Here is a 243,296-nt window from a genome sequence, read left to right as displayed (position 1 = left end):
TAATCTATAGATTAGAGAGAGACTGTAGGAGTATTCCTGGTCTCTGCAGTGCAGAGTTTGAGGAATGAGGTCAGATTTATTGAAGCCACTTTGCAGGGTGTGGTTGGGGGTCAGGAGTGAGGTGGGGCGTTACACCTGCTGGTTAAATGTAACTGCTGTTTTGCCAGTTGCTTTATTTGAGCAGTCATTTCAAGTATGTCATCGTGGATTCATTGATAATGCATAAATTATTTTGAGTTCATGATGCAAGTTTTAGACATGGCCTAAAAACCTTCAGGAAACATTTGTTTTGAGGATGATGATTCCACGGTTTGGATTTCAAGGCAGTTTTAAGGTGCTGTACATACTACATGTATGAGAACAGATAAGCTGGTCCCTGTGGGTCGAGTGTGACTTGGGGATGTAGGTCAGTGTGCTCAGCTGTTCTACTCCCATGGACCTGCTGACATGGCTGGGAACCAATTTGCATTGCAAGGAAAAGATTGACTTTCTGGCAAGTAAGCTCTTTGATCTTCTTGGACAACAAGACTGGGAGCAATTTTTCCAATGTGTGGCACTGCAGTGCTTTTGAGAGCATGCAAAGTAATTGATGTGTAATTGATTTCTTTTTTTTTGACTTTCATGGTCCCTGTGACTCTGAGGAAGGCACGTGTTATGCCGAAACGTTAGTCGTTTTATTCTCGTCCCTTTATAATAAAATATTAGTGCTGTAATTGTTGAGCGCTCCAGTCCCCACCTGTGGGTTAGTCCTGTTGGAAGTGGCCTATGGATTCCTTTTTCCAGCATGCAAAGTTAGTTTCTACTGTCCACTAAACTGACACAGTGTGCTAAAGTGTTATCGTGCAATGCGGCAAATTAAATAATAACTGTACACACAGGTAAAACTATTGCTAATCTTCTCAGTGCAGAAAAGTAAGTGCAAGTCAGTATAGTGCTTCACCTGATCGAGCATGTTAACTGTCATAATGGTCCGTTTATCAGAATAATAGACAAGTAAAATGGGTATTTTGTGTGTACAGTGTGTGTACAGTGTGTATAGTGTGTGTGCATTTGGATGTTTGCATGAGCATGCACATGTAGTACCTACGTGTGCCTGTTTGAACAAGTGTGTGTCTGTGAATGCTTGTGCTGTGTGCACATGAGAACACAGGCAGGTGCAACTACACAGCAAACCTCATGCTGCGTCTTGTAGTTTTGGGAGATCCCCTCTCAGTCAGAGGAGCTTCCTGACTGTGAGTCCGTTTGATTTATCTCAGATTACAGTGAAAAGGACTCCACTAAACCACTCTCCTTGTGCTCACACATACCTGTGCACCCATACCTACTGGGGTTGGGATAAAAAATCACTTGTATATGCAAGCATGTGCACCCCCCCTCCCCCCTCCCCCATCTCACCTATCCACCCCCCAGCCATACAGATACTTGGAAAACTGTAAACCTGCACCTATACCGTCACTGCCACTCTGACATTTACTGTATATCTATTTATATATGCAGTGTATGAACCTCACAAAACACAGTGGCTGTTGCACACATAAATCTTCAGAGATGGGCAAAAATAAAAGATATCTTGTTTGCAAATCAAATGTATCAAAATAAATTACAAAAAATTGGTGTCAAGAAATGTATTTAGTTCAAATCTGTTTTAAAAATAAAAAAATACAATGAAGAAACTGCAAATAATGGCATTCTGTCAACGTTTTAACATTTTCTTAAACATCTTTACACAGAAATTTAGCTAATGTAAGAACATTACTGTAAAGCATTTATCTTAGTTAATTCAACAACTCATAAATGAGTCTACTTTATATATGGTAATTTATTTATTAGGTCAAGTGTCACCTATTGATGATGAGGCACATACAGGTGATGTGAGTTGGCTACCTCTTGGCTACTTCCTGCTTTGTGGAATGTCTTTAATTTATGTTAGTCAGTTTTAGCCTAATAGAGTAACATTTGCATGTCTTTTCACCTTATAGGCAGGTAGATGGGCTTGCTTCAAGAGGTTTATTTAACAGTAGGATCCTAGGCTGGGCTGCGAGGTCTTTGCTGCTACATCCATCAGGACCGGGAATGTGACACACAAGCTTGTTAGTGACATGTCTTGACAATGTATCCATTACTGAGCTATAGCCAAAAAAAATTATGCAAACTGAATTTGACAGTGCCTATTATATTCTATGGGAATCTGATCTATTCTAGAAGCTACTGTAATTTGAGTATTGTGAAATACAAAAGCAGGGCTTCCAAATGTATCTTGATACAAATTATATCTTACTTGTAGAACTACATTTAATCAAAATAGCGACCATCTCTGTAAATGTTGATGCAATGTGTATTATTTCCTGTTTGCATCAGATGGGGCCTGATAGGGAAAGCTTTATCCAGGCTCATAGAAACTCTGATTATATCTGTTGCCAGACAAATTATACAAGAAGTCTTGTTTTGGAAAATGTTGGTCTTGGACTTACTGTAAACAACTTTTCTTTGGATGACACCGAGCAACAAGTTTCAATGAACCTTGGTGAACTTGCCCCATTGCCCTTTTCCATAGACAAAATATGGCCCCCTTTCATCTCGTTGCACCCTGTTTCCCCCACTCCCCCTCCCTGTGGGGGGGTGGGTGGACGAGACTCTATTTTTGTCCGCCCCTCACGTTGAAGCTGATGGTACAGGCTGCGGCTGAATTGCCGGGGTGACGATGTAAACAGACACTCAAACACCCGGCCTGTTTGGTCACATCTATCATGATGGGGAAGGGAGGGGGGGGGGGGCAGGGGGGGGCTTGTGGGTAGCGTGCTTGTCTCACACATGCATGCACACATGCTCGCATTTACATTTACATTATAGGAATTTAGCTGACTCTTTTCCAGAGTGACTCGTGAGGAGTGCAACGGTAAAATAAGCTTCAATTCCTAAATTACCAAAATTACAAGCAAAAAGAAAGAAAGACTGAAAAGAAATAAGAAAGAAGGGAAAGAAATAAAAAATAAGATCTAAGCAAATAATGCTTGCAAATACATTTCATGGTTTGTTTCAGCCTGCTTGGTTGATAGATGGATGGGATTTGCCAAGTAGGACAATACAATGAGACAATCACATGAAATTCTATGAAAATCTTGGCAACTTTTCTGACCAACCACTATCTGAATTGCCCTGATACAGTAAAACCCACACATCTGGTACTTAAAAGAAACACTAAGAATAAGACTTTACAACTTTGACCCACGTCTGCTTATTATACACCAATATATTGTAAGTATAGAATGAGAAGAAATGCAGACTGTACTGTGCTGCCAGGTATTTGGCTTGGTCTCGGGATAAGGTTTATGGTTCATTTACTGTTTGTTGCACAATGTCTCAGACCATCCTCTGAACAGCTGCTGTCCAGCTATTGCTTAATGTGTCGCCACCGGTAATAAAACCTTCCACCAACGTGTCCATGCACAACTTCACAAACATGGTTTAAAGTGTTCATGTCTAGACTCAATACACGGTCATTGTTCGTTGGAGGCAACACTGTGTCCGCTGATATTGTAACTAACTACGCACTCATTTTGCATGTCTGCCTGCTGAAAGAGACTACTTCCCTTTAGGTTCCTCTGTCAATGGCAGCTGTCATTGCTGCTGCTGGTATGCTACTATATATTCACACTGTAGCCACTAGCTATGTAGTGTCATGTCCCATGGAAGAATTTAAGAAGTGAGATGGTGTTTCACAACCCTGTCTCCCACTCCCACCTCCTGTTGTGTGTGTGCTGTATGTGTGTGTTGGTGTGCATGTGTCCCTGCTTTACACACACACACGTATGAATGTGTATGTGTGTGTCTGTGTGTGTGTGTGTGCGTGAGCGGATGTGTGCATGTGTGTCACTGTCTGTGTGACTGTCTGGTCACTGGAGATGGAGTGCAGCTGTAGGGCCTTGTCTTTACATGTTGCAATTCACTTACACTTTGTTTAATGTGTGTGTGTGTGTGTGTGTGTGTTTGCTTAACGTCTGTCCACTACGTCCAGCGATAAACAAGCACAGACAAAGCCAAGACTGGAGAGTCAGGTGGAAGCTCGGCACGTGGAGAGCTTCCCATGAGCCGCAGCTCTGCCTTGTCATAACAGAAACTCACACACTCACTCAGAAATAGGCTGCTCTTCTATAAACAGACAAAGCAGAACATCTTGCGGTTACAGAAGACAAAATATTGGGGCCTTGTAGCCAGAGGTGGAACTCATCACAACTCCTCTCATTCTATACTTGAGTAGATACTTTTTAAGCACTTTTAAAAGTCTAGACTGTAACTTCTTCTTCATTAGTTTTGCTAATATTACTTGAGTAGGTTTTACTTTTGGACATAAGAGTGATTCCTAACCCTAACCCATGCATTTCCTACCAATATGGCGCTTTACAATACTCACAGCTCATTGGCTGTGTTTGTCGTTTGATTGTAATCACCTGTTAATTTATTACAATCACCTGTTATTTTCCTACCAAGATGGCCATGTGGTGATGTAACAGAATACTATGAATAGGCCATAGCGTTGTTATCTTTAGTATTAAAAATATGAACTTGCATCAAATTATCATTATCATTTTTTTTTTTTTTGGTGGAAGAAGATGAAGGAATAACAGGCAAACTCATTAAAACAAAGCTGAAATGTAATCTAAGTGCGCCTCATGTATATGATTATTTATTATTATTTAGGTCATGTTCTTGGTTGTATGTTTTATATTATGTTTGCTGATAAGCAAGGCAACGTTGAACTGCCAGACAAAAATAGAACACAGACGTGGGACTATAAAAAAAAAACCACATAACAGCACACAAGTTTCCCTTTAACAGCCAAGCCAGTTTTTCACAATACTCAACAAGAACAGCAACAACCCAAAGAAAAATAGACTGTGAACTGACTGACATCTACTGGCAGAAAAGCAGAACTGCACCTTGCCCAACCGGTCAACTGTCCCACTATCTGCTGAATTAAAACACTGATGCAATTAAACAGAGAGTCTCTCATCCAAAGCAGTGGTGCACGTTGTGATATTCTTTTTAGTCAATTAAACAGCATAATTATAGCAGCCTAATTTATGACAAAGAGCAAGGGCTGCCACGTTACGTTTCAACAATCATGATAACGTCAAATTTCAAATTCCAAGGGCGAATGTTTCCAGGTACTAATTAATGATTAACACTGATTAGTCACTCATCCTGGTCACTCTCCAGTTCCGCGTGTATTCCGTCATTGGCTGTGTGAAGTAATAATGTTTTATCCAGTCAGTCACATGATCACGAGTCATCGCTTCCCTCGCCGTGCACCGGCACCGGCTCAGCGCTCTTGCTCACGATTGGACGCTCTCAGCGGCGAGTGTCACAGCAGCCAATCACGTGTCAAGCGCTGGCGTCCGTTACTGGATTTCCCCCCCCCCTTCCCATCAGCAACACCCCGTGCCTGACCGTTCACATGACGTCACGGCCCCCACACAACAGATACGCACTGGGTTTTGTGAGACGACAGGGTCGCTCAATGCGGTAAAAAAAAATAGAAACAAACACTGAAAATCGAAGGTTTTGTTTCTAGAGAGAGAGTGCGGCTATTTACAACAGACGAGGACACTATTTATTCTAAGGTAGGTGGTCTGCACCTGTCGGTAACTAATATTTTCTGTTTTTATGAGCATAGTCGTGATGAAGTTGGGGGGGTTGGAAAACTGCAACTCGACAGTGCATATTGGGCTGTGGCCTGCAGGTGCGACTTCTGCTCGGCTTATGTATTAGTATAATGGTATAACAGCTTATACTGACGACCTATTATCGGATTAGCTACACGATGAAAATAATACTAATAATAATCCCTTTATTCTAGCAGTCAGAATAAATGAACGTTTTGAGTGTAAATATAAACATACGCTGCCTTAGCTGGAGCTGCAGAAGGCCTGCTGGAAATGAGGCGAGGAAATACAACTCATTAAATATGATGATGGCAAAACAAAGGAGCATTTAAAATGTTTAGCATTCTACCTCGTCTGTCGTGATTATTCAGCTCAGTCATTGTGTGTGTGTGTGTGTGTGTGTGTGTGTGTAATGGTGCTGATTGTTGCTTCTTAATTAGGTCCAATGGGGTGTCTCCATATACAGCCGTTGTCTTTGTCTCGTGATGTCTGTAGACATGGAATGAACGCAAATATACATGGACAGCTCACCTGGAAGACATGTCTTGAGATGGAAAAAGCATGTCTCACCAGTACAATTACCTTTTTTTTTCTTTTTTTAAATAAGAAAAACAGTATTAGTGAAGCTCTTTCACGCAGAAAATAAGGCCAACAGAGAATTGTTTATAATTGAGTAAATTTAAGGTAAATTCTGGTCATATTTACCAATAAATGTGACATTGTAAAGTGTCTTTAATAGGCAAGATTCCTGTTTGAATTCCTATCATAAACAATGGGAATTTGTTTATTCATGTAAGTTCTTATAATATCATGTGAGAACACTACCTTGTATTCTGTAAGCAGAATACTGGAATTCACAGCAACTCAATGGAGAGTTGACATTTACACATTAAAAGTAGCATCCCTGGATGGGTTTTCTGAAGTTTGTCCCAGATTCATTTGATCATATTCTTTAGTCTACTCTGGTAGTGTCTTTCTTTTAGTCCTGTTTCTATTGTAAATTGTTAAAAAGTGCTGCCACAATTATAACAAACTCTCTCTCATATAATCCCATGAAGTTCAAAGATAGCTCGCTACCACTGAACACAGTTGGAGACCTCTCAGATGCACTGTGTGTGTGTGTATGTGATATTATTGCTGTGGTAGTGTGTTGTGGAAACAAATTGTCTGGGCTCACTCACATATTCTGGCAGACCAACAGACATAAACCAAACTAATGATGTACACATGCAAACTCACACGTACACACACACACACACACACACACACACACACACACACATATAAGCAGTCAAGGCCTGTAACTCTTATATGATCAAAACTAAAGCTGAAACCAAAGACTGCTGAAGATTTATTTGGATACAATAAAATTTATGCAAGGTGCCTGTTGATGGGGCAGAACCAACCAACAAGAACATCCTTGTTGGTTATAGATAACTCATTCTTTATAGGTGGAAGTTGGAACTAAGGTCAGGCAGTCCTGAATGTCGATTAGGGAGAAGGAGAGGTTGGGTAGTTGTGTAATTTTACTGCTCCTTTCTGCCTTAAGGTACATAATTATGCTCACTATGGTAACTCTGAGTGACTGAGCAGGCGTGTCACTGAATGAGTGTGTGTATGTGTGTCTGTGTGTGTGTCTGTGTGTGAATCCATGTACGAAACATGAGCCCTCAAGGAAAAAAAAAACAAATACGCCAGCCAGGGATCCCTCTGTTCCTCATCGAGCACACCGTAACCATAGTTACCGAGTCTTCGCCATCTGTCAGTAGTAGCTTGAAGAACACATTCAGGTGGTGAGATGTCTGGCCATCATGTCATAAGCGCTGCAGAAAGAGGATAGCTTATGGTTAAACTTAAAAGAAGAAGTTAAGCATGTGTTAGTACACAAGTATTCCATTGACAGTTCTTTGTGTGTGTGTGTGTGATTCCTCTTTGGCCTGATTCCTCTTTGGTCTATTGTAATTTGGTCTTTTACTCTTTCATTGTATTCAGCAACTTCATATAAAATCTACTCAGCATGTTATCCGCTGGTGGGAAGCACTACACAAGAGCCGCCTTAAACCCTTGTTATTAATTTTATGACCAAATTAGGGCAATCAATTAGATCAAGTGGGTTTTATTTAACTCTAGAGCTGGTTGGTTCTTATGCAATTACAATTCATTACACTTTTGTACCTAGCAGAATATTGGTTTCCCAGCACATAACAAGTATAGATTAAAGCGATAACATCCTGTCTACCAATTAGAAAAGCATAGTTCAAGTATCCTCTAAACACGGGATATCAATAGTGCAGTTACTATTACTTTTCTATAGACAGAGGCCTGGACACATGTAGAGGCTGAGCAGAAGGGAGTTGCTGTACTATTTAGATGTTTATAGTGTACATACACAGAGTGACAGAGGAATCCTGGGAAGGCTAGCAGAGCTGCCTGCAGCACAGCGCTCTGTCTAACTGGCCCACTTTCCTTTGTTATGGCATTGCTACATGGGCAGCTTCAGTGACGCTGGACAGTATGTGGGTTATGATGATATATGGACTGGGATCTACCTCATCAGAGGCCATTAGTGCTTGGTTGGGAAATGCACTTTCTTGTTCTCAGGAGCTGTAGATAAGAACAAATAGCCCCAGACACTAAGTTGGTCACTAATATTTATTTTCAAAATGGCTCAAGGGTTAAAACATGGTTCCTGGTTGATGTGGACAGCATGCCTTTGGGTTGTTAATGCTATTGATACATTTTGATCATGATTGGATGATTGTTTGTGCATTGTTTTTCACAGTACTACAAATGTTGGCCTGCGGAAATAAGCCACTGACTTTTCTGTGACAGCCTTGAAGATTTGATTTATGTTTGGTGTGTTTCTAATGCTGTCAAACAAATCAAATTGAATCAAATCATAAAGTAAAATAACACTCTCCACTGGCTTTGAATGGAGAAGAAAATTGCAGTTGAATCCTAACTTCCATACTTTCCATATTTTCCAAATATCCGTGTTTGATAAGAGGAGATTGTAACATCGTCATCATAAATGGTGGCCTAGATAGACAGTATCCCCCACACTGGCCACACACATCCCATAGAAACACAATATGAAAGTGTGATCTTGATAACATGACACCTTGTATTGTATGTCTGTGTTTCTGAATAAAGAGGAATACCAAGTGTGAAGTTACAGCCTTGGCCTCTATGGTAACTTCAGTCTCTCTCTCTCTCTTTCCCATGGCTCAATTGGCTCGCCTCACCTTGTCATACAATAGCACACCCTGAAGCTGCCTCCTCTGTTTGTAAAGCCTCTGTGTGCACACTAAGATAATGGTGTTTAGTTTATCTCTGGTAGAGCTGATGGCTGTGGTATGAACATCGTATTGTAAGACACCCTCTAAAAGCTTCATCCAGAGAGAGATAAGAATGCAATATGCATGAGGTGGGAAGAGACGTGATTGGTTGGTGGCGTAGGGATTAGGGACAGCAGCCATGCGCCATATATTGTGCTGTTCTGGGCAACAGTTGCATCACGTTGGTGCCTTGCTGAAAATGTTGTGAACTTATATCAGCACTCAGAGGAATTCATTGCCTAATGTGACTCTAGAGGCTGAATCCATAACGAATTGCACACATACACACGCGCGCACACGTGCACGATCGAGCACGCGCGCACACACACACACACACATTAGGGATGTACTGATGCACTTTTTCAGAGCCCATACCAATACCAAGCACTGATCACTTTTACTGAACAAAATAGACCTTTAGTTTTGGATTGCTGGACAAAAATGTTATAATACATTAAATATATTTTTATTTGTATTAGTATTAATGTGTGACATATCCTTCTATGTGTGCAAAAAGGCTGTCAAGTTACTCTGCTTTGATTTCTAACATGTTACATGTGGCTTTTGGTACGACATCTGACATACAGGTGCTGGTACATCCATATGACGCACATCTGCCATCTGAATATTTGTGTTGACTCTGTCGGCTCATTAACATTAAAACAATGCCCCCCTCTCTCTGTCTCTCATCATTCAGGTGATTGTTCAGTTCACAGATGAATTTTGAGCAGCCCCCTCCGTACCCGGGCCCCGGCCCCACCGCTCCGGGCTACCCAGGCCAGGGCCATCCTCCTCAGCAGGGCTTTCCTCCTCAGGGCTATCCTCCTCAAGGATACCCCGTTAACATGGAGCAGCCTAATCCAGCCTACCCGAACTACCCTGCCGGACCCATGGGCCCCGGAGGCCCGTATCCTGGCCCGGGACAGCCTCCTTACAATGGATACCCCGGACAACAACAGTTTGGCTGGCAGGGAGGGCCACCTCCTGGACCCATGTATGGGGAAGCTCCCAAAAACACAGGTGGGTGCAGGCATACAAAAGAGACTGATGTGATTATGAACCCCTGAATTGACTGTCATCGCTGAGTAGCTGTCAGAACAGAATGTGTTTGGCTGGAAGGCTACTAATGTGAGAAGTGTTTTGCTGAATGAGGAGAGTTGGCTGGGACTGTAAAATACAAGAATTGAATTAAAATAGAAGAATTGTTACTGGATAGGCTCAGTGACTCAGCATTAAAGAGTGTGATGTCAAGCCAGATCATGGCTGGTAGCAACCAGCCAGTAGCAACTCTCAGCTGAGCAACTCGCTAAACTGTGGTAAAAGGTGTGAAACGGCAAGCAGCTATCGAGTTCCAAAATATTCAAACTGCATATGCAAAGAGAGCCGACCTGCTTCCAGAGAGCATAGTGAATAGAACACCTTCACCTTTATGTATAAATGCAAACAGGGAAGTGATATTGCTCTCACAACCGGCTCAAGATACGCCTCTGTTGGCTGATCAAAGGGGCATGTTGTACAATTGAGATTTTGGCCGTGAGTCATCTTGATAGAACACCTCACTATTTAATAAGGGTTAATCATTAACCAGTTCAAATCATTGTCATATCATTATCAGCGTTGATAATTGTCAAAGTATGATAAGTGTCTAGCCAGCTTCTCGTTATCTATTGACCAGAGCTGGTTACCTAGGTAACACACTCACCTACGCCCTGACTCACTCCACCTGGCTGTTAAAAGCTGGATGAGTGTTTCTCTGCATGAATGATTAATCACAACACAAGGAAAGGGAGATGTGTTTGTTCAGGGGAACAATAATGTATTTTGTTTGACTTGCTGGTTAGACTTAAGCAGATGGTAAATCCCATGTATAGGTAATATAATCCTTTCACATGACTAATTTAGGCACACTGACTAAAAATAAAGCAACTAAAAAACAACCATCTTACTGTCTTTCCCTGCATTTGTAATAAAAGGTGATGCCCTGCGGGCGTGTGTAGGCCCATAAGGTCTCGTCTCATTTGCCCAGTGATGCCTGAAGCGGCGATAATGTCACTCAACTGTAACGGTGTCTGATCTGAACGCTGTGAGCTGCTGTGGCATTACCATGGTGACACGCATCTCCCGTGATGAACATAATGAGAGGAGAATCACGGGAGCCATGGTTACACTTGAACTCACTGCTGAAGATGTCCCGGGTAATTTAGAGAATTAGCGCTGGCGTTCTGTAATTTCAGTGAAAAAAATGACTAATTGCGTTCTTGAAATTCTCTTCCATTCTCTGTTCCTCTCCTCTCTCTCTCGCCTCGTGCCTCCCTCCCTCAACCCTTCCCGCCTCCTCCATCTTTGGCTTTTCTTCTTCCCTCCTACACCTCTCTCACTCTCTCTCTCTCTCTCTCTCTCTCTCAGTGTACGTGGTGGAGGAGAGGAGGAGAGATGACACAGGAGACACATGTCTGACAGCCTGCTGGACGGCTCTGTGTTGCTGCTGTCTCTGGGACATGCTGACATAACGCTATTCCCCAACCGTTGACCTCATTAACCCCCCTGCCCGTTTTCTGTGCCTCGACACCCCCCCTCCCACCCCTGCACCCCTCCGCCCCCCCCCCCCCCCCCCTCCCTCTCTGCCTTAAACCTCTGCACTCCCCTAACTTCCCCCGCCCTCCCTCGCCGCCCTCGTTTCCTCCCCGGGTCTTTTGCTTGTCTATAAATAAAAGCCGTTCCTCGATCCCACATGGAAGTCTACAAGTCTCTACCCAGAGCCCCTCGCTCCACCTTGATGTAAAGCCCTCAGCACTGACCGACCCTGTCCAGGGGGTGCTCCGTAGCAGCTTGTAACTGAGCTTCTAAGCATACCCTAAATCTCAGGCTCTGTACTGTAATCTTACACCGACACACACAACACACAACACAACACACACACACACCGCACGCCCACAGCGCAGACAAGGCGGATACGCAATAATGAAAACGAGCGTCGGTACGTGTGGCACACTCATTGACTTCTACTCGCGCCCGAGCACATACACACTTACACGCACACGCACACGCACACTCGGATCTCAGGCTCGTCTAGTGTGAGGCTCTCCTTGGCACTTTATGATCTTATTACCTCTGTAAGATACTACTCCTGCCTACCCCCCCCCCTCTCCCCCCTCTCCCCCCTCTTCCCTGCCCTTCCAGCTATGCTACTTCCCATCCCCAAGGCCAACCCCCCCCCACCCACCCCGCCCCCCTCAACAGCCACCAAGACCCCTGGATGCCAGTACGCTGCAGGGTCCTCTTAAGAAGCTGATGCTTGAAATGTATACCTTTTATTTGCACAAGAGCTGTTTTTTGCTGATGTATGTCTTCAGGTGAATCATATGACAATAAATGGAATGCATTTTTAAAGATGACAATGATTTATGTTTGATCGCTGTAACATTCAATGGCTGCAAATGTTTTTTCATGGTGATCCTGATATAAAAAAATGATTCAATATTATTATTTTTAATACTCACATTCCTTGGAAGTAAAACTGAAAATATGAAAAAATGTGTTGATTGCAAAACAGATGAAACCAAATGACTTGTTAGATGCCTTTTGCTTTAGATGAGAATCTTGCATTAAAATAATTTATCCCCAAAGGAGTCAGAATTGTGATTGCAAGATATTGTGGATTGCAGCAGTGTGTGTGTGAGAGCGAGAGCAGAGAGTATAGATCAGTATGCTGTAGCTGCTGGAGCCTGGCTGGATCCATGTATCTATTTATAACGCAGTGAGAGGTGACCCGGCTGGAGCAGGATGGTGTCTGCAACATGGCCGTCTGCCTGATTCACTGACAGTATCGGCGACACAAACTAGTTTCACTGCAGTGATCGTTCTGTAGAAGGTGCTTTCTGATTGCAGCACAATTTTACACAAAAGTGCTAAAGGAAAGAACGATATGATGTTTCACATGCTAGCAACCTGAAGTACCTGAAAGGGTGCTGGCATGTGCAAAGCAGCCACATAGACTAGAGCTGGACCAAGAAAACAACCATGTGACTTAGCTGTCGGCATTTGTGGGTGGCACATGTTACATTTCAGTAGCTACTTAAGAGATCATTTGAACTGACGTGCAAATTTTGGCTTGAGGGTGAGGAGACTGACTATCAGTGTCAGAGTATTGGCACCTTTGTCCTTTGTAAGCTATATGGTTGGAGAGAGGAAAACCGTTGTGTGTGATTATTAGCTGCTGACACGCCATTAAATCACCAGCATCATTTTAAAAGTTCAGATTTTTTTTTTTCAAACAATCAAGAATACCTGGAACATAAACATACACCCCCCCTGTGAGGGTAATGGTATGCAACAAACCTGTTTAAACCAATGGAGCTTTCCAGTGTACCCACAACCACACAGTATATACTGACAATAAGCAATGAGTGGATTTCTTTGAAATGCAACCAATATGAATGTAGAAGTCATGTCAGTGATTCTCAATCTTTTTCATATCGAGGATCACTAATTTAGTGCACATTTGGGCCACGGACCCCCATTTGATGAGATTTTTTCTCTCTGAGAATATTTTTATTGTTAGATATGATTTTGTCCAGAAATCCATGACTATCTGCAAATTAAGTTGATGACAGTGAAACTATGATCAAAACAGTCATTCTTCTACATTCTCTAATTGCATTAACTTCTTGCAAATGAAATAATGGTTAATAATAATAATAATTCATCAATTTGCTGGGGACCCCCTGGAATCCCCTCAAGGACCCCTGGTGGTCCCCGGACCCCGCGTTGAGAACCACCAATTTAAGTCATAAGGGGGGAATTTACCGTCATACAAAAGAACATCAAAAGCACTCAAACAAAAAAAGATGCAAGTAGAAGAAAACCACACATGGCATGGTTGAAGTAAACAAGTATTTTTTATTGATAAGGTTCTCAGAAGAGTCTCGTTTCAGTGAATGTTTAAGAATCATCCTTCGATAATACTGATTTGGTACATTATGACATCCAGCACGAGTCTCTTCACAGTGAGAGGGATCCATTACTGCTACTGCTGTTGGGATCTAGGACAGTAATATCTCTGCCAAACGAAAAACAAACAGTCAAAAACAACAAACTGGGGATTGATATTGTAGATATGGAATATTAGAGTGTCACAAAACTCTAGAGTAGTAAGACCAGCTAAAGATTTCGCACATTACAAGCCACTTCCTCTTAGAAATATAAAACTTGATATTCTCAACAATATTCTACTGTGCTGCATAAAGGTAGGTCTATACACTGTACATCGAGATATATTTCGAAAAAACAGATTTCACAGTTTTAAAGACTTTATTTAAAGTATAAACCGTTTTTAAAACACTTTATTACATAAATTATTCTTTTTGAGAGTGACTATTATTTGCCCTGGCAGCAAACTGAAATTAATACAAAAACAAAATGAACATTTCTTACATATTTTACAAAAGAAAATAAACTCATCCGCTAATGTTCATTTTGAATACAACTGGTGACTCCTTCATGATTGTCATATAGTACTAAGAACAATAAATAAATAAAAAAGAATAAAGTAAAATAAATAGCTCTTGATACTAACTTAGCATGTTTTCAGGACTCTGTGAGGGGTGTTTTGATCGTTCTGTACAGAAGTGCCTTGGTGAAAGTCTCACAATTCTACCGCGACTGAAACGTACAAAACTACGGCATCTACAGTATACGCAACATCCTGAAATTCAGTGTAGTCTGACACATATGTAGTAATATGATTCTTCCCCCCATTTCAAAATAAAACAATGCCGTGTGATACCACTGTCCACAAATATAGCCATCATTTTTTAAACTGTGTTTTTTTTTTAAAAAGTTCATTTTTTTGTAGTTCATTTATAACTCTTGAGTGTGTTCAAGGATGTCGGTATCTTGCGTGTTGCTTGGTTGGATATATGCTGCCTCAGCAGCAGCGGACAGGTCCGTGGTGGACAATGGGAGGCCTGAGACAGGGAGATGACTCATAGTATTATAGGACGGCCTTTTACATTGCATTGTTCTGTCGCTGTTTAGGATGTCCTCCTTTGCTCCGCAGTTGTGACTGGCTGTAATCTGGGGTGGCTTTGCCTCCATTTTGGTCCCTTTGCCTTCAGTTTCTATTAGAGACAAGCCTTGACCGCAGAACCCAGCACAGCACAACTCCACCATGTGTTCAGTAGCTGTCATGGCCGCTCTCAGTGTGACCCAAAAAATATGGGTGAAAATATCAATATCTTTTTTAAAAAGGGGAATCTTCTTATTCATTAAGCAACAGTTCTAAAAGTTCATCAGTGCTTTTTCAGTTGTTCAAAGTTTGTTTTCAAAAAAAGAAACGCTTGACTAAACTTTAAATTTTTTGCCTGTGGCAGTAAAATTAACAATAACATTTTTTCTGATAAGTCATTCTTTTCAAAAGTCCCTGCAGCGTTCCGTGAGTAACCCCGTTGGTTGGTTGGTTAATTCTCCGTGGGTTTTGAGAGGAGTAGGGGCGAGGAGGCTGGGAGGGAAAAGGACCAGGATCAAGGGAAAGTGAAAGTGGGAGAAAGGGAAGAGAGAGTCTGCCCTTCAAACAAGTTCAGGTGGGCTGTTACCTCTTGCCCATCTCGTTCTGTCTGAGGAACTGGATGTTGTTGCTGCTGTCAGCCAGTTCTGGGTACTGCTCCACAGGCAGCACATAGTAGCCGTCGTAGCCCTGCACTCTGCCCGTTGTTAGCAGCTGCTGTCTCTCCCCCTCCGTCCACAGGCGACTGCCCTCCTTCCCGTCCCGGGCCCTCTGCTGCTCCCTGGCCCAGGCCCCGGCCAGCGCCCTCTGCCTGGCCAGCTCCAACAGTCTTACCTTCTCTTCATCCACCACGTCCAGGGCGAGCCCGTAGCGAATGCTCAGCGCTAGTGACGGAACCGCAAACTCCACAGTTGCCCCTCTCCTCGACCGGCCGCTCACTGTCACATTGATGCCGCTCTCCAGCGCCTTGCGCCCGTTGGTGAGCCCCAGGGCCAACAGGTCGCTGTCGGCAGAGCCCACTTTCACAAAGAAGTGACAGTCCTTCCCGTCCTGGGTGTAATGTGTGCCGTCTAGGTAGAGGGCACCATTGAGCACCAGAGCCACTTTACGGCTGTCGTCGCTGGCCATGGCCGACACGCCGGCCACCACGCGGCCCTCCTTCAGCGCCAGCATCACCCCACGGCCGATGATGGGGGTGCTGGTGCCAAACCAGTGGCCGGGCTTGTCCTTGCGTCCGCGACGTTCCTTGTTGAGCAGGCGACCCTCCAGGGCCATGAAGGCCTGGTTGTGGCGCTCTGCTGCCTGCTGCACACCGGTGATGAGCTACATGAGGAAGTTAACAGGTTAACAATCACTTTGTAAGAGAGAGAGACTGTAATGTGTTAACAATCACTGTGCAAAATATAAATTCATATTAGGACAGTTGTTAACAAAGCAGTATTACAACTTGTAAACAATACTGTAGAGGATGATTGGCATCTGTATTTACATGAATATACACTACCAGTCAAAGGTTTGGACACACCACATTTTTCTTTATTTTTACTATTTTTCACATTTTTGAATAATAGTAAAGACATCAAAACTATGAAAGAACACAAATGGAATTATGCAGTGACCAAAAAAGTGTTAAACATATCAAAACTATCTTATATTTTAGATTCTTTAAAGTAGCCGTCCTTTGCCTTGATGGAAAGGCAAAGGCTTTGGAAAGAAATTCATACATAGGCATCAACTTCACTATTTATATTTGTCTAAAAAAACTAATTTCAAGCATTTAAGCATAAGCCTTTAGATCAAAATGGCTTGTACATAGTATATTAAATTAGGTGTGACCAAACTTTTGACTGGTAGTGTACATGAGAACAGCTGAAACATAATTGTGGGGTTAATACTGGACTGGATTTTGAGGATGTATAGTCACCACGCACAGTGGCTGTGAAGTCCTACTGTAACGTACCTGTCCATTCTCACAGTGCTGGGTGGCCTGCAGCTCATACGGTGGCTCCACAAAGTAGAGGGAGTGACGAGGAAACCCTGGGATTATGTTACTGAGCTGGAAGCCAAACATCACCAGCCAGCTCTTCACATCTAGAGCAGCAGATAAGACGGAAATTACCAGCTGAATGACAAAGTTAAACACGGCAGAAAAATGAATCACTTTTATCGCCAAACATTATAGGGATGAGAAATTGCGTATCTTTTGTGACTCAGCTGGTGCGCCGTATAGCTGTCAGCTACTGTGCCATTCGAAGGACATAGAGTTCCTTGTGTGAACTATTTTTTCCAGAACAATCTATTTCTTACCATCAGTATGTAATCCTGATAGGTTCCAATGTTATTTACCCTTTACCATGAAATGCCCAGATTAGTTAGTAACACTCTGTACTGTATTTAGAACATTACAGTCGTCAGTAATGGCCATGTTAGTAGACAGTAAACCCTATATAAGTTGAGTTTATCTCTTTTCTACTTTGATGGATGCCTTGACTGAACTAAATTCACCTCTACCTGCCGTCTCGACTGATCTTTATACCACTGGGTTTACCTGACAACTCTATTGAAGTTCCACCTTTGAAAGAATCTACATTTAATTTCTACAACATTATAGTATTAAGCATTTACCATGTGTAGTGCTGCAAAGTTTTTTGATATGTGGAGAAATGGACAGTTTTGAATCAATATCGCCACCGCTGTAGATATGCCGATAATGGCTAAATGAAGTAGAAACAGTAAACGTAACAGAATACAACATGTGCACAATATTATTTCATCTCCCTCTTTTCCTCTACCTGTGACGTAGTTCTTGACATCCAGCATGTCACTGAGGGGGTTGTTGTTCTTGAACATGTACAGGTTGAACGGAGCGGGGTCTTTTCCTATCTTCGGCCAGATGCCGTAGTCAGGCGAGGTCCAGCGGCCGGCCAGGACGTCGTAGTCCCGCTGGGTGAAGTGGACCAGCTTAGTCAAGGGGTCGTAGAGTCCGCCATGGAACCCCACCACCAGCTGGAACTCTGGGTTAGAGTCCAGGTACACTTCTCCGTAGGCTGTGTACTGGACCTGGACGACACAAGCACGCTCTGTTTGCTTTTGGTACTACTCAACTCATCCTCCCATAGGAAGGTCAGAGCACAGGGTGAGCTGCAGAACAGCGTCCCTGGAGCTGTTTTAGTTTTAGGACAGTTTCCCTACTCACTATACCACTCTGCTGCCCAGCTTTCTTGGTGTTTTCAATTGTTTCTTGGACAAATAGGGGGAATAACATCATTTTCTTAGTACTAATACTAATACCGGTCAACTGATAGCAGATTAAGTGTGATTAAGAACTGCTTAGTGCATTACCTGTTTGATCATCTGTCCATTGCTGCTGAAGACAGCCAGTGGTGTGCCGGTGTTGTCGGAAGCTATGTAGTACTCTTCTCCACTGCTCACCTCCATAGCAAACAGATGGCCCTGATCATGAGAAGATGTTACCATTAGTTACTGCTCTAATAACAATATTAATCAACCAGTCTACCCATTTCACCATCCTCCTCATACAACCAACACCCGTCTCTCACCCTCTCAATATATAAACAGAATATAGGTAGATGTATCTCTATGCACCCACCTGTAGGTCATAGTAGAGCGAGGAGATGTCAGAGCTGGAATGGTTGAAGATGTGTGTGACCCTGGCGGGGTGGTTGAGGTCAGCATAGAAGAACTGCAGGTGCTGTCCCAGGCTGTTCCTAGTGGACACCCTGCGGCCCAGCCCGTCATAGTGGTACTGGACGCTCCAGCCACCCGGCCCTCGGTTGTAAGCCCGCAACAGCTGACCCTTTGAGTTGTAGTCGAAGACGTCTGAGCCGCGCTGGCTGAGGAAGCCGTCCTCGTCCAGGCGGTACTGGACGTCTCCCAGGCGTGTGATGCGGTCTCGGAGGTCGTAGCGGAGCGGCATGATGCGGGCGCTGTTCCCGGGGTTCAGCAGATGGAGGTTACCGTTCAGGTCATAGCTGTAGCGCCACGTGGACCAGTCATTCACCTGGATGGAAGGATGAGTAGAGACACCATGAATCAACAGTAAAGCGCCTATAACTGAAACCCACAAAATACCAACTCTTTGCACACAAAATATTCACCTTGACACCGCTGAGCTGTCCGTCTCCGTCGTACTCATAGCGGTACTGAGTGGTGTTGGCGTAGGGCCCAATTTTCAGCTCTCTCTTCACCACCCGTCCCATGCTGTCGTACTGCACTGTCATCCAGTACATGAGCGAGCGGAAGATCTCGTACTGGACCTCCTTGATGCGACCGTGGGTGTCAAAATGCTTACTCAGCGTCATGACGGCTGTGGTGATGATCTGATTAATGTCGTAGTAAATAACCCCAAACTTCCCAAAGTGCTCCACCTGTAAGAGAGAAGTTTATAGAAAGGGTGAGTCCACTGGCAGCCAAAGACGGTACACCTCTGTTGTGGAATACACAAAGAGTTTGTTTTGTAAGCCAGTAGTAGAGTCACCATTGCTGAAAATATAATTCTTGAAAATACTGATTCTAGGTGCATTTAAATGTGTGATTTCTGTGTGCTTCCATTGTAAACAACTCCAACACATTTAAGGCGCATGTATCTTATTATTAAAAGGAGAATGTAGACCAGAACAGTGATTTCTTTACCTTGCCAGAGATCTCATCGTATCGGTAGAGGTCGACGGGCAGTGGCGTCTCGCTGATGACCGGCTTCATGCTGGCGATGCGGAAGCTGTTGTCGTGGTAGGTGTAGTCGAATCGGGCGTTGACCATCCCCTCCTCGCTGAAGCGGTAGATCTGCTTGTCGATGAGTGGGCCCATTTTGCGATAGCGGATGGTGCAGGAGAAGCCCCCGCTCTGCAGATTGACCATCTTCAGCACACCGGCTGTCTCGTCGTAGCCGAAAGTGACGGCGGTGCTGTCGTACACGATCTCCGACAGCTTGGCCAGCTTGCCGTACTTGTAGAGGACACGGCGGCCGGTGCCCAGGTAATGCGAGGCCTGGGGTCTGCCGTCCTCGCTGAAGTCGTGGATAATGGAGGCGTTGCTCTCCGGGGGGTTGTAGGTGTTGCGGATGTAGCCCACTGACACGTGTGTGAACATGGTGTGGCGGGCTACGCTGGGCATGGTGACGGCCGTGACCCGACCCGAGGTGTCAAACTCAAAGATGTACTGTCGCTGGCTCTGCAGGAGCAGCACCATGGACTGGAGGCACGGAGGGAGACAGAGAAAAGGAAGGCAAAATACAGATTAATTTAATATCAGCATTATCATGTGGCCCTTTGGGATTTTCTATGGAAACGGATGACTTCCCTCCTGTGAAATAGGACCAGGAGTCATATATTCTTGGCTGATTCATTTAAATCATCATCATCATAAAAATTCTGTCATTTCACTTCAATTCTCCAGTCCAAATTACTATCCTTTCTCGCTATTGCCTTGGTGACTTTTGATCCTTAGATGAAAAGTTAATGATAAATGCTTTACTTACTTTATCCAGGTAACTGTAGCTCCACACCTTGCCGTCCACAAAGGAGCGAGACAGGATGCGTCCCTGGGGGTCAAACTCGGTCCTCTCACTCATGCTGCCCCTCTGCAGCCCAACCAGCTGTCCGGTGGTAGAATAGGACACATTGACCACTGCCAGGCTGCTGCTAGGCAACCACATGGCTGGCCGACCCTGAGCGTCGTACATGATGCGCAGCGTGAACTTGCGGTGATCGTCGTAGATCTTCTCTGTGCGCGTGTTGCGGTCAAAGTCAATGGAGAGGAGGTTACGCCCATGGGCCTGAAGAAAAGGATGACATGGAGAGAGGTTAATGATACTTTTCTAAAACAGTGATGTTCTGAGTGGCTAAGAATAGACCTGTAGATATGTCACGAAACAATGTCAACTCACCCTCAGCTTCCTGCCGAACACCGTCACCTTGCCTTTGGTCTGCTCCTTGCGCAGACGCCATTCAATGGAGTTGAGGCCGTTGTCGGTGGGCAGGGTGATGTTCCTACGACCGATCGTAGGGCTGACGGACCCTGCCAGGATGTGGGGCTCTGTGTGGAAGCTGATGCCCATCCCATTGGCATACATCACCCTCAAGGTCCCGTTGTTGCATAGCTGGTAGCTGTTCCTCACCTGGTCTGCAGGGGGAGATAGATCAACATGAGTCATAAGGCAAGGAGCCAGCATCCTCATTCTGTGGCATCGGAAAGTGTGACATACAATGGGCATGGTGTTAGGAAAAGCAACATCAACTAAAACCAAATGTGTAGTTTTCTGGGGTGGCATATTGTCTCCTCTACTCTAGCTAAATATTATCAAGTAAAGAGAAACTCCAGTCATACAGTCATAAGCCTGGAGGCTCATATCGGAATAAGAATGAGAATTTGTTCACGGCCGTAAAACATTTATGGAGCACTGTCACTGCAATTTCCAAAATATTCTAATATAGTTTTAGAAAACAGAGTGCAGGTAGAAAGGCAACCGAAACTGACGTCTCTCTACAGCACTTAAAAGACTCTCTCCCAAAAAAGGAATAGAGAGAGACTAAATGCGCATTGCTGATGCTAAACCTTTCGGTCTGATGTGCGAAAACAGGTGGCTTGATCACAATGAAGTGATGAAGTGATTGAAAATAAGATAAAATTGTTTTTGGCCCAGAAATGTCTGGCAGATGCAGGGGGGAGGGGTTATTTCATTTACAAAAGGTGAGGGGATCAGATGGTGTCTCCCTTTGAAGCCCCACCATAAACGACAGTAATCCATAAGGCCAATTTGTAATAAAGCTCCAGGCGGCATTTTAACAATGCCTCAAACAGACAAGAGAAGCTTTTTCCATTGACTTGGCAGCAGCAGCCGTTAGATAAATCTTCTCTGCTCTCTCTATCTGAACAATCTCTGTAATAAAACAGAGAGAGAGAAGAGAGAGAGAGGGAGAGAGATAGAGAGAGAGAGGGTGAGAGAGATGAGAGCTTGAGGGCTAAGGAGGCTTCACTGTGCAGAAGTTAATGAAGAGAGAGAGAGAGCGAGAGAGAGAGAGATGGTTAAGTGAGTATGTCAGCAGAGAACTGTGCTGAAACCCACACAATGCAGTGGAAACCTTAAATGACTTACAGCTCTGTGAGTAACTTTCCCCCTTTCCTCCAGCAACTCGAGTGGATCACTGAATACATCTACAACTTATTCTTATTCTCCGAGACCTTCAAGACTTCTTACAGTCTACACTCTGCATTCATACTTCTGTCACGCCACTTGTACGGGTCAGGGGAGGAGAGCCAATTATTCTCCTTCTTCCTGTTCTCTATACAGACCGAATAAGCTAAGGGATCATGGGAAATGGGTGGGGGCTATGCGTGTGTATGTGAGTGCGTGTGTGTATATATGCGTGTGCGTGAGAAAAAGAGAGAGAGCTTGGGGGATGAGGAGGATCCACTCTACACGAGTTAATGAATTTGGCTGTAATGATAAGCGGAATGGCCCCAGTTGGGATTAACAACTATATATTGGTAATTTTGGTCCACGAGAGCGGGAGAGAGGGTTGGATCAGGGTGAAGGAGGAAATGATTTCGTAGAGTATGCACATAACTGTGTGAAAATTAGAACACATTCAATTAGAGTCATCAGACCTCTGCATATTCACAATCACATGGGGGTGACTATTTCCTTGAATACCAAAATTCAGTAGTTCTAGAGTTCGTGGGTATTTTATCAAAGCATATACTGTACAAACAGGGATGTAGAGGAGAGTAAACCCATCTCAACTCAGTTTACCAATATTTGTATTTGCAGAACAGGGTTAACCCTTTACTTTTTAAATAAATCATAAATCTTTATGACATAAATTCCTAGCATCACAGTAAGTACTACAAACTTACTGGTGTAAGTTATAGGAAGATAAGGCCCTTGAGGATCTAAAATATAAATTATTGTTTTCTTGTAAATAATAATATAATTAATAATTTATGAATAATATAAATGATAATTGATTTCCATTTGTATTGGTGATGACTGACTGGAGCTCATCGTTTGCCCGCCTTTTTATGTATCACTCCATCCTGAGTATGAATGAAAGTCTAGTATCCTATTAGCCTAAAAAGTCTAACCCAGCTGTTCCTCTGCATGCATGTGCCGAGTGTGTCTCTACCTTGCACCACTGTGTACGAGGCTTCGACTGAGGACAGGTTGGTGATGACAGTGACATCATCATCCCTGCTGGAACTCTCAATGTCAATGTTGATGGAGCGTTCGATCTCACGGTGCAGACTCGTCACCATGCCCGTGGGGTATGTCACATTGGTCAGACGACCCTCGCTGTCATATCTGGGAGATGGGAGATAGCCATGAGCAGATCGGTGAAGGAAGGACACACAGCGACCACCCACGCACACGCACGCACACACACACACACACACACACACACACACACACACACACACACACCTACACACATGCGGAACCTGTCATTTGTCAGCAAGCTGGCAGAGAGGAACCTAACAGGCTATTTTACAGGAGCTGACTGTAGTTATGACAGCTAACACTGGGGGGCAGCAGTGCACTGTGTGGGGTGTCACGGGGGAAAACAGGGAATGAAATAAAACATGATGAACATAAAAGCTGGGAAGCTCATGCATTTTGTATTTCAGATTGTTTAATGGGCCCAGATAGGCTAAGTGGTGGATGTACACCCACTGAGAGGGAAAATAGAAACAGTCATTCAGACATCTTTACCACTATCGCACACTCACTGGTAGAAGGTGGTCCATCCGGTCTCATCGGCTTTGGTGGCCAGGAGGCCCGTGCTGCCGCTGTAGCCCAGCAGAGCCACCTCCTGGCCCAGGGCCGAGACACTGCGCAGCCCCCCAGTGGGGTCCAGTCCCAGGGTCACCACCTGGTTCTCTGGCAGCAGCACCAGTCTGAGCAGGCCGGCTCCTCCGCCCTGGCCAAGGCCGTCCCGCCTCACCCTGACTGTGTTGTTGCAGTTGTCCACCAGCGTGGCCAACTCTCCGTCAGGACCGTAGGTAAAGTTGTAAAGCGGCTCCCCAGTCACTAGGCTCACCGTCTGGATATGGAGCCCCTCCCCATTGAAGACATACAGCTCCTGTTCCCTTGGCGATGCAACCTCATACTGCCCCGCTCCTGATCCAGACAACCCCATGCTCGAGACGGCCGGGCCGGGTCGATTGGCTCGGACAGCTCTGATGCGTATGTTGTTGAGGTCTGCGATGAAGAGCGTCCCATCAGGAGATACAGCCAGGGAGGCGGGGGAGTTAAGGCCAGCGTCGGGGGCGTAGCCATCGTCGCCATAGAAACAATTGCAGTTGACGTCATTCTTGCAATCGCAGTCCGAGGCAGCACCGGCCAGGAGAGAGATTTCTCCGTTAGTGCTCACCTGAGAAAAATGCACAGAGACAGAAAGTAGGAGAGGACAGATGTTTAAAGATGAGATGGAAAAAACTCAGCACTCCATAAAAGAAGCTATATTACAAAAAACAAAATAAATTTGTTTTTTGGCTTATCAAAACAGAGGACTGCAAAAAAATATAAAAAAATATGTGCATAAAAGCCTATGAACTGAACGTAGTATCTGGGGATCTGAGACAATCTCAGAATATCTGAATTCTCAAAAAACACCCACACAGCCCGACCAGCTGTGCTGTCAATTTTGCTAGCCAAGAAAATAACTTCAGACTGACAGAATCATTCTAAACCAGACAACCAAACTACTGTGTATTTATCTGTCTCATACCTGTCTAACTCGGTTGATCTTTTTCTCATCGGTCTCAGCGATGTAGAGGATGCCGGTGTGGGACAGAGCAATGGCGGTGGCGCTCTCCAGGGCGGCATGGATAGCCAGCTTGCTGAGGCTGTAGTCGATACCTGGCACCTGGCAGTGCATGGGCCGACCTGCTATGATGCTCACCTATGGGCAGAGTCATGGAAGAGAGCATTAGATCCATGATCAAGCAACAGCAATAATACCACAAATATTTAGAGATGGTAGTATCACGTTACTATTGCAATAGTTACATCAGATGAAACTTTCCTTAAGTGAAGTTAGACTCTAGACACTAAAATATTCCTTGAACTAATTAAGCAGCAATGTTGCCATCCCAGCAAAACTTTTAAGATGAGGATTCTTGGTGAAAAAACGGTTATACTAGAATATAAATTTGTACTTCTAAATTGGTTTGAGAATAATTGGGACTAAATCTTGTCAAAACCGCATAATGAGTGTCCACCCTGTGGGGTTTGCAGTCCCGGTCGAGCTTCATGGTACAGACCTGGTGGTTCTCAGTGATGCGTAGGATAACGTTGTTTTCGAGGACGTACAGAGAGTTGTCCATGGGGTTCACTGCTAAGTCTGTGGGCCACTCGAGACGCACCTGGTGGAGAGATACAGCAGATATCAATGAGACTATATCTATGCTGAGGAAGGCCTATTGAATGGATGCCAAAGTTCAGACAAGTCTCTTCTTCATTTTCCCTAAAGTGACTGCAGTCTTCACTCTCTTTTGATCTATTCATTTATCCATGGCTTCAACCTCTTTAATCCCTCCCTAAATCAATCACTCCCTGACCCCCTGGCTGGCTGGCGTCCACGCTAGCATCATGACTGAGCTCTCATGGGGCTTTTAGATCATCATCTATCATCCCATCACCCTCTGTCTCTTCCTCCTTCCCCGTCGTACCTGGCTGACGTCCATGCTGGCGTCACAGCTCAGCGGCCGCACGGCAGTCAGGTCGTTGGCCCCCAGCAGAGTGGAGATGATTCCGTTCTGGTCTACCTTACGGATCATGGTGGCGTCCACAAAGTACATCAGCCCATTTTTATCCACTGCGATACCTGTCAAAGGGGAAATGAGGACAGAGGATGAAAACTCATAATTCTTGCAGAGCGGGCAACCCATAGACATATTAAGTCTATTATACTTCACTTTTTTTCCACGGGCTGAAAACAGATAGCGGGCCTGACAGCCGAATTGCTCCATGTTTCATCGAATGAGAGGGAGCAAAGTCACTGAATGGGCATTGAACTGTTAGAGAAGTGTTAGTTTTGGGATGAGTCATTGGGATGCAGATTTGAGCTGATGCTCCTCCCAGAGGACGACGGCAGACTGCAAGTACATTTTTCAGAAAGACGCTGACTATCTTCAGAATGTGGCATGTGATCTGTTGCACTCCTCTCCCCTTGGTCTCCCCTCGTATCCTGAATTTCGCCCTGTCTGTCCGTCCGTTTTTTGTTTTTGTTTGTTTGTTTGTCGCCCCCTCCCTTCTCCGCTTCATTTGTTTCTGCCTTTCTCTTTCTATCGTTTACCAGCGGTGCAGTGTCAGCCTTGTCGGTCTAACAGGCAGCAGGCATTCAGACAGGTGTGTTTGTTCTAGGCAACTGTGCCCCAAAATAACTCCTAGATGCGCTGAGACACACAACAACAGATGGAGGATACAGCGAAGGACACAGAGTAAGTGAGAGAGCGAGAGACAAAGTGAAAGAGGAGAGAGAGGAGAGAGAGAGAAAAAGAGAGCTGGGGGGAGAGAGAGAGAGAGGGAAAGAGAGGGCAAGCTGATGTGAGCTGGCTGACTTTGCCTCTGACAGGTGAAAGGGAACCAGTACCTCATTGTCTTCCCCTATCTCTCCCTCTCGTCTCTCTCGCAAACAACCACACACACACACACACACACACACACACACACACACACAGAGACACACACATTCACACACCCACACACACACACACATTCACACACCCATACGAACATTTGCAGTCGTACATGCACGCCTGTACACACACTTACGTCAGTGACGGGAAATGTGACAGTGTGACATCCTTGACAGTTTGGTGTCACAATGTTCCAAGCTCCAGTGAACCACAAAAATAATTCCATTAATAAGTTTAACATTAATCTGGTTTATAACCTCCTTCTGTCTCTGTCCTGCTTTAGTTGAATCACAAGATGGGCAGATTAAGAAAAAAAGGATATTGTGACTAGGAAATTAAGGTGCCTTCAATTTACATATGCTGAGAACTGTAGACTGCTGTCTAGGAGTTACTGATATTGAAGTGGTCAGCTAGAGAGCTGGGGAAAAAATGTGAAGCTTTCAAAGACCAGTGACCAGCATTAAGTCCATCATTTGATCTTCAATCCATGAAAATCTGTAGAACAAACTTCAACACAACCAATTGCCATAATACTGGGCTGTAATCTTGCCCAGGTATGTTTATTGGCCACATGCTTCCCTGCACTGGCTCACCTTTGGGGCTCATAAGTGTAGCTTCGGTGGCTTTGCCTCCATCCCCACAGCGTTCGTCAAAGGGCAGGCACTGCTCCCCTGTCCCGGCCACCACCTCGGCGTTGTCTGACAGAAGCCGGCCACCCGTTAGCGAGCGAACGCGGTAGATACGGCGGGAGTTGGTGTCTGAGATAAACAATGCCCCGGATACTGGATCCACAGCCAGGAAGTACTTATGGGTTGGGTTGTTACTGAGGGGGAGGAAAACAAGTGATGATTATCATGCCGGTGAATAGCTTGATTTCATATTTTCAATGGAAAATGTTTGAAGTGCTTGTGCTATTGTTGCGGGGATATGCAGTAGAAACTTCTGATTTATCATCGTAAGCATCTTACCTGTGTCTGAAATCTTTGTTCCTTCAAGGGAGAAGGAGAGATAAAAGCACAACAAAACAAATGTTAATTCACACGGTCTGTGGAGAGCAACCTACAGAGAGAAACAGAAAGCTAGCTGTGGTGCGAACAGCAAAATTTAAACATGGGTAAAAACGCCCTGGAGAAATGGTATCTAGCGCAGTGTATAATTCAACTTCAATCTCGCTATCCCCAGTGTCTCACCTCCTTTTTTTTCAGTTCCTGGGAGGATCCAATCCTGCATGTTCAATGTATTGCAGACAACTCCTCTTTTCCCTCTCTTCTTCTCCTGCCTCCTTGCGTCTGCTAAACCTAATCTTTCAGCGCTCCTTTTTTCTATCAGCATTTCCCATGCAACATCAAAACACTCCAAATCCCAATCTGCTCTCTGATTAATCTCCATCTTTTCCTTTCTTCTCCTCTCCATTTTCCAGCTTTTCAATCACCCCTACTTTTAGAACTTTTTGTTCATCACAAATTTTTGGTTTTCTATCCATTCATCGTTGCTATTCATTATTACTCTATCTCTAGTTTTCGCTCTTAAATCCTCCTCTCCAAACACTCAATCTTTTATTGTCATACTTCTCCCTTATCATAGTTTTCTTCTCTGCTGCTCTCATTTCGTTTCCCCTCTCCTCCTCATTCTCCTCTGCCCCCATACCTTAGTTCCAGGATGCCGGTGGTGTTCATAGATGGGTAGACCCTCCGTACAAAGTTGAGGTCCCCAACGTAGAGGCTGCCGTCGATGCCCGATGCCAGGGCCACCGGTGCCAGCAGCTTGTTCCCGTCAGCGAGGCCGTTACAGCTGGGGCAGGAGATGCTGCGCCTCCGCCCGTTTCCCATGACGCTGGTGATTACCGGGGGCTGCTCCGTCACAAAGATGTTCTCACCGTTGCCCTTGTGGAGGATCCCTGGACAGGAGAGAGGATGGAGGATGAGGAGAAGCATAGGGAGGGATTATTTCGGTCTTTTTGATTTTTTGGCATAATCTAACATTCTGAGCTACAGCAGAAGCCGGTAGATTTTGCATTTGTACACGTCTGTTTCCTTAATTGAATGCATGCATGCCTATTTACGTGTTAGGGAAAATGCACATGGACACAGAGAGAGTTGTTTACTGCCATGTGTTGTGCTCAGCTCCACTTAGAGAGAGACGGTGTGTGTCCATTCCATTAGTGCATTGATTGTCACAGCGGGCGAACATCACAGCATCAGCCCATTTATATTTCAAGGCTTCAGCATTAGTGCAGGATTTAGATAATGGTACAGTAGATGACGCATCAAAAATTATTCTCCCATGTGTTCATGCGAGCACCAGTGTGTGTCTGTGAGTCTGCGTGCACGTTTGTGTGTCAGTGTGTGTGTATACGCACCACTGCGTGTGTTGAGTATATGGTGCTTGTCGAGTGACCAGCCTCCCAGATTGGTGGGATCCAGTTCAAAGCCTTGCAGGATGGCTGTCCTCTTCTCCCACAGAATGAGACTGGCACAGGACTCATACTCATAGCCCACCGACACTACATGTAGAAAAGAGTAGGAGGTAAAATAAATAGAAATAGAGAAAAGTACAAATTCAAATGCAAGATGCAAAGTTTAAGTTATAAATTGTGTGTGATACACAGAGCAACTAGTTAGCACCTGTATCCTGCACTAACACCTCACTTACACTCTCACATGCTGCTAAATCAATTAAAAACCTTGTTAATTGGACAGATTGCCCCGTTGGGCCTCCAACTCCGCAGGCCAGGCCAGTTGCCACGGTAACAAACTCTGCTAGTGGGAACATTACGCCTCCATCATGCATGTGTTGACAGGGTCTCATTGATTGGGATAAACACACAAGTAAGGGAGGAGTTGAGATGAGGTAGTAAGCGGACACTGCTGTGTGTGTGTCTCTCTGTGTGTGTCTCTTTGTGTGTATCTTCCTGTGAATACAGTATACAGTATGTATGTATGTGTGTGTGTATGTGTGCGTGTGCATCTGCGTGTGAATATGTGTGTCTGTGTGCACACATGCACATGTGTGCTCCTACCCATTAAAAGGAAGAGTGTGTTAGCACATCAACTCCCACATGAGTCTCAGTGAGAATGCTGTTGCCTGCACCTTTTCAGCATCACCGCCAACAATAATGCAGTATACCTGCATCTGTGAACATGGTTAGCAAAACATAACCTAATTCTAAACCATGTATAACCAATTTATATTCTGAGGGAAATATGAAGCCTTGTGGCTACTGGGGAACTTTAGGAGAATGTAATATTGCAAACAGTATGCCCTTTATGGTTTTAGTCCACAGTGCAGCCCCAGATGTCCACTGCATCTCTGGCCTGACAGCAGCATTTGGCTGACAGCAACTGTGAGCGAATGTGACAGTAGAACGTAATAGCACTGAGGCTCCCCTGGCCCCTGCTTGCTGCTCTGCTAGCTAACTGCTAACTCACCCTGATGGCTAATAACCCTTCACCATCGTTACGGCTGGCTGACTGAAGTACACGCAGCCTCAATGAAAAGTAGACACATGAAAAAAAGCACTTAGCTGTGGCTGTACTGTACCGTAGAGTGGGGGTATGCAGTTTATTATCCTCCTTCTTCAAGATCCCTAATTAACACTCTGTCCCTCTGTCATTGTGAGTGTTCCCCTACTGGTAAAGTTTCTAATCCAGTCAGTGAGTGTAGCACTGGAAAAAAAAGCCTACACCTTCAGCCTAACAACACAGCTTCCCTTCCAGCCATCCCTTCCACTCACCAACAGCCTCAGAAAGCCCGTAGACCCTCTGGCCATATGCGTCGGTCTTGTCCCAGATGTAGGTGTAGGCCAAGTTGGGTGAGGCATGGAACCACTTCTGGAAGAGATGCCCCTCCACTGCCACCATCAGGTGAACTTTCAGCAGGCCCATGGACACCACGGCTGGGGTCATGGTCACCTTGAGCAGGGAGCGGTAACCCTGCGTCCTGGAGCTTAGGTAGCACAGCTTCAGACTTGTGCCCGGCACCTCGATCTGCTCATGCAGCACCTGGAAGACAAAGAGAAGAGATGAGAGGAGAGAGGGATTAGGGGGGGATTAGAGAGAGAGAGTAATGGGGGTCACGGTTCCACTGAGGGCTGAAGGACAAAAATAGAGGAAAAAAAAAACAATGAAAGAAAGAAAGACAGACTGGGGAATGGTAAGACAGGAAGGAAAAATAAAGCAGAGAGGCAGCCAGGCACGCAGGAAAGGGGGAAGAAAGGGAGGAAACCGGAGGGGAGATTAACCTGCTGCCAGAGGTCAGCGGTACAGCACCTGTGTCTCCGGTATGATGGGTTTCTCCCCTGGCTTGGAGCTGAAGAAGGAGGAGAGAGGGGAGGCAACCACCAGAGGGTCAGGCCTGACGAAGCCGCTCAGGTCGCAGCCAGGGATCGTGTTCTCCTCGGTCTTCAGCACCAGGGTGTCCATAGCATAAAACTGGCTCCAGGGCAGCCACACGGTGCGCTCCTGGCTCAGGAAGGGAGCGCGCTCGAACCGCAGGGTGAGCGACGCGCCGCCGTTGGCTATCAGGTCAAACCTGGAGAGGGTTACAGGAGGAGGATGGGTGTGAGGTGCAGATGGAGGGAGCAGTGGGGGATAGACTGCTATTTGGACTGATATAGACTGTCAATCACTGAGTTACTTGAAGTGAAATATTACAACATTATGATATTACGGTATCATAATGTTTTTCAGTTTTTTCAATGCATGACTGCACATCGAGACACCTTTTCTATACATTTGTATGGGCTTCTGTAGACCTGATAATGTGAATACAATACACATTTTGCACATTCTATATTTATGCTATAAAACATACGCTATAAAATTTTCTCATGTTATATACTGCATGTACATTATATGTTTTCATTTATTTTCAGATTGCATGAACTGTATTTTCATATTTTGCACACCCTGCATATATGCTGTAAATGCACATGTTTTCATATTCTTTTTCATTCATATACTTTCACTTAATAGGTTCTAGTTTTGTAATTGCTGGTTGTGTTATGCTTGATTAACTCATTTGCTCTGGCTCTTACTTCCTAAAATCCTATTTTGTCTTTGCTGTATCCTATTATTTACAGCTGCAACGGCCTAGTTTCCCCATGGGATCATTAAAGTCGAATCTAATCTAATCTAAACTAATGTAATTTAATGTAATGTGATCTAATGTAATCTAATCTGATCTAATAACACAGTGTATGTAGTGAGGTAAGTGCTGGGTAGCTTGTGTACGTACGTCCCATCCTGCCGTGTCAGCGTGTATCCGTAGTGGGGGTAGTTGACAAAGGACACATTCACCCCCACCAGAGGGGTTCCATCTGTAGTCAACACCTGACCTCTGATAAGAGACGCCAAGCTGAAGGAGGAGAGAGAGACACAGAGAGGTGGTGTAGAGATAGATATATAGATAGATAGAGAGAGAGAGAAAGAGAGAGAGAGAGTGTCAATGTGTCACTGTCAATCTATCAACTCGATCTTTTCAACCATCCATCATCTAATTTGATTAATCTCTCCATCTTTCAATCATCCAATTTGTCCATTCATTTATTGCTCCAGTCCTCCACCATTCATTAATTAGAAATAATTAGCAACTCCACCATCTAGATTAGCTCACTTCAATCATGTAAACAAACCATGTCAAAGCAAATATATGTGTGTGTGTGGGTGCGTGCGTGCGTCTGTGCGTGTGTGTGTGCGTGTGTGTGCATGTGAGGTCCTGCATGTATGAAGTTGTATTTCCTCCATCATCCCAGAGAACCAGTGCCTGCAGGAGTGTCTGCACTACACTTGAAATACATTCATGCGATTACGCATTTCAAGCTATCACCACTTTGATAAGTTATCTTCTTAGAAACATCTGACGTCTGAACATGTAACCGCCTGCGGACAAGATTCAGCACCATGGACAGCGCTTTACGCCGCATCCGCTCCAAACGGCGTACACAAATGGAGAACCTTGGCTCGGACTGGAAACTTTTCTTTGGGTCTTGGCAAGCTCTGCGAACCATTCTGAAGTGTAATTGACAATTCTGTTATTGAGCCTGGAGCTAGGATATTTTTCAAGGCAGGCATTTACACAGATGCCAGACATTTATAAGGAGATAACTATCAAAGTGATGATATTCTCCAATACGTAATGCGTGAATGCAACATGTACTCTACACCTAAATGAAAGACATTTAGGCGATATTACACCTACACTACACTGTCTAAAATCTGGAGACAGACCACAGTCGATGTTGAAAGCTTGAAGCTTAGTTTTGAAAGCTTGAAGCTCAGTTGTGAATTTTAGTGGGAATTAATTTGTACTTGCATTTGAGGTTCTTTGGTCATAAGAAAGTTTTGCACACTTGAAAAAAAAAAAAAAAATGTCTTTCTAATTCCAAAAACGTCCTATCAATCAGTTAAAGGTACAACAAAAATGGCTGCCGCAATGCGAACACAACTGCATTTTTGTATTATGTAATTTTAGATTTTATAACTTTCCTTGGTAAAACAGCTTTTCAAAACCAAGCTTTAAACTTTAAACTTGTGGCAGTGGTCCCTTCCCATATGTGTCTCTACTGTAAGTCTATGTAAATTCTCACAAGTCTTGGTCTGACGCTAGGTAGGCCTTGAAGTTACTGGTTCTCTAGGATATTGTCGATGGTGTGGAACTTCATAGCATGTGTGTGTATACCTATGTTTGTGTGTGTTGTGTGCATCTTCCTCCCTTACCTGGAGTTGAACGGGTTTTCCCCGGGGATGATGTGCGTGCTGTCCCGCCCTACAAGCATCTTGACGCGGTCGTAGAAGGAGCGGACGCGGGGCTGGGCCAGCGGACTCTGCTGGATGACCAGGAGAGGGTCCCGGGACCCCCGACACAGAGGGCTGTTCTGACAGGGACTCTGGATGCAGCAGTCTGGGTCCATGCAGTCGGTTAGTCCGTCTGAGAGGGGAAGGAGAGAGGGAGCAACGAGGCGGTGGTGTTAGAGGAGGAAAGAATACAGAGAAGAAGGTATTACTATCTTCCTTTACTAGATTCAATATTTTGATTTTCTCCTTTCTTGGTTTCATTCTTTCTTTCTTTCTGTCTTGGTTTCTGTCTTGGTGTCATTCTTTCTTGGTTTCTTTCTTTCTTTCGCAAAATTTTAGTTTTGTCATTCTCAGGGAGGGCTCTTCTCATAAGAGCTCTATCCTACTTCTTTTACTTCATTTTTTTCCTTTTCTTTGCCTCCCTCCTTCCTTCCATCATTCCTCCCTTCCTTCTTTCTTCCTTTCACCAGCTTTTTTTTTTTTTTTTCTTAAGTAGGGCTCTTCTTACAAGAGCTCTATTCTATAATTTCTACTCCTCCCCCCATTCACCTCCTTCATTGTCCTTGTTGTCAGCGCAGGAGGTCTCCATGGCAACACTGCAGCCAGGGCCCCTCCAGCCTGTCTGGCATTCACAGTGCCAACTCTGCTGTCCCATGGTGCACTGGCCGTTCCCATTACACAGGTTAGGACAGCCGTCTGAGAAGAGAGGACAGAGGGAGAAGAGAGGAGGAGAGAGGAGAGGAGAGGGAGGTGAGAAGGAAGGAAGGAAGGAGATGATGGAAAAAGGCAGGAATGAAGGGAAAAAGGCAGGGTGATGCTTGTTTGTTTTATCATCAGTGACACAGATGAACACACACACACACACACACACACACACACGCTCATACACTTACTATAGACCAATGAGTCTCACTCAATTTAATAACCACACGGTAGCATACTGTAAGTATTGATTGTTCAAGAATCAATTTAATTCTGAAGGTCAATTTTCATCTACACTTTCCCATCTGTATGTCTCTATACCATTGGGATGGCTGCTAACGTGAGTGTATGTGTGGACAGAGGTGGATGGATTACTTGATTCACTTACTTGATAGAGCCCCACCCGATCATCACTCTCTCTCTCTCTCTCTCTCTCTCTCTCTTACTTATGATTCAGTGTAGGTAATGGGATTCTGATGGCCTGAGAGTAATGCTGTCTCATGAGAGAATGAAATTATGTTCGACTGAGTGTGAGTGTGTGTGTGTGTGTGTGTGCATGTGCATGTGCATGGTGGCAGTCTATAAACTCATAAACCTTCACTCGGCTTATGCAAAAAGCCGTACCAGTATCTAAGGCCCTGAAACCAGGTTCGTCTCTAACGTGCATAGCAAAGCCACCCTTAACCCAAGAGTGACTTTAAGCAATCAATCATACATGGACAACATTTTGAGGCAAGTAATTTTGCAATCATAGGAGACAGTATAATTTTGTTAAAGCAACAGTACATTTGTTACACTTCACTGTGGCTTTGACCTGTGCATTGCATTTGCTGCTTGTAATGTTATAAAGAATTTAAACTTATTCCACTGTTGCACTCATTGTAAGTTGGTCCAAATAAGAGTGCCAGCCCAGAATGTAAACACAGTTTGCAAGTTCACATCCATGCTGACACTATTTCCCAATCAACACTATTTCAAAATGTTGTCCAAAAGTCCTTTTCCACCTAGCTTGCCAGTAAACTTTCTTTTGTGATGCTCTAAATTGCACCCTGCTAGCTCTCTCTAATACAACACTGTGTGTTTGCCACACTAATCTATCAGGGAGAGGGAAAAGCCATGATGACACACAATGACAGTGTTTTCTCCAGCAGCACAAAGAGCCCAAAACAAACTTGTCACAATGATTTCCTCTTCAATAAATGAGAGAGCGAGATGCGACACTCTTAAGTCTACCCACGGGAGATGGAGGCAAAGACAGGGTTGACTGATAAAACAATACGCGCATGCACAAACTCTCAAAATACACACACGCACGCGAAGGCACTTACTCAAAAACATACACACACACACACACACACATACACACACACCCCCAGCAAGACGCACCCTAGAGATGTGACCTGACATTTCCCACTCAGTGGTAGTGTGCCGACAGAGTGAGAAGGACAAAATAACCCAGTCAGAGATTATGAATATGAAATGCTTTTCATTGAGTCCTGCTCAGTAGATTAATGAACATATTTTCACTCAAGTTGCACTGTAGGATTTTGCCCTCTAACAAATCGCCGCATCAATAAAGCCATGCATTATGAATACAAATAGTGCAATCTCAACCGAGGCAGCGGCTAAATTAACAGGCATTTCACCCCGATTGCCATTTTATCATATGGCACAACCACAGGGCGACGAAGGAAAGTCAACAAAGGACTTTCAGAGAGACAGAGTGCCTTCTCATTTGAACTACCAAGATGAGGGGGAAGGAAAGGGAACGGAGGAGGACGAGGAGGAGGAGGAGGAGGAGGAGGGGAGGGAGGGAAGCTTAACCACGTTTTTCAGCTCAACAAGAGGAATCAAATCAAAGGTTTTTATCTTTAATTAATACCATTTTCTGCATCAGGGGACTGCTCATGACGCTGTATTAACAGTCAGGCTGGAATAGATTGTCCCCAAGTATTGAGCTCGGGGAACAAAGGCAGTTAGCAGTGATTGCCTGTTAAATGGAGTTGCCATTTAAAGCAGCCAAATACTTATGAAGCGCCTGGACAGGACAATCCATAGTGGGCATTGATCGGCTTGCCTGGGCAGGCCGGCACGAGGCTCCTCTCTCTTTAATGCCAGGGCCCAGTCGATACCCCCTCATACTAACTAGAATAAAGTGGGATTTCAGAAACTATTAAGTCCACCCTCCCCACTAATGTAGTTGGACTCTGATGAAATCCCCTTAAAAAGGAGAAGGAATTGCCTTGGGTTATGGGTCAGCACACACACTCTCGTGTGGGGTGTGTGGTGTGTGTGTGTGTGTGTGTGTGTGTGGGTGGGTGGGGGTTGGCGTGTGTCTGGTTAGAGAAAGATTCTATGTAAGAGACTCAGAGAGAGAGGGAGAGAGAGAGAGAGAGAGAGAGAGAGACAGAGAGAGAGAGGGGGAGAGAGAGACAGAGAGAAAGAGAGAGAGAGAGACAGAGGCAGAGGGGGAGAGAGAGAGAGAGAGAGACAGAAAGAACGAGAACAAAGTAAAAAAAGAAACAAAGTCAAGATATTGTACTAAAAAAGTTCAGCCATTCCCCCAGCATGCAGCCCTGTCTGCTCTAAAGGTCATAAAGTAAAGGTCAGAGCCATAAATCCAAGACCACTGCTTATGGATGGACCAGATAACGCTGCACTATGTAACAATTCCCCACATAAACCTCCCTTCATCCACTCCCTCTATTGTTAAGAAGCTACCTTAAAAATTACGATGATTGCTTCTCTCCACATGTTCTTTGACCCCTCTCTCTCTCTCTATGTCTCTCTTTCTCTCCATCTGTTCCTCTGCTCTCTCTTTCTCTCTCTCTCTCTCTCTCTACCTCTCTCTCCTTCTTCCTCCTTAACCCTAAGATTTACCTTTTCTCTGGGCTGGCTCTTCATAAAACAATGAGAGCTATTCCATTAAGCTTAGAGGGTGAGAGGACACTCTCAACGGTGCTCTAGGGACCTGTACTGTCAGGCAATCTGCACCGCTCTGTGTAACCCGACAGAAGTTCAGCTGCAGGGCTATCTATTAAGCATTCTTGCTGTGTGTGGGAGACAACTCACCCTAGACCTGCACCCTTCTCTGTTTGCATCAATGTCTTAACCTGAGCTATGAATCCGTTTATCGTCGTGTGATCTGACTAAACTGTTAAGTTGTTTTTCTTTGCCATGGTCGGTGGGGATGGTTTTGATGAAAAGATAGAAAAATCTGGAATTAATATGCTCTCTGAGTCACATGCACACACGGGCACATACAGACACACAGACACACACACACACACATGAACACAGGCACACAAAATGAATTTATTAGCCACTCTACCATGGCCACGACTGTTGCCACAAATACCCAAACGTAAACACACACACTCAACAGCTCTGTATTTTGACACCACATTAAGGCCTTGCATCAGTGGCCTATGAAATTCACCAATTACCTCAAAAGTTTTTATAGCTTTCATCATTTTTTCCTCGTGTGGAGCAGCTGTGTTCACGCAATACATGACCAGAATACCTGAGCAGAGTTATTTTTGTGTTTCAAATCCACATTAGGAATACAGAGAGTATCACACGCTCACACGCATGCACATCCACACGTTCACAGCACAGCCCCTCAACACTGCTGATACCACACTAGGCTCTATGGTACCCCACAACATCTAGGCTCAATGACAGCTAACCCCTGGTGTAGTGCACCGCTATAAATGGGAGTGCGCTACATATAGGGAGTTATCATTGAGACTGGCCCCCTCATCTACGGACAGATAGCACCACAGATTCTACAGAGCCAAGCCAGGCCAAAACCCACAGATGCAGCAGCTAGCTTCTACCACCACAGGCTATAAAACAAACCACAGAGTCAGATACGGTACCTGCTTTGTCAACCATGCTCCCATGGTCTGCAGTGGGAGAAAACGTGCAAAAGGTAAGAGATGTGGAGAGGGTTTTTTTTTTTTTTTTTATAAATGCAAGCAACATCATGCAGAGCTGGAATGAACAACAGGCAAGCTGAGATAAGCTAAGACTGAGAGTGTCTGGTGCTAGTGAAGTGTGCTTTGCGCCAAGCTGAGGCCTGACAACGCTTTCATCTCAGGCTGATGCTGCAGTCAAAGCTGCCCTAGTTTCTGATGGGGGAAACGGGGAGATCATAAACTGTTATTCCCCTGTGTGTGTGTGCGTGCGTGTGTGTATATGTGTGTGTCTTTGTGTTTGTTTGTGTGTGTATGTGTCAGATTGCAATCACAGTGCTGATGGTGACAGGGAAATGAGACTTTGTGTCTCAAAGCACTATGGGTAAATCAAACGAATGTGGCATTCATCCATCCACACTGACAGTGATGTCAATATGAGAGACAGTGATTGACTGACATAAAAATGCACATACACACACACACACACACACACACTAGCACACGTGTGCACGCACACACACACATAAAAAATGTGATATTTTTTGATCACACTGAGGTGAAGAGTTTTATCTTTCATCACGTAACTTTAGTGTTTCAAAGGCCACAGAAACTAAGACTCCTGGGGTCTGCAGTTGAGAGGCAACCTAAAAACGACTAAATCCTGTTCTTTTGTAACCCTCCCACTCCCACTTCTCAGAAGTTTGCTCCTCTCCTCTCTGTTCGCCCACCTCCTACGTCAGCCCCCTACTTCAGTTCCCTAATGTTTTCCCTTTGCCTCCACTTCTCTTTTCCAAATTCCTTTAACAAAGTGGAAAAGAGCTGCTGGTTTAGTCTGATTGGGTGCTGGTGTTTCAGTGCACACCCACGTGTTGACATGCACACACACACACACACACACACACCAAACACAAACACCACCCACACATGCACGCACGCGCACACACACACACACACACACACACACACAAGCACTTACCGATGGTGCAATGCTCTCCATTCCAGCCCTGGTGACACTGGCACTTTCCATCCTTGCAGGTTCCATGTTTGATGCACAGCGGGTTACACACACGCTGGTCACAGCCTGCACCGGTCCAGCCCTCCTCACAGCGACACGCTCCGCCCATACACACCCCATGGGTTCCACAGTCAACTGAACACACCTCTGAAGGAAGCCAGAAAAAGATTTGGGACACACACATCATGTCTGGACTCAAAACTCAAAACTGATCTTTTTTTGAAGGTTTGTGTTTTGTAGCTATTTTGTCACATATCTTTCACAGTACTATCATTATCAGCAACACATTTCTTTAAATGAAAAATAAATGTCTGAATTGTTAGACACCGAACATGACAATGCGGAGAGGAAAGCAGGCAAGATAATTACACCGACATAAAAAAGGCAAGTTCCAAATGCTGCAAAATAATCAAACACATGTTACACTAAATACGATTCTGCACTAAGAACCCCCAATTAAAGTCAGTGATTTTGGTGCTTTGTGAGGAAACAGAGGCTTATTTGCTGAGCCTCCATTACAGTCATTGTGCGGAGGCCTAGACATTGCAGGCAGCGACGGTGCATGTGGTGAGATGTGATGATTCCATTCATGTGCTCCAGACCCCCGGTGTGCAGGGAATGTGATATGTACGGATGTAACACAAAAACTGATTTTTTTTTGTGTGTTAGATCCTTTTGATATACACTTGCTGAGGGATCCTGCAGTGTGGACAAATGTTGTCTTTATTAAAAGATAAGCATTGTTTCTCTCTTAACAAATGCTGGAGCTCTCTGTGAGCCTGGGATGGGAAGCGTTCCTGGGCTGGCTGCTGTCTCTCCTACAATGGCGGTTTCATTGCTTTATTATACAGAGATAGAGAACTGTGCAAGTTGAAGATTTCCCTTGTAAGGAAAAGTCTACTACATTTCAAAGCAAATATCCAACTTGTTTTTCACTCCATTTTATGCCATGTATCACTGGTTTTCTAGCTGTGGCAATAGTGTAAAGCAGTACCTACCCATGGAGCAGTCGGGTCCCATCCAATTGGGGTCACAGCTGCACAAGCCAGTGTCGGGTATGAAGGCCCCGTGGCCATGGCACTGGTCTGGGCACTGGGCCCTGGGCAGCTCACAGTGAGGCCCTCCCCAGCCTGGCTTACAGTGGCACTCTCCATTCACACAGATGCCATTGTTGGAACACGTCGGGTCCAGGCAATCCACTACATAACAGGCACAAACAGAGATACAAAGATGAAAAACTTGCCTAACCGTGATGGATAGACGCTGGGATGCAAGAATGAAAAACAACTCATACAAGCAAGAAAATGCATCATCACAACTGAAGTTAAAACAAAGGTTAAACATTACGAGCTGGTTGTAAAGACAGAGAAGTGACAGAAGGCATATTTTCATTCTTTGTTCGCATACACAAAAAAGATAACGAAATAATGAAAATAATGAGACATGCTACTGAGGCAATTAAAAAATACAATAATGAATAGCTGAGTCTATAATTGGGGCGTAACAGTCAATGTGTTCCACTCTAAGAGAGCAGTGAGTGTATGTGAGCGTTTGTCCGTGTGCGCGTAGGTGTGTGCGTGTGCGTGTGTGTGTATGAGTGTATGTGCTAATACATGGGGGAGAATGTGACACTGTCAGTCTGCCAGGTTGACAGGCAGCTCTGAGTCCGAGTAGTGAGTGAAAACCAATTTGACAAATTACCCCCTCCCGGCAAAATGCCCACCCACCCCTCCTCCGGCCCTCCTCATTGCCCTGTCCTCTCCCCAGTCGCTCCCACTTTGTCTCTCGCTCCCTCGTCCTCTTTGTCTGACACCTCTCTCACCCCTCCTCCTCCGGCATGATTGACCCCACTGCACCCCTCCACACACACACACACACGCACACACACACACACGGATATTCATTAATGCACACACTCACACATAACCTCGGCCCTCCATTTCTGTTTGCCTGGCAGAAACGGCGGATCACAGCTATCGATTTTCATGTCGCTGGCACTCCAGGTAAATTGTTTGAGGGACTCTGCTGTGATGAATATCAGATTTGAGACCAGAGGAGAGGGGAAAAAATTGGATGAGAGGGAGAGGGAGAGAAAATGCTGACCTTGTTCTCCGGCCCTCTGTGTCTCGGCTTCTTCTATCTGTCACTCTACTTCTTTCTTCCCTTTGTCTTTGTTTCCCTCTCTCTCTCTCTCTCCTCACCCTTGGCACTCCGTCTCTCTTAACTCTCTTTTCGCTCTCTTTTTCCAATTCCCTTTCTCTCCATACATATTCACTCCCCCCCCCCCCCCCCCTCTCTCTTTCTGACTAGTGAGAATGTGGCAGGCTGATCCTTCTTAACAGGGATCAATAGAAGCGATTTCATCCCTTAATAAAATCTCTGATGTATTTGGCTGCGGTATCATACTTCATCTGTATATATGGAGGGAATGGACGCTCACTCAGGGTAAGATTATGTTATGATGAGCTGTCTAGCGAGAGTTAGTGGTGTGTGTGTGTGTGTGTGTGTGCAGCAGGTTAGTGGAAGTGCAGCAAGTGTGTGTGCGCTTGTCACGCGCTTGTTAGATTTATCTTTCTTTCAAAATAATGACTCCCACACACCAAAACACACACATACAGATGCACACGCTGACAAAAACCACCGAGGCGCATTAGCGAAAAGCATCACACATCCTCGACTGCACCGCAGCGCACCATCGAGCCTCGCTCTGCCCTCCTCACCCTCAGCGCAGTTCTGTCCCTTGTAGCCGACGGAGCACACGCAGTTGCCGTCGGTGCAGGTGCCGTGGCCGCTGCAGAGCGGGTCGATGCACTGGGTGACGGGGACGTCGCACTCGGGTCCCTTCCAGCCGCTGTAGCAGATGCAGGAGCCCTTGTCGTATTGGCCGTTCCCGCTGCACAGCACCGGGCACGCCGCTGTAGGGAGGGAGGGAGAGAGAGAGAGAGGGAGAGAGATTAAAGCTTGTGCAGAAAACAATTAGCGGTCTTTTTAGAGACTGTCAAAACAGTACACAGCCACACTACCCACCCACTCACGCATATGGACACACACTCGCACGTCGGCACACACACGCACGCTCAACTCCCCCCACTCCCCTCCCACACACACACACACACACCCTAACCCCACCGTCACTGCACCCAGTTGGAGGGTGGATAGAGTGGTTAAGGGCTGGAGAGTGGTGATGACATGAAGAGTAATTACAGGCAGAGGTAACTAAACTATTCATCACAGCTGTCTATCCCAGGTGAGCACAGAGCCGGGGAGAGGTTGGCTTGGGGAGCTGCCATTCATCATCAGCCAGCTTGTCTCCACTCCACCTTAGGCCATGCGCCATCTTAACGCTCCTGACGCTCGCCGGCTTCTGCGCTTCATATTGCACGGAGCTGAACATGAAATAGGCCTACTTGTCACAGTAGATGGTTGAGGTTCTTGTGGCTCAGGCTTTCTGATAGAAGAAACACATTTTGGGGGCTCACCGAGTAGAGCGCGTACCATATAAGGCTCAGTCCTTCCCGCAGCGACCCGGGTTCGAATCCAGCCCGCGGTCATTTGCTGCATGTCCTCCCCTCTCTCTCTCCCATACCTTCCTGTCTCTCTCTCACACTGTCTCTATCAATAAAGCATAAAATGCCTAAAAATAAATCTTAAAAAAAAAAAAAAAAGAAGAAACATTTGTCGGCATTTAATACCTTTGGAGCAGTCCATGCCGTGGAACCCTGGGAAGCAATGGCACACGCCAGAATTACACTCTCCGTTGCCATGGCAATTGCGCGGGCACTCTTGCACTGAGTCTGTGAAGACAGAGTGAGTGAGAGAGAGAGAGAGAGAGAGAGAGAAAAAGAAGCGAGAGAGTTTGATGGTAAGCTTCAAAGCGTTCGATTAAATCATTGGCACTGTTCGTTCTTAAAAACACTACAAAGAGTCAAGGCTCTTACAGTCTCTTGCTGACATCAAAAGCACACACACCCCACCCCGACGCTCCATGCTTCGCCTTTGAATGCATTTTTCATATTGTGTGGAGAATGTATTTTGAATTCTGGCGTGCATTGTTATATCAGTAATTCCTCCAGACACTATCCATTACCCATCCACCACTTTTTTTTTTACACTGCATCAGATATATTCCCGTGCTTAACACCAACATTCTCCAACCCTCCTGCTCCTCGTTCTCCTTCACTCTTCTTCTCTATATTCTGGTACTCTTTTCCTTGTTTTTCCCCTCCCATTTTGTTTGTTTACTCCCCGCTCTGGCCCACCAGCATCATTAATACTTCATCCAGGTGTGTTTGGGGGTGTGTAACTGGGCAGATTTGAGTTTTCTGTGTGTGCATGCATGCGTGCATGCATGATTACAGTCCTCTATCCATGAGTGCCTCTTAACCCACTTATGAGAGGAGAACAGTTTGGTGGGAAGGAAGGGGGGCGATGCTGATAATACAGAGGCATTTTGGAATTTTCTGTTTCTCTCATATTCTTCACACTCCTCATGTCTGTCTCCCTCTCTCTCTCTCTCTCTCTCTCTGGCTTCCACTCTCCTGCCTCCCCTCTCTGCACAAAGCATTACTCAGCCCATACACACCGCCTCCCTCTAATGCCCTTCTCTCTCCCTCTAACGTCCTTAGCCATTTCCCCTCAAAACTCAGCCCCTTCTCTCCCTCTTACCCTAATGCCACCCTCTCTTTCACTCCCCTCTTCAACTCCTCCTCCCATCCTTCACTCCACTCTGGCTCTGCCCCACTCGTCTCCTATTATGTCTTCCACCAACTCCCCCTCTCCCCACTCACTCTAAATCTGCCCTCTCCGCCTCCGCCTCCCCCTCCCTCCACTCCTGCCGCTGAAAGCTCCACCACAAGATGTTGACAGTGAAGGATTCTTTCACTCTGCTTGACTCTTTCTATCCATCTCCCTTGCTCGCACAATAGCGCTTCAAACACACTTGAACTTTAAATTATTTTGAGAACTGTTTTGGGTCCTAAAAAACATCCGCTCTAGGGGGCTGGGACATGGTTTTATTTTGAAACACCTAAGATCTGGTTGTGGATCTGGTTCAAAATCTATCGGAGGGTTTTAGCTGTGGGTGTGTGAGAGGAACGGCTTTTGAAATGCTATCCTCTATCACACCATGTAGGCTTGCACATACAGCGTGGAAACAAATACAAACTCTCTGAGATAATGAGCTAACCTTGATTTTTTTTGTTTTTTTTACATATACCATCAATTTACTCTACTACATATTGGCAAACGTGCTTTTTTCAACTCATTAAGCGGAGAAGAAAGGAGTCATATTAATAGTACCTCTCCGCTCATGCCGGCCTCCTTGATGATGTTGCCAATGGCAACACTGTGTACATTCTGATGATGAGTGTTCTCTGGTTTTCAAGTTGCAAAAAAAAAAATGTTCGACTAAAACACTTCCAGAACAAAGCCCTTAAAGATGTGACCATGCGTTCAAGGTCTGAGAGTTGTGCTGTGTACCGTCTCTCTTCCATCACTATCTTTGGCAGCAATTGGCATGGCCTCCATTTCTCTCCCTGTCTCTCCCCATCTCCCCCTCTCTCCTTCCCACTTCCTTTTAACCCGCTCCTGCTGCGCCTCTTTCCCTCCCTCCACCCACCGCTGAAAACGCTGAATCTGCCTCACCCATGACGTTTGTGCTGAAGGAAACGGTCTCCCTCTCCCGGCCGTCGTTGTAGAAGGCCAGGTGCCAGGCGCCGGCGTCCAGGTACTGGACAAACACCGCCTCGTTGAGGACCACCGTCTGGATGCTCCTCCTCTCCCTCGGAGACTCCACCACGCTCCACTTCTCCTTCCCGTCCAGGCGCTCCATGTAGTCATACTGGGGGAGAGAGACACAGAGAGAGAGAGAGAGAGAGAGAGGGAGTTGAATGGAATTGAGAAAGAGGGTATGAAATCCACTGAATCAACTATGAAGTGCCATGGTAGCTTTTAAGGGGAACGTTGCAATTTTTAGACTTTAAAAACGAGGCATAGTTGGATATGCAGGGAGACTAAAAGACGGGGGAAAATAGAGTATGACTGAAAATTGCCAAGGAAGCATGGAGAATGTAACAGAGAAATCCTTGAGGTCTATCATTCTCTTTGTGTTTCTAGGAAACATTGCAGAGACTTTTTTTTTTACCATTGCAAAGTACCCACAACTCCATGGTTTTTACAAGCTAATGTCAGGTCAGGCAGTTTGGCGTGAGACACTTTAGTGCTCTATATTTCATCATAGTGTCATAAAAAACCCTATTCTACAAATCAAGTGCTGTTCTTTACTGAGCAGTTTCTAATAAAAGTACAAGAAGTAAAAGTGGTATTATTGTGAAAATGTCTTTTCACAATTTTTCAAACTACTCTAAGAATTCTTTTCTTGTATGTAAATGAATTTGATGATGTCACATCATGCGAGAACATACTTCTAGAATATACTATTTTATGACAAATTCTCTGGCATTTTATAATAAATCACTTTGTTGTATAAGCAGTGCTTCTGTGTATGTATGTAATATGCTATAAGCTATGTTTGCTGGTTATGTGTTGTTTGTCTACAGCAGCGCACCTGTGCGTGTGAGGGGGGCAGGCCCTTGCGGATGTAGACCCCGAACAGGGCGTCCTTGCCCAGGGAGATGTTGAATTTGAGGAATTGGGGTTGGCTGAGGTGGAGCAGGGACCTCCAAAATACTCCTGGAGGGACTTCCTGGGTCACCCTCCTCCCGACCTCCACGTTGCCTGTGTCTATACTGCTGTTCCGGCCGGCCCACGGACCTGGGGCGAGGAGATCAGGAACAGAATAATCAATAATTACACCCATTGATTGTCAAAGTCAATAGTTAATCATCACAGTCTGTTGGAGATCATCGGCAATAAAAATTAATTGAAATTGAATAGTGGACAGCAAGCACCATTAGCATTGCCACCTGTTTGTCCTCTATGGAATGCAAAATCTCTACAATTTAAGTGAAAATGAGCGATGTTAGATGTGACATTAGCTCAACCAGATATGGTAGTAAAGCAAAGTCATGCCTTTGCCTAAACTACAAGACTGTGGACTTAGTTGACTGAGCTAAAATGAGAGTGGGCAGACAGTGGGCTGATAGAACTGCAGGGCTTTCTCTGTAGACACAAAGACAGGCGAGCACACACACACACACACACACACACACGCACACACAGAAACACAGAAACATACACAGGCAGAAGCGCACAGACACAAACAGAATCCTGCAATCAGGTCAGCCATCTACAGCAGAGCATGGAGGCCCTGACAGGGGAAGACTGTGTGCGTGTGTGTGTGCGTGAGTGTGTGTGCGTGCAGAATAGTGAGGAAATAAAAGTAACAATGAGAAGAACAACAGCAGCGTCTGGCCCAGACGGCTGGGGAACACAACGGTCCTCTCATTAATACAGAACACCGACACAGAGCAGCAGCCCACACATACCTATAGTACAGCGTGTGTGTGTTAGAGAGAGATCGGGCGAGTGATAGAAGAACAGATAGAAAACCGCATGGGGGCCTTAAAGGAGAGGAGGAGCAGGGAGGGGAGGGGAGGGGGAGGGGGGTGGGGTTGCTACTGCAGTCGGTGTTTTACCTCGCTGCTGACTTAAGACGGTAAACCTGGCTCGACACAACTCAGTGCAGTGGTTATACTGTACGGTACCTACTGATAGTACAGCTAGTATGCTATCATGTATTATAATATTTTAGTTAGTGTGTGCCTGTTCATCCCCTGTTTGTGTGACCATGGAAAAAATATGTTTTTGGATCGCTTCGGTACGTTCCGCGGACACAAATGGCATTTAATGGCCTTAAATTTGCCAATCTGCGTCAATGACTTCCAGAGATTATTTCTGCCCTGTAAAGTGCCCACTATTATATACGTGGATTTTTTGGGGTGGATGGTTAGGGGTCGTCTTGACGAGAGCGCGTGATGCAGCTCTTACCTCTGCCTCCAGAGGGCAGCGTGGCCACATCGCTGTTGACAGGCAGGCCAGCTCCCAGTCCGTTGTTCAATACGGGGCCGTCGGACGGCTTCAGCTGCCACGTCAAACCCAGCAGGTTGATCGCTGTGCGGAGAGAGAGAGAGAGAGAAAGAGAGATAGAGAGAGAGAGAAAGAGAGAGAAAAACCGTAGTTTGAACAGAGGATTTTCTACAATTCGGGGAGTGGAAACACACTTGAAACCTCACGAAGCCAAGGAAATACAGGAGGCCGACCCTCTAAATCTGATCTGTCATTTATGTGGCAACCGATGCAGTTCATACAGCAGGTTAGTGCATTCCAGTCGTAACACTCTTGACACAATGGCAGGAAAGCTACAGCACACGACTAAGGACAGCCTTACGAAATAGACCATTAAAACCATAAACATCCATCTTTGTCTTTCTCTCGCTCTTTCCACCCTTCCCGTACCCTCTCACAATCAGAATCTTTAAACCTGACAGCATCTCCCGCTTTTATTGGGAAGCCTTTACACCGTCTCACGGAGAGCAAGTGACAGATCGCTCTCTGAAGAAATCGCTCTCTGACTCTCCTTCCCTCTCCTCCCCTCTCCTCTTCTTTTGTCCTCTGTTGTGTTATTGTGTGCCAGTGGTATAAGACTGGTTGAGTGTGTTCTCTCTTCACTTTGTCAGCTCTTTATTCTCCCTGTGTCTTTCTCCCTCCGTAGCCTGCTGCCAGGCAACTTCCCCCCGAAACAGAAGAGAGGAAGCTAAGAAAACAGTTCATTCCCCAACTTTACAAGGGGGGGAAAAGTTGAGGGAAATATTTCGGTGACAGGTATGCTTCTGAGTCGGGTAAATGATTGTTCTAATCTCTCCAATGTTGTTTTGGGAACGATCCCCTAAGTGGAAAAATTGCTGGAGGTGTATCGTCTGTGCTCGTGTTTGAATATTTCAGGTAATGTTATGGAAGATCCACAAGAAACCTGCAGTGATTTGAACTCTGAGTGTGTGTGCGCATGTATGGATGAGTGAGTGTGTATGGTACATATGCATGTGTTGCTGGCCTTACCCTCTCTATAGTAGGTTATCACACCTGCATCTGAAGCCTGGGAATCAATTTCTCTCTCATCAAAATCTATCCTCGCTCGCCCAGGGTTTGCACACAGAGAAAAGAAGGGTTGTGTGCAAAGGGGGGGAGAAAAAAAAAGAGTGGGCGTGAAGCTTTAGGTTTTGCTGCCAGGGTAGACTCATTCTACCCTCCGTGCCCCATCTCTCTCTTTGTTTCTTTGTTTTTTTCTGTTGCTTCTTTTCTCTCTCTCGCTCTCTTTCTCGCTCCCTCTCTCCCTCTCTCTCTCTCTCTCTCTCCCTCGCTTCTGGTCAAAGGAAAGCGCTGACGCCCCGGCTGCTGCCTGGCCTCCACTGTCAGCTCTTTTTAGTTGTCACACTGAGAAAGCGAGAGAGAGAGAGCGAGAGAGATTGAGAGAGAGACCACCGTTTCCTTCAACCCAGAAAAATCCCCGCCCTGTCTCTTTCTCTCTAATGTCCACCTCTTGCCCTTTCCTCTCTCATCTCTCTGACCTTCATCCCTTTCCCTCTTTTCCTTTAATTCCTCTTTTTTCACCCCCCCATCCCTCTTATCTTCGCCTGTCCTCCGTTGTAGATAACGCGGACGTACATGCACGCCCACGTGCACGCGCACGCACACACAAAGATGGTATCGCAGTGAGCAATCGATGGAAAGATTACCTATTGAATCAGAGGGAGACAGTAAGCAACATTGGGTCTATTGTGACGCCGCTCTCAATCTAGGTCATCCCCGAGAACAAATCAGACGCCGCTGTAGTGAGCTTCGTTGTGTATATGTGGCTGTGTGTTTGTGTCTTTGCGTACGTGTGTGTGTGTTTGTGTGTGTGTGTGTGTGTGTGTCTAAGGGTCTGCGCACATGTGTAGTTATCCCTACGGAGTTTTTTTTTCTTCTTTTTCTTCTGTGGGTGGTTGCGAAAGCATAACCAATAGATGGCACTCTTGCTCCTTGGCGACAGGAGTGCAAAAAGCCAATGCAATGTTTCGTCAACAGGTTTCTTCACAGGTAGAGAACGAGCGAGAGAACGAGTGAGAGAGAGAGAGAGAGAGACAGACAGAGACGGAGAGACACTTGTCATATTATTCTTCACAAGTACACCCCTCATTTCACCAATACTTCTAAGTTTGTTAGGCTGTAATTTTAGTCATAACGAAACTGCTGTTAGTTGAATAATACATGCTAATAATGTGATGTATTTAGCTTTCTGTTGTCAAGATTTTGTAAGCATTTTCTTTTCTGATCATAATTGTTATAATTATTGTTTTCTACTTGCGTTGGAAAGATTTACTAAACGCCATGCCAATAAAGCCTGAGTTGAATTCAACTGACAGAGACAGACAGAGAAAGAACAAGAGCGATCGTCTCATACACACTGCCTCCTTTTTTTTATCTTCGTACACACACTTGTGTACATTTTTACACAGACACACAAACACATGCGTGCATATTCACACACACACACACACGGAAAGATCACAGAGAGGCAGGTTTAACAAGCAAACGAGTTGGATTAAATATAGATCAGTTGCTTCATGAGGTTTTTATGTAATCTCAATGCATAATTCAGAGTGGCAAAGTGCTTGCCAGTATCATCTGCAATAGACGACATCTGAAGCAGCAGTAGAACACATGTGATCCTCAAAACAGCGGCAAAAAGATGAAGGATGGATTGATGGAGAGAAGGACGAGGGAGATGAAAAGGAGGTGGTGGAGGTGGTGGTGGTGAGTGGGGGGGTGGGGGGATGGAGAGCAATGGTCAAGAGCTCCCGGAGAAATCGTGCGGCATTTCAAAACCTCGGCGGAGAAGAAGCAGGGGGGGGAACAGAGAGAATATTGGAGGAGAGTCAGAACTGAGAGAATATTAAAGAAAATATAAAACCCCCTGAGGATAGAAAAAAAGAGGAGGAAAAAGGGACTAGGGATGACGCTGCAGAGAAGAGAGGAAGAGATGAATAAGGGCCTATAGATGAAATGAGGAAGAGAAAAGAGGATGGCAAGTGGAGAGGAGAGATTTAAGGGATGAGTGGCCCTTTATTTCCTGACTGGTTGGGTGAGAAAAGATGATTCATCCCCAGACAGTAAGTGGTTCACAATACAGACAATCAGACGGAAATACAATGCTAATGTGTACGTGTGCTTTTGAGAAATATTTATGTGTCGCAAAGTTAAAGGGTGCAAATGGATTTCTGTGGGGGGAAGAAAAATGGAAAATGGGAGAGAGAAGAGAGAGAGAGAGAGAGAGAGAGAGAGAGAGAGAGAGAGAGAGAGAGAGAGAGAGAGAGAGAGAAAGAGAGAGAGAAGGTGACATTGTGGCAGACTGTGGACTGAGTGTCCCCTGACTGGAAAATATTGTATCATCATCATTCTATCTATTCTCTGGAACATGTTCCAACTGGACAAATTCTCTCTCTCTCTCGCTCTCTCTCTCTCTCTTTCTCTCTCTCTCTCAATCTCAACTCAACCATATCATTGTCGATTCATATGGCAGGACTGCCGATTGAGCACGTGAACCAATTGCACGGCTCCTAATTGCACCAAAGGCAGAAAATGGCCTCTTGCTTTTTTTATTTTTATTTTTTTGGCTTTTTGCTAATCTTCCAATGGACCTAAAATTACACAGAGAGGAACACGCATTTCTGCATACATGTGCATGTGCACGCACGCACACATGCGCACATGCAACACACTTTCCTCCGCCATCTCCCCTGGCCATCCTGATAAATGCATATTAACTGTTCTAATTCACCACTAAATTAACAACTCTGACCTCAATTAGGGCGGTAATTGTAGCTGAGACCGGCCCCCCGTCCGCAGCCCGGCTGGTAATTGGTTTAGGAAGCCTGCATTCATACAACCCCCCCCCCCCCCCCCCCCCCTTTTCCCTACCTGTCTCCCCCTCTCCAAGGCCCCCATTTTGTTCTCTAACACAAACACGTACCCGCGCAAACAGCCACCCGAGAAAACGCACCTTCACTACTACTTCTTTTTTTTTTTTTCGCTTCGCACCTCTCTCTCTCTCTCTGCAGCACAGGGGTGCAGTGCTAATATTGGAGAGACTGTGGAAAGAACAGTGCGGTGCCTTCGGGTTCTCAATATTCGGGCCATTTGGGATATTTCTTAGAATTTACCGCACAATATCCACTTATGTAGTCTATAAATAAAGCAGCCTCCTCTCTCAGCTAAGTTTTGAAGGCGCTGCTTGCTGAGATCATTTAGAGTCTCAGACAGAGGGACGGGGGCGGCGGTTGGCTGCTGCCCTGGGGGGTCATATACACTGAGAGAGACAATTTGTCTGCGTCTGCGTCTGCGTGTGCGTGTTTCTATGTGCTTCAAATTGCATAGTATTAAAAACAACTACACACACACACTCGCGCGCGCACGGTAACCCCCTGCGGGACCTCCTCACCCAGCTGATGCAACTGAACTGTAATTGACTGCAACACAAAAGGTTATGCGAGTTGCTCACAGCTCCTCCGTTACCTACCTACAAAACACTGTCTAGCGGAGAGAAACAGCAGCTCACTCAATCACACAGCCGAAATGGCTTCCTTATTGGCACTGAAATATTGAAATGCCCTGATGCAGATGCTGTAGGAGTGTGTGTGTGCTTGTGTATTAGTGTGTGTGTGTGTGTGTGTGTGTGATCGGCTAAATGAAAAGAGATGTGAATCTGAGTGATGTCCTCCTTTCTGAATCCTCATTTCCTCTTCAGATATCTCTACCCTGACCCCCCCTCCCCTCCTCCCCCTTCTCCTCCTCCTCCTCCTCTCCGCTCCGACCCACTCTGCCTCTTCTCATCCTCTCCTCCCTCGCTCCCTTCCCTCTCATCGATCTGTATTAGAAACAGGATATGAGGAACTATGCTATCTTATCACAGATCAGAGAGAGAGAATGAGTGAGAAAGAGAGACCGAGAAAGAGAATGAGCGAGGGGCAAAGAGACAGAGAAACAGAAGGGAAAAGAGAGAAAGGGAGAGAGAGAGAGTGAAGGAGGACAACGATTCTTTCACTTTGTCTTCATCCATCTCCCGTTTCTAACGGAGGACCAGTGAAGCACCACAGCCCTAATTGGACTAACGATTGGGCCCAGATAACACCAGCGCTAATGAATAAATGAATGAGGAAATAAATGAATGAAATGAGCCCGTGCACGCTAATACAGGCAATATGAACACTGCTCAGTAATGACGTCAATGGGGCTGCGCATTTACGAATGTGTGTGCGCTGTGTATGCGCGTGTAGACGTGTAGGCCTGTGTGTTTTTCTCGGGTTGGCGCACTCATCAAAGCATCAAACAGTTTCTCCAAAACCCCAGATGGACATACTGACAGAAAGTCAAAGGACAAATATCAATGTTGGTACCACGTATTGCCCAAACAAGCGTGCGCCCTGTTTTGTATTACCTGACTAGTGCAGGTGACCTATTCGTCCCTCTGGTGCAGATGGTAGAGCACCTTGTGCCTCGCCCTGGCCATGCCCTGCCCTTTTCCTGGACTGGCAGCGTGTGGTAAGATCCTAACCTTTATCAGTACGACAGGCCCTGCTGCTATGGACACACGCTCCACGTCTGATCCTTATGCCCAGGTTCCTGCATTCACCATATGCCCCACCATGCCTTCACCTCCACGTGAACACGCACACACACACACAGACACACACACACACACGCCAAATGTATACGAACACACACCCACGCTGGCATGAGCGACACATCCTGACCTCTAGCTGTTCCACCTTGGACCAGCAGAAGGGAAGCCACATGCAGAGTGAGAGGGGACTTAGGGGTCAAGGAGCCGGGTTTGGAAAACGGCCACACTGTGGGATCTGCAGGTCCCGCTCCACTCACCAGACAGTCCACATACTGCTGGGACGTGTTCTCCTGAAATGCCACTATTTATTGAGCCAACTTCTGAAGAATGATAACTTTTGGATTTGCAACATTTCCCTAAATTATGATTTAAATGAAGTGGATTTTCCTAACGTTTTAGAAAATCTAAATCACTTTGAGCACGTTTGCAATTTTCTAGAATTTTTGGGCAAAAAAAAAAAGAGAGAAAATGTAGCAAATGTGTATACTGTACATGTTACTGTGAAAAGGAAAAAAAAAAAAAGATATGAACACACTCAAGTGAGACACCGGGAATGACCGGGAAGAATGGGCAGTAAGCGATTGTGATCAGTCTGGAGCAGGGAGACAGCAGTGATGGATGGAAAGTGGTGGGCTTGGAGGCATGAAGGTCACATTCTATGACAGTGTGTGTGTGTGTGTGTGTGTGTGTGTGTGAGAGAGTGTCTGTTTAATCAACAGACAGGGGAGCTGAGCTGAGAGTAGGACTAAAAATATTTTATGTGCGTGTGTGTGTGTGTGCGCGCTCTCATTCATCAGTGGTGACAATACCATGTGGGGAGTGCCACTGTGCCCGACAAATTCAGCCATCACACACACACACACGGACACATACACACTCACACAAACACCCCTGCAAAGGTGACACAAGCGCCCGCTAGCAAGTTTACTCATTCCATTCAAGGGCGCACCTGTGTCTGTGTGTTTGTATGTGCGTGTGTGTGTGTGTGTGTGTGAAAGAGGTCCACCTGTAAACGACTAATTTGATGTCCTGTGTTTCATCTACATATCCATCTCCATCCCACAATATCTCTGTCTCTCTGTTTAAGCATGTTTTCTTTCTTTCTTTCTTTCTTTCTTTTCTTCCTACCTTCCATGGTACATTCCCTTATTTTCTGTCCTCCACAGCTTACACCCTCCCCCTCTTTTTGTCCTCTCTAACTTCCTTTGTCACAATCCCTCTGTCCCTGTCCTCTGCAGTCTCTCTCTCTCTCTCTCTCTCTCTCTCTCTGTCCTCCCCCCCTCTCTCTGTCACACTCCCTCTGTTCTCTGCTAGCTGTGATCAATTAGGGGACATTAGTCCCACAGATATTCCAGGTGACAGAACCTCAGGAGGCCAAGCCATCCCTCTCCCCTCTCCTTCATCTCTCCTCCTCCCCCTCTCTTCGGTCTCCCCTCTATTTCTCCTCTCCACACCTGGCTGTCTTGTCGTTCCTGCTCCTCCCCATCATCTCTCCTTCTTTTTTTGGGCAGAGCAAACAATACATCTCGCTTCTCTCCTTCTCTCTCCTTCCATCTCGCGCTCCCCTCATCCCTCACGGCGCCGACAGTGACACATCGGCCTCGGCGCTCCTCTCCTCTCCTCTCCTGCCTCTGTCTCTCCAATCATCTATCCTCCTCTGCTCTCCCCTTTATGTTCTCTCTAGATGCTGACAGAGAGGCATCTGCCTTCTTCCCCTCTTCCCCTCTGCTCCAACTCTCTTCCACCGCTTTCTTTTTCACCCCTTCCCCTTTTCCCTCTATCGCTCTCTCTCCAGGTTGCCGCTCACAATGGACCGACCTGTCTTCCCTCCTGTATGCCGACCGTTCACCTGTATCCTAGCAACCACCTCTCCTTTGGCTCTGGTGCCCCATGCGGAGCAAGCAAACAAGACGCCGGGGGAATGAAGAACAAGCACTCTCGTTTATCCTCCTCCCTCCATCCGTTCAGTCATTCCTTCACACGTAAAGAGGAGGCCATACTCTGCTGGAGCTGGGAGCTAAGTGCTTTAGCCAAACACGCCTGTCTGTCCTCACATACACGCATGCATATATGCACCCGCCCCGGGGAGGACATAAACTCACACTCACACACACACACACACACACAACTACAGACATGTTCACACACACACATGCATACACACACAACTACAGACAAACACACAGATTTATACCAACAAATTTGTTCCCTTTTGTGTTTATTTGTGTGTGTGTTTGTGTTTATCTCATCCCTGTGGTTCCATTCTCACAGTAGGATATAGGGAATGAGCTCCAAAGTGATACCATCTACCATGCCCCTGTAGCCTGCTGAGTCCTGCCTTTCTAAAAGGTTCTGTGTGTGTGTGTGTGTGTGTGTGTGTGTGTGTGGGTGTGGGAGTGTGTGGGTCTGGGTGTGTGTGTTTCTGAAAGATTGTGGGACAATTTCTGAAGCTTTATTTATGGTCCTGAGAGAGAAGAAAGAAAAAAAAATGTTTTAAGGCCAGCACTCCCTCATAGCCACAACCACAAGCACACACACACACACGCACACGCACACACACACACACACACCTGATAGGTTGTTCTTTGGGAAAAAATTGTAGTGCAGCTAGTGAGGTGAAAGAAAAAGAGTAGCCGCACATACATACACAAGCACACACACACACACACACACACACACACACATATACATGCACACACACAAAAGGAAAAGTGCTGCTCAGGCACATGTGTCCTGGTGTAATTTATGAGTGGGCTCCTGGGTGGACGCCTCAGAGGGGTCCTCTTCACGCTGCATGGCTCTGGGTGCTCTGCACAATTCCCCCAGTGAACATTGAGCTCTCTCTCTCTCTCTCTCTCTCTCTCACACACACACACACACACACGCACACACACAAAGAGGGTGCTACAAAATCCCCCCTATGAGCAGTGAACTCTTCCGACTGAAACTCGCTGCACGATTAACGCTACAAAAGGCTAGGTAAACACAAGAGTTTCAGGCTTGGCAGCGCTCCTACAACTCTGTTCAGCACAGACAAAACACCACAGAGAAACATTTCCTTACTACAGCGTAAAATAAACAGTTACAGTTAAAAAAAAAAGTAATAAAATTCACAATAAACTATAATTTCAGCCTTTTTTAGCCATTTTTTAGTTGGAGATGAAAGGAAGAGAGTTGGACAATTAAGTTTGTTAGTAAAGCAATGAAGTTTGAAAACTAAAGTATGGTATTATATTTTAACACAATAAATACACAGTGGGGCTACATGAAAAAAAAAAAGAAAAGGAAAGAAAATTGCACTGTGAACGCTCATAGAATCCCATTCAAACAATATATCATGAGATTGTCTACTTTGTGTTTTTGTTAGCATGTCTGCCATGTGGACTTTTAAATATTCTCTCTTTGCTGTTAACAAAAAAAAAAAAAAAAATATATATATATATATATATATATATATATACACATGTATTATTATAAAGCGATAAAAAGCAAAAGGTAATAACTTTACTTGACTCGCTAATTACTAATAGGCTAATGCTGCCAAGCATAAGTACAGTATCACTAGCGAGTTGGCTGCACCCGGCAAGATGGTGCAGTTGTGGTAAATAAAAGGTAGAAAAACTATGACCTCCAGTAGGTGATCATCATAAGGCAAACACTACCGATATAAACAAAAATCAATTTAATTTTCTGAAAAGCGCCAATTAATGCATTTTTCCTGAATAGACCCTATCTTCATATAACGTACAGCATCAGTTTAATATGATTTACAACGATGACTTAACCTCACAAAGATTATAGTAATTTAAAAAGGTGACTGAACTCTATTCTGCAAATAAAAAGGTAGAAAAACTGAGTTTTGGTGGGTTTACCCTCCACTACATCCCCGCCCACTAGTATCGACCGGAAGGGGTTGTGAGCTTTTTGGTGATTGTGCCTTCTGCCCTGCCCCTATGGTTTTGAAGCTCCATATGTGGCTGTCCAGTGCAGTGTGACCGTGTAAAGCCCAGGAGAGGATGGATCTGTCTGTGTGCCCCAGGCAAGGGGCCTTGATCCGCTCTGGAGGACACACACCACTCTCAAGGGCACTCCATAGGGATACAGAAGGCATGCAGGCATGGACACACACACACACACACGCACACACACACACGCGCACAAACAAAAACACACGCACGTATATGGACACATACGCACATGCACAGACTTACACGAACAAGCACACACACAAATCTGGACACACATACACACTCATTATGGATGGATGGATGGTGACGCATACACACATATATATATATATATATATATATATAAATAATGTACAATTATATTAATAATGTATGTAGAGGCGATGAGGGGGTTGTTTTATTCTGCTGATTCTACCGTTTCCTAAGATCCCCCCATCTGTTGAGTCTAGTCTCCGGGGTAAAAGGCCAATAAAGGGCTCAGTGACACATCTGCCTCCTCACAGACACACACATACGGTCAGACACACACACACACACACGCACACGCGCACACACACACACAGAAAGAGACAGATACACACACGCAGACAAATATACACAGACACAGACACACATGTCCTCTCTCTCCCGCTCTCTCTCTCTCACGCACGCACACGCACGCACACACACACACACACACACACACGTCTGCATGGACTTGCCCAGTGGCCGAGGTGAAGATGGAGTACAATCGATTCCCACACACACTCCCACGCACTCTAAGCAACGCACTCTCCCTCCCACAGACAAACCAGTAGACAGCCGTCAGAATCTCTTCCTGAGGTGTTCAGTAAGTGCTCTCCTCTGAGTATCTGCCATTCCTTTCAGTATGTCTATCATGCGCTGGCTTCAGATCAGTGAAAGCCCTCCACTTCCCTGCTGAGTCTGCTAGGGTTCCTACCTTGACTGATCCCTGCTCAGGGAAACAGCCTCGGTGTGCCGCAGTTTATGTATCTTCCTGTCTGCCTGACTGTCTGTTTACTGATGCTGAGTGGACTCCAGGGCTCCTGCTGAGTCTGATTTTGACAGTGTAGCACCAGGCTACAGTGACAAAGCTCACGCCTCAAGAATCAGCTTTGTATTTATCACGCCTTTAGCCTGACACATTTCTGTGGTGGTTTGGGATAAACACCAATAACCACAAGGTTCATATATTTTGGGTCAACAGAAAACAATGGCTAAGCAATGAAAAAGAGCTGTTTGTGTGTGAATGTGCAAGCGCTCACTCCGGATAACACTGGTGTGCATGTGTGTGTATGTATGCGTGTGCCTCCTTTTATGTCATTGCATGCATGAGTGTGTGTGTTCACATTTCCAATTTTTGTCAGCTTTTTTCTGGTCACACATATTGTTTAATTCTAATAAAAGAGTAAATTAAAATGCTACAAAATGTGCTTGTTAAATTCATTCAGTCGCACAGTCGCCCGCCTACCTATGAAGTAGGACAGGAGGATGGCCAGCAGGGCAGCAGCGGTGATGGCCGTCACCGCGGCGCACTTCCAGCTGCAGTACTTGGACGGCTTCTTTAGCTTGAAGGCTGAGCGGGAGAAGGTGTTCCTGGGCAGCAGGCGAGGGGGCGGAGAGTACACCGTTCCAGAGGTCAGAGGGTAGCCGGGGGAGGAGCTGCTGAAGAGAGGCGTGGTCCCCGACGACGTCTTGAACAAGAAGTGCCTGCAGACAGAAAGAGAGAGAGAGGGGGAGGGAGGGAGGGAGGGAGGGAGAGGGAAAAAAAATAAGTCATTCTGGAGTAGAGTGCTGTGACAAATATGTTCATGTTCTGATATCGGCTGATACTCGTACTGGCACTGTTTGCAGTGTGTGGTAGAAAAGGCTCTGGTAGCTGTGTGGGAAGTGTAGTTAGACCAACACACCACGCAATCAGACTAACACAGGGTCACATATGTGCAAGCGTCTGTCCAATTTCTCTTTCCGATGAAACCTTCCTGCCCTATGGGTGTCTACATCCTTGAACTGATTGTGCCTCCAATTCAGGTCGTTCCAGTCCAAGGTCTCTTTTTAACCTACACCTGCCTTGTTCTTCTTTTTTTTTCTTCTTTTACTTCCATTCCCCCGCTCTGCCTCCTCCCGCCCCGCACGCAGAATGAGCCTCATTCCCTCTCTCGGCAGCGGCGGAGGATCAGTGCCGTCCCCCCTCTCTCCTGTCCTCGCTGCCCCGGTGGGGTCAGAGCTCACGGAGAGGATAAGAGAGGGATTTGAACCATCATCCTTCGCTCATATTACCCATTATCCTCGGCTATCGCTGCACCTGCTCACCCACCTCTTCTCCCTCGCCGCTCTCCCGCCCCTCCTCTTCCCATTTCCCATGCTATCATTTTTCTTCACTCTATATTTCCTTTCTCCCACCTTCCTCTCGCGGACATTTATTTCTCCTGTTCTTCAGCATCTCCTTCCTCTGCTCACGTCTTCCTTTATACTCTTCCTCCAGCTTCCTTCCTTCCTTCCTTCCTTCCTTCTTTCCTTCCTTCCTTTCAGCCTTCTCCATCCTATTCCATTGTTCTGACCTTGAAGGAACTTTGTGACTATAATAATAATAATAATAAAAAAAGAAATGCTGCTCTTGAATAAACTTGTCAAGGACACAGCAACAAAAGCATGTGTCCTTTATGACACACACTCAGAGGCACAAACACACACACACACACACACACACAGAGTGAGGTGTCCCTGCACAGAGTCCAGGTGGCATGACAGAAAAAAAGGCCCCATGTCAGTGTGACAGATCAGAGAAAGAGAGGTCACTACATTGCCTCAAAGATGACAGGAGAAGGAGTTTCTGTCCGTCTGCCTGTGTGGAATCGTGCTTGCCTGTATACAGTACGTGTGTGTGAGTGTGTGACAGTCTTCTTCTCTTCTCTTTCTTCTTCTCTTTTATGAAGGTTAGACTAGTAGGACCAGTGATAGCCGGCACCTGTAGCTGGGTCTCTTGATTGATTAAAACAATGGTTAACCGTGCTTTGCTGTGTGGTCTCCCAGTCTTTTGATGGCTGTAACAGCCGCTCATAACAGTGTGTCTGTACATGTGTCTGCTAGTCTAAAAATGGTCGGTGAAAACAGGTGATGTGCTCGCAGCATGAGGATTTGGTTCGGGAGCACCGTTCCACTCCCTATCAATTATTCAGTCATCCTGTGCTCTCTTTCTCTCTCTCTCTTCCTCTCTCTCTTTCTCTCTCATCATCTCATGCCACTGATTGTCGGATCCGTGTCGTGCTGGATTCCTCCCTTTTTTCCTCCTCCACGTCCTCTCTCCTCCTTCCTCCCCCTCTACCTGTCAGGTACACTGCGTGACACCAAGGAAAATAGGGGTGTGGAAAGAGGAGAGAAAAAAAAGAAAAAGATAGACGGATAGGGACAGAAAGAGCGAGCAGAGATGCCGCAGAAAGGAGTGTGGGGTTATTGTCTAAAAATACCCGGCTCCCAGTGTCACAGCCATCAATTTTAATATGTATGCGTAAGAATAAACCTACGCACGCCCAAACACAAGAAGGCAAACACACACGGTAATGCGCGTGCACACGCACAAACACCCTCCCAACACACACACACACGCCAAGGTCAACCAGCGTGCGCCTTCGCTTCAACTCATTTTCACAGCCGTTGACACACTCTGTGATGGCATGGCCGGCGGAAATTAATTACAGTACCCCTAATGTGTGTGAGTGGAAGGGGAGGGTGCGCTGGTGAATTACATGCATTCCATGTGACACAGTGACAAAATGTGTATATTTTGATGTGCGGCTATGTATTTGAACGAGTGGCACTGAATTCATTTCATTCCCTGGCTTTGTTGTCGTCTATGTGGAGAAGCTCCACTGTGAGGTTGGTGTCGGATGGGAACATGTCTATGGGCCATACTAATTACGAGCAGGAAAGGATTGTGTCTAATGTGCTCTGGGGAGGTAATTGACATTGATTTATGTTGTGGAGGACTATGGAGGGGTTCTACCATAGCAGGCAGCCGGCAATCACAACTCTGTATCATTAGTGTGTGTGTCTGTGTGTTTGTGTGCGAATATTGTGGGTTTTTGACAGTGGTCCAGCGTAGAAACGTCACACATAATTAGAGAGAGCTGACAGAAGCCCCCTCACTCCCCTCCCGAGCTGCCAGCAGCCCCCCGGTCCAACCATTGCTACCTCGCTGTCATGCATCCTGTCTTACACATGCAAAATACACACGCACAAGCACCTACTCGCACACTAACACACTAACACACAGACACATGCACCCACCCACACACAAACGCTAAAAATTTATGTAGGATTTCTTTCAAGAGATTGCCCTGTAGGTGCCACCAAACATTTAATTTGCATCCACAAAGAGCAACCGGTGACATGGGAGAGGAACGGAGGATGGCTAGAAGATGGAGAGGGGGGGATGGGTATGGATTCAAAGACAGATAGAGGGAGAGAGAGAGAGGGAGAGAGAGAGACGGAGACAGAGAGACGGAGTGAGTGGGAGGATGTGTTTTTCGCTACGTTCCAACCCTGCTCCCCATTGAGAGAGAGGAGGACCTGGACAATTAACCACAGAACAGAGAGCATGCTGGGTAATTAGCAGAAAGTCAAAGCTCGCATTCCCCCTGAGCGAGTGAACACACACACATGCGTATGTAGACACACACACACACACACACACACACACACACACACACACTCACATTCTTCATTTTCTCAGCTCTCACAAACATGTGGTTGCTTAGGATAGTGTTCGGAGAATCATCATCAGAGGTCAAGAACAATTAGCGGAGGTCGTCTCAGTTTGGCAATAAGAGAAAAAAAGTGGTCAGATCTCAGAATGAAACGAGGGGCTCGGCGAGGGGAGGATGCTCGAGATCGCAAGAATTATTCCCTCGTACACTTCAAGAGACCAGTAACGAGAAGATGGGCTCAGCGTATAGTAACGGGAATTCATTTGCTGTACATTTCACTGAAATAGGACATACTGACAAATGCAAATAAGGACTGGCATCGGCAAAAATATGTATCTTAACAAGTCATCTAATCTAGTTATTGAGGCTTAAAACTTTGTATTTCTTAAGTGAAAAAGAAGAATGTTCTTAAATGAAATGTAATTTCCTTGACACTAGTGCAGTGATTTGTCTTATTTCAAGATATTGACACTTAAAATGAAAATTCCCGAAACAGCAGTTCATATCTTTAATCCAAAATCATTCAACTGAGCGCCAAGACAGATCGTTGCACATTTGGCGGCGTTTGCGCATATTTACTTAAGTGGCTCTCAGAGCATAATGATATAGGACATTATGTATATATATTGTATGAATGCAGGATCTTATCAGTTATATCCCTTTGCACGACACAATGTGGCTCTCCTGTGCATGCTACGGTAGATGTTATACGGCAGGACATGAAGCCTTTCTCCCTGCTCTCTCCTCTTCTCCTCCACCCGCGATCATTCCCACAGGTAGCATCTCCAGATACATCTCCACAGTCATGCATTTGAAAGTAACCCAGCTCAACCCCCTCCCGCTTCTTCTCCACCCAGATAAATTGAGATGGTGCAACCCTCTCAGTGATCTTATTTCTCCCCCAGAGCGGCCCACGGCGGCGCAGGGGGGGTGCAGGGGAATGTCCTGAGATGAGAGAGAGATTGAAACTGGCATCAGCTGGCCAAGAGGCTCCATGGGACCGATTGGAAATCAGGTGCTTTCTCGCAAATGCTGGAACGCATGTACACACATGTGCAAGAAGACACGCACACACACACACAGACACACACACACAGATACTTAGATAGGCCTTCAGGCACACACACACACGCACACACACGCACACACACGCACACACACACACATGCACACAGTGGCACCAGCCATCTATAGTCATTTATCTCACACTGCAAATGTATCCATGTTCTACGGCTCCCAATCTCCCACTCTCTCTGCCTTTCTATCCTCTTCTCTCTCACACACTCCCCAAAACAATCTCCTTCAATCACCACCTCTCTCCATTTCTCTCTCTCTCCCCCCCCCTCTTTATCTCTCCCTTCTCTCCCGTAAACCATTCCTTTCCATTTCCTCCTCCCTCACTCCCCCGACTTGTATTTCTCTGCTATATCATCTCTCTTTCTCTCCCTCTCTCTCTCTCTCTCTCTCTCTCTCTCTCTCTCTGTCTCTATCTCTCTCTTTCTCTGCCAGTCATCCTAGCCCTAGGGTGTTCTTAGGTGATCAATCTTCATCCTCTCAGCACTGTCACACTATCAGGTCAAGCCAAAACACACACACACACACACACACACACACACACACACTCATATATGTACTATAACGAGTGGACAACAAATGCCAGGATTTACATATGATTACAGTGGGGAGCAGTCACAGTCAAACAAAACACACACACAACACACACACACCTACACACACACACACACACACACACACACGTGTCCTCATCATCTCCTAGCTGTTGGTTTTAATGAGATGGAGGATGGGCCCTGGCAGCACGGGGATGGTGTGACTCTCTGGCTCTGCCTGTCTGGCTGTGACCCAGTCAGTAGCTCCAGGAGCTCCAGCCAGCCCACCCAGCCACTGCCACCGCCATGCCCAGAGAGGAGGGCCCAATCTGGGCTAGAGGGTGGAGCTGGAAACTCTGTCTGCTGCCTTGGGTTCTATTCACTGCGACAGGCGCTGAGCCATGCCCAACCCCACCACCTGAACATGACCAAATACTGGCACCACAGAGGGCTCGACAGCGTGTGTGTATATGTGTGTGTCAGTACATCCCCATCTGCAAAGATGGCAGTCACAAGAGCCTTTGTGAAAAGAGGATTTATAACTTAACTAAACCTTACCAAAGACCGGCTAATCATTTACAATAATAGAAATCATAATAATCAGCTTCCACTGTACTTTCATAAAACTATGTACCCATGTTACCATGGCAACACAGGTCCAGTTAAACAATTATACCTGGAAATAGCCTCTACTTAAAGCTGTAGGTATTTCTGCTCAACACCGCATCACGTCCTCCTACCCATCATGCATACCGACGCAACGCATCAGCACAGGTCGAGCATATATCTGAGATCAGTGGGGCTGAATTAAACATGGCCAGGCCTCATAAATACTGCATAGGGCCGGCGCTCTGGGGAGCTGATCTGGGACCAGCAGGGTTGGAAGCCCCAGTGCCCAGCAGGAGAAACACAACTACAGCTCGCAGAGTAGACATTCGGAGAGTGAGTGTGTGCACGCAAGCAAGCATGTAGGCAGTGTCCCTCTCGCTGCATGCCTCATGAATAGTAATACCCTGCATGAATGCTCTGCTTGCCTGGTAAGTGTTCTTTGTGTACAGAGAAAGTGCGTGTGTGGGGTGTGTGAAATGGTTTGTATTTCCTGCTGCCTCACACCAAGATGCATGCATAATAGCTTTGACGTAAGGCAACTTTTTGCATGTGTCGCGCTTGGAGATGTCTGCATTTGAGCAGTGTGATTTTGTGAGTCAGAGGCCAAAAGCAATTTTCCTTTTGGTTAGGGCGCTGACGTGTTGGCTTAGAATGATGCATAGGAGATGATGTGCTCAGTGACACACTGTACACCATACTCTGTAGTATTATGCTACTTTGCTCAGTGAACTAAACAGTGGAGTCAAATAAGTCTCAGTGCTTGTCTTTCCTTGTTTCCATTGGGATACCAGGTTCATGCCTTAAGTCTTAATATGAAGTTAAAGGATGAAGTGATGTACTAAAAGATTGTCTGTAAGTACTCGCAACAGCACAAGGTCTCCTCCTCCTTCTCCAGCACCTTCTTGACTCGCTTCTTCATGACGCACAGATTACACCCCGTCTGCCTCCCTCCTTTGCTCTTATTTTTATCTAATTTCCTCGCACATCTCTCTTACTTGATCACTCTATGGTCACAGGAATACTGTCAAGGTTCATGGCTCTGACCTTTGCTTTCCTTACTATTGATTACTTGAAGCTTATTCAACTGTTGCGCTTACTGAGAGTGGCTCTAGATAAGAGTGTCAGCTAAATCTGTAAAATGTAAAAACATAAAATTGTATGGGAACATTATCTCTTTGGGGGCGATGTGCGGTCTGACCTGGTCTCCAGCGGGACGTTGCTGTTGAGCACCCAGCTGTCTTGTAGCTGGACCGACTCCGGGGTGGTCGGCCCGTCCCCGGTGCCTGGAGCAGGGGCGTGGATGGGGTTGCGTCCCCCCCTCAGGGTGTTTCTGTTCAGGCTGTTGGCAGAGTGGTGGGATAAGGTCTGGTGGTTGTGCGGAGGGGGCAGCGGGGGCCGCAGCGTGGACTGACTGTGGTGGTTGGCAGCCCCTGGAGAGAGAGAAGAACAGAGAGCAACTTCAGAGCCGTACTTTGAAAAGCAAGTCACATTGTGGTTTGAACTCAGACTTCACACACACATATTCTTTGTGAAGGAAATCATGTTGAATTTCACATGAAATGCTATAAATCCATTTTAGGACAAAAAACGTTTCAGGATGTTTTGTGCTCAGAATTAAAAAATAAAATAAAATTTTATACTAAAATATTATAGCAATGTTTTCTAAAATATGACTATTTTGTGAAACTCTCCAGCTAATAACTAACTTCAGTAACATTCCATTCTTTGCTTTACTTTCAATGATTTTTCAGTCAGATTAAGAGTCACATTTTCCAAATGGTGGATAACTTATTTTGGAATGAAAATCATGTTCAGATTGCCTCTGCTAAATAGAAAGATCTATTACATTTAACTCTATGCAACAATAATCACATTTTCACTTTTCGCTCAACACTGTTTTCGAGGTTTTGTGTGTTTTATTCTCAGTGCACTCTCCCATTTCTAAGTCTTTCTTTCACCGTTTCTTTCCTGTTTTCTTTTTCGAAGCCGAGAGGACGGGAGAAAGTGTGTGTGTGTGTGTGCAAGTGTGTATTTGAGCAGTATTAGAGCACTCAGCGCAGCGTGTGCCCTCATCTCTTGCTCTCAGACTTGGGGGAACATGTTGTCAGCTAGAAACCAATACCAGCCCTTCCAACACCGAGCTAATGGACTGCTGAGTGAGAGAGCTGAAAAACAAACCCGGATGACTCAGACAGGAACACCCATTCACACATCAGCTCTCATACCTCTCTCTCTCGCTCTCTCTCTCTCTTTGTCTGTAGGGGCTCTCGGTCTGTCTTGGGTATGTGTGTGTGTGTGTGTGTGTGTGTGTGTGTGTGTGTGTGTGTTGAAGGGGGTGCGTTGTTACAGAAAAATCAATAGACCACATACTGTACTGTACAGGAGAGCTTGGCATACTTGCATGTCTTCTTGAGCATTTTCACATAGTGTACTTTATGTGTGCACACAAATAGGTTAATGTACTCAATGTACAGCAGCTCAAAAAGAAGTCAAAACCCACATAATTCAAGAGAAAACGTCATGACAAAGTGTCCTCATCTTTATTGTAAGGTAAGCTGTTTGAATGGAAATGTCAGGCTGTCTGCAAACCACAGTGACTCAGTGATGTTACATTTGGCTTTGAATTCTAGCTTTACAACATGGCTTTGCCTTTCTTATCAATACTACACATTTTGCTTTCATCAGTCTTTTACACATCTAAGCACTGAATACATTATAGTGATTGTGTTTGTTTCGTTGTCTTTGTCATACTGATCAAAGGATTGAGTAAGCACAGATATGCACACACATGCATGTGAGGTGAAAACAACAGAAAGAATTGGTTTTACAAAGCTGCGCTATCGTGCTTGCCCTCCTCCATTTCTTATCCCCTCTTGAATGAGATAAGAAAAGAAACAAAGTGTGAAAGAAGGAGAGAAGAGCGGATGTGTCTCAGTCTCCTGTCCTCTTCTCTGCTTTGATATTTGTCAGTCAAGGGATTGCTCTGAGCATACTCGGTACCAACTGTGCACACATAAACAAATACACACACACACACAAAACATGCATCCGCAGCAAAATAAAACATAGACGCAAGCATATATAGTCAGAGTCAAGAGCAAGCACATGCATGCATCCCGTCATGCAAATGTACAGTATAAACAGGCTAATCTTAAATTGTATAGCGGTGTGTCTACACCACCACACCCCTGCATGGCAGCTTGCTCTCCCTCCACACTTCTCCCTCCCTCTCTCCCCTCCTCCTGGATGTGTGCTCAGTGCAGATAGGGGGCAGTGAGCTCCCATGCAACTCCAGCTGTAATGGCGACCATGGAGGAGGTGACCTGATTCGTCTGCACTGCCACTGGGACGCAGGTGTCACCCACATGGCCCTGAAGAACAGATGCTTGTGAAAGGAGAGAAGAAGGGAGGAGGAGAAGAAGGAGAGGAGCGAAAGGTGGAGAAACCTAAGCTCTGCTACACGGGACGGACACGAAACATCTGTCGGCACATGCAGAGATGCTCTCAGGAGAGAGACAGTCACACCCACGTATGCAAACATACATGCCGTTACACACTCAAACTCAATCCCCTGCATCACACACGCCGACATGTCGACTGATATTATGCAGCGAGCTAGTGTTTTATTTTTCATTTTCATATAAATCCTACAACACCCCACTACTCCCAAGCCCATACAGCCTCATTTCTATTTGAGCACTGTTTCCCCTCTCTTTCATCTTGGTTTTATTTGCATTTGTTTGTGTCCTTTGTTGAGCTGTAAAGCACTTTGAGAAAACCCTCTTTTGTTAAAGGCATTTTATAAATAAATTTGACTTGACTTCCCCTCCCTGCATTGCTACTGTAAAAGTGATATAGCTGTTACTACACCCCATCTGCATAAGTACCTCTATCTGGCTAAGCACACCAACACCCACTATACACACACACACAACACAGAACCATATATTGAAAAACCTAAGCTTGCAGGCACGCACACACACATAATGCACACTTTAAGCACTATACACCCATGTTCACATACTACCCCACTGTCTCTCCTGTTTAAATCTGCCTACAAAAATGCATGCATTTCTCTTTTGTCCCCTTTCCTTCCATAAATATTGAACAGTTATTCATTCAAATTCAGATGAATAATATATGACATACCTTCTATGGAAGAGAAATACATGGTTTTTAGCCCTAGTTTTCCGTGAACCGCAGTGCCCTGTGTGTGTGTGTGTGTGTGTGTCTGTCTATTTGTGCGTGTATGTATGTGCGTGTGTGTCTGTCTATCTGTGTGTGTGTGTGTATGTGTGTGGGTGTTCTACATCCTTGCTTGTCTAACCTAGACCAGTGAGGAGAGACTGCATCTTTAGGCAATCCAGCCACTACACTGTCGCGCACTTTGCTATTAGAGAGTTAGAGAGAGTTAGAGAGAGTTAGAGAGAGAGAGAGAGAGAGAGAGAGAGAGAGAGAGAGAGAGAGAGAGAGAGAGAGAATCCTTTACAAAGTACAGACTCAGTGAACACAGCCTGGCCGTAAAAACAGGCCGGCTCCAGGGAGGACAGGCTGTGTTCACTCTGCCCCAAAGCAGAGATGGAGGCAGAGCTGCACTCTCTTCTGCATCGTACAAAATATCAACACATTAGAGCATTATACTTTCCCAAATTTCACCACAATTTTGAAAATCTTCCCCTAAGTGATAAAACACAATATATGTTTGGGGAGTGAAGAGAGTATGCCACATTAGCTGCTAGATCTGTCTTTACCTGTCATAGTTCAAGACAAGAGACAATGAAAGCCTAAAAACACCACAGCTATCAGATAAATTGTTTTAATTATTACTTGGTAATGGAATGATTTGTTGATCATTTTGAGAACCAATTTCTTATTTCGCTTTTACTGTTAGTACTGTGATTATCATTTTAATTTGTATTTGTATATGTTGCTTTGGCCATAAATATCTTTGTATTTTGTAGATTTTGTATCCAATAAAGCCCATTTTCAGAGAGAGAGAGAGAGAGAGAGAGAGAGAGAGAGAGAGAGAGAGAGAGAGAGGCCCATTTCATAAACTCTACTCAGACAAATGTTGAAATAAATTGAAAAGAATAAATAAATTTAACAGAATGATTGAATATATCCATTATCCACTGTTATTTAATTATCAAATAAAATAAAATAAAATAACGTTAATTAACCAAAATGTTATGATGATTTGCTGAGAGAACACACGATCACACTTGTCAGAATAAAAGATGGTAATCAAGGACAAATTCGAACAGAGCACAGCGTCAGTGAAAGCCGGTGCCGCAGAAAGACGAGGCTGGCCAGAGAAAAGAGACTGTCATCCCACTGCCAGTCAGGAGAGTTAGAGAGTCATTTCCTGCTGTCCTGTGAAAAATACTCAGAGACTCACATCCACCAGACTGTCTGATAATGACTCCAACATTTCACTCATTGACTGAAGGAGAAAAGCTGAAGGTGCTATAAGGGGAAAATTTAAATACTGTAAATCTAGCAGCAAACCCTTTTATTAAATGTCACAAAGTACGTGGGAAAATGTAAAAGCTGAGAAAAGTACAGCCTTTAAAAATATTGCCCCTCTACCTCACCCACTCTATTGTACCCATTCATTTTCTCTATATACTGGGACTGCTAGTAATGTATTGTCATATTAACTGAACTGAATTGTTGAATTTAATTATTACCGGATACGTTTTTTATTATATCGTTCTTCACTTAATTGTTAATGTTTGCAGAATATTGTATATATTATTCACCATTTGTTAATATTCACTGTTGTTATGCTGCTAATGCAGTGGCAGTATAAAATCTCTTCCCGTGAATTTGAATTTGAGAGAGTGAGAGAAAGAGAAAGTGTGTGTGTGTGTGTGTAGATGTGCGTGTGTGTGTGTGTGTACAGCTGTGTTCCTCGCCGTGGGAGAACACAGAGAAACATACACCAGCACGCGACGAGCCGAATTCTCCTAAATAAAATAGCATTTTCACTGCTGCTCCTCCAAAAAGCCCACCACACAGCCTTTAGTAGGAGTTTAAAAAAAATCTCACCAGACACACTACAAAATATTTATGATCAGAGACAAATTTCAACTTTTTTCTTTTTTTTTTCCTGCTACGGCACAGGAGAGAGCATATCAAAGAAATTCACTCTCATGTAGACTTCAAATCCATAAAAACATTTCTTTAGAGCTCACCAGAGAATACACGAACATATCAGATATTGAGAACGGAGAATGGAGGTTTGCCTGAGAAGCAAGGCCAAACAACAAGGCCATTTTCTATACAAGCAGAGAAACGCTTGCATGGTGTAGAAAACAGCAGATTATTTTGGCCACAGAAAGCCCAAATCTGAGTAGCCAGTAGAACACAGGTAGAACAAGGTAAGGAGTAGGTAAGGTAAGGCTGGAAAATAACAGAATTAATGTCCAATAAATTAAGATAGGGGACTTAATCAGACAAATTGTCCAGTTGCCAGAGGACAACCCGCAAGTAGGCTAATAGGAACAGCAGTTTTACTGGGAACCCACCCTGATAAAAGACAAAACACGCAGCGAGGAAATAGAGCAATTAGGGAGCAGCCATGCAGATCACACTTTATTCCACTTTATCTTTCTCTCCTCTCTCTCCCTCTCTCTCTCTCTCACTCGCCACTCTGAGTAAACAGCGATCAAGTGGAGATTTGGTCGACATCTTTCTGTTTTGTTTTCACAATCGCTGCGAAAAGCTCAGAACGCTTCCCGCTGCTGCTGAGGCCTGACCCAGTTTGCTCCGTCCAGCGTCTCCTGCGACTGGAGAGGGGGACTGGAGGTAGCTGGCGGGTTTGGCCTCGGCTAATCCCCTAAAGTTCATTATGCTGGCCAACTCACACGAGGCCCGTCCAACAGAAGAGCATTAGCCTGTCTGCTAACCTGCCTCCCTGCTAAAGCGCACCGCATATGCACACAGCAGCGAGAGGCAGGGGCTCGCCACGCCGTATTAATCTCACAGTGTGTGTGTGTCTGTGGATGTGCGTGTGCGTGTGTGTGTGTGTGCGTGTGGTCGACTGGTGGCAAAAACCAACCAAGGCAGTTTGTTTTCTAGCCCTGGATGGGCAAACTGTTTATTGACATTTTCTGTGGTTAACACAGAAAAGTCGCAGGGCAGGGTGTGTGCATGTGTGTGTGTGTGTGTGTGTGTGTGTGTGTGTGTATCAGGAGGAGACCAGAAACGCTCATTCAGCAGTTAAAAAGAGATCATCATAGAGCTCAGCTCGAGGGAGCTCCCCCCCCCTTCCCCCCTCTCTGTCCTTATCCCTTGCTCTCTCTCTCTCTCTCTCGTTTTCTCTTGCTTTCCGTCGTTCTCTCTATCTTTCTCTCTCTCCATTCTAGCCTCTTTATTTCACGCCCCATATCTCTACTGCATCTATCCTTCTCTTTAAAAACCATCACGCCGCCCGCCATTCTTTTTTATGCACCTATTCTCCAAGCTAATTGCTATGCTCCCTGTGTTTTAAGGTGCTATTCCCACGTGCCACTGCTTCATATGTCCTCTGTCTCAGGATGTCACATGCCTCTCATTTGTCATTCTTCTCAGACCTGGAGGCTGAAAACAATGGAAGGAGAGCTTGAGGTGAAACCAAGACACACACAGACTTGCACACACACACACACACAAACAAAAGGTGCTGCGCAAATAGGCATGTGTTTTTTTGTATGCACAAGCATGCATGCACACAAACACATACAGGCAAATATACATAATATACAAAGACAAATATACATTTAAATACATGCACTTACACACACACAAACACACACACACACACACACACACACACACACACACACGCACCGCCTCTGCCTTGGCTACTCATCTCTGTCTAATTAGGAGGCAATAATCCGCTAGAGAAGAGTCATCAAATTCAGCCAAAAACAAACAGTCTTCATGAACAGAAATGCACACATGTGCACCCCCCCACATACACACGCACACTCACTCACACGCGCACACACACACACACATACACACATGAATCATTACACTGCTACCCAAAAGTCATACTTACATAAGCACCATTAGGAAGAATAACATTAGCGCTGGAGAAGAGAATGTGTCTTTGTTGTGTCTTTGTTTCTGTAGATTTGTTTCAACAAAGTTATTAAACATTCATTGCATCGGCAGTGACTTGAGGTGGCTTCCCTGGCAGGAGATAGCTAGCCACTTTAGAAGAGGCTTGGGCTAAAAATAGCTTAGCGTTCCCCATGCATAATGAATGGCCAGAGACAGCGCTAACGCTAGCTCTTTCCAGGAGCGATCTGCTACGCTCCGTTTGGCCGTCTCAGCTCTCCCGGCGTTCCGGGGGAGCGTTCCCAGACAGGTGCTCCGAGCCAGACAGTATTCCCATATAAACATTCGCAGACCCAATTCCCAGCCAATCCTCGGCAACAGCGTTCCGTTCCCATTCACCTGTCATGCTTCACTAGGAACACAAGTCATGTCTGTCCACCTGTTAGCTTAGGTAATGGTGGACTACTTTACACGAGCACACACACACACACACACACACACTACACATACAGACAGATTCATACAACCACGCAAACACACACACACAGCACGCTGCTTCCTGAGGATTATCTCACTGTGGTCAGTTTCTGCCCGGCTTGGTAAGGCTCATTTCCTGCCCAGCGTCCACTCTCTACAGGACCACATAAAAAACACAAACACACACACACCCCCACACACACAGTTATATCGGCACACTCGCACACAAGCATACACAATTGCCGGTTATAGGTGTTTTTTTCCCCCTCAAAGCCGCTGCTCTTACTTCCAATATGCCAGGGTGTGTTTACGCGGTGCCAGATTGCCACTCTAAAGTCATTTAGGTAGATTTTAATGGATGCCCAAAGCCAAGGGCTCTCTCTGCACCCATTAGATCAGCAGTCCTGGCTGGTAGACATGGCAATTTGCAATTTCATCTCAATGTTGTTCTCCCTCCATCCAAATATCTCTCTTTCTCTTTCACTCTCTAAGCTCTCATCAGCTTACCCTCGCTTTATTCAAATTCACCCTTTTTTCTGTCTCGTTGACTCCCTGTGTCTCTTTCTGGTCCTCTGTCTCTCCTTCAGTCGCTTTCTCCATCTATTTTTACTGGTGTGCTTTGGATTTTTTTCTTTTTTTTTTTGAGTTTTGAGTTTTCATGCAAGATGTCTCATTAAAGAACTTCAAAAGTCAAAGTTTGGCTTCCTCCATCTCTGCTTCCGTTTCCCTCTTTGAGTCTTTCCCGGCTTCTCTGTCGGTTTCTTTCTTTCTCTCTCTCTCTCTCTCTCTCTCTCTCTTTCTCTATGTGTACACGCTCAACAGAGACTGAAAGAAGCCTAGAACAGAAAGTGTGGGTGTGTGCGAACAAGAATGAGAGGAAAAAAAGAGCAAGAGAAAGAGTGTGCCTGCAAGCCTCACTCTCCCTCTTTGCCAGTGTCTGCCATTAGGGTGTCAGTGGCAGAGTGAATTTATTTGCTGTGCAGTTACTGGGCCAATGATTGATGTTGCCCCAGCAAACAGTAAACCAATTAGAAGGCTGATGTAACGTCATTTTAAAAGCCTCCTAATCACGTTGCTCTTGAACCTGGGACCCGGGCCTTCCCTAATGAAGATTTATACTGGATCAAAGGAGAGCCTAACGCCATTAACAATAGATTGTATTCCACCAAAAATCACATTAGGACTTCTCTGCCTGCCTTCCTCCCTCCCATCAGGCCTCTGCTAAATATATCTGCTGATTACAACTGCAGATGCACAGAGGAATGGAGAAAGGGGCAAAGAGAGAGAGAGAGAGAAGGGGAGAGACAGAGAGAGAGAGAGAGAGAGAGAGAGAGAGAGAGAGAGAGAGAGAGAGAAGAGAGAGAGAGTTGGCCCGGAGTCGCTAATTGCTGAGAATGAATGTGTATGCTGATGAACAAACTCATCACTGAGGTGTGTGTGTGTGTGTGTGTGTGTGTGTGTGTGTGTGTGCGTGTGCAAGTGAGAGAGAAAAATAGTTGTGAGGTGCTGATATAAGCACACAGGGCCTGTAACAGCCAACTAGAGAGTGTCCAGTAATGAAAGAGAAAGCTTAGAGCCGGGGAAACTAACCAGTTTGTCTTTGCTACACTGATCCTCCTGCCGACACTTAAAATTCATCATCCCCTTACCTTTCACTTTCTGGCGGGTTATTAATGCCATATGGAAAATAAGTACAAACACACCTCCTCACTCGCTAACCCAATATGCGCTTCGCAGTGTGTAGGGGTTGCTTCCGCTTGCATCATTTTTTCTGGCAGTAGTTGACAAAGCTGGGAAGGTTACTTTCAAAATGTAATCCATAACAGAATACTGATTACCTGCTCAAAATTTGATTTGGTTACGTAATCCACCAGAATACTCAAGTGCAGGAACAGAGAGTGGCTGCTTTCATATTACTTTTAGATCATGTTCCTTTCAAATTTGATGGAATAATGAGTTTATTTTATTAATTTACACGCAATTATCATCATCTACAGGATAATCTCATAATTGTAAAATATATAAAATAATCTTTAAATCTATGTGATCACAATAAAATGATTTTTTCCCCCTCTAGGCTGTTACTTGTGAGAAATACAACCATAATCACTGTAATTGAAATCAGTAATTTTTCACAACAATTTAAAATATGATTATTGTAATTTACCATTTTTGTAATCTAAATAGTAATAACTGTAGTCCCAATACATCTAATTGGTTACTCCCCAAGATTGCTACCAAATGCTTACTGGCAGGAATGCAAAAAACGTAGAAACAAAATGGCTGCGGAAATAACGGTGACATTGAATTAAAGTGAGGGATTGCTTGGCATTATACAGGGCAAAGACTCAATCAGATCGGTCAAGGAAATGGACGCATGATGAGGTAATGCAGTGGCCGCGGTGATGGATGATGCACGCTGTAGACGTATAAATAAATGAATGAAAGGATAATAGGATGGATGGATGGATGGATGGATGGATGGAGAGCTCTCTTACCCGTGGAGGAGGGCTGGGCCCGGAGCAGGTATGAGTCATCGGGGCGGGGCTCCAGGTGAGAGTGGGTGGAGTTTTTCTCCAGCAGGGGCACCTGGCACTCCCTGATCGGTGGAGACGGGCCGGGGGAGGGGTGGTGGGGGGCGGAGGAGGAGGACGGGAGGGACGGAGGGAGCAGGGAGGAGGAGGAGGTCGGAGGGAGGGGGCGACCTGGAGGATGGAAGGAGAGAGAGAGGGAGGGAGGGCGTTAGACAAAACGGATGGCAATGATTGATAGTGACAGGTTATAGCAATGTGGAGCAGCTGGGATACATACACAGAAGTGCAAAACAGCTCGCTGAGACTTTTCTAACACCTTGACACCACAAAGGAGAGACGCTACGCATAGGTAGATTCATACAAAAACCTTGCGTATCCCCCAAAGTGACAAAAAGAGATTTCAGACTTCTCACTGCATGCTTGGTGAACTGCTGCTACACTTTGGCTCGCTCTCCAAAAGGAAGTTTTGCTCTCTTTTCCACTGCGGGAAGTTGCATGGAAAGGTCTTTCAACTAGTTGGTTTGGAGACATTAGTTTCGCATTCAAATTTACAAATCCGGTTCTCCTGTATAATGTTCAAGAACAAATTCTTGGCAGCGCTCGGGAATGATGCAAGAATTCTACAGTGTCTGCCGCTGTAAACACACACATACACAAATGATATTGAATGGCGTGATCCGATCTTTGCGAGGACCTACATCCATTGTACCATTGTCCTCTACCCCTTCGCGTGTAAGACAAAAGAAAGTTATCAGCCAAGTCTTTAAATAGTAGGAGCCGTGGGACGCGTGGACACAATCAGGCTGTCCCATACACCAGAGAGAGGAGAGAGGGATGGAGAGAATTCACTCTACTCTCCAAAGGCTTGGAATCAAGGACAAAGAGAAATCTAATAAATTCTATTTAGAGACTGCTCATAACATAGAATAATTATGTCTGCCGTATTTGCAGCTCAATCCATCAACAACGTGGTAAGAATGAGGCCATTGAGTCCAGCCAATCCACTGAAGGACTCAAGTTATTACAACTACTAATTAGGGAGTCGACCGAAGACGCTTCGACACACTGATAATCACTTATTTTTCTCCTGATTCCACATCCAAAATGATCGCCCTGGGCGCCAGTGGTGTTTTTTTCAAATGGCTTTGTCAATAAAGCTATTTTCTTTTTCAATCTCAGGACATATTGTCCTTCACCTCCCAAAGTGAAAATGTGGGTGGAGAAAAAATAGGTTAGCGCCTCTCTAGTTTAACAAACTTCAACCATCCCTTCTTTCACCACTGAAAAGTTTAGCAGGAAAATAGAGAAGTTACAAAGCAGAGCCTTTCATGGTTTAAAAAGTAACCATCACTTCTTCATTCCTCTCGCTTCTCTTTTCCCTTTTGTATAGTACAGAAATTACAGGAACAGAGAGAGAGAGAAGAAGAAAAAGCCATGAGGCCTTGAGAAAAAAAAAAATAGATAGCTGAACATTCATTCATCACACAATTTCTCTTCCCCGTATTTCTTTAGAATACAGATGTGGTGTTATTATAATTTGACTGCATTCATATAATTTCACTGCAATCACAGTGTATTGATAGAAATCACAGTGTCTAAGGGCCATGATAGATGGCCGACTTTTTTAGGCAACGGTGCAATATTGCTTGCAGCAGGGAAAGGAAATGGTAACCGGGGAGAAAAAAAAAAAAATCAATGTAGATATCATCGCAGGCTTTAGGAAACAAAGTGACTGGACATAGTTGTTGGCAAACTTGCCCATCTACAGTATATTGCTTCTAAATGTAGCACATTAATCATGGCATTAAGAGAAAAACAAATAATTTTAGTTGTAGTCCAGGTGCCATAGGGGCTCAATAGAGATATATTTGAAAGCGAAGGAGGCAGACTGATGCCTCTTTCTGTCCTGCTGTCCAAGCTGCTCCAGCTTAGAGCCTTGCGTCATGGAAACCAGAGCTAGGATCGATCCACAGCCCCACGTTAACTACACCCCAGAGAGACGCCAGCCTTGTCTTCTGTTTAGGTATGTGTGTGTGTGCATGTTTGTGTGTGTGTGTGTGTGTGTGTGTGGGCCGGTGTGCGTGTACACGTGCGTATGCAAGGGTGCGTGTCTGTGTGTGTGTCCGGTCAATCTCATCAGAGCAAACAGAGAGAAATGGATAAACAATGGCAAAGCAAACACTGTGGCCGGCCAGGAGGGGAGGGAAGAGAGGAAGGGAGGGACGGCGAGAGAGAGAGAGAGAGAGATGGATGGAGAGAGAGACACAGAGGTCACGGGGGTAACCGGGGGAACGGAGGACAGAGAAATGAATGGAGGAGCAGAGGGCGGAGAAAAGAGGACAGACCAGAAGCTATGAGCTGACAAAACTTATTGCCGATAAAAAAAAAAAAAACGGAGAAGAGAGCAATAGAGGAGGGTAATTAGGAGGAGCGGAGGAGATAAGAGGGGACTGAACAGTGGAAGATGGAACGCAGGAAGAAAGGAATGGAGAGATAAAGAGGGAATAAGCTATGGACACACACACACACACACACACGCAAAAAAAAAAAACGATTGATCTAAATGAATCGATCCCTCACTTCAATTGATGGTGGGAAAGGGGCCTGGCTGTTTGCATATTCCACAAGACCTTTAATGAGGCTATTGCTGACAACGGGCAAAGAAAAGCTAGTGCGTGTGCATATATGTGTGTGTGGGTGTGTGTGTGTGTGCGCGGGGTTAAGCTTGTTGCAGTGGCTTTGCATGTGTTTTTTTTAGCGTGCACTCGTGTGTGCCAGTGTGTGCACATAAGGTATGTGTACGAGAGTGTAGTTATTAATATTTTAAATCACTTTAATTACAAAAAAGGAAAAATTGCACTAGTTGGCCAAAAGCAATTAAGGGAACTTTAATCTCCTTAGCAATTATGCTGTGGGGCATCCTTAACTCAGTCATTTCTTCCTGCTACATTTCGAGAAAGGTCAGTGGAAATTGCTTTGTGTTATTAGAACAAAGACTTGGCAATGAGCTCACGTGGTTCTCTTGATGATTTGTTCATTGCCATCCTTCAACAGCCTCCCTGGCCATCTGTATACATCTTTCCATCCTTCACTCTCTCTGTGTCCGTCTCTCGCTCTCCGAATCTACAGTTCTCTCACAAGTGTTGATTAGTGTGAAAAATAAATATATCATGGAGGGGAAACTTCCATCGGTAGACTGTAGCACTGTATTAAAAGGCACAAGCTAATTCCCTTGTTAAATTTTTTTTTACCACCAAGTTAAGAAGGCACAATTATCATCAGTTTTGTTGCGTGAGTGTGTGAGCGGCAGTCAAGTGTGTGAGCTTCGACTGATGCTGCACTATGTCTGTGTAATTGTATCGTTCTCGAGATGCGGTTTGTATAATCTATTGTTCCTTCGTATAAAGCCATTCTTCGGTGTGAAACGGCATTATCATTCAGGCATAATTCTGGCCGTTGACTGTTCAGTGACTCCTCTCCTCTCTCCTCTCCACTTGTTTCTTCTTAATCTTCTGCTCTCCCTCTCTCTCTCTCAATCCTTGACATCTCTCCTCTCACTGTCCTTGTCTCTATTTCTGTCCCTCCCTCCCTCTCTCTCTCCCTGCCTTGCTCCGTCCATCCGTCCACCCATCTGGCTGAGGTGAGGAGTGGTAGGCCGAGGAGAGTGGAGTGGAGCGAGGGATGGAGCGACAGCTGGAGCCCAGTCAGACAGGGAGAGACAAATTACCCCTCTAACGAGAGCCATTCATCATCTCTTCATCCCTCCCTTCGTTTCATCCCTCTCTTCCTCCACACCTCGATGTGAAATACGGCGCACCTGGATGGTTCAAGCGCAACACCGGTCGGACGCGAAAACTCCTACGAGTCCAAACTGTTAGATTCACCGATACACACTCGATGCTGTTCTCATTTGGTAGCTACTCATGCGGTTCATGCTGCTAAGTCAATCAGCATGCACTTATATTAAGATGACTGAGAAGAAGGAAGAGATAAGGGGGGAAACAAAGGGATAGGGGAGACAGAAAATGATTGAATGAGGGATATGAGGAAGAGATAGAAAAAGAAAAGAGAGAGAGAGCAATATACCCATGCTGGCACATGCAGAGACTCATTACCATGGCTGCTGTCAGCACAGATGTTGGACTGAGGGGGAGCTGTCAGTCAGTGTGTGTGTATGTATGTGCGCGTATCCGAGTGCGTATGTGTGTGTATGTGTGCGTGTGTATGTGCATGTGTGTGCCTGTATGTGTGATAGTGTCTGACAGTGATCTGAGGGCTATTTAGTGATGACAGCTGCTGACACAATAGGCCCTTTTCTCTCTTTATCTATACAGTGCAGTCTGTCTTCTCCATCTCCTCGCTCTCTACCACTTCCTGCTCCCCTCCCCTTTTCCAAACCCTCGCCTCCGTTTTCCTCTCATCCACCCCTTTTTAATATTTCACATTAAGCTTGACTCCAGCGAGACACACACCTGTTGTTTTTTGTGTGTGTGTGTGTGTGTGTGTGCAACAAAAGGATGTCATATCTAACATGCCGGGAATGGTCTGAGTTCATATGCCTGGTACCTCAAACACGTTCCCCCACACCCTCCCCCCCTTTCTTTCCTTCGGTAATCAGCTCCACCACAGAAAACGAGTGATAAAATGAGTAAAGAGGGAAGGGAGAGATGAGACGAGGATTCAACAGACGTGTTTTAATTAACAAAGTTGGGCTTTCACAGCTTAAAGAGACGATTGTATCGCTGGCTCTTTCTTTGTCGTTCCGTCTTTGATGTGTAACTGAGTGTCTGGCTCCTTCTCTGGCCTGGAGCTCTCCTCATGCTCCGTTCCTCTCTTTCATGTTGTCTGCATCACTCCATTGCTCCAGTACTAGAGGGGCCCTCAGCCCAAACAGACAGAGTCCTCTAAACAGAGCCTCAGCCTGTGGGCACCAACCAGAGGGGAGAAGGTTCTATCAAGATTCAAAACATAATTTGTTCTATTTGTTGTTCTATTTATTTCTACAATTATGACAAAAATGACTTGTACGCAGACTTGGAGCAGATGAAAATAAATTGCAGCCAGCTGCACAGGCTCTCTGTACATAAAGAATTATTTGAAATGGGAATTCTTTGAAAAAAAAAATGGTGTGCAAAGGAGAGAAAGAGATGAAAAGATAGACATAGAAAATCTTAGACGACCATAGCCTTGTTAAATCTTTTCAATCACAAGCCAAAGCCCATCTCTACTGAAAGAAGGTACTCAATGGCTGTAAGGCCATTCAGCAGCAATAGGCTGTGATGATTATTCCCCTCTTGACAAAATCCTTTGACCTTCAAAGAACATCTAGTATGTATGAATAATGGAGACCAATTACATACTAAGATCAACCAAACTTTGAAAGCAAAGAAATGTTGAACTGAATGACAATGTTGTAATTTTCTCTGTATATCTGTTAGAACATTCACAAGGTTATGGCAAAGGTCTGTACTTAAAAAGAACAGTGCCGTGACGGAGACAGACCCCAACAATACTTCGAAAGACATGACATGATGGCTGCTAAAAAGGCCACAAACTCACATACACTAGACCGTAAATGTGCAATGGTGTGCTGCGACGCAGAAGGAGAACCACTGGTCAACAGCAGGCCATCCCTCGCTCCTCTCCTCCCTCAAGTGGCTGCTTTTCATTTTGAGGAGAGGAGAGATGAGGACAGACACAAGCTGACATGAAGCAATACACTCGACCTTTCGACCCGCACGCACAAACACAGCCCATCACCTATCTGCATCCGCTAATTGAAACATGCCTTCCTGTTGTTGGTAAGAGTGTGTGTGTGTGTGTGTGTGTGTGTGTGTCCATTGCTATACATAGCATTAGGATTCAACAGCACACCCATGCTGTCCATTGTCAGAGATGTCCACCGCGTAACTTAGGGCAGCCATGGAGGCTGCATTACCATATAAATTACATCCATGTTGTTGCTGCTGTTGTGGATTGATGGTATTGTTATGGATTCTACACATTGGCCCCTCATTGAAAAGAATCAGAATAAATAGCCTCCTCCCACATAAATGCAAACACACGCACGGATGCATACACACACACACACACACACACACACACACACACACACGCACAGAGCCTCAACCCCAGGTGCAGAGGGATAGAAACCCATCCTCTCAGCCTTCCATTACCTCTGAACATGCTCTGTAAAGGCTGAAAGGAATAGATCCGCAAAGGGGGAAATGTTTGTGTGCGTGCGTGTGTGTGTGTGTGTGTGTGTGTCTATGCTCACACACAATTGCAGTTGGCTTATGTTCACAATGAGTAACTTGAGCTAAACCTATAACAATATATAGACCTTTTGCTGCTGCGCCCTGATTCAGTAGACAAGGCCTATTCATAGTCAATTTGATATTATGATACCAACATACAGCAGAAACCCTATGAAACAAAATGTCAGATGTCATCTGAAACTTCAAGGCATAAATCTAAAAAAATCAGTGCCCAAATAATAAAATATAATAGTAAACTATTAAAAGAGATAATAATGGAGTAACGACAACCACACAAAATAAAGTGAGTGCCCACCAAAACATAGATGCTTGAGCTTAAAAAAAACAATATTATCCAAATTATTTCCACAGTGGTCGCGCCAATGTTAAAACACTCCGATGACAACAATTGCATAAAGTGCCGAACACTCATTTAATACATTTACGGGCTGAGCTAAAGCTTTTTCCATATTAAAAGCAAGTGTTTCACATAGTTGGCAGTGAATTTTATGATACTAACGAGGCTGATTCCATTTCTTCTTGCTCGAGATAAAGGTTGAGAGTGCATTATGGAGAAGCGCTTTGTTTGTTGAGGAAAGTACTTGGTTTTAGCACTTAGTAGAGACACTAGCAAAACAGAAGGAGGAACAGTAGGAAAGACCTTCTTGCATTCATATTGCATCTGGAAGACCAATGTTTGTGTGTTTGTTATCTTGACTGGAGAAAGCTTTTAAATTCTGCAGTACAAAAATCATAAGGGTGAAATGCTGGGAGAGCTTTTCCTACAATCCCCCATGCTACTGAACAGTTCATAGAAGATTTGGCCAGAGAAGACCGAATTACGTATCTCACAACACAGACTAAAATTTAGCGACATGAGCACCAACTCTGAGACGCAGATTACGTGTTGTGAATATGTGAATATTAAGTGCAATAGCACAAATTGGACACACCATTTTCATTTGTTCATCATGTGAAAAGATTAGCTAATCGTGAAGTTTAGGCAAATAAAACACCTTTGGTTAAGGTCAGAGTTAAGGTTTCGGTTACAGTTAGGCGACTAGGTCATGGTTAAATGAGAAAAACTTTCATTAAAAATGAAAATGTCACTCGCATTAGAAAACATGGGTCTTTGCAGTTGAAGGTAAATATATAAACCCATCCACCGCCCCGACCACAATTACTTACTGTGCTGTGCTTCTAGTCATGTCTCAACAAATTCAATTCAATCTTCACAAATTAATTTTGTGGTAGGTAATTGTCTCAATTTTCGTGCACCGAGCATGTATTTGCATTTAAGACATCATTCTCATTTCACAAAATCTTGGGAGACCAGACTCAGAACAACAAAACTGCATTACTCATAGTCACCCAAAGTCTGAAAGAACTCCAGTTGTGGAGAATTGTGTCGGAATTACACACACATAAAGACGCATGCTAAAACATGCACACACATACAATCACGCACACACACACACACACAGAACCACATTGACACACTGATACACACATGCAGGCGCGCGCGCGCACACACACACACACACACACACACACACACACACACACACACACACACACAGGTGCCTACACAAATGCCTATTCAACACAGCAGGGCTCCATTGAACTAACCGGCAATTGCTGGTTGCTATGACGATCCAGTTCCGTAAAAAGCACAAAAAAAGAGGAGAAAACGGCTGAAACAAAAAAAAATAAATGAAAGAAAATAAATGATTTGAAAGAGAGAAAAGAACTGACGGAGGAAGAGCCTCGGGAGAAGAAGGAGATGGTAAGTGATCCGGATTTGTTTGGTGCACAGATCTGGCAGTTTGCGACCTTGTGCAGTGAGAGATAGCGTGTTGTATTGTAATCTCATGAATATACTCCATTTCAATGAAGTCTTTTCTGTGTGCTGATATATTATTTGGAGTGTGAGTGTGTGTGAGAGAGTTAGTTTGTGGGGCTGAGTCAGCAATGTCTCTTCTGACGATTAGGCTCATGAGCACGCACACGCACACACATGCAAGCAAACACACACACATACACACACACAAACAGACACTTCTATCCCCTAACTGGGATCAGCCAATAGAGGGGTGATGTATTCGGAGCCAGTGGATAATGACTGCACTGAGGCCTGTTGCTGAGTGGATCCCTCTCTTCTCTTTGATGTCGGAGTGTGTTCTGCAGCCTCTATTTATAGCGGCAGCCGGAAAAAAAAGGACAGGGAGCTGAAAAACACAGTCAGCCACATTATATTCCCTCTATCTATCTAGCTTACTCTTGAACACTGCGCTCTCTGAAGGTGAACAGTCTGGAGCCTACGCCCTCTGTCTCCCATGACCTCACCCATGGAGGCGCACTTGTGTGTTTGTGTGAGTGGGCAGAGGGGTGAGTGGAGAGGAGTGATAGGAGATTACCATGCATGTCTGAGCCCTTTGAAGTAGCGACTGCTTTGGTCACGGATGGCTGAGTGTATGTGTGTGTTTGTGTGTATGTGTGTGTGTGTGTGTGACAGGGATAGGTTGAGTCACAAGCCTCTGAGGCCCACCTCAGCAGAAGACCTGTCTGATGTGGTTTATGTGTGGATGAAAATACAAAAATATAAAAACACAAAAGCACAAAAACACACAGACACAATTGCACGCACACACACACACACACACATGCACACAGAAATATAAATATATATACTTCACCACACACACACCCACACACACACACAGATGAATCGTCATACTGCCACACAATTAGCACAACTTGCATCACCTGACTCAGAGGAATAAGGAAGTCCCCGTGCTGATGGACTTCACATGCAGTAGTGCATGTAGGTGTAAGCATGAGTGTGTATTTCTGAGTGCGTGTTTGTGCGCACATTTTGCATAAACACTCTCTCGCAAATGTGATGCAACTCTCCAAGGCACAACCAGCAAACCCACTCAACTCATAAACAGTTGTGCCCAGCCAAGCAGAGGCAAAACATTACACTAAGCACTACAGGAGACAGACAGCGCGGTCAAATGTTCACCATTAGGCTATTAGTCTCACCCTCTCACGATGAACTGCAGACCTTGGAGACAAATAATAAATGCTAATCTTTGTAGGACGAAGACAAGTCAGTCAGTTTAAGCTGAGAGCGTCGAATGAGATTTTTAATTACTGCATGACCTGGGGTATATTAGCGCATATTAATGAGGATCATTAACCTAGAGGTAACTAAGACCCCTCCTCCTTAACTACAACTGATAGCACCTCTGCTGTCTGACGCTAAACCTCTATCAGTGTGTGCGTGTGCAGGTGCGCGCCTGCGTGTGTGTGTGTGTGTGTATGTGTGTGTGTGCAAATCCATCCTTGCGTTTGTAAAGAAATGCTGCACAGATGGCCTACTCTATCCTTTGTAATAAACTGTGTGTCCTTGGTAAAAGTGAATAACTGGAGTCAATCTCCTTTTACAACGGAGGAATTATACAACTGAAGGCCTGAACTATGGGCCAAAGACGCACAATGCTGAATACAGAACCTTGACTTGTAAGTTGTAAATGTTTCTGTTCCCATTTGTAGCAGATGAAGGATGGCAGGCACTGCAGAGGAAAATATTTTCATACAGGTCTTTTATGCAGCCACAGACAAAAAAATCATTCTCACTGGGCAGAGAGCATGTACAGCACAGAGCAGAATGAAAGATGAGGGGAAGGAGAGAACCATTTCAATTGACATATGCAAAGGTCAAGGTAATTTCAATGGACAAAGAAGAGGATAAACAGATGAGAGAAGAGGAGAAAGTTTCTGCACGTCTCTGAGACTACAGCAGGTTGAGGTGGAAAAGAGGAGGGCCCCGTCTCCCACCTCCTGCAGTTTAAATGCCAGGGAGGCTATTGAAGTCATCCATCCATCCTTTCTGTAACCCCCCCCCCCCCCCCCCGCCCCCCATCCCTCTCTCCAATCACGTGTCCCAACCCCCATCTTGTAGTGCCATTAGGCCACAGTCTCAGAGGTATGAGGCAGACGCTTTTATCTCAACAGAGGGCGGACCAGTCGTATTCGGTTTATAACATTTGCCAAGCGCATACACACACACACACACACACTGGCATAAACACACAGATGCTCATATAAAGATTCACTTACGCACACACATGCACACAAACTCCTTTATCTCTTACTCTCTTGCTCTCTACGTCCACTTCTCTCTCTCTCTATATCTCATGTCTCAGCAGTTTATCCTTTCATCTTTACATAACTATGTGGTCCCTCAGCGGCCTACTCTAAAAGAAGTTGTTCTATACGCACGCAACCCCGCTCAGCCCCCCTATCCACAGTGCAGGGAGCTCATCCACCTGAGCCCGTATCCCACTCCGACCGTATCTCACATCTCTACTCATATCAATACACTGACTGGAATAACAATATCGCTATCATAATGAGAGCAGGGCCAGCACATGGGGGTTTAAATGCATTGGGTATAATACAGACAATTGTACATGGCCTTCGTGAATGATAGGGCTACACTGCTTTAGAGAATAGGGCTCCATTCTGCAGTGAATCTATAGAAAGAACGAGGGCCATGTTGTTGAGGGACTGGACTGATACGTACTGTACACAATGGGGCCGATCACAAGAGCAATGCGCTATTTTCTATCTGGTGCTGGTATGAAATAATGGGACATAACATTGCACTCTGGTAGCCATTTATATTATATAATAATCTGATGGTAAGTGTAGTATGGGTGAATGCACCGTATACTGTTTGCACAGCGTGTGAAGATAGACTATGGCAAGTGGGACTGTGGTACACTTTATGTAAATTGTGTGTGCGTGTGTGTGTGTGCCTGCCTGCCTGTGTGTGTGTACACATCTTCCTACAGTATAGTGTGCATTAATTGCCATTCCCAGTGGTCGTCAAGAGTGCGCAGGACTCCTGCGGGACGTCTCCACCTTCATTAGACTCTACTGATCATCAGGCTGCAGCACCAAGAGAGGGCCTGCTCGCCTCTTTCATCACTCCTTCTTTACTCCACTGCTCCCGTTCCCTTCCTCCTTTCTCTTTTCTACCCCTCACAGTTTTTATATTTCGCTTTTTTCTCAACCAGACCCCGCAGGCTCTTTTTCTTTAAACTGTATAGTCATGGCATTTTTGTGGTTTATTAGGCAGTAGAGAGGTAAGAAGGATGGGAGAGATGTGCGACAGAGTTCGAGAGCTGGGCTCAAGTGCACGGGACGCGCCTTACCCCGCTGTGCTACAGTATACCCCGCTCCCGCAATTTCTAATGGCTTATGATTTTATTGCTTCTCCTCTCATCCTTCAACATTTCTGTCACTACCCCCCCTTCACCCCTCTCCACTTCCTCTCCACCCTCATCTCACTCCTCTTTCTTTGGCGTTTTCATTCCTATCAGCCTTCCTTTCGTCATTATCTCTCAGTTAATACTTCTCTCTGTCTCGTTCCCCCAGTGCAAGTGGTTCTTACCCCTAGGGGGTAGGTTCGCTAGCACTCCACAAACCCCTACAGACATGTAATACACCCCCTACCCCCCACAGCCCCCCCACACCCCTCCATCTCAGCCCTCCTCCTCTCCCCTCCTTTCTCTGCGGTGGATGAGAGAAGCCAGCTGGAGGAAACAGAGAGAAATGGGCCCAATTACAGCATTGGGAACTGAAAGTTGGCTAATTAACTCTAATTCGCTAACAAACTGCTTTTTCACCGAGAATCATCTCTCTCTGTCACATGGCACACACATGCATGAAAACCTGCATTTGCACGCACACACACACACACACACACACAAACACACAGACATAAAACCGCACATACACACAAACATGCACACACGTACACACACGCACATGCAAATGCGCACATGCACATAAACACACATAATGTGAAAGCAGATATCCACACACACACACACACACACACACACACACACAAGCTCACTTGCCCACACAAATGTGTGCGGACACACTTGCTCAGCTGTATTTACCGCAAGGGCAATATGTTGATTACGTTAGAGTGGCTGATTATTGCACAGTGACAGTAAAGGAAACAAATGTCTTTCATAGGAAGGCATCTATCTCAGCGAGAGGGCTGCTAGCTATAGTCTATAGCACCAAATGACTCCGCTGGATCCAGCTATGACAGACAAAAAAATACAGAGCAGGAAGAGGAGGAAGGGGAAAGAATAAAAAGAAGAGAGTGATTGCATAAATGAGGTGGGAGAACAGAAAGTTTGAGGAGCGCCAGATGGAAAGGGAAGAACAGATGAATAAAGGAGGAGATAAAGAGGGGATGGGTGGAGAGAGAGAGCGAGCGAGAGAGTAACAGAGTAAGGGAGAAAGAGAGAGGGAGAGGGGGAGGGAGAGAGAGAGAGAGGGAGAGAGAGAAATGAGACTAGACACGGTGAAGAGATGGATAGTGAGAGACTAAGGAGTGATTTTCTTGGTTCTGTTCCGAGGCTGTGAAACAGTTTTCCCCTATAACAGGGTAATAGTGGTTAGAGGCAAGAACAATAGGTTTATCTAGAGCAAAGATGCTATCTGGGGTACAACACAGGCACAGACACACACACACACAGACTCTGGGATGTGAGTTGTTTGTTTCATTACTAGTGGGTTACAATCTGTATGGGGAATTATAGTGTAGGCAGCCGTTGGAACAATAAGCTTGTCAAAAGTTGAGTTATCAGAATGAGAACAGGTGTCCAGTAGGCACAACTCAGCTCGGCTCGGGCTCTGAAATGGCAGTGTGATCCCACACACACACACGCACACACACACAGTGTATTTTAAGTAGGAAGGGCGTGAGTAAGCATTTCTTAAAGCCATTGTCAGTGAGTCAGGAGATCTTCTCATCCCTCTCAATGAATCGTGAAATCCCTGTGGATTACCAGACATGAGATGCGGCGTCTTAAGTGTGTGTGTGTGTGTGTGATAGTACATGCGTGTGTGTGTGTGTGTGCGTGCGTGCATGCGTGGTAGTGTCTGGTTGCAAATGGCCACTGTCATCGGTGCCTCATGAAAAGAGTGGGAGTGTGTGTGTGTGGGGGGAGCCTGCCTGGGTATGCCTGCCTACTCGTTCTGAATGACTAACCTTAACACACACACGCACACACACACACACACACACCTACACACACACTCCATCACCTGACCGCTGAGCAGATGGTTTCAGATGGGAAAAATGCCACTTCTCAGCTCACACCGCACCTTTCCCTGCTAACTCCCTCCTTCTCTCATCTTTCCCTCCGCCTCCCCCTCCCTCTTTCACCAACTCTCACTCACACTCCTTTCTCTTCCAATAAATCTCTGCTCACTACTTTCCCCCTCTCTCGCTCTCTCTCTCTCTCTCTCACACTCGCTTTCTCACTGTTTCCCCTGCAATGAGCCTGATAGTTACTCCCTCTCTTTCATACCCCCCGTACTCTCTCTCTCTCTCTTTCTCCACCTCCTCCTCTCCTTCCACTTGCTCCATCTCTGTCCCCCTCTCACACCTCATTAGAGATGCTAATACCCCAAGTAATGGAAGACACCATTCACAGTGTGTGTGTGTGTGTGCGTGCGTGCGTGCGTGGGTGTGTGTGCGTGCATGAGACCACACACTCGGGAATGGACTGTGTCTGGGAATGGGAGATGAGTTTCTCCCTCTGATCCCATTTCTCCGTCTGGGCCCTGCACTCCTTTTCGCCGGGAGAAAATCCGATGGAAATGCAATCACAATCAGTTAGGGCCTAGGCCAGGATGGACACACACACATACACACACACACACGCATATACATACACACACACACACTCTCCATCCCACTACCGCAAGGGAGCCATGCAGAAAATTGTTTTGGACATGGTGATGAGGAGAGGGGGGTCTGGGGTGTGGAGAAGGGGGACTTTTTAATTTACATTTTTAATGTAAAATATCATTCAAAGAGGGAAAGTTAGGCATCTCATTATACCGCTTCTTTATTACACACAAGGCACATCAGTCTCAGGGTACTGTGTCCTGAAAAACATGCACACACACACACACACCCACACACGCACACACATACACGTGAAGAACCTGCTGAGCCCTCTAGCCATAATCAGCCAGTTAGAAATGGGGCTCTTCCTCAGACACCATAAATCTGTAGAGGAATAATCTATCTCTTCCTCCAGACATCATCAATCTAACCACAGATAACCTACGTCTCAGGGTTTTCCCCCCCATGCTCCTCTTACTCGCGGCCGTCGAGGAGGGGCCACTTTGGGGAAACTTTGTAGGCAAGCTACCAAATCTTGGTATGAGACGGTGATAATCTGGCTCCAGGATCGTTTGCTCTACTTGTACTGATGCCGTGTTACACTGACCTTCTGCTCTGCTCATGTAATGACCAGCTCATCACCGCTACTGTAACGACTTCCAGGTCACTGGTTGCTGTAGAAACAGACTGAGTTAACACGGGAGGAAACAATCTAACCTATCAAAAAGGCTTGTGAGCACACCGCCGCAGATTCCCAAATCACATGTGGTGAAGGCGCAAATACAGTCAATGGTTTACAGTGACGAATCGTACTCTCGGTCTTTCTAAACACTTGTTTTGCTCAGTCAAACGAACACGGCGCTCCCCGCCTTTGGCCATGCCCCGCCTCCTGAGGTCAGAGCCAGTGATGTCATCCAGAATGAGAGTGTGTGGCCCTTGGAGGCCCCCGAGGCTCCCTGTGGCCTGCCCATGTCACGAATGATCAGCGTCAGCCGTCAGTCTGACACACAGGCTGCCATGAGGGTTAACCACCTGCAGGAACACTGGTGGTGATGCCTCTAATGGTGTGTGTACATGTGTGTGCCTTCAAATATACTCGACTGTACTCGTCGCTGTCGATGCAGCACCATCAGGTCGACTCACTGCATGTATGTACGTCTGTGCATATATTATCAGCATCTGTGTATGTTTGTGTGGGCTAAGAGGACATCTGCCCATGTCAGTAGTGATTTAAATGTCCTCTAAGCAGCAGTGCGAGTTGACACAGTTAATAAACCATCCATTTGCTGACAGCTAAATTTGATGAATGTTGATATGTGTAAACAACGATATGTGTATTTATACACTGAAATAAAGCCCAATTCAAAACTTGATCCATAGCCCGCAGTAATTCAAATTCAAAACCTGTCACCTGTTATCATGTTGAACAGCAATTTTAAATCAACAGGAAATGTGTCAGCGCGCTGATAATCATCCCGCAAAGACTTCGCTGTCAGAAAAGTGTAGTTTCACAAAGTAATGCAAACACTGTTGGAAAGTGAACCTGACACTGCCCTTCCTCCTTTTTTCTCTCTCCTATCATGCTGCTTTTTGTCCTCTACAAGTCTCCTGCAGTTCTTAAAGGCTGAGACGGCACTGTGGGAGCTTGATCACTACTGAGTCTGCACACACACACACATACATATACACACACCACACACACTGAGTTTCCTTTGTGCTGCACCAAAACCTGCACCTTTAGAAGTATGTCTGTCAAAAATGAAATTGCTGGCTGCATTACAAGCCTTTGAAGGTATTGAAAACTCATTTTTACAATCACCCCACAGGCAGGTCGAGAGAAGGGTGCGTGTGTGTGTGTGTGTGTGTGTGTGTGTGTTTTTAGACAAATTGCACCAGGTAGGTTAGGCAATATTCTCTGTTCTTTTAGTCAATTTGCAGTTGATCATTATCGTCTTGCGTACAGTTTGTTGCTGAGCTTGTTGTTGCCTCCCCCATCCCCCACCCCCCCTCCCCCTTTCTTCTTTGTCAGGATAATCCTTGCTGCTTTCTTCCCTTCGAACTCTGAGCAAAGTCATTTCTCCCTGAGACCCCCCACAGGGGAAAAACAAACTTTCAAAGCCAGCCAAACTATGAGTCACACACACACTTTGTTGTATGAAAGATACACACAGACACACACCCGCAGAGGAACAACAAGACACACAGAACGGACATAATGGCTTTCTGATAATTATTCATAAAGGTGACTTTTGAATTAAGAAAAAAACAGGCTATTGTGTGAGTGCCGCTAAGTGCTTGAGCTTAGCAGCAGGGGATGGGCTTGGAGTTAGTCACAATGGTACAACACAGATGACCGACATTATGGTCAGGCTGAAACAGACTGACACACACATACCCCTATACACACACACACACACACACACACAGGCTATCAACAGAGGCACACACACGTCCAGATTCCGTGACTCGGCCTCGTCATAACGTTTCAATTAGCTTCAGAGGACAGTCGTCTGGCCACACACTGATGACCGTGCCTTCCATCTGGGGTTACTGCAGTCAGACAGACAGACAGACAGGCCGGCGGATGGACAAACAGAATGACGGACAGTCTGATGGCCCTCCACGCTGATTAATTCTGAGAGATGAGGAGGGCGGGGTGAAATTAGAACACTGTGATGGGAGTAATCAGGAGAAGCAGCGAGCTGTACTTTTCCCGGAATTACAATATGGTCACCGAGAGCATATGGCCGTTCTCCATTTCAATTTCTGCTAGCGTTACACCTCAGGCTGAACCCTCCACAGTTATATAAGTCTCCCCCACTCTCTCTCTCTCTCTCTCTTCCCTCTTTCTTTTAATAAAATTTTTCACCCTATCTGTCCCTACCCTAGTTCTCGCACATTCTGCATGAACCCAGTTTTGTTTGGGTAAAGCAGCTGCTGGGACAGAAGCAGCACCCATACCGCCACAACAACATCGACAACAACAACAACCGTCCCGAAGGACCGGGGACGGGGGGGCCCCTCCATGATCTCTCCCTTGAGAACACATCTCCTATCCTCTTCCTCCCCCCATCCCCTCCTCTCTATTCACAGCATTTTCTGCATCTCTTCATTTATTGTTTCCAGAGCAACGCTGTGGTGTTCCCATACAAAGGTCCTCATTCAATGCGCGTGAAAAAGCTCAATGGAATACGAGGAGAAACTAGATTTCTCTCTGTCTATCTGCCCACCTCTCCGTCTGACCCCCTCCTCATCTCTCATTCTCTCTCTCTCTCTCTTTCTCTCTCTCCCTCTCTCTCTCTCTCCATCTCCCTCTCTCTGGTGGAGGATAGTAATCCCATTAGGATCAATATTCCAGGCGAGTGAGCATCCTTTCACTGCAGCAATTACAAACCTTTAGAGACATAAAGGAGAGCATTTCTTCACAGCTTAGACCATCAATCAACTATTTAGCTTCAGAGGCAGAGGATGATGTGTGTGTGTGTGTGTGTGTGTGTGTGTGTGCGCGCGCGTGTGTGTCTGCGACTATGTGTTTATGTGCGTACATGTGTCTCTGAATGCTGCAGTATTGTTCTGTCTTGCTTACTAAAATGACTGTTGGGATTTTCGTCTTATAGATCCTATTATGGGCGTATGAATACATGAGAGAGCTTCTTAATGCATACTTCCCATCTGGCAGCGCAACAAGGCCCTATCATCTCCCCCGTGTATGCATGTATTAGCGTTGTCCACAGTGGGATTTTACAGAAGGCTAAGCTGGGGTGTTTAGCCAGGGGTTAATATTTCATGCATTCATGTTATCTCCCCCCGACCGCCGAACCCCACCCCCGCTTCCACTGCACTGGCCTGTCCATGCTAGTTGCCACTGCAGTATCACTTTGTTGCTATGCTAGTGTGCCAAACATACAGTATGCTAATTTAACAATCTTTGATCAAGGCTCCTTGACAGCTGTGGAGCCAAGCTGCAACTGTAATTCCTCTTAAAATTGGTTTCTCGCGAACACAAATACAACCGCAAGATACTAGATGCTGAATACTGTCTCCCTCCTTTTCTATCTCTCACTTTTCTCAGTCTCTAATGAGGTGGCGTGACTGACAGGAATGGTGAGGGCATATCACTTCTCATCTTGTCAGCTCTGCGGCCACTTGTGCCCCTCAATGTCACAGGGCTCCTCTTTGCCTGGAGGCCCCTGGCTTCCATCTATCTCTCTGCTCCACAACCCCCCCCATCTGGCACGTCTCGCCCCCCAAGACAGAAGCAGCCTCGGCTGGGTCACATCTGGAGGCACCCTGGGTGGCAGACTCTGGAACACACTATGGTTATTATAACTCTAAGACAATGGGAGATGCACTTTATTAAAGGACTTGATATACATTCTCTGCAGTGATAAATTTAATGTCTCAGAGTTAAAATGTGTTACAGAATTTTAGAACAATTGAATCAGTTCTTTACTGGTGTGGCAAATAAGAAAGCAAAATCATATGGGGTCTGATGCAGCAGAGTGGGGTAAACATGAGAGTGTGCTTATTGGGGAGAGGGAAAATCACCTTAAATCAACAAAAGCTAAACACGCAGGCATCCATACAGTGTCAGGAAATAACAGATCCAAATGGCTCGCTATTTTTATTGATGATTCGGAGCTGCATCATAGCCTGTGGCTCACACCGTCAAAATGATTGTTCTAATTCTTTGCCATGAAAAAAATTCAATTAGACTATCATTAGACCAGGCTGATGATGAGGTTCTGTTTATCGTTAACTGCACATTATTCGATTCTTCATTTAACAGGCAGCGCCTCATTTGCTGATGATCCATTTAACAAATGCTATTCTAAAAGTTTCTGGTGGCTGAAAATGTTGGCCCTTGATTGTATTTTGGTCGATGGCAATGCACAGCAAAGTTCGAAACAATCATAAAATGTCAGGGTGAATACTCATGCTTCTCTGTTTGACACCGGCTCTCTGCTTTATGCTGTGGTGCTCTAGAATAGAACGAGAAGCTTCCTGTCCTGCCAATTATCATTAATCCGCACTCAGAAAACTCAAGCATATGCGTGCATGTGGAAAAATGACGAGAGTGGCAGAAGGTTTAACTGTAGGACTGCTGTACACAAAGTCAGAAACATGCATTTAAAAGGGAGACGGATAAAAAAAGCATTGTATGGTAGTGTGTTATTCTAGAGAGAGCAGCAGAAGGGGCTTGATGGTACTTGTGGTAGTGGATTAACTGTTACAGCCCTAACAGAAAGTGGTAGCAGTAGAGAAGAGGAATGAAGGCTGAATTTAAAGCCTAGCCCTCGCTCCATAAGGGATACTTTACCAAAGAGAGAGAGGGGAACAGATTGACTCCTATAGGGCCAAAAATGTCTGTTCTTCCTTTCCTTCCTTCCATCTCTCTAAATCTCCTAATTCTGACCACCCCCATTAAGGAACCTAGTTTGAGCTGCGCTAGGAAGCCTGTGGGACTCAGTTTGGCGTCACACCCTTGTCCCTCCTTTTCACCAGTTCCCCGTTGATCGAAACACCAGATGCCATTGCAACCACAAGCCTAATTTTGCCTTTCCATCACTTCTACATTGTCTCACTTCTATAGTGCACACATACTCCTACACACAGCCACACATACCCACACAGACACACACACACACACACACACACACACACACTCTCGCGGTCCCGATGGTGATCACCCACTCGTTCCTCTCAGACCCCAGGAGACAGAGAACACAGGCTAACAAGGGAACAGGGGATGAAAACAGAGCGCGGGAAGAAAAGGAGCGCTGGAGGGAAGTGGCAGGGTGGAGGACATCTTTCCTCAGAATCAAACTGTGCATATTTTCATCTTTGCTCATAGACCAACTCCCATAGGACATCAGTATGCCAAACCAAAGGCCCGCCGCGTCTGTTTACTCTGTGCTACAAGAGAGGAGACTGAATCAAACTCATTACAGTAAAGAGAAATTATATCTCCTCTGATATCGCTGTGTGCGATGGCAAAATTCATCTGGGTTCTTTATCAAAGCTGTCTGATCTAGCAACAAAGTCCTGTTCCAATACCTTGGAGGAGCTAAACACAGGCTTCACTAATATGAACTAAGATGCTACAGGAGGTTTTTTTTTTTTTTTTTTGTAAAACACATCGGTCAAATATAGCAGAAGCCTGGAGAGACACCAAAAATGGCCACAGTCAAGCACAATAATTGAGAGACAAGATTTTTGATATCCAAACAATGCGAAAATTGAATTTACAATGGGGCAGCTTTTATGAAGAGCGTCCTCACAGCCTTCGAGTTTGTTTACAGAGGTGAGGGGCAATAATGGTTATTTGGTGGCTTCAGAAAAACAGTCCACCACCATGATATCAGATAGATAACATCTACAATATCACGAACACTGGAGCATGGAACACAAACAAGGAAATGGATTTAAGGTTTGTTTATCTCCCCATACACCTTCCCAATTATAGTGTTAAGAGAATCAGGTCCGTGAATCAACAAACAATTTTCCTTTTTGATGACAGGCCTGCAAGACATTTAGAAGAAACAAATGCATGGAAATTCTAATTCAATTCAGTAATGTGGATGCTTTCAATGCTTTTTTGTGTTTTTTGTGGCCATCTTTGCCACAACACAACATGTAAGTTTGCGTGTGTGTGTGTGAGTGTGTGTGTGTACGTGTGTGTGTTACAGAACAGCTGCATGCTGACAGTCTGGCAGCCTCCCTGCATCTCTGTCAGACAAACAGACTGACTGACTGACTGACCGCTGAGAAGAAGAGAGGGAAAGGGGGGAAATGAGAGGGGAGAAGCAGGAAGAGGGGGAGGAGGTGAGAAGGACGAGTGGAACGAGAGTGTGCGCACGACTGAAGGCCGAGGAGAAGATTTGAGAAGGGTGAAAAAAAAAAAAAAAGACGCATAGAAGGACGATAGAAAGAGAAAAAAAATGTGTGTGTGATTTTGCTGGGGGTGCGGAGGAAGAGCGGAGACGAGAGAGGTGAAGAGAGGTGAGCTGAGGTGATTATAGGCATGAAGGAATGGATGGAGAGATGGAAGGACAGGTACGGAAGAGTGGTGACTCGTCTGACAAAAACAGCTGAAAACGAACAGGCTCTTTTACAGCTACGTGTGTGTGTGTGTGTATTATGTGTGCGGGTGTGTACTAGCAGGGGCCGGTGTAGGTGAGTGGCAGGGTGTAATAAGAAAGGTGACCTATTGATTGGCTGTAGAATGATGTCAGAGAGCTCAGCGTAGGAGAGGGGTGGGGGGGTGTGGTGTGGGGGGGGGGGGGCATTGGGACAACAGCACCACGTCAAAATGGCTTCCATCCTTCCCTTGTCTTTTCCTGCAGCCATGCTGTCTACATTCATTTTACTTTTATTCACCTTTGCTTGTATTCATCTACTTGCCAATACATCTTAAGCATCTAACCCAAGACGTTCCTTGGTGAAGAATAAAATCATATTATAATACGATGATGTGTGGTTAAGGTAACAGTGCCTAAGGGTCCAATGTACTCTGTGCGTGTGTGTGTGTGTGTGTGTGTGTGTGTGTGTGTGTATGCGTGTGTGTTAAACAGAAGAGGAAGTGGGCTTTCCCAGATTGACAATCCAATTAAATGACTGTGTGGTGCTGAGGCCGCAGACCACCCAGGGAAACAGCAAATATAATATACTGCATTTCACCGCATGGCATACATTCATGACACGCACACGCACACACACACACGCACACACACACACACAGAGAGAGTGAGCAACCACTTGGATTTAGCAGTGCTTTAATGTCTATATGCCTGTGTATAGTTACAGAGCTTTAAACATCATAGGTGAGATTGCATGGACACACATGCAATGCACGCACACACACACACCCACCCACCACAGAGCTTATATCACCCTCTCCACCTCTGTTCCTCCAGGCTATAGTATATGAAAGGTGTGAGTGGACCCCGCAAGCTAGGCAGGAGGGATGAAAGAGCATGACTTGACCTTGATGCTGCTGCTTGACTCTCACCATTGTAGATAATAGCAATCGCAACCGACCAGAGAGTATACTCTAGACTACTCAACGTCTAGTATTCATCCTTCACACTCTTCAGTATCGCGGTGCCACTCTGATGGCCCACTGTGTCAGTGTTTCTGTGTCTGCAGAAGACAAGATCAGAGGGGTAAGCACACAGGAAGCCTATAGGCAGACCAAACGAGTCAAATGCCACACAGGTGATTGATTAGCTGACCTGACCTGGACTCCTGCGTCAATGAGATGGATCATGAAAGAGCATCAAAGGGAGGGATGTTTGTGTGCATGTGTGTGTGACGGATTCCTAATGCTGCTATAAAGGGCTGTTTATAGCTGATCAACTGCCAGACTCCCAATCAATTATTGATGAGGCTGTTTGATATTCAGAGAGAGGGGGAGAGGAGAGGAGGAGAGGAGAGAGGAGAGGAGAGGAGTGACACAAACACTTTCCTTCCCTGTTTATCTCTGTCATCTCATTTTCATACCTCCTCATTTTCTTTCTCTGTTCAGCCGTCCCCACCCATTCTCACACCTCCTCCTTTTAACCTACAGGCATTTTCTGTGTACACGCATTTGTTTCTGGTTATTTTATTCTTCATGGCTGTACAGAATTTGAGTGATATTTTTGGTAGGCATTTTCCGTTGATCTGGTATAATCAGGTGTAGGTCTAATTGTGGATGCTTTCTCGTATACATTTAAAAAATAATTCTTTTGAGTATTGCCATGCAGTTGAATTATAAGGGATATGAGGTAAGTGCTTGTTTCACAGGCATGATTGCAGGCACCTGCAGGATTGATGCCAGATGTAATTTAAGATTGTTGAAGTATCACCATCCTAGCAACCTGATGAAAGCATAGAAGGGAAACATGTTGGGTGAGACAATGAACAGATTTTATTTGCATAGAGAGGGGAGTGCATTCTTCATCATTTCCTGGAAGCCTTATGTCGCACCATATAACCGATGCGATGTGCATGTTCCCTTTTATCTGCGTCTGTACTTTCACGGTCCTCCCCTCCTTGTTCCTTCCAATATCTGCTTGGCTGCAACCAAACTGTGTTGACCAATTTATGCGGAGACGCATCGTTCCATACGGAGCCCATCTAGACAATCAAGGCTACCTGATGAGACCCTGGGGGAGACGGGGGAAAGGCGCGCAAGGAAGGAAGGATGGAGGGAGAGCAGATACAGGAGAGAGAGAGGAAGGAGGAAGATGAGGAAGAGGGGGGGAAACAGGCGCCGAAAAACAATGAGGCAAAATCAGAAGATAAACGAGGCGCTATTTCGGTGGCAGGATTTATGTACTGTCAACATTACCCTCGCTATTAGGGGGAATCCAATTACTCCGCGCCTCTCCTCTCCTCTCCTTTCTCTCTGGGAGAGAGGGAGGGAGGGAGGGAGGGGAGGGAAAGAGTGAGGGATGAAAAACCAAATGGCTACACAGAAAGATAGAGAACAAGGACACCAAGCACTGCATGATTCATCCAATAGCCAACAAATATTTGGATATGGAGGACACAGAGAGAGACACGGAGAGAGAGAGCGAGAGAGCGAGACCGAGACAGAGAAAGAGAGAGAGAGAGAGAGAGAAAGGGTAAGAGAGAATATGAGAGGGAGAGAGAAAAGGGAGATTTGGCAAGACAGAAGCTCCCTGTAGATTTAATTGCATGCACCTTCGCTTTTAAACGGCTGATAAATTATACATGAAGGATGCTAAGACAATAATTATGAGCTGTTTTAGTGCGGAACGGGGGGATGAGGACAGACAGACAACAGCGGAGGAGTGGAAGCCTTGAGTCGGCCAAGAAATCCTTCATGGAAAAATCTCTGGAGAGCGTGGAGCAGAGTGGGTCCTGGAGTGGAGGAATCACAATGCATTATCATGGTATTATGGAGGCTACACTGAGCGACTAACTAGTGGATGTTCTTAGTGAAGCATCCATATACATACACACACACACAAACACACACGCACACACACACACACACACCTGTACACTGGCATTTCTTTCAATACAGAGCCCTCAGGTTATAACCCCAGCAGTTTTGGCCTCTCCAGATTTTAGACTTTGTTTATGTGACCTAGCCTGCAGCACACACACCATGAAGCCTTACATTTATAGCTCTCTGTCAATATCTCCCCATCTCTTCCTCTACCCAACTCCTATCCCTCTCTTTACCACCCTCTTCTCACTCTGTCCATCCATTCCCTCTATCAGTGGGTTTTTAAGCAGGCACAATATATTCTTCCTCAGTCTCCTGGTAATCATTATGAATCTCTATTAAACCCCCACCTTCTGGATAGATGGGGAGTGTCAGCCCACATCTGGCACTGCACGCGCGTGTGTGTGTGTGTGTGTCTGTGTGTGCTCATGCTTGTGTGCGGATTACTATCTATAAATGAGAGAGTGTGGAAAAAAAAGGAGAGGAAATGAGAGAAATACAAATGAAAATCGAACAAAAAGAGAGAGATGACAGAAAATCAAACACCTCTTTTCCCCTCATAGTGGTCCAGCCTCACTCTTTAACTGTGTGTGTGTGTGTGTGTTTTCATGAGCCCTTTATCTTGTTTCACAAGGCTCTTTCCAAAGCTGTATGGGAGCAGCCAGTGATCTCAGCAGTGCTGTTGTGCCCTTAAGCACAGCCACTTAACCCAGGCTAACTCACTCACTCAATACACTCAATACCCAGCCGGGCAAAAATGGAAAGCCTGCAATGGCATGCTGCTTAGCATAACAGCTATAAAAAGACACACAGCCTCACTAATGCCGTGTCCACAGTGCATGTACTTGTCATATCTGCTCTAGCTAAGGGTGGGGAGCAAGAGACTGAATGTGTTTGTGTACTTATGTGGGTTTGTGTGTTTGTGTGTGTGTGTGCTTTTGTGTATGCGGTCCTTAGTGGCTTGCTGGGGGCACCGCCACAGTGGATGGCACCATCAGCTCTAAGGCAGATAGCGTCTTAGCTCTAACTGCTTATTGGAGACACACACGCACACACACACACACACACACACACACACACACACACACACGCGCGCGCACACACATACACAGTGAAAGGAAAGGTCAATTTCTTGCCACACCACTGGTCTGCCCAAGAAACCTGAATTGATTGATTTGACTCAATTCTACCGCAGGGTGAGAGAGAGAGAGAGAGAGAGATTGCGTGTGTGTGTGTGTGTGTGTACGCGCGCGTGTGTGTGAGAGAGACACACAGAGAGAGAGAGACAGAGATGATGGAATATGGAGATGAGAGGCAGAGAGAGAGGCAGGAAGAGAAATGTACTCTCCACATATGCTCCTTGTGTTGTTTTTTCCTACTGTATAATCTAAAAGAGCAACACCTGAGAATGTGGAGCAAGAGGCAACAATTCTGCCATTATCTATTATCATCACTGCCATACATGCGCACACACACACACACACGCACACACACACCTTGGTGTGAAGCTGGCATGGTGGAGGTGTGTGAGGAGAGGTGTGATTGGATCGCTCTATTCTAGATGTGGTGTTGGAGGGGGGGTTTCTGTGTGAACAGATGGTGTTTACCTAGTAGCAGGTTGGTTGGATCACCTAAAAACCCCCGTTTGCCGACCATACCACTTTAGCAATGCAGGCCATGTAACAAACACACGTGCACACACAGACATACACAAAATGCAGGCAGACTCACACATACATTCACACACTGACGAAAAAAAAAAAAAAAAAAAAAAAAGAAACAAGACACACACACACACACACACACGCATAGACACACATGCATGCCAGTCCTCTCATCTGAAAGAGGGGTGATAACTCACCAGGCCGCTGTCGGGGAAAGCAGAGAGATAAACGAGGGGCGACGAAATAAGAGGGGAAGAGAGAGGCAGAGACGGAGAGAGAGAGAGAGAGAGAGAGAGAGAGAGAGAGAGAGAGAGAGAGAGAGGAGAATTGGGCCACTGGTGTTTTTTTCTGGTCTGTAGTTATGTAGGTCACTTGTTCCTCCTACTCGGGAGCGGGGAATTTGTAAATCTGACATAATAAGGCATTTGGCCTGCAGTGATGCTTCTGAAGGTATTCTGCCTTTCCTGCTCATTTTCACTGCACCATTGCGCCGCTAGCTAAAAGCTACCTGGTGGTCTGAGGAGACAAAATGGAGAAGGAGAAATGAAGGAAGGATGGAAGAAGGCTGAATGATGAGTTAGTGCTGGAGGAGGGAGACGTAAAAAACGGAAGATTTAAATGGAAATAAGTGTCCATACGCGCACACACACAGACACGCGCGCAAACTACAAAAGAAACACAATCCCTCGACGGTGCCAGAAATTCAGAGAAAACCAAGAATGTGTGTTTTTTTCATGCTTGCCTTCCTTCAGAGACTTTTCTCATTCTCCTTCACCTCTTTCATGTAAGAGAGGGTGGGAGATCTAAGGTAGAACGATGAGACCTTACCTCATTAATAATTCACCCGTGGCTGTTTTGACCACTCCGAAACCAAAAGAAAGGAAGAGAGAAAGAAATACAAACACAAACAGTTCATTCCTATCACCTTAGCACAAGCAATCACTCTGAATCTGCACAACGGCAGTTCTCAATTTAAAAACAACCACGGAGAAAAGGGGTTTTACAGGATTGAGTTTTAACTGTAGAAAGCAGAAGGTGAATGTTTGGAAACTCGAAACATCTTGTGGGAATGTTTTCTTGATGACATTGCATGTCCTGTCAGTCGTGAAACATCGTAAGTGTGTGCGCACGTGCAGGCACACACACACATGCACACACACACACACACAAACACACACACACACACAAAGAGGGGCAGACGGTGTAGTGTATGAGGTCTGACAGAGCTCTCCAAGGACCAGCTTGTGTTGCTAAAATAAGGCTGTGTCTGGAAAGAGGTGGATTCCCCTGGAGTGGAGCAGAGAAGAGCACTAAAAGCTAAGTGGAGATGAAAAAAATAGCCTCTAGAACTGAAGGGGAGAAGGAGAGGATGAAGGAGAAGGTGAAGGAGAGCAGAGGAATGGAAACAAAATGAAGGGGAGGAAAGGAAAGGAAAGGAACAGAATGACGTAGTAATATTTCATAATTCTACGTAATATTTCAAAAGAACAATGAAAAAATATATAATATATATAATGCAACTATATATGCATTAATGATGAGATAATCAAAATGAGTTAAAAGCAGTTTTGCTTTAGCAGGTAACAAAATTTCAGTTGGAAAATCTCATTTTTGGCCACCTTTTGCTAATCAGTAATTTTCCATATAGTCCATATAAAAGTAAAATTGCAATAAGTACACATGATTTAATATATCCTACATGGGTAGAGAGTTACATCACTTTTAAGAAAAAAAAAAAAGATTTAAAAAAGAATAAAATGATCAAAGCACTGAACTCCTACACAATGAGAACATAATGGCCAGAACATAAAGTGCACACTGTGTGAAGAATTCAGCTGGAGATTGTTTGCGTCTAGGAAAATACACGCCTTAAGTCACACACAAACACACACACACACACACACACACACACACACACACACACACGCACAGAGCTACCAGAAAGCCATGGAGAACAACCTGAGAGGGGCGACAAAAGACTTCATGCTTCTCCCGCAACAAATAACATCAAAGTTTCATATACCAACAAAACTAACACACACGCACAAGCACGTACATGTGTAGGCACAAACAGTACACACACACGACACACAGACACACGATTTTGTGTTTTGGTTAAGTTGTGAAGTATATTGCAAGTTGGAGTGGAAGCTGTGGAAAAACACATGGAACAAGGGTGTTACATTGGCAACAAGAGCGAGAGCTTTTTACTCTCTTCTCCCTTCCACCATACGACACCGTGCCTCTCCTCCCGTCTCTCCCCTTCTGTTTCTGTGCTGCTCTCTCCCTCTCTTTTTTGCCTCTCGGTCTTCTCTTTCCCTCTCTTTCTCTCTCTCTTTCTCTCTCTCTCTCTCTCTCCCTCTCTCCATCTGTGCCAGTGTGTAGGTACATCCCTTCTCCATTAGCTGCTTTTGTTGCTGTACCAGGGGAGGCCAGTCAAGGGTCTGGAGGAATGAGTCAGAGAAGGACAGGAGAAAGCAAGAAACATGACTCAATGCAGCACGCTGTCCACAGACCTGCGCTCATGCACTGAACACACGCTCGCTCTTTCTCTCTCTCTCTCTCTCTCTGAAATTAGTGAGTTTATGAGAATGGTATGGGGTAAAAAACAGCCAGAACCAGAAACAAAACATACAATAGCTTTGCTGATTGGCAGGCTCCCAGTGGGTGTCTTGTATTTTATGCGTGTTTAATTTTGTACGTGTGTGTGTGTGTGTGTGTGTGTGTGTGTGTGTGTGTTGCGAGAACATGTGGCACCCGTGGGCATGCTGCTGGCTGAGGGGAGAAAGGAGAAAAGCAGAAAACTTTCAAATGAAAATGCTTTTCAAGTCGTCGCCGAAAAAAAAACTCCTTTGATACATTTCACTCTGCCGTCACTCCTAGATTTATTTATTCCCCCCCCCCCCCCCCCCCCCCCCCCGCCTTTATTTATTCAGCACCTTATTTGCTTGTATTTTTTTGTTTGTTCTCAGAGATGAGTTTACGGGCCCCTGAAATTGGCAATTGGTGTTTTAAATTCACGCCGCCTTGATCGAGTCACGCGGCTAACAAGGAGAGAGATAGAGAGGGGCGACAATGAGTCTGGAAGCCCTCGCTGTGTTTCAAAATAAGTGAATAGTCTTGAAGGGGGTGACTTTCATCAGGGCACTTTGGTCCCCGCGTTCGACATCAATGGCCGAACGTGGCTCCATCTGGCCAGCCGACTCTAATTGAGACTGTGACAAAAGGAAACGACAAGCCCGTTTCTGATGCCGATGCGTCCTGGGTAATATCCTTCCCGCGTCCCTAGCGCACAGTTTTAATCACACCCATCAGTGTGAGTACGAGAGAGAGCGAGATATGAGTACTGGATACAAAAAAAAAAAAAAATAGCGTGTGGCAGTAAACAACCTCAACCTGTTCTCCAAGCTCTCCCTGTCTGTGTCGGTACGGAGAGAGAGAGCGAGATCGAGGAGAGACTGTGAGAGGGAGTGTATTTGAGGAGAAGCAACAGAGAGGCTCATTCCGCTCCTCCTTCTGTCGCTTCTGTCTGTCTTCCCCCCTTTCTCTCTCCAATCCCCAGTTCCCTTCATGCCAGTGTGTGTTTGAGTGGGTGAACACTGCCACGGTCCTATAGCCTCCCGCGAGACGCTACTTCAAACAGACTGGAGAAGCACTGCCAAGGGTTCACTCGCTGAGCGTGTGTGTGTGTGTGTGTGTGTGTGTGTGTGTGACAGTGTTGTGTCTATATGCGCACACGCCGTCTGCGCTCCATTATTTCTTCATGCGCCCTTTCTCTCTCTCTCATCTATTGAACCACTTATTTTTTTATTCATTACATTATATATGCACAGATTCCAAAACAAATTGTGATCAAAGTGGCTAAGATCCTCGAATGCCCTCTCTTTTTCTTTCTCTCGCTAAAACACACACCGCATGCGTACAAACACACACACACACGGGCAGAGACGCATACACATACACAGACGTAATTAAACAAATCCATGGTGTCTATTAAGCGTGAAGGCCTCCCTGCTGAGAAAGACGTATTAAAACCAGGATTAGACCAAAACAATTACAAAATGCTACAGATACACTCTGTACCCCCCTGACGCTGCTGCCTGGCGTGTGTGTGTGTGTGTGTGTGTGTGTATGCCTCCTATTACCTCATGCGGGCTGTAACTGGGAACACAGGTTACTTTCCTCACATCGCTCTTACTACTTATTATTATGTTTTATTTAATACTTGGCAACTGTTGGCGAGCAAAGTAGGGACCTTGAAGCATTATGCTGCACTAAATAAAACACAGTTTGAACGTTGGCAACGCGGTGGCAATGATTCAAGTCTCATTATACTCTAATATATGTGTCGTTATACTGGAACAGTGATGTGTGTGTAGTGCAAAGAACTTTGCAGACACAAATATACAAATGCACACACGGTCAAGGAATGATTTGCTCCCATCATTGGATCCTAACAATCAATATTTTGTGGTTCACCTGGAAAATACAACACCGCCGTTATCCTCCCCGATCTCCCGCCATATCTTTTTCTTTCCCCCTCTCTCTCAAAATCCCTCCTTCTTTCTTTCCCTCAAACTCCCTCTGTCTGTCTGTCTTTCTCTCTGTGGAGTAGAACAACCTTCATAGCAACCTCTCGCCCCGGTATATTTGCATTCTTCATTTTCTCCCCTCCCCTCCCTTAACCCTTCCCTCGACACGTTTCCCCTCGCTTTCTCTCCTCCCTCCCTCTATTTCCTCCCTCCGTCTCTCCCTCCCTCCCCCATCCACCCTCTCTTTCTCTCTCCATCTCCTCAGCAGAAGAAGTGGGAAGTCTACCTGCCGGATAATCCTGCATTACATCCTTAATCCCCTCAACGTGTTCACACACACACATACACACACACACACACACACACACACACATAATATCAAACCAATACGCAGGTGCCGCTGCGCTGCGGTAAGTAAGGAATGATAATGAACACACACATGCATGTACAGTACGTGTTCCTGCAGAGAGCGATAGCGCTGTGCGTTATCAAATGACTAGTTTTCCTGGAGCATCTTGGCATCTTGTTTTTTTTTTTCATGATAGTGAGGAAAATACAACTGGGACCTATATAAAAACACAGATTTCCTGCTGTGACACACGCAGAGAGGACAAACAGAGGAACCTCGCCTCAGCACATAGACTGCCAACAGCCTGTGTGACGTCTAAGAATATCATGAGGAAAAGACGGAGGGGGAAACAAAAGGAGATTGAGCGGCGCGCGCGAGAGTGTGTGTGTGTGTCCTTGTGGGTGACGGGCGAAAGGTGAGAGAAAGGAGAGAGATAAGAAAAAGGAGACATTGAGAGTGATAGAGACAGAGAGAGAGCAAGGGACAGAGAGAGTATGTAGATCTCTAAGCAGTGGTTCTCATTAAGTAGTGGCTCCGGGGTCCAGTCACTCTGCATTGATCTGTTTAAAATCCAAAGCTCAGCCATTGACAAGCTCAGTGGACTCAAGTCGCTGTCAAAGCCAACAAGTGCACACAGTCCAGTCACATACAGTGCACACATCTAGGTCCAGCAGTGTGTGGAGTGCATATTCAATATTAATCACTCCAAAATGGAAAAAAACGGCAACTACTAAATGCTTATTCCTGCAAAATCATTACCGCATCAAAGCAAAGCACGTTATGAGTTAGTATTAATATTTATTTCATTTTAGGACCTTTTCTTAAAAAATATCAACATTTTTGAGGATGGAAATATCAAAATATTGACTGATCAATTTCAGGTACCATTTTCTTTTTTTACCGGATGCGTAGCATATGCAGATAAATGGACATACAGCATATTGGAATTTTTTGTGTGGAATTGTGTGTGTGTGTGTGTGTGTGTGTGCGTGCGCGTATACTCGGGCATGCTCCTGCGCATTTGTGTGTCTGGGTGTGTGTGCTCCTAGGTGAATAGCCTATGAATAGAGGCCATAGCCAATCAATAGCAATCTACGGCCAGCCTTCGCAATGCTAATGGAACTGTGCAACAGCTGGCATTTGGCCAATACCATCGCTGCAGCATCAGCCCAATAGTACACATGTGCACGCCCATACACGCGCGTGCGTGCACACACACACACACACACACACACACAAGAATGTGAGAGAGAGACAGGGTGAGAGTGTGTGTGTGTGTGTGAGAGAGAGAGAGAGAGAGAGAGAGAGAGAGAGAGAGAGAGAGAGAGAGAGAGAGAGAGAGATGGATGTGTTATGTGACATTGTTTAGGTGATCATGGATGATCGATGGGATCATTTCACTGCCCCCTCTGCCCCACTGCATGGCCCATCTCCCCTGATCTCCCCCTTAACCACTGGTCATTAGTAACACACAGATACACACACACACACACACACACACACACACACACACACACACACACACACACACACACACACAGGGACAGAGTTTCACTTTGTCATCGTCCCTAAGGCAAGGTCATACAGCTCTGTCTCCTCATAGCACACCTTCTGTTTAGTATAGCGACTGGAGCCACTATCTGATGAGCTTGAGTGTGTGTGTGAGAGAGTGTATGCATGTATGTTTATGTGTGCATGCTTGAGAATAAGAGAGAGATATAAAGAAAGAAAAAAAGACTGTGAATGTGAAAAAAATATATAACACATTTATGGAAACAGTGCACAGGGAAAGTCAGTTATGTAACTCTGACTTATGTAATAATAATATGAGTATTTAAGTAGTATAATGACTTACTTGTGCATCATGATGACAGTGACCTTTACAAGTCCTTTCAGAATCATATTGCGGCTGAACAGTATACTGTTAACTGAATGCTGTTATGTTCAGTAGAAAGTAAAGAAGAAATGGCAGCCATGGCGTTCCTCCATTTAATCATTGGGGGAAAAGTGAACAACATTTTACTAAATTACAAAATTGATGGATGGTCAATGCATCTTTGTTGCAAGAGTCATTTGAGTGTATTCATCAAAGTAATTCCAAAGTAATAAAACTAACTCTATAATGCATTACTGTCCACACACGGTAAGACTTCAACTCCTTGCTGTGATTGAAACGCCACATGTAATCAATGGGAACCGTCCCAACACTGAATATGAACAGAGGAAACTAAACTAAAGAGTATAGTGTGATTTGTTTAGACTGTATTGTCTGTCTGTATTCCCTGACACCACAAATGCATTCTATGGCTCAGCCGATTTAGCACAAGCGTCGCACGAGGACAGCTCCTCCACTTAGAAAACAGTAGCCTTGTTTTCACTGCCGCCTAGTAAAAACAATTTCCCTTCTGTGGCTGCGGAACAATCCTGTATTTGACCTATTTTTGCACCAGAAGTAGCATGGCAAACTACCCGACTCTCCTCAGCAGCAGCACAGCTCTTTGAAACTGCTGGATGCAACTCTCTAACGCGTGAACCATTGTCCTCACCCCATCCCTGAAATCGGTTTCACATCTGTCGCGACGTGACAGCGAAAGCATCAGCCAGTAGCTGGCGGGGTGGAGTGACTCACAGTCTGGGCTGGAGGAAAGGTAGACTATCCTCCTTTTGTATGTTAATAACACTGACCCGGAGAGAGCGTTAGGGGGACGGGAAGAGAGGGAAGGAAGAGACGCGGGAGGGAGAACAAAAGAAGGGGGTGAGGAGTTCAGGAAGCTGGAGTCGGTGCTTTGGGGAGAAGGATATTAAAGATGAAGGGCGGCGGCGAGAAGGAAACGTGGACGTACGCTAGGAGGAGAGAGGGAGAGAAAGGAGAGCAATGGGGAACATTAAATAAGATGGAGAACGGAGAGATTATGGTTGGCCGCGTTTCAAGTTTACAAACAACGCTGTGATGAGTCAATGAGTCACTGCTCTCGCTGCTACCCCCGGAGGTATAATGAGACTCCGTAGATGAACGATGGCACCTCTACGACGAAAACTCCTTTCCAGCAAAAATGGTGGGATCAATTTGTCACTTTCGCGTGACTATAATTGTGACACTTTCATCCGTCACATAGTTAGCTCTGGCACGGATCGATCACTTAGATTGTTAGTGTAGCACGGCTAACAAATGGGATAACACTGCATTCTGCCCCATTGTTCTTATCGGGGATATGATAGTTTCTTGCTTACTAGATGCTCACACACTGTGTCGCAGTGAAGAAACCCATCTATGGTAGCGGGCCTTAGAGGAAAAAAACAGGTGAAGGAAGAGGTGGAGGATGGATGGAGCTTTATATAATATATTTTTAAGACGTTTCTGCTTTATTAATGCACAGTTGAGAGTGACAGGAAAGTGCAAGAGAAGTAGGCGATATGCAACAAACATTGCGAGCCGGATTTAAACCAATGACACTGCAAGCTGTTTAACCAGCTTTTTAAATGAAGACAGAAGTGCAAGGTTGGGAAGCCAGAGATAAGAGGGCAATGATTAGACAGTGTCAGGTGTGGAGGGATGGTTAGAGATATGAGAGGAGTGGGATGTAGTGGGGTATAGGTGGCACACATGGCAGCGCCACATGCAGATGGTACACATGGATGAGCAGCCAGGGTAGTGAAGCATAAAACCAGCCAGCACGCTGAACGGATACACACACACACACACACACATAAACACACACACACACACACGCACAAATGCATGCTGAGAACACCAGTTAGCTTGCCAGCCCTTTACTCACCCAAATCACCACTGTGAAAATTAATACCTCCAACCGTCCATACAAAAACCACACACACTCTATGCAGCAGACACACATGCACACACTCCAGAAATCAATAAGTGCATTAAATACTGAGATAGGAAAATGCATCTATAAAATATGTGGAAAGAGTCCGTTCAATAAAAGCACCGTCAGATCTTAAGGCTAAAAACAGTTGTTTTAATAGTTTCATTCATTTCCATTATATTAAGCTTTAAAACCGATTCAGATTGCCAGCTGACTGCCCTTCCATCAATATGAAGTCCACACACACACACACACACACACACACACACACGACCACATACAAGCGCTTACCTGATGAGAGATCGAACGGACCGAACAATGTACACCACAGACAACTTTCCCTCTATTCAAACGCACAGAAACATGCGCACACACACCAAACCACACATATTATACACAAACACACAAACACATACGCACACACACACACACACACACACAAAAGCACAGGCACAATAAAGCATGGTATGTTGGGGAGGACACAGGGGGCTGAAAGCAATCTTCCGACTGACCTTGAGTCGGGAGGACAAAGCGCGCGATGGAGGAAAAAGCCCAATGCGAGGAAAAGGAGTGAAATACATAATCTATCTCCTCTGGCAGAGGGAAACAAATGCTTTCACTGTGATTGAGGACACATCGCCCTCACACACACAAACACACACAGACACACACACGCGCGCGCGCACACACATACATATACGCTCATTCACACACACATTTGGCTTAAAGAGCGCTGGATGGAAAACTGGAGGCAGAGAAAACTAATTTTCCTAAAGCAGGAGGGGAGCGGAGAGGAATGGAGAAAGAGAGGCAAAAAGAAGATGAGTAGAGATACAGAAATAAAGAGAAAACCAGTGGGTGGAGAAACTAGAGGAGTGAGGAAGGAGACCAAAAGAGCTAGAAACAGAGAGGGAGAGGGAGCGGAGCAGACAGAGACAGATGGACGGAGTAAAGGCAGAGAAGGGAGACGGGCAGAAAGAGAGATGACTGCTAGTGACCGGCCTTTGTAGATGACTGTCGTTGCTCACTTTCGAGTCAGCTTCACTGAGACAAAGTCTAAATGACTCACGGCCCAATACTCCGCATAATCAAGCTGTGCATGTGGTGTGTGTGTGTGTGCTTGTGTGTGTGTGTGTGTGCATATGAGCCACTAGTCTTGTAACAGAGAACTTTATTACCATCTGTTCCCACACATGCTTATTTGTTTAGCCGTGACACGCACGTCTTCTTCAATCGCTTTGCTATTTTTTCTCTCTCCCCTCTCTCTTCCACTCTGCGTCTCTTCCAATCACCTCTCCCTTTGTTCCTCTCCTCCCTCCGCTCCACTCTCTGACTGCGGGGTTGTATTCCAATAAATAGTGTCCAACCAAAAATCATGGCCATTACCTCAGTGGCTTTCTAACTACCTCGCTGATGGTGAAACGGAATAGCGTTCCAGCCATTTTAATCAAGGGGTGGGTGTGTGTGTGTGTGTGTGTGGGTGTGTGTGTGTGTGTGTGCTTGTGTGCATCAGTACCCGTAAAGGCCATTAGGTGGAGCTGGTGCCTGACTGAGAGCAAGAGACAGGAGGGATAGCTGAATGAAATGGAAGGGAAGGCTCACTCTCTTCTGTCTGTTGTCACCAGTTTTGTCGGCGGTGTGTTTTTGAGCTGTCCAACAGCGTCTTGTAAGGTTTCTATTGGTTTTCTTCTGTCCATGTACGGAGGTGCAATTATATGTGGTACAGCGACTGTGGCTTGCTAGTGGCAGGATGTTATTCGAAAAGTCAAAAATAAAACGTGAAGCTCCATGCCCTAGCAACATGCCATTTAGAGCCTCAGCACATACATTATTAAAAATGCAGGATAAAAACAAAAAAACTGTGGTCCTATGTGATTCGACTAAAGGTATTGTGACTCATCTTATTTGGTTTTAATTGGAGTCTAAAAGCTGTGAGTTGAGAAGACACAGATCATTTGTGGTCAACCATGATGGATTCAATTAGAGGCCCTTTGATAAGCATGTGCGTTTTGTGAAGGTGCCTCAAATCAGCCACATACTCAATAAGAAACTGTGTGCCTTCTTCACAAAAGAATTCAGATGGTATGAGAACACGCCGGCACACACACACACACACACACACCTGTGCAACCAGAGCTCTTGTTGGCAGGTCATGGAAAAAGGGACGGTAGCCTGGAGGAAGGGCAGGTGTCCACAGATGGAACTCTCTCTCTCTCTCTCCGTCTTTCTCTCTCTCTCTGTCTTTCTCTCTCTCTCTGTCTCTGCCACAGATGGACCCAATCACACCTATTTCTCTCTCACATGCCCTAAAGCTACATAATCAGCATGAGTGTGTTTGTGTGTGTGTGTGTGTGTCTGACTTGTTTATTATCACATAAAGGTGTCTTCTGAATGAGTCTCTGAATATGCATACGCTAGGGCAATTTTAGCCTACGGTACAGTGCATGTGGTGTTTATCAGTATGTGTAGCAGTGTAATACACCAGTATGCACATCCGTCGATAAAAAAAGAAACAAAAAATAGAAATGGAACAAAATTATTTCTCCTCTTCTCTTCTTTTAGCAAAATCTATCACCTGCCTTTTTGTACAGAATATATTTTGTATATATGAGAGAGAAAAAATATTCTATCTATCTATCTATCTATCTGTTAATTTAAGCCAAAGCATACACATATATAATATTAAAAACCTGTTTTTTTTATGGATTGTATGGTTGTGTAAGAGCAGAGACTTTCCCTTATACTACCACCTAACTCTAACCTAACTGTAACATCCTTGAAAATACATCTTAAATTGTAAAAGTACCTGCTTGTGTAACATCATACTTTATATGGCAAAAAAAAAAACATGATTTTAATTTTGTAAGTGTATGTTCGGCGGCATCTGAACACGTGTGAGGCGGCATGCAGGGGGTCTGTCAGTCTCGGAGACAGTAGGGGGTCCTGCTAGCCAATGGGACCACCCGCTCTGTAAAGCAGGAAGTGAACCACAGATCTGTCATCTGTCTTCATAAATCCACCAGTCAGGACCCTCCTAATTAGTCACCATGGAAACCATGGCTAATTCCCTGGTCTGCCATGCCAATCACGTTCTGTCTGTGGTAGCAATCAGAAAGGCACATTTATCCACCGCTGGGCCGAATCCGTCGGTGTGTGTGTGTGTGGGCGGTTCTGAGTGTGCGTTCACAAGCCTGTGCAGGGCCTGTACATTCTTGCAAAATACCACCTTGAGCTTTTTTAAAAACCATATTATGCCTGTCTAGCTCGTAATTATCACAATGTTTGTTCAGATAGGAGACAGATGTGTCTGAGAAGGTGTGTACCACTGATCATCTGTGGGAACTGTTTGATTGGCTTGAAGATTCCTCGCAATCCACTAATACCCACAAAGTAATCAAACAGAAATATCTCCACCAACTATTATACGACACACACAAACAAAAACACAAATACACACATAGCTACAAACACAGAAACAGACACAGACACTTAACCTTTTCTCCAGGGTCAAATTGTTCTGTCAAACAACACAACCACATAACATTCACAAGTGACTCACGCATGGATTACACAGCACGTCAGTGAAGTGGCCACTTTGATTTTCAAACCAAATGCAAATCACATCTAAATATTCAATCAATTTAGCAGCGTTGCATTAGAAAGGGAGGATGCCCACAACCTTGTAAATATTGAAGAACACCCACATGAATAAATCATGGCTGGAAGTAGAACGGGGCAACCTGTGTCCCGTCCATTTCACGCCATCAGCCTCCTGTCAATCACTGTCATTACTATCAATCAGAGAGTGCACACCAGAAGGCCAGGGGCCGACAGACAAGTGTGTCATTACACACAAACTCACAGCCAACCACTGACACACACAGGGAAGCACATACGTACGTACTGGCATGCACAGACGCCAAGCATTACTTCAAGCATACATCAAAGCCAAGGCCTATTCAGATGTATGCTGTTTGATCACCCCCTTACACCCAACCCACACACACACACACAATCACACATCACCACCACCACCACCAAACATGTGCATACACAGTTACTCCTACATTGTAGCAAAGGCTCCAGCTTAAAATCCTACATTTCCAGGTTGAAGAAACACAAAAATCATTCAATGTCTATGTGCTAGTTTGTGTGTCCGCGCGCGTGTGTGTCCATCCACGGCAGAGCATGCATCTCCACATCTGAGAAAACACAGGGATTTGCCATAGTCAAGTTACAACGAGGCTCTATTGTTCGCTACATTGTTGTCTGGGGAGAGGATCGTATGATGCCATTTGCACCAGTGTAGTGCCAAGGGAATATCCGGGGGTCTTACCTGTCTCGTGAGAGAGGGTCTTGGTTCTTCCTGTGTTGCCTGAGTGATGCATCGCTCCGTACTCGTCTCTCTTTCTGATTAACCCTCTATCCTTCTCTCCTCTCCTCCACACTCCACTCCTCTCCGCTCCCTTCAGAGTCCGTTTTTCTAGATTCTCAATCTTTCGTGTCCTGTCTTCTTCCTTTGTCAAAGTCCTTGTTGTCTTCTCTCCTTCACTGTTGTTCTTCGCTGTTTTTCTTTCTTCTCCTCTCTCCGTCTGTTTGCAGTAAGCTCCGTGAAGCACAATCCAATAGCTGAGTGCGGGAGCACCGAGAGAAAGAGAGAGAGAGAGAGAGATAGAGAGAGAGAGAGAGAGAAGGAGCGCAAGAGACACACACTCACACACACCCAGAGCAGTGTGAATCGACACACTCACACACGTGTGGCTGTTGCACCGCAGCGGCAAACGCTATACCCCAGAACACCGGGGAAAAGATCGGCGCGGTGCCCTGCACGGCTCTTCTCCTTTCCAGAAGACTGCAGGTCTTTTTGTCTCCCTCCTCTTTCTATTCCTCAGTCCTTGCTTTTTCGCTCAATCCGTCACAGAGTAAGGCCAGCAGGTTAAAGAGAAGGGCATAAGGGAACGGATGGATGAGGAGATACTGAGGGAAGAGAGAGTGCCTTTCAGCCCTTGGCAGGCAGAGCAGAAGAGAAGGAGAGATGTGGCTGCGGCTCCATCCTCCATCTGCCCACAGCTGAGACTGAGAGCAGACTCCACACACACACACACACGCACTCTCTCTCTCTCTCCACAGCAGCGCCGCGCCACAGAGAGATGGAGGGGGAGGAAGGAGGAGGGAGGGAGCCAACGAATGAGCAAAAAGCAGCAAGTGAGAGAGAGAGGGCGGCGGAGAGAACGAGAGAGAGAGTGGGGTAGGGGTGAGACAGTGCAAGAGAGGGAGTGGAGTGGTAGAGACAAGGAGGAGGGGTAAAACGAACGGAGGTAGCAAAGAGGGAGGGAGCAAGCAATGGAGCCTACGAGCGCTCGAGAGCGAAATAGTGGCAGAATCATGGGAATGTGACAAAGCATGCACATCAAAGGCGAAGGGGAGAGAGAGGAGAAAGGATAAAATGAGATACGGGAGACACAAGGGAGTGGGTAGCAAGAAGAGAGAAAGAGATGAAGTAAGGTGGAAGAAGAGAAAAGATGGGGTTGAGGGTAAAAGAAAAAAAGACAAGGCAGCGGAGCAGAGACAGAGAGAGGGAGGGAGGGAGGGAGGGAGGGAGGGAGGAAGGGCAGAGGACACTGCGGCGATGAAGCCAGTAATATGTCAGATCTCACATGGGCACGTTCACATCCACATCATGTCCCCATATAGAAAAAGAACAATGTCAAACAATACAGAATAGCGGCACTGGCAGATTTCCCTGCAGAAGCAGGCTAATATAACAAAGCTCTTGCCACACCACCAGCTCATCTGACAAAGGACCACCGCTCACCAGTCCTGTAGCTGTGTAGATTTTTTTTTTTTTTACCAGAGATCCTACAGACTCACATACAAAAGAACTGAAGGAAAAAAAATCAGATAAATGATAATTCTTTTGTACACAGACAGAAGATGGGGATATACTGGAGAAATTTCAAACAGCTGGGGAACGCGAGTAATAAATATAGGTGTGTTAATCTGTGCCCTGCTCAGGTACAAGGTTACCAGGTGAGTGGATGTCCTCACATTGCCCAGCAGAGGGCAGACATCCTGTCAGCTATCAACCAGGAGGGTGAGGTCATCTCTAGCCATCCAGCCAATGTATTGATCAACATATTAATATTTACATAATCCTACACTGCTGAAGACATTGATCAACATTCAGTATGCATTTACGTAAGCGCATCACTTAAGTCGTTTATCAACAGACCATAAGTATTTACACAGCGTTGCATCACCCAAGCTACTCCACGTTTAATATGCGTTTAGGGATATAAGAAATAGAAAATCACTTGGGGGAATAGCCTTTAAGCTAGTTGTTAGTAAGCTTGTCTAGACTAGTATTTGCTTCTCTTTACCCTCTAATCATACATGTTACTGAACATTTAATCTTAGGGCGAAGACACATGGGGAAATTTTGACCAATTTGGATCATCAATGTTGGCCTAAGCAGCAATGAGGGATTGGCCGATGGAGGAGAATAATGAATAGGGATGCACTGATACCGATACTGGTATCGGTATCGGTGCCGATACCAGGCTAAAATGGAATATCGGTATCGGAGATTTTACCCAAGACTAAAATCTGATACCGAAAGCCATGAGTAACATGTAAGAAATAAGAGCAAACTGTCTTGATTTTATGCATTTGTGGCACATAGAAGCCTGTATTTCTCAAACGGTGGGAAAAACAAGGATTTTATCTCAATAATTTTGTCCATTGACCCCAAACTAAGGAAGTAAGCCTGCACTGTTCAGTAAAAGTAAAGGATCGGATCGGTACTCAGTATCGGCCGATACTTAAACTTTCATACTCGTAATCGGTATCGGCATTGAAAAAGTGGCATCGGTGCATCCCTAATAATGAAAGTAGACAATGATCTGTCAGAGTATGTGTGAGAGTAGAATGATATGATATATATACAGAGAGGAGGTATGGAGCTGAGGGCCAAAGTGGAGAAGGAGGAGAGGGGGAGCAGTAAACGCTGACCCCCGAGCCACCACTCCAGAGGACTGCTGTCAGCCTCATTTTCTACCTCTTAATGTGACATTCTCAGACGCCATCTATCATCCTCAACATGTCACGGATGCACATACGTGATGTCACCCTCGCCGCGCACGTACGCACGTGCTCACACATATGTATGCACAGATGAACAGTGGCACAGTGCACATGCAGGGAGGGACACACCCTCAGATACACACGCTCAGACACACAGGTGTTGCAGGCTCCATTTACAGTGAAGGGGAGCCGGGGTCTGCAGGGATGACTTCATCATATTAAAGTTGAGCGCGCGGCCCAGGCAGAATCAGCGGGAGCGCAGGAGGAGACGCTGGATTTCTAGATGAGGTTCACGTCGATTTGTCATGATAAAAAACCCATCTGAGACAGAAACAAATTGCTTTCTTGACAACACCTTGTAATACTCCATCATGCACACACACACACACACACACATATACTCACGTGAGCCCCTGCACATATACACACGCGCACACACACACACGTGAACGCAAAGTGATACATATCTCTGTACAGGTTATTTATCAATGCCATTCAGGATCATTATCCCTGGCGTATCTGTATAACCATATATATTACGTCTATATACGGGCTACATGGGAGCTCCAACTGAGCGAGATTCACTAGAGCGTCCTTGCTGCCTACATTACTTCACAATGGAAGGGGTGAGAGGGTAGAGAAAGGAGGATGTAGTCTACATATAGAGGGAAGAGGACTGAAAAGGTGCTGTTAAAATACAAGAAGGTTTGGTGTTTGGAACGAGAAGAAAGGAGTGTTTGAAAAGGTCATACAGATGGAGGTGAAGCAGGGTTAGTGTAATTGTATGAGTCTCTGTCTTTTTGTCCCACTCTCACCATTACACCTTTATGTTAATACTTATTATTTGAATTCAAATGATTAATTGTTACAGTTTTACAATCTACAGACGAGAAAGGTAAAAATGTAAATGTCAACACAGCCAGCATCAAGACAGGCTAATTCAATACCGTACTGTTTAGATTTGGTGTTAGATAGAATAAGTGGTTTGGATTGTTGTGCATTTATACCTGACTAGCATGCTACTTCCTGTATTTTTTCACTTTCCTGTGTGTAAACATGCTCCATCTCTCCGCATCACTATTCCTTTTCTCCCTCAATGACACTTTTTGTTCTCTCTCTCTCTCTCCTTTACCTTTGCCTGTTACCATCCACCTAGCTTCTCCTATTTCTCCCCCGTCTACCTGCCTCCTGAACTGAAACACCAAGGGAGAGTGGGTGAAGGGGAGAGAGGGGGAGAGAGGGAGGAGAGGGGGCGGGGGGATAGATGGAGGGAGAAGGTGTGCTATAAGGTGCCCCCATGGGTTGAACATGGTCATTTGTCATGAGGCTGAAAGCTTAAGAAAAGACTAGTTAACCTTTACAGCTGATCCCCGTGAGACACAGGAAAAACCACAGCCCAGCAAAACACCTCCCGGAGAAGGGGTTGCGCACGGATGCATGCATGCACGCACACATACACACACACACACACACACACACACACACACCACACGCATGGCATTAGCAGTGAGTATCAGAATCGATAGCGGTGAAACCGTTCCAGGAGAACAGAGAGAGGACATGGTGGCTGCCATCTTTTCACCCCCCCCCCCCCCAACTCTCTCTCTTTTCCCTCAGTGGAAATCTTTGTTGCCTCAATGGTCTTTTTCCTTCCTTCCTTGTCCCCCCCCCCAATCTTGTCATCCCCACACCCCTGCCAGAGTAATTAATCACCTTGTGCTAATGAGCTATTAACTAATGACAGATTGACATGCCTCTGCGTGTGTGCGCATGTCTGAGTGTGTGTGTGTGTGTGTCCGTGTGTGTGTGTGTGCCTAAGCGTTTGTGAGTGTTGCCGGAGCCACCCTCGGCACACTAATGTGATTAATAAGGTTAAGCTCTTATTAGGTAGGGACCACAAGGAGTACATGCACATGCACCCGCACGCACAGAAGCACATATGCATACGCGCACATGCAAAATCACACGCGCACATACGTTTCTCTGATCCATGGGGCAAAGAGCAAGCCATATAAGCCTACTGTAAGTCTTTGATTATTAATAGAACTGGGTCATGGAAAAAAAACATCAAATGCTTTGTACCTTTTACCTTATATTCTCATTATCCAGATTCTGCTACACACTGATCACATCTCCTCAGGGAAAAGAGAGGAAAGCATTGGATAAGTGCACACCGCGGCAACCAAGCTGAAAACATTCTTTTCACAATCAACACCATTGACAGCAATCTACACGCCTTTTCTGTTTCACTGTCCACTCTTCCATTCTCAGCACAGACTGAGACTCATTCAGGACCACGGAGAGCAACAGGGCATGTGCTTAGCTCTCTGTTCTCAGCAAAAATACAGTACATATCCCCTCTTTGTCCTCCATTCACCTTCGAGACTCGTCTCAGCACCATGGACAGCTGGACAAAGGAGCTGTTTTCTGAACAAATTCAATGTGGCCTTGGAACAATGTCGTAATTGTGGTGTACAGCATGACACTTTCCTTCTTTTGTAATAACAGTCACATTCTAATAGACTTTGTACCAAACAATTATTGTGTAAAAGAGCTGCACCATACCAAACTGTTACAGAAAACTACTGTCCTAGACAGGTAGTTACTAGCAGCCTGTACCTGGTGCCCATTTAATCAGATGTATGGGACTCCAAGCCCTCTGCTTCCCCATTCCAAGAGAAATGTAGTTACAGCCAGATCATTTCATACTCAGGAGAATCCTTGCACTACATAATAGGGAGTCTAACCTAGCCACAAGTGTGTGTGTATGCATGCAACTAGGAGAGTGTGCGTACGTGTTACTGTGAGTGTGTGTATGCATGTGTGAGTATGTACGTGCTCATGTACGTGCTCATATATGTGTGTGTGTGTGTGTGTGTGTGTGTGTGACCTAACAGTACATCCCTCTGGAGAAGTTTTGGCGCATACCGAGACTCATTTGCATTCTCGCAGCTCTCTCATTTTTTCCGTGGCTTTAGAAGTGAACAGCTGCTTAATGGTCATAGCTCTTCAGAGAGAGGACATTGGGAAGCACAGAGGGGGTAGCCAGGGTTTCTGCACTGCCACACACACATACGCACACACACACAAACACAAACACACTGTGAGACACACACCAGGTATAGCATGGTTCAGCCACGGTTCCAAGAGCTAGATGTGACCATTTAGCAGATGTTTTCCTACCCAAAAGTGACTTTGGGGGCTTTTCACACTGTTGAATTTAACTACAATAGAAAACAAAGCTAGCCACACATGCACCATAGCTGATGGGACAACAAGAGAGAGAAATCCTTGGCTCAGTGTGGCAAAGATTAATATTGGCAAAGTAGCAAAAATGGAATATGATGAAAAAGGAATTGTCACTGTATGTTGAGAAAGCATAGATCATCTTGGTATAGCTCCATGTTCCAAGCAACTGATCTCGGGCTTAATATCTATTCTAGAAGCCATGATCCATTGAAGAAAATTCTTGTTACTTTGAGTGGATGGATAGATAGATGGATGGATGGATGGATGGAAGGAGCAGTGCAGGGTATTTGTAAAACCTTATTTAAAAAGCAAAAGAGGGGATTGAGACTGGGTTGGAGGGAGGGGGGTTCTCTAATTTGTGGAGCTCACAAATTCAAACAAGCTGTTTTGAACCCTGCACCACGCACACAGCCACACACACACACACACACACGCACACACACACAACTATATCAAATGACATTCATCTCCACGCTCATTTGGGTGTTTGACTTGAGTGAACAGCACAGACACACAGATGGGGTGCGTTTCATGAGATGCCAAAAGAAGGGATTTGGTGAAATAAAAGAGAATAGAAAGTGAGAGAAGGTTATCGCCACACTGTGTGAAGCAGGGAGAGCAGTCCTGGATCCACAGTGTGTCTTTCCAGCTGGGGATCTGATGTCTTGACCTTTACATGCCCAAGATAACACAAATGTCCTTTCTAACAAAGCACATTGTGAAGAGCAGGTCACTGCAGCACACTGCATAAAACATACTTTAAAAAATGAATTGATTGATTGACAGGTCTACTGACCAACTGATCAAAGCTGTAGGCTAAAATCAGCTACCAGGCCTAAGTAGACCTTTACAGGAATTATACCTTATAGCAAGAAATATATTTGATCTTAAACCTGTTTTATTTACATAAAAAGCATCAATGCTTTGTCACATACAAGTTGTTCATTAAAATTCAAAAATGTTGGTTTTGTTAAATAGACATGTTGATTGTAGCCATAGTTTTTACACAATGATTTAAATATGGGTGCTTTAACTAACGAAAAAAACTATCAAACCATCAAAGACATAACTGTATGCCACATGATTGTTGGTTTGAAATGAATGTGTAATGAATACGTCTATTTATCTGTCTATCAAGTCTGTGAAGAACTAGCCTCCATATGTAACATTATTACTCATATTTACAACCAGTTGATTCAGTATCAGGGTAAATTATAGATCGCTATTTCAGCAGCATACAGCTCCCATAAGTCATTTCTGACACCAATATGTTTGGATGACACCACAATGTGACACCCAGTGGTGCTGTAGAATCGGTTTAAGTTTGTCTCTATTCATATTTTCTTAGGTAATGTTTTTGAGCTTTTTAAAAAAAAAAAAAAAAAACTAGAAATAACCGCCTCGCGGTTGTATGCCTCCGCCAATAAACTTAGTTTTATCATTGCAAGGACAGTCTTTATGTATTGAACATATATAATTAATGTGATTATTAGGTCAACTTAAAGGATTTTGATGTCTGCAAAAGTAAGTGACAGCACTTCCACCGTTTTTGTAGAATGACCCAAGATCGTTTTCTCAGCTACAGTGGTAAGCAAAACATTATGATGTCGCAGTGAAGTTGACCTTTGAACTTTTGGATATAAAATGTCACCACTTCATAATTTTATCCTATTAGACATTTGTGGGAAATGTTGTCATAATTTGCGTATGAATTCTTGAGTTATGGCCAAAAACGTCTTTTGTGAGGTCACAGTGACCTTGACCTTTGACCACCAAATTCGAATCAGTTCATTCTTGAGTCCAAGTGGATGTTTGTGCCAAATTTGAAGAAATTCCCTCAAGGCGTTCCTGAGATATCGCGTTCACCAGAATGGGACGTATGGACGGATGTACGGACGTACGGACAGGCATAAAAGGCATAAAAAGAAACACTTTACAAATTCCTGCAACACTTTACAGAATGTACCCTCTAGAAATTGCACATTTGGAAGCTGGCAATTTCATTTTAAATGACATGTAATATACGTATTATTATTATTATTACAAAAAGCTGGCTTGAATTTGACGTCTTAGGCTGTGGCTAACGGCACCCTTCTGATATCCTTCAGAGAGTGGAGAGTAAAAACTTAAAGAGAAGTTGAGTGGATTTGGCCTGAGCATGACACACATACATATCAGATCATGTTAAGAAGGTACTCAACACCATGCAATGGTGAGAGAAGCAATTGCTATGCATATATGTGCCATTGCCATGTTTAGATAAACAAGGTTATTAGACACAGCATGACACCTATTGCTCCTTTAGCTGCAGTGCCTCTGAGTCACATACATACTGTACATAGCAATTTCGGTGTGGCCATTATGCTAAGTACATGCAGAAAGGTATATAGCTTCAAGAGGGAGAAAGTAAAGGAGATATGTGGACTTGGACAGAAAGAAGTAAAATAAATAGTCAAAATAACAATAAAAGATGGAATCGGTCAGAGAGGGCCAATAGAGACAGATCAGAAAACCTTACAGAAGGAGGGGTGAGTGTAAATGGCCCGGATCTCAGACACACACATATCTGGATGATGATGAGGAGCCAGATAGGACAAGCTGCGGTCAGGACAGCTCTAACATAGAGACAAATGACCCCACAACATCACAGACATGGTGGACCTGAGGAGAACAGAGGGGGAAAAAGGCCTGGATACATGGAGTACAGATGCAAAAGACACAGAGGGAGAAAGGGAGAGCTAGATCAAACACAAGGATTGATGGGCTTGTAATTTTCTCTTTTCTGTCTACTAAAGATGATGAATTCGTCTGTGGGGAATTTAATCAGACTCTAACAAAGAGCGCACACACAAGCACGTTGCAACAAACCTGCCATGGATAAACAAACAGCGCAATACAAACAAATACAAAGCTTGTGTGTATTCCTGTGTGAAGCACACAGACACAAATTCCTGAATTCTGCGCTTGAGAGAAAGTTTTGTACAGTTTTAGAGTCCATCCACAAGCAAGCTTTATATTCACACATGCTTTTATTTTCAAGGACAATAAAGAAAATTATACACAAAGACACATAATCAACTGAGCCTGTAAGAAAGCAAAGCGTGCGTGTATTTTCCAGGAAACAGGCAGCACATTAACAAGGGATTGATTTCCAGCTGGAGCATGTGTGTGTGTGTGTGTGCATGTGTGTGTGTGTGTGCACGGACATGTGGGTGTATGTGCGCGTGTGCATGTGTCCTGTCGTGGGTCTGTACTGGGCATGAATGCTGCCTCTTTACCAAACTGAATAGATTACAATGCTTATGCCACACAGATCAATACACACAAGCTATGGCCAAATTAATTGCTTGTGACAATGCAAGGAAGACCGCAAAACCTCTGAGTGGAGGAATCAGCCTTGTAGGGAACTAGGGGTGGTAGTGCATGTGCGTGTGTGTGTGTCAGAGAGAGAAAGAGAGAGAGAGAAAGAGAGCAAAAGGGAGTCACTGACTGAGTGAATTGAGCATGTCTTGAATAGAGTTATTGTTCGCCAATAAGGAATTTCTATTTGAAAGGCTTGTACATTGTACAGTCTATTCATTCATTTATATGCCCTTGGATGTTCAATAAAGAAAATAAATCCAGAGGAAAAAGAATACCATGTTCGTAAGAATAGGGTAGAGGGAGAAAGACAAAGAGAGAGAGAGAGAGAGAGAGAGAGAGAGAGAGAGAGAGAGAGAGAGAGAGAGAGAGAGAGAGAAGGAAAGAGAGAGAGGGTGGGGAGGAAGAAGTGAGTCTGGGGGTTTCTGTCATCATGATGGATAGATCAAGAGAATAGGGGCTCCCGGAAGGAGAAGTGTAAAAATAGAAAAGCACCTCTCCCTTGACACCTCTCCTCTCTGCCCATTTATCCAATCACGAGCCTCCTCTCCCTCTCACTCCCTCCTCCCTCTCTCCTTTCACCTCTGACTCCCATGTTCCTCCTCTCTGAAGTCTGTTGTTCTCTCACAGACATCATCTCCCCAACATCTCTCCTCCTTCCTGCCTCCTGCGTCCATTTACTCATCCGCTCCCACCTACACCCAAGCACAGACACAATACAAAACTTCTCCATCCCACTGGGCTTCCTCTTTATCACTCTCTGCTGTGGACGCTTTATAAATGCTAGCACTGTGATCCCAGATGACACGCGTATACAGTATACAGTGATTGTATTTTTAAACCGATATTTAGACAGGGATGGTTTGCTGAGCACACATGCCCTTTTTTTCCCCCCAGCAGCAACACCCTGCTTTACATTCATGCGGTTACACACATTCAAACTAGCGGTCTATGTGGGATACTAAGGGGGCCGTTCAGAGCTCCGCTTATTGTCCCGTGTGTCTCTAATGCGAACGGCACAGAGGCCACTGAGGCAGGAGTAAAAAAAACCGTCTCGCTCAAGTTTCCCCGAAGTCTCCCCTCCATTCTTCCTCTGTCTTCTCCCATATCTATCACTTTATCGCTCTCATTAACCACACCCCCTCTCCGTTCCTCCATTCCTCTTCCTCTCCCCTCTCTCTGGAGAGGAAAAACAAACAGCTGTCAGGGTCAGGCTTGCAGATGAATTCCAAATGACTTTGAAGGGCAGAGGGGCCGAACCAACTTTCTCTAGAGGAGAGGCCAGTTATACACGCGTGCACGTGCATAGGCACACGTACAAATACGCAAACACTAACGCATAAATACACCCACCCACCTACCCACACGCACGGACACACACACACACATACACACAAACACACACAGCAGCTCCGCTTTGAATCAATACTGCATCTCATCTCTTTTAACCAGCCTACTGTCAAGGTGAGGGCGGTCTGTGTGTGTGTGTGTATGTGCATATCGTAAGTGGTTACACACATGTCACGAGTGTGTGCGTGTGTGTGTCTGTGTGCATCCCAGTGGCCAAAGCTCGCTCCCTTGTGATGAGGCAGATCCAGTCTGGTGCCACTGCCAGAGTGTGAAGTTCAATAAACAGAAACGCACTGTGCGAAACCAGCGGACAAGTTCGCAGCCACCTCGCTTACTATCTCACTCCGATCTTTCATGGTTTGATGAGCAATCAAGTCTGCCTCTAAACTTTCTAATGATAAAAGAAGTCATTTTCATCGTCGCTCACTCACCACCCACAGCTCAATTCGCAACTTTCATCGGGTCAAGATGAGTCGATGAATCATTTTTCATCTTATCAATCATATCTGCGAGCTATCTCTCCATCTTGTCTGTTGTCTTGAGTCCACTCTCTATCACCGCCTGGCACCTTTCATCCATCACGCACGAGAGAGACCTCTACATAATTCAATAGCCATACACAGGAACACTCCCTTTAATTTATGTCCGGTAATTTAGGAGGCGCAGCACAGATGAGTGTGTGCATGTGTACGCATTAGTGCGTGCATAATGTGTGTCCGTGTGTGCGTATGAGTGTGCATGTTTGTTTACATGTATGTGTGAGTGCAGATACGTAAATGGATAACACATTAGCGGCACACTGAAGCGTAATCGGATTCAATGTTTAACACCTCAGAACTATACTTTCCAAACATTTTCAAGCTAGACATGAAACTCATATTTAGGCTGTCTCACAGAGTGGGTTTCGACAGTGGCTGACAGAATTTAATTCAAGACTTTTTAGTGCTTGAGTGTATGTCAGTGTGTATGTGCCTGTTCATGTGTGTGTGTTAGTCCTTGTAAGTCTGAGTTTTGGCAGCGAGATCAGAGGGAATGTGTGTTGTTGTGTTTGTGTGTGTGTGCGTGTGCGTGCATGTGAGAAAGAGTAGGCATGAAAGTGAGATTCTGCTCTGAGACGTTTGATGTCGAAGAACAGCGTCTGCTGTCTGTCTGCCAACTGCCAACCCTCTATCACCATCCCAACACATGGCCTCCGCAACGTGTGTGTATGTGTTTGTTTGGGTACGGGTGCGTGTGTGTGTGTGCGTGTGTGTGTAAGTGGCCTGATTAGGCAGGAACTTGGCTATGTGACACTGCTACAGAGCTAGTTAGGCTCATAACATGCACCTCACAGTGTCACAGTGTAAATGTGTGGGCCTAAGAACGCAAAATAGGATTTTTTTTATCACATGACAGAGAGACAGAGCGAAAGAGAGAGCGAACGAGAGGGAGAGAGGTGAGTGAGTGCGCGTGTCTTTGTGTGTGTATGGTGTATGTGTATGTGTGCGTGTGTGTGTGTGTGTGCGTGGGTGTATTGGAAAGGGTGAGTAATCTCTCACTTCTCATACCTCTCATCCCACACCGCCAATCTTTGGATGGGTCCTTAACATACAGAGTCAAGCACACTTAGGGCTAATTACCTACCTATTTATGTGTGTCTGTGTGTGTGTATTTGTGTTTGGAATGCGTGTGTGTGTGTGTGTGTCTGTTTATATGTATGTGTTAAATTGTGTGCACCAGTTTGTGTGCCTGCATGCCCCGGGGCCTGTTCCAGGACGGCTGATGTCACAGAAATGTCACTCAGCACCGCTCCTGCATTCATCTATCTCCAAGTTTCTCCAAGTAAAATAAACGAGAACAGAAAGTATGTATGAAACAAAAGCATAAAAGAGAAAATGAACTGAAAAAGCAAATGAAAGAGGCTGCCTTCCATATTTGGCCTCATAAGGCCATGTGATGCTTTCATGATGAATCTAGGTAGGTGGAAAAAAGAAAAAAAAAGATCCGGCAGATGTACAAAGGACGTGTGAGGAAAGAGAGAAATGAGAGACGGAACTGAAAGACAGGGAGCAAAGGAATGAGAGTGAGAGAGAGAGAGAGAGAGAGCAGAGAAGAGAGAGAGAGAAACGAGATCTGTTCAAAAAGTCAATCACTTGTCTTTGACTCAAACTCACAGGCATGCATGCCCACGCAAACATGAGCACAAACAAACAAAATATAAAACAGCGAAAAACACACTAAAAATACTGACATATTGGCAGAGCAAAGGCTGAAAGATCAGGTGAATCCACAGAGCAAAGGAACACAGCCCTCCTCCTTTCTTCTGCACACTTCTCGACATTTTCACTCCAATAGGGCTAGACACAACTTTTCTGCCTCTTGACAACTGACACACACACACACACACAGACACTGTGAAAATGAATATTTGGTGAAGCCTAAGAGGGAGGGAGCTGTTTGGGAGGAAAAAAGGAATAGAATATGGTAAAAAGCAAACAGTAGCCAGGCAGTGGAAATGTCCTGTGGCAGCAGACAAATGAGTGCTGCTATTGCTACTGCTCTGAGCACTTCAGCTCCACTAGACTGACGGGGCGGAGGAAATCCACAGCACCGCTCACCCCCGAAAGGCTTGAGAGGCAGCGAGAAGGAGAGACGGGGGCCGAGGATCAAAACTAAGCAAAATCAATATTTAGACTTGTGACAAGATACAAAAGGACTTGAGACTGAAAAATTGATTACAGCGAATAGATAAGACATCCGTTTTTTTTTGGGGGGGGGGGGTTTTGCCCTCTAGTGTGAAGCAATGTCATGTCTCATCTGTCTTTCGATAGAAACAGGGAAGCAGCAGCTGTCTGCCGATCTACTGGTCAATTCATTTTTAATGGGTTCAGAGGGTTGGGGTGCATTCATTAAGCCCAAAGGTGACTGGAGCATACTATTGATCTGCATGGGTGGTTCTGATTTAGTCCATTGCTGAGGTGCAGGGGGAAAGTAACTTGAGATGACTGGCAGAAGGACAAAGAGTGTCAATATCATCAAAACTACTGACCAATAGGGTTAGACGAATACATCGGCCTGATATTGGCCTTTCAGTAAAAATCAGACATGTCAGTGTTGTCCACTGTCTATATGATGGAGGTTCCTCCCTGACCACAGCTATGTAAAAACAGTCTGTGAAACCTGCAGTGATTTTTTTATTTTGTTTATTTATTTCAGTTCTTATTCATTTCAGGGTTTCAGTGGAAAGTTTGTGGTCTGCATGCTGTTTCAGAGGCTTTTCCACCCTGCCAAGAATACAATTTTGGGGTAAGTGCTGGATACTTGCATGGAAAAGGTCAAATTCAAAGATATATATTGGTACGCAGTTTTGGCTAAAACCCATATCGATCAAATTCTATTGACCAGCAACTGCATTAAATGTATAGCGCTGAATCCAGCATTAGAGTAAGAGCTAGGGTTAGGGTTAGAGCTAAGGTTGGTTGTAAGGTTAAGCTATACTGTAGGCATTGCTAGTAATTATATGGACTTGCACTGCTGCCTCTCCTAGCATAGAGAGATAGTGATGACTTTGCAAAGGGACCATTGGGGACAAGGGCTGCGGCAGTCTGGACCGTCCCATTGATCAGGTATGAGGATGACCGGGTCATACTATTGATTGGAATTGGCAGGACAGGTAGGCCACAGCATAAAGTGGACAGAGCTTTGAGGGCGAGGGCCTGGAGAGAGAGAAAGGAGGGGAGAGAAGACAGACCAAAGACACTCCTTATCTAGTCAAGACAGCAGGGAAAAGCCAAAATCCAAACAGCTGATAAAGATCCAAAAAGTTGTATTCCTCTCAGTTTCCTGGGCTTGAGCTCCATGCCAGTATAATCAATACTTGGCTTAGCAGTGGAAAGGGTTCGGAGAGGGAGATTTGGAACCAGCTGAGATGCCAGCTTGTCTCCCTGCTCCATTATGGAGATGGAAGATGTAGTCAGATACTTGTGTGATGATTAGCCAGCTCTGAGTATTAAGTGACAAAATAAGAGGACTTGCACAATCAGAGGTTAGAGACTCTAATATAGATTTATTCATCTGTTCTCCTTCCTCCCATTTGACTCCCCGCAACACAAAGCCAACCTATTAAAGCAAGTATTGAGCGGAGCTGAAACGGTTTAAACAGGAATATTGACATCGATGTTGCTGGTTTTTTTTTATTTTTTCTGCTGAACAATGTGGTTTTGATCAGTGTCCCTTTGTTCGCTTGTTATCCATACAGTGACTGAGAGGGGGGGGGGGTCAGGTTCACAAATGCACAGGACTGCAATGTCGCGTATACTGACACGTGTGGTGGACTGCATCCCACACACACACACGCCCACACACAAAGGCACACACATCCAAAACTGCAAACACCAACCTCTGCCAAGCTAAAAGAGGTCTGATGCTTTGAAGCTGTGATGGGGAAATCCAATTATATACAGTGATTACAGTAACTCTCTCTCTATGGAGATTCACATTAACCTCCAGCTAAAGATGACATTTCAGAGGTGTGTGTATGTGTGCGTGTGTGTGTGTGTGTGTGCGCGTTTGTCACATGTGGACTGATGCTTGTGTGCCTCTGCGAAAACTGTTGTGCGTGCACGGCATGGACAGAGGCTGTATGTATCTACCAGAACGATTTCAGCCTCTCTCTCTCTTTCTTTCTTTCTGTTTGACAGACAAACAGATATAGGCAGGCAGAGACGTGCCAGGTAACGTCATGCCATGCCTCGCCATGCTGTGCGGTGCCCCGCGGCGCAGCGCTCCAATCGATGAGACGGCATGAAGCACAAATCAATGTGGATTAAAAGCCTGTAAGGAGCTATGCCGCGACTCCTCCTTATTACACACAGAAGGAATACAAGCGTGCTTATGCTGGGCGCACAATTGCACATTTTTCCATTTTGTAATCACAGAGGAAAGGGAAAGACGGAGAGATAAGCTGGCTCTGGACTGAGCGCCATCATGACACCGAGGACAAGCACCTTTGCCACACCCACCCCATGCCACCCAGCAAGCTGCCTAGCATGCTGTAGGGTAGGAGGGGGGTCGGGATCAGCCACTCATTCCACCTGCCACACCTGGCTGAGTGTCACACGCAAACACACACACACATACACGTACACACACACACAGTGGCAGGCCTGGCAGTAGGCCTCAGCCCCCATGGCACTAGTGGGCATCCCACAGTGCACTGCAGGAGGCCAGAGATTATCCCGGCGCTCGCAGACAGTCACAGAATGTTAATCCGTGGCCGTCGCTTCGACTGGAGTGTCAAATCTGGATCCTCCTCTTCCTCGCTCCTCCTCCTTCGCTTCCCTCTTCATTTATCCATCCCCTCTCCGTCATCTCCCCTCCCCTCATCCCTTCCACTCATATCATCTCCACATCGCATGCTCTATATCCTCCCTCTGGCCATCTGTTTTTTTCCTCCCTCCTTTCCTCCCCAAAATCTCATGATCCCTGTTTCCTGCACAAAAGCAACAAGGCCTCGCCCCCATTTTCTCTCATCCTGTCTCGCAGCTCGGGGCCCGGCCCTCGCCATCGGCCCCGCATCGATCTTCTCATCCGCATGAAAACAAAACACCAATCAGCCTGTCATAATCACTCTGTTGGAGCAGGAAGAACTGAACAACAAGCAGAGGAGGCTGTTGATGTATAGACAGTGGAAAAGTTATTGGGGCAGCACACTGCAACTGGCTCTGTTTCAAAAGATGTAAATGAATTTGAAAGTTTATTAACTAAACACGTTGATTGTATTGATTCTCACAATTTCTTTACTTGTATGTTACATGTTAAAGTGACAATTGCTGCAACCAGTCCTTCTAGAAATCACAAGTAAAATCAAGTCATCTTCTCCCCTCTGAATAATATCCCGTCTCCCAAAACTTCCTCCTCCACTCACTCTGATTTGCTCTTGTCTAAAAAAATGAAAAAATAAAAATCAAAGCTCTCCATAGCTGTTATTGTTATTTATTTTTCTAGCACTTCTCCCACAGCAAATTTTTCAGGGCACTATGGCTCTGACCACTGCACTCATTATTTTTGCTTGTAATGATGCTCTGAATGAGAGTGTTATTTTAGTTTATTTTTGGTAATTTACTCATAAGTCATATGTTTCAACTGCAGCATTCCCAGACTGTTTATATCTGCCTGTCATACTGCAGTTTGGTACCACGTAAAACATACATAAGGTACTATACGTACCTTATGGCGGTTTGGCAGATCTGATCACATTCCTACCGCAATACGTGCTGTGTGCATTCACACCTTACATTAACGTGTGATTTTCCTTTTCCAGATAAGATATCCAGATATAGATTATATTTTAATGCTATATAGTAAATGGGTTGTGGATGTCCAGGCCCTTAAAACACCTGTACCATCTCACCATTATGCTTCAAGTTGTATAGGGTAATTTTCAGGAAAAACTAGGTAAATCTTTTATATGTTTTATTAGAGGAGATACTGCTATGAGAGTTTATAAATGCTCAGCTATCAATGGTGTTGCCAATCTGTTGGTCCTGTATATTTATAATGGCGTAGCCTCGTTTCCTCTACAGTCACTGATGGTGGGTTAGTGCATCATTCTGTTGACATCTGAATTGGACTTCTGCATGAATGGATTATGGCACAGAGGATTATTACATTACAGCCTGTGTTTTGGTAAATGTTACTTTCATTTCGAAAAGCTTTGTATAGAAAATATTAATTCTTCATTTTCAATTCATTTACAAACAAGGAAAATTATATGTTATTATTTCATTATGTGTGCAGGACCTAACTTTGCAAGAAGTAATGTAAGTTTTCCCTGTTTCAATATTGAGTGTGTGAGAATGACATTTAGAAAGTCTGTGGTGACAGCCACCGCAGCTCTTGGTGGAAGTTCATTGCTCCGGAAAAGCGGAAGAGTTAAAATGTTCTACCAATGTGAAATATTGCTTTAATAATTTTTGAGAAGTGGTGGTGGGAGGATGAAGATCTTTGGTTTGTACAGTAGCTCAGGCCCTGGCCATTGATATATTATCATATAGTCATCTAAATTCATTCAACTCTGTACCAAAGTATTATTGAGCACAATTAGTTCACATCAGTACAGTTAGTCATAGCTTGTGTGAGAAATAAATTACATTTCAATACGTTCATTTACTAGCAGTTCCGAATATTAACTCACCAGAAACTGAGGAGACTGAGCACAGCAAGCTGTATATGTCTGACATGTTTACACATACTTATGTAATCAAGGATTACATAAGTAATTAATTAAAGGATGAGGGAAAATTAACCTCAGTAAATATCAGACTGGATATTTTTTTTCCTTCATGAATATTTGATAAGAACTGCAAATTATGTGAATTTACAGCAAAAGCAACCAATTTCACAAAAAAAGGTTTCCATTGACTGTATACGTGTGTGTGTGTTTGGATTAGTGTGTACACATTTGCCTGAATCAGGGGTTGAGCTACATATTGTCTGTCTCACTTTCTAATCTGTGTGTTTTCACATATGCGTGTGTATGTGTGTGTGTGTGTGTGTGTGTGTGTGTACGCATGTCTGCATGGGTGTGCAGGAGTGTGTGAATAGTCCACTTCTTTCTAACAGTTCAAGGTACAGCTTCAAGAGGATTAACCTTTTACACGGTCCCAAGCAGACAACCAGTGCTCCATATCTCTGACCTTGGCTTTCTCTTTGAGGCTATGAGAGCAACAAGACACTCGCTGCCATGTGCACAAATCTCTTACTGTCCTTCCATTCACCGGGAGGCTATGCCCTTAAGTGAATAGTCTAAGATTTACATAATGTAGGAAAAAAGCCCATTAAAAAAACAAGATTATCAAATAAACTCAAATTCAATACAAAAAAAAACAATGAAAAACTATCTTTCACCTTCACACTACATTTCTCTCGTTTCTTCTTTTCCACTACACAGTCTCACTCACTGCTACCACTCTGACCATACTAATGAAAACAAATGAAAACTCTACAGCCCAATAAAGCAAATATTACCACTAATACAAGCTAACACAAACAAACATTCTCCGAGACGCAAGCAAATAAGGTTGAGTTTCCAATAGTGGAGGAATTTTTAAAAAAAAAAGAAAACGCCCTCCGGGAAATTTTCTCTGATCAAGTGCAAAGAGATTGACCAGTTGGATGTGTGCAAATGAACGGGAGATAATAATGAAAGAAGCTAATACATGTAGATGAGGCATGTGAAGAAAACAATGGCCTTGCCTTCTATCAGATAGTGATATATGATTGTGGCTAAAACAGTAATCATTTTGTTAAATATTGTGGTCACAATTATTAATTATGATTGTCTTGATGTAAGGAAAACTAATTATTTTACTGCACTTTTTGCACATTATATCAACCTCCTGGCAACTTTCAACAGTGGACATTCTAAATAAAATGTAATGTTTCAATACTGCTGATGTGTCAATACTGATGATTGTCAATTGTGGACACTGAAATGATACAATGAAGGATGTACAAATATACACAACTATTTGTGCAACCTTCATTTCAGACAGAGCAAGTCTTATAATAGCCTCGGGGAAAATGTTGTAGGCTCTCAGCTGGAGTCCAGATGCTATTATACTGTGTGTGCAGCGACCTCAGTCATATAGATATCAACTAATGGACAATATAGTAAATCACACACAAACAAGCACAGTAAAAGGGCACAACAGCACATCAAACACAATCACATACAGGCACACACAGTGCGCTTAGATATCTAAGAGCAGCTACAGCCAGACAGAACTTACTGATCACATAGTCTCCGAATGGATCGTCATCCTCCTCATCATCTAGGTAAACTGGAGGAGGCGGAATGAAGGAAAGAAAGGAAAAGCGGGAGAAAAGACACAGAAAAGAAAAAGATAATGACAAATCAAGAAGGAAATCATGAGCTGGAGAATAGAAACAAACCAAGTCAAAAAAAGATAACTAAAACAGAAACTGTAAAAGAAAAACACAGAAGTACTTAATGAAGGAAAACAACAACAAAAAAACAACACACACACACACACACACACACACACACAGTGGATACGAGATAAGCTGGAAACAAAAGTATGATGTGAATCTGGCCTCGACAACCTCCCCCCTCCACACACACAAACCCACACACACACAATCTCATTCTTAGTCTCAATCTGATACCTCCAGTCTTCATTAAGGAGTAAAGCACTGGCCATTAAACTACAAATGTAGTTTCAGCGCAATGCAGGGGAAAATATGATCACTCATAATTGGCCGGAGAATTCGCAATTTGCCCTCACTGCTCTTTCTCTCTCTCTCTCTCTCACACACACACACACGCACGCACACACAAACACACACAATGTCTGCCGGTTCTGAAAGTGGCATGAGAGGCCATTATGGCTCACTAAATTTCCTATTAGGGCAGCAGTATAGTCGTCAGCAAGTTACAAGTCCGGTGCCAGTGATATTTCACCACTCCTGTGACTCTCTGTTACCTGATAATAATACTGGTGGTGGGGCTTCACTGCAGATACACACAGCGACTAGTGGCTTTAGCTGTACTGGTGGTTGTGAAAGCCATCTTACATGAGCCTGATTCAGTACATACCATCTTATTCATGGTATAATGTGGCTGACCTGACATGACAAAATCACTGTTTTGTTGTGAGAATTTATAGCAGCCTAAAGGATTGTCAGAGGTGGTCATTTTTGTAAGGAACAAAGCTGCTAAATACTCTTACTTGCCCAAAACACACACATACACACACACACACAGAGCCACATGTGCACACAAAAGCATCACTTGATCCAATGATACGATTTTTCAAAAGCTTTTTATTATAAAAAGGAATCATAGGCAGCTCTTTGCTAAAATCCTTCAGAAATCCGTCACCCCCTCTCCATTTCCATTCATCCCTCATTTCCTCCTCTTCTTCTCCTGCTCTCTCCAGGTTCCCTCCCTCTAATGTGAGTCAGCATCCATCTCCTGTGATCAATATCCCCAAGCTTTTATTAAACACTGCTCTTATGCATCTGTGTGTGCGTGTGTGTGTGTGTGTGTGTGTGCGCGCGCCTGCATGTGTGTGTATGTGTGTATGTGCATTATCTCCCTTCGCTTCAATATCATCTCCGGTCCAACAATGTCTTTATTGAGTCAGAGAAATAGAACGAGGGTTATGAATGTTTATTTTATTATTTATCATTGTGTTTGTGTATGTGTGTGCCGTTAGGTATGTTGAATAGACCAATCTTTATTGATCCTGACTGCAGGGCATTTTTTAAATTCTAGGCTTAGCCCGCTGAGAGACAAATAGAGAGACGTGGCGTGAGTGTGTGTGTGAGTTTGTGTCCATCACTACTTTGTTCATTCCAGCCTGTGCAGCTCTGCATGGACAAAAAAGTCCTTGAACCAGTGGGCAGAGTATAGAGGAGAACACACACGCGCACGCACACACACAAACGCGCACACACGCACACACGGCCGTGTGTGTTTGTAAAAGCGGCCTGTCAGTGCTGCTCTCACACACCATTCATCACAAGCTACTAATTCTGTTAGACCATTGTCGAGCCTTTCGCACCCCGCATTGCTCTCTGAAAACTCAATCAGAGGCTAATGCCCCCAACCTTCCCGACACACACACACACACGCCTACACACAGACAAGCTCTCTCTCTTTCTCTCTCACACATACACACACATACACTCATACACACGCACAGACCCCCGGGGGACAGCAATGGTCTTGGGGGATCCCACCAGTCTAGCTCTATAAGTGCTGCTTGGATTTGATAGACAGGAACGGCATGGACCAACTTACTGGTGCTGAGAATGGCTGTGGTGTTATTCTAGCAGAGGTTGAGAAAGAACTCACTAAACGAAAAAAAAAAAAAAAAAAAGGTCTTACAATCAGTGGGTGAGGTATAATTACAATCCGTACAATCCAAAGTATAGACCACTTTTTAACCAAAATCAAAATGATTATAATTAAACATTATCTTAATCTACCTTGATTACATGACAATCCTTTCAGCCATCCACTTCTAAAAATTCTCCAAAATAACATCATATCAGACGACTTAAACATTTATTTGGTTTGATTTATGGTGGGATTTATGTGTTACACTAAAGAGAATGAAGAGGACAGTTTGGGGACACGCACTCTGCCACCTGTGCGAGGAGATTTGATTAGTTAATCAGGACTCACTTTGAGATTTCATGAAGCCTAATTACAGCTTCTCTGACAAAAACTTTTGACTGCAGATGTTTACTGGGGCAATTTGAAAGTTTCCCTGCACTGTCAAAGAACTTAATTAACCCGCAAATTGATAAAAAGCGTGAAAGAGACAAATAAAGCAACATAAAGAAGCAGAGTCATAATGAGACAGAAGAGATGTTGAGAGTAAAAAAAAAAGGGGTCCAATAGAGGAGGAGTCATTGAGGGGAACCAAGCAGTTGAGCGAGCCCAGACGGGGGCGGGGTTAGGCAGAAAGGCCAGACTAAATTTAGCGCCACCTTTTCATTCTCTAATTAAGAGATTAATACATCCTGTCACATACGTCACAATACTACCCTATGATTTATTATCCAGCCTACCGGATGGAGGGATTGAGCCAGAGAAGGAGGGAGGAGAGGAGGAGAAAGAGATTGTCTGAAAGCAGCTAATCAGCATGCGTGTGCGATTGGCTTGAGGCTCGGCTGTGGCGTGAGCGGCCGGCGTGTGTCCGTGTTTATAAGTCGGTCTATGAGTAAACCTTGGCTTTATCGATGGAAAACAGTGGTTGTTGAATTTCATTCTGCCTGTTTCATTAAGAAACATTGCTATTTAATGAGAAGTAAACACACAGGCATATGAGCGCGCACACACACGCACACACACAAGCATGTGGCGTGCGGTGGACCGTGGATCGTGGCCATAAAAGCTGCCCTGGGCTTCAGGTTTAAATCAATGTCAAGGCCTGATCTTATTTCATCTAATGCATGTTTTAATCATTCTCCCTCCTGATCAATGCAGTTTGGATTCGGGCACCAGGCACTGCTGTGGGAATTTACAAGCGCTCCTATTCTCCTGCCTGTGTTTCCAGACGGGCATTTTATGAGGCAGTGCACAGTGTGACAGTAAATCTCTTCCTCTGCTTTGGCCAAATGAAATCTCCCAATGCTGCTCTCTATGCCCATATTTGTTTGTCTCGTTGTGTTGCTTGTGCAAACTAAACTTGTATTGGCTTTGCCAAGTCAATGTTCTAGTCTCTTTATTTTAATAGTGTCTGGAAGGAGCAATAAAAGCAAAGTGTCTTTATTCAATACGCCACAGTAAAACTGGATGTAGGGAAACTTTGAAATCCCTGAGTTGCATTTAGAAAACTAATTTAGAGATTTTAAATACTTGTTGGTAATTGGTATTTAGGAGTGAAGCACATGTTGAAATCAATCAATTATTTGGATTTAAGAAACTCATTTCACAGGTTTGAGAGACTTGTTTGTCAGAGACTTGATAGTTATCTATACAAGTGAGGTACACAAGTTAATGTGAGAATGAGCATGCACGCATGCACACACACACACACACACACACACACACATACAGACTTGCACAAGAACACATGTACACTACAGTCCATTGCCGCTGTCGAAGGACATATCTGCTGTGTTTTTGTTGAGCTGGAAAAAGGGATTGTGAGCAAAACAAATGCAGTTTCTTGGTGTGTTGTTCAAAGCTGCTTATACGCTTTGAAAGGCCAATCTCTGTGTGTGTGTGTGTGTGTGTGTGTGTGTGCACGCATATGTGCATATGTGTGTGCAAGTGTGAGGGTGTGTGTCAGAGAAAAAAACGAAGAATGTCGCTAATCCAGCAGACAAACGCCGCTGCGTATTCCTTACTGTGAGGGACAAAGAAAGACACGCATTTACCACCATGCATTGCTTATTCTGATCTCTCTCGGTTTCTCCATCTCCCTCCCTCTCCCTCTCTGCACATGCACACACACACACACACAAACATACATACAGACACACACCCACACATACAAACATGCAAATGCCTTGCCCAATATATACCCCCTGTTTGGCACATCTATGCAGGATTGCTCGTTAGAAAAACAACAAAAAGCTGTATTCAAACTTCCCCCTACCAGTCATCTGAGTTTTAGCAGTTTAGGTTAAGAATATATGTGGTGCTAATTGTGTTGAGACTAGCAAAGGCACTAGGCACCTCGACTGAAGATTGTATCTATCCAAAGGATCACACTCTTTAATTTGTTATCGACTCAGGTTTTGTTTTGTTTGCTTCCAGACTTTTCAACTCTTCCACAATCAAACATCTAAAAATTGTACATGTTGTTAGGGAACCTGCAATGTGTGAAGGAAGTACAACAATTTAATTTGTGGCTTAATGCGGAGTTTTTTGATGTGTTTATTATTCAAAACCATAGCTCCACTGGTTTTCTACTGGTTTGATGCCTCTGTGATTCTAAGATGAAAAAGCTTAGTGTGATAAAGATGGGTTTGGAGAGATACTGTAAAATATATGGTGTGAACATCCATCAATTACTCTGCAGCCAGTCGTCCTGCTGATACACACACACACACAGAGAGAGACACAGTAAGGTACACAATAACCCCTTTCCCCGGGGTCTGTGACCATTTCTGTCACCGCTTCTCTGGGTTTTCTATTTTTGTAACATATCTGAAATCCAGATTGCACACACACACACGTTCACGCACGCACGCACGCACACACGCACACACACACACACGCGCCTGCCCTTAAGGGGAACCTCAGACCCCTAAACTGACACCTGTCATTCACGCTGGCAAGCTGCACTGACAGAAGCATAACGAGGGATGGTGAGATGCACAGCGGGAGAGATGAGGGGCGACAGAACACATAACAACCTTAAAAGATGAAGAAGAAAGGTGGGAGGAGGGAGATGAGGAGGAGGAGGAGGAGGAGGAGAAGCAGGTGGAGGTGAGACTTCTGAAGCTTGTTAGAGGCGCAGCGAGATGAGAGCGGTGCAGCATGCTGTTTGGTGTTTTAGCACGTCACCGTCTTTTTGATTTGTTAGCATGTGTTTATGATGTTGTTTCTCTGTCTGCCTCCGTCGATCTCTATTATTAGACCCTCAGATCCTCCTCCTGCTGTTTTGACACTCCCGTCGCTTCTGCTTCACACATCTACACACACGTGCAGGCATTGGGCTCATGCGAGTACACACACACTCACACTCAGACAGACAGACAAGCACGCAGAAAGACACAAAGACAGCGAACTCAATAACACACACACAGACACACACACAGACTCACACGCACATGTGCAAATCCAGACATGAAAACACACGCACCAGTTGGGTCATTAAGTCTGATTGGAGCAAAATTGTTCCGCTGTACGCTTTGAGACGTGACACACCAATCAGATGTTCTGCTTGGGGCAGATTTGGGTGTGAAGGGTGAGCTTTTTCTCATTCAGAACTAAGCAACTAATGAATTGACTTGATCAGACACACACACACACACACACACACACACACACACACACACACACACACACACCTGCTCCTTTTTATCAGTCAGCCTCACTGCCTCTGATCTCTTCCTGCTGGCGGAGACAGCGATGCAGAACCCTGATCTAAATCTCCGGTCTATAAAACCATGAGACGGGCTTGAAGGTGTGAGCCGGTGGTCCCCTTGAACGTTCATCTATAGACGACAAACTTTTCAAGCCTAGAATTTGATTCGATTGCCTTTGATTAGATGCATGTTCTGCATAATCATCTATATGAATCCCTCCCTCAGAAAAGTAAATGTTATCCCCCTGCAGAAGTGTAGCAATATCCATGAAAAACATTTTTTAACAAACTTTCTACAGCGAAAAAAACTTTTGATCTGCTCGACAATCAACACTCAGTGACATCATACTGCAGGCAAATGATTATCACCATATAGCGCTGGATTAAGAAGCTTATTTTACAAGGTCTGGAAGTGGCGGCGACAGAACACTCGATGCCATTCTCCTGGCCCTGAGACAGAGAGCGAGCGCGGCGTCTGCGGCTGATATCTGCGGCTGGAAGATTAGCTTGGTAATTAACCACAAAGCAATTATCGGGTGGTGGGATGAGAGGCGCGTCTCGGGGAAGGTGTTTCTTGACGTGTTTAATAGGTGTTGAGTAGTTTGATCAGTCGACAGAAGTTGTCTCTGATTCGGAGGCCCGCAGCCCGACAGAGGCTGATCCAGGGCTGATACACACGGCAGCCGAGAATTCAATTAATTAGACTGTTGCTTTTCCTTCCATCCACTTTTCATTAACCTCCATTGACACCTCGGCAAAGCTCGCACGCAGGTTTACGACTGCGTCAGGATTAACAAGGAAATGGGAAGTTGGCAATAAACAAAGTTGCCAGAGGAAGGAGGTTCCCTCTGGGACACCTCACACTAACAGGGAGATTTACAGAAATAGAAAGACTGCACTTGAAAAGTAAAGATTATCATCTCTCTGACTGTATCTCTGTGTTGGATCACAAAAGCAGAAATGCTCCAGCCTCAAAGCTGTCTGCAAAATATCCAAAAGATTTTTTTGAAGACTGACAGACCGGTGGTGAGATCTCAGCAGATAAGTGGTATAAAGAGGATGGAGTTAGAGGGCTTTGGCTAAGTGCTATTGATGAAAATAAGGATGGCTCTCTGGGGGGGTCCAACCACTGTTCTTCAGATCAGAAACAGACTCAATCAATACGTCCAACTCGTAATTCATATAATGGCTGTCTGTATGAGTTATGGTGTAAAGATTTTAAGAATATCGATGAACCGTATCTTGATATATATTGTCACGCACTCTATCCCTTAAAGTAATCACTATCATACTGTATCACTCCGACACATCCTCCCGATTCTTTCTCACTCCCTCAGTTAGTTTCACTCATTCACTCATTCTCAATTCAAGGGGTCTTAGAGGCATGTAAGACACACATACCATCTTGACCCCACCTCCATCCCCCAGCCCACGACCCTGAGCCCTTTCCGTCTGTCCTACCTGACTCATCGTCAGACTTGTTGTCGTTGTCTGAGTCGGTGAGGGTGAGGGCTGAGTTCTCGCGACTGGACACCCCCGAGCTGCGGCGGGACTTCACCCCGCCTCGTCCAGCCCACAGCTGGATGGCTCGCTCTGGGGACAGCGGCCCCTCTGGGTCCGAGTCGGCGTCGGAGCCGGCGCTGAGCGAGTACCCCCTCTGGAGCAGGCCCAGGTCGGGACAGTAGGGGACAGCAGCGGGGTGGGGAGGGGGGGCCGGCTCGCACACACCCAGCTCGGCCAGAGTGAAGTTACCCGCTGTGAGGGAGAGAGGAGTCGTGTTACGCAGGTGGAGTATGGGACTGCATGGACACACATGCAACTAGAAGCACAAACAGTAACGCAGACGCTCACACAGACAAAGACTCGCACAAATAAACAAATGCATTCACATACACACGCACTCACACACGCACGCAAATCTATTCAAGCAAACAAACCCACAATCACACGCAGAGAAACACACTAATTATGAAACTATGGAGGCGGAGGCTGAAAATTGGGCTTTGGTGTGGAAGGGAGGAGGGGGAGAGATGACGCAGCATGAGTCAGGCACAAACTACAAACTAGCTGCTGGAAGGAATATGTATTGAAGGCTGGCTTAGCAGGCCTGCCTCCCTCCCTTCGCCGCTGCGCATTGGCATTCATGAGGTGTTGATGTGAGATCAAAGAGCTGTTCTCTTGAGGCCTCTCAGACTGTGGTGGAGCTCCTTTACTGCCTTCTGGGTCTGATCATCTCTCCACCTAGTTACCATCGCACACTGGACCCCAGGCTCACGGAATATACCGCAGTCTGCTGCAGTACCGGCCCCGCTGCCTACGGCCCCCCCAAGACAAACCGACTCGTCACGTCCAAAATAAATATATAAAATTATCCAAATTAAAGCACATCAAAGGAGATCAATAAACACTGCTGCAGCCCAATTAAATCCAAGCTGAGGAAAAAGCAATTAAGGAAAAAGGCATGCTCAACCAATTTATTCTCTATACTAATTAAAAGAGTATTGTGGATGCAATCGCTCACCATCAGCTGTTGGGGTAAAGGGATCGGGGGAAAAAACAGTTGTGATTCACTTCATTAGCAGTTTGTGAGCAAGGGAAAAGAAAGAGGAGAGCAGGGAGAAGTTGGCATTGTGTGTCAGCATATGAATCAATGCGTTGGGAATCACACAGCTGTGTGACTGGGTTAACTGTGACTCATCAGGCGTACGGACGCAATCAGAGAGAGGAATTAAACAGATGAAAATCGTCTGCTGGATCTTCATGGCTCCTCTTCACAGCCTCGCCGTAACTCGAGAGTTCTGCTGAAAGTACTCTATGGCAAACGAGGAGAGGGAGGGACTGAACGGAAACTTAGCTGGGAAGCGGGGAGAGGCGCTATAGGCTACTTCTACTCAGACAAACAGATGGACTGGACTAGAGAGCAGAGGCGAGCACATCACTCCACAGGTGGATTCATAGGCTACAGCGCGCTAAGGACACAACTAGCTACGATGACACACAAGCACTGCCACACTTCTGGGAATATTACCATTCTTCGTCTTCTTTCCTTCTTTGGCATCTCCTCCAACTTATCACAAAGGACGACAAAAGGAACCATCTTTACTATACATGACACTGAGGATCTTTGCATTCTGTTGGTACTTTACACTACAGCACTATATGCATAGGATCTAGCTCTAGTCATTGCGCACCCATACCTGAGATGAAGTATCGTAGGAAGACAGGAGAGAACTCCAGCAAGCCTGAGAGAGCAGAACACATAGCTTCTTTAACATCAGTCAGCAAATCACACCAAGCAGCTCGGTGGAAATGTGTCTGCTCTACATTTACAGTTTCGACTAGTCTTTATGCAAATTATCTCATCCAGCTACAATGACAATAATTGGGCCACAAAAAAAATCTTCTAGTCTAAACAAACACAGTACAAGGAAACAGTTACACGATACAAAAGTGTATGTGTGTGTGTGTGTGTGTGTGTGTCCGTGTGCGGACGCAGGCGCATTCGCATACGTATCTACCGTCACATCCCACCGGCCACCGCTCTATACAATTAACATCCCATAACCAGTGATTACACATCCAGCATCCAATCACTCCCTATCACCATCAGCATCAGACACAGCTCGATGCCACAGCAATCTACATGTACTCAAAGAAAGATGGATTGGTGCGCGGGCTTGAAGCAGACATGAAAATCTATCTCAGTTATTCCACAAATAGAAAACCAATCGCATGTTAGGTATATCATATTATGACAGATGTGGGGGTGAATATGGCGCTGCATTCTAATCAGATCAATGCCTTTCTCTTTCTGTACTGTATTGTTGCTGTCACTTGCATACTTACAGTACATATTAACATGCATCGTGTGTATGTATAGATTAGGTGAATCCTGTGTTACTCTGGCAGCTGCCTTGGGTTGCACGCATGTGTGTGTGTGTGTGTGCGAGGAGGGGAGGGGAGCGGTGTATGCTTGTGTCTGTCTCTGTGTTCGTTGTGTACGTGCCGGCATGCGTTTCTCTGCCTGTCAACTGGTGGGTGTACTCGTTGCGAGTGTGTTTGTGTGTGTGTGTGTAGACAGCTGAATTGGACTGTGCTTTCAGACAAAAGCAGCGCGATCTAGCACGCTTCACTGAACGTTCTTCACTAATAGAGGGGAAAAGAGAGCGAAGGGCAGAACGGAAGGAGGGGAGAGAAAGGAGAGGGTAAAAAACAGAGAGTGACGGACAGATGGAAAAAGAGAGAGAGAGAGAGAAAGACAGTGCGTGCGTGTGTGTGAGAGAGAGAGACTGGATGGCTACTGAGTTACTAGGTTACACAATCTTCATGGTAGACTGCGGACTGGTTCTTCAAGGGAAAAATAACATAACAAATATCTGGCACTTTTTTTTGGGTAGTGTTGGTTTTTCCTGATAGTTTTTACCATTTACAATCTTAAACATGACAACAGCTTTACATTTGATATGTAATAGATGGGCCTCAACTATATGATCAAAGTAAAATGAAAACTGAAGCATACTTTAAATGATCCTCAAATAAACAGGATGTTTATAGACATGATTTACATTCTATACCAATCCGGCAAGGACAGCATGAACTGTAAAGTGACTAGTGTACAAGTGAACAAGAGTGCACACTGAATCTCAGATATTTGCATTGTTTGACAAAGACCCATCATTGGTTGAAATTTTGCACTGAAGTGAAACTTCAGTTATCGACTTTAGTTTTCGCCTGCACCTGAGATGAACCACCATTTGGACTGTGCATGCACCGCATTTTGAGTCTCACAAAAACAACACAGACACGGGAAAAAGAAACTTGTTGGAACTGCGATAAAACGATAGTGCAAGCGGGAATGGCATTTGAAGTGATCCATTAAATCAATTGTACTTCCCTTGATAAAATACAGTAAAGTACTGTCATTATGGGATGTGTGTGATTGCAAGCATATGTAATGTGTTTGTGTGTGTACAGTATGTGTGTGGCCGTGTGTGTGTCTGTGTGTGTAAAACAGCATGTGTGTGGGATAGAGGGGCCTATCATTAAAAAATCATTTGTGCTTGTTAGCAGTTTGACAGGCAAAGTACAGGCAGCAGGATTCTGCATTATGCTGGCTGACTTTCACTCACCCCATGTAATTCCATAAAGGATGTAAAGCAGGCAGGACCTGTGGGCTTCAATTCCTGCAATTATGCTTCTTTTTCTGGGTCCAATGGTTTACAGTGTGGACCACCCTTGGAGATGCCACTTTCAGCTTTGGGGGAAAGTGCCAGTTCAAAACAAGTTCTGATTCGACCTTAAGTGCTGAACTGGTGGACTGATTTGCTCCTGGGTGGAGGATGCATTAAAATCAGGAAGCAAAGGCAACTGTGCACGGTATGGTCCCCTATAATCCCATGAAACTGCAGAAATTACTGTTAATAACAGTAAAAGCCTTCTTTTCTTTGTCACAGCTAAGAAAATGCCAGACTTTGTGGCTAATAGCGGTAAAAATGTGTCATTTCTTAACGTTTTCCATTTTCATTTGTGTCCAATTCAAAATTCACCGGCACTGCACTCTGGTATCCGGAAGAAAATTAAGTTATCTTTTGTGTTTTCTTTCCTATGAATTATGAAGCAATAAATTATACATAGATATTCCTTCCTAATAATAGCTAGCTTTAGTGAAGAAAAGTTCCAACAGACACAGGAGAAAAAAGAGATTGGAGGGTGAAAGAAAGAGTAGAAATGACAGCAAAGTACCCAGAGACGATACAGTTAAGACCCTGGCTTCTGGACTCACGTATCCCTGCTCACCTGGGATCAAATCCCACTAGAACCTGGTCTCCTGTGTCTCTCATAATCTGTCTCCTGTCAGCCCTCCTACTGTCTCAATAAAAAAAATAAAAAATAAAAGACTGCTCACTCTCCTATTAAAAGGAAGAGGGATATTGGTTGAGAGAGAAAGAGAGAAACAGTATATAACACCTGAACGATATACCAGCATAATAGATAATATGAAAGCATCTAACCTCGGTGTGTGTGTGTGTGTGTGCGTGTAGTTTGGCATTGACTAGAATAAAGCAACACTAGTGTACAAGGGTGAAGGTCACAGTTATCTTTCCGATGAGGTGAGAGAGTGAGAATGGAGTAGGATTGTCGTGCAATTACTATAATTACACATACTATTACTCTCTCTCTCTCTCTTTTACACACACACACACACACACACACACACACACGGGTGTAGCAGTGAAGAATACTAATAAACATCTTTACAAATCAGGGTTTCCATGGTGATGAGGTGAAGTAGTGTAAAAAATGAAGTGAATCTTGTGCACGCACACACACACAAACACACAAACACACACCGATACCAGGAGTGAATATGCTAATGAACTAGTGTCACCCTTGTGACTCTAGGGTGCGATCACACCTACAGTTTGCTTTCTTTGGTTCAAACCATATTGAAAAGTTTACTTTGTTGCAATTGTTTTTTATATTTTTTTATTATTTGTTTAGGTTCACACTGCCCAATTACAAGGCTTGCAAAAATAAGTCATATGGATTTATTGGACAGAGTTTTGGTAACTTGTCATCCCGTGAGATTAAAGGTTTTGGCAGTGGGGGAGAGGGGGAGTCAAATCCATATTTAGTTCCTGTAACTTTAACTATGGACTTGCCTGCGCTCTTTGCCGTTATTTTCCATCTCTGGTCTTCATAGCAGCTAAGAATACATGAAGAAAAAGCTGAATATGAGTTTTAGTCCAGACTGCAGTTTTCCCTCAGTTCATTTTGTTAAGATAGGTTTTCCAAGCATGAGTAACTGCTGGCTATCATGTCGACATCCATCTCCTTATACCCGTAAAAACCGTATGGAACAACAGTCAAACAACGAACAACATACTCAGAAAATCATTTCAGTCAGACAACGTACGTAAACAGATTATTTAGTATGAATGCAAATATAGATACAGAGTTCATTATGGCATCGAGGCTCTGATCCTGTCACTCCCTGCGAGCATACACCTAAGTGAGCCAAATGAGAGAGCTGGGAGTAAGTAGCAGGGAGTAGGGAACTTCCCCCCCGGGGGAAACCTAGAAATCAGAGCCTACAGGTGGATGCTGTGGTAGAAGTGGGGGTGATGAAACGGTATGGTAAGCAGCAGCAATAACTGAGTCGTAATGATCGGCAGTCTGAGCAGCGTCGCAGCAGCATAGGCAATGCGAGAGAGAGTGAGCGAGCGAGTGCATTTGGTAGCTTAAATAGGCCGCCGTACCGTACTGCGAGGGCGGCGTTGGATATGAGTTGCGATGAGTAGTGTGTATCACGTGTCTGGCAGCACGACTCGAGTTGTCTGCCTGAACTAGCTTCGCCAGCTTCGCCAGCTTCGCCAGCTTCGCCAGCTTCGCCAGCTCCGCTTCGTATGTTTTGGGGTTGTTTCCTAACAAACCGCACCACAGTCCGCTTGGAAGAGGACCAAGACACGCTTTTTCAGGCGGCTATGACATGTGCGGTTATTTTTGAATGAGTTCGAATGTCATCGTTCTCACCAGGCCAAATGAACCACACTAAAGGAGTAAAGGAGTTTGACTGAACCAGCCCAAACATGCTTGGTGTGAACGCACCCTTATTTGCCAGAGCAAGTGATTTGTAGAGGCTGATACTGTCAAGCTTGCTACAAAAAAGTTTTATCTTGACAACTAAATGTGCATTTTGCAAAAAGTAAGCCACATAAAATGTTAGCACATCTAGTATTATTTATAACACTGGCATATTCATGTTAACTTTCACTGGCATATCAGGATTCAAGGTAGGGGTTTATTTATAATGTTTGAAAATCCCTTTACATGGTGCAATTGGAAAGAAAGAAACTAAAATATTTAATTTTGAATGTGGATCTAAATACAAATATTGTCTCTGCATCTGTCTCTATTTCTAACTGACTTTCCATCTTTTTTTCACCCTTGTCCATTCCTCAAGTGCTCCTCGCTACTTACAGTGAGTGACTGGCAGTAGCCAAGATATGTTACGACATTACCTTCCCTGTGTGTGACTGACATGTCCTGACAGGATGACAGTGAACACTGGCAGTTAACCTCATGGGGTCTTGGTGTTGATTATCAAAAATCCAGTTAACGCACACACACACACACACACACACATACACATCTTCCATAGCATGTGGCATGTCATTTACACCACCATTAGCAGCCCAGTAACGAGCTAACAGATATGCCCAAATAGGAACGTCATGGTCAAACACTTATGACATTCTCTCTTTTGGTTCCCAACAGAGCCGCGAGGGCCTTTGCACCTCCTAATGAGGGGACCAAAATAGGTGTGACAAATGTCATCCATCCCTGGGTTAGCTCTACTCCTGCCCAGAGGACAACAGTGTGGGTCGGACAGGACATGACAGGACATGACACAACACCATGCACTCCAGAGGAGGTCTTGTCACAGAGAGGTGTAGCACTAAGCAGTGAAACACCTCGCATCCGTGAATATGAGGCCAAACCTGACTAGAGATGTTCAAGTTAAAGGCTTTTTTGGAATGCTAGAAATTCCCATGGGTGCAAATTTGGTGTGACAAGTGGGGGGACCAACATCAGGAGTTGGTCAGTCCTAATATAGGCCACACACACACACACACACACACACCAGTGAACTACTGTTCATTATATCGATACATAAAGGGACTGGTCTGTGACGTTAGACATGTAGGTCTTTTTTAGGGGAATTTAATTTGCAATTAGTCTTAAATCTTAAGAATAACTTGGATTTTAGATGTTAAAACATCAACATACAAAAATCCAAGGTCCAATCCAAAGATATTCATAGTACATGGCATTCAGAGAAAAAGTCAACTAATTAAAGAAAGCCGCTGATGTCTACAAAATACTCCACAAAGACACTTGTGTGTTTTAGAGATGGACTAACAGGCACTGGGTCAAAGTAAAGCAGCATTTGGTTGCTTGTGGTCTGGGTTTTTGGTTTTTGGTTTTTTGGAAGACCATAATATTTGTTTTATCCAGCTTGATGGATAGCGCCCACTGCGCCCAGTAGTTTACAGCAGTTCTCCAGCAGTGTCAGGTTTTGTTGTATCATAAACTTTGCCACCAATGCAACTTTGGAGAAGTTGGAAAAACAATTGAATCAAAAGCCTTTTCAGGTCTACAAAGCATGCAAATACAGTATCTTTCCTTGGGTTTTGAGGTGGACATAATTATTAATAAGTGTATGAAGGGTATACATGTGGTCTGAAGTTTGATGTTTGGGTAAGAAGTGTTTTGCTCAATGATATGACAATAATCTGGTATTTAATATGCTGCAAAAAACTTTACCTCGATTACTATTGATGCAGATTCCCCTATAATTGCTGGGGTGAAAGGTATTTCCATTTTTAAATATGGCTGTGATAATACCTCTGTTCCAGATCACAGGGAGATTTCCACTTCTTAGAACTACGAGCTGTGTGTCTCCCCTTGTGTGTGTGTGTGTCTCCCTCATCTGGTGTGTGTCTCTCTGCCCCCTTGTGTGTGTGTGTCTCTCACCTGGTATCTCTCTCTCTCCTGGTGTTTGTCACTCTCTCTCCGTGACTCGGCGCTGTTATCAATGACTAAAAATCACTGTTTTGTTGAGAGGCTGACCAACGCTACATATCGTTCCAGCGCGGCAGCGCGAGATAGTTAGCTAACGTTAGCCTAGCCAACTGTCTGTTCCACATCCACCTAACAGACAGACTCAACCACCTTGGACTCTACTGTCACTCTACTGTCACTCTGAGCCTGGGGAAGAAAAACTGTTATTTCCAGGACATACGTGGTTTAAGTAGTACAACTCGCTAACTACTCATCGTCATTATCGTCCAACTTTTTCGGAAGCAAAATTAATCAGCAGGGAGGGTTGCCAGGTCAAGCTAAAATTTCCAGCGCAAGAGTCAATGAAAAACAGCCCCATATGCCCCAAAATCAAATGACCGGGAAGACCGCGGATCTGGCAAGCGTGGAGGACGCAACCTCAACAAACGTCACTTTTTCTTTTTTTAAACATCACTGATACTGCTCTGCAGACATAGCCTGTGAAAAAAGAATAAAGGTCTACGTAAAAAAAATTAAAAATTAAAAAATAAAAATAAATAAATAAATAAAAGTTAACACTGGGTAAAGGTGCATCATTTCAATGGGATTTCTGCCAAACAAACGGAAAATCAAACCCAGAAGACAACAATAGAAGCAAACATGGACATCGTGAAAAGGATGATGTGATTTGCCTTTTTCTTGCTTTAAAAATATGACAGTTAGTCTGGCTACCTACCAAGTATAGGAAAATCCAGATGTAGGTTTCCAATGAATGAAGCCTTAGCTTGACGCTCCAACGATTCCCCTCGTCCTTATCCACATCAAAAAAAATAAATAAATAAATAAATAACACAGGACCACTCGGTAAAGTTGAACTGTTTACTTCGACACAAAAAATAATTGCTACAGAACAATTGTCAATTTCCAAAGTTATCAAATTACTGAAGCAAACTCAATAGAGAATCGCTAAAGAGAGAGAAAAGGAGAGGTCAAAAAACTGTGTGGCTCCCCTCTCCGTTTGCCTGACTGCCACCAAATCACCCCCAAACTCTGCTCTCGAGAGAGCACCAAAAGACAATTAAAGGTGCGCAGTTACTAGAAAGCAACAATCATAATCACTTATTCCAAATATTACAAATGTAATATAAATGAGATTTTATGCATTTTAAAGTATCCACACACATTTTAAGTGCAAGGAATCAAACAATTAACTATCGCATCACTGCAAATATAAACTGTAAATACATCAACCTGTAAATACTGTAAATATTCCTTCCAATTCCTTATAAATCAGTGAACCATGTAAATTACTGCTGTCTTACATATGAACTTAAATTATTGCATACTAATTAGACAAAAATCAATAAACTGCATTTAGGCTCCTACACCAGAGTTCCAAGTTTTCCAAGTTTTTCCAATTTATCCAATAGCACGTGAATGCACCATTCCTCCCTGTCGAACTCCTTAATGCTTTCCATGCAGAGACACAAGCACAACAGAAAGTACGTCTCTGCCAATAGTTCCTGAAGAAAATATTGCTTTACAAACTAAATTGAAATGTCCATGACTTCTAAACCCGGGCACGAATGTTGGCCGGAGCAGCTGAGAATTTTAAGGTAGGTTTATCAGCTGAATGTTAGAATAAAAAAAAAAAATAGGGAAATCGAGTAAATGTTCAATTAAAAAAGTATGGTATGCTTTGAAAAGCGGTCGGTAGTAATGTAGGCTATGGTATGCGTCAAGTGTAGTAAATGGGCTAAAACATGCAAAAACACTGGTATGGTCTTTTAAAATAAAAGGAAAATTGAGTAAATGCACAAAAATCTAAATAAGTATGGTATGCTTTGGAAAATGGTCGGTAAATGGGCTAAAACATGCAAAAACACACTTGTCCCTGTATCTGTCTGCACAGAAGACATCAGTGTGGGTCAGATGGGAACTGACATAACACAATGCGCTCTGGAGGAGGTCTTGTCACAAAGAGGTGTAAAGCTCACCAGTGAAACACTTCCCATCCCTGGATAAGAGGCTAAAGCTACACTGGGAGACAGTGTACAAATAAACCTGTCCCTTGCCATGAAACCCCATCATATGCAGACAATGTATTACAGAACCTACTGCCAGCAGGTAATGTCTATATGCACAGCTATTTATATGCATCCTATTGATGAATGCTCATGTGTTTATGCTGAATATTCGGAATCTGTGTTGAATATTCAAAACAGAATATTCCCAACACATCCTTGGATGCCAAGGCAATGAGATTTGAGGTGATTTTTGGATTCTCACAAACAGTTTAATGGTTAAGTACGATGCTTACATGATGTTACTCGAAGACTACTTAAGTAAGTGGAATAAGAAGGTGTCGTGTATGTAAACACACTATGCGTCTCTTGATGTTGCAATTATTCCTGTCTGCTCCTTTTCATTTTATCCCCCCTCTCTCTTTATGCTCATATCCTTTCCAGCCCATGTCCCCTGAATCCATCCATCTTCTCTACCTCCAACCCTGCAAACCATTTCTAAATCACTTTACTCTGAATCTATAGCCTCATTCTTTATGTCTGTCTTTGTCTCCTACATCTTAATCCTGCAGTGATAGAAGTTAATTTACACATGCAACAACATAAATTGGAATGCAAATCAGTTCCATATTTTTCTACTAAAGCAAAAGAAGGAGCAAATACATATAACAAAAATAGACACACACATGTGTGCATGAGTTGTGGCACACAAGGCACAAGGGCACACACACACACACACACACACACGCACGCACAGAGTCAAATTCTGAGGCTGGGGAACATGTTTAATTACAGCCTAGGAAGCAAGCGCCTCGGCTGAGAAAAAAAAAAAATCACACTTGATAACTGTGACATTTACAATCTGCCTCATTTATCAAAAGCTGCCAAAGCAGAGTCAAAGAGGGTCATTACATAGTAAACATAGATTAACTCAACTCTCACAAAACCCACACAACATTGTCTGAGGAAAGATTTTTATTCGAGGAAAATTGCAGATGTCAGCACGCATTTCCCCGGACTCTGTCTATTAATTGTCTTGTTTGTTACCCAATCTTTTTGTGTGTGTGTCTGTGTGTGTGTATGTGTGTTTATGTGTGTGTGTGTGTGTGTGTGTGCACAGGCATGTGCCAGCATCAGTGCTAAATAGCTAACGCCTTCAGCACACATTTCCCCGGCCTCTGCCTATTAGTTGTCTCGTTTGTTACCCAATCTTTGCATGCGTGCGTGTGTGTGTGCGTGTGTGTGCGTACACCCGTGCCAGCATCAGTGCTAAATAGCTAGCGCCTTCACAGTGTAGACAGGATTTGAGAAAGTATAAAGCGGTCTACTCTCAGTTGTGTGGATAATGTTATAGAGCGAACCCCAAGGGCACCTCAGGTTCACATAGACCTGCACTTAGTGCCAGTCACACTACTCAGTCCCAAAACAACTATTAATCACACACACACACACACATACACACAGTAACCTGAATGTGTGTCTTTATGAGTGTGCACTGTCATATACTGGACCACATATTACTATGAGTGAGGTTCTCCTTTAGAGACCTCCATGTATGTGTGTGGGACACACATGCAAACCCACACACTTTTGTTCAAAAATGCCTCCTCCTTTTCTCTCCCTCACCTCCTCCTTTTCCTCCACCTGGAAATTGATTCTTGCTCCACCATTTTAGAGACTGTTTCAACAGTGTAGGAGACAAAAGAAGCTGCTGAAAACCCACAGACAAAGCAGCTTCGACCAAGGATCAACAAGAGTATCCTGTGTATCCAGTATCCTTATCTTTACATTTCCCGCCCATGTGTGAAGCTGCCCACAGTTAACTTGTCTTTGGCCTTGATTCTATTGTCATTTCATTTCTTTAGGTTTTTCACATATAAATCGAAGAAGAAGTTGTACATGCCATGATAGATGTTATGTATAATGTGTATTTGATATTTCGTTGCATCCTGGAACAAAACCGACCAGGCCTATGGCACTTTATGTAGGCCGGTCATGAACAGGCCCGGCTATTGTCTGTACGGTTAATGTAGTGTGATTGGGCCACTTCATCAGTAATTGCCATCAGCTCTTTGTTCGCTTATCCACTCTCCTCCACCTGGTAGGAAATGAGTGGTAGTGAAGGAGGAAAGGAAAGGAGCAGCGATGAAGAGTTTCGGGACACATCCAGAGTTTCCTTTCTCTAAAAGAGCAAATGGACGGATGGGGTGAGTGGGATTGTTTGGAGGAGTGGAGGAGTGGAGGAGTGGAGGAGAGTCGCCCCCAGGATATTCTTCAGCTACTCCTGTGCTCTATTGCCGCAGCTACAGGATACTTTTGAGTTTCCCTAGCTGGCAATGGTGCAGAACGCCAGGGAGAAGAGAAACGGAGATAAAGAGGGATGAGGGAAAGAAGGGAAGGACTGCATTTAATCTCACAGTCATTTATTTTTAATAGCATGCAGCTGCTTTGTTCTCTCTTTGATCATCAACAGTCCAGGTTTACTGTGATGCAATCGATTGCACAGACATACACGAGCGTGTGCACGCGCGTGCACGCACGCACGCACGCACGCACGCACGCACGCACACACACACACACACTTTGTCTTGCTATATTTGTGAGGACCCTCCATTTGCTACATTCATTCCCTAACCCATAACCCTAAATCAACCCTAAATGTATCCTAATTTAAACCTACTCCTAGTTCAAACCTTAACCCTAAATCCAAGTCCTAACCCTAGACCATCCCTTGAAGAAGGGAGGACCAGCCAAAATGACTTATATAGCAACCACCCCCCACTCCACACACACACACACATACACACACACACACACACACACAACCATGCACAAACTCACACATGCACACATTTGCACCCAATGTGCTGGTTTTTAAAGCCATGGAGAAAGCCACAACATACAATGGGATAATGTGCGATTTGACCAGTAATACAACATCACAGCAACAGCAAGGGTGAGAGGAATGGGAAAAAGAACAAGATAAAGAAAGAGAGAGAAAGTAGGCATGAGAGATGTGACAGGAGAGGAAAAGAGAACATGAAAGTCAGAAATAGAAAGTGAGAAAAAAAGAGAAAGTGAGAGAGAGATGGAAAGCTAGAGAGACAATCAGAGAGCAAGACAGAGAGAGAAGGAGTAAGGGAAGCAGATGATGTCGAGTGTCCAGGCCGGCAGGTGGGTGGTGGATTCTCAGCATGGTTTCTAGCCCTAGGGGCAAGAAAGCAGAAGGGAATGCAGAGGGGCTCATTTAGGTCCTCCTAAAGGGAAAGGCCAGATCTCCTACAGACTCCAGTGGCTCTGATAAAGCTTGCTGTCTAGAGGTGGGCCTGCAGGGAAGACACACTGGGGGGTGGGTGGGTACCGAACAGGAGGGGAAGAGAGAGTCTGAGAGAGAGACATAGAGAGATTTACAGTATGGGTTGTGAGATCAGAGAGGTGAAAAACAGACAAACAAAAAGAGAGAGAAAGTAGGAGGGTGGTGTACTTCTGCTCGCTGCCCACAGTAACAACACATGCAGGGAGGCGCAAGTGGAAGCTTCATTTCAGGCATAAGAGTTTGCATATTAAGGTTTATATATTTGTCAAGACGGCGTTGATCTGCTTATGAAAACATGTTATGGCATTATCTGATTTTTTGTATAGAAACTGGGAATTCCAAACGTCTGCTCATCATCATGCAGACAGGTTGCCATTTTATACGCAAATAAAGGTGTTGATAAATGCAACAGATGATGTCTCTGGGTATATGTGAATGAAGCTCATACCTCATTAAGAAGAATTATGTTTCCAAATATATGCTTCTTTGTGGTATCGCGAATACTTCTAATGAACTTACGAGGCTGCGGCACGTTATGGTGAGGAAAGAGAGTGTGTTAATTGGCTGTGCTTATTCAAGCAGACCAACTAATGGGTGTGTAATGGGGAAACAGCGGGGTTGAGATCCAACGAAAGCAGGGGGTCCTTTGGATCAATAGGAAGACACAGCTGAACCTCCCTTATCAAAACCCCTTGGGGATGAGGGGCCGTTCGGGAGAGTGAAGTGTTCAGAACAATGAAATACATTGATATTCCAAACTGAACTGAATAAAATGGATTAATTGCACATAATATGCAAACGCTCTGTACAACCTGGTTCACAGTTTAAATAATTACAGTTGCATGAATAGCAATGAAATTCCAACATTAAGGCACCTTATTACAGTATCAGTATACAGTATGCAGTATTTTCTTATCAACGCTCTGCTCAGTAGACCGATAAACTGATATGTTTGACATTTTGATGTCAAAACATTTGAATTTCAGCTGTAACCCTACATTGTGTAAATCAAAGGTAGCAGCTGACAGAGAGACAGAGACTGAGATTTTGAGTGAAAGAGAAGAGAGATGGACGGTGAAAGTCAACAGGATAGAGATCAGCAGTAATAGTATGCACTTTCCTCCAACTGGGCAAGTTAATATGCATCTCAGGATCATGGAACTGAGATTTAGTGTGTGTGTGTGTGTGTGAGAGTGTGCGTGCCCCAGCACTCAATGCTTTATTCACATTCTCACCTGTGCTTGACTCACACCTGCTTGTCTCACACATAAATATAGTGACAGATGTATGAGCAAATCAATATGCATTAACACGCCACAGAACTGTAAATTGGTTATGCTGCACGTCACCATTAGAGCAAAGTTACAGAGTCTGAGAACAGCTTTGGATGACCTCAAAACTTCTTAACAAGGAGCGAAAACACCATGATGGCGCCCCCATACAACATCATTATAATTTAATCAAAGATAATAATATTCTCTAGCGTGCCACAGCAGCGCATGAATTACTAATATCTCAGGTCAGTTCAAATATCACATCTCGCCTCCAAACCATTTGTTAGATATTCAAAAAAACAACAAGAACATTGTCGGAATTCAGTCTCTTCTCATATCCCATTTTATCCCTTCCCATCTTGCCTCTAAACTATTACTAGATATTAAAAGAACAAAAACATTGACACAATCCCACATTCTCTTATGTTCTGGCTATAAAAGTAACTGGTGGAAATATCAAGAAAAGTTTCTTTAGTTCCTTCTCTCTCCCCCTCTCTCTCTCTCTCCCTCTCCCTCTTTCTCTCTCTCTCTCTCTCTTTCTCCCTCCTTCCATCACTACTCCTCCTCCTGTGGTGTGACAGTCCATATGGTGCTGCAACACTGTTGGTCTCCTGTGGCCACACTTCCCACGATGCATCTGTGGCTCTGGGCTTTAGAGGGAGCTGATAGGCTGAGAGGACTGTGGCATCGACCAGTCACATTGCCTGGTGTGAGGTCAGCTTGGTGCGGCAGTGGAGTGTGTCCGAACAGCACACACCACTGACTTTCAGGCTTTCATCTATCCTGCCAATCTATCCTCCTTGTTCCACCTTTACCTTTGCTTCTGTAGAACAAAGTATGCTGTTCTGTTCTTTTCTCAAAAAAAATATTCTCCCTATAAGTGAGCCATTAAAAAGTTATTTGAATTACTATCAGATAGAGACATTTTTCTAATTATCTCAAATCATGCAAGGTCAGACATTAAACCTTGACAGTATATCAACCCTTTCAAACCTTGGATGGGCTGTACATCATTTTAAGTCATTATAAAGGCATTCCATTCGAAAACCTTGATAACACCATCAAGGGTTTCTTCAACAGTGGTAAAGTTGGGCTAGAAAGATTTTAAAGATTCTATTCTGCTTTGCTCTGTTCTGTTCTATTGCTTTGAGCTCTCTTCCCTCCCTGTCTCTGTGTCCATGCAGAGAAAACAGAGCTTAGCACAGATCAATCCCATTGAGTCTGACTCCCTTCACGAGCCAGGGATCAATACTGCCTGTTTCATGTCCCTCTGCAATATACGCATGTGTGCACAGGCAAGTGTGTACGTACGCACACACACACACACACACACACACCCACACACGCACACACACACACACACACACACACACACACACACACACTCTAAAGACATGCCTGTGAGATTAGGCCCGCCCCTTTAGAGATGACCTATTGGCCTATCGGCTGACTTGCTCACCGGGGGGTACAGAAGTTCATTACGACAGGCTTGCCAGCGCTAAAGGTCTTCTTTGGTCTTCTGCAGCAAAGTGCAGCTTTTACACCATCTGGTTACATTACAGTAACAGGTTGATGCACAGGCCTCACACCAAACAGCAGCAATATAGTAGTATATACAATAGCACAACTTGTATATGTATGGCAATGTGACACTTGACTGTGTGATAGTATGTAGATGGTTAGGCAAGTCATGTGAAAAAAGTAGAACCACACAATGGAACTAGAAGGGCTCTAAGACACAACAGTGATTCACTTTGTGAAACCAAACTACACTGGGCTCAACCATACATGCTGGACAGGTATATGATTTGCCATAAATACTGGAGATGTGCTGAGAGCAGAGATAATAGGTAAACTTTTAACAGGGAATTGCTATGTCCTTGTATTTCCAGTTTTGCTTTCTTGCTGTAATTGACAATCTGCAATATCTGTCACATTTAGAAAATGTTCCATGAACCTGGGACCATGCCAAATCTTTTAAGCCCCTTTGGGGTTTTTATTAAATCTGCACAAATTAGCAATTTGCATCTCTGCTTCCTGTTTTATTTTATCATTGTATTTTACCACTGTATTTTTAAATTACTCCACTACTATATTTTATCACTGTACAAATAAACTCAAATTAGCTAAACTAAATAATTGATGAGGTGTTGTAAAATACATAAAATCCATGGATGTCACTGAGAAAATCAGTTTAATACCACAGAGAGTTTTATTCAACTCTTGAAAAGTTGACTTTTTGCAGGTAATGTGGTTTCTGCAGGACGCTGGCAATCTGTCTGGGCCAGCACTCTATGGATCGAGCCCAAAACTATAAATAGTTTAAAAAGGGTATGAGAAAGAGGTCTTGCACGGAGCTGCAACTCCAGACACCCACCTTGCCTGGAGTACTCATCAGCCTCATGGTGCACCAGATCAGTCACACAGCCGCCATAGTGCAGCCTCTGCTCATGGTCGAAGGCCTTGAGGGTCTCGCTGGAGCTGTACGACTTCTGGGTGGGCACACGGCACTCATCTGCATCCAGGGACGAGGTGTTGTAGTGGGGGTCTTTGGGGCAGCGACCCCTGGTAAGGGACCGGTGCCTCCGATCCTTCAGATCCATGCTTCGAGGATGGGGATGCGGGGAGGAGAGATGGAAGCAGGGAGTTGAGGAGGAGGAGGAGGAGGAGGAGGAGGAGGAGGAGGAGGTGGTGGGGGAGATGGAGGGGCCTCCTAGAGGGCCTCCGTAATGTCAATCTCCACTTCAGTCACCTGGAAAACAGAGATAGAGAGAGGGAGATGCAGAGAGAGGAAAAGAGAGCAAAAGGTTAGTACAAAATTAATGGATGCACTGCTGTGACTCACTCTTCTTGCTTTGCACTCCCCAGAGAATCTACAGGGAAAGTTTGGTAAGAGGGAAGGCAGCGAACAGACTCTTGAGCAACCAGGCAAACATGCACACATAGGCGTATTGATGCAGGCTAAGTCAGCCCATTGTTGGGAGAAACAGAGCTGCCAGTGCTGTGGGCCAGATAGATAGTGTGCCATCGACCAGGCTGTTGACAAATGGCCAGGCAGCATTTGGGTCTACAACATAAAAACAGAAAATGACTCAAACATGGCTTATCCTTAACTGGTGTAGGCGACGCACGCATGCGTACACAAGCCTGCAACAAAAATAATGGTGACAAGAACAAGGGCGAGAGAATAAAGAAACAAGAGGGTGAAAAGCGGAGGGAGACAAAGACAGACAGACTGATGGGGAAAGACACAGAGATAATCTAGATTGGAAAGAGGTAAAGGGCGAGAAAGAAAAGCAGCCGAATGCAACAGGAAGGATGGAAGAAGAGGAGAAATGACTTGAGGGCATTGCTAGTCTCTCCCTCATTATCAGAGTGAGAATGAATCCCACTCCCTTAGAGGCTGTAAGGGATAATCAAACACACCCAGACACAGATACACACACACAGCAAGTCACAAACACCCGGATACACACACACACACACACACACATACACACACAGAGGGTACCTGTGCTGAGATAACAGCACTTCCAGGAATCCGATCTACAGCTTGTAACACAACTTGTATGACTACTTAGGTACAGCAAGAAACAACCATGTCCTCTGTGCTAAAGCCTTATCTGTCCATTGCAATTGCATCACAACCAGCCTCACTTTTAATTTATTCAAATCATATACTTGTGGATGCAGATTATACATGATTATGATGCTAATACAGCATGATACCAGTGCAGTGGCCTTGAGCAATGTATTACATTAGCGGCTAAAGATCAAAGTACAACAATACAACAACCAACAGTAATTGACAGCAGCGCTTCCAGCAGCTGCCTATATAGGATATTTATGGTAATAAATAGGTCATCCATGTTTCTATTGCTTTTGGCCTAAGAACGTCTGGTCCACCCACTGCATTACAGCTTAACATTGCATTTTCATCAAAATATAACTCAGCCTGGACGTTACATATCAATAGCAGACCGGGCAAATACATTTCTGAGGCAAGGGCAATCACAAATGGGTATCGTTTGTTATAGAATGAGTTGTGTAACAACTAATTACCTGCTGCGATGGAGAAAGAATGAGGAAAAGAGAAAAAAGAGAGGGGAAGACAGAATGTGAGTCAATCTATTGAATAAGGAGTCATCGTAAAATGCTTAGGAGGTAGTATTGAAAAGTGCCCTGCTATGTCCATTGATTAACAGTAGGTATTAAGTCTCATAAAGAGCTCATTATGCACCAGCATCCATCACACAGGCTATTAGCAGTTCAACCTTAATGTGTTTGTACCTTGGGAGGAGGGAGGGATACTGGCTCGGAAAATGTGGGGACCCTCTGACTGGCATTATGCAAAACCATGGCATTGTGTGTGTGTGGGTGTGTACGTGTGTGTGTGTGTGTGTGTGCGTGTACGTGTGGTAAGTGCATGTATGTGTGTGTGTAGGAGTGTTCTGCTAAAAATTATGAGACACATGTCCTCACACAGAATCAAAGATGAGGAAAATCCTCCAAAATGAGGACTTTGTTCGTGCTCTTGCTCACAAAGAGGGCCATGTTAGGGTCAGAGGTTAATGTCATCCAAGTATAGTGATATAAACAGGTGTGTGTGTGTGTGTGTGTGTGTCTGTGTAGCAGTCGTATTAGAAGTAGTTATAATGTTAGGTGAGTAGGAGGAGGGAAAGGACACAGAATGAGAGATAGATGGATAAAGTGGAGAAGGGGGGTCGATCATGGGATCTGGAATGCATATCAATCACATTCTACCCACGCAGGTGTGCTCCTCAAGGTCGCTGAGGAACACACACCCCCCCCCCCCACCCCACACACACACACACACCCACCCACACACACACTACACACGCCAAACTTATGCTTGTTAATTACTCCGGTGACAGAGGCCCTACCTCCCCTGATCATCACACTGAGGCAGATTATGTCATTTATCAGAAGTATAATGACTTATTGTCACTCTGATTGATACTGTGCCATGAAATACACACAGTGACAGGTGCACAGATACACACGCCTGCATATACAAGATAGACAGACTGACAGACACATACTCACACAAACACACAGATATGCAGAAACATGCACATGCCTGCAAGTAGCTTTGCTGGATAGGCAGGGAAGGGTGGTTGGGCGAAGGAGAAAAGAGACATGCGTGCGACCGTGAAGTGACCATGAAATCCTGGCTGAATGAGAAATGTAATTGGAAGACGATAGGAGGGTGGAGAATTCATTTTCAAAATTACAGAGGTGAAATTTGGTACAGATAATGGCCTTTTCTCTGCAAATAAGAGCTTGAGAAGAAAAAAAAAAACTGGCGAATGACACAGTGTAAATCCACTGTAACAAGAAATCACACCCAGTTAATAGGAAGCTAATGACATCAATGGATTAGTGAGCATCAAACACGATGATTTACCATTCTACCTGATCAGCTTCTGAGGGGATGGGATTCAAATATCAAACAAAATCATGCAGCAATATAAACTGTGTTGACAAACACAAGGCTGTAAATACAGAGGCAGCTATTTTAAGACGAGTCAGATTTTCTTGACCACCTACATTTTCTGTATTTTCACATTCTCTTGAAGAGTTTGACTTGCACTTGGAAAATATGTTTTCTGGAATTCTCTTGACCCTCCAAAATCAAAATATGAATCTAACAAACCTTTTACAATCTCAAAATTCATGACAAACTCATGTTACAGTGGCACATACTGTCAGTCCTTATACAAAAAGCCCAGAGAAAAATTTCAGAGCAAAACACAAATGTATTCAATCCAATAGGCCACTCTGTAAACAAAGCCAGCAGTGGGGCAGCAGTGTTTCAACAGTGGTGCCTTAGTGTGATTACAGATAGAAATTGCCTGAGGTATTTTGTATTTTGCTCTGCCTCAAGAAGTACCATAGAAACAAGCAGCGTAAATAGTGGCAACATGCTGATCACAATCGACCCTGCTTTGCTGAGCATATTTATTTATTTAATATTTAGATTTTTTTTGTTTGGCTTTATTTGGCAGTTTTTTTTTTAACAGTGAAGAGAGACAGGAAGGATTGAGGAGAGAGGGGGGGGGGAGCGGGGGGTGATATGCAACAAAGGTCCCGGGCTGGATTCGAACCCAGGACATTGTGGTTACATGGTACATGCCTTAAACCACTGAGTCAACAGGACACCCTGCTATGCATATTGTTGAATATACTGAATTTGTAATGGTTCCACATCGGATAGGTACCCATATCCAAAGATTTGTAAATCAGACCATAATTCATTTGAAAGTAAAAAATTACAGTTTATATCAGTCATTGAGTTCATCATTCAACGTGAGGATAAATAGCCAGAAGGATTCCATCCATTTACTGCTGTCATTGATCAAACAAATAAGCATAGCGGCTGTCTGTGAGCACTTTAGGCGCTCTTTTGTGCCAATAGCCATCAGACTGTAGGAGTCGTCCTGTCCAAATGGCCCCAGCCTCAGCCAAGGGTGCTGACGCAGGGCGCGTGCACTGTCTATATAAACTATACAAACTATCCTGGGATACGCTCTATGCTCTGGTGGTCCAATCTAAACAGCATTGCATGCACAGTTTCTATGTTTCAGTATATATGTATAGCAGTATATTATGTTATATTGAATATATGTTGATACATTGTCTGCATAAGTGCATATCTCCGGATACTTTTTTTCTGTACCAATGATACCTCCATCCATAATATGTTCTGTTTATGATAGGCGTACCTCCATTTGGAGTTTTTGAAAATGTAGGCAGTAATGCCAAATCTGCACACTCTGTACATGTTATCTACATCTGTACAGTTAATATATTTGGAAGGTATATAGTTTTTACAACATCTACATGACTAGACACTTTCTGTTGCATGTTTTTTGCACATGTCCTATATGCTGTAATTTTCATAGATTTTCTTCATATTCTCAAATTCCCTTAATTTGTCATATATATATATAGATATTGCATGTATAAGGATATTTGTTTTTGATCCTGTCACTTATTTTATACTGCAGATATTTCATATTATTTATTTTTTTCTTCCAGTAAGTTCGGCTTCTACTACTACCACTTTTTTGCATACCCTCTTAATGCTGTAATACATAGTTATTCACCCTCTAATCTATAGATTTAATGTTGTAGAGTAGCAGTGTCACTTGAGTATGTTTACATTTGCTCTGTTTTTGTGTTTTTGTTTACAAATCTTCTTATCTAGCTTATCTTTGTGTGCTGGGCCACGCCATGAAAATGTATGGCCTGTAAAGTAGTCATTACCTAAATCTTCTAATTTAATTGTAACCAAACCAACAGCAACAATAGGCCAACAAGACTGGCAGCAAACAGTCTGATAAAACACAGCATGGAGCTTTTCCATCAGAATATTCATGCACTCTTCTGTCACTAGGAGATGAAGTTGTTCGTTTGGTTTCATTTTTTTAATTTGAAGGGAATTTAAATAACAAAGGGTGGCCTATTCAAAACACAAGGCCCTTTTATCACCAAAGACAAAATTGTGGCTAAAAAGCATTTGGCTTCAATTTTCTGCTGTTCTTGTGCTGCTGTTCAAATTAAGTTGTTTACACAGTTTGTTCACAAAGCAAGAGACAGAGAGAGACTGGGAGAAACAAAGAAATAGACAGCGAGAGAGAGACTGAAGTGGAGAGAGAGGTTGTGTGAGACTAAAGAGAATGAACAAGTTATTGTATGAGACTTGTGCTCAATTACAAGTCCAAAAAGACGATGGCCAAGTGGTAAACATGGAAAATATGATACAGTTCATACGAGCATCCAATCACATGTTCAGATTTCCCCTCAGATTTCCAAAGTATGCAGTAATTCCTTATCACTGTGTTTAAATCAATGTTTTCCCCAGTAAAATCAGTTCATATAGGGTGCTAATCAAATCAGCACAATTGGTGAATTAACAATGAAGAGTAATTAATGGTTTTTTGTAACAAAGATCTCTGTGCAATATACAGAATGAGTTTTAATCTCACAGTATGGAAAAGGAATTTAAAAAGTGACTGACAATAAGAGTTTGCAGCTCCCACAGATCTCGCATTGTTGGATATTGATGAGACAAGAGACAGCTACATAGAAAAATGCATTGTCTGTGTCTAGAGACAAGGCCGATGGGAGCAAGTTTCAATGTCAGGGGGAGGGCCGGGCGTCCCTGCTGCTGATTTTCATAATGATTGCTTTCTGAACTGAGATAGAGAGGTGTGTGTGTGTGTGTGTGTATGTGTGTGTGTTGGTCAGATGCCCAGAAAGGCAAGGCTGGGAGTAAACTAACTAACACACTGACAAACATGCATGTGCACAGGCACACATACAGAGCCACATACACATGGATTAGCATATACAAATATGCCTGTTTGCATCCATATCTACAAGCTCACACACTCTCTACCTCTCTCTCTCACACACACACACACACACACACACACACACACACACACACACACACACAAGCCTGCCTTGTGTGGGTTTGGACTGGGGTCTGACTGAGACGCTCCTCTTCCACACAAGACTCATTAATCATGTCTTCGATCTGGGGTGGCATTGAAAGTGCACATACACACACATATACACACAGATACACAATTGAAGACACGCACACACGCACACACGCACACACACACACGCACACACACACACACACACACACACACACACACACTCGGGGCAAGGGGATGGCTGGGGCTGCTTGCATGGCTCCAGTTCAGCTGGAAACTGTCGTCCATTTTGGATCCAAGATGATCTGTGAGCCAACAGCCGAGGGGCGTGCTGGACAGGAAACATTTCATCACCCTCTCTCACACACACCTCGCACCATTACCTGCAACACCTCTTCTCCCCAAATAGGAAAAATTCACACTCAATTTTAAATAGCTCATTAAGTGTGATCGGCTAGCCTGAATGTAATAATTACGAATATTTGCTGAGGTCATAACCTGGGAAAAAAGTGTGTGTGTGTGGAGAGATGTGCTTCCTCATCACTTCAAATGAGCAAATCACATGTATATATACACTTACAAACTGTTATATACACTTCTAACTTTCAGGTGCCTTGATTTACAAAGGGATGGGAGGAGAGAAATGTATCCCAAGGTCTGAACTTAATGTGACTTAATGCCTTGGTTGCTGAAGGAGATGAGATAGATGAAAGTTTCCACAGTGATCAGAAACTGTCAAGAGAGCTCATCCACCTTCCGTCTCTTTCCCTATATCTCTCTTCTCTGCTCATCCTCTCATTTGTCAGGATGCAAATGAAGGGAGGGGGAAACAATCCACCCCTCTCTTCCTTGCTCTCGGTGCCCGTGTAATCTCCACACTGGGCTGCAGAGTGCCACAGAGCCTCTGTTTATTAGACTAATCCTTAAATCCACATTCTGCAGGCCTCGCAAACGCCTCGCAAAGCTCTAATCTGACTCAAAACAAAGGGATTAGAGACGACAAGGTCCCTCTCTCTGTCTCCCCACGTCTGCCAGAGTGGGCTGACACACACATGTGCTGAGAAACACACACTAGCACTGTTGCACGCTCTCGCCTGTCACACCCACATTTGCTAAAGACTGATTGGCGCATGCAAACCCTCACACACATGCTTCCTGTGAACGCATGCTGGCTGTGACAAGGCAGGGAGTTAGAGCCAAGGTGCAAACACACTGGGTAATTACACATAGCTCAAAAACCCATGGGAAAAATGACGGACAAGATGAGAATGAGCTCTGGGAAAGAGACAGGATGACAGCAGGGAGGAAGGTTTAGAATAACTAAACAAATGAGGCTTATAATGTAAACTCGTGGTGTTTCCAAAAGAATACGGGGAAGTAGCTTTTAGTTTACCAGCTCTCTGCTGCCGTCTTTCAACCTACGTCTTTCAAACTACACTTCATTCCGCTATCTCACTATGTTGCAAAAGGAATTCAAAAAGATCGCCTGCCATAATACATTACTAGAGCGGTGCTGGTGAATTTATTGTCAAAGTCAACATTTAATAAATTTGGGAACTGTAAGTAACAAAACAGCAGAAGGACTTTGTGTTGTTTTGAAGATGTGATTTGGAGGTATAAATTGTACTGAAGCAGATAGCGTGTATGCCAGGTAATGCATGTTTATGGAAAGGGAGTAAATTGAACTTGACACATATAAAAATTGTAGATGGAATAAGAGTAATCATTTTTTACTCTTTGTGTTCTTAAGTAATTACATGCTTAGGCTACTTATGTAAGAAAACTTGTCGTGAGGAGGCTGCGTGTTCGCAACACCGCGAGTCTACGTCTTAACTGGCAGAAGACGAAGAGAGAGATGGCGCGAGTGAGAGGGAGGTGAGAGAGAAAAAGTGGATCTTGACCGTATAGCGCGACACCGCGGTATCATATTCTGGGGTTATAGAGCACATCCATGCTGAGCTGGGTATCTGACAAGAGTCTTAGTGCAGGCGAAGGTCATGTGTGATATAGAAAAGCATGGCGCTCTGCAGATGGATAGTGTCAGTGGAGGGGTCGCCGAGGCATGATACCTGTTCTTTTATTCAGTGAGGGGATTCCGCCTCATCTTCGTTCAGCGGGACCATGTGCATACTGGTGTGTGTGTGAGCATACTATGTGTGTTTGTGTACGTGTGAGTGTGTAAGTGCAAGGATGCGTACGTATGTGTGTGCGCGCATACTGAGATGTGTGTGTGTGCATGCTCTTTCACCTATGCGCCCGGAACGAGCAGCAGCACAGAGAGTCAGGGCAAACTTTGCTGCAGCGCTGCCAGTGAGTTATTAAAACAATCGAGTGCTGACAAGCCCTGCATTCTGTCGCTGAGGGAGAGGGCTAGGGCTTAATAACTCAGTGTCACGCCTTGACATTCTTACCATCTGTCTGGGTAAAATATTCAAATGTGCAATAAATGTCACTGGGGACAGACGGTGACACTGTCTAATTAACACTATGACAGAGGTGACACTCTGAGGGATTTGGCTGGCTTTTACTGTACAACATGCAATGTGTGTGTGCCGGGGTGTGTGTGTGTGTGTGTGTGTGTGTGCACGCGCGCATGCAATAGCTGTATGCAGAGGTGAAATGCCGAGGGATACTGTAGCGTTGTTTTACCGCCATTCTGTCTTTTTACAGGAGAGTGAGTGAGACACAAGCTATCGTTCTACTAAACCGAAGGGTGTGCACTAACACACACAAAAAAAAAGTGTAAATGACAGCAGCTATAGGGCTGTACAACCCCGGAGCAGTGAATAAATGCCAGAGCAGAGTCATTTCCTCAGGCTGAAATGTCAAATAGAGGGAGGAGGGGGAGGAGACCTGACTGTCAACCACATATAGGTATCTTACTTCATCCCAGGTAGATAGGCCACACCCCCTCCACGGCTTCAAAGACGTGGAATTAGAGGAAAGGAAAGGTTGTAAAGGGTGCAAAGAATCAGAAACAGATGGTGATTCACTCCTACATGAGTGGAAGCAGCGCGGGCTGTTTTGATTCCACAATGCCTCTGAGCCTACGGGGTCACTACAAATCTGGTCATGGATGGGAAAAGTGAAATTGATGGCTTCATTCCTGCACTCCACGATGACACACCAAGCAGATGACAAGCTCAATAACTTTGAGTAAGCAGACCTGCAGCTTATTGGCTGCTTGAACACCAAAACATGTCTGCAACACCCACCTCTATGTTTTCTGTTTTGTGGAAATCAGAGACAAAATCACAGAAACCCGGGCTTAAAAATTGAATTTTGCCACGAATGCGGAATAGGATGAAATTGTTTGGTTTTGTGAAATTGTGCAAATAGTAGGCCTAGAACATTTGTTATTTGGAATGGTTTTTGTCATGAAAAGATAAACAGAAATGCATTTAAACACCATGGCAACGTGCGAAGCAGAGCCGAGCTGCGTCTGTGGGATGTAGTACTGTGTGTGTGTGGGTGTAGATGTGTGTGTGTGTGTGTGTGCTGAATGTCAGAAAATCAATATGGGTTTGTTATGGGATGATGAAGCCAACGGTCATTAATGTGACAGTGACAGTCATTACTGGCATAGGCCTACAAGTGCATGTGCAATGACCAGCACATATTTCCCAAAGTACTTGAAAGTGCACTAGTGAGTGTGTGGATCTTCATCCAACAAGATTAATGCTGCTGTGACTCTTTCTGATGGATGAAATGTTTTGCCCAACAAATACACAATGTGTTGTATGGCTATTGCGTAGAAAGATTGCGTAGAAAGCTTGTACAGACACAAGCTTTACACAAAGGCTACTCTCCATGACTTGTAGTGAGGTCGCCGTTCTTTTGACGCTATAAAAATGTTCATAGTTAGTGAGTTGAATATTTTATTATATAACGCACCTTAGTTACCGAGTTCTAATTAAAATGTGTTTGCCGTCAGTTGTAATAATGGTGTCGGGGTGGAGGGGGTGGATTGTTTACCTGCTGACGAGAACAATTTATAAATGTAACATCTTATCTGCCCCGGTTAATGATGAATACTTTTGGTATAGGCATGTCCTGATATATAATTTTTTTTGTCTCCGATACCATTCATAGTTATTAAATACTGAGTATCTGCCAATATGGAGTTCCGACTCGACACTTTTGTAATATTTGATTTTCTTTATTTTTTGTTTAACCCTGCACTTTGTAAAGTAAAGCTTAAATCATCCAGTGCAATAGAGTGAATAATTTTTACAGCTTTTTTTGCTGTCGTAGGATAATTTATCTTGTTTTGTCGGTGCATCATCTAACATTTTCAGCTCGGGTGCAGACTCGTGAGCTACTACCTGTGAGAGCTCATTGTATTCCTTCAAATGGTGTTCCTTCAAGTGCCTGGTTAAATTAGTAGTATTGTAATTAGCTCTGCTGCTGCCACCCCTCGAAACACTTGCATTGCAAGCATTACAATTAGCTGTTTGACTGCTTTCGTTCTCCAGTTTAAAGTAATTGCAGACTGCAGACATTACTGCTACCCAGCTGCTTTCAAACCATGTGCCGCACTGCTGTAAGTGGTGAACGACACTCGCATTTTTACGTCAATTTGTAGCTGTTGGGATCAGATCGGATTCCAATACTGGATATTAGATCGGTGCATCCCCATTTTGGATATTTCACCCACCCTAAGGTGAAATACCGAAATTAATCCCTACTTTCGGACCCTTTAAGGGTTTCACTAGAACGGCGTCCAACACTGCAAGTAATGGATAGAGAGTTGGCATAATAATTGCTGGCATGACTAATGAGCCTGGGGGCATAATAGTAGAGAACAAGTTTGTCACAGATGACTTGCACTGACTCTGTCTTTCGGAGAGGGGAGAATAACAGCATATACAAGACATACCGCCAGGGGTAAATGTAGCCAAGCACTTAAAGAAGCAGCTTGTGACTGGAAGGTCACTGTTTTAAATTCCAGATCAGCTGGGAAAAATCTGTGCAGGGTAAGTGGAAGTCAACTACTGTCAAGGTGCCCTTGAGCAAGGCACTTAAGCCCCAATTGCTGTGTTAGAGTTTCTCAGTGGCTAACAGTGAAACAGTGTGGTTGCACTGGGCTGCTACATGGTGTGAATGTGAAAAGGGGCATGTGTGCTAAGCTGGCTTTCCCTGGAATACAAAGGTTAAGAAACTGAACTTGCACTTTTATTTTGTTTTCATGATGGTCTCGAAACAGACGTTACAGAGACTTTTGAAAGAGGACACCAAAGACAGTGGTTTCCTATATTTGGGATAACAAGCACAAATGTGACACGGTCCTGTTTACCAAGGCCTCTATGGTACCAATCCATTTTTGGCTAGTGTTTTTGAAAGTGATTTTGGGCTTAGTCGTAAATAAGCATCTAATGAAGGCTGCACAATGCTATTCTCAATGTAAATCACCACAAATAACATGGAATCACCCTTCAATGTATTTTACCCACGTTCAAATGTGTATACATTCCTTAAAATATTGAATTCCCCACAACTTTATAAGCAGAGAAGCATTGCCATTGCATAGTCTTAATTTCTAATATCGCATAAAAAGACATCTGGCTTAAAATAAAACTTTCACCTGCCTGCATGTGTTCTACCTGTGAGTACCTAACACAAGTAGATGGCTCTCCTACTCTCTCTGTTTCTCTCTCCCTCTCTCTCAGTCTGTGCTTCTCTCACTTTCCCTCTCTCTCTGTATTCTGTGAGAGGCTTTTGTATCAAGCACCTTTAATGGGTTAGTGGTGGGATATATTGGACTTCAGTAGGAGATTTGACACTGTGTACTTTTGTGTGTGTGTGTGTGCGGGCACATAAGTGTGTGTGCCTTTGGATTGTCGTGTAGGGTCCTTACATTACGGTCCTTTCCCACTCGTGTTACTGTGTGCACTCACTCCAAAGCCATTAGATTCTATACGAAATCCTGAAGCTGAGAACTTTGAAGCTGAGAGCGGCGCAATCGACAGGCTGGTATCCTGCAGAGCGCGTCTCTCTACTCTTGATCTGTTGTACAGTACCGATCTCGACTGCCGCTACAGTTGCACTTTCACACACACATTTTGACTCTGTTACTTTATCTGTTCTCTCCTGCCCACACACGGATACCTCTGGCTCTGGATGCGTGTATGGATTAGAGAGCTGCCACATGCGTGTGCGTGCCTGTGTGTCTACATTATGTGTGTTTGTGACTGCTGTGCTGTGAACGCCTCTGGTCTCATCCCCTCATCGTCTTGGAGTGGTGGCTGTGCCTTTGGGGCCAATAGAAGGCAGCTATGGCCGCTCCAGCACCAATGACATAGATGACTGGTCCCATTTAGCATGCTAGATTTAGCTTCATTAGAGAGGACGCGGCAGGGAAGGCACACAGAAGAGATGAAATGAGGGGTGAGAAGCGGAGAAAGAAGAAAGACAGCTAGGCCTCCGCAAGGCCACACAAGGCCACTTTGGAGTAGAGCCGGACAAAAAGCCAAAAACATCTCGTAAAAATACTTTATAAGCCAGTCATATCCATAATGGCTACCCGATAGAGAGAAATGGATTAATGCAGCAGTTGGAGTCAAATAAAAAGCACAGCACAGTGGGCCAGGTTATGGCACACATCAGCGTCAGCAAGATGCAGAATAGTTTACACAGGTTTCAATGCTGTTCCTTGGGGCACACTGAGGCATAACACAGCAAAATGTAAAATTCCCTGATTGATGTAAATGAGTGAAGCTGCATACTACAGTAAATCATCAGTACGTCAGGTAGGTTTTGTCCAGAAGAGAAAATATAAAACATAAATTCTTCATATTAAAAATGATTTGGTTTTATATTCAATCCTAAAAAATCTCCTCAAACAAGGAAAAGAAACATCTGCCAGATGGAGTAAGATATATTTATTACATAATTCCCAGTGCAACAAGTGGAATGATTGCCCTTATTTTAAGATTGTGTCTGGTTTCAAGAACTGCCTCACTTTGGCATGACAGAAACAAATGAAATTATCACATCCCTTTGGCAGATTTTTTCACTTGTATTATGAAAAATAAGACTCTAAGACCGAATACACGAATAAATGTCAAGATGAATACTGTTTGCAGTGATGAGAGAGAGCGGCTGTGGCGATTAGTGTGTGGCTATCGGAGAGGCTATCTGTGGGTTCAGCAGCAGCAGCAGCGGTGGGACTGTAGCTGCGTTGATATCTGGCTATCTGAGCCGCGCTGAGAGCGATGGATGGGACCGGCTCCCCCAAGGTCATCCATCAGGAGAGACACATCTAACCTCTAGCCTTGTCCCCGAGGTGAGTGTGTGCGCACGCATGCACACACACACACACGCATGTACACACACAGACATAACCAGACACCACAGTGCCCCGGGGAAGTACACAAACACAAAACAAGGCTTGAGATGACTAACAATGATCATTTAGGTGTGTGTGTGTGTGTGTGTGTGTGTGTGTGCGGTGCGTGCCTCTGTGTGCGGGCTCACGGTGTATGGTGTACGTTTCCTCCAGAAATAGAAGAACACCACGGGTCATCAAAGGGCAGGCTACGACAAATGGTGTGAGGTCATCAGCGCTCGGCCCCGGCCCTTGCTACGGGTCAATGTCACATAACTGCCGGTGATAAAGGGGTTTCCATGGTAACCAGGGGGATCCAGCAAATCAGAGAGAAAGGAGTCCTCTGGGGGGTGCATCTCTTGCAGCACCTGGACCCCCGGTGATTTATCCCTCACAGCTCCTGCACCATGCTAAACCATTAGGACATAGCGATAGTGCTGGAGATAAACAGAGTCGAGGACAGAGTTGGTGGGAGAGATAGGAGAAAACACAGCGCTCTCTCAGTGTCACTTCAAATTCCAGCCATAGTGGTCACGCTGGAACATGAAATGATACTGGAACTGCTGTGCTGTGTCATTTTGAACTACGATGGTACAGCTGATATTAATAACTTATGCTGCCAGTGAGACTATAGTAGCAATCACTGATTTTATAATATCCACTGTAATTTTAATAAACATTGTTATATGTAAAGGTACCAGTGGGCACATTTTTTTTTTTATCCTACACTCTTAAAAAGGGTTTACCACACAATTGTCTATATATATATATATATATATATATATATATATATATATATATATTTTCTTTTACCTTTTATTGTAACAAAGAAAGTTTTTTCAGTCATTCTACAAAGAAGCACAACCCTAAACAGAGAAACCCCTGCAAAACACTCCTGTTTCTGTTAGTAGTAAAAGAAGCTGTAGCAGCAGCAGCAGCAGCAGCAGTAGTAGTAGTAGTAGATGTAGTGTTGAGTGGTCAAAATAATAGTAGTCGTATTTTGGTGGCAGCAGCCGTACTAGTCTTGTATAGTGCTATATTGATGAAGATTGGAGTGGAGTGATCTCCCTCCTCCTCCACACACAAGCCTATATTGGATTTCACGCTGGCTGCCCATTCACCAGACACTGCAGTGCATTCCTAACCAAGGGCCTGGAGGCAATACGCCTGCTTTATTTGTTTATAATGTTTAGGCTTCCCGCAAATGGCTGGCACTGCAGTCACGATAACTGTGCATAGTTACATTTAGGCAATCGACTGGGCTCGTTTCGACATGAACGCCGCAGCTCAATTCATTTGGAATGGACTAAAAATCCAATAGAGTTGTCTAAGTGGGAGGAGGCAAACAGGGAGGAGTAAAGAGCTATGGATGTAGGGAAACAGCTAAAGAGAGAGACCACAGAGAGAGAGGGGGGGGGGGGGGGGGAGTGTTGCTGATGTTGAAATTTAAAAGGGATAACCTGAGCTGATCTTCTCCTGTATAGAAAGCCCTCCATTGAAAGATACACACGGAGCGCTGAGACTGTGTTCAGCCTCTCCCACCACTGCACCGCCTCTCGCATCCTCTCCCCCGCTCAAATATGAATGCAAGATAAAATATAGATGGCCTCCCACTGCTCTTGGTTACCAAACACAGCCCTCTCAAAGCTCTCTCTGTCTCTGGGTCTATCCACAGAGACCTTGGACACAGCTACCCCGCTGGCTAGAACAGCACCCCTAAATTCTATAAAGAGGGAACTGCAAACTCCCACGACTTCAGTGCCATTAATAAACATGACTGGATCAGAGAGAAAATCTCTGGAAACAACGCTGAAATGATGCTCTAATTTACCGAATCGATGACAGATGATGACACTTGTATGACGATGCAGGGGAAATTAAGTTAGTGGAGTGGTGTTTTAGCAGAAAATGGTTGCCTCGCAGATGACACACAGATGATGGAGTCTGGTAAGTGAATTGGTGTGAGTCACCGCACTTCACATGTGTGTTCCACTAGCCTGAATCATTGTGTGTGTGTGTGTGTGTGTGTGTGTGTGTTGGTCTCCCATCTTCTTCACTACCCTATCCTTGTCCTCTGCCAGCTGCTCAGCTTCTCACTCCATTTGCTCCAGACTTCACACACATCTGCCGACACAATTTATCTCTCTCTCTCCTCCTCTCTCTCGCTCTCTCTCTCTCTCTCTCTCACACACACACACACACACTCACTCTATCTCTCTGCAGTCATTAAAGTACCCATTACCCAATGGTCAATGCAAAGTAGGGAGTTCACTGGGATGCATAGCTTGGCTTATAACACTGTTTTTTCTGGCTTTGTGACGTGAACAAACTGAACAGCAGTGGCCTGTACTAACCAAGGTCAGAAGAAAAGGCTACTTTTTCTGCCTAATTACTTTTGCCTTTTCTCCAGCGGATTTGCTCCACATTCTTTTGTGTGTGAAATGGAACGTCCTTGCAAACTTTAGGCGATGTCTCAGAAATTCCTTTTCTACGTGGTTGTAGCAAATAAAAAATCTGAAGCCTCCCAAAGGCTCCTGTGAAGTGAAGGATGAAAGCCAGTGAGCGAGAGAGTGGGTAGAAAGCTGGAGTGAGGGGTTTGATGCAGTCTCCTGAGTGAGTGAGTGAGGGGAGAAAGAGAGCGAGAGAAAGAGGGAGAGAGAGAGAGAGTGAATGCAGGGGGAAAAAAAGAGTGTCCTCTGAAAAAAATAAGAATAGCTCATTGATGCAACCATTTCCCCTTAACCTCAAACGTCAAGCTTCTGAGCTAAGAGGGGCAGAAACCAGGGAGTTTTTTTGAAAAAGAAAGAAGAAAAAGGCATCCGTCCTCTGCCTTTCTCCTCCTCCACCCCCTTCTTCCCCTTTTCTTTTGGCTCTTTGAGTAGGAGAGGGAGCCTCTCTCGGAGAAATGACAGTTCTTAAACAGGAGTTTGGTTCTGTAATTAACCTGCTCATTTGCTAATTTGACTGTAATCAAGCCTCTCATCTTTCCCAGCGGGGTGCCAGGGCTCTTTGAGCAGACAAGGCAGGAGACACTCAGGAACAGTGAGCTCAGTGTCAAACCAGTCAAATGAGTCACATCCAAGGCCCCCTCTCCTTTACTTCACCTTCTAAAACTGCAGACTTGTATCCATTATAACTCAATCCCCTCCCCCTTGCAATCGTAAACATTTGCAAGGATGTGCAAACAAGTTTAGGCAAAATGCATAGTCGCACGTTAAAAATATTCACAGTGGCTGCAAACTCTCTCCCAGAAACACATTACTGCGCACACTTGCACATATGCTGTAGTGCAAAAATTGGGCAGTGAAGGGCAAGACTCTCCTCGGGGCTCTTTGTGCCTGCTGTAGCACTGCTATGTGTCACAGCCCTCGCAGCCTCTGTTGGGCACACATACATAGCGAGAAAAAAGAAAGACACAGCCACATATAAGGTATTCTCCATTCATCCAAACTATCCAGCTGACATTTACAACTGTCAGGACCCAGCGTGTGTCCTTTTCTTCTCACTGAATGACTAGAATCCAATATATCTCTCTTTGATTCCCTCTCTATATCTCTCCTTCAGTCTCGCTCTTTCGCTGAGTCTGTCTGTCTCCTCTCGCACACGCACTCACGCACAATGACAGAGTCTACACAGTGAGACCCTATTGGTTGCTAATGGCAACAGAAGTGCAGGATAATAGCATCAGACTGGCTATTAGTTTTGATATGAACTTCATAGTTAACAATTCTGAGAGCAAGAGAGAGACAGGAGCAGCAGAGGCGACATTTACATTCTGCCTGTTAATCCGTTAATAGGACTGATTCAGCCACGCTCCAAATAAAACACTTCAGCTTAACTAGAGTAACCTGATCAGCCTCAACTGAGTTGAAATTTCGATCTGGCTGAACGACCTGTGTCTTGAAAATCTGTTCAAAGGGAGAATTTTATCCCAAGAGCTCTAAGTAAACAGTGGATCGCTTCAGGTAAACTCAGATGGACGTATTTCATCCATACCATTTATTTTAATGACTCCTAGCTGAATGAAGTATACATAGGTGCAGGATTTTCGCAGACATGTTCAGATCATTTAATGAAAGAATGAAAGATGCTGGGTTTATTTGAACCAGCGAACTAATGCACATGATATTTGCATATGTCAAATTAGAAATTGTCATCGCAATTAGTATGCTGTGCAGAGAACATTCGCTCTGTGATTTCCAGGTGGCAGCGCCAACATCACTCTACATCTGTATCACTTTTTAGTCTGCCAATTAGCATGGAAGAAGGAGACATACCTGCTCATGATAAAAAGCAGTTTTCTCCAATTAGATGATCGTATGTGGTTCACACCGTCAGAGGGAGAGAGAGAGACAGAGGGAGGAAGGCAGAGACGCTGAATGGGTGGAAGATATTCAAGAATTACAGTGGTCTGACTGAGAAAAGGGCTGCGTGACAGTGGCTTTCAAGAGACACAGAAGAAATCACTTTGACATATGAAGTGTGACTGAAGACAGCTCTGCTCATCTCAGTCTTCCCTCTGTCAGTCTCCTCGCTTCTGTCTCTATAATTCACAAGCAGGCCGACCGTTAAAATAGTTTCTCTCCTCCGTCCTCTCATCTCCTCCTCCTCCTCCACCTTCTTCTCCTCCTCTTTTTTTTTTTTTCCAACATTGATCTCTGGTGATTCCTGCTCTCCAGATGACATTACAGCAAGTATTGTGATTGGAGGGATCATCTGGTCTCAGACCAATCAGATGCCCGGAAAGGTGTCTGGGAGCAGGACTAATCCTTTAATGAGACTAGCACACTGACATACTTATGACACTCACACAGACACACACACACACACACACACACACACAAATACACCACACACGAGCCACTGGATATATTTGTGGGACTCAGGCGCACTCGGTAAGCTAGACAGGTGCCAAGCTATTGTCACGAAGAAACAAGAAGTTTACAGAGAGACACAAAAGAAGCAGCCCAAATAGGACGTAAGGCGAAAAGGGAGCCTGTGGACTAATGAGTAGTGCATATTGCTGTGTTGTGAGAGGCACCTCCATGCAGTTGCCATCTCTAACTACACAAATTGGGAACAGCACAAAAGGAAAATGGTCGGTTGGCATGACGACAGAGCCGAGTCAAAGTCTAAAGAGCTACTGGGCCCAATTATGAATGTTCGGTCAAACATGCACGCAAGCACACACACGCATACACACACACACACAGACACACACACAAACACAGACACACACACACACAGATCTGGAAGCCATCTGACATGCACCATGGGTAACATTCCCCACAGATGCACAAGTCATAAAGGTGAACAAAAGATGCGTCTCTCTAAAAATAAACCTTTTTTTTTAAATCTCAGAGGTACGCTCCAAGCATCCCCCACAGTCCCACAATGCATCTCACCCGACACCCACCATCTGGCGTTCCAGTCAGGAAATGACCCTTAGCAGGACCCTTACCTGCGATCAACCCCTAATGAAAAGTTTTCCATCTTTTTTTTTTTTTTTTTTTTTTCAAAATAAACGCTAAAAGCAGCCTGAGTGAGATATTCACTTTCGCTGCTTCTGAAAAGACTGGCAGGTGGGATTCAAAAAATAGAAACTGAAACTTGTGCTACTTTTAGTTTTACTTACATCTTCCCTAGCTTCCGTCTCCAATAGAAGTTGCTTGTGGGCCCCCAGCTCTACTGTTCTGTTTTTGCTCTCCCTACAATATACAGAGACATAACTTGCCTACTCTTCAAAAGGCTGAGCTGCATCAGGGCTGCATAAAAAATTCCCTGATGAAGCAGGATCCAAATGAGCTGCGTGTTGCAGTGGAGGAGAAGTCAATAAAAGTGGATGGATTTTCAACCAGGGAACAATTATGTGTTTTTGTAGTGGGATGATGTTTACCTCAGGATTTTGAATGCCTGTATCTGCATGATGTATGTGTGTGTCTTTGTGTACATGTACAGTATGTGTGTGTGTTTGAACACTAGATTTTTATGTGTGCTTGTTTTAAGAGAGAGAGTTTTAAGAGCAGGGGCTGGATGGTATTGTCGGTCAGTCGGTCGGTCGGTCGCTCGGTCGGTTGCTCCGTTCACCACTTTATGGGTCAGGTGGCCCGCAGGGAGTGAGGGACTGCAGACTCTCAAGCGGGAGACCCGAGTTTAAATTCCCGGCAGAGATGCTTCCACAAAATTCAACATTGCGAGGCTGTTAGACTCTTAAGTCCTGTTTGTTAGCGGTGTCATTTTCCAATCAGCGAGGTGTGCTTACACATGGTAGGGCAGATATAATCACGTGTGTGTGTGTGTGTGTGCACGTGCATGCAAGTGAGGCAAATGCTTGAGCCCCCACCCAGCAACCCCCCACCTCCTGCCCCTTCAGGCTTGGCCAGAGGGGAGAGAGGATGGAAGACAGAACACACACTCCTGTGGGATTATGGCTATTTTTAGATAAGAGCCCCCTGGCTGTGCTAGGGTGCAGACACGTACCTGTGACTAATCCGAAACACACACATACAAACAAGCGCCCCCACACACAAACACACACACACCTTGCATGCACTCATACACAATCAAATGAAAAGGATACCTCCTTATCACTCCTGCACGTTTTGAACATGATGTGTGTCACAATATTACACAAAAACACTCACAAGTTCACAAGTGACTGTGATGCCATATGGCTCACAAAGCTCCGAAGCACTCCACTCTTTCAGCCTTGTTTTCTCTGCCTCTCTCTTTCTCCCACAGGGTGAATGATAGAGGAAAGTGTGAGGAAAAGTGGAGAGTAAGAAGTTTAGCTAACAGTTTAGATAAACTAGCACTAGAGATTTAACCTCAAAGACAAAAATAGAAAATCTATAATGAGTGAGATTTGATATATGAAAAACATAATTTCAAAATGTATCTGTTTTGAAAAAATAACAAAAAGAGTGATACCTGAGGTTAATCACTCAATATTTCAACAGGTATATCCACTAAAATGATTTTAAGGTAGTTAATACCTCCGATAATTGTTATTATAATATTGAATCTTATTTTCATGACAGAATTCATTTTGTCAGAGTAGGTTGTTCAATTTTTCAAATGGGGATTTCTCATTTTAGAAATCAGACTTCACATCCGGACACATCACACAAACACACACACACACACACACACACACTGACTGTGCGGTTGGGCTTTTCAGGCCTGTGACCCCCTCACCCCGAGACAAACCACAGTGGCCACAGCAGCAGTGTCACCACCTAACCCTTCCCCTCCGCTCTCACCTCTACAGATAGAAAGGTCCCATCTAAGTTTCAAACCCTGTAAAATATTCATCAGCACTGAAAAAGGAAAACTTTTAATACACATGAAACAGGACCCTGCTGCCTTTGTTGTTGCTCCCTATCTTTCGCTCCCTCTCTTTCTCTCTTCCTCCCTTTCGCCTGGTCCCTCTCTCTCTGGTTCTCATGAATAATGAAGGCCTATAGAATCCAGTGGCTCAGATTGTCCCTGCAGTCGGATACAGCTCTCCTGTATTGATCAAATAAGGCTTCTTAAATAATTAACCAAGCCTTTGTCATGCAAATGAGTGGCCGCAGCTCTGTGTCTGTGTATGTGTGTGTGTGTGTGTGTGTGTGTGTGTCTGCAAGTTCAAACGTTAGAAGTTGCAGAAGGTTCATGTTGGGCCCTGCAAACAGGTTGCACCTCATAAACACACTCATGTAAGTACATTTTTGTGTGCACATACACATAAAAGCGCACATAATCACACACACACACGCACGCGCACAGACAGATCAAGCGATCAAGCTCATTAGTCAATCAATGAGTGCATCTGCTCTATCCCCATAAGCCCTCACTTTATCGTCTCCTTTTCGTCTCCCCTCCACCTCCCCCCCCCCCTCTCTTGCTCCCTTTCTTTCATAACTCCTCTCTCTCCTTCTCTTCTCCGTAATGGAGATGATGAACGGTAGCAGTGAGGGAGCACAGGAGATAAAGCCACAAGGGCAGACAGAACAGAAAAAACATCATTTACACCGGCATCTGTACCGAGCCTCCAGTTTACCCAGAGTTTACAGAGTGCGAGGGAAAAGAGATGAGATAACTTTCACTCACTGTGCATCTCATTCATCCCGGCTCTTGAGTAGTTCTGGAGACATGCAGGGGCTCGGAAAGAGAACCTGCCATCCGACTTTGTCTTTTTCTTTTGAGAACGGAGTCTGTTACAATGCAATGGGTCTTTGTTATAGACAGTAGTGAGCTCACTTTCATTCAACTCGACATTTTTTATGGAGTGCTGTGAGTTTTGTGTGATATAAATGAGTGTCTTTCCCTGTAGTCTGTTACTTTCCTCACTGCTCACTCCTAAACCTGAGATGTGGCTGAATGGCAACCAATGGCCCAACTTTGACAACTATCTTTTCAACTCATTTCTAATTTCCATGGCAACCAGCAGTAGCCTATGTACTCTGTTCTCTTTTATTCCTTTCATTTCCTCATTATGCAAATTAAGACCGGCTCGTAAGGATTACACCAATAAGTGTTCTTTTCTCTCTTTTCCTCTCTACCTTCTCTTCCCTTCTGTGCTTTATTCTGCTCATTTAATCAGGATGGCTCAGAGAGTTAGTAGCATAAAAACACAATTTTAACCCTGCTGACATCGATGTACTGTTCACGTTGAATGGTGTTAAAAGCTGATTTCATAGCAAATTAAATGTTAATTTTATCCTGCATAGCTGAGCACTAATTTGTTTTTCCGTACAGTTATGCAGGTGTAAATGTGGCTGCTTGTGTGCGTATACCTGTGGGTGTGTGTATGTATGCCAGTAATGTGTGTGTGTGTGTGTGTGTGTGTGCTACGTGTGCATTCTGTGTGTGCATGCTTGGGTGCCTGTGAGCGTATATGTGCCAAATTGCCTGTGTCATAAGTGTTGATGTGTGTTTCAGGTGAAATTAGGGAAACACAGCTCTCCCTGCAACACACTTCTAGTCTCTCCAGGAAGTGACACACTTTTGGAGTAACTCAGGTGTTGCTTCAGCATCGGCACTTTAATCACATATAAAGCATTTAGTTGCAAGGTCTGTCTGTGTCACCTGTTGCTGAGGACATTGCTGATCTACACTACCAGTCAAACGTTGACTGGCAGTGCAGATCACCTGATTGTTTTTCATTATCTTAAAGCCATTTTGATCTAAAGGCTTATGCTTAAATGCTTGAAATTTGCTTCTTAGACAAATATAAATAGTGAAGTTGATGCCTATTTATGAATTTCTCTCCAAAGCCTTTGCCTTTCCATCAAGGTAAAGGGCGGCTACTTTAAAGAATCTAAAATATAAGATAGTTTTGATTTGTTTAACACTTTTTTGGTCACTGCATAATTCCATTTGTGTTATTTCATAGTTTTGATGTCTTTACTAGTATAGAATAGAAATTAGTAAAAATAAAGAAAAATATGGTGTGTCCAATCTTTTGACTGGTAGTGTATGTTGCCCCTTCGTCTCCTCCTAAATACACACACCTCTACTCAGCTTTAGCCATGCAGATGAGAAAAAATAAAAACAGAGGCTTTATTGAGCACTCTGGTGTCTAGTCTTTCTCCAGGCCTAGCGAGCCTCCTTGGGGTGTCTCTCTGTTTCTCTCTCTCTCTCTCCCTCTCTCTAACCTTCAGTAGCCAGGGGTGAGCTCTCCCCCGCTGACTGTAATTGGACAGACGGGCGCCAAAAGAGGGAGAAGGAGAGAACGGAGATTGCCACAGGGAAGGAGGGATGGCACAGAGGAAAAGAGAGACCAGACATCAGATCTGTATGAAAAAAAGCGAGGTCTGGTTCTGTGGTGTATTCACACTTCCCTTTCTTTATCTGTCTCCTTACACTTCCGCTTTGCTCAATCTCTCTGTGTCTCTCTGACTTTGTGGTCCAAGTGAGCTATTTAACCTGACAGCATTAGTAAATTAAATAAAATCAGAATGCAAGGGGGCGGTTGACATTTGCGTTGATTTTTGTCAATAAGCATTGTCACCCCTGAAAGCCCCATGTTTAACAGCAGCAGACCTTGATTTAATTACTACTCTAGATCCACATCTCTCTCCACTGTCACTCACACACCAAGCTGCAAAATGCCAAAGAAGTAGTGAATGCAGAGGGGTGGGGGTGGGGGGGGGGGTGGAGGAGAGGTATGAGTTGAAAATGTTGTAAATGCCACCTTCTTTGTATCTGTCATAATTACAGAAGACTGGACCAAGCTGTGCAAAAATTTTTTTTTATGAAAAGATGACATGATGACATGAGATGGTAAAAAAAAAACATGACACAGTATAATTATGCAAAATTTACCAGGAATCTATTCAATGAAAATGCCACCGAATTATCAACATCTAACTCTCAAGTTATTTTCCCCTGCTGCTTATTTATTCAAATCATTTCTTTCACAGTGTACAACTTAATATTCTGTACTAATAATAGCTCTGTACTTTTGTAGGTTTATTTTTATTTGCTAAACATATGGCTCTTTGGTTACAGTCCCCCAATGTTCATGTTTACTATTGAAGTCCTCAATCAGCTTACTCCCTGAATGAGCTCTCCTCTCCTCTGCAACTCACGCATGCCTACAGGGACCAAAAGCACTCATTCCCCACAGCTAGACTTAACATGCTCACTTGCTGGCTTTAACACAGACACACACACACACACACACACACACACACACACACAGAGAAAGAGAGGGAGAGACCGCAGTCCATACCAGGGGAAGGCGGGCAAACTTTCCCCCATCGCAGCGACTCTCCCTAGGACAGGAAAAGTAAATGAACAAGAATGATTTGTGTGTAAGTGTGGAACCGAACACACAATGTGTTTTGCTCTAAAGCTTTTCTGTCTGCTCTGCAGGCTCCGAGAGCACACAGCCCATACAAATAGGCTGCCCCAGGGCCCCGCTTCCTCTAATACTGCACAACTATCAGCAACAGATGACAGGAGGAGGAGGGGGGCGACATGGCGACACGGCGATGGCAAAAGCTAGATCACCCCAAAGAGAGGGAGACAGAAGGCTGGTTGGGGGTAGAGAGAATAAAACATAACAAGGACCGGCAGACAGACAGCAACTGGACATGCAGAGAAAAAAAAACAAACAAAAACAAGGTGAATGTCAATGGAAGAATGCCGCAAAAGAAGAAGGCGGAGAAAGTTAAAAATTGAATTCAGTAAAAGAAAAATGCATATGGAAAGTAGGAGTGTAAGACGGCAAACGTCATAAGTCTATGAAGTGTAGGTAGCTGAGAGGAGCAGTGTGGGTCTACTTAATAAAGATATGTTATGACAGAGACAGAGGCAGAATGACAGAAACAGAGACTAAGACAGAGAGAGAGAGAGAGAAACAGACAGAAAGAGACAGATAAAGAAGGCAAGAGAGAGAGAGATACAAACAGAATGACTGACAGAGAGAGACAGAGAGAAAGATAGATAAAGAAAGGAAGAGAAGGGGGGGCATTGCCAGGGACTTTGCCATTGCTATGACAACCTTCACAGAACTCAGCATGCTCCCAAATGTACAGCTGAAATGTCACTGACAGCAAGTGAGAGAATGCGCTAGACACACAGACATATCTCCACCACACAGGCAGTATAGTTGACAAAACCAAGCCTTCTTTTCAACACACCGGGATGACTGAAAATGTGGTCAATTCTCTGGCCAAAATACAAGCTAGGTATCCATATCTTAATAGCGCAAAGGCATTTCCTTCTGTGTTTCGCCCAAAATTGTTCTCTGTTCATTCTGTTGAACTATTCTACTCTCTATTCTCTTCTCGATTCATTCCCTTTCAATACAGCCGCTGAGTAATAAGTGTGTCATATTTAAAGCAATATTCCACTTAGTTTTGGAGGTTATTCGGCACTTGAGAACATAGCAGAGGGATACCATTTAGGAGAGATAGTTCCTGTTTGGGAGACCGGATCTACTTTTATTATTAAATACAAATTTTAGTGTAAACCAAGAATAGAAATGCAAAATGCCGACGGACCCAGGACTGCTTTGTTGTCTTAAAAGCGAGATATCTTGTTGAAATTATGTTCACAAACGTGTTAAATGTCAGTTTTCAGGCTATTTTCGCGGCCTCAATCAAATGAATGGGAAATAAAAATTCGAAGGCTATAAACTCGTCCCAGCTGCATCCGATCTTGGTGAGTAAGTTTATATTCTGGTTTTCATGGCGGTCAAGTGCCAAATAACCCCCATGTTAAAACCAAGTTTAGCATGCCGTTTATAACCTGGATCTCTGTTTGTAATTGGAAGTCAAAAGACGCATAGGCACAAAAACACCCTAAAAACATGCTTTTAATTTCACAGGGAATTTAAGAACATGCTGTGCGTGTGTCTTTGTGTGTATTTTGAACGCATGTGTGTGTTTTGCCCGCATGTGTCGAAGTTAAGAAGTGCCCCACCTGCTTGGGCACCTTCTAATGATTATTGATGAAGTTGCTCAGTTAAAGAGAAAAACAATTAAGACCCTGCCAGTGCAGAGTCCACACTATTAATGAGAGAGCGAGCGTGTCTGGGCCCGCTTGCTTTACTGCTGACTAGTGTGTAAAACCTAATGGAAGCAACACTCGTTTAATCGCACCTGAATCCTACAGGCTTGAGGTAGCTGTCACTGCCAATGTCTTTACAGGCTTTGGCTTATGGGGCTAAAGCAACAGCAGATGGGCGAGGGTTCAGCAACAGAAACACATGACGAGTCCTTGACTGTGCAGCTCGCTGGAGCCCGGGGTGGTGGCGTGTGCAGGAGGCTTTTCACAGCTGCTGTTTACACATGGGCAACCTGACCCCCTCCCCCCACCCCCTCCACCCCCCAGGCCCCCGAGAACCCAATAAAATCATCAACCTCTGCTCAAGTTGACTGCCCTCCCCTCCTGCAGCATTTCTGTGCTCTTTTCTCCGCTCCCCTCCTTCCCTGTCATCTCCTCTCTCCCTCTCCTCTCGTCTCTTCGCTTCTGTCTGCTCTGTCTGTCTGCATCCCTCCGATGTTCGCTCCTCCGTTCCCCCTCTTCTCTCCTCCCCTCTACATCTACTCTCCCATCCCCGTCACCTTCTCTTTTTTTTTTTCCAGCTGCTCTCTCCTTTCCAAATAGTCCCTACCTCCCTTCTCCTGTTTCTTATTCCATTAGATTCTGATTCTAAGCATCCAACAGTGGCTTTATAATTTACAACCTCTGGCAGGCTGACCTTTTCCACTTCCAGCTGTTTCCTCGTCTCTCTGACTTCACTCCTGTCATCCTCTCTCTCATTCTTTCTGTCCATCTACAGTACATCCAGAGAGTGTCATTGTATTGTGGTTGTGTGTGTGAGAGAGAGAGAGAGCTAGAGGACGACAGAGGGAGAGAGAGAGAAAAAGCAGAAATTGTCTACACCAAATAATATCGTCCTCCAAAGAGCTGTGTCTGAGAAACATTAGCTCTGCCTCTGTGTGTGTGTGCGGGTAAGTGTGTGTGACACAGAGACAACACCAGGCCTGATTGGAGGATTAACAGAGCCCATATGTGGGATTCAGTGACCCCCCCACCCGCCTTGCGACAGCAAAATCCTCAGCTGGATTGGTGCGCATCACTCTGTCTTTCTTACCTTCCGCTCATTCCCTCTCTCTGAACCCCAATCTCATCTAGGAGAGGATTTATAGAGGGGAGCGCCTCATCCCTCCAACACAACACAATCTCAATTGGACTGAGTACAGCCTTATTCCAAACCAGACATCCATTAAACCAAGGTATTACTGTAATACAACTACTGGACTACTCTATCTCTTTCTATCTCTTTCTCTGTCTCTCTCATTCAGGCCGAACATCAGCGAGAGTGATGTTATTAATATAGATTCTGCTATAGTGTGCAGACATTTCATTTCTATGTAGATCAGATTAAAATGCCTTACGGCAAAAACCTTATATATATTTATATTTAAAAAGCTCTTTTGCCGCAAGAGGATCTGGGCTCGCGTTTGGATGATGATTAGGTTTGGGTCTTGTTTATTCTCTATGTTGAATTCTATCATCTAAATGAGGGCGTAATATAGCCCATAGATAGCTCCTCTTGGCTGATAGGCTCAGGAGACAGGGATTTTAGCAATCTAGTCTCCTCATCTCTCCCCCGGTGTCTATCCTCCTCCCCAAAGACTCTCCGATCCAATTACCAGCCTGGCACTGCACTGCTCAGCACTGACTCTGCCAACCTGGGTGAACTATGTCTCTTCTACTCTGTCTCCCTCTCTTTCTCTTCTTTCAGTCACTCTACCTTTATCTTTTGCTCGCTCTTCGTTTACCCCGCTATGTGACGCAGTCACGCTCTGTCAGCTTGCAGCAGGCTTTTTGCGTTGTAATGTTGGTGAATCTATGTGTGTCTGTGTGTGTGTGTGTGTGTGTGTGTGTGTGTGTGTGTTAGTGTGTGTCAGCTGGGTGCTGAGAGGGAGTTTCAGGCTGATTAAAGAGATGATTTATAGGAGGATGATGTTGGAGGAATTCCCTGATCACTCCTCAAATCATGTCTTCTCAAATGAGCTCTCTCCACTCAACCACAGTCAACCACAGAAACTCACCCCCAAGACACATGCATACATACACATGCACATGTGGATACACACACACACACACACACACCCACACCCACACACATATACACACACACACACACACACACACACACAGTCTTTCTTTACACATATCACCTGACGCCCACACAGCTGAGAACTAGCTCAAATTTTGCCTATGAATCAATGCCCTCATACTCCTGAGTCACAGAGTGAAAATGTCAATTCCTCAAAAAAACCTCAGACATGATTGCCTTGGTATTTGTAGACTTTAAAGGATCATACCGGGGTTGTGAATTTCTTCTTTGCTCCAACTTCTTACAATCACTTTACATCTACTACCAAAAACATTATTTTCATCCATTGCCTTATCTAAAACTTCAAAATGGAACTGACTTGCCTCGTCTGAGCCAATGCCCATCTAAAAAAATTCATATAGACTTAGCTTTTTGTCTGTTGTCTGTCACTGTGACAATGTCATTGTTGCTCTTGTGTTACTTGCTTCAGAATGATTTTCAGTGTGGCAATATGTTTGGAATGGTGTAAAATATGTCGTGTTTATGGGAAATGCTTCATGCACACATCAGTCAGTAGTTATAATGAAGAGAGACCTCAGTTGAGAATTAGCTTGCTAACTTAGCAACAAAGTAGCTAATGGAGCTGATCAATAATGCGTTGTGTTCTGAAATACTTTGTTTTGTGTATTTTGCATGGGAAAAACAGCTATGGCGAACAAGCCCATTAACGTCTGATTTAGTTTGAAAATGAAAAGCTAAACAAACAAATGATTGCCCTGTATCTAGTTTATTAAGCTAAGCTAACAAACGTTAACAGCCAAACTCTAATAGCTACTTTTTGTAGCTTAGCCAGCAATCCAATGTTCACAACCAACATTCATTGAGATTGTTGTGTGCATGAAGTCTTTATTGGTAATTTCTGTAAACGGGCCACATTTCTGTATGTTTGTTACCATGCCACATCAGAGTTTTAAAATGAAATGCTCATATGGGGTTTCAAACATAATGTGAGTGCTCATGTGAGTGACCAATAGTGAAAGTCTTTGCAATAATGGAATACACAAGCAATCATAAACTGAATACTCTTGAGGGTATTTTAGGTGAATGAAATGAAAGGAATTATGATTTATTGCAGGAGCTTCCTTGTCCTATACAATGCACTCTCATAGACACACTTTGGAAAAAATAATGGACTTAATGGGAGCTGCAAAGTAAGCTGAATTCAATACTACAATAGCCTACTGTTGAGTGTGTGAGCCAAAGTGGTAAACAGAGTGGATTAATGTAAACAGACAACAATTTCTAAGAGATAAAGTAAAAATGACTTCAGTATTATCCTTTAAAGGAAAGTTCCATCCTCAGATACTCTTACATTGTTATATATCATGTCAATACGTGATGCTCAATGCATTCCAGAGATTCCTGCCTTGTCTACTTCTACTTCAATTAGGATACCTTTCAACATCCCTGGACATCCAAACGTGCCTGGACTTCTTGTATTCAGCTGGATTTTATGTGTAGGTGAAGAATGTAATAATGACAGTGATATTGGTAGCAATAGTAAGAGCAAGAAAGCGGAGTCAAGTAAAAGCGTCCGACGCGAGTCATGTTTTAGATTGTTAAAAAAAATTCACATTGTCTACGTCTGGCCAGTTATCCAAAGGAATACACAGGAAGAAAAATACACCACCAAACAACAAAATGGGCTCAGAAATGCAACGTACATCGGCAATAGCTGTTTTTTTTAAACTTTAAAACTTCCTTTAATGATGACACACATGCCATTGCAGGGCTACCACAGATAGAGAGACATTCACATTCATACCTATGGGAAACTTCGAGTCTCCAATCCACCTGATTGGAGAAAATGCAGGAACATGGGGCACCGAGAGAAACTGCAACTAGAAAAGGTCAGGGATTGAACCCGTGTCCCTCTTGCTGTGAGGCAACAGTACTGAGAAACCACACCACCGCATGCCAAGAACGCCGCAGTCACAGTAGATCCGCTGATCCTTGCCAACAATAGCCATCACATTCTGAACTCTATATGGTCCTTCCATCTCTCTTTCTCTCTCTCTCTCCATTCAATTTAATGCTATGCTCCATGTAATCTCTCACTCCATCCCTCCCAATATTCTGATGAATGCTAGTCTGTTTTCTGGTCATTGATCCCCATCTCTATTCTATAGGACTAATATTCAATGAGCAGAAGACCCCGCTCATAGCTATCTGGCTAATTTGCCGGTAATTTGGGATCGATTGCCGCTGGCTTGTCGCTATGTATAAGCGCTATAAGTAAATTATGTGTTTGTGGGGAATATGGATGTGGTGTGTGTGTGTTTCTTAAATGTTTACTGGTCGCTTTTGGTAATTTAGTTTTTCTCATTGGGTGAGCTGTTCAATTTCTGACGCATTGGGAGTGTTTCATTTTTTTTTTTTTTCTGTTTTCTTTCCAACCTGCTTCTCTGGCCTGCAGAGAGAGTGAAAGGCTCTGAATAGTGATGAGTGTGTGCTGTAATGCAACTCAAGTTCAGTTGAGGGATTCCTGAACAAACTAAGACGATTTTTTTTAAAACCTCAGCAGCACAGAGGTATTGGCTGATGTTAAAAATGTTATCTTATCTCAAGGTTACGCTTTCTCTCATTTCCCCTGATTCTTCTTGAAAGTAATTGTTTCGTGGTATAGCTGTGTTCAGCCTATGTGGGTTATTATCTGAATCCTCCGGCAGGAGTGTGGGCTAAATGGAACGGTGTCAATAGGCTGACTGCCCTGCTGCTGTGTGTGTGGGAGGATGACTGAGAGCTAAGCAACAATGGCCAAGTGAACGCGCTGCAACTGTTAGCGGTGGGTTGTGTGTGTCTGTGCATCTGCACATGTGTCTGTCGCATGTATTTTCAAATGCAGCGTCTCCCGACCCACAGTTCAACCCGAATGTCAAATTTCAATATACTGCATCGCTGTTTTTCGGTACTATCCAAATAACAATGTAGAAATTCTGTCATTGAAAGCGTACTATTTGAGATGACAAGTGGACTGGTGTGTATCTGTGTGTGTGTGTGTGTGTGTGTGTGTGTGTGTGGAAGGGGGTGGGGGGTGTTTAAGCAGAAGGGACTGCAGTGACAGCAAGAATACCTGGAGGATAGTAGAAAAGAGAAGAGAGAGGCATTCGCAGGATAGCAGCTTGGAAACAGAAAGAGAAGCACACCGTAGGGGTGACAACACGCACAAAGACACACAGACAAAATGTAAATAAAGACCATGCATGCATTCTGGAAAGCACACACACACACACACACAGCCAGACACACACATACTGTATACCAAGACCCTGGACAGCACCCAGTTGCTGTAATCTTTGAAGCCCCACAGTCCTGCGTTCTGCTACCTGCTGCTGTTTCCCTTCACGGCACCACAAAGACACACAAACTCCCTCTGATGCACACGATCTATTTTGCGCTCTTCCTCCTTTCTGTCTCTCTCTTTCTCTCTCTCACTCACTCACACACACACACACACACACTCAAGCTGCCCTATTAAAAGCCGGGCGAGGAGCAGGCCGCCTTTGTCCTATTACTTTGGAGTGGAGCTGATGTTAGCGAAGTTGGCAGCCATGGCTGACTGGGAGCCACCAAGGCCTCGGTCAGCTGACATTAAACTGCCCCTCAAACGTTACCCAGCCCCACAGCAGTCTCTGCATGTGTGCCTGTGCAACTGCTTGTCCTTGTCCAAATGTAAATTCTAGATGGAGTATCCATCGGTTGCTACGTGGACATCAGGCTTTCATTGATTCTAGAGCAGTAGAAGAGAGAGAGAGAGAGAGAGAGAGAGAGAGAGACGGTGGTAATCTGAGTGGATCTGAGTGCTGATCCTCTTTGGCTCTCATGGTGCGAGTAGGAGGTCACATCAAGCCTGAGCTTTGGGATAAGATGGGTAGAAAAACAGAGGAGATGGGATATTTGGACGGGGGCTAAAGTCACCAACAGCAGATTGAGAGGGATTGGCATTGTAAGAGCATAGGAAAATATAGAAAGAGTCATTTGTGTTATCGCTCTGTATCTCTGTGTGTGTGTGTGTATTCGTGCTGCTATGACTAAGGCGAGATCCACATCTGCGGCAGGATTACACACACATTCACACGCTCTCACACACACACACACACACATACACAAAAAAAAGGTATATTGGGTCAGTGACCATTGAGAAACAAGTAATTTTGTGACAGCTGTAATGCCTCCGGTCTGGACTGAGTAGAGGCTGTGGCGATGAGTTTTGGAATGTGCTCTGACCCCGGAGTCCGGAGATGAGGCTGGAACCCGGCACATAGTCCAGATGGGTTTGGAGCCCGGAGTGAAAGCCCTCCTTAACCTGCCGGATCAGAGGATCAGGCATACTTCACAGCTAAGGCAGAGATCACACAATCTCCCACACACACACATGCATATGCAGACTCACACATTCATGCACAAGCACACTTACACGCAGACCGATAGCCAGCTGAAACAGTAGATTGGAATTTCTATGAGCTAGGCTGAAATGTAAGGTAATAAACCCAGCTTATTATTATTTCTATAGCTATTGCTCACTATGTTTTGTTGTTTTTGTTTTGTTTACGGCTACCATAAAATGGCTACCACCTTGCTTGAATGTTGGCTGAATGTCATAAAAAGAACAATTTGTTTCTTTGGGAATAAGCAATATGAACTAAATATCCTGCATTTAATATTCCTTTTTACAGACTTGTTTATTTTCATGTAGACTGGAGCATTACAGATGCCATTATAAGGCCAGCTAAATTGGTCCACTGAGATTTAGTCTAGCCAATAACAAGCACCCGTTATTCTAAAACATTTATGCAACATCCCCCAACATTACAGGCTTCAGTATTTTCTGTGGAGAATTGTTTGGTCCCTGTAGACGCGGTAAATGCATGGGGCAGTTATTACAGAGACTACAGAGTTAAGGCATTCTCCGTCATCTGCCAGTTCCTCTTTCCTTCTCTTGTCATGCCCGACTGTAGTATTTGCATGGAGAGAACACATTCTGCACCCCTCATTTTCCCTAAAACAACCATTAGCTTGTGATGGCTTTTCATGGTTTGTCACTAATTAATACAGTATTAGCAGGCTGATTGCTCTGAAAAGTTCAACATTGTTGAGGGTTGTCGCAAAGAGGTTTTGAAAATAGCTTGTGCCTCTCCCTCACCCCTCTCTAAAAGTGTGATTATGCATATCAGCTGCAGCTCTGCCTTGCTGCACTGAAGATGAGCCAGAGCAGGAAGATGAGGGGGAAAATGTGTGCAAGGCGAACAGGGTTTGTGCACCATGCATTGTAGCCAATTACTTTCTCTCTGAATAATCGTCAGGCAACTGTGGGGCAGACCGAATAAATGAGAACATAAGTCGGGTTCGGGGCACATTGTTATCACAGTTGTGCCAGTGCTGTGACTGTGAAATGGAGAATACAGTTTTCGCCGCTGAAAATCCCACTCGCCCATTGGGCTAGTGATCCCAAAGTTCAGCTCACCCGGTGTGATATCTACTTGCCGATGGTGAGCAGGGGGCACTGAATTTTCATCCTTGCCTGAGTGCATTGTAAATGATTCCTTACCATTTGCTTTATACTGTGTCTAGGCACCAATTTATTGGCTTGCGTCGGGTTATACTGACACATGCCTTTGAACAACTGTGATGCTAGGCTGAGTTTTTACAGTGCTCTACTGGGTGGAAACCTCTGTTTTCTGGTGGCTGAGTACTGAAACAAAAGTGATGAGTATGGGGAGGAGGGAAAGACAAATTCCCAATGCCATTTCCTTTTTTGGGGGGGGAAAATAAAATCACCAATCCATTATGCTAGCACCTCCCCCGCTGCGCTCCCCTGATTCCTTCTAGCTATTAGCAGTAGCTTAGGACACAAATAGATCACAGAAGATATTAAAAAGCAGCGGGGATCTAACAGTTAAAAAGCCCCGCCCTAATCCTCGCTCTGAAACAAAAACATGTCTCGAATGCAGTCAAATTATTTTTTTAAATGAATTTCTTTCTTTCAAGATTATTTTTTTGTATTCATACTTTATAGTGCATGGTTTGTTGGAGACTGAATTTACAGATAAGACAGACGTGAACTCACAATCGTAGGCACCTCAGTCCACTGAACCAGAGAGCATCCCTGATGAGAACACTGACAATACCTCATTCTCTTTGTTTATCTTTTTATTTTAATTTTTTACCCGCTTCTCTCCCCAATAAATATCACTCAAATGAACTGATAGTGATTGTTTTTCACCCTGGCTGGCTGCTACTGTGCAGAAAATATTGAAGTATCTGGTTATAGCAGTGCAGTATAGAGGCAGATTCAATAATGAAGACACATGAGAAAATGTCATGTTGTTCATAACAATGAAACTATACAGACATATCAATACGCCGGATTCTTAAACGGTACCTCAAAAAATCTCAGTTGAAGAGATGCGTATGATAGGAAATAACCATGATGTCAGAATTCATCAAGGAAGCAAGTTGTGAGTTAGTTTGACGTGAACGTTTGTTGACAGCACCATGGGAGTGTGCTAAGAAAACATCACTATCACAATATGAACATACTCTCTGTGACACTATAAAATTGTTTACATTTTAAGTAAATAATAAAAAAGATTAACCATTTATATGTTACCTATACTGTCAAAAAATGCCATTATCACAGAATCTTGCAGGTATCTTATTGGGCTCTTGATATAATGTATGTGAAAACAGTGAAGGAATAAAGTGCTTAATGTGCTCAGTTTGACACCCAGTGCTTCCAGCAATTCCAGGCCTTGCAGCTAGTGACTGTGTAATAACTGCCAGATAACTTGTCAAAATGTAACAAAATGAGTCAAAAATGTAATAAAACCTGTTGATGTAATAGGTTGCCAGATAATGCAATAACACCTTCAGACTGATATTGTAATACAATTAAAGTTGAAGTTGAAAGTTGAAAATATTGAATGTTGATAGCCTCGCGATCCAGACGATTCGTGCGAGGTGGGGCAACCCAAGTGAGACGAGATGCAGCAGAATAGTAAACAACGGCAGCGATGATGATGTAATAATACTATCTGGTAATGTAACACCTCCCCACAACAGTCACAAAACTTATCGAATTTATGTTGATTGTGAAGTGTTTTGGTGGCACTTTGTCTCTAAGTCTCTTGTGTCGGTGCTGTAAGACTTGATGGACTTGCTTACTTGTTTGCTTATGGCTGCTGTTGATAATGGCGTTGCTCCTATTAATAAAGTAAAAGGTTATTGGGGGTGTAGCACTTATCTCATTGCATGCAGCTATGAAGGCCTATATATCAGGTACAGGGTTTTGCCATATGAGGTGCAGATGTACACACTGCAAGAGAGGGGGGCCCGCTGGAGCGTGCTGATGCCCTTTCACTTAGCAACAGGGTTACTTTTCCATCAGTGCGATGAAACTCAAAAGAGTGGATGAAGGCCAGGCTTGTTCTTAGATGTTTGAGTTGTGGCAGATATCTGGTGAAGGACATTTTTTCTGGAAATAGCTCCGAGTTCATTCAGTTTCCTTGTAACAATCAGTGAGTTACAAAACAGTTTTGGTTTAGGGATGAACGTCCTTACGTTTACAATTTTTTGTTTTGTTGCTTTTTTTCTTTTTACTGTACATAGAGAATGCCATAAACAGGATTTGTAGCAATACTGAAGGACTAAGAACCAAGGTTGTGTTTTGGCATGGATATTATAAACACATACTGTATTTTGTAGTACAATTATATTTCCTTTAATCCTTTAATTTAAAATTTAGAGTTTGATTTTATATTGTTAATTGTTGTTGATAAAAAAAAACTTGCATATTGTTAGTGGTTGATGCAAAAAAAAACTGATAAATTAAAAAAGTTGCCATGCCCATCACCTTTGCGATCATGACTCACAATTATTATTACATCATTAAGCAATGTAATTACATCATGAGTTAAAAAACAATCAAAACCCTTTATAATGTAATAATTTCTGGTCAATGCAATAATGTATTATATTATCCAAGAGTTTATTACATTAACAGGTTTTATTACATTTTCTACCCATTTAGAGGGACGTTTTCTTTGATCAATTAGATTTTTCTGGCATTATCACTTGCTACAGGCTTCGATCACTGAGCTGGGCCTATGAGAGCCAAAACACACAGCTGACATCCCTCCCATGTTACTCAAGGTATCATGCACCTTTTCTATCTTGGAAACAGGTGCTGTGTCAGCCGGACAGGGTGTCCGAGGATGTTATGGGAACATCTCAATCCTCTGTCTCCTGGCCACACAAAAACAGATTCAAGCAGGACAGATTCGATCATTTGGCAGGATTTCCAAAATGTCATAGATGCCATCAACTGTACACATGTACATCAGGGCACGAAGCGCACAAGAATTTTTTTTACGAATAGAAGACAACATGCCATGAACAATTAATTGGTATGTCATTGGATATGAATCTTACTTTTGACATTTAAAAAAATCTATGGTTTCTTATAGCCATATGTGGAATAGCCAACATCATTTCAGATTTTGTAATGTATATTTCATGTTTTTGCCCAATTAGTCTCCCAAGGACAACTTGCAAATTCAATCTTGCCCAATTCAGTCATCCTAAAGAAAACCGATTTAAACATGCGTGGTATTTAAAGGCAATGTCAAAAAAGCTATGAAAAGTCCATGGCCCGATTTTTCACCATGCCGACGGGAAGGGCACAGAAGCCAGGCTTTTGAATAAACCTGTACTCAACAAGCAGAGACACGTCATTAATCCTCAGTGCGCACATCGAGCGGGCCAAGTCTGGCTAGAAACAGTTCAAACGCTCTGATCTCAATCCGCAGAAGACCCAGCTAACTTTAGACAGTCTGAATCGAGCACGTAGTTTCCAACATCACCCTACTGTATGTCCTTATCAGACCTCCTACCTGCTTCTCTCCCTAACACACACACACATATTGGTGAATAATGGTGTGGAGAGGACAGTGAAGTGGACTAGCACACATGCCTAGTGTCTAGACCGCTCACACACTCTGCCTAGATATACACACACACACACACACCGATGTGACATGCCCTGATTATCCCCGACGTCACATGACACTAGGGGCCTATCAGGACCACACACACAGAGACACTTATACACACACACACACACAGACACACACAGACACACACACACACACACAAAGAAACCTTAAGTCAAGACGACACCTGGTCACTATTAAAAGCTGGGGAATTAACCTTAAGCACGGATGTTCTGTGCAGTAGTTACACATATAATTCAGACACACACACACACACACACACACACACACACACACACACACACACACACACAACACACACAGCTCTGAGGCCACATTCAAGCACAATAACATCACGACATATCCACTCATGTTATTACTATTCACCACCTCTTTGTAAACATCAAATATGAATGGAGTAGTCTCTCTGTGTATGTGCTTGTGTGTGTGTGTGTGTGTGTGTGTGTGTGCATGCATGTGTGTCTGTGTGTGATGAGATTAGAATCGTCCAGGACATTCATCTATTCTGTGGCTGGTGAGGGGATTGAGAGGGGTTGTGTGATATGATGGCACTTTCACAAAGGATTACATTACTCTTTCTCTCTTTCTCTTTCTCTCTCTCTCTCTTTCTCTCTCCCCAGTCCTCACATTTGATAATGGACGCTGCCTGTGTTACGAATTGAGTTGGTGCTAGATAAAGGATTAACACTCACAGACAAGGAGCTATGTGTGTGTGCATGCAAACAAGCGTGTGTGTGTGTATGTGTGTGTTGGAGAGTTGACTTATTCAACTGGCTGAACTGTCCTTTTCTCTTGCCATATTCATGATATTATTCACTGATATTCATCTTCCACCTCTCATTTACTCTATATCTCTCTCATATGCGATGTGAGAACAATTCAGTACATTACTTATCATTAAACATACGTCTCTTATTACATGGTGTCATGGCAATCAGCTCTGTGACCTTGTACAGGCCTTCCAGTGCTTCTCTGATTTGCCTTTAGGGATTGGTTGTGAATAAGGTCCTAAAAAGAAAAAATGGACCAAGAGAAGAGTTCTCTTCCAAAACACTAAACGTCCATTTAATTTTTTTTATTTTTTTTTGTTATTTGGTTAAGTTCCAAATTCAAGAAAGTCAGTAAAAGAAGCACCTTAATCAGCAAGTATAATAAATGTACAACCACCAGCCAAAAACTTACTCTGTATGTAAAAAAATACCATTTGTTTTTATTTTGTGTTGCTTTATTTCAAATGGAGGGTGTTTCATTACAGAATAAAACTCTTTGGATCTACCTGAACTCTTGGGACTGCATCTTCCTGAAATCATACTTGATATGCCACCGAGCGACATCATGAAGCCACACTGAAACAAAACATGTCACCGCAGTACCACAGCATCTGATTGCGTATTTCTAACAAAGCGGCCATCACTACAAATCCCAAGCCAAACAACAGAGAGAAGGTCACCGTGTCCACACACTAAAGCTGGTCACTAGGGAGGGAGAGAGAGAGACAGACACACCACACAAGAAACAAAGAGAGAGAGAGAGAGAGAGAGAGAGAGAGAGAGAGAGAGAGAGAGAGAGAGAGAGAGAGAGAGAGAGAGAGAGAGAAACAGACAGGGGAGTGATAAGGACAGAAGTGTAGGGAAACGAAGCTACAGCTGACTGCAAATGTTCTCCATTACAATAAATGACTTCATTACAATAAAGGTGTGTTCAACCTCCCTCTGCGTTCCAGAGAGTACAACTGTGGGACGATTTGTTGAAGTGTGCTCAAGTAATAGAGCTTCAGATGCAGCCTGTGGTATTTACATTTATCCTCTCAATGTGCTGGCCCTAGATTGCCAAAGACCATTTGCACCTGTTCAGAGCACCTTGTACACGGCATGCACGCGCACACACACACATACACACACACACACACACACACACTCACACACAAAAACACAGAGACACACAGCTGTATCACTCAGATACAGAGAGTCCCTGCCTTTCTCTGTGCTTATAAAGACATTGAAGCTTTTAGCACCTAGCAGCACTAATCCTATAGCCTTATGCTCACTGGTGCCGGAGCCAAATGGCCTCATACAGACTCTCTCTCTCTCTCTCTCTCTCTCTCTCTCTCTCTGTCTTTCTCTGTGTGTGCGCGTATGTGTGAGTGTGTGTGTGTGTGTGTGATGAATGGACAGGGCGAAAGAGGAGAGGGGTGAATGTGAGACATTGCACCACTGAGGTCAGTGAGGAGAGAGAAAAAAGAGAGTATGAACAAGAGAGGCAGGCAGAGACAGAGCGAGAGGATGTGTGTGTATGTGAGTGTGTGTGTGTGTGTGTGTGGCGGGGGGGGGGGGGGGGGGGTAGTTGCACACGAATTGCATACAAAAGCACCTACATGCACTCTGCCCCTGTGTTTATGTCCTCCTTGTCAGGCGTGCAGTGTGTGCGCGTGTGTGCGAGTGTGTGTTTGTGTGTGAGTGAGTGTGTGTGCATGCATGCGTGTGCAAGGCCGAGGTAGGTTAAACTTGTACTCGTGAAGTGTTCCCAGAAGAGATTAATCATCCTGTGCTGGAATGCAGCATCGTGGTCATAAATCATCACCTGACCCCTCTCTCTCTCTCACTCTCTCTCTCTCTCTCTCTCTCTCTCTCACTCTCCCTGCCACACATAGCAGTAAAGTCAGGGTAAAAGGAGTGTCATTGCATATCTGCAGTAAACAAACAGCCAAGAGCCTTGACAGGAGCTTGAATAGCGGGAAACAGATCTAATTATCAAATATCGGTATCCAATCCAAAGAATCAATCGGATACGTACACATGCATCAATCTTTGCGAGATAGAGACTACACCTGCTCAACAGCGGCTGTGGATAAGGCGGCCTATAATATTTTCACCTTGCACTGGAGTTTTGAGGGGCAGGTGGGAGCCAAGCGATGCTGTACTAATGGGTTGATCATACCTCTTCACCTCTCCCACTGTGATTTCGGTGGGAGCAGGATGTTAGCCGGAAGTCAGTGTTACTCTGTGCATCTTGCAATCCGGGGATAAAAAAGCCATCCTTGGTTATGTTCAAGTACAGGAAATTGATTCTTTAATATTAAAAATTCAACAGCTGAGTTTCATTACTTTTCTGAGCCTATTCCCCTTCCCTTGTGGAGTGGAAAAATATCACAGTTTATTAAATTACTTCTCTGAAAAGTCTCTGGGGATGCCATCTTAACTCCCGTCCTCCTCCACAAGGCCATTTTAGACTGTAACTAGGCATGGCTGCTTAGGGAGAAAGAGAGAGGGAGAGGGGGAGAGAGAGAGAGAGAGAGAGAGAGAGAGAGCAAGAGAGGGATATGCAATAGAGGGATGCAAGGTACACTACATTTTTAGAATTCATTGGCTGCCACAGAAGGTTTGTGGTTATTCCATTGCCTGTGAAAGGCATGGAATTGAATGAACCCACAAATCAAGGAAAAGGAGTTAGTGTAAATGGCAAAGCTACAGTAATTCCTGATCGAAAGTGTGTGTATGTGTGTGTGTGTGTGTGCTTGCGTGCATGCACATGTGTATGTATGCAAGCGTCTCCATGTGTGTGCATGAGTCAGTGCATGTGCAAGTAGGCACATATATCTGAGTCTTTCTATTTATTTTAATTTTCAAAATGATCTTATTTTTTTTACTTAACCTAAATTTAACCAGGCAGGTCTATTAATTGAAAAAAAAATGTATTTACGACAATGGCCCATGAACATGTATGTGAGGAGGATGAGGTAAAACCAGTCGGTCAGCTGTCAGACAGATGCAGTGAATATCGTCCCACTCTGCCATCGCTTCCAACACAAAAACCCACAGGATCCATGGGCATGGTAATCCAAGATGAAGGCTGCTCCCTACAGCGTCACGTATTCTAAAACGCAGCTAATGCTGGATGTCACACGCCACACACATGCAAACACACGCACACACATACACACACACACACTGCTCTATATGGCACTGTGTGTGAATGGTCTATGCTACACAAAACTCTTTAAAGTCACAATGAAATCACATATTGCTTCCTTAATGTGATGTATTTCCATTAGGTGTATGGTATGATCGAATGAGGTGAAAGGTTAAAAGTCATTTTTGATTTCACTGTGACTTTAAGGATACATACTGTACATCCTACACCAGTAGGTCACAAACAGTATGCTAAGATGCGGATGGGAGGAGTGAGCTCATTGCCTTCAGAGTTTGTGCTAATTCAAACAAAATCAATGACAAATAAACAACATCATTTTAACTTAATTAAAATCCACTTAAATCAGACTATTTCCTACCCGCCCACCAATTAATTAATTACTGCAATTAATGCAATGCGCTCCTTGATCAGCAACTAATTCTACTCTCATGGAGGACCACTGTGTACCGTACCTACCTATGCCTCTGCACACTCCCCGAAGGAACACAATTTAATGTTGAGAGGAGAACAGCAGCAGAAAGGACAATGGAGCATGAATGGATCGAACTGAGGACTAGGCAGGCAGAGCAGGGAAATGTGGAGGGGATGGCAGGCACAGCACAACTGGATAGACGCAGAGATGAGAGGAAAAGTGAAGAGTTGTTCACTGCACATCAAAGCCTTTCTGGCACTGTTCTATCTCATGCCACCAACAAAGCTACGAGACCTAATAAGGCCAGAACAATGGCAGGAATGAAACCAAGGTCCACACTACTTTTTTTCACTTTTTTTTTTCAAAATCAAGGACTCTTCTTTTATCTCTTCTTTTATCTTCTCTAAGTAAATGCACAGTGACCATTAAAATGTACTGCAATTTCTTACAAATGCAACAAATGTAAACTGTTTTTTATTTTTTTATTTTTTCTTGGAGGGCAGGCGGTTGTTTGATTTGAAGATTATGACGCATTTTCTGCACAATACGGATCTGGATTCATGCATAAACACTGAGTTGATTGCATTGCTATGTATTTATAAAAGCTGTGAGCTTTTAGCTCAGAAGCCAGAAGGTTAGGTAGGAGGGATAGAAATAGAAGAGGCTTTAACAGAGTTCTGCCACCAACCACAGTATTTTCTATTTACTCTCAAGCCCTGATAATGACAGTAACCACTGTAAACAAATCCTTGACCTCTCCATATTTCTGTCACAAAGACCATCATTTTCACCCACCTCTCCTCTCTCTAAAGGTCAGTGTTCTTAGTCGACCATTAGGGACGAGAGGTGGGTCCTGCTTCCGTTGCTATCTACCCTGTCATACATAGCGACCCAACTGATGAGGCACTAAGGTCTCATACTTTGCAATAGCAGTGCTTGCAATATTTGAAAAGGCTTTCAGCTGATAAATTAACAATCAAGTCCTCACCTCCAGTTACCTCTGAACCGCCTAAGACTTGTTTGTGGCTTTTTAAAGGTTTTAAGCTGCAGCTGCGTAGACCTACTGGGAGTGCTTGTTTGCTTTATCCTCTCTAGCACGTCTACATGAAAACAATTCAAAACTTATCCCTGAGAGTAAACCTGATAGATTTAATTTTTTTTTTTTACTTGAGAATGTTGCTATGGTTGCATTGTCAGTGGCCACAGTGTTTGATGTTTCATACCTTGTTGAAGTGCACAGGTAATGGAAAAATGTGAATTTCAGTAAACTAAACTGTTTCCAAAACCAAACCAATTAACACCTGATATGAAACAAAGCCTATATATGCAAGGGGCACCTTACCTTTTCAGATAATTCTGAAATATCAGCAGACTTGTTGTGACATCACTAAACACCCTGCAATGTAGTTATTGTTGACACAATTTAAAACAATGAACACAATGGACCTATTTTGTATTTCAAATGGAGTTTTGGCTCTAAATCGGCACCAAATTGCACTGGCCTGGTCACAAACACACAGCCCACTATGCTGGTTCATTATCTAACACTGAGTGGGTCCAGAATTGGTTGGGAAGGACAAAATGTATTAACTGGGCTCTCAGTACCGATACGGGTCACGCCTGTAGTGTGAAAATGGCATTAGTGAAATTGGGCCCTTGAGGTTTTCTAATGCTGTTTTCCATCTGCTTGCCAGTGTGAATGTGGACGGTCATATCTGCACAGTGCAGGGCGACACACAGCAGAGGGGTCACACTGGATACCACTGCCCTCTGAACAGCCCATGGCCCCTTGTGTGTTTGTGTGTTTGTGTGTGTGTGTGTGTGTGTGTGCGCGCGCGTGCTTGTCGACGTGTGCATTAGGGTTATTGTGTGAAGCCTTCAGTCTTTAATCCCCTAATCTGCTGAAGCCTGGAAATCACCACAGTCATCTGTCAGGCGGGTCAGAGCGGGCCACAGGGCTCAACACAATCACGCACGCACACACACACAGACACACAGGCACACACACACACACACACACACACACACACGCACGCTATGATAGTCATTTACTCAACAGGGCCAGCCTCATTTCAGTCTAATGAAGATTGATGCTCTGCTCTCCAGGCCTCACAGGTGTTTCAGTAAAATGTATGTATAAATACGTAACCCAGATAGAGAAAGAGAGAGAAAGAGGGAGGAGGCAGAGAGAGAGAGGAAGAGAGGGATAGAGGGAGGTAGACCAACAGAGAGGGATTCAATGCAACAGTGCCAAATCGTATGCACAGGTGAATTAACGGATGTGTCGCATGCACATGAAAATTTGCGCGCGTAAAAGTCAATCTATGTCTCCATGGTTACGGCAGAGAGTTAATCTTGTTGAATAGTTGTGAAGGTCCAGCAAGGACATGGACTCACAGAGAGCTTGTAGTGCTCGGACCCCTGTGTCCAGCCTAAACCTCTCAGGCCTCAACTCTGTGTTTGTGTGTGTGTGTGTGTGAACACCCATGCCAACTGGGACAGCGTGAGGGCTTGTGCGGAGATTGTGGTTGACGCGGCCTGCTGCTGTCCACTGTGAGCTGCTATTAGCGCTTAAGACTGGGGCTGACCACACATACATGCAAACACATGCATGAAAACACACACATGCACACACAACACATTGGTCATAATGACGATGTCTGGCAGGGAAAAGGAGGATAGAAAAATATCAGCATTAATCTAGAGATCAAGCGATATGGCCGTGCCTGGGGGTATGTGAGAGTGTGTGTGTGTGTAGGCCTATGTGTCAGAGAGAAATTGACATAACACGCGTGTGTACATGCCTCCATACAGTATGCACGTATAAATGTGCGTCAGTAACGATCTCACTTGGGCCATCTGAGGCCTTCGCCTTCTCACTTATTCATCTGCCCCTGTCAAATGCTTGAGATGGAGGGATGGAGAGTGAGAGAGATCAAAGAGAGTGAGAGATCACACGCACACACACACGAGAACAGGCAGGCTTGAGGAGAGCTGAAGACTGAGGAGGAGATAGAGGGCCATACCATAGAGAGAGAGAGTACCAGTTAGATTAGAAGTGTGAAGATCAGCAGGGTGCCTCAACATCAAGATCTGTATGTGTATGTGTGTGTGTGTGTGTGTATATATGTGTGTGTGTGTGTCATGTCATGAGATTGCTGACAGTTGCCGAGGCCCTGCATCTACAGCTGGTGTGTGGGCCTTGTGACTTCCTTACCCTTTGACACTTTATTTGATACACAGCGTTTTCAGACGCTATACTCCAATGTAAACTTTCCAGCTAATTCACACATATGGAATTAAATCGTTAACTAAGAGTCCCACTAATGCCTAATGAATATTCATTCCTGTGTGAGCGGCGTCCTGCCATGTTATGGGCCACACTGCAGCTTGAGGGGAGCCAGCTGGGCCGGGGCTCCAGCCTCTCTCTGTCACCAAGTCACAGACCATGGCAGTCACAGAGGGAAAATTTAAAATTCAGCACAGCACACAACAGACACACGGACCTGCGCGGCCTGACCCTTGGATCCGGCCCTCTCCAAAACATAGCCTAATGCAACTGTGCATTATTTCTCTAATATATCGCCTATGTAAGCAAATGGATGAAATATTAATGAATGGAAAGACTGGATGAAGTGGGATGTAGTGATGGGTGCTTTTTAACAGATTAGCTGATGAAATCCGTCCATCACCACAGAAATGCGCGGCAGCAGCGGTAACCGAGGGCACGCACCGCGGCGACGCAGAGCCGTGACCGTGCTGGCGGGAGGAGGTGAGCGGTAAAGACAGGTCAAGCAGCCGAAGCACGGAGGTAACTGTGGCGCTTTATCGCGATGAAGGGACAGAGGGCTTTTGTGAGTCGCCGCAGACAGACGGGGGACAAACACACTTTCTCCCGCACGTAGAGAGAGCGTTGAGGGCACTGCGCTGCGGTAGCCGTACGCGTCGGAGTGGAACTAATGGTTAGCTGAGCCCCTCGCTTCCTCCCGACAGGTCCAATATCCTACCTTCACGACTTGAAGAAGGAGAAGGTCTGTAGCCAATATACATGTGTGATTTATGGGGGATTATGAGGATACTTGTGTTGGTATGCCGTGCAGATGTGCTTTATGCAGGCTTTCAAAACACAAACTCCATCACGATTCATAAGGTCATTCCAGCCCAGTAACTATTGCGCAGGCAGCTGGACAAAGGCCACTTCAGTGACACTATAGACATACGAATGCATCCTATACGACCAATTCCAAAGCAGGAGCAGGCACACATGAGGACCATAAATACTATTCAGAAAAAAAAGACACCTCAATGTCATCGCTCAGCGCTGCCCCCCGTCCTACTTGCGACAAGATCGGGTTGCGTACACATGTGTTGTTTGTGGTTCAGAAGCTGGCGTGTAAACAACAGGAGTGTGTAAGCATTTCCATAGGGATATATATAAAAAAAAAAAATCACGTACCTGTTTTCAGCTATGTGCGGCACTCACTGCATAATCCTCCTTCTTCAACTTGAACTTTTCCTTCCCTCCAATCGAACGGTCCAAAACTAGTTGACACTTGCTTATTTCAGACTTTTCTTTTCTTTACCCCTGCAAATGTTTCTATCCCGATACGCCACTACTTACACACACGCAGAGTGAGATGAAAGGACAGGGGTGAGCTGGTGGAGAGGGTAGGCTATAAGCCTACAGCACAGCATCTCAGCGGATCGACTATTTAAACGGAGCAATCCATTCCGCGCTGACCGTCTTTACGGAACAGTGTTTACTGGAAAGATGGACAACCGAACAAACGCAGGGTTGTGCATACGCACGTCTTCCGTGATTCTCTTCCGACCGGAGAAACAGCAGGCAGGCATGCTCTGAACGTGAGCGACGGGCGATCGGTAAAGGCTGCGCGCAGCGGCACCCAGGGAGCGACCATCCACGATACAGAGAATGACCGAGCCTCGTAAAGCGCGCGTTCACGGCCAAGTCAAGTCAATGGTCATTATCAGCGCATGTGGAGAGTAATCCACTGTGGACTGCATGTGTTGCCTGCATTTGCATCTCTAAGTTGGCATGCAAGCAGCAGCTGCAGTGACAGCGCAAAAATAAATAAATAAAAATAAATAAATTAATAAAATATAACAAATTAAAAGCTCTGCGATTAGTTGATCCTTCGTGACAGACATCCTCATAGAAATCACTATAATTTGCATAATATTTCTTTAGGGGCATATAGTGTGTCTGGCTAGTAAATGTATAGACCTTATTGCACTTTATGGTATTGTCTAAATCTCGTATGTTATGACTATAATATGCGTAGGCCTATAATATTCCTTTGGATGTTATATATTGTCTATCATGGGTCTGTGATGTTTACATAAATCGTTCCTTAAAATAAAAAGTTTTGAAAGCAAATAATGGTTAGTTCCATTAATAGACACAGTGGCAACAATACCACATATATTTGCAGGCTAACACGGGAGGTTGACTCTTATTTTTCAGAGCTTGAACATGCCTGCTTTGGGTGTAGTCCTGCTTCTGTGGCCCAGTGCTCATTACAGTGATCCTCATGCATCTCTTTTTAAACAGTGCACCCACTGCACTGCAGGCTACTGTTCACATTACCACAGTGCCTAATGGGCTTTCTCTGTATTAGCAGCAATAGAAAGGTGCAATAACAGAAGCATGCAATTATGCAGCATAACTAGGGAAAACATTGTTAACAGTTACCCTATTGCCTCTCACTCTCCAAGCTGTAAATGCATATTTCCCCATGGAGATACGATAATAACGCCCGCTTATTTGAAAACACCTTGTAAGGAGAACCTTGTGGCTCTTTTGATAAAGATTTCATTTCAGAGGCATCTTTTATGCATAACTGGGGATTGGCAGGAGAGGTAAACCTCTCACTTTTGGCAATGGCTCAATTAAAATGTTATTTTTTTTTTTTGTTACTATTTTATTTCTACCATTTTACTGTTTTATTACTACTGTTTTTTTTTTTTTTTTTTTTTACTTCTATCTATCCTGTTGCTTTGGCACTAAATTATCCTGCATGTCATTGATTGAGACAAATAAGGGTGTCAGCCTCTTTTCTCTTAGGCTGAGTATTCGTTAAAACCTTCAAACCTCGACGCGAGTTGAATACACAGATGGCATGTTTAGAGCCAGAGTGAAGGGTGAGGGGAAAGAACGGGGAAACAATATATCTCTAGTGGGCAACACAGGTGCAGTTTGAGACAAAAATGCAGATGAGGATAGAATGGCGTACTGAACCATTTTAATGTCCCCAAGTGATAACCCCAAAAAAACAAAAAACAGCTTTGACTTGGGCCCACAGTACACATTCTTCATCATGCAGGTGCACCTTGTCCAAAGCTTTATAGTTGCCCCATTAATGTGATACTGTTTTTTTAGTTAATGTAATAGCCAACTAAAATGGTATAGCTCCATTAGGGTTACAGTAAAGTAAGCTAATAGGCTGTTGATAAAAATGAATTATTGCTTGCAGCAGTTAGTTCCTCACCGAGAAAGTGTAAGTGATATAAACTGTTATTCCCAAAACCACTATGAACCAAGATTGATATGATAAATAAAGTTTGTGATAGAGACACTTGAAGTCCCCACCCCTCCGCCATCATTTCTCAGGGTGTTAGGGGGGATTTGAAAGTAATGATATCAGCAGTATTAAATCTGTCCTTTCCATCCGTCTGCACTTAAGTCCCTGCATATGGACACACCTACAGTAGAGATTAGCCCTAATATGTCCTATAACAGGCCAACACTTACCCAGTGAGCATAGATATGGAGGCAGGCCAGTGGACAAGCCCAGATTAGATGGCCCAGAAGCTGCAGCCATGGGTGGCAGACTAGTGTTTTGCTCATCGGTTTAAAATCGACCTCCAAGTAGACAGCCGCCAGCTTCTGCCTACGGGCCGCTCATGGGCTTACTCCTGCCATAATGCAGGATCAGTGGTGGCAAACCTCCACCCTCTCCTTTACCACATTAGGGCAAACCAAGGGCCTCTAGTGGTGTCTACTATATCATTGGCAATTCACCTTCTGCCTTCTATTTTGCTTCCAATTTTATATGAATTAGTTTGGCATTGTTTTTTTTCCTGTTTTAATGCAAAAGATAACTTACAAAATATAACAATTTAGCTAATTAGTTAGGGGCTGGGTTCCATTCCTTATGTACCAAGCCTTTCTACCCCCACCTTTGGCCTTTTGTTATAATAATTAGAAATCGCTATCTTAGAAAGTGATACTACCTTTAGAAGCTAATGAATATAATCAACTTTGACCCTTAAATGTGTTTGTCATGACTTGGAAAAAATAATCCTGAAGCAAGTTGTCAAATGCGATACACGTAGAGTCAACCTTTGCCCACCACAAGCCAATGTTAGCTCAAGCCATTATAACCTATCAAAGCCTAATGCTTATGGCCAATGCTCAGGGGTCCTTGAGCCTCGCAGCTTTCTATACTGTGAATAGCGCTCCCTGTGCTATCTTCACCATTACAGACTGCACAGTGTCAGGAGTTCCATTTAACCTTGTGCAATGAGCTCTCTCCCCTACATCTATCACCACCAATCATATCCACATCCTCAAGGGTTAACCCTCGTTAATGTGAATGCATGGCAGTTTGTGTGTGTGTGTGTGTGTGTGTATGTGTGTTGTAGACACTGAAAAGAAGATGCATTGTACTGTAATTATATAATCAATTTGATTAATTCTCAAAATGCAAATTAGCTAATTAAAGGACCTGAACTTATAGAATTACCACTGATTAGCTGGCTAAGCACTATCGCTGCCCTCTGGATACACCCTTATTAAGCTATATTAACTGTACCTCTTTCTCTATAGAACTAATACAGTACATAATTCAATTATATCTATTCAAAATAAGAGAAAAAGAAAATGTAAAGAAAGCTGAACATATAATGGCCATTCATCAACCAAGAGGAGCAAAAAAAAAAAAAGCAATCCTAATGTACACAGTAATGAGCATTAAACATACAGCATCTGGAGCCGACAAGAATTGTGGCTCACACTGATATATTAAGTGAGGACAGGCTTTTCAGGCTTTTCTTTCTGTCTGTTGTAAAGCTATCACACTCAAACACTAAGATGTGGGAGGGGTGCTCTTCAACAAAAGACTTTGTGAGTGAAAACTAGGCAACCTCTGCAATAAAAGTCTCTGCTAAATTAAGTAACTTTTTTGTCACGTATTAAGAGAGCTCCAACTATCACCAGTGAGTTTTCTTCCAGTCTGTTTCTTTCTATCTGTCTGTCTGTCTTCCTGTTTGTCTCTACGGTAAATAAAGCTTTGCACTGTATTTCTTCTCCCTCCATTCCCCTTCTCTCCCATCACCCCCTCTGCGCTGTAAGTGTCCCTGCTGTAGCGGCTGAGTGGGAGCTAGCTGATGTGAGGCAGTAACAGGTACAACAGGGAGTGGGAGCGTGTGGTGGTTCTGCTGGTGGTAGAGGAGGGGGGTTGGCTTGGTTTGGCACACAAGTCTACAGAAATTACATCAAGCAGTGGGGGGCAAATGAGCATTTATATTTGGGAGGTAGGCTATGTGTGTGCATGTGTTCATGTGTGTGCATTTGAGTGTGTTTTTGGGGATGCGTTAGATCCAGCGGCACAAGTCTAGAAGCTTACAGGCAGCTTACAGAGCAGCAGGGGGTTTGTGGCAGGGGGTAGTGGAGAAGGAGGGGATGGGGGTAAGACATGAGAGGAGGGGGGTGCGGGATGCTGGAGGGCTTACAGAGGAATAGGGCACAGCTGGTTTTTAATTGAGTCTCCCCCCTACTATACCCTGTGTGTATGTGCGCGCACACACACACACACACACACGCACACACACACACACACACACACATGCACATGCGTGCACGCACACACACACTTCTTATTTTTACTCAGCAATTTCCCAGCTGATGGCTCAGAGGAACTAAACACTTAAATATGGCAGCAGCCTTCACACAAAACCCTCTGCACGCGCTCTGTTTGGGTCGCGTGACCGATAAAGCCCTCCACCAATCAAGGCCTTCGACAGCTGCCTGCTCCCATGAATCTTAGCACTGAGTCTCAACACGAGCCGGAACAGACTTCTGCCTTCTGCTTTACCTCGGCTTGGGCTTTCAGCTGAGAGGACCTGTGTGGGTACACATCAAATTCAGAGGTTCTTTTCCTCTTAATTTAATGCTCAGTTAGGTGATGTGGCTCAGCATAGTACATCACCTTAAGAACCAATTTTGGAAGAGAAGTTTATGAGAGGATTCTTGTGGATTCTTTTCTATTCTTTTTAGGCGATTATTTGCTCATTTGCCTTGGTATACTTTTTTTCAGTAAAGAGACTCAAAATGACTCTAATTTGTTATATAGTGTAGAGTCAGAGCTTAATCTACCCCCCCCCCCCCCCCAAAAAAAAAAAAAACCCAACCCACCCGAAAAAAGAGTAATATTTAGTTAGTAGTTAATCCACCACCATTATTGCTCTGCAATATATGAGGAAATGTGTTGTTAGGAGAGATCCTGTGTAGTGCAGTTGGTACTATAAATACATCTCAGTGTGATAACAAGGTCCACGGTTCAAATCCATGGCACAGCTACTGTATAAACTGGTCTGAAATTCCAGTAAATGGTGCCCCACAAATGTAAATACTTTCATGTTCTCTGCAAGCAACTCAAGTCCTTATTTTCATGATACAACGCAAGAAACAAACATGCAAACAAACAGAAATAAAGTTTCTTTGTTTTAATGAGTAGTGTGAAAATATGTGTGATGTAAATTGTGAGCAAAATGTGCACAGGGTGTCGGGTGCTAACTAGAAAGTTGCTTTTCCTAGATCTAATCCAGCAAGTACTATATTCAGATTTCCAGTTCAGTTGTGAGGCAAAACACAGAAGTGTAAAATACTTTTAATGATGTGAATCCTCAGCAACTTATGCTGAAAACTTACTGGTGTTTGGACGGTTATGACCGGATAATGTAATGATACCATGATCTAGACAATTATCTTTGCTTCCAGTGGCTACACAGTTCATTTTCTCACGTGGGTGCACTCTGTAATTGTCGTCTCTCTATAAAAATAACCCCAATGTTATGCTTTTTAGTTTCTAGATGTCAGTGTGAAGTAATGTATGCCAATGTTATTAGCAGAGTATGGATAAACATTGCAACAGTGATGAAAATCTAGTTGGTGCAATAAATGACTAATCTGCTATTGCTCTATGGTGTCCTACTTGGCTATTCTTGACCGCATCTGAATGCTGTCAGGAGCCCCTTTGAGCCCTGCCCATGATGAGCCAATTTGCGTAGACACAGACACACACACACACACAAATGCATACATGCTCACACAAATGTACGCACACACACACATACACACGCACATAGATATACACACACACACGGACACACACGGCCATGATGGGCCCATTCCGCTTCATCTACGCTGCTCTTTCACAGTGGAGCTGACACCAAATGACTGCCACCTCATTAGAGGCTTTAGCCCGTGAGCTAACAGGCCACAGAGACAGTGGGCCATGCCACGTTTGCTAATTAGAATAATAACAATAACACTGCCTTAGGATGCTACTTGCTTTTCTTTTCAATTAATTTTATCAGATGCACTCGAGGGGAAAGACGTAGAAGAGGCAGAGGGAGGGGGCAGCTTGCACACACTGGCTCTATAGGAGGGAAGTAATGTGTTTATTCTACATAGACGGCCGGATGACAGGCTATATGAATTGCTGCCAAATAGCAATGGTTAACCTTGTTTTGAGTAAAAATCATTAACATCTGACAAGACCGTTGATGTGAATGATGTAGCATTACTCTGCACCACCAGTTGCAGATAACTAAACTTGTAGTAATCTCACACTAAATTGGAGAAGTGGAATACAGAGGAGACTTGCAAAGGTGGGTAAGGACAAGGCATTGCAGACTCGAGACCTTCTTTAGACCTCTGAGATGGCTGTTTTTTTACCCAAGATGGTGAGGTCTTGTTGAGGTGCAGCGAGGCATGTGAGCGAGTATGGAAGACAGGCAGACCAATAAACAGATGTTTCTCTAAATGAAAGCCACGGCACATCTGTGAGATATCACTTTCGATATTCTTCAACTTTCTCCTAGATCAGAGTTCAGCCTCTGCTATTTCATCTTATTATGTTTGGATAGACACTAGTCATCCACAGGTGCCTTTTCTACACAGGCACTACACGTCTCCCACATCTGTATATGAGAATAAAAATACACACCGACTCATAGCTAGATTGCTTTGTGATAATGTATTCAGGCATGATATGTGTTTCTTCAAGAAATGTATGATTTATTTTGACACTTGTGTCAGCAGTATTATCATTTCCTAGCACATACAGTAACAAACAGGGTGAAACTCTATTCTCACTCTGCTGGGTGAGATTTCAAAACAACAGCAATAACTCTACCAGCATATGCTGCCTATACCGTGTTATTGTATGGAACTTTCCTTAGAGAAACCTCAGAGGAATGTGTAATGTACAGCTGACTGATGCGGGGTTAAAGACAAGCCTGACGGAAAGAATGTACTGTAATGTACTGTAATTGTTTGGTCTGGCTGAAGTTTTGTAAGGTCTGGTACCAGGTCAGTTTCTAGCACTTTATGATTCAATAGTCAGTATGGTTCTCAAGACAGAGTGGAACTAGACTCATGTGTCCTTTGTGTAGATGGCTGTGAGTTTTCTCTGTTCTTCTGTTATACTCTTCTGTCACATCAAATGTCCAGCCAAGAGGGCCAATGATAGAGAAGGATGCCTATCAAAGGTAAATTAACTCTCTGTGTTGACATTCACTGTACATTTATCTGTCTTCCACACAAGCAAACAGTCGCTCTGACTTAATGGGAAATGCTCCAAAATAATGGCTTCAATGGGTTCCACGCAGCAACTAAAGCAAAACAAAACCAATGTCAAACACTTCCCACAATTACCCAAAACACACTCAAAGAGCCTGCTACGGAACAGAAAGCAAAGATGACACATCCATCTGACCGAGCAGGGGAAGAGAGGGAGGGAGAGAGGGAGGAAGAAAGAAGGGAAAAAAAATCTATAATTAAGTAAATTAAGCCTCGTCTTATTTGCATGATCTCAATTAATGTGCAGTCCATGTAGCAGCGACAGGCACACACCAGAAATCAAATTAGCAGAGATGAGACGGCATCTGTCTTTGGCTCCCATGTCCCTCTGGACTGGCAGGGATGGCAAGGCTGGCACGAAACAGTCCATTGTTTTCAGAGGGGCTTGATGAATGGGTGGATGACAGCATGCTGTATGTCAGTCACAGAGACAAACTCACTCTCTTCAAATAGAGGACAGGAGACATATCAGAGAACAAGATGCTAATTTAATTAACTGCAACACTGTCAGTTACTGTATATGGGAGTGGGTGTAGCTATACAATGTTAAGAAATGGTGCCTATTTGTTCCACAAGGCACACATGTGATATGTATTCTTTGAGGCACATCGGCAATCCCAAGGGCAATGATATTCACCATGCGTGTGATATAAAAGTTAGAAAGAAAATCATAGTATCTATGGTATGGGTGTTAAGGATTTATCTGTAGATTACCGTTGCAGAACAGCAGGGGGTTTGTTATCGTTCCATTTTGAATCTTTTCTTCTTAAAGTGTGCTAGCATGCATGGACGTGGGTATAAGATCAAGTTACATCACGTTAGTTTGATGTGTCAAAAGGTGATCCTGGCTTTACGTAAAGTGTTTCTCTTGTGAACAAAGAAATTAGAAAACTACAAATGTAAAAATCTGAATGCTGAAGTGGGCTTTTTTGTGACTTTTGACTGACAGGCATCTCCAACGCTCATTTATCTGGAGAGCTGTAATCTGAAACAGACGGAATTACAAACAGGTGTTTGTGCTTCTGCGTGTGTGTGCGTTTGCGCGCGTGTGTATCTATGTACACCGCTGATGATTGCAAATGAGTAAGACTGTATTGTAAGTACAAGGAAATACCCATTTGTGTGCCTTGCTGATTGTGTGTGTGTGCTCACAAGTGTGTTTGTATGTGTGTGTAAACAAGCACACTGTGTGCTTGATTGTATGTCTGTGTGAGTGGCGCTGAATTTAGCGGATCTCCCCCCATGGAAATAGGCCAATTTTCTCTGTGAGGCGTCTTGTGACTGCTTTGAAAGAGAAGATGGAGATTCCTCCTAGTTCCGGCTTGGCCAGTAAATGGCGCATGTCTCCTCCCATCAATCACAGAGCTGCACTAACAGACAGCTGGCTGCTTAATATACACCTCCATTAGGAGTCTCCGCTCCTCAGTGAAAATCACTGGAATCTCAATAGATACTGCAGGTAGAGAGGATTGTTCTAGATATCGCCTTGAAGCTGATTCGCCTCCCCACTCCTAACCAAGATGCGAGCGACTGTCAGGACTTCAGTTAACAGCTCTTCAGCCTTACGACACCGGCAACTAGCATCAGTGACAGCAATGAATCACATACTGTACATCGGACCAGGGGTGAACTCAGAATCCCTACATAAGTAAAGGTGATGGATGGAATAGCACTGTAGTATGAGACTTTCAGTCAAAACTTTTGTCAAATTATTAGTATAAGCATTAGATAATTAGTATGGTTAGTAGTAATGCAAATAGGGTAAGTCATTAGATTATGAAGTGTCACAGTACATATATTTAATATATATTCTCTTTTTTGAGTCGTTCTTTGATGAATTCATAATTTTATAATGTAGGTTAAAGTAAAGGGGTCAGTTTTACACATTGATCGTATGTTTTCTATACAATCCGTTTCTTCTAAATCTGCAGGCGTTCGATACATGTAGCAATGTAACAATTAAGTATAGCACTTGAGTAGAAATACTTAATTACTCTACAATGGTTTCACAATGCTGAAACAAAATATATATATATATCCTTGGAAAATCAATATCCTTGGTGTGACATATCAGTTTATCACCACACAAATGTGAAGAAGCAGAAACACCTGTTTGTCCCAGTCTCTTGTTGTTTTTTTTAGAATCTGTGAATAGCAAGTAAGTGTAAAGCAAAAGCAGCAGGGCATGGGCCTGTGTTGTGTAGAGGGAGAGAAAGAAGTGTATTGACTGTCACACTTCAGCCACATCAAACAACCATCATCACTCTTTCCCATAAAATAAAGAAACAGAAAAGGCAAACAAACAGCAATTTCATTGCAGTTCTTATGAAGTGTGCAATCTGTGAGAAGACACAATGAACACTCAGCCAATCAATACTTCCCTTTTCTTCCTGCTGTCTCCCCGTAATATATTGGAAATGGAGTTAGAAAGATTGATTCTGTACACAGCGCTACAGGCCAAAGGAAAATTAAATGAAAATGTAAATGAAGACTGTTGTGTTTTGTGTGTTTTCTCCCTCAAGTTGCCACCGTGCTCTGAGGCCTTTGCCATTGCCAATTGAAATTTGGTTAATTTGCTATTTCTCCCCGTGAACTAAATTCACTGAGAGAGAGAGAAAGAGAGAGAGAGAGAGAGAGAGAGAGGGAGGTGGTGGGGGGTGAGATTGTGATCATTATTTGACATTGTTAATGCATAGTGTCAGTCATGTGTTACAGTATTGTTAGGAAGAGGAACAGCCATCGATTTAGGAGAGGAGGATATGGCTGACAGCACAAAAGAGGAGAAAAACTCCATGGAAAGGTCAGAATGCTATTTCAGAAACTGACAGAAAAAAGCATGCATCTGCCACACAAACTTGCACACGTACATACACACATACACACAGGCACACACACACACACACACACACACACACACACACACACACTCATCTTTCTTCAGGGTGAAGGAAAATCTACTTCAGATCTGTGCAGCCACTCAAGTAGTTGTAGAGGGCCTTGTACTGGGAATGCAGTGCTTTAAATCCAAGGATGCTCTTTTGTATTATGAAGGCGAACCTCAAATCCATGGGCCTGTGTCATATTGTAATTAAAATGTAGCAAAGCAGCAAAGGTTGAAGATCAAACATGATAGAATGTTTTGAATGAAGGGTCATTTGTGGTTTTATAACGAATTTCTTTCTATATCAATATGACAAAATAAGGTGAAACCTTAGTGGGAGGTGAAAATGAAGAGAGAAAAATTGTCTCAAAACTTGCTAACTGCATCCTACTAGATTTCTGTAATCAGTTCTGTAATGAAATTATAAATACATTTTAAACATATATATGTTTGATTATTACTGGAATATATTGTCCATTTAAAAATATATTTCATGAATTTTGGAGGAATAGCAATTCAAAAGTAACTAAAGTTATATCATAACATTTATATCCTTAAGCAGCAAATCAGTATTCTGACACAGATCACATTTTGAAAGTAACCGTCTCGACCCTGCCAATAAACAGTTCTTACTCCAGGCACAGACACTTTCATCTGGTTTAGTGCATTAACATTCTTCTAGGTAGATTCGCTCTGACTAATCCTCCTCATGTGGCCTGTGGCAGGCCTTCGGCAACCGCCCCTACATCCTATTCTAAGAGAAGTGAGATCCGGGGATGACAGTCTGCCATAATACCCCATATGAAGGTATTGTTTGTCTAGATTAAAACCCTCAGCGCTGTAAGAGAAGCAGTTCTTCCATTTAAAACCTGTATAATCCCCGGAGGAAGACGACAGGGCTATAATAGTGGAGCGCAGATCCCTGGCGTTGATGTATACAATAGTCTTAACCTCACACGTCTCTATTAGTGTGTCCACTGACACACACATTACAATCCCCCATGGGAAGCCAACTAAGATAAACAGCGGAGAGAAATAGACCCGACGCTCATACTTCAAATATAGCTGCTCGTTTTTCAAAACACAGCAGGTGGCAATACTTCAAATATGATAAGGTGTCTGCCTGGTTTTGAGTCACTTCCATCTAACCCCATGGTTATTTTGCAGGTATTAGAATGCCGATCCTTGCTGCATAACAAAACATGAAAAGGATTCTCAGATGACATTGCATGCTAAAAGTATGTGCATGTAACTGTGTGTGTGTGTGTGTGAGAGAGAGAGAGCGAAATAGATAGAGAGAGAGAGAGAGTGCATGTGGGCGCATGTGTTTCTTTGTAGTGCTAAGTTATCAGTCTGTGGGGATACATTAGGACTTTGATATGCAGCATCGACACGTGCTATTTATGTGTGTGTGTGCACGTGCATGTGTATGCGTGTGCGTGAATGGGCGTGCGGGCGGTGGTGCTTTCGAGTGCGCCGCAGACCTGTGCATCTGTGTGGGGCCTTGAGTGTTGGAAAATTGGCCTAACATCTGTGAGGATGTAATATGACTTTTATCCATGGTAGGGACATGGAGAGGATCATAGGGGCCCAGAGGGGGGCAGAGGGTTTCTGGTTGAGTTCAGACCTCCAGCTGGGGGACCAGTGAAGGAAGGGGGGAGGATCAGAGAGACGCTCCACTCGGGGGCTCTTATTTAGGACTGTGGGCCACCGAAGAGCTGGGTGGAGCTGAGGGAAACAGGGATCTGGCATTTCGTAACACAGAAACACTTCCCTCCCTCAAATATACCAGCCTCCCCCTCTGATCTCCCCTGGCTACTCCCCAGTAGTGTTTCAGCCGAGAAGAAGGGGGCGTATGTGTATGTGTGTGTGTGTGTGTTGGAGGAAGGGCTCTGCCTTATTTGCTAACATGGGCCAGCCAAACAGAAGGCAAATCAGATTCTGTGGGGGTGTTTGTCCTGCTCCCATGGCAGAGTTTGTTCGCTTTGTGCCTCGCGACAATAAATCACGCCACTCCCCCTAAAGGTTTGGACATGCCACCGCTGGCAACTAAAACAAGCACTTCACTCACTCTGATTTATTCCTCCTATTGCGAAGAGGGGAAGAGGAGGTGCTAACAGGGTCCCTGGGAATGGTGAAGAGAAGGTGCCCGGTTGTGTGTGTGTATGTGTGAATGTGTGCTTGTGCGCATGCATATGCCTCCTTAGTCTGTGCATAGGAGAAAGAGAGAGAGAGAGAGAAAAAGAGGACTTAGACCCAGAATCAGCACAGTAAAGGGACAGACAGATCTGTTATTCTAAGTTTGGACCACCCTGTTATCTTATTGCAGGCCCACAAGGTAGCTGGTGTGTAGCGCTGGCAGAAGTCTGAGTCTGGCTGCATACTGGACAGACAGCCTGGCTACCTGTGGCAGCTGGGACAAGACCTCCTCCAAATACTAAATTAAGAGCCACACACACACACACACAAAAAGAAAATGGACACACACAGGCACAAGTGCGTGCCACACACACACACACAAACACACACATACACACTGGCTTGGGCTTGACTGAGTTGATGTGTCTGAGAAAAGGCATCCTCCAGATACCAAATTAATCAGCAGGCTGGAAGATGCAAATGACTGGCCTACATGGAACCAGCAGCATGAAGCCAGAACTCACACAGCACCACGGACAGATGGCCTGCAGGACCACACTAGCACTCACATACCCCTCTTCTCTCTCTTTCTCTCTCTCTCTCCTCTCTCTCTCTCCTCTCTCTCTCTCTCTCGCTCTATCTGTGCCATCCCTCTCATCACCCACCTCATTCTGTCTCTATATCTCTGTCTCTCTCCCTCTCTCATTCTACAGTATCTCTTACTCTGTCTCGCTGTGGCTCTATCTCTCTTTCTCCACCCTATCTCTAACTCTCTCATTCTATTGCTCTCTCCTGCTCTATCCCTCTGTCTCTCTTCCTGACTCTCTTTACCTCCCCTTCTCTATCTTTCTCTCTCTGCCCGTGTCTCCCTCACTCTCTCCTTCCCTTACAAATCATTAGATGTCCACACCTGCCGGGTCCCTGCTGTGTTTCTGAACTGTGTGCATGCGTATTAAGCATCTTGTAAGCACAAACATTACTCTAAATCAAAACAAACACGATCAATTAAAATTCACCAAAACAGCCGCTCTCTCAGTTCAAATAAGGTGATGTAAAGTTAAGTAGATTGTTTTCCTTTCCTTGGTCTCACTGACTCTTTCTAGCAGGCTGTAGCACAGCTAGCACAGTGCAGAAGGCAGAGAGCAGAGACTCTGACCTATTTAGGAAACTGGCAAGAGAGCAGCCAGGGAACATCAAAATACTTCAAAGGCTCCCTTTGAATCCATCGTTACGCCCAACTTAGTGTGAGCGTGTGCACACACACAAACACACACACACACATGCACGCACAAACACACTGTGCATGCACCCACAAACGTACCACCCTCATGCACACACAAAACTTCATCATCCTGCACTACTTCTCATACACACACTGTCACACACAGATACAGACGCACACACACACACACACACACACACACACACACACACACACACACACACACACACACACACAGCTCCCCCGATATTCTGTCTGAGCTCTTCGTTTGAACTGTGTCCCACATTGCTAAGTAGGGAGAAGTCGGAGAAATCACATTAAACGGTGGGTCTGCCACCAGCATCATGACTCAGGCTGCACCGTGTTAATTCTGTCTCTGACCCAGCCGTATACCATCTCTTCTGCCCCTCATATATCTGCTATAACCTTGATTCTCGCACCGGAAACAGTCATACTTAAGATAACTGACATAGCAACTAAACTAAAAAACTCACTGTATGTAAAACAGTGGGCTGTAGAGAACAAAAATGTGAGGGTAAAACTTGAGTGTTTGTAATTGTTGATAAAGTTTCATCACATACACTGCTTTTGCCTTTACTTGTGTTGCTAGTGCATTGCTAGTATTAATTTTAGACTGAAACAAGGCTGCTGCTGTGCTAGTGTTTCAGCACCATGGACAGCTCCCACTCTCCATCAGCCAGTCAGGACCTTGGACAGCTCCAGCCAGCGGGGCTCATGCTCTCGGTAGCAGGCATCACAACCTTGGACAGCTCCAGTGGCCTGCCTGTGTGTGTGTGAGTGTGTGTGTGTGTCTGTGTTTATCCTTTTTTTTGTCAAATTCCTACTACGCAAGTGTCCATTGCTTTGAATTAGCTAGCCTGGATGCTGTGGATGCTTGGACTAGTACTGCCTCTGTGTAGCTTTCACTTTTGACACTTTTCACCTTGGATAACAGATCAATACAAACAAGATGAAGAGAGGGATTCAAAAGATGAGAAATGGAGAGGTTGCAGGGAGAGGAAAAAGGGAACATAAATATAGGAAGTCTTTGAACCTTTTTTTTTCATTTAAATGCATGTTTGGGTGAACTGTTTTGCCCAAGGGGCACTCTTTCATGTGTTTATTTCTGAGTATTTGTGTGTGTGGGCATGCACAACTAATGGGTCATACCAGAGGCTTTCTTTGAGGTCACACCATGATGCCCCTCAGAGCATGAAAATGTTGCTGAGTGTGTGTGTGTGTGTGTGTGTGTGTGTGTGTGTGTACAGGAGTGTGTGTGTTTGTGCAAGTGTTTGCTTTTGTGTTATGTGTGCACAAATGTACATTTTTGAATCTGTGTGTGAGAGAGAGAAAAAAAAGAAAGATGGAGATAAAAAAAGTGTGTGCGTATATGTATGTGTGCAGTATTTCCCTTCACTTCAATATCAGCTACGGCCCGACAATGTCTTTATTGAGTCAGAGGAGTAGAACAAAGGTTCTGAATGTTTATTTCCGTATTTATCATAGAGTTTGTGTGTCTGAGAGAAGAGAAAGACATCAGTAAGAAGATTGTGTATATGTGTGTGTGTGTGTACTGTGTGTATTTGTGCATGCGCGTGGGTGCATTTGTGTGTGTATGTAATGCATCGTTCCAGGGGGCATTTCTTTACGCAGCATTCCTGTGCCTTGGAGCATTAAATAAATGGTAGACAGAGCAGAAAGCATTAGCGGGTCTCTTAGTTCACTGAGAATGCCAACAGGACAATAAAGACGCCATACTTCTTGCTGTTCATGTGGCATGCAGGTTGAGCAGGACAAACTGTGTGTGTGTGTGTGTGTGTGTGTGTGTGTGTGTGTGTGTGTGTGTGTTGGTATGCGGATGTGCCTGCATGCATTTGCGCTCGCTTGTATGGACGCATGCATGTGTGCCAGCGAAGGGGGGTAGGGGGAGAGAATATGAGAGGGAAAAAAACCAAAACAATCCAGTGTATTTGTGTTTGTCTGTGTCCATGGAGTGCTTGTGTCAGAGATTTTTGGTGGTAACTGGAGCAAGCCCAAATGGACCCCTTGGTTGTTAGGGAGAATGTTGCATCCTGCTGAGAGGGATTTGGGACAAAGGAGGGGGCTGCAGGACTGGTGGGGCTGAGGGGTGACTCTTGGTAACATGAAAAATAACTGGGTACAACTTGGGTGAAAGGCTGGGGTCACGGATGTATTTAGGACACTATGAGTTAAGGGAGTGTTTGTGGCATGATTGGAGGTAATAGCATGAGTTGGACAGGGGATATTATTGGCAAAGATTGGAATGATTGGAGGAATCATTTGGCCAGATTGTGCAGCTATGGGGTACTGGGGAGGGGGCAGTCTTTTTATGTTTTAATAGTGGGAAGCATAAAGGAAAGTATATACATGGTGTGTATATGGAATAGAATTCTACTATAAAGATGACATCAATTTTGGAAAGATCATTATAGTTTATAATTTAATATCTTTAATATTTAATATCTTCAAGCGGATTTAAAAGTGTTATCATCTTGTCCACCAGGGACTCAAGTTACCAACTATCCTATTTTAAATGGTGGATATCTCACTTTAGAACAAAATTCTTCACATTGATATTGTATTCAATATTTTAAGTACAGTTTTTTCAATTACATTTTATATAGAATAAACAGAAGACCAGTGAAACCTCTTAAAATAGTTAGATCTCATTACTGAGACACTTAGACATCTATAAAACAGTGAATGGGACAGATATCTTCCATGTAAATAAAGCAGGTTATGCAGTATGTAGCCTACTACATAAAAGCACATTTATCTATTATACAAGAACATTTTTAGATTCCATTATATCAACTAATATTCTTGCCTGTGTGATCTTGTAGAATCACACTGCATTCATTCAACTTTCTAACAGTTTCATTCCCCTTTCACTTATATGGCACCAATTTATTCCTGCTTTTCTTATAACACTTTTTTTCCCTATGGATGATAAAGCACTTTTTAAATTAACATTAGCTCTAAGTGAATGTTTGCTACTATGGTTATGTATTTATGTATGTGTGCTAAAGTGCGTGCGCCTGTTTGAATATGTGTGTGTGCGTATGTGTGTCATAGTACAATCTCAAAGGTGTGTGTGTGTGTGTGTGTGTGTGTGTGAGAGAGAGAGAATGTGAGATCCCGTGGAGTGGTAATGCAAGCTGATGTTCATTATTCAAAATGCATAAATCTGACCACTTTAGTTAAATTAAAGCCTAAACTCCTTGCATTAAGGAGACCTCCCTCTGCTCTCAAACTGGTATGGGGGGATACATAATCAGGGAGAAGCTCATAAAGCATATTGTAATGTGATTGAATTTACACCTTTGGCTGTTACCACTACATATCAGTAGAAGTCTCAGGAGACAGTGTTTACCCAGTTTCATTTTGCCTCAAAATGAAACTGGGTAAAATAAATGGAAATAATGGAATTATTGCTAAATAAACCCATTTAATTCTTTCCGTTTGTTAAAATCTTGTTTATTTTTTCTGATTGTTTTTATGGCATTCCAGCTTTGTTAGAATACCATAAAAACCGAGACATGCAGGAGACAGAAAATTGTTATGTCAAAGGCAACATAATTCACACCTACAGTTGTCATTTCAGTACATGGTATACACCTTATGTTAGTAATCCATCAGGAAACTTTTGAATCATACTGGAAGTTTATTAGTTTGGATCCTTGGACTGGCTGGGACAAGATGGACAGGGAAAGTGAAAGATTAATGCTCACTCTTCCCTAAAAAACTGCAAGTTATTTAGGGTTGGTTGTGATTGTGGTTGTCGGCAACACCCAGGTGTAAACAAGTGTAACGGTATGAATGCAAAGCAGGGTGGTGCTGAAAATAAGTATTTGTGCTCAGCAAACCTTCCTTGGCTAAATGAGTGCTTGAGCAAAATGAGTTATTACAGCAATGAGAGGTAATCAACAATAAAAAGAATAGGTGTATCAGATTTTAATTGCTACCCTTTTGAAATGAAGATATTGATAAGACAGCATGGCTGAGGATATTGGCATAACCAAGCAGCCTGCGACACACCCTCAGTATCAGGCAGCTGATCTGTCTCTGAGGAGGGGAATGCTTTCTCCTCCAAGTCTGTCACAAATCAATTGGTTGATGGATAACATGTCTTTTGTGAAATGGTCTTATGAATCGCCTGCCTGTCTTACACTTGAAGAAATTGCTTTTGAATAGCAAAATGCCAGCATATGTTTGAGCCGTCGACAAGGATTCTCCAGGCTCTGTCATTTGTAATATTATGGTTTGGTTGAAGAGAGCACACTCTGCTCAATAAAGGGTTGAATCCTCAACAAATCTCAAAATAACCAAATTCCCGTTGGATTTTCGAAATGACAAAAGTGCAAGCCTTGATACAGCTGACTGCTTTGCCATAACCACTGCTTTTCAACTTACACATATTCTAGACACACACGCAGACACACATACAGACACAGAGACATAGAAACATACACACACACACACACACACACACACGCACACACACAGTCTCTCTCTCTCTCTCTCCTCACACATAGTTGCTACAGCTGGCTGATGGGATAAGGGCAGACACAGGTAGGCCAGCTAGGCTCCGTGCCATGACTTCCAGCTCCGGGGCAGTAGTGTGTCTCACATGGAGGATAGGGGAGAAGACAGGAGTGAGAGAGCCACAGCTACACTATATCCCCAGGCTGCGCAGTGTGGCAGTCACTGCCACAGCCCTGACATAAGCCCCGGCCAAGGATGATGGCTTGGTGCCCCTGCTGCAGGCCTCTGCCTCAGCCATTCACTTCAGTACGACACCTCCCGAGCTCACCTCATCCGTGGCACGAGGCCCTGTACTCAACGCTAACACTTAAAACTCTTATGCAGCCCCAGCCAACAGACCTAGGCTATATGGTCCTGATGAATAAAACAACACACAGTTTTAAGGAGTCGCGATGAATGAGAAACACAGAAAATTAAATACTGCTGGATGCAGGTTTCATGCCTTGGGCTAGAAGTCTGCCCCCCTCGTCCTCCATCCCATTATTTTAGACATCATCGTCAATGTATGCTTCAGGCAGCCCCGAGCCTCTGGGGTATGGACCCTCTATATCTGCCTGCATGGAGCTGAACCCATAAACAGGCCATTTATTCCCATTACACACTACAGACTCATGTCTGACAGCATGTGGGCAGATTGCTCTAACAATATACCCTTTAGACCATCTTTGAGTAACATGTGCACTTCTACCACCCACATACTGTACACAAATGCCTTCCTTTTTAGTTACGTAGTACATACTGCAGACATACCCAAAGTAATATGAGATAAAAGCACATTCCTTTCTTCCTTGCCAATATTGTAAGTGACGCGCATCTTCTGTATGCCAAAATTGTAGTGGAATAAAATATAGCCTATGGCTACTTCAAAACACAATTTGCCCAATTCTTTGAAAGCTGACCACCAGCAACAACAAGCACAGAGAGACAGTAAACAGACAACATATACCGTACAATAAATTGACTTGGCTGGTTTTGATTAGATTTTTATGTACATGATTTGCATTTAATTTCAGTTCATGAATTTAGAGGAAAAAAGACCGAGCAAAGACAGTGGGACATAAATATGCAATATAGGAAGTGCATTGAAATTGAGGAGAAGAGAAGAAAGAAAAGAGAACTCATATATATATATGTGTGTGTGTGTGTGTGTGTGTGTGTGTGTGTGTGTGTGTGTGTGTGAAAGCCAGACACATAGAGAGAGACTGAGATGGAGAGACAGACAAGGGGAGAGAGAGAGAAAGAGAAAGAGAGGGGTGGGGGGGAAGAGAGAGAGAGAGAGAGAGATAGATAGAGAGAGAGAGAGAGCGCGAGAGAGCGAGCGAGAGAGAGAGTGAGTGAGTGAGAGAGATAAGCGAGAGAGAGAGCGCAAACGCAGGCTGATTGAGTGGAGGCAAAACTGGGAGGAACAGTGAGCTATGTGTGTTAGAGCACAGCTCTGCCACTGAGAGAAGAGGAGAGTCAGCCAGCATGTACATCACACACACATACACACACATACACACACACACACACACACACACACACACACACACACACACACACACTCACAAAGAAAACACAAACGTCAGAGCCAGTGTTTCCTCCTTTCCTTTGGTGTCCTTGAACTGTCTGTATCCTGCCTTAGATTGAACCGTGAGACACTGGGGAAGGAGCAGTGCTTTACTTATGCCCTGCAATACCAGTCACAGAGCTGTGTGTGTGTGTATGTGTGTGTGTGTGACTGAGTTAGTAACTAGGTCAGACTGAGAGCTGTTGGAAGAGAAGTAGACCCAGCATGCTGCAGCTGATAATGTCCTACAGAGAACACACTCAATCATCTCATCTCACCACATTAACCACCTGTTTGTTTTCAATCTGACCAGAGAGGTCACACTAATAGAACTAATGACAGACAGGCCGTTTTCCAGATATTCCTCCTCAGGAATTCCAGAGCTAATGAGACATTGCAGTTTTTGTTGTGCGTATCACGGCCCGGTATTGCTCACACACAAATATACACAGGGTGTGAGGTAATGTGCCCCAGGCAAGGTCCCTATTAGCAGATGCCTGGAGCAAAGAGAAGGGAGCCAAGTATTGAAATGAACCAGAGAATGACAGGAGAGTCTCTGGTATGAGCAAAAAGGCTGCTTAGAATACAACATACAGCACTGCTGATGATCTATCTACATGTTGTAGCCAATTAAAATGTGCTGAAATGTGGGGGAGCTTGATGCTTAGGCAAATGCATCTCTTAACTTTTTGTCGGCAAGGTGTCGAGGAATGACGATGCATCCACCCTGACACCTAGCCTTAGGCCTACTGCTGTCCGAGTTGGATACATTAAATGTTAAAACTTTTAAATGGCTGCAGCAGTTTCTTGACCGTAGAGTTACTGTGCTCTCTACAGCTGTGTTAGGAGTTGACACTACATGAAATTTAAATATGCGTGATGACTTACTGTGTGATCATATAACAAATGGCTGCGTGACTACGGCTAAAAGGATAATGACGTTTATTAGTCTCAATAACTTGAGGAACAAAAATATTTTACTATACTTTTTGCATCTTATGGAAACCTTTGAATTATTTTCAACTACAAAAATGAATGAAATGAAAGAGAAACAAAATGTTTAAAAACTGACAATATGACAATATCGAGGGTTTAGAGTGACAATTTACAATTTAATATTTTTACAGGAGAACAAAAACAAAAGCTTAATTTTAGCTTTTTTAATCAAAACAACATAGGAATCATTCATGCTTTTACAGAGATTGTGATTTAGAGAACTGATATTCCATATAAACCTATTGTTTTTTAAAAAGTCAACATTAAAAGTTAGTCGGTACTTCAGTCTTTTTGACAACATATCATCTCATTTTAAATTGTATGTCTATGAAATTAAGACGTAACTAACATCTTCCTACCAAGTGATACTGCAACAGAGATTTGTAGACTAGAATAATTCCTCAAGGTGGACAAAAATGTAAATTAAATAACTAAATAAATAAATCCCAGCTAACAAGCTTTTCTGGTAACTTTCTATGAATAGCTAATAGCACAAGATAATGGTACTCATGATGAATTATAACAAACTCTTTATTTTGACCATACCTATAAGAAGACATAATTCTTATTGATGCATTACAACTACAGTCATAAGGCATTATAAATGTTACTTAGAATGAAATGAATCACTAGTGACTAGTTTTCTATTAGAGGTTGTATGACAAGGATAATAATGTATTATAATACCTTGTGTTTCAATATGAGGCCCATTAGTCACACTGTGCTGAACAGACAGACCCGTCTGAACTACAAGATTGTATAAGTGCTCCTAGTACAGTAAAATGATCCATGCAGCATCATAAGTTATCAATGAATGTGTTGAGTAAAGTAAAATGTCTGGTAATCATCTAAAATGCACCATACACTCAAGGTATCATTATAATCCCTGTCAAGACATGAGTGTTTATAATCCATTTATTGTCACTGCTTTTCTTATTAATGTATATATATATATATATGTATATATATATATATATATATATATATATATATATATATATATATATATATATATATATATATATATATATATATATGTATCCAGATACCTTCATCTAAATAAGCAGATTGATGACATATTTATCTTTTTCACAGTGAAGAACAGTGAGTAAATAATGGGTTAATTGATACCATAAATTAATCATGATTAGCTTAATTAGCATTTACTTCAAAAGCACAGTTTTTTTTAACACACCTTTGTTTTTAGCAGATTCTGGTTCTCTTTACTTGGTTATGAGAGGTTATGGTGCTTTTCCAGTTACGCTCATAAAATCTGCTCTACATCCTGTTCTGTGTGACACTTTAGTGTCTTTAGCATCGCTGTGTAGCCAAACCTGTAATGATCAGTCAGTGCCAAGAGGGCGTAAGTGCAGATCATCATAAATCTTTGTTCAGGGCAAAAAGGACACAAGTGCCATTACAACCTTTTTGCACTACACAGATTTTCACTTGAGTCTTTTTATTTTTCCCCTATTTTATTTTATTTTATTTTTCTGATTACGTTCTTCTGATCATCAGATAATTAAATATATTACTCTTCTTTGGACAAAATCTCATTTACGGCCCTTTCGTGAACCCTAAATATATCACGATTATTAATTATTGAAAATAAAAATACAATATACCGTTTGCAAGATTAATTGTGCATTTATAATATCTAAACATAGGACTTATGGCTAATATTGTTCAATTGCAAATCTTCCTCTCACTGAGGTGGATATGTGTACAAGAAAGTAGTCTAAAAACACAGCTGGTTGTTGATATCCTATCCACTACCAGTGTTTATTGATCAGGACCAGTCTGCCTGGCTCATCAATAGGTAATTTCATTACATGACTAATAAAGATGAATCAATCAATTAGGGGCTATAATCTGACAACCACTATCCTGATGCCACCGCAGAGTCCACTTAAATTAATCAACCACCACCCATTGATCAGTCCATATGGACAAAGCTGCATTTTGTACTTCAGCACACAAATGTGCACAAAAACACAGAAATACAAGCAAACACATGCAGGCACAAATACACAGGCACATAATCGCACATAATTGAAAATGAGTATTCCAGCTGTATTGGTTTATCAGGTCACGTCAAATAACAATTTTAGCATTACACTAGTTCACTAAAAAATGGAATTTGTCTCAACTGACTGGAAACAGATAGATAAAATGTGATGATTTTCTACAGTTCATGCAATCTTTTAAAATGTGAGGAAGGTGAATAAGCTCTGATGTGTGTCACGCCTCCTCCAAGCACAGATTTAAAGAGGGATAGTGGAAAGAACACAAACACACACACTGAACTCCTTACAAACACTGAGGTGAGCTGCGGCTAAATGCAGGGCCCACTGGAATGGACGGACTGTGGCACGATTCACCGACATCCCAGTCCATTGCAGTATTTTCTGTGAAGCTTAAAGGGCAAATTGCATAGATTTTAGCTGTGAAAAGAATCTTTTCTTGGAATTGTCATAGGGTAAAAGGAGATGAAACCTAGTTTTTTTTCCTCATTCATCTTTTTATTTGTGACACCGAGAATATGCTGGTTTCTTGTTAAAGGCCTGGCCAACACATTTATTGCTTCCCCCCAGTCTCTACCTTTCATCACCATTAATTTGTAAAAAAATAAGAAACCCTGCTGTGTCCAGTATGTTTGTGCTTGTGTGTAGTTGTGTGTTGTCCCGGTCAAGCACAAAGAGCAGACCTCAGCTGCTCGAGGAGCGTTACTGCATGGGCCTAACACAGAAAATACATACATGGAATCTTACTGCAAAGGAAAAACCCACCCTTGGACACTCTTACAGTCTGATATCCTCAATTTGTGATGTTCAATGCAAGGTACATTGCTAATAGCTATTTTTTTAACCGAGTTAAAGTGTTTTAGGGTGGATTTTTCCTTTTACATGATGAGATTTACTACTGTAAATCTCCAGGCAGAAATTAGCAGCGCATTTGAAATGACCAGCTGTCTCTAGCAGTAGAATATCAAAGAGTGCTGGATGTGATGCCATCACCCTGAACGAAAACCAATTCAACCCCTGCACGCCTATATCATCACTCCTTCACCTGCCCTGCCCGCTCTCATTTATTTACCCACTCCCCTAAAGCCCTCTTTAACCCCCCCATCAACCCCTGCCAGCCCTCACACGCCTGACGACTCCGCTCCAGAGGGGGCGACAGAGTTGGGGGTGGGGGGCGGGGGGGGGGGTTGCCCCTCCTCTCTCTGTGTTCCCCCCCCCCCCACACACACTCACACAGACACACACACATCCCACAGTGCCACAATCAGTCTGTACCACCCACTGGAGCAAAGAGACAGAGAGACAAGATGTCACTCAACCCTGACCTCGCACCCAGGGGGGGCAGGCAGGCTCATATCTGTTGTCAGGGCAACACAGCAGCGTGTCTTTCAGGTGTCATTGGTGATGGTAAAGGTACCCCCCCACCACCACCACCGCGTCGTTGAATATGGATTGTTCCGTGCGGTTACGCTCCTGCTGCTCGTGGTGCCCTCCTTTCACCCATCACGCTTGAGTGACAGGAACAGGTAGCAGGTCTCCGGTTCTGTTGGTGAGAGAGGTGATCGACAACTCCGAGTAACTGGGAAATATCTGCTTTTTTTTTCTCTCCAATAACTCTGATCGACTTCCTGAGGACAACAGCGGAGAGAGTTAAGGGCCCGGAGTCGTCAGGCCTGCAGACTTTTGCTGAATGACGATTGTTCTGCTCAAGCCGTTCCTGTCTAATCTATCGGCAGCCATTACATATGCCTCCGCCTGCCTCTCAATGAGCCAGCCAGCAAGACAGACAGCTTGGAGAATGAGGGCTGATAAACGCCCCATTAGACAGGTAATTGCCAGAGTATTCTTTAAATCTTAATTACATTACAAGTCAACAGTGATGCCATCTTGTGATAAAGAGACAGATGTTCAACAAATACAATTTTTCACCCTTTTGTGTTGCTGGAGGAATATAGACAGTATTGAGTGAGAATAAGAACAGATGTAATGTCTACAACTATGCCCTTTTCATACCTAATAGGTTTTCCATATGCAGTAGTCTGCTATAATACCCATTGAGTGCAAGTGAATGAACTCCAAACCTTGGAACACTGGTTCGATTTACAATGAAATAAAGGCTATTTACTATTGTTACAATGGCCGCAATAGCTATTCTGGCAAAGGAATAGAGTACTACATGATAGACAAATTCCATTGAGCAGTATAAAAGGGTAAAAGGTTTACCAGGCTTTAAACAATTTTACTCCACAGATGAAACTAAGAACCTTCCCTGGGGTCTTCAAGCACATACTGCAAAGTGCAGATGAGCAAAGATTTACTGAAGAATTAGTTCTAAAACAAGACTGAATGCAACAGGATACAGTCTCTCGCTGAGCTCAGAGTTGAGTTTATTTAACAGAAGGCACTGCTTTTCAATTTCTGCATTCAAATTTCAGTAATTTCCTGGAATTACTGAACTGAATGGAATGCAATAGAAGCTGCTATGTGAAAATGGAGTGCTGTGAGGTGGATGTGTTGGAGAGTGGCTGCTTTGTTTTGGAGTGCATACCTCACCCATGGGAGCACCCTGAGCTGTGATGGTGTAATGTGGCAAAGCTCATCTCCATTTTGACAGCTTCCCCTCCAGTGGTAATGACATTAAGTGATGTGAGCCAATCTAGCGTGTTGCTATTTCCTGGTCTCTACAGGAAGAAGCTTCTTGATTGCCCACATGCTGTAACAAAGACCATTGAGGTTTGTTTGTGCAATTGATGGTGCAATTGATTGAAATTGATGGAATTAATAGAAAGATTGAACATTAAGAAACTGGCCTGTGTTCAACTTTGCATCCGGGAACGAAAGAAGTTTTTATTTTATTTATTTATTTATTTATTTTTTCCGAAGTCCACATATCAGGCTAAAAGAAAGACCCAAAGGACATCTGCCTAGTCAACACTGTCGATTCCTCTTGTCATTTACCTAATCCTGATGTTCACACTCCAATGGCGAGACTTGAGGGACAAGGAGCCAGAGAGGGTGATGGGAGGATGAGAGACAGAGAGAGACCGGGGTTGTGATGGCTGTCTGTGGTTGGTCCCAGGAGTGCAGGGAGGGTTGGGGCTGGCTGAACCAGGCTGGCCGGAAGCTAGAGCATGCCTGACAAGCCGCGTCGGAGCCACTGACACACCGCTGAGTCTGAGCACTGACTGGAGTGGACACTGCAGGACGCAGCACAGCCAGAATCTCAAACACAGTCACCCGGGCAGGGGCATTTGAATAACATTACAATCTACTCTTCAAAGTGTAATAATATAGACTTGGGAAGAAAATCTGAACCTCTGAAAAAAAGTAATACTTCAAATATCCCTATACATAAGTAACAAATGAACAATATTGCCATAGAGGTAATCCCTAGAACTGTGTTTGGCGGTACAAGGGTCTTGTTTCATGAGGAACAAAAACAAAACAAAACAAAACTTTAAGGGCTTTCCGTACTTAAAAAGCCGTTGGATTTTTCTGAGAATGTAAACACACTCTGAGTAATTGCAAGGGGTCAGTATAAGTCATTTTGCCCTCCCAAAATACATATTTCAGCTTCCACAAAAGCAACAAAACAAAGGGTATTTTACTGGAAAAGATTCTGACTATATTCCATTGCAATTTATAGGCCTATATAAAAGAAATTGTATGCTTTTATGTAGGGTTTTATTTACATGTCAGTACCTAAAAGTATTTGTTGTAAGTATGAGTGAGGCTGCTTTGGGTCTGTAAAGAGCAGTGGTTCTACTCGTCAGTGAGTGGGTGTAGTCTAGACAATATCCTTTTTGATCTGATGTGGTGAGAAAAAAAAGCAAAATTCCCCAAACGCTCTTTGATGTGTTTGAGAAAATCACTTTTATCGTCCTTTCTTGCTGATCCAAGTTTCTTTTTTATATCAGAGAAAGTTTGGTTTATACCTGCAGAGTGCAAATTGCTCTCACTCACTTTGCACCACCACTCTTCCACCGGGTATCCCTGTGCTTCAATCTCTGGAAACATCTTTCTGAGATGGGCTTGCACTGGGAGATTCATTTGGGCCTGGAATTGCACACATCACTGCAATATTGAATCTAACCAAGCCAGACTGCAGCCAAAGGACATTTGGACTGGGTGGAATTGGATATTCTAGTAGTTCAATAAGTTTGAGACCCAGACTGGATGGAGGCAAAGGCGATTATTCATGTTCAACAGTGAAGTTGGCTAAAGTCTGAGATGCTTTAATAAAACAATGCATTTAACTTGTATCATTACTGCTATCCCACTGTTTTCCTACTGGGGCCAGGCTTTACTTCCTCCCATGGGTGTGAGGATCAGCTTTGTGAAGTAGCATGGCTAAATAGAGAAATTGTTTGTTAGAAAGGGTCAACATTGTTAATTATAAACCTTGCAAGGATGAATGTCCCTGTGAGATTGGTGCTTGTGTACATAAAAGGCTTCCTAACTGAATGGGCAGGTTTGGATCTTTAATGTGCCATTACTGGTCTTTGAAGCCCGCTCTTTGAAACATAACATTTTGAGCATGGTCATTTCTAACTGAAGCGGGGAGAAATTTCAAGTCTATTAGGCGTGAAATCACAAGGCCCTTGGACAGTGGCGTTTTAAGAGAAATGAGAATGTGCAATGTGTAATTTTCACCGCATATCACAGCCCTTTTGCCTTTGTTTAAATTGCATTTGTTCAATGGACTTGTGAATAATTCAAGCTTTGAAATCAGCTTCATATCTCTGACAGGCAGGGCCATTATAATTACAGGCCATATACTTTATTATGATTACAAATTCAAGCAAGAGAGAAATTAAAAAAAGAAAACTTTCCTACAAGGATCAGTGATGATTCTCAAGAGGGGTGGACTATTTAAATATCTGAAAAGATTCTCATTTACGAGCAGTCTTCTCATTGCCAATCACTTCAGGACCAGCACACTGAGCTGCTTACGAGCACACACAAGGAGAGAGAAAGAGAAAAACACCTACCACATTACTAATGAGAGCCCAGATCATTAGCATTAGTGAAAAGAGCAAAATCACTCCGTTCACTTTGATGAGATATTTAGAAAGTCTTGATTGTGATCATTTTGGGGGAAATTTGATATTTTTTTCCTAAATGCCAGGTTACATTAGAGTCATCTCTGCTGTTTTCCACAGTTCTGCCGCATGATAACAACTGATTGGTGGATGACACATCAGCATAACAGCTAGAAATATGGGTCATTTTTTCTGCACGTTACACAAATACATAATGTAATGTGTACGATATAATGGAACACATAGGATGTAACATTGAATCAAAAAGATGTATGGCAGTTTGTACTAATGGAATATATAAGTGAATCCTGAAATGTGGAAGAGTATCTTTAGTGCACTTACTTGAGGCTGAGTGTGTTGGCTGATATTATTTGTTTGCTCTCAGAGCGATCTGGGGCTGGGGTGCTGTGCTGTGGGGATGCGGCTTGATGGACGTTGAGAGGTGCTTGGCTGTGGCCTACTGTAGTGGCTGATCTGTCTGGGATCAATAGCAGCTAATTACAGCCCACATTGATCCAGAAGACTCACTAATTTAGAGCCGAGCCCAGGCCCTCTCCATACAGAGCCAGTGAAGCAACTCCAATCCCAGCCCCCTGGCCCTCCAAACATCTCACTCAGCACTCAGCAGCTCATTATCTGTGAAGAGCAACTGGTGGGGCATTTGTCTGTCTCCTGGGACCCACTCCAATACTGGAAGACTGGATACCTATATGGGACATTATAGGTTTTCAGATGTCATCTTTTCCTGCTTTATCTCTCCTCTCAGCCACTTCTGACACTCAAGAAGGTAAGGCAGTGTGTGTTGTGTGTGTGTGTGTGTGTGGGGGGGGGCGTATGTGCACATGTGTTCAAGATCGAGATCAAGGCCACAGTCTTTTCATCCCCTTCCCAAGCTTTGATCTGAAATTTGAATGTTGCACCTTCTGTTCTTCATTCCTTGTGTCCTCAAACAGCCAAAGCTGTGCTGCAACTTCCTCTGAACTGTTATAGCTTGGCTACAGTCTTTTTGGTAAGGAAAGGTGATGCCCACCTTGCCTGAAACACACACACATACTATGGAAAAAGTGGAAAAAGAATAGAGCTGACAAACTTCCTCAGAGCAGAGGTGGGCAGTCTAACCAAGTTGGAGGCATCTGTCCTTCTCACTATGACCTCTCTGTTTTATAGCAGCATTCAGTTCAGGCTAAGCTCTGTTTTTACCATTCTATTTTAGCACTTTCAACACCATTCAACTCCACAAGATTGCCTTGCTCTCCAACTATCATAGCACATCACCACTCTTCCAGATTGAGCGTTTTCGCTCACCCACCTATCCCTTTCCTCTCCTCTTTTTCATCCGTCTCACCCCATTTCCGTCTCTTGCTCCAATTGTTGTATCACCCTGCTCTCTCCTAAAACTCCAGACTCACTGCAGCTGAATTCAATTGAGAGGGAGCTGGGGGTGTAAGTGCTTTTTGTACTGTGGTGTGGTCATCTAATGGCGTCGGTACACACATGCACATACGTACACAGGCATAAACACAAACACACACACACACACACACGCACACACACACACACAAACACACACACAAACGCGCACACACACAGATGCACACACGCGCACACACGCACACGCACACGCACACACACACATACACATACACATACACACACATACACACACACACAAATGCTGCCATTATAGAGAGATGCTTGTCATTATTGCGATAAGGGCTTGAGTAACTGTCTGTCGCCCTGCTGTGTTCGACACAGGCAGAAATTGGAGTCCATGGTAACGGCATGTGATGGAGATGAGCTGGGAAGCTCTTTTCTTTTCTTGTGCTTCTCTTTTCAGTGATACATGCATTTTACCTCAAATGACCTTGACCATGACCATGACCATGACCAGCAGACCTGATGTCAGTGATTCAGTGGTTGTACTGGGCAGTTCTTAGGTGCGAAAGTGTGTAACTGTGTGACTGTGAAGAGCATGTGTGCTCAGCAATTATTTTTTGACGAATAAAGGTAATTATATTGCCAATCATTTGAAGATATCACCTCCTAGTCCTACTGAGCTGTTTCAATAGGACACAAAGCAGCACTTCCGCCTTTACTTTTTATAGCTATTCAGTATTATAAAATATAGGACTAGGAGAATATTTTCAAACAGTAGTTAGACTTGATAACTATGATTAACAGTCAGTATTTTCAGAAATCAACTTCCTTCATCCTATGAATAGTCTACTGTTAACAACTTCATAATTGCCATCATACATCAAACTACCTTGATAATTTTCTTGAAAAAAATACCTGTAACATACATATTCCTTAGTCTTCCCCTGCAACCAATCTTGTTTTCTAAACTATTCTTGTATGGCAGGATGTTGAACCAATCATGCTAATGGAGCCGAGTCATTTTGGTGCATGTGCTAATGCATCTCCGGATCATTACTTTCCTCTACTCCACAGACAAAGTACATTTTACAACCTCTTGAAAGCATGTTAAATTAGCAAACAGGTAAACAAAGTCCTTGTCTCAGCCAGCCTTGCCGTCATTTTATTAGGCATCCAAGCACGTAGTGCTGGAACCCTATTGTATTTTCTGGAATTATTCTTTTCTTTCTTTCTTTCTTTCTTTCTTTCTTTTTCTCCGCTAAAAGTATCTGCAGCTCAGAAACCTTAAGTCCTACAGCAGCCATATCTGGCAGGTGGGCTCCTATGGCCCACCACTACTCAGGCAAGGCGGCCCATGCACATTGGCCAGATAGTGGCGCTATAACAAGCAACTTTACGTTTTGGCATAACTTTTGAACCATGTGTCGTAGACTGAAAATTCTTGTGTTCCTAGATTCTTTGGAATGTGCCGAGTCCAACCCATATATCACTTTCAATGTCCACCATATTGCATTGTCCGCCATTTTGAATTATTTAAGAAACACTTTTTTCGCAACTCCTCCTAGGCCATTCATCCAATTCACATGAAACTTGGTGTGGAGAATCTTGGGACCGTACTCTTTCAAAGTTGTATAAAGGTTATTGATAGGTCAAATGGTTTGGCTTTTATTGACCAATACACTTTTAACAAAACACTCCATAACACTAAATTGGCCATAACTCATTAACCATTCATCTAATCAAGCCAAAATTTGAAACACATGTTGAGAAGTGTTGCGTGAACACACCCACAAAAGCATTTTGAGCTGTACCACTAGTGGGCGCTACAAAAGCAAAAAGTTCATATCTCATAATTGACTGCATAGATTTTTATGAAAATTTTTACGCATGTTCTAGGATGATGTCCATGTCGATCCATGAAATTTGGTCATTATTGATGAAAGTGGGCGTGGCTTATTGCATAATAACCAAATCTTCATTGGTATTAAAGTCACAACTTCAAAAATTCATTAAAAATCAGCCGTATGTCCTAGAGAGCTGAAATTTCCAGAACATGTCGGCTGAAGTGAGATAAATCTTTCGTACACTGGTACCTACCCCCGATTCTGACGTCGCCCCCCCCTCTGTGTATAGCAAAAACTGACTGTGATCCCACAGTGTTGTCCTCCTAAACCGTTACAGGAAAAAAACAACATGATTTTTGAAATCGCCATACCTTACAGTAATTAGTAAACAGCCCAAAAATAGTTTGATAAATTGACAATGTGATATGTTCAAGATAGTTTGATCAATCTTCATCAAACTAAATACAAATGGTGTCTGGACTCTCAAGATGATGTCTGTAAAGCCATGTGTAAATTGATTAATGTGGCGCGCTAGTACAGTTATAATATTCTTTCTGAGGCTTTCAATATGGTTTGGACTAGCACCTGTGACCTATCACTTGTCCCTTTGTTTTGTTTCCCCACTATGACACACACCAGAGTGGAAGTTGGCAGAGTGGTAAAGCTCAGGTCTTTGGACCACAAGGTTGTGAGTTTTATGAAACTTCAAAATGGACACAGTCCATCAGGGGGATGGACTGTGACCATTTTGAAGTTTCATAAAAAGTACATCAACACTAAATCACACAGTGCAGAAAACTCAAAGCAGGTGTTTGACATCATCTGTCAATGGCAAAATACCTGAATGTCATCACTGATTGGGGTGTGGCCAGACCTTTCAACCCACAGAGAGCAGTGCAGCAGCAGTTTTCTGGCCCATGTGACTTACTATTGTTTTATTTGTTAATGGAGAGTGCTACAATGTTCTATAAAGTGATTAGCACTGTCAGTCTGCCAATCATAGGCTGCAGTATCACACTACTTATCCCTTTAGTTAGTTTCTCCTCACTAAATCTATAACAGGCGTTTGGCTCAGTAGGTAAAGCATCAGCCTTTCATGTGGAAGGTTGTGGGTTCAAATCCAGACTTGTCCTTTCCAAAGTCATTAAGAAAGTTCGGCCGTTGTGAACAACTCCAGCAATGTGGTTGCAATGAAAAGATTAGCGTGACAGAAGTCACGGGCCAACACAAAAGCCGGTGTTAGACTGCATGTTTGATCTTCACAACATGTGAGTTTTTGTGTGTGTCTTTCTACCTTCTGTAATGTTTTGTCTATCTGTCTGTCTTATCAAATTGTGCTTGGACCCCGCAATCGCCGCTTGCGGTTATTTTATTTGTGGTGCTCCTCAAGTATTTTTTCCACTCTGCTCTTCCTCTTTCTCCTCTCATAGAACAAATCTCCTTCCCACAATGAGGACACCATTCCCCCAGTACGAAGGACTTAGCCTCGCCAGTGTCTCCAGGAGCGACGCAGGATAATGGAGCACATTTCCACATGAAAAGATGGGGATAGAGAAGGAGTAGGAGAGGTACAGAGTGCTGTGCCCTTCCTCCTTGTTACCATGGGGATCAACTGTACGCATGCTCCAGGATTCTGATTGGCTGAGCAGGGTTCCATTTGGCCTCTAAGAGTTACACTCATAGGTTCTGTCTGTCGTATGTTCCATCTAGCCACTTCACTGTCCTATTAACATGAAAAATAGAAATCTTAAATGCATTGATGAGACGCTTTTAGTGCACCTTTCTTTTTTGTTTTGTTCACAGATGCACTGTACTGTATCTCTGGCCAAGGCTTTGAGAGCACTTCACTGTCCATACAAAAAATGGGCTTAGTAGCAACTAAGTTTTTAGAACTTTCTTTGATACAGCACATATTGGAATGAGCCAGTCAAGACGAGATAAAATGTTTTATGATATGATCAGTTCTTTTTTCTTTATTTTTTCATTTGCACCATCTCTTCCCCACCCACGTGGCTTTTCAAAGTTGAAATTATATTCACAAAAGGTTATCTCACCAAATCCGCTCACATAGCCCTTTCTGTTATCAAGATGAACTGCTGATGTGCCTCAGTGCAAAACACAAATGTGCAACGTCAGGCAGCACTCTGCCTGTCTCAGAAAGAATGCCCTCAGTCAGATGAATGAGCTTATCTCTGATGAATTCTCAATGAGTGCTGTGCTGACAACAAAGTGCAACTTCAGACTGGAGTTTTGCTTCACACGTGTCAAAAAACATGGAGAAACACTACAAATGTTGTCAATACAGTTTTGTCTGTTATTTTAGTGACATCACCCTATGGTGACGGAAATCAGAGTCAATCAGAGTCAATTTATTTCAATTTTACTTTTACTTTTCCCTTTGATTCTTTTTTCCTCGCTATTTTTCTTTCTCCTGCCCTTCAAGGTAATTATCTCCAACCTCCTCTATGCAATTAGACAGCAGCTGTTGTGTGTCCCTGCTCTCTGTCTCATAATATGCTCTATGACGTAAATACACATGTATAGACACACACACACACACACACACACACACACACACACACACACACACACACACACACACACACACACACACACACACACACACACACACACACGTGTATCAAGTCTGCCCAAATTAACTACAATGCAGATGATTCACTGATTATTAGTGAATCACCTCTCTTCTTGTATGCTGGGTCTTTCTCCTATTCCACTTCTGCCCACTCTCATCCCTTTGTTTGCCCTCTCTCACCATCTCCCCTTTTGTCTTCTCTCTCTTTGCTTACGCTGTCCATCCCCTTCCCTCCTCCTTCTTGGCTGCTTCATTTTTGGCGTCTAGACACACTTCTAACACAAAGGCTAGACTAGACACACTTCCTGGATTTGGCAAGTACTCTCCAATCTAATCTGATCAAATCAGTCACTCTCATTTATTTTGGTGTCTGTATCCATCACTTTCTGTTGGTATCTTCTTTGTCATGCCACATCTTTGTAACCTTGTCCTTTCCATCTTTCCATCACCTCTGACATACCCACAGAGTCCATCCTGTCGCAATACATTGACAGGAGTTCACATACCAGTGTGTGTGTGTGTGTGTGTGTGTGTGTGTGTGTGTGTTGGGAGGGGGCGGAGGGGCGGAGGGGCGTAGTGCATCTACAAAGTCCATCTCCAATAAACTATCCTTAAATTCCATAGAGTACACACAGAGGAAGGGGAGGAACCTTGCACTTCAATCAGGTCTGACACTCTTTCTCCCTTTCAGGGGGGTAGTTTGCCTGGTGAAACCTTTCAGAAAGCCCCAGGCCATCATTAGCTGTGTAGGCTGGCCTAAAACGGAGGGAAGAAGCACAGCATTCGTCTAGATCAATCAGGTCAAAACCTTACCAATTACCAATAGAACTGCACTCTGAAGCTCTGTCCAGCAAAGGTGTAAACACGCATTAGCTGCACTCCCCGCCCCCCTGCCTGGCTGGTTCTCCATGCACTGAGCTCTGCGGGAAGGCCGGAGTGAGGGTCTGTGTGTCTTGAGAATGCTTGAATAAGCTATTTAACACAGTAATCAATGATGTCGGAAGGGGCTGACATGAGTCACAACCCCCTTATGGGGGCTCTGAGAGAACGATTAGAGGGAACACCTCTAACTTGACAACAGTAACGGCATGGGAGCTTCACAAATACCAACACGCATGCACACGTGCACACACAGATGCACCTTTGATTTCATGCACACTTTATATCAAAAACCTGCTATTTTGTGCGGCAATGTTGCTGTCAAGGACATGGCAAGGAAAAACTTTTCATGGGAATGATTTGCTAAAATAAGAACAAAGCAAGCTTTCATTTTATCCCTCCCTTTAACTGCGACATTCCATGTTTCATGACAATAACTATTTGACAGTCACAGTCACAGAACATCTAAAGGAAAAGTCAAAGGAAAATGCATAAACGTATCATATGCTCAAAGCAATTTTGTGAAAGCACCCTAGGAAAATATCCTCCACCAAAAATAGCAGCACTTTTCTGTCTCTCTCTCTCTGCATTGATGTGGTGCAATCAAACCGTTCAGTGGTGGGTACAGTAGACAGACAGCTAAGACAGATCCAATGCTTAGAATGTTCTCAAACGGCAAACATTATACACAGACTAGCTTGACTATTGTCTGGCATAAACTGATCACTCACATGCTAAAAATGATGTTCCAGACAGAGGAGTCTCCTCCGGCGCTAGAACAGTCTAATCTGCCTATCTAACTCCCAGACACTGTGACCTGAATACTGCGACAAGGAAACTGTCAGCACTGTCTTCTTTTCTGGGCTCATTTGTTAGTTGAACAGATGCATAAAAGAAAAAAAAAAAAACGATGAGAGAATGTGATGAGGATTTGTATTATTACTGTTAGTGCATCTCGCATTGAGAATTGGCGCCACCCCCTCTGTCTGACATTTGGCACATCAGAGAGAAACTTAGTGGTAGCATTATTACATCATTCGATCTGTTAATTAAGCGTCAAATAAATTCGAGTGAATCTCTGTCTTGCTCTGCAAAAAGTTCTGATTCTTATCGAGTGTTTTTACTAAATAGTATGCCAGCACTAAAATAGTGATGCTTTTTTTTGTCTCCATCTTGCAAAAATAAAACTCTGTTTCTCCTTGTCTGTCCAAGCTTTTACTAACTGTATTTATATCTTGCTAAATAATGTCTGTGTGCTCTGCTACTTGTACTGTGCAAACATCTGTGTGGTTCTCCACATAACTGCTCATCTTGATCTGTGTGCTTGCTCTATATGTCCATGCCTATCTCCTCTTGTGTTTTAATATCTGCTTTAATGCTACCTTGCTGCTTATGTGTTCTAATATCTGCTGAAGTGTTGCCCGCTCATGTGTTTTAACACTTATTTAAATACTGCCATGTTTCTCTTGCTGCCATGTTTCTCACTCTGATGCCCATTTAAATGATTTCTTAAATGTAGCACGTTGAGATTTTCTTTTAATGAACAATGCATTATAAATAAAATGCATTATTATTATTACTATAATTATAAGTGTATGTCTTCATATTTGCTTTTAATTTTATGTAGCCTTTTATGACCAGGGACTAGATGAAAACTCCTTCACATTTACAGCAATGTTGATTAATGTGTATTGTCCCTGCAAAATAAACCACTAGATAAAATTAAATAGAATAGAGCTGAATAGAATTGAATAGAACAAATCACACAAAATTCATCATTTGGCCTGAACAAACACTCTTACCTGTGACAGTGCTGTTTCAATAGAAGTGGGACCTGCAGCCTTCATGTGTTTGAGTGGAAACCTTCACACTGCTTCATTCTCTTCTCTGTGGCTGATCTTGACCCAGAAAACACACATACAAGCACCCAAGGTTACATTTAAACTCACAATGAAACTGCATTTTGAGAGCGTCTTACTTCCTTAATGTGATGTATTTCCTGTTGAAACAGAATGTTGGGGCGGGACATAGTGTGGGGAAGAATCATTCAAAGGTGTAAACCAATGGGAGATCAGTTAGGGAGAGAAACACAGTTTTATTTGATGGGAAGGTTTCAGGGGCCAGATTGGATGGAATTTTTATGTACTCCTGGTACATGATGAAGGAGAGTAAAAGTAATGAGGTTTTGATATAAAAATATAATAAAATGAAATTTGTGTAATTTATTAAATTGTTAAATAGGAGTATGGTATGATAGTTAAAATGCACTACAGTAAAAAGGCAAAAAAAGTGATTTTCCATTTCAGTATGACTTTAATAGCTCTCATTCTTAAAGGATAATTCTGGTTATTTTCAACTTGGGCCTTATTTTCCTAGTTTTTGCCATCATTACAATTGATTGTTTTCAAAATTTCATCATTATCATTATGGGTGATTTTAAATTTATAAATACAAGTTATTTTGGATGTGGATGTTCCAACGAGCCCAAGCTGAAGCAACAAAAGCCTGTTCTTCTGCTTCTTCCAATACGATCTGAACGCAGCAGAAAACTGGCAGCCAGAACAAAGAAGTGCATGAGCAACCTAAAAAAGTATCAAATTATACCTGAAATGTTGTGATAACTGTTCATTCGCAGCTATTCAAAGACGTGTATATGCAGCGTGAGTATTAATGAGTATAGTGAGTATTATTTTGACATGTTTTAACCGCTTTTTGGGTTCAACTGTTGGAGAGTCTTGGATAGCAAACTGAAGCTATGTCAAGCTCTATAGGGAAGTGAGTGATGAAATTTTGAACACAATCAATCGTCATGATGGCAAAAACAAGGAAAATAAGGCCCAGGTTGAAAATATCCGGAATTATACTTTATGGAGGAGAGCAAAAGTATTTAACAAGAACAAAATTGCCCGCCGCATAGTGTTATTTTGCCTATTTATTCTCTGCAATCCCTTTCACTGCTTTACTTCCACCAAGCTTGAATAAGAGGCATCTTCAAAGTGCACTTACGGAAATTTCTCATCATAAACTGAGCTATGGCAGTAATTCACACAAATTCACTTCAAATGCTCCCAGCCAATGGAGGAATGAAAGGTATTTTGCAAACAATTGGTCCCTTCCCTCCCACTGTGCACTGAAGGGGGAAGGAGCGGTGACTGAGTGAGCTGTGACATTGTGCTAGCATCAGCAGGCTGTGGTGGAACTGGGCTCCCTGGCACACAGGAGTTAGCCAGGATTAATGAAGATGCCAAAGTCACTCCTCGGCTCCCAGCTCTAATGGCACAACACACAACGCGAAGTGCAGTCAACACACGATGCCATATGGCATCATTGCCACAGACACACCGGGAACTATCGGGCTGACACTTTGGCACAGAAGAGAGGAAATACATGCATGCATTTACACATTTGCTCGCGCATACGTGCACGAGCACACTTACGCACACACACGCGCACACACGCACACACACACGGATTGTTAAAATCACATCCGAGTGCATCTCCAGCTAATTTAGACCAGCCTTTTAGCAGACGTTTCTCTGGTGCCCAAGCATGAGTGATATACAGATCCACCCACCGAGGCCCTGGCTCTATCTATCTCCCATGTCATTGGCATTCTAAAGCTCTCAGTCATGCCTGCATCCATAATGGCCCAATTACTGCCAATGGGGATCCCACTCCCTATCTGACAATTACATCTGTTAGAGTTTGAGAGCGTTAATGCCTAAAAAATATCAATTAAGGTGATTGATCAGGATGTTAAGATCCTATTAAACAGCAGTCTGGGGCTGCAGAGCATCTCTGTTGATTGGGCTGGAATGAGAGAGACTCTCTGGGACTAAGCTACTGTAGATTAGTAGGCCACTTAGACTGCAGATGTAGTGAACACATAGAGCCCAGAGCTTGATAAACCTGGACAAGAACAACTTTAGGTAATTGCTAATGAAAGGCAGTGCATGGGGCTATAAAAAGCGGAAAATGACTGACAACTTTATAGATGGTTGAGTCAGAAACCGGCAGGTATCAGTGTCATTTTATAAAGAACAGAGGGATAGGGACTTGCAAATTACACTTTAAACATTGTGTCACATACTGTGTGCGGTGTTTGTCAAAGGATCCTTCACCGTGACTGACTTGAATCAACATTTATTTTTCATTAAACTCACTGGCAGTCATAGTTGAGGTACAGTATGGTGCGCTGATTCTCATTTACAGATTGGCTGAGTAAACCTTGACAGTGTCTTCTTTTTTGGAGTGGTAAATTTGTTTCAACAATGTCTTATCTCAAGGTGATGGTATTTTCTTTTTCTAGGCATTTGTCTTTTTTTTTTGTATAATATTTGAAGAGCTCTGCCAGTAAAGTCTGACTTTGGAGTTTCAAGCCCTGCCAAACAATAATGGATTTAAACTGGAATTTCTATTTTTTTCCATACAACCCTATTCAACATATAAAGAGGATATCTGCGATTCAAGCTCTCTTTGAGAAGATTGGACATATTTTCAATTGCAACAGGGCTCCTTTCTACGCGACTAATTGTTTGAAAACATAAAGGATCTCCCCGTATTGTAAAAGCTCACACTGACGACTTGAATAGGGGGCAATTAATTTCTAAAGTGTAATTTCATACATTTGCAGTGTGTCACAAAATGTTTCCTCTTTTTAACGTCTTGTCGATGCTCACCAGAGTGCTGCACTCATCCCTCCCTCTTTCCTCCCTCCACCCTTTTTCCCTCCTCCCCTGCCTCCATTTTTTGAAAGGCTTCTAGCTGTTCCATTCTTCCCCTGGCACGGCATCACACACTCATTTCATTTCTCATTTACAGACTGATAATCAGAATGTCATTACAGTGTCCACACTGGGCCGCTGGAGGGGTAATTGAGCAGCATAAAAGGCATTTGAAAGAGGGATGAATAATAGAAGTGGAGAGGGGGTGAGTGGCGAGCTGGACCTAGGCCTGCTCTCTCAGGTGTCTGGCTGCTATCGGGTGGCATCCGCCTTGGCATTATGGTTAACCGTGTCTACGTCAACCTCATTTTTCACCTCCAGCACATTAGTGGCTGAACAGGCATCAACACTCATCTGGAAGAAAGGGAGAAAAATCAATAGGAGTGTTTTAGAAGGTCAAAGTCAAGCATCAACAATCACTTTACATGATGCAAGCCCCGTAGATTAAGATGCTAAAATGGAGGATCATTTTGTCCTTGATGGAGTTGTTTTTATGACTAGGGGCGAGTCCTCGAAGTTATATCAGCACCCAGAGCACGTCCACCCAAGCAGAGGTTAAGCCCATGTCTCACTGAGCTGCGACACGGACTTTATTTCAGTCATGACTAGTCCTTCTGAGCCAACCACAGACTGTTTTTCATCTCTGCCCTGCAATTTGGCTGATCAATTGCTCACTGGCTGGCTTTGAAACCTTTACTTCCATATGATTTTCAAATGAATGAAAAACAAGATATGAAATAAATTCATCACAGCCCACAAACATCACAGATGAGCATGACTGCGTTAGGGTGCAATGACACAGATAACAATTGCATTTGTACTACAATCCAATATTATTTGTATTGTCGCTTAGCCCTCCCTGCTGCCATCCACCCTGACTATGGCGTGGCAGCTTGGCACGGCGCCAGCCCCCTGTTTGGCCATGGTGGTACATTTCCATCTCATTCATCACGTAAAGACAGATAATCAGAAAGTCATTACAGTAGCTTGACACCAGTGCTTGCCCCAGGAAGACAGAGTAATTGAGCACCACAGAAGGG

General features: G+C 44.0%; 3 protein-coding genes across 4 annotated transcripts in view; 2 read left to right on the top strand and 1 right to left on the bottom strand.

The window, feature by feature from the left end:
- Positions 1–5,476: 5,476 nt before the first annotated feature.
- LOC139915141 (cysteine-rich and transmembrane domain-containing protein 1) lies at positions 5,477–12,607 on the top strand. The gene is made up of 3 exons (XM_071903632.2): positions 5,477–5,621; positions 9,699–10,021; positions 11,408–12,607. The coding sequence occupies exons 2-3, from the start codon at positions 9,718–9,720 to the stop codon at positions 11,509–11,511; spliced, it is 408 nt and encodes a 135-aa protein (XP_071759733.1). The 5' UTR covers positions 5,477–5,621; positions 9,699–9,717; the 3' UTR covers positions 11,512–12,607.
- Positions 12,608–15,590: 2,983 nt separating this feature from the next.
- tenm2a (teneurin transmembrane protein 2a) lies at positions 15,591–157,359 on the bottom strand. 2 transcript variants are annotated; one of them, XM_071903567.2, is made up of 36 exons: positions 157,134–157,359; positions 140,040–140,333; positions 74,627–74,833; positions 64,801–65,032; positions 58,152–58,390; positions 47,042–47,164; positions 45,660–45,865; positions 44,738–44,933; positions 42,787–42,888; positions 41,815–42,009; positions 40,093–40,293; positions 39,056–39,241; positions 38,041–38,067; positions 34,007–34,153; positions 33,380–33,590; positions 31,899–32,018; positions 30,932–31,193; positions 30,397–30,664; positions 29,023–29,166; positions 28,311–28,560; positions 27,632–27,652; positions 27,257–27,486; positions 25,695–25,849; positions 25,287–25,388; positions 24,752–24,925; positions 23,751–24,394; positions 23,150–23,325; positions 20,911–21,146; positions 20,503–20,799; positions 19,659–20,216; positions 19,124–19,393; positions 18,616–19,026; positions 18,348–18,458; positions 17,798–18,065; positions 16,966–17,096; positions 15,591–16,328 (listed from the first exon to the last, which is right to left on the bottom strand). In XM_071903567.2, exons 1-36 carry the CDS (start codon positions 157,357–157,359, stop codon positions 15,591–15,593), a joined length of 8,358 nt encoding a protein of 2,785 aa, XP_071759668.2. The 2 variants fall into 2 exon arrangements, with proteins under 2 accessions (XP_071759668.2, XP_071759676.2); XM_071903575.2 differs by lacking the exon at positions 38,041–38,067.
- A 7,810-nt stretch (positions 157,360–165,169) lies between these two features.
- Positions 165,170–243,296, top strand: part of med7 (mediator complex subunit 7) — a 314,785-nt gene continuing 236,658 nt past the window's right edge. Inside the window, exon 1 of the mRNA XM_071903595.2 lies at positions 165,170–165,181. The gene's annotated coding sequence lies outside the window, so the exon portion shown is untranslated. The remainder of the gene's footprint in view (positions 165,182–243,296) is intronic.

The sequence above is a fragment of the Centroberyx gerrardi genome, chromosome 16 (genome assembly GCF_048128805.1).
Source record: "Centroberyx gerrardi isolate f3 chromosome 16, fCenGer3.hap1.cur.20231027, whole genome shotgun sequence".
Lineage (NCBI taxonomy): Eukaryota > Metazoa > Chordata > Actinopteri > Beryciformes > Berycidae > Centroberyx > Centroberyx gerrardi.
This window is presented reverse-complemented; position numbering and strand designations above follow the sequence as displayed.

Excerpts from the sequence above, each read along its gene's own strand:
- LOC139915141 (XM_071903632.2), top strand. The coding sequence starts at position 9,718 with ATGAATTTTGAGCAGCCCCCTCCGTACCCGGGCCCCGGCCCCACCGCT. Across the intron at positions 10,022-11,407 it reads GGAAGCTCCCAAAAACACAG|TGTACGTGGTGGAGGAGAGG; the intron begins GTGGGTGCAGGC and ends TCTCTCTCTCAG.
- tenm2a (XM_071903567.2), bottom strand. The coding sequence starts at position 157,359 with ATGGATCTGAAGGATCGGAGGCACCGGTCCCTTACCAGGGGTCGCTGC. Across the intron at positions 30,665-30,931 it reads CCATCATACCGGAGACACAG|GTGCTGCATGAGCAGATCGA; the intron begins GTGCTGTACCGC and ends TTTGTCTTCCAG. Across the intron at positions 19,027-19,123 it reads GACAGCTCAGCGGTGTCAAG|GTGAATGACTGGTCCACGTG; the intron begins GTGAATATTTTG and ends CCTTCCATCCAG.